General features: G+C 35.6%; 7 protein-coding genes across 12 annotated transcripts; 4 read left to right on the plus strand and 3 right to left on the minus strand.

The window, feature by feature from the left end:
• The first annotated feature begins 31433 nt into the window (after positions 1-31433).
• LOC128244607 (pentatricopeptide repeat-containing protein 1, mitochondrial-like) lies at positions 31434-48523 on the plus strand. The gene is made up of 12 exons (XM_052962620.1): positions 31434-31554; positions 33496-34192; positions 34539-34674; positions 36725-36823; positions 38945-39104; positions 40331-40471; positions 41263-41437; positions 44230-44372; positions 45433-46443; positions 46841-46957; positions 47433-47612; positions 48334-48523. The coding sequence occupies exons 2-12, from the start codon at positions 33520-33522 to the stop codon at positions 48472-48474; spliced, it is 2976 nt and encodes a 991-aa protein (XP_052818580.1). The 5' UTR covers positions 31434-31554; positions 33496-33519; the 3' UTR covers positions 48475-48523.
• A 2678-nt stretch (positions 48524-51201) lies between these two features.
• LOC128223667 (GATOR complex protein NPRL2-like) lies at positions 51202-68697 on the plus strand. Its single transcript, XM_052932950.1, has 11 exons — positions 51202-51300; positions 54913-55004; positions 55335-55503; positions 56677-56785; positions 57347-57483; positions 59053-59150; positions 61617-61653; positions 62173-62266; positions 63511-63628; positions 64473-64630; positions 65567-68697. Exons 1-11 carry the CDS (start codon positions 51217-51219, stop codon positions 65632-65634), a joined length of 1164 nt encoding a protein of 387 aa, XP_052788910.1. The 5' UTR covers positions 51202-51216; the 3' UTR covers positions 65635-68697.
• Positions 68698-87189: 18492 nt separating this feature from the next.
• LOC128222329 (Fanconi anemia core complex-associated protein 24-like) lies at positions 87190-95670 on the minus strand. The gene is made up of 6 exons (XM_052931312.1): positions 95555-95670; positions 93652-93788; positions 93174-93326; positions 92201-92345; positions 91551-91582; positions 87190-91062 (listed from the first exon to the last, which is right to left on the minus strand). The coding sequence occupies exons 1-6, from the start codon at positions 95625-95627 to the stop codon at positions 91000-91002; spliced, it is 603 nt and encodes a 200-aa protein (XP_052787272.1). The 5' UTR covers positions 95628-95670; the 3' UTR covers positions 87190-90999.
• Positions 95671-95730: 60 nt separating this feature from the next.
• LOC128218055 (N-acetyltransferase 9-like protein) lies at positions 95731-103519 on the plus strand. The gene is made up of 7 exons (XM_052925578.1): positions 95731-95821; positions 98156-98265; positions 98909-98968; positions 99650-99730; positions 100227-100286; positions 100734-100828; positions 101719-103519. The coding sequence occupies exons 1-7, from the start codon at positions 95745-95747 to the stop codon at positions 101836-101838; spliced, it is 603 nt and encodes a 200-aa protein (XP_052781538.1). The 5' UTR covers positions 95731-95744; the 3' UTR covers positions 101839-103519.
• Positions 103520-106928: 3409 nt separating this feature from the next.
• Positions 106929-137252, minus strand: LOC128210764 (protein HID1-like). Of its 5 annotated transcripts, none has more exons than XM_052915125.1 (24): positions 137144-137252; positions 135205-135418; positions 134802-134911; positions 133942-133986; positions 133446-133499; positions 132739-132907; positions 132384-132441; positions 131782-131911; positions 130982-131074; positions 130266-130322; positions 129237-129377; positions 128733-128823; positions 128143-128294; positions 127495-127573; positions 127094-127155; positions 121445-121547; positions 120666-120814; positions 120360-120441; positions 117378-117443; positions 115715-115893; positions 113315-113425; positions 111941-112032; positions 110866-111024; positions 106929-110387 (listed from the first exon to the last, which is right to left on the minus strand). In XM_052915125.1, the coding sequence occupies exons 1-24, from the start codon at positions 137207-137209 to the stop codon at positions 110324-110326; spliced, it is 2526 nt and encodes an 841-aa protein (XP_052771085.1). In that variant the 5' UTR covers positions 137210-137252; the 3' UTR covers positions 106929-110323. The 5 variants fall into 5 exon arrangements, with proteins under 5 accessions (XP_052771085.1, XP_052771097.1, XP_052771089.1 ...); XM_052915137.1 differs by lacking the exon at positions 117378-117443 and adding an exon at positions 119539-119580; XM_052915129.1 differs by lacking the exon at positions 117378-117443 and adding an exon at positions 119521-119580.
• A 54-nt stretch (positions 137253-137306) lies between these two features.
• LOC128207293 (nuclear pore complex protein Nup85-like) lies at positions 137307-224532 on the plus strand. Of its 2 annotated transcripts, XM_052910136.1 has the most exons (20): positions 137307-137361; positions 143114-143213; positions 144447-144545; positions 146044-146104; positions 146694-146764; positions 211292-211405; positions 213591-213712; positions 214669-214794; positions 215136-215261; positions 216099-216230; positions 216583-216686; positions 217415-217498; positions 218758-218874; positions 219256-219356; positions 219945-220030; positions 220539-220570; positions 220968-221168; positions 222072-222123; positions 223066-223161; positions 223581-224532. In XM_052910136.1, the coding sequence occupies exons 1-20, from the start codon at positions 137329-137331 to the stop codon at positions 223680-223682; spliced, it is 1959 nt and encodes a 652-aa protein (XP_052766096.1). In that variant the 5' UTR covers positions 137307-137328; the 3' UTR covers positions 223683-224532. The 2 variants fall into 2 exon arrangements, with proteins under 2 accessions (XP_052766096.1, XP_052766098.1); XM_052910138.1 differs by lacking the exons at positions 137307-137361; positions 143114-143213; positions 144447-144545; positions 146044-146104; positions 146694-146764 and adding an exon at positions 177866-177937.
• LOC128207305 (uncharacterized) lies at positions 160158-163733 on the minus strand. The gene is made up of 2 exons (XM_052910150.1): positions 162467-163733; positions 160158-161537 (listed from the first exon to the last, which is right to left on the minus strand). Exons 1-2 carry the CDS (start codon positions 163442-163444, stop codon positions 161421-161423), a joined length of 1095 nt encoding a protein of 364 aa, XP_052766110.1. The 5' UTR covers positions 163445-163733; the 3' UTR covers positions 160158-161420.
• Positions 224533-288358: the final 63826 nt, after the last annotated feature.

Genomic DNA, 288358 nt, shown 5'->3' on the forward strand with positions numbered 1-288358 from the left:
TTATTTCCAATCAAAAAGCATTTACATAATGAGGTTTTGTGGTGATTGAAGCTATTTTAAAAAAAAAGATATTTGCACTTTTGTAACCAGGAAATGAATTGCATGCATTCTTTTTTATTATTTTATTGATCTTCTTTCTTAATTGAAAAGATAGCATCAAGAACTCTCAAGATATGTTGATTAGGTAGTCTGTGTCATTTTGACACAAAACATTTCGACATGCTTTTCCGAACAAAATGTAAATGCTTTTTGATACAAAATCAAATAAAATCGTATTTTGTAAAATTTGGTCAGCTACGCCTACCCCAAACATTTCACCAAGAATGTATGTTTTAGTCCCAAAATATCGTTCCTCAAAACTAAATAAATCATGAACCTTTGAAACGTTTTAATGTTTGACCTTTCCCACCCACTTATCACTGTTGGCGTATATATTTTCCTACAATATGTAATTATTTCTTTTTTAAGGAGAATTTAAAAACGATTACCAGACTGTGATAGGATTTTTCTTATGTAAATATAGGGAGGTTTTTCGTTAATGGCTTAAATTAAGCTAAAACTTGTTATTCATGTATAAATAACTCACTTTCGAAGATCATTCTCACCAAAAATTGACGCATTTTAGACTAACATAAGCTTGGTTCGGGAAATAGTTTTTCCAAAATTACATTTTTTTCAATTCTTTATTACTGAAATGCGCAATTAGGTTACAAATTGCCATAAAATCAAAACAATTATAAAAACCATTAATGTTACTGTTAAAGAATGAAAAGCACATGAAAAACTTAATGTTAACCAGAAACTTAGTCCTAATAAAATAATCCAGGCTTCGAAAAATATCTATTATCAACTTGGCAGATTCATCGTTCAGAATGCCACACATCATCATTTAATCGTGATTGTTTATACATCCAATAAATTACTTCTGCGCAGAACGTCAAAGTTTTGAAACAAAAATTAAACAATATTCCAAGAATATAGACAGGTTGACGTCTGTTCATACCTCGATCATACATAATTGCATATGATTCCCTTCATTCGAGCCAGGTAACTGTTTTAGAAGCTTTTCTCGTTTATCTTATTTAATTCCGTTATATTTTTTGTTTAAGACAATGTACTTCAAGTTTATTTCTGTTCCAAGAATAGATCGTATTTGTGGAATTATATTAAACATTGTATACGTGATCAATTCAATCCCATTTCTTTTTTGTTGTACTGGTTAGCGACCTATTATTCGCCCGTACCACTTTTTCGCCCACCCAGTTTAAACCAGTCTAAACGAAATATTTTACACAAATTAGTATGGCGTTTTATTGCGGCATATTTTTTGACAGACATCAGCTGTTTTCTGCGTTCAAATGTAAATAATAGGTGGAATTCGACCTAAATAAACATTGTTTACACTTCTTGCCTTGTTAGTTGCACGCGGGGATGACGTCATCACGCGCGCGCTCACTTGCATGAGGCCCTGTAATGATTATTTATTTTTCCTTATACCTTGCACTATCAGACGACAATATTGATTTGTCATTATAAAGTATAAACCGGTGATAAATTATTCAAATAACATGAATTACTGTTTTAAGTTCTATTTTCGAAAAGGCAAATGGTAAAACCTCAACACCGTGAAGTAATCGCCAAATTTTTCGTCTAAGGGAAGCAACTCAAATTTTAATTAATCATTACATTGTTGTACCGACAAGCGTTGTCCCTCTTCGGACGTCTATGTATATGCATACATTATGTAAGGTCGTGTTTCAAGAAGGAATACCAGCAGCTTCTTAAATTTTCTGCTAAAAGAAGAATTACCGAGTAGGTGTTGTATCATTTTACATACATTAACAGTATGTAATAGTAAACATGTTATATATTTATAGATCAATTGTCGTTTTAAACGGTGGCTAGACTGGTCAAATAAAATAAAAATGTTTGAAGATATAGTTTAAAGAGAAATATATGAAAAACATCGTAAGAATAGCGAATTAATGGGGTGGGCGAATAATTGGTACAGTAGGGTGCTTATTTTAGCGAAATTATAGGGGTACTTTGCGAGTGGGAATATTCGGAATCCCTAGCTATTTTCAAAAACAAATTACACAGTTTTTGTGGGAAGAGCCAACCTATCTGAGTGCAAAGTTTTATCGTAATAGCTATCTTTTGTCAAAAGTAACGTAGGAAAAACCTCCATTTCCGGCCGAAAAGGGGTCGCTAACCATATCTTCATCTTGGGAGGTACAGATGGAAAATCGACCATCAAACTTTATGACAAGCGTTATGATTTTGAATTTAACATGTATTTACATCAGTTGTAAAGTGTAATAGGAAGACTTTACAAGTTATAAAACCAAAAATATTGGTTATCCTATTTAAACGACTTTTATCTAAAGCAACAGGAAACGACCCATTCTCACTGTTCATGTCATTGGAATGTCTCTGTGTGTTTCCATGTACTGAGGCTCATACGGCGTATCAAAATTATCCTTAATGTATCACCTACTCTGAAGAGCTTTAAAAACAAAACATATTCACTATAAATTATATTTAATTCCCTTAACATTCACAGGCTCGTGTAATGTTCACATATAACGAACATTCATTGCCAAAAAAAGGTATCCAAATCGCCGTGTTTCATTTCACAGATTCAGTTTTGATTTCATCTTACGATAATTGCAATGTTTGTTTTCAATTATCCAATCTTCTTGATTTTACCGCAGTTTCGGAACAGAATGAGCTATTGCTTTAAGTTTTTGTTTGTCCAATGAAAGTAATAATTAGAATTTCAGAATTTGAATTCGTTAAAGAGCATAGTTAGCACTGGATCGGTGATATTAGGTTTATTTCCTCGATCACGTGTTATTACATACCATGTTAGTGATAATGCACGAAAACTTTTCTTTCAGAGAATAACCTTATAGCATTTCAATAATGTTCATTATGTAAAATTTATAACAACTATTGTCTTGCCTGTGAGAGATACCTTGTATATTTACAAATGAAGTTTATGTCATAGGATGTATGCCCAACACATTGACCTCAATTGCATATTAAATACCACATCTGATAAAACGTGAAGGGTTTCTGAAGCTAGATGGTAGGACATGTAATAATATTTTCTCTTTTTTTGGGGGGGGGAAATTAAGAGATTCATAGAGGAAGCCAGTATATTATCGAAGAAATTACAATGTAGGCATCATTTAAGACATGGTAAATGACTTCCTTGCCTTGTCGCCTTTGGGTAAAACATTGATACGACCACCATATGAAATTCCAATGCTCGACTTCTACTTTTATAAGTTTACGAAGGGACACAACATTTTAAATGTAAAAAATCATATTGCTATACAGAGTTACGTTACTTCAAAAACATATTGCCATTATTGACAAGTTGCAAAATTGTTTGTGTTAATACACCACCAGCGAGGTTGTTTAAAAATGCGTTCACTTTATACGTCAGAGCCGGATGCTTTAAGAACAAAAACAGACATTGTTTTTATCTTCCATCATATCTACATTATTATAATTACATGGTTATTTTCTGTTTAAGGAGCATTTAAAAACGATTAACAAACTGGAATTAGGTTTTTTCTCATGTAATTATGTCGAGGTTCTTTGTTAATGGCTTAAATTAAGTTAAAACTAGTTATTCAAGTTTGAATAACTCATTTCCGAAGATAATTATCGCCAATAATTGGCGCATTTGAGATTAACATAGGCTTTGTTCGGGAAATAGTTTTACTATTATTACATTTTTATTTTAGTAATTTGCTGAAATGCGCAATTTGGTTACAACTTACCATAAAATTAAATTTTAAAAACCATTAATGTTACCGTTTAAGAATGAAAAACACATGAATGCTCTTTTAGAGCTGTTTTCGTCAATAAAGTTGTCTTTAATTTACTTAAAAAAGGGATATTAGAATTTAAATATAGTTGATTAGGCCTCCTGGTTTACTATGTGTTAGCCTGAACCTTAATTAAACAAAACCGGCTTCGAAACAATTCAATCAAATTGGCAGATTCATCGTTCAGAATACCACCCATAATCTTTAATCTTGATTGTTTATACGAGCAATAAATTACTTCTGCTCAAAACTTCAAAGCTTCGATACAGAAATTAAACAATATTCCAAGAATATAGACAGGTATAGACTGCTGTTCATACCTTTACAATACGTGAGTGCATATGATTCCCTTTATCCGAGGCAGGTAACTGTTTTCAGGAGCCTTTCTCATTTATCTTATTTACGTCCGTCATCTTTTTTTGTTTAAGACAATGTACTTTAAGTTTATTTCTGTTCCAGGAATAAATCGTATTTGTGTAATTCTTAAACATTGTAAACTTGATCACTTTCAATCCCTTTTCTTTTTTTGTTTTATATGCTTCGTTTGTATATCTTCATCTTGGGAGGTACAGATGGAAAATCGACCATCAAACTTTATGACAAGCGTTATGATTTCAACTTTAAAATTTTAATTATTCTTTTCCAAAGACCCGTCTCACGAAATATTTGGCATTAAATTAGTTCAATGTCTCATCATGTGAATGCAATGTACGGACAAAACTTTGAAAATGCTCAGAAGACACAACGATCGTTTAAGAATTATCTAACTATGACATTAAAATTTAAAACGTTATTACTCAGAGGAGCTGTTATCATTTAAGAAAATGCTCATTGGAATATAGTAGATTCTTAATTTGATTGATTACAAAACACAAGGATGACAGGAATATAAATGTGCATTTTCTTGTACGTTCAGATTTAATCAAAATTGAATGTATAATTAATTTGATCTTTTCCGAGGGCTCGGTCCTTATAAATTGCCTCATATATTTGGTTATACAAGAGCTACTGCTCATTTCACAAAGAAAATTTAAAGATTTTGAGCCATATTTCAAACAAACAGGTCATCAATTTTAGTTTATGTTTTGTCTCAAACTTGAATTTAGTTATGCTGTTCTGACATTATTCACTGTTTTTGACACAAAGCCTTCCTAATACTTTACTTAAGAGTGAGCCTTCTAAGTGTACGTAGGTTGAATAAATGAGGAGTAAGGAAAAATGTACTAAACAATAGAGTTTTAATGTCACATAAATTTGCTATAAAAAGAAGCTACATTTTGTCTGTCATCTCTGGAAAATATTGTAATACTGTACTATTAACATTAACAGTGGTAATTCCAAATATTTAAAATAAGACCAGTTTAGAGCAGAAAAGGAATATAATTATTAATTCTTTCACACTATTTTTTGGTCAAAACCAAACATTAGATGGTATTGCTGTATTGGGTGGGTACCGCGTTTTTAAATTGTACCTGGGTACCCGCTAAGACGGACACAGCAGGCGAGTTCCCAGGTTTTTGTGCATGCCCTCGATTAGACTTAATATTTAGCGCCGTTCAACCGGTTGAAATCATAAATATCTGTCATAGAAGTCAGGTAGAAACTTTATACAAATCATTTGCCATGTCTTATAGAAACATTATTTCTTTTTCAGATGTGCACATTCAGACATGGTCCGCATTCACCGTCTGTCACTAAAGTGACCTTCACAGAAGTGTTAACCAATAGATATACGTGATATGATTCATCTTTTACCACTGACTTGCTTGATCAAAGTCCTAACCTTTTATCTAAAACTATACATGGCAAGGTTACTCCCACTTCACCAGCACGCAACAACTTGAGTTAAAGACTGATTTTAATACTTGAAGAAAATCTGCTTGGTTCCCAGGTTCACGTGTTCAACTGCATGGGAAGGGACAAGAGATGTCATTACCCACAGTCGATAAAACCATGCCACATCTGTTATAATTTCAAATTCTTGCTTTACAAAGATGTTTTCAGATAAAGCTAGCCAGTTTTTCCTTGTCCCCAAAGTCAGCCATAATGTCAGCACCCTACTGATGTGTCCCGCCATGCGAGCCAGTATCAACACCACTCCACTGAGGAGCTTAAGGACGCCACTAACTCCTAAACCTTTGCTACTAAACCACACTGCAAACAGGGGTGATTAAGGTTTTAAATGAAATGAAAATTGTCCAGTGAATTTTACAAACAAAATCCAATATATCGATCAGAAGCATGATAACATTTGGAGGTTTAAACAATGTGCAGTGTTAGATTATTTAAGCAAATGTATTAAGATATATTATATTTCAAACTGAAAATAGAGTTCAGAGAATGATTGGTATTAAAATAATAAGAGTACGATTTGAATTAAATAAAGTTATGATAAAATTGCATAGTGTCATTTAAATGTATGTGACGTAAAACAACAACAACAACAACAACAACTGCTACTGCTACTGCTACTGCTACTACTACTACTACTACTACTTCTACTACTACTACTATTACTACTATTACTACTACTACTACTACTACTACTACTACTACTACTACTACTACTACTACTACTACTACTACTACTACTACTACTACTACTACTACTATTTCTATTACTACTTCTACTACTACTACTACTACTACTACTACTACTACTACTACTACTACTACTACTACTACTACTACTACTTCTACTACTACTACTACTACTACTACTACTACTACTACTACTACTACTACTACTACTACTACTACTACTACTACTACTACTACTACTACTACTATACTACTACTACTACTACTACTACTACTACTACTACTACTACTTCTACTACTACTACTACTACTACTACTACTACTACTACTACTACTACTACTACTACTACTACTACTACTACTACTATACTACTACTACTACTACTACTACTACTACTACTACTACTACTACTACTACTTCTACTACTACTACTACTACTACTACTACTACTACTACTACTACTACTACTACTACTACTACTATACTACTACTGCTACTACTACTACTACTACTACTTCTACATTCACACCACTAGTTTCTGGAACACATGTTCGCGGCATAGTCCTGTGTCTTTCGCAGCTCCGAGCACTTCATACGCTTTCGGTGCGTGAATGGAATGGACCGATTGTTTTAACGCCTTATACTGTTGGCTGTCGAGATAACTATGTATGTCATCATAGATTTAAACAGATAAATAAGCCTGCATTAGTTTTAAGCGCATTTATCTAGTACGGCTTTAAGTCGTCTTTATATCTCGTATGTAAATTTTATATGGACATAGAACAGAACAATATGCATGTTTTAATATAACGGGCCATAGCCTCTGCACTTTATGGGTAATAACGTCTCGATACCATTGAGAATTGACAACGGATTAAATTACATTAATATTTTCAGCCATTTTTTGACGTTAGAGCTGACATATAGACACTTGGGACAAAGATTATTATACAGAATATAGAATACTGATCTACTTTCTACTGTGTACTTTCTACAAAGAAGTTTTATCTGGCAAATATCTACGAAGTGTCCTTATGAATGATCTTTACGTAAACACGTTTCAAGGGTGCACTTTTTCAGTGCAGTAACAATGGGTTCAATGATTTGAAAAAGAGTTCTCGTAATCTATACAAAATGTTTCATTAACATTTCAACTATTAAGCCTCGTCGAAACTTCCAAATCAGTCACATTTTGAGTAAATATTAAGCGACATTAGAGAGATAATAGAAGTCATTAGAGAGATACTATCATATATTAGAGAGATACATTTAGATATAAGGGAGCCAATAGAAGACAATATAGATATACTATGATATATAAGTGGTACACAAGGAGTTACACGATCATGTACTTATTTATTAGTTGCAGTTGAGTTTAAAGATTTATTGCTTAATCTCCCTTCGAATTGTAGCCTAACTGATATTCGAATAAATTACTTTCTCGTTTTATATACATGCCATTGTAAACTTTAAACTTGTACAATCCGGACGGATTACCGACACTCTCCCGTACAGCTAGTGTTTGCAAACGTATATACTGCGTATTTTATATCAACCCATGACAACAATTGAGTGTTGAATTACTGCATTGGTCAATGTATATTACTAAACCATTTTAACTTGTGAGCAAATCCCGACGTGATAGGTTTGGATCACAGAAATATTATGATGGTTGTACTTATAACATTTGTTTTCCAAATATAAATATTTGGACATATTTTTATTATGTTATTGATACATCTTCCATACACTGTAACAACTTTTATAGTGCTGTATGAACCAGGAAACACAATTGGAAAATAATATGTCTTCGTATGAACATTCTCACTGCTCTTTTTTATTATCCCTTCTTTTTCAACTGTTCATATGCATCTCATTCGTTTTGTCACACGAAAAGAATTATCCTGTTATTTGACCATTGGCCGCATATCCAAGGGAAATATATGTTTGTTTATGTATTAAGTAGGAAATAACGATTTGTATTAATGATATTTTATGGCAAGAGATAATAGGAAGTTATATAACAAAGACAGCTTCGTGAACATAAAATATATGTGAGAATAATTTTATGACAAACATATATCTGTAATCGCAATAGGTTTAAATCAAATCTAGATTTCACGAACTAAACATCCTCGCTTTTATGTATATAAGCATTATTAGCCGTCTTCTTTTTTAAATATTATATTGTTATTCCACTTACATATTTTTTAAAGATGCACTCTTACTCCCAAGTAAAATTTACCACAATTAATACTGTTGTTTTAATATTCCATAAAGGATTAATAAATGTCGAAAACAATAATTCTTATGAAGGATACAGAGTTTAATTTGAAAGAAATGAGCATAAAATATGGTATTTCTACCTTATGAGACTATAGCAGACCACAGTAAATCTTTTAGCATTCACCAATCATTTAATATTTTTGCGCTTTTAAATACACGGTTACAATTTTGTTATCAGTAATTAAGATTTTCCATAAATGCATTATTTAGTAAGTAGTTAAAGATGTAAGGGTAAAAAATGATGTTTGTTATACATGTGTAAGTTTTGATTTTGAATAAGAGTGTCACTTTAACTTTGACCATATTAAGGCAATCGCATATGCATTTACACATCTACATTTTAACGACATTCACAAAGATGTATTGTTCGTTGGTGATGGTTCGAATAAGCCCATTATGATAGTTCTGCCAAGTCCTTAAACATCTCAAAAGGACATTTATCGCAAAATAACTTCATTTTGTAAAAAATCATCTATTAGTAAGCACTGTGTACAAAATGCCATTTGGGTTGGATGTCCTTGTTTTTAATTTCGGTTTGTTTTTAATTTATGTGCACATGTACTCTGTTTATATATATTATTACAACAAGGTCATATTTTAATCAACTGGTACTAGACACAACCAACTTATCAAGGACAACTACAGGGACAAGCCCAGTAGTCGAAGATTCAAAAATAAGCCCTGTTTGTGAGCACAATGCAAGGGTCCAAACGACAATGAGCTAAAGACTCAAATAATTAAACATCACATACACTTATATAAACAGCACAAATAGTCCACACACTCACCAAAATTACTTTAGCGACAAATGATGAGATAACCGCCTTGGAACGGTCAGAGAAACAATGGTTCACTCGAAACCGAACCCACTGGGGCTTAAACATGTAAGCATGGTCATAAATCACACGTGTCCCAACATGTATCTTCAATTACTAAATTTAAGCATAAGCATCATCAGAGCACACATCAACTTGAAAACAAGAATAGTAAAAAATAACATTTAAACTGATAAATTAATTTCAAGTACACAACGACCGCATATTAATATCACCTGTTAATGAATGAATCAAACTGGAGCAACAGCGCTAGATGTACGATAAAGTCATTCAAAGACAACTATCGAAATAATATAGCTCGCCTAAACAAGGTTTAAAAGTATGTCTTCATTTAGTCTAATAGAGATAAAACAATATAATATAGTAAAACAATAAAAATATATAAATGAGGTGTAATATTCTTCGAGATATAAAAACGAAAGGAATCGAAAAATTCCAAACAGTATCAGTCTTATATTTCAGGCATCACACTATGGCAAATCATTTAAATTTTAAACTTTTAAAATAATGAGAATAAGAATACGTTTGGCGATAACATAGATGAATTACTAATCGGAAATGATATTCCAGCTTTGAATACCCAATTTTATTCCACGTAGGAGAGCAATTATTATCCTGCCAATGCTTCACTGTAATCAATCAAAACGATGATCCAATTATACTCGGAGGAGAATATTTTTAATAGGCAATGCTCATTTTCGGCAATTACGGTTGTGACCTTTGATTGTTTGAGATATTTCGGAGCATTATCGTCACAAAATGCAAATGCTATAGAAGTTGACATCAGATATAAACCAGACTTCCAGAAAATATTGACAATCTTTTTTAATGGATTTGATCAAAGTCTGATTTCGTGTTTGCCTCGTTGATTGTAAAGGTTTCCAACAAAATGGCATGATAGTTCACCACATTTACATGTCCTCCTGGCGAGCTAAATTGCTTTTCCGCGACCACAAGGACACTCTTAATTCCGAATTCAATTACATGCCTTGCCCATTTGGGATCACGGTCAATTGCAAAAACTTTGTACAAGTTAATGTCAATAACATTGCTATGAACTGATTCATACGTAAATAAACATTATGTAGAAACTAAACGAAACCATTGATTTTGTAGTTATAGTCACCCGATAATTAATGTCATTGATACCTTTTTCAATGATGAACATAATATTTAAAAACATATAATGAGGTTTTTGCAGAATTGTCGTGAATAACAACGTAAAAGGAACATTGCGAATTATAGTTATATTAATACGAAATTTTGATATATACTAAGCATTTTAATAAACAAAGACTATAGCTGCTCGGGGCATTGACAGTGTTACAGTTATACAAGTATTGTCAACAATGTCCATCAAATACCTCTACGAAATAACTCTTATCATATAATTCACTGTAATTAAAGCTAATAGGTATATATTCAACTATTAGACATTCACAAAGCAAACACAAAACAAAATGCACAACGCTACAAGACAAGATAACAAAACATCTTTTAGTAGATGTCGGGGATTCGACTTGGCACAGTGAGTTAAAAGAAGTAACACATTTGGGGATTAAAGAGATCAAAGGGCATACAACCTCAAACATTTATCAAAAAGTACAAAAATAAACATCGGATGTAACATGTAAGTCTCATCGGATCAAAACATCGAAAATCAATGAAATCCTCAAGCAATTGCTTTCGGACGATTTTCTTTTATCACGCCAATGTGATACAATAATGTTTCGAATCAACCGACCCATTCTCACTGTTCAAGTCGTTGGCATGTCTCTGTGTGTTGCAAGGTAATGAGGCTCATGCGGCGTATCAAAAAATCTCCTAAATGCATCGCCTACTCTCAAAAGCCTTAAAAACAAAACATATTCCCTATACATTACTTCTAATTCCCTTAAAATTCACAGGCTCGTGTAATGTTCACATATAACGAACATTCATTGCCAGAAAAAAAGGTATCCAAATCGACGTGTTGCATTTCACAGATTCAGTTTTGATTTCATCTTACGATAATTGCAATGTTTGTTTTCAATTATCCAATCTTCTTGATATTACCGCATTTTCTGAACAGAATGAGCTATTGCTTTAAGTTTTTGTTTGTCCAATGAAAGTTATAATTAGAATTCCAGAATTTGAATTCGTTAAAGAGCATAGTTAGCACTGGATCGGTGATATTAGGTTTATTTCCTTGATCACGTGGTATTACATACCATGTTAGTGATTATGCACGAAAACTTTTCTTTCAGAGAATTACCTTATAGCATTTCCATAATGTACATAATGTAAAATTTATAACAACTATTGTCTTGCCTGTGACAGATACCTTGTATATTTACAAATGACGTTTATGTCATAGGAGGAATGCCCAACACATTGACCTTAATTGCATATTAAATACCACATCTGATAAAACGTGAAGGGTTTCTGAAGCTAGATGGTAGGACATGTAATAATAATTTCTTTATTTGGAATTTGAAGATTAAAAGAAGAAGCCAGTATACTATCGGAGAAATTACATCGTAAGCATCATTTAAGACATGGTTAATGACTTCCTTGCCCAGTCGCCTTTGGGTAAAACATCCAGATACAAAATAACAGTGGCGATGATACGACCACCATATGAAATTCCAATGCTCGACTTCTACTTTTCTAAGTTTACGAAGGGACACAAATTATAAATGTAAAAAGGATATTGCTAGCCAGAGTGACGTTACTTCAAAAACATATTGCCATTATTGACAAGTTGCAAAATTGTTTGTGTTAATACACCACCAGCGACGTTGTTTAAAAATTCGCTCACGTTATACGTCAGAGCCGGATGCTTTAAGAACAAAAACAGACATAGTTTTTACCTTCCATCATATCTACATTATTATAATTACATAATTGACATCTGTATTTTCCTACAATATTATGGTTATTTTCTTTTTAAGGAGCATTTAAAAACGATTAACAAACTGGAATTAGGTTTTTTCTCATGTAATTATGTCGAGGTTCTAATTTAATGGCTTACATTAAGTTAAAACTAGTTATTCAAGTTTGAATAACTCATTTTCGAAGATAATTATCGCCAATAATTGACGCATTTGAGATTAACATAGGCTTGGTTCGGGAAATAGTTTTACTATAATGACATTTTTATTTTAGTTTTTTGCTGAAATGCGCAATTTGGTTACAACTTACCATAAAATTAAATTTTCAAAACCATTCATGTTACCGTTAAAGAATGAAAAGCACATGAATGCTCTTTAAGAGCTGTTTTCGTCGATAATGTTTTCTTTAATATACTTAAAAAAAGATATTAGAATTTTAATATGATTGATTAGGCCCCCTGGTTTAGTATGTGTTAGCCTAAAACTTAATTAAACAAAACCGACTCCGAAAACTTTCAACTTGGCAGATTCATCGTTCAGAATACCTACCATAATCTTTAATCTTGATTGTTTATACGAGCAATAAATTACTTCTGCTCAAAACGTCAAAGCTTCGATACAGAAATTAAAAAATATTCCAAGAATATAGACAGGTATAGACTGCTGTTCATACCTTTACAATGCGTGATTACATATGATTCCCTTCATCCGAGACAGGTTACTGGTTTTTTAGAAGCCTTTCTCATTTATCTTAATTTCGTCCGTCATATTTTTTTTGTTTAAGACAATGCACTTCAAGTTTATTTCTGTACCAGGAATAAATCGTATTTGTGGAATTCTTAAACTGTGTATACTTGATCACTTTCAATCACTTTTCTTTTTTGTTTTATATGCTTCGTTTGTATATCTTCATCTTGGGAGGTACAGATGGAAAATCGACCATCAAACTTTATGATAAGTGTTATGATTTCAACTTTAAAATTTTAAATTATTCTTTTTCAAAGACCCGTCTCACGAAATATTTGACATTAAATTAGTTCAATGTCTCATCATGTAAATGCAAAGTACGGACAATACTGAAAATGCTCAGAAGACACAACGGACGTTTAAGAATTATCTAACTATGACGTTCAAATTAAAAACGTTATTACTCAATGGAGCTGTTATCATTTAAGAAAATGCTCATTGAAATATAGTAGATTCTTAATTTGATTGATTACAAAACACAAGGATGACAGGAATATAAATGTGCCTTTTCTTGTACGTTCAGATTTAATCAGAATTGAATGTATAATTAATTTGATCTTTTGCGATGGCTCGGTCCTGATAAATTGCCTCATACATTTGGTTATACAAGAGCTAATGCTCGTTTTACACAGAAATTTCAAAGATTTTGAGCCATATTTCAAACAAACAGGTCATCATTTTTCTTTTATGTTTTGTCTTAAACATGAATTCAGTATTGCTGTTCTGATATTGTTCACTGTTTTTGACGTAAAGCCTCCCTAATACTTTTCTTAAGAGTGCGCCTTCTAAGCGTACGTAGGTTGAATAAAGTGGAGTAAAGAAAAATGTACTTGCAAATAATGTTTTAATGTTACATGAATTTGCTATAAATAGAAGCTTCATTTCGTCTGTCATTTCTCGAAAAAAAATATTATAATTTTCTATTAACATTAACCATGGTAATGCTAATTTTATATTAAGACCAGTTTAGAGCAGAAAAAGATATAATCATATATTATTTAAGACTTTTTTCACTCAGCACTAAACATTAGATGGTATTGCTGTATGTGGTGGTACCGGGTTTTAAAATTGTACCTGGGTTCACGCTAAAACGGACACAGCAGGCGAGTTCCCATACTTGGCGCCGTTCAACTAGTTTAAATCATGAATCTCTGTCAGAGAAGTAAGGTAGAAACTGTATACCAATTATTTGCCATGTCTTATAGAAACATTATTTCTTTTTCAGATGTGCACATTCAGCTATGGTCCGCGTCCACCGTCTTTCACTAATGTGACATTCACAGAAGTGTTAACCAATAGATATACGTGATATGATTCATCTTTTACCACTGACTTCCTTGATCAAAGTCCTAACCTTTTATTTAAAACTATACATGACAATGAAACGCCCACTTCACCAGCACGCAACAACTTGCGAGTTAAAGACTGATTTTGATACTTGAAGAAAATCTGCTTGGTTCCCAGGTTCACGTGTTCAACTGCTGGGAAGAGATTTCTTTATCTTATGAACAGTCGATAAAACCATGCCACATCTGTTATAATTTCAAATACTTGCTTTAAAAAGGTGTTTTCAGATGAAGCTAACCAGTTTTTCCTTGTCCCCAACAAAGTCAGCAACAATGTCAGCACCCTACTGAAGTGCCTCGCCACGCAAGAGGGTATCAACGCCACTCCACTGAGGAGCTTAAGGACGCCACTTCTAGACCCTCTTGCTGCTAAACTACGCTGCAAACAGGGGTGATTAAGGTTTAAAATAATATGAAAACTGTCCAGTGCAAATGCAATATGTCGATCCGAAGCATGATATATATGATAACATTTGAAGGTTTCAACAATGTGCCGTGTTAGAATATTTATGATGCAAGGTAAACTTATTATCATATATTATACTTCAAACTGAAAACAGTATTCAGAAAATGAGTGGTATAAAATAATAAGAGTAAGATTCGAATTAAATAACGTTATGATATAATGCATAGTGTCATTTAAATGTATGTGACATATAACAACAACAACAACAACTACTACTACTACTTCTACTACTACTATTACCACCACCACCACCACCACCACCACCACCACCACCACCACCACTACTACTACTACTACTACTACTACTACTACTACTACTACTACTACTACTACTACTCCTACTACATTCACACCACTAGTTTCTGGAACACATGTTTCCGGTAAAGGCCTGTGTCGTTCTTTTACAGGTCCGAGCACTTGATACGCTCTTGGTGCGTGAATGGAATGGACCGATTGTTTTAACGCCTTGTATGTCGTTTAATAAATTTAAACAGATAAAGAAGCCTGCATTAATTTTAAGCGCAGTTATCTAGTATGGCTTTATGTCGTCTTTATATCTCATATGTAAATTTTATATGGACATAGAACAGAACAATATGCATGTTTTAATATAACGGGCCATAGCCTCTGCACTTTACGGGTAATAACGTCTAAATACCGTTGAGAACTGACAACGGATTAAATTACATTAATATTTTCAGCCATTGGCGTTAGAGCTGACATATAGACACTTGGGACAAAGATTATTATAAAGAATATAGAATACTGATCTACTTTCTACTGTGTACTTTCTACAAGGAAGTTTTATCTGGCAAATATCTAAAAAATGTCCTTAAGAATAATCTTGACGTAAACACGTTCCAAGGGTGTACTTTTCAGTGCATTAACAATCGGTTCAATGATTTGAAAAAGAGTTCTCGTAATCCATACAAAATGTTTCATTATCATTTTAACTATTAAGCCTCGTCGATACTTATGAACTCTTGGCTTTTTTAACCCTTTATCTAATATATAACCAAGCATTTGAATGATCAACCATTTTCTAGCTTAACGTTAAATACGAATCCATACAACAAAATGATCCAAATCAGCCACATTTTGAGTAAATATTAAGCGACATTAGAGAGATAATAGAAGTCATTAGAGAGATACTATCATATATTAGAGAGATTCATTTTGATATAAGGGAGCCAACAGAAGACAATACAAATATACTATGATATATAAGTGGTACACAAGGAGTTACACGATCATGTACTTATTTATTAATTGCAGTTGAGTTTAAAGATTTATTGCTTAATCTCCTTTTGAATTGTAGCCTCACTGATATTCGAATAAATTACTTTCTCGTTTTATATACATGCCATTGTAAACTTTAAACTTGTACAATCCTGACGGATTACCGACACTCTCCCGTACAGCTAGTGTTTGCAAATGTATATACTGTGTATTTTATATCAAACCATGACAACAATTGAGTGTCGTCATTACTGCATTGATCAATGTATATGACTAAACCATTTTAACTTGTGAGCAAATCCCGACGTGATAGGTTTGGATCACAGACATATTAGGATGGTTGTACTTATAACGTTCCAAATATAAATATTTGGACATATTTGTATTATGTTATTGATACATCTTCCATACACTGGTATGTCAGCTTTTATAGTGCTGTATGAACCATGAAACACAATTGGAAAATATTGTAATGTAATTGGCTATGCATATTTGCCAAACTCTTCTTACATTTTATAATATTCAACATGATTTATCCAGTTAGTATATTAAAATACTGCCTGCGTTTGTTGTCAACAGTAACTTTCATTGGCCTTTTCCCCCTACCTGCAATAATAGTTGTGTTGCATACACCGGTCAGCGGCTTTACAATAGCTCATGGTTATAGTTTAATGTACTTACGTTAAACTCTCTAAATTATGTCATTCCATTTAGTAATTTCACGTTGTAATTGAAACACGGAAGTAAAAAACAGTTTGTTTTGGGGCGGCCTCTTTTACTGGAATAATCTCTATTCGTAAAACATGCTTTATAGGTAAAATGCTATACCTCTGTAATACAAGGTTACGTTAAACCATTACTTTAAGTTGTTAACGTCACGGTGGATCACGCTTACGTGACCGGAGTACGTATCATAGGGATTTCGTCCGGATTCCGTACATAGCACTAGATTTGATGTGGCGGAGGACTACAATCTACGGATTTTCCGCACGGCTGCTGATTGGATGAGATTGGCCATTTTGGATTTTTCGGGTTTCTGATTGGTTTGGGGGCAAATGATTGCCATGTCCTCATCACCAAGTATCAAGGCGCGGGAAAGTATAAATACAAGACCGCGCAGCAGACGCGAGCTTTCACAACTTTTCGGCCATATTGGAAACTTTAAAAACTTAACTTTCAAATCTTTTCATACAAGTTTATTTATCAAGAAAGAGAGCCACCCTGCAGCAATGTAAATATTATATTATATCATTATAGATAATAGATAAAAGGAACGTTATCATTAAAAGAACATTTACTCTTTAATCAAAGTAATATTATTACAGTATCATATTTGTTTGCAAGGATTGATATTTATTTATGAGTAAATAAAAGTTATTACACATGTCACGATCGTTGGTCCTGTATCTAGTAAATTTAAATGTCAACTGGAGCATCTGCTGTCCGTTTCGCATGAAATAAGGTAAACAACAAATCGAACGTATAAATTGAGTCGTCTACGTAAGGGTTCACGTTACAATGGTGTCAGAAGTGGGATGTTAAAATGTTTTAACATCCGCGAACGATACCCTACATACACGCATAATTTACGACGTTGGAATTTGTGACGGAAAGACGTTGGTCATTTTGCGGCACACACAGATTTCGGATCACCGCCTTAAGACATAATTGACTGCACGGTTGCACAACCCAAGGACTAACGGATCCTTTCACTTGCGGTTTTACGGTGCGGATTTGCGGCCGCTCATTACGCCGTTTAGTGCGGATTCGGACGGTGCGGTGCGACATACGGATAGTACGGATTTACGGATCCTTTTACTTGCGGTTTTACGGTGTGGATTTACGGCCGCACTAGAACGTCGAATATTGCGGATCCGCAGGGCGTGACGAACCGCTAGTTAACTGAACGAATTTGCGAATTTTCGGTTCGACGTACGGCTGCACATTTAACCGTTTTCTACAGGTTTCAGTGGTGCGGAAACATTTCTTTTATTAAATTTATAACGGAATTTTCAAACAAATATTATTTCATAACAACAGATTAACTTAATAAAATAAATAAATAAGAAAGCTCACTTTACATCTTCAAAATGGCCGATGGTAATGACTCAGAGTCCGAACAGTCGGAGGTCATGCTTAACTTGAACAACAATGAGCAGAGGGAAGACCAAGGTGACCACGAGTATGTTAGTCGCCATAGGGTACAATGTCCCCGAATAAAGCCTGACCCATACACAGGTGAAGAAGACTGGGAGCAGTACATCGCTTATTTCGAGGACTGTGCGGAGTTAGCCAATGGACTGCAAAAATAACACTTCTTTATCTGGCGACATCTTTGAAGGGTCAAGCCAGGGTGCACTACAGTTCTTTACCAATGGAAGAAAAGCGGTCTTACAGGTTCCTTACAGCAAGACTGGAACAGCGCTTCGGTAGTAAGAGACAACAGAGTAGATGGATATCTAAACTCCAGAATAGAGTTAGAGGTAAAAGTGAGACCATAGCGACGTTTGGAGATGAAGTCCGATTATTATCACAGAAGTCTTATGCGAATTTGGACCAAGAGGCCCAAGAAATGCTAGCGCTTCAACATTTCTACAAGAGCGTATCCCCGGAGATGAGGTGCAGGCTCATGGATAAGGGTTGCAGTACCATCAGGGATGCTGTAGAGGTGGTTGAACGCTACGAAGATGTGATGGGTAGGACGGACGTTAACGTCAGAGCGTCTCAGGTTAGGGGTGTGTTGTCTGCTGCTGAAGGTACAGTTGATGAACAGTGTAGGGCTGTGAAGTGCAATGACGGTAAAGATGGTGATGAGATCAAGAAGATCTTGCAGAGGATTGAACAACGTATTGACAAACTGGAGGCGAGAGATCCAGCAAAGAAGACATTCATAAGAAAATGCTACAAATGCGGATCCACGGAGCACCTTATAAATAGATGTCCGGCAAAGGCGGACATTCCTGGAAATCCTATAAATAGGAAGCAGGAAAACTTCAAACCGTCACATCAATAGGTCGTGGTGCGACGGACGAAACAGAAAATCGACCTAATTCCAGGATTACTACACCTCCGGAGCATATGGGCAACGCAAGAGTTGGTAAAGTAAACACACAAACAGGATCTTTGGATAATGGTTTGTACACCATTGGGGAAATAGGGGACGTGAGGGTACAATTTCTTATTGACAGTGGAGCAACGTGTACGCTTATCTCCAAAGATACATTTAACAAGTGCAAGGAAACAACTGATGTCCAAATGGAGGAAAGGGGCATAAGTATACAAGCTGTTGAGGGAAGCAAAATACAAGTGTACGGTGTTGCCTATGTCAAGCTGAAATTAGGACCTTTTGAAACAGAGATATCGGTCATTGTTTGCGAGATGGCACACGCAGGTATACTTGGACAGGATTTTATAATGGAACATGTTAAGCTTCTTGACTTGATGTCACCCGCTCTGCTCACAAAGCATGATCTAACGATCAAGTGCTTCATAAAGGAAAATTGTAAAACTATTTGCAGAGTAATAGTTTCTGAAAAGGTAACTGTACTTTCCCACACATGCAAGCTGGTTCCAGTTCATTTCACAAACTCCTCCTTACTGCCGAAAACAGGATTTGTAGAAAAGGCTATTGACGACGATGGCCTTGAAGTACTTGAAGGCATTGTGCAGTCTGACAAGAAAAGTAGTTACGTTGGCATGGTAAACGACACTGATGAGGATGCCGTGCTACAGATTGGTGAAGAAATTGGGCAGTGTAAAAGTATCTTCGAAGAAACACTAGGGGAAACCATAACAGCAGAAGTGTGTGTTACTACGCACTCTGACAAACATGAAGGACATGATGAGGACGTCACGTTACCGGAACACATAAAGGCAATGTTTGACAAAAGTGCTGGCCTACTGAATGAACAGCAACGGAAAAAGTTTGCTAATTTGTTGATAAAATATCAGGACATATTTGCTAAATCGTCTGGTGACTTAGGATGTACGGACAGAGTGAAACATACAATAAACACTGGAAACGCAACACCTGTTCGTCAGCTAGTTAGGAGACAGCCTTATGGGAAGAGAGAGTTGGAGAAACAAGAAGTCTCAAAGATGCTCGAAAAAGGGATAATAGAGCCCTCCAACAGCCCATGGTCTTCACCCATTGTCTTAGTGACCAAGAAAGATGGAACGACCAGGTTTTGCGTCGATTATAGAAAGCTTAACGAGGTCACAGTTAAAGATGCATATCCAATTCCCCGCGTCGATGATTGCTTAGATGCCCTCTCAGGATCAAAGTGGTTCAACTGCATGGATCTCTGCTCTGGTTTCTGGCAAATTGAAATGGACGACAGAGACAAGTTAAAGACAGCTTTCTCCACAAGCCAGGGCCTCTACCATTTCCGAGTAATGCCTTTCGGACTTGTGAACGCACCATCGACGTTTGAAAGGCTTATTGAAGACGTGCTGCGAGGTCTGCAATGGGTGGAGTCATTGCTCTACATGGACGATATCATCACACCTGGTACGACTGTTGATGAGTGTCTAGAACGGTTAGAACATATTTTCCAGCGTTTACGGGTGGCTCGTCTAAAACTGAAGCCCTCAAAATGCCTGTTTTTCCAAACTTCAGCAACCTTCTTGGGACATGTAGTTTCGGAAAAAGGTGTGCAAACGGATCCAAACAAAGTTAAATCAGTTCATGAATGGCCCACTCCTAGAAATGCCAAACAAGTGCGGAGTTTTCTAGGCCTTGCATCTTATTACCGTCGATTTGTCAAGGGCTTCTCCGACATTGCTAGACCACTGCACAAACTTTGTGAGAAGAACAAACGATTCCAGTGGACCGAGGACTGTCAGTCGGCGTTTGACGCACTCAAGGAAGCACTCACTTCGAGTCCTGTACTTGCCTACCCAGAGTTAGGATCAAGATTCATACTCGACACAGATGCTTCAGATGTAGGTGTAGGAGCTGTTCTTTCGCAGGAAAGAGATGGACATGAACGCGTATTTGCATATATGAGCAAATCAATGAACACGCATGAACGATCATACTGCATAACAAGAAAGGAGTTGCTGGCTGTAGTAGTTGCTCTCAAGCATTTCCACTCATATCTGTACGGACAAGAAATCCTTTTGCGTACGGATAATTCAGCTGTTAGCTGGATGCGTACCCTCAAGGCTCCTACGGGACAAATAACTAGGTGGCTGCAAGAACTGAATACATACAACATTACAGTAGTACACCGTGGAGGAAAAAGTCACAGCAATGCGGATGCTCTTTCGCGACAGCCGTGTAAAGCTTGCAAACATCAACAACAAATGCAAGAAGAGTTCGAGGCAAACAACGAAGAAACAGTTGAAGCAGACCTAACAGAACAAGTGAGAGCGGTAACCCGAAGTGCAGCATCGGAGCAGGCCAAAGACCATCGTGACAATCAATATCTACTGACTGGATGGGACCCAATAGTGATTTCTACTGAGCAAAATAGCGATCAAAACATTGGTCGCATAAAGCTTGCAATGGAGGCAGGTGAACCTAGACCAACATGGACGGATATCTCTGCTTCAAATTCTGAAATGAAAACTCTGTGGCGACAGTGGGACCGACTGGACATCAAGGGTGGGCTATTGTACAGAAAGTTTGGAACTAATGAAGGTGACAGAGTGTACCAGCTTGTTACACCAAAGAATCGTCAGTCGGAAGTGATCAAATACCACCACGACCTACCAAGCTCTGGACATCTTGGAGTGGAGAAAACATTAAGTAAGTTGAGACAGGCATTCTATTGGCCTGGTATGGCGGATTCTGTGAAGAAATACTGTGCCCGTTGTGACAACTGTGCAGCCCGGAAATTGTCAAGAGAATCAAACAAGGCACCCCTAGGCGAATACATTGTCGGTGAACCGATGGAGAGGGTGATGATGGATATCTTGGGACCAATGCCGAGAACTAAAAATGGAAACCGGTATGTCCTTGTTATCGCTGACTGGTTTACCAAATGGACTGAATGCGTCGCTTTACCTGACATGGAAACAAAGACCGTTGCTAAAGCGTTTGTGGACCAGTTTATCAGTAGATATGGAGTCCCATTTCAGATTTATACTGACCAAGGAAAATGTTTTGAATCTAAGCTGATGGAAGATCTCTGTGATATCATGGGGATAGACAAGACACACTCGACGTCTATGAGGCCACAGGCGAACGGATTTGTAGAACGTTTCAATCGTACGCTTGTGTCAATGCTAAAAGCTTTTTGCGAAAACAACCAGAGTGATTGGGAAAACTACCTTCAACAAGCTGTCATGGCTTACAGATCTTCGCCTCAGAGCAGCACAAAGATCTCCCCCAACAAGATGGTCTTTGGACGAGAGATAATACTACCAATTCAAGCTTTTACCAGACGCCCAGCGACAAGCGATGGTGATCGTGAATATGAGGACTACGTCAACGACCTGCAGGATAAATTGCAGGTGTGCCATGACATTGCGAGGAAGAATACAAAGGTCGCCGCATGCTATCAGAAGAAACATTATGACATTAGCTCAAAGAAGAAGGCGTACCACTCTTGTCAATTAGTATGGCTGCATGACCCAACAAGGAAAGTCGGGGTTTGTTCCAAATTGACGAATAAATGGAAGGGTCCATACCTGGTGACAAAGACAGTAGATGACCTTGTTTGTATGGTCAAACGGACACCCGCAGGCAAATCAAAGACGTATCATGTGGATCGCCTGCATCCATATCAAGGAAACAAGATGCCAAGTTGGATCCAAAGGGAAATTAGGAAAATGAACAGCATGTAGTGCATTCAATATGTGTTAGGTGTTTTATTGTTAGAATAAAACAAATGTACATGTATATTTGGTATCAATAAATTAATGAATAAATAAATAGATAACAACTACATTAACATAAAACATGTAGAAGACAAACTTTAACATGTTTATAAATCGGAAGCGTGATAACAATGGTATACAATGTCGAAATAAGACATTTTTGCAACTATGTATGAAAAACATACACTAAATAAACCTCGTAAATATAAAGTATTGCACGGGTATAAATATTTGAATATAAATAAGTAAAACAATTAATATAAATCGGGAAAGGCAGCAGGTGCGTCCAAGGTTCAAGTACTTGTAGGAAAATCAATCTGAACATGTTCACGTAATATTAACGCACTCTCACATTTCAATGTTTTAGGGAATCCTGCTGGCTGTGCGAGGCAATGTTCCCCAACCGGACGTCCCTGAAGAACCACGTCGCAGGCAGTGCCCACCACGTTCTGACGGTTTACTGCCCCTGGTGTTTGGGTAAAAACAAAACGTTTTCAAGGATTGCAGACCTCAAACAACACGCGGAGAGAAGTCACCCCAACGACATACAGGCGGGATTTTTCTCTAGAGGATGTGGTTTCTATTTCGCAACCAAACATAAAGACTACGCCAAGTGTATCGGTTTCGTCGCACAATATGACAGTAAGGACGCTTTTGAGGCAAGAAAGTGCATGCGAAAATGGGCGGAGACTCAGAGTAATGCCAAGGATGTACTCGGGGAATTAAATGCTGGATGGAAGGCTGGGGAGAGGCAGATGAAACTAGTGGGCAGAAGGACAAGGATAGGGAGAGGGAGACCGGGATAGAAGATATAGGTGGGCAGAAGGACAAAGAAAGGGGTGATGAGAGAAAAGTCACATTCAGGAAAGTGCAGACACAAGAAGAGAAAGAAGGACCAAAGAATGACGAAGAGAAGGACGTAAACGCAGGAACGACAGCTGTGAAAGACAACACAGGAAATGCAAAGCGCAAACACCAGGATGGAGAGGACAGGCCACAGGAAGAAAAGAAGAAGAAGAAGACATGCGAGGATGAATTAGAATATGAGGATGATATCGAGCTGGGAGAAGAAGCATCGGAGGAACAGAGGCAGCGGGAAGAGAGGCGTGCGACAGAAGAGGAGGAGGATGGCATCAGCTTGGCAACAAGCTCATCGGCAGGCAGTTCTACAACAGCAAGTGTGGCAACACTGCCCTTGTATAAAGGCGTAACTGGAACCCTTCGAGCAAAAGCAACGCTCATTCTAATGAGAGGGGCCATGCCGATGTGCCCGCCGGCACAGAGGGACTGGAGCAGAGTTGGGGAGGTGATATTTGATACAAAGATGGGTGAACTTAAGTGGCCACCAAAAGGCTGGAGAGACATGTCGGCCGAACAAAAATTGATGTCACACGAATATGCTGCCATGTTTGTAGAACACGAGCGGACAGGAAGAATACAGGGCGAACTTGGCCGTCGCGCATTACTTGACAAGTATAACTTTCTCAGTTTGGAAGGGGCAGCACGTCCAGCAGTCGAGGACAATGCCCGAGAGAGAACCGGTGGGAAGCTCCGTTATTACAACTTTGAATTCATAAAAAATGTTGCAAAGGGAGCCGTTGACGAGGACCGAGTATCATCCTCCATCATCAGCAGTCTAACGAAAGCAGATAGATGGAATGACACTGATTTCCTGACCACTACCCTAGACGAAGCCGGTGTCAAGTTGCGTGTTTAATCCTGGACTTATGTCGATGTTTCCGAAAGAAAAAAGTTATGCTTTTGACATATCATTATGAATAGTTATAGTTAATTATTGTTGGAATTATCGACTCATTTCTTTGTTGAAATATGCATTGCTTGTAATTGTTTGCGATGATTTGGAAAACAACGTTATGTACTATGAAGTGTTTCTTGCTTTATAATTTTATAATCCAGGAGGATTATTTAAATAGGAAGGGGGAAGTGTAATGTAATTGGCTATGCATATTTGCCAAAATCTTCTTACATTTTATAATATTCAACATGATTTATCCAGTTAGTATATTAAAATACTGCCTGCGTTTGTTGTCAACAGTAACTTTCATTGGCCGCGAAAATACATTACTTTTCCCCCTACCTGCAATAATAGTTGTGTTGCATACACCGGTCAGTGGCTTTACAATAGCTCATGGTTATAGTTTAATGTACTTACGTTAAACTCTCTAAATTATGTCATTCCATTTAGTAATTTCACGTTGTAATTGAAACACGGAAGTAAAAAACAGTTTGTTTTGGGGCGGCCTCTTTTACTGGAATAATCTCTATTCGTAAAACATGCTTTATAGGTAAAATGCTATACCTCTGTAATACAAGGTTACGTTAAACCATTACTTTAAGTTGTTAACGTCACGGTGGATCACGCTTACGTGACCGGGGTACGTATCATAGGGATTTCGTCCGGATTCCGTACATGGCACTAGATTTGATGTGGCGGAGGACTACAATCTACGGATTTTCCGCACGGCTGCTGATTGGATGAGATTGGCCATTTTGGATTTTCCGGGTTTCTGATTGGTTTGGGGGCAAATGATTGCCATGTCCTCATCACCAAGTATCAAGGCGCGGGAAAGTATAAATACAAGACCGCGCAGCAGACGCGAGCTTTCACAACTTTTCGGCCATATTGGAAACTTTAAAAACTTAACTTTCAAATCTTTTCATACAAGTTTATTTATCAAGAAAGAGAGCCACCCTGCAGCAATGTAAATATTATATTATATCATTATAGATAATAGATAAAAGGAACGTTATCATTAAAAGAACATTTACTCTTTAATCAAAGTAATATTATTACAGTATCATATTTGTTTGCAAGGATTGATATTTATTTATGAGTAAATAAAAGTTATTACACATGTCACGATCGTTGGTCCTGTATCTAGTAAATTTAAATGTCAACTGGAGCATCTGCTGTCCGTTTCGCATGAAATAAGGTAAACAACAAATCGAACGTATAAATTGAGTCGTCTACGTAAGGGTTCACGTTACGTTATGTCTTCGTATGAACATTCTCACTGCTCTTTATTATTATCCCTTCTTTTTCAACAGTTCATATGCATCTCATGCGTTTTGTAACACGCCAAGAATTATCATGTTATTTGACCTTTGGCTGCATATCCAAAGGAAATATAAGGAATAAAAGTAATGGGAACTTAATTGAATCCTGCCGTATCTGGCTCAACCGCATTAGCATATCTAGAAATAATGTGATTCGTATAATGGTACCATTATTCTGGTTTTACAACCAAATTATGGCGGGGGAATGAATATTTAAGAGACTTGATTGCATTTTGTAGAGTTAGATACGTCTGTATTTGTATACGTCTGTATTTGTTTATGTGTATTATAGAAAATAAAGATTTGTATTAATGATATTTTATGGCATGAGATAATAGGAAGTTATATAACAAAGACAACTTAATGCGCTTCGTGGACATAAAATATGTGTGCGAATAATTTTATGACAAACATATATCTGTAATCGCAAGTACTTTAAATCAAAACTATATTTCATGAACTATATATCCTTGCTTATATGTATATAAGCATTATTAGCAGTCGTCTTTTTTAATTATTAAATTGTTATTTCACTTACATGTTTTTTTTAAGATGCACTCTAACTCCCAAATAAGATTTACCACAATACTGTTAATTTAATATTCCAAAAAGGATTAATAAATGTCAAAAACAATGGTTCTTATTAAGGATACAGAGTTTAATTTGAAAGAAATGAGCATAAAACACGGTATTTCTACCTTATGAGACTATGGCAGACCACAGTAAATTTTTTAGCAATCATTTAATATTTTGCGCTTTCTGCTATTAAATACACGGTTACAATTTTGTTAATATTTTCCATAAAAGCATTATTTAGTAAGTAGTCAAAGATGTAAGAGTGAAAAATGATGTTTGTTATACATGTGTAAGTATTGATTTTGAATAAGAGTGTCACTTTAACTTTGACCATATTAAGGCAATCGCATATGCATTTACACATCTACATTTTAACGACATTGACAAAGATGTATTGTTCGTTGGTGATGGTTCGAATTAGCCGATTACGATAATTCTGCCAAGTCCTTACTCATCTCAAAAGGACATTTATCGCAAAAAAACTTCATTTTGTAAAAACATCATCTAAGCACTGTGTACAAAACAAACACAAAATGCCATTTGGGTTGGATGTCCTTGTTTTTAATTTCGGTTTGTTTTAAATTTTTGTGCACATGTACTCTGTTTATATATATTATTACAACAAGGTCATATTTTAATCAGCTGGTACTAGACACAATCAACTTATCAAGGACAACTACAGGGACAAGCCCAGTAGTCGAAGATTCAAAAATAAGCCCTGTTTGTGAGCACAATGCAAGGGTCCAAACGACAATGAGCTAAAGACTCAAATAATTTAACACCACATACACTTATATATTAATACGAAATTTGGATATATATTTAGCATTTCGATAAACAAAGACTATAGCTGATCGGGACATTGACAGTATTACAGTCATACTGATATTGTCAACAATGTCCATCAAATACTTCTACGGAATAGCTCTTATCATATAACTCAGTGTAATTAAAGCTAATAGGTATATATTCAACTGTGAGACAATTACATTTTTTACATTACTACCATTGACATTTTTATGACTTTTGATATAAAGGGGTAATGGCATAATAGACCAATTCAACATCAAACAAAATGCACAACGATACAAGACTATAACAAAACATCTTTTAGAAGGTGTTGGGGTAAGCGCATTGGCACAGTTAGTTAAAAGTAATAACTCACTTGGGAATTAAACAGGTTTGAGGGCATATAACCTCAAACATTTTTCAATAAGTGGAAAAATAAACATATGTCTCATCGGATCAAAACATCGAATACCAATGAAAATGCCCAAACAACTACTATCGGACGATTTTCTTTTATCGTTGCCTTTAATCCGGACGCCAAAGTGATACAATAATGTTCCGAATCAACTGCCCTCGGAGGCCAACTTCTCTGATATAACGCGTTATCGTACATCTTACTTTACGGACAGAATAATTGCCAATGCCCTCATTGTGCCAAAACAGGCGCCTAATAACAATATATAAACGTTTTGTTCTATGTTTATGTACTTTCCATAAGCAAAGCAAATGAAAATTCGAATGTTGGAATTCGAGGAAAATACAAAATGAAACAGCATAAAAGAACCATGTTTATAATACGAAATATAGAATAGACAGGAAATATTCAAATTAAAGACGCAGTTATATAATATATGCCTTAATTTTCACAAGCCCGAATCATGCTCGGGGTTGTTAGGGGTTTTAATATATGTTTGAATAGTCTGACTAAAATGTTATTGTATTTTAATAAGTATTTAAGTCTTGTTCATGTGTTATAAACTGTTAATTTAGATGACTGAACAGTGTACATTTTCAAGACTGCTATTAAAGTTAAATCCGAAAAGCCATTGATAATGCTAAGAAAAGTACAGCCAACTAATACACAAGACTATGTTAATGTTCAAAACCTTGTTGTCGAAATAAAACAAGGTATTCAAGAGGGAGGCACTCTCTTTGCATTAATAGTTGTGAAAAAGCATTGAAGATTGAGGCACGCTTTTAACAGTCACATCTATGAGCAATGCATTCAAGACATTGTGTAGTTTTTTGCAGTCAAAGCTGTAAACAAAGGCATTAAAAACAGAGACACACGTGTTGCAGTCAACACTGTTGGAAATGTTTTCAAGACAGATGCCCACTTTCGCAAGCACATACATTTGTGAATAAAGCATTCAAGACAGATTCACGCCTGTTGTACTTATATCTGTGAACAAGTCATTGACAACAGGGGACGCTGCTAAGACCAGCACCCTTACAGCCATTCCGCTGTACTGCTGACATCTTACTGATGTAAACTATGAAGATCAAACAAATGACCCTTACGACTGTTTGAAAAGAGAGGTACTCCTCCTAACGACTTTTCAAGAAGGAATGACATTTTATCGCTTGGTTGGATCATGTCTGCCCTCACAAGGTTGGAACATGTCTTCACCCCACATGGTTGGATCATGTCTGAACCTTACATGGTTAAACAAGTCGGCGACTCATGTGGTTTGAACACGTCTGCGTATCCATGCAATGGTTGGAGCATATTTGCACCCACATGGTTGAAACATGTCTGTTAAATTAATTGCTAGATTTTCATCACCGCTCGCCCCCTCTTTTCCGCCGCCCCTTAAATTTGATTAACTCAAATAAAATAAAATGAACTAGGGCCTGTATGAGCGTATCGGCCCGATTGGAACGGCGTTTATTCATACCTACGGTGTCGATGTGTTACGATCGTATTCGTGGTTCGTCTAAAACACATGTATATAGTCCATTGTGCAATAAGAAAGAGCGTGAACACATATTCAACGGTGAAACCGTCATCTAAAAAAGGAAGGAATGAAATATCAATCCCACCCCGTTTTGGTTAAATGTTTATTGTGTGAAGTCCGATTAACTATGTTATAAAAGTAAACAACATCAGTATACAAGATACAAGATACACAAATCTTTATTTAAATTCGGGTATGTGTTAACACGAAACATTAGCTATTTTAAGACATGAATAACAGACATACAGAACATATCAAAATAATAACGATGAGCTTATGACCTGGAAATAAAAGCGTATATGTTAAAATGAACACATATAAGAGCAAGTATTTACAAAAGCCGTTCGTTATCATATTCATGCATATAAAATTCAAATAGTAAAATTGGATCAGAGCATCGAGTATATAATAAACGATGCATGTAGTAGAGTTTATGATTAAAGGGAAGTAATGCAATTGAACTCATTGTCTATTGTAGTGTTTGAGTAGTGTATATCATACTGTTTCGTCTGACATGGTCGAAAGATTTAGTGGTATTACATGGACCTGAGGTCGTATGAGAAATTCTGGAAATACCGTGATAATTCCTTCATTCAAAATGGTAGCATTTTAGTATCACTGTTTTTAATTTGCTGTTTTAATTACTTGTGATTGTATTGAGCCCAAAATCTACTTTGATAAACCATCTTATTTTGTTAGAAGATGATGCAACCGCAGGTCGTACAATAAATGTTTGATGCTAGGCTAAGCTAACCTGACCATGGTTCGAATTACCAAAGCTTACAAAACTGACTTGGGTAGATCACATGGACATTCTAAGAGATCAAAAATGGAGGATCGTCAATAATGTAAATATCAAATATTTTCTTATAAAAAGAACAACATGCATGGAGACAAATATAGGAGAACTTACGGGAAGCCCAAACATTGTCATATGAAGCAATGTATGCAATTACTCGTATAATAAAAAATGATAGATGTGACCCACAGAGGTTTGTAGTCAACAAAACATTCCTGATATGAAATATTGCAAAGAAAATTAAAATAAAGCTTAAAATCAATGCATTGCAGAAATGGAAAAAAAATATGCATAAGCTACTCACATACTATATTGTGGATATACATCACTTCTGGACAAAAACACGATTTTGACAATGGAGGGATGGTTATTTTAAAAGAGCTCTAAAAAATTTCAATTTTTGCAATAGAAATTCAAATCAAACGCTGCTTTACTTGGAAATGATCTACACAATTAAAAGAAGGTTTTCTCATCGGCAAGAAATCAGTTAAAGGCCTGGTTTAAGGAAAGTTTGGCATGAGAATCCCCTGCTAAGTGCACTGATGTCACAGTAGGGCCAAATTTCATGTGTATTTGTTTATTGGCTTAGGGCCATAAATGGGTCCATTTCTATAATAAACCCTCCAAAACTTCACAGCAGGATATTCATATCGGAGATTTGATAAGTCAATTAGGCATTTAGATAAGATCAATACACATAGGTTGTGTACAATACACGGTTTTTGGGGGAGGGGGTCACGTATAGAAGGATTAAACTAGGCATTTAAGCATATCTGTTCCTGGGTGACAAGAGGAGAGTAACACTACAACCATACGCAACTCTTTGCAAAATAAATCTCCCTTAGGGTAAACTTTTGATAGGGCTTTAACATTTCAAAGTCCATTATCCATCCATGGATGGGCGGTCTGGCTGGTTCGAGATCTCATGCATATCTAACTTCTGTGTAAGTTTGATTGAGATAAGTCAAACCCGAAGGCTTTATCCAGCGTTCACAAGTAATTTATCAAAGCTAGGAGAACATTTATACAAGTTCCCAAGGCCTCCAATGTAAGAAATGAAATTATGACAGGCTATTTCCACGCTGACAGAGCGATGATTGACCATAAAAAAACGTAAGCAAAAAAAGGGCAGTTTTCATCCGTTTGGAGTATTCTTGCTTCGGGACTGATGAAATGGCTACTGGACACCGGCATTTAGAACTAGACCCCGTTATTCGCTTCGCCGATATGTTTAAATTCAAAATGGCCCCTACCATGCAGGATTACGAAAGATTACGATTACTGAATGTCATGCATAAATATTCGTGTTTTTACCCCAATAAAAACTGTGACATAATATGAAATTGTTGCGAGTAAGTAAATAAAAGTATTTTAAAAATATCAAAGTACATATAAAAACGTCAACTTTGAAGAAATGTTAAAATAAAATCATTTATTTTTTTCTTAAATACTGTCTCGGATATAGATATATTCTATGGATTGGAAACTGCAAGATATTTGTGAAACCATAACGAATAATAATTGACCTACAATCCTTAAGGCCTGCTTGTCATGTTTCTCCTGTATCACCAGTTAGTTTATCAGCCATCTCCAGTAATTTCCGTCAGTGCACCAACATGTTGCACGTGTGATTAGCAATGAAGATGTATGTAACTATTTTATGTAATCACATACTTATTATGGATTAGTTTAATTCAATATGAATTAAGACAAATTTGAATAGTGGTGATAAAATAGTCTTGTCTAGCAATTCCGTTTTCAAACTTTCATTTTTAAAATCAACCTCACAGTTATTCCTTATTCAACCTCAATTTAATTGCTTGGTTATAATTCTATTTGTTATATATCAACTAAAATGAAAGTGCCCTGATTGAGAGTATATTTTAATTATAAAGATATTATTGTTTCTCTTTATCATATAGAATTATAATTTATATCTGGCCATTCTTTAACATGGGGCGAAGATTTCAATTTACTCAAAATATTCAATGACTATACTGATGTATCATTGGTTGTGATCTTTTTTTTAGATAAGCTTTAAATTTATCAAGAAAAACACCCACACCAGAGTTATGGAACCTGTACATCATATTAGTCTACATCATAAACCCCTTATGGCCATGTAATTATTATTTTATCAAATACCGCTTGAGGTACAGATTTTAACAAGAAACAACATTGTGAGCTGGAAAAATATTTTTCTGCTGGAGAAAGCATAAATATTTACCAACATTAACAAAACGGTTATTATAGTTCATTTAAGAATTGATGCAAAGAATCAATTTATCATCATCATTCAAGTGAAACTGATTGCTTATTTTAGAGTCTAGTTTACAAAAAAAAGCATATAATTAAAATATCGTATGGATACAGTGCATGTCAGAGTTCACAAGTATCACATATCAACGAAAATTCATCATTAATTACTGAGATTACACAATTGTTTGTTTTGAAACAATTAAGTATATGTACAAAGGTAAAACAACTGACATCTACTTTATAAAAATTTTGAAGATTATCTCAACTTCACGTGATGCCCATCAACAATTTCATAGATGCAACAAACTGTTAAGTGCTGTAGTGTATTTTTATTTTCCTGGCATTTTACTGTGCATCATTAAAGCCATTTCTTCCGCATTTCACTTTTCCTTTTTCGCGACATCCTTCATGAAAAGACAAGGTAAAAGCTGAAGGTTAGGAAACAAGTAGCAGAGTTCATTTAAAAGATGAGAGTAAATTGCATATTAATAATTTCGTCGGCTTCCAGTTAAAGTTTTAGGGCAAGTTGGGATTTTCATTTATAAGTCCAATACCCTTCATTCAATTGACTTATTACTTCACACAGTTGTTCAGGGCCATCACATAATGAGGTTAGATAACTCCATATTATCCTTTATATAATACAAATTATGGCCCCTGATTGACTATGGAACTTTAATAGGTTAAAGTTTGAGGGCAGGTTGGGATATTTATTAATAACTTCTATACCCTTCGTTCAATTGACTTAATACTTCACACAGTTGTTCAGGACATTCACACAATGAGGTTACATAACTCCAGATTATATTTAATACAAGTTGGCCCCTGATTGACTTTAATTAACCTAATAGGTTAAAGTTTTAGGGCAGGTTATAGTTTTAGGGCAAGTTGGGATTTTCATTTATAAACTTGTCCAATACCTTGTAAATTATGAAACCGCAAAAATCGATTGAAGTTGAATACGACTGTCCTGATCAACATGCAATACCAACAACCTTGTTTTAATGATGATTGTATTCTTCCATTTTTTCCAGATTAAGATGTAAACTTGTCCAAAGATGTCTGGTTTGCTGGCTAAATTAAGATTGACAAAGACAGCCGGTTGTACATGGTCAAAGTATGCTTGGATGAAAAGGCATCTACTACAATCTAAATGGTCAGTCCTGCGGTCACCGGCTGAAAGCCACCTTTTCCAGCCAGTATATCAACATGCAGCTACATTCTCTTCATATTTTGATGAGACTTGTTATCAAGATACAAAAATAAAAAGCTTTAAGAAGAAGAATAACACCTTCAATGAAAACAAATCATTCGATACAAGGAAAGAATCACATAGGAAGTTTAAAAAACATGGTTTTAATGATGAGACCTTCAGAAAAGAAAAATCATTCGATACAAGAAATGATCGCGTGAAAGAATACAGAAAACCCTTGAAGAAGGATACTCGCTATAACAATGAAACATTTAGGAAGTTTAAAAACACTGAATTTGAGGATGAAACCTTCCGAGAAGAAAAATCATTTGATACTAGAAATAATCGAATGAGAGAATACGGAAAACCTATAAGAAAAGAAACCAGCCTTAAAGAATTGCACGGGAAAAAATTCTACAAAGACCCTGAACTTAGCTTTGACGGTGAAGATGATGGCCATAATAATCGCAGTTTTCCTTCAACAGAAGATGGACATCTACAGCTTGACATTCAAGATGATGAACACAGCCTAAGGCTGGGTGGGTAGATATAATAATAGCATTTAAGGACTGTAAGCTGCTTTTGATGTTATCATACATGAAATTTATTTTATGTTATTTATATTATAAATATAATGATAAAAAAAATTAGAAGAACAATGCGCTGGCAGTAGGAATCTTGTCCTTGGTCCTTTTGGTCCGCAGTCGGAAACTATATCCATATCGTGAACACCAAAAGTAAATATTTCACTCATGGCAAACCAATCTCGAAATACCAATTTTCAAGTTGTGGTGCTCACTCAATGAAATATATTACATATCATAAAATGAAACAAACAGTTATCCTCTATTTTGTCAAATTCACTCATAAATCCACTTCTAACAGATGCAGAAGAATACAGTGGGAGCAAGAGTTCGGATGTTTACATCAGAAGGTCAAAACCAACAAAATCAGACAGGACTGTTAAGCCATCTAAAAGTAACAGATCTGAGTTCAAAAGAGAAGGCATTGAAAATAAAAGGTACATATTTTTTTTTATTTTGTAGATTATTATTCATTATTATATTGATTAAAGGGCCACATAATAGATTGATGCAAACAAATAAAAAAAAAATAATTTCATGCATTCTTTTACTTTAAAATATAAAACAAAAAACATGATTTTGTGTACAGATATAAAAAATCTATGTGATATTTGGGTGTTTTATTAGCTAGAGAATTTGTGGCTTGACAAAGCTATTGATGGAAAAAGCTCATTTATAATTAATAAAGGCCATTTTTTTATCAGTACACAAATCATTCATATGCTTTTTTGTTTTCATTATTAAAGAAAATTGAGCTAAACATAAAAATGCATTAAAATATTAATAAAAAGGAATAAACCTATATTGGGCCCCATTTAATCAAAAGAATGTTTTTTTCTCCCACCTCAGATAAGTAGATCCAATAATTTAACCATGCTAGATATTCTTATCTTGCCCACGGGCGAAGATAAAATGCCCGTATGGAACTCCTTTTTTAATGGTCACAACATTGTAATTACCTCCCTCGTTGAAGACTGTCGTCAGTAGCATCAAGGAAATCTTGTCTTATGGTAATATTTAGAACACTAATTAATTATTTCTCGCTTCAAATGTCACCATAAAACAGTTTTCAAGCACCATTCAAAAATAATGCTTCATTCTCCTTAGAACTATTTAAAAAGACCAATTTGACTATTAACATTAACTGGATCATTGCGCGCATATCCATGACAACCACATGCTATCGCATATCCATAAGCAATTATTTTCACTAAGCAAAAAAGAGTTCCAGCAAAAATACATTTTTACTTAATTTTGTTTAACTGAGGTGGGAGAAAAAGCATCTACCATAGCTGCTCATATAAGATAGGTTCATCCCGAACCTCCCGCAGGGTATTTTGCGGAAACTCGGTAAACCTCGTTTCAGCAAAACACCCTACGCCTGGGTCAGAATGAACCTATCTTACACTCTCGGCCATGGAAGATACTTATAATCTACCTAGGCCTAAAAAAAAAATACATTTGGTTCGGGTTACCCGACCCTACCTACGGAATAGGCGCCGACCCTAATGTTTTTATAGTCAGTTTGAAAAAAAAATGAAAAACTAAAAAAAAACTTTTTTTTTTTTCTTTCTTTTTTTGCTTTTCAATATGTAGTTTAAAACCTTAATTGCTTATATAGAATATAACTTTAACACCATTCTCCAATAATGAAAATGACATTCTTATATAAAGCCTAATAAAAAAATAAAATAAAAAAAAATAAAAAGCCTACCTACCCTACCTATTTTTGAAAAGGATGTAACCCTAACCAAACAATTATTTTTTTTAGGCCCTACCGTAGCTTAGTTTATACTAATTCCATTGAGTTTGATTGTGACAAAACCTGATAGCTTTTGGAATAACTCTCGAGTCTGTTTCCTTGGTAGAAAGTACACGCGGTGGGGATCGAACCCACGACCTCTTGTGTACCACTAGTGTAGACCACTCTCACCTACCTACCTAGTTTAACTGTGGATAGTATGTTAGGAGAGATAATTCACAGGGTGAGGGGTGGAGGGGGTAAAGCATTGTACTTTAATTTTAATACTAATAATATGAATTTTAAGATCTTTCTGAAGAATTTTAAGATCTTTCTGAAATCTGCCTGAATGGACTTTGAAACATTGTCAAAAGACTTATTAATTATTTAGATCAATATAATGCAGGCTATAATTTTAATCATACTCTGATTAAAAAAACACACACAAATTATCTACATTAAAATTTGTTAGCTTGTTTCTAAGACAAGTTGCAAAGATAATTATTTTGCTGGAAAATGATATTTTCATTAAAAACAATTTACAAGATAAGAATTCAATACTTTCCCAGTTGCTTTATCAATATTAATTCTATTTTTGAGAGGAAAAACGGATGCAAACCTGAAATTACAATTGAAAAGAATATAATGCCGGAACGTACCGACTTATACTGTAATACAAAATGTTATAAATTTTGTTGAATATTTCATGGTACAATTTTATTAATATGTTGTTGTTGTTTCTTCAGGAATGACTCCGCCAATAAATGGAGTGATACATTTGGTACGATGTCTCCAGATGAGGACTTGGGTAGTGTTACAGTGAATACAGCGGAGAAAAACCTGAGGTAACAGGGAGGTTGGGAAGCATTACTTTAATGTGTATATGTGGGCTACATTTGGTGAAGTACGTCATCTCGGTAATCCCTATAATGTACATGTAATTTAATGATTCGGCAATACTAACAGAACAGCATGCTGTAGATCATTGAGCAAACAATAATCCAAGGAGTGGATACATAAATTCTGTGGATTAGTTAAGAATGAGTTCAAACATTTAAAAAAAGAGATGGTGGTGAATTCTACTCAAATGATACATTAAGTTACAATGATTTATTGGGTGCAATTAACTGCCTTCTAAAGGCTGTTTCCCCTTGCAAAAAAATATCAATTTTGCCCCAAAAGTTGCATTTTCTCCCCAATTTGGTAAATGCATATTACATAAATAAATAGAAAAAGTATTTATTTTCTTGAAAAATAAGCAAAATCTTGACAAGAGCTCTTTTACAGCAAAATGTATGCATAAAAGAGTGAAAACATGTATATTTGCCAATATATTAGCTATTTTGGCCTGATTTTGTATTTTTCCAAAGTCAATTTTTTTATCCCCCGCCTTGAAAATTAATATAGTAATGGTAGGCACGATTCTGTGAGTGCGTCCGTCCGTCCGTCCCACATTCATTTCTTTGCATCTCCTCTTACATTTCTCATGCGATTTCTACCAAACTTGCACAGAATGATCATCATAAAGTGAAGCAGCGCATATTGTCTGGCTTTCCAGATTTTACCATTTTTGAAAGAGTTATTGCCCTTTGCTTATTTTACATTTAAAATTGGTTTCTTCGCAACTCCTCTTACGTTTTTATACGATTTCTACCAAACTTTCACAGATTGATGATCATAAAGTGAAGCAGGGCATATTGTCTGGCTTTACAGATGTGACCATTTTTGAAAGAGTTATTGCCCTTTGCTTATTTTACATTTAAAATTGGTTTCTTCGCAACTCCTTTACGTTTTTCATGCGATTTCTACCAAACTTTCACAGATTGATGATCATAAAGTAAAGCAGCGCATATTGTCTGGCTTTCCCAATTCGACCATTTTTGAAAGAGTTATTGTCCTTTGCTTATTTTACATTTAAAATTGGTTTCTTCGCAACTCCTCTTATGTTTTTCATGCGATTTCTACCAAACATTCACAGATTGATGATCATAAAGTGAAGCAGCGCATATTGTCGGTCTTTCCCGATTCAACCATTTTTGAAAGAGTTATTGCCCTTTGCTTATTTTACATTTAAAATTGGTTTCTTGGCAACTCCTCTTACACTTTTTATGCGATTTCTACCAAACATTCACAGATTGATGATCATAAAGTTAAGCAGCGCATATTGTGTGGCTTTTGCGATTTGACCATTTTTGAAAGAGTTATTGCCCTTTGCTTATTTTACATTTAAAATTGGTTTCTTGGCAACTCCTCTTACACTTTTTATGCGATTTCTACCAAACATTCACAGATTGATGATCATAAAGTGAAGCAGGGCATATTGTCTGGCTTTTGCGATTTGACCATTTTTGAAAGAGTTATTGTCCTTTGCTTATTTTACATTTAAAATTGGTTTCTTCGCAACTCCTCTTACGTTTTTCATGCAATTTCTACCAGACTTTCACAGATTGATGACGATATAGTGACGCAGTGCATATTGTCTGGCTTTTGCCATTCGACCATTTTTGAAAGAGTTATTGCCCTTTCTTTATTTTACATTTAAAATTGGTTTCTTCGCAACTCCTCTTATGTTTTTCATGCGATTTTTACCAAACTTCCACAGATTGATGACTGTATAGTGATGCAGCGCGTATTGTCCGGTTTTCGCAATCTTAATTTTACGCATTTCTTATGTTCCTGAGAAACTACCCTTACCATTGATTGGCTTTCGTTACAAAAAATGCCCCCATGAGGCGGGGGATATAGCTGTCTGTGACCGCTCTTGTTCCCTATTTGCAAGGCAGAGGTGGTGAAAATAGTGTTAAAAAAATTCACTGAGTTAGGTAACTATTATAATTAACTAATTGGTTTTATTTCATTACAATCTCTTATTTAAGATATAGAGAAGTGAGGATAAAGGGATCGCTCAGTGCATACTTTTGATTAACTATTATTATTTTTATTAAATTATTTATTCTTTTCCAAAGTTACAAAAGCCTTGAAAAGGAGGACAAAAATGATGAGTTGGGATTTCTCAACCATATAAGATTGAGTCGCTACGATGACCGCAAGGACCATCGCCATACCCATCGCCACCCGCCAGTGTGGTACGCCAGGCAAATCATGAAGTTTGAGAAACAGGGGAAGGTGAGTATTAATGCTAAGTGGTTGAAGAATGTGATTTCTGCTAAGAAAAATCATTCGAATAGAATTTTGATTTACTTTCAAGTCTGAAACGAAAAATATGCGCCGACATCGAATTACATGTAACTGCCTTCTCTGTCTGTGCTTGAACCAACACATTTCATGTCTCTGTCATTTCTGTCAGTTACTCATGTTGTCATTGCAATGTCAATCCTTGCTTCTGTCATTGTATTACATGTCATTGCTATGTCGGTAGGTGCTCCAATTGTCATAATTCATATCACTCCGTGTCAGTCGAAGTTTCCTGTCATCTAATGCAGTCATATATTAATTGAAATGTTCACAGTTGCTCACTTCATCTCTGTTCTTTGCATGATGCCCAGTTGTTTTTCGTTATGTTTTATATGTGTCTGTTACATATTCTGTCACATCCTACTATAAATGTTTGCTTTGTCACTGAATTTTAATCACTAAGGCCTAAGAAAAATATTTTTGGTTCAGGTTACCCTACTCTACCTACAAAATAGTCAACCCTAACGTTTTTATTTAGTCTGTTGGTTAAAAAAAGTGTTTTTTTGTCTGTTTTATAATATGAAATTTAAAAACCTATATACTAATAAATACTGATATACTGAAAACTTTAATGCCATAACCAAACGGTGACAATAATGTTCTTACATAATGCTTAATAAAAAAACACTAAAACAAATAGCCAACCTACGCTACCCTGATTTTGGACAAGATGTAACCCTTACCAAACAATTATATTTTTAGGCCGAGTGATTTTTTTGGTGCAATTTGCTGCCTTCTAAAGGCTGTTTCCCCAAGCGAAAAAGTGTTCATTTTCCCCCAAAATTCATGATGTTTTCCCAGTTAATTGAATACAGATTCTGTGAATGAATAAAAAAGTAATTAATTTATTAAAAAAAAACAAAAAAAAACACAAGACTAGCTCTTTTACAGCATAATGACCAATGTATGCATAAAAAAGTAAAAACATGTATATTTGCTATTATATTTATATTTTTGCATGATTTTGTATTTTTCCCTAAGTTGAAAAAAAAATCCCAATTTGGATGGAACAGGCTGAGAAAATAATTTCAAAAGAAAATCACTGAGGCCTAACCACATATCCATTTCAGTTAAAGGGGGCCAACCTAGCAATGCTTGTCACCTTGGTTCAGTGAATCACCCTTATGCAATAATAATAAAAACTGAATTTGCTACAGGTAAAGGAGGCGATCGAGGTGTTTGACAAGTGGATGATACAGAACGACCGGGTGATGCCAAATGGGTATGAGATGTCAATTCTTATTAGACTACTGGGCCGTTGTGGATACACCTTAAAGGCTTTTAAACTGTACAAGCAGGTGAGGCTTTGAATTAAATTTCATGTCATCAACCAAAGACAGAATAATATAATTGATTGGGTTAAAACCCTATTAAAGCTGCACTCTCACAGATTGACAGTTGTTTTAATTTTTGTTTCAGAATGAGCTGATTTTGGTATCAATGCCTACAATTCATATAACTTATAAGATAACTCACAATAGAACAGATCTCAATCATTTGGAAAACTGCCAATAAGCTTATGATTTCTTCAAGCGTTAGTAACACTTTCAGCCGTAAACTTTTTTTAATGTAAATAGGAAATACTGTGGTCTGATCTTTTGTCAGTAGTCTTTTATCACTGGTTTCCAGAAGTTTAGGCAAAAACTGGCTCATTCCAAGACAAACAATAAAAAAGTTGTCAAAAGGGTCAATCTGTGAGAGTGCAGCTTTAAACACTCGTTCTATCTGTTTTTGTATGACATTGAGTTAAATGTTCTTATATGACTATTTGGTCGATGTTGGTACTGAATTACACCTCCAAGGCTTAAAAACTGTATGTACATGTATATAGTAGTGTATTTTACTTCTTTTATTGTCATGATAGGGTCGAAACATGTACACATTTTCTTCAGCTTCATATGTATGTGTATTTATCGTTACTAAGTTTCATGAGTGTGTTGAAGGTTTTAAAGTATTTTTTTATTGTGGATACTGAAAATTGTGTATTAGGCTGTTTCTATCTTTTTGATGCACAAGATCAGATGATTGTCTGTCGCCAGACCTACATGCTACATAAAGTCGTGTGTTACACTGATTCTTGCATTTTTAGATGCACAAGATGGGTGTGTTTGTTCGACCACAGACCTACACCAGTCTCTTTAATGCTTGTATCAACTCCCCCTGGCCAGAACAGGATGGACTCAAACACGCGAGACAGCTACGTCAAGCCATGCTGTTCTCCAGATACAAACCCAATTACATTATATACCAGGCTATGATTCAAGGTCAGTGATTTTTTATGGTGCAGTTAACTGTCTTTTTCAATTTGAGCCCATCTCAAAAAGTTCTTAACCATTGAGTGGAGTAATCTTGGGGTAATATTTTTTGTTTAATTTGCTTCTTGTTAAATATTATTGTTAGAGAGTATGGTTGTTGAAAACAATATGTATAGAACGAAAATAATTAACTTGTTGCCAACTGGGACATTCCCACAGACTTAAAGGTGCACTCTTACTCCCAAAAAAGATTAACCATAATTAATAATATTGTTTAAATATTCCAAAACAATGGGTCATATGAAGGATACCTAGTTTAATTTGAAAGAAATGAGCATAAAACACGCTATTTCTACCTTATGAGACTATAGTAGAGCACAGTAAATCTTTTAGCATTAACAAATCATTTAATATTTTTGCGCTTTCTGCTATTAAATACACTGTTACAATCTTGTTATCAGTAATTAATATTTCCCATAAATGCATTATTTAGTAAGTAGCTAAAGGTTTATCAGTCAAAAATGATGTTTGTTATACATGTGTATGTATTGATTTTGAATAACAGTGTCACTTAAAGATTTTTTAAGGTTTCAACTAAGATCCTTTATTGAAAAAGTCCCAGATCCAAAGTAGGCTGGTTCTCAGATACCTTGAAAAACCATGGGGCCCAGATCCAAAGTAGGCTGGTTCTCTGATACCTTGAAAAACCATGGGGCCCAGATCCAAAGAAGGCTGGTTCTCTGATTCCTTGAAAAACCATGGGGCCCAGATCCAAAGTAGGCTGGTTCTCTGATACCTTGAAAAACCATGGGGCCCAGATCCAAAGTAGGCTGGTTCTCTGATACCTTGAAAAACCATGGGGCCCAGATCCAAAGTAGGCTGGTTCTCTGATACCTTGAAAAACCATGGGGCCCAGATCCAAAGTAGGCTGGTTCTCTGATACCTTGAAAAACCATGGGGCCCAGATCCAAAGTAGGCTGGTTCTCTGATACCTTGAAAAACCATGGGGCCCAGATCCAAAGTAGGCTGGTTCTCTGATACCTTGAAAAACCATGGGGCCCAGATCCAAAGTAGGCTGGTTCTCTGATACCTTGAAAAACCATGGGGCCCAGATCCAAAGTAGGCTGGTTCTCTGATACCTTCAAAAACCACTATGTTAAATTTTGATGCCTTTTGACCCCATGATTCATTGGTATGTTAATCAGCATGGGCTTTTGTGTGCCTGCCGTTTTACATGTCAGATTTTATTAGGCTTACAATAGCTCTTGAATTAGTAAAAATATTGCACCTTCACTCATGAGACTTCACAGGAATGTTGGTCAGCATCGGCTGTTGTGTACCTGCCTTTCTTTAACAATTCACATCTTATTTCCAAAACTCTAAATCTAACTATTCCTGTGTTCAAGCAGCATTGTGGGGTCTTTATAAATGTACTTGTAAAATGTTTGTTGGAAGTTTTATTTCTACTGGTGATGCAGTCAAGACAACATTCCTTTGTTTTGATTAGGCCTAGATATCGGACGGCAATTAAGCCTATTTGGCAGAGGAGGCGTGGTTAATCGGGTTTATGAGGTCTGCTCTGGTCAGCGGTTTTGATTGTAAACATTCACATGGCTTGTGGTGTTATATCATTCGGATAGAGTGGTACATAAGAATTTTTCCATTGGTTTCTCATTTGAGATTTGATAAATAAATATTCATTTACCATGACCAATACTTCTACGAATTGTGTTACAATAAGCCATTTGATAGTATATATATCACTCCAGATAATGGAAGTTTCCCACCATATGGCAGTTTCAACCTCATACTATGAAAGTAAACCTGTGGTAAACAGGAATCGGTAGTGAAATTCAGTTGGCTGTTAGAGGGGTCATGAACTTTCAAGATCTGTCAATCAACATTGCTAGGAAATTTGAATTTGTTTGACAGTTATAAAAAAAAAATATTTGAAAGTAGTATTTATAACTGTTTGAGAGACTTGAAATTCACAAAATATGTTTATGATACATTTAATGAACCATCTTGCAAATTTTAGCATTTTTTGTTCGTTAATTATTTTTATATTTGAAAAAATGTACTGGCAGTCTGTACTAACAGACAGCTCTTTGAGGTCAAGTGAAGTGGCCATTTTTCTGACTCTCTGCCTTTTATACTATTACCCCGGCCTTTAAGTTTTGGTGATCACCTTGACAGACATATTGGTTCCCTCTTAGTGTCATACTCCACAGAGCCTGGCCCCAATATCACTAATATTTAAAAATGCACTCTTACTCCCAAGTAAGATGTACCACAATTAATACAATTGTTTAAATGTACTGAAAATGATAAAAAAAACATCGAAAACAATGGTTCTTATTAAGGATTCTGTTCTTAATTTAAAAGAAAGGTGCAAAAACCACGGTATTTCTTCCTTATGACACGATAGTCTTTTAGGACTTACCCGTCATTTAATATTTGTGCGTTTTCAGTCATTAAATACACGGTTACATTATCGCGTGATCAGTTTATATCAATTTTTTCCATAAATGCATTATTTAATAATTTGTTAAATATCATTCAAAATTTATGTTTGTTATACAAGTGTACATGTATGTATTGATTTTAAATATTTTTTCACATTAAGTCAACTCATTTGACTAGGATTTCAGGCAGCAAACTGTTTCTTAGTTACCCACAGGTCCCAGTTTTCCTCCATATTGATAGACATATTTACCTGATCAGGCAAGTTTTCTTAACTTTTTATATTAAAGTGTATCCCTACTTCAGTGAACACCACTTAAATGACGTTTATTTTTCAGCGTTTGGTAGATGTGGTGACCTGAACACGGCCTTTAGCCTAGCTGATGAAGTGGCCCAGTTAAAAGTTGATGACAACTTATTGAACTGCCTCCTCATGGCGTGCATATCGGACAAAACGTCAGGATTTAGGCATGCCATTCTTGTAAGGGTTTTTCTTAAGTCATTTTTTCTGCTTGGAATTTTTTTTTCAATATTGTCAAAACCCTGGTGTTGTCAATCCCAGGGTGAGAAAGTATGTGATGTTAATTTCTTAAGAACTTTTTGGACAGAAAAGATATGAAAATATTTCTAACGGTAAAACTATAAAAGACTTTGCTTTTTTCTGCTTCTACACATGTGAAATATTTTAGATTTGCTTGTGTTTTAATGATGCAATCCTTGGCCAAAATTTCAACTTGACAGAATTTGTAGAATGATGCAACACTGAAATTTTCCATCTAGCACCCCCAGTCTAAATTAGTATTGTGCAACGACACGCCAAATCCTATTTTTTTACTCTTATGAAAATAATATTATGTCTTTTATTTTAAAAATCCTTCGCAAGCCTCGTTACTGGCTAAAGCGCCTGCCTTGGAGTTGGATTTTTCAATCCAAACAGGAAACACATGATGGATATTATTTTTCTTGCTCGATCCATCCTTAAAAGACATAATTGTCTCGACTTTGATGCACAATCATCTTTTACCAAATACTTGTGACAACATAGTTATTCTATTTTTGCTGAGCCCTCGATTAACTATAATCTAAAGTTATTGTGCTTGGATTTCCGCAGATCAAATGGCTCCAGCGACGAAAAAAAAAGAAAATGTATATATATATATATATGAAAGCAATATTTAATTGGTTATTTTTGGTTGTTATTATATTTGTTGTTAGTATTGACACTCCAGTGTGCTTCAAGTTTAAAGTTGGGAAAGCCCTAAAAAGGGTTTCTAAAAAGCCTCTTTTGCTTCTGCGGCTGAGTGCTTCACCTTGTTCGACGCCAATAGCACCTCCCAAACCCATAGCCATTAAGGTTTTAGCACTTCAGGTGCCAGTTCAATTGCCTGTTTGTTTTATTTTACATATTTCATGCAGCAGCGAACACAAACATAACATAAAGACAATTAGAAACACATGTACAATTTAGAGAAAACGAAAGATAAATATATCTTTAAAAGTTTGTCCCCTCTTTGTTTCATTTCTTTATTTTACTTTTTTAGGTTTGGAGAAAGATGTTGGATATGGGAGTGAGGCCAAGCCTGAACAGTTTCAACCTTTTGCTGCGTACTGTGAAAGAGTGCGGCATTGGTCAGGCAGCAACTTTTGTCGAGGCCATTACTGGGGAAACGGCAACCTTTTCACCATCCCTTACTGAGGAAACCAGGACATTTGCACCGACCCAATCAAATGGGTCACATGATTTTCAGGTGTCAGACAAAAGTGGTGGTGTGAAAATTACAAATATTAATAGAATAAGTGGAAGTTTGAAATCCATGAAAAAAGAGAGACAATTAATGGATACCAAGTTACAGAGTAATTCAAATACCAATGATAATCTGGAGTTAAGAAAAGATTGCCAGTTACAGAATAATGTTTATGCTACGTCAGAGTTTGTTGAAATTGACTCATTCTTAGATCGGTATGATCATTCACTGACTGACGATTTCGGAGTTAGTGATCACAGTGGAGAGATAGGTCTAGTTGAAGCTGACTTTGACGAGGAGAAGTGTAATGATGATGAACTAGAAGCAGCTATTGACTTAGATGCTGTACAGGGATCATCGGGAGTGTCGAAAGAAATGAGTGAAATGTCTACAGCTATCGAAGAAAATAAACCTTGGTGGGAATTTGATGTATTCTTTGATGGTGATAGTACTTCAGAGGTGGAACTAAAGGAAGTTTTACCTTCATTACCAGATATTCTGGATCCCAGGGACAATAGTCCCATGCCAAATCTGAACTATAAACGTGTTGACGGGCCTATTGAGAGATTCGCATTGCTTGGGGGGATTAATGGGTTTCTGAAGTCATTGTCAAGCCACGGTCTTAAACCCGATTTGATAACATTCAGTCAGATGGTTGCGGCAATTCCGTTGAAGGATGCGGGAGCAAAAGATATGATCATTGCCCTGTGTATGTCAGAGTCAAAAGCTGACACAGACTTCTATAACCATCTGATACGAGAAGTGGTTAGACAGAACCAGAAACCTATGGCATTGAGCATGGCCACGGTAAGATAACAAATAATAAAGTTTGTTTGGCTTTACTCGAAAGACTCACAAAAATTCCCATAACACTAAAATATTTTTTACCCTCATCGTTGGGTATTCAAAAAATTGTCCATTTTTCATAATAGGAAAAAACCCTACTCACCCCTTAAAATGTGAGAGAGGGACAGACAACATAAAGTTTGTTTAATTGTGGCGAAATTCAATGACATACTGAGTTTCGACTGTATATAAATTTATAGCAATAAAACTGGATGGAAAAAAATGCATTTAAAGGAGCACAATAAAGGTTGATGCATATAAGATATTTTAAAATATTTTATCAACCTATATTGTTCTGCTTTAATTTATATATTTTATGATAAATTTTATTACATATAATACTGCATCATTTCTTCAGGAGATTGTTAAAACGATGAAATCACAGGGTTTGGTTCCCAACATTAGAACGTATGGGGTACTGGCACATTGCTGTAAGGAAAGACAGGACGGAATGAGGCTACTGGATGAAATGGAGGTGAGTCCTTGTTCATTAATTGATTTGTGTTTGTTCAAAACAATACCAGCTGATCACCCCCCCCCCCCCCCCAAAGAATATATAGCTACCTTAAAATTCAAGATTATTTAATAAGGGCTATTTCATTTAAACATATAACTCCCACGGGGAAGGCACTTTTAAATTATACCACCCCCATACAGAAGCAAATTCACCCTTTTGGGTTCTCAATAAGCAAAAAAACACCCACCCATTTACTTAGAAAATGATTGCCTTTCCCCCCGTGAGTTTTACTTGAATAGCCTTAAAGGGGCTCGCTTGTGTATTTAGACTCAAAAGTTATAGTAGAACAAGAGGCTGTGCTCCATAAGCAGTGCAGACTGCGCTTTGTTTCATTATGTCACACACTGAATATTCAACCCCTAGGCTTTCAAAGTGCTTTTCTGTAATCAGGAGATAGCATTATAATATGAACCCATCAATATGTATGTTTCAGGCAGCGAACCTGATGCCTACAGCGCTAGTCTTCAGTAACCTATTCTTCACGGCAAATCGGCACTTTGCGTACAAACGAGACTTGTTGCTTAAGATGCAGGAAATGGGTGTGAAGCCCTCGGAACACTTCATACTAATAGCTGAGCAGTTTCTGATGAGAGTCAAGGCTGAGTCACACACTGTAGGACATTCTTTTTTGTTTGTCAGTGGTCCGGAGATTGAGTTTCAGAGATATAAATATATGTTTGAAAGTTTACAAATAAAACTAGCCCCTTTATTCAGCTGTTCAATCATAATGATTTTAAGGCTTTACTTATTTTTATTGTTTATTTTTGCTAAGAATACAAACTATATTTTCAGTCAATGAAATTGTACATAGGCAATCATTAAGTACTATGCTTAATCAATAAGAATTTCAACTTTCGGGATGATAAAAGATCCGCTGTCACTCAACCAATAAACACTTCATGTGACAGATTTTGTGTTGACAATCGTTCAGTCAATGAGGTTGTATTCTAAGTCAGATAAATGACCTGAAGTAAAATCTTAATGATTAAGAAAGGCTTGTTCGCTACTCTCACAACCTCCACAATCAACTACATGATAATCACATACTCTTACGCAATGCGGTTTTTATGGAAGGCCATTCGTGACATAATTCATAAAATGCCCCTCATAATTTCCCCTTGACGGTCAGATTAACATTAACATTGGGTTTATTATTTGCAAATCTCTTGGAACCCTTTGATAAAAAAAGGCATGGTTTGGTAGGGTAACCTGAAACAAACCTGTTAGCTGATATTAAGGTTATTGTCTTTGATAAGTGAAATGAAATAATAAAAAATGTATAAATAGCATAAAATGTTGTATTTTTCATAAAAAAAAGGTATTTTTTATTTCAGTTGAATTCAAGGGTGATGAAGGATTTCATGTTTTACATAAAAGTGTACGAAAGGTGGTGTAAGCACAATGCTGTGGAAGTCCCGGACCATCCGTGGAAAACATTCCGGGAAGAGAAGAAAGATACACAGGAACAAGCTTAGAGTTATTGCCCCTCACTGTCAAGAAATATAAATAAATTTTATAACAAGACTCGAGTGTTATTGTCCCTCGCTGAAAGGATAGATTTGCATGAAAAATGGGACGCAATCTCATGAAAGATATTCACAAACTCTTCCCATATATGAAGTTAAATCAAGATATGTCAACCCTAACTAAAGTTATTCATTTTCAACCAATTTTCTTTTTGAGTAACCTTGACTTTGACCCCAGGGGCCACAAATGCAATCCCATTAAAGAACTCCATGAAGTTCTTTAATACCAAGTTTAGTCAATATACATGTCAATCCTAACTAAAGCTATATATTTTCAACCAGTTTTCTTTATTTAGTATCCTTAACCTTTACCACAGTGTCTCCAAATGCAATTCAAAGGAAGTTTTCCATAAAGTTCCTAACTACCAAGTTTAGTCAAGATATGTCAATCCTATCTTCAACCATTTCTTTCTACTTTTCGGGATTTTGACCCTAAGGGCCCCAAATGTAATCCCATGAAAGGTCTACATAACCACTTCCTACATACAAAGTTTGGTCATGCAGTGTAATCTCTGACTTATGTTATTCAGATTCAACGTACATTATTCTAATGACCAGTTTTAACTCTGTGGAACCCTGATTAACAAAAAAACAGTATGGCTAGTTTCACAGACATGTACAGGTGCTGTACTCCAGCCGATAGGTATAGAGACACATGCACATATGATAGTGAGTTTCACAGTTAATAATTTAAAATATCTAACTGTATAGTAATAACCATAATGCGATCTTTCATTCAAACTAGCTGATCGATAACCGACGGCCAAAGCAACGTTCAAATACAGTTGGGCATATCAGTTGCCTGTTTCTGTTCATCATAACAGTTTCATTTCAATAATACATTGCTCTTGATATGCAAACAACCCTATAGATCTTTTGTCAATTTACGGATGATGACTGTGCCATCAGAACACAGAAGTATAGAAAGTAATATACACGGTAATAGCTTCAAGTCAAAAATGTATTTCGTAAATAAAGGCCTCCAGCCAAAAAAGCATTTTAAATAGTTTACGATATACAAGTAGCTGGTAATCACCTAATTCGATACTCTTTAGTTTTGTGTTAAGATGTTCATGGAAATAATTTATAAAACCCCTGTCACTAGAGCCGCATTCCTACGGCGTCCAAGAAAAATCAAGATCGCCGAGCACAGTGGGTTCGCCGTTGCAGCGCAGTTAGGTCTCCTACAACCACAGATTCGCCGTGGGTGCGCACAGAGGTCACAGTGCGAACGCAATGGTTATCGGTGGTGCTTGCCCAGCGATCGTACGGCGTTTTCTGATCCGTCCCTGCGTCTCTATCGCGCTTATACGGCGCTTACAATGAGTTATTTTCATAGCGCGCTCTTACAACAAGTGTCAGGGATGTGATTTGTCCACGGATTCGCGGACTGCTTGCCTATATGCAGATCCTAGATTATGCAGACCCTTATGATCTCATTCTTAGACGACGACGGGTGAGGTTTCCAATGCGTTGTAGACTGGGTTCGACCATGGCTGGACGAAGGCAGACGGTTGCAGCATGGTCTCAACTGTTCGAGAGCAACTGGAAGAATGGAGTTCTGGTGGAGATATCGTTTTGTAGGTATTGCAAAACAACACGCATTCATCGCAGTGTGAGCGCCGTGAAAGTGCAGTGCACATGCAGTTATAGCGCGATGACAGCGCAGACAATCGCCAACTAGAATTCCGTAGGAACGCGGTAGAACGTCATCGAGCTCCGTAGAAACGCCAAGGTTGCACTGAGAACGCCTTGACGTCGCTACCTTCATGAAAAATACCAATTTTGCGTGCGATCTCACTGCGCTCTGAGAAATTTAACAACGCCGTGGAATCGCAGTGGCAGCGCGGCTAGGTGTGACAGGGACTTTAGGAGTAAAGAAGAAGCATAGCAAGTCAAAGACTTCCTCCAAGCATGCGAGAGAAAGGATTTTCTCCCAGTCACATCCCAATATTGTGCTTGCAAGAGAACTGCGTTTACTGTTAGACAAATGGAGATATTTACTAGTTGGTGTATTATCTATAATATCAGGTCAGGCTACTGAAAACAACTAAAAACTAGAATGAATACATGTAAGAAAGAAATGAAAAAAAGAAAGACTTTAAACATTGCAGATGACCCATATTGATATAAAGTAAACGCTTATATCTAATACCGTCAGACGTGATGGGATTAAGTGGGTTATGACCTGAAAACACTATTCCGACCATTTTGATTTTAGTTAATGTTAAGGTCAACAATCATGCTCATCTTTTGAAAACGTGTATAAGTTATAAAAACAAATTACAACTAACTAATATGTTTTGCTTAAATGTTGCAAGATTGACCATTGTCTGGTGTTACATTCACAATAGGAACTTATAATGATCTAAAGTAAAGCACAAGTCGTAAGATCCAAAGAGCATAGTATAGATAATTGTGCACATTCCCTTGGTATAGATGTATATGTCCGTTGACACATGTACATTGCTTATCGGATTATTTTCTTACTTTTGATATTATAATTAATATTATTATTATTGTTGTTGTTGTTATTTATATTATCATTATTATGGTTATTGTAATCACTATTATAAACAATGTACACAGATCTGCAGAAAGTTCTTGATGAAACGGAATCCGATAACCGGGTTTTAGATATGTATTGCCGTTGGCAAATAAAAGCCGTTATGACGAATTCAATAATAGAAAATGGCTGGAAAAAGTTCAGAGAAGATTAAATGCATATTTTTTAGTGAATTTCACATAACAGCAGGTCCTAAAATTACTTTTCAGGTAATGCATACTTATGTGTAATTGTTATCTCATTTTTCATGAGTTTGCAATAGTGACCTGGGTATACTGTTTTCAAATAGCTTTAGTTTAACTTATGAATTCCTTAGTTCAGTATTAGCTGTTATCTTAGCGTTAGTGTCAAAATTATGTTTAATTAGAATTTTATACTTATAAATTTCTAAAAATTGACTTGACATTATGTGCAATAAATATGAAATATAGTTCAAAATTATAATATAAACCAGGTTCTATGCAAATGCTTGAAGGTAGCCAGTAACATGTTGCGTTAATTTAATTATCAAAGGCTCAGTCAAACAAAAGAGCCCTGCAGGGCATTGTAAAAAGGCAGCAGGGTGCCGGAAAAGTGCAGCAGTGTTACCTCCCCCTGCTATAAAGGCCTAGCTGGAGCACTGATTATCAGAGATGAAAGAAGATGACATGAAGGTGTAAATTAGAGTCATACAAGTGTGTCTGATAATAACAATTAGGTGGTTGGATTATTGGCTACCAGACAAATCGGCCCCTTACCAAATCGGCCCCTAGTTCAAACTGTTACCTTTTCGGCCCCTTACCAAATCGGCCCCATCACGTAGACGTTTCGGCCCTTGATTACCGAGACGTTTCGGCCCTTATTTTTATTTTATTTTTTTCATTTCTAAATATAAGAAAAAACCAATAATTCATTTTTTTTATTTTAATAGACAAAGCTATACTGTATACATGCATACAAAGGTATAGATAAAAATAGATTTAAAGAAAATATCTGTATATTTGAAAACATGTAAAGATTTCTTCACGAGATATTTTTATAAAACGAAATAGAGTTGAAGAAGAAATATTTAAACTTATTTTTTTTTTTAAATAATCTTTAAATATTAAACACAACTATGTTGCTAATAATATGTATAATGACATGTCCATTGTCTAACATCAGTCTTGACCAAACACCAGATGCCTTTTAAGATGGATATTGATGGATAATGATTTATGAACAGATATTTTATAAGAACTATTATACAGTACATCTTCTTATTAACTACAATTTAATAATAAATAAACAAACACGTGGAAAGAAAGTTATACATTTTATCAAATTCAGTAATTTATATTCAAATCAGGTAAGGATGAAAAAAACTATTATAAATCATACTGGCTTAAAAGGTGTTTTTAGACAGACGGTCTTATGGCGAATTGTCATTCCACAGAGGTATCAGGTATCGGTATTGTGACACTTTGTGTTTACAAGCTTATAAATACGTCTACAAGGATTGTTCCGACTTTCCCAACCGCTAATTCTCACACTTACAGAATAATACCAATCAACTGTAAATAACATTAACAAATTAAAGACAATTATTCATTCACACGTTTTTGAATGTCTTTTTCACGATTCTAGGACATTTGCCCCCCCGGATGTTTGCCCCCCCGGATGTTTGCCCCCCTTTTGGACCATCGCGGACATTTGCCCCCCCCCCCCGCCGTTTTCGAGGGGGCGGACATTTGCCCCCCCCCCCGCCGTTTTCGAGGGGGCGGACATTTGCCCCCCCCCCCCCCCCCCCCCCCCCCGGTTTTATAAGTTTATACCAAGATATTAAAAATATATTAATATATAAAAAAAATGAACATTTTTTTCTTTAACTATTTGTTCAATTTACGTGCAAACTGCCAACCGATTTACACCAGTTTGTATGTTTGTCACTAATTACATATAAATACAGATTACACCGTTCAGGTCACACATGTGACGATGTAGGCTTAGGTAAGACAACAATGTAAATCCTTTTATAATATTTTTATTTCAAATCAGAAGTCATATAGCACATTTATAGCACTCATATATACAAGTATATACAGCAAAAAATACGTTTCTGTTCTCTGAATGGTATGATAAGTAATTCACTAATCAAGATCAAAATAGCACATTCATTTTAGCACATTCATCATATCATATTACCAGGTGATGATGGTCTTGCTGCTTTTCTTCTTCGTGTACGTAAAACTATCAAAGCAAAGCTTTGGTGCGCCTCTACTACTCGTAATGAATTCCATGTTGCTTCGTGGAAGTGAATTGTGAGTTGTAATTTGTGATAGGAAATACGTCCATTATATGAGTCCCGTGTTCTTAGTTTGTATTTTGAGCAAAAGTACGTCACATTTTTCTCGTTAATTATCTCTTCTTTGATATCATGCAAACAGAGGTAAATAGCGCGATCGAGATTGCTTTAATTGTTTCTCATTAATTAACTCTTCTTTGATATCATGCAAACAGAGGTAAATAGCGCGATCGAGATTGCTTTAATTGTTTCTCATTAATTAACACTTCTTTGATATCATGCACACATAGGTAATTAGCGCGATCGGGATTGCTTTAATTGTAGTGTTGGATCGCACTTTAATACAAACACATGTTTGGTGTTGATAGTTTGTAAGATTATTAAAGTTATCGCAAATGTCCGCCCCATCGAAAATGGAGGGGGGGCAAATGTCCGCCCCCTCGAACATTGAGGGGGGGCAAATGTCCGCCCCCTCGAAAACGGCGGGGGGGGCAAATGTCCGCCATGGTCCAAAAGGGGGGCAAACATCCGGGGGGGGCAAATGTCCGGGGGGGCAAATGTCCGTTTACCCTTTTTCACACCCACAACACTTACAGTTTGCCTTGCAAAGAACGCATGGTTCAAAGACAATTTTTTTTTGAAGTCTTTAATGATCAATTAATAATTAACAGTTATAACAAATAAACTTTCTTAGATTTTCTAACATTTTATATTAAAAATCAGGGTTAATAGTTATTTAGATTTTAATTATATTTTTTAAATCAGTCATATCATTGTTTTTCATGCATATTTGTCTATTTGTAAATTTAAATATGTTATTTACAACTTAATTACAGATCTCATTTACATTTATAAGAAGACCTACAATGTTTTACTTTATACTCGAGATAAAAAATAAAATAAAATTAAGGGGCCGAAATGTCTCTGTTGAAAATCACTAAGGGGCCGAAACGTCTCGAGTCATTTTAATTAAGGGGACGAAATGGCAGGGCCGAAACGTCTTAGGGGCCGATTTGGTAGTAGGCCGATTTGGTAAGGGGCCGATTTGTCTTGATCCCGGATTATTGACATATGGCTTTAAGTGATTGTGTTGTATGGGTATAACTAGTGTTTTAACCAGGTTCTTAAAAAAGGACAGGGTGATTAATGAGAAAAAGGGTACATTGTGTAGGAAAAATTTAAAGAAATTTAACATCATAAGTTTCACAGAATTTGTTAGGAACTGTGCTGAAATGAAGTACACAAAGTATTAGTTGGATTCAACTGCCAAATATGTCAAGTTTGTATGAATTTACAATACTATTTTAAGTTTAAAAAATATTATTTGGATTCAACTGCCAAATATGTCAAGTTTGTATGAATTTACAATACCATTTTAAGTTTTAAAAAAATATTATTTTGAGCATTTAATTCTATGAAGGCAGGAGGTTGCATAGTTGGTCTTCATGAGGGCAAAAGGTTTCATACTAAAAAAGGACAGGGTGTAGCACCCTTTCATAACATCTTAGCTAAAACACTTAATGCAGCTTAAGGAGAAATTGTATTTTTCTATTTGCAGGTGCCGGAGGGTTATGTGTCTAAGGACTACTTCGATGCAGTTCAGTCATACATAATAACAAAACCAGAGTTGCAAAGAAGATTAATAACGGTGTAAGTTTATAATTTTAAGTTTTAACATAATTAACTTTCTAAATATTCCACCATACCAATGTGGGATTTTTTACAATATATATAAGTAACATAATATCAGTAACAAGCTGTGCACTAAATTCATGTTTATAAGGGTCACACCAGGGTTTTAATCTTTATCCCCCACATACTAATCCCTTATTTTCTGGGAATTCTTGGTTAATGTGTGCATAAACTATAAAGTAAATACATAAAACAATCTGGTAGAAATCCGTTTATGATAGCCATGAATAAATTATTTAGTTTTGTATATTGAAATAATATGCTATGGCCTTTCTTCTTTGTTTGCAGGAACTCCCTGGGGTTGAAGATTGTTGGTTGCCCGGTCTCGATACAGAATAATAAGTATGACAGGAATGCCCTGATATTCAACTGTTGTTTCGTGTTTGACAGCACTGCGCGCACTTCCAGATATGAACCAGTGGTGAAGAAGTTAGCATCCTATCTAACTCAGCTCGAGGTACATGTAATATAGATAGAGGATAGTTGTGTGCTTTAGTGTGTGATTACGATTTATTTCATTGGGTGTGGACCGACACCTATACTTCTTGCATGTCATTGCCGAGTGAATTATACACTTATGGTATTCATGAGGTGAAATTTATTGCAATTAACCCCTTTTTAGCTCGACTATTTGAAGAATGAGGAGAGCAATACTACTCGTACTGGCGTCTGCGTCACACCTAGGTTAAGGTTTTGCTTGCAAGCACCTTTAAGTCATAATCTCAGTAAATACATCATTTATTGCATTGAAACTTCTGATATGTATTCCCAACTATCTTTCATACTAAATTAATGAAGTAAGATAACAGTTTTTTAATATAATGCAAATTATGGGCCTTTATTATTTGACTTAGAAATTCTGGTTAAGGTTTTGCATGTAAGCACACATAGGTAAATATCTCAGCAACTGCTTGAGGTATTGCATTGAGACTTAGTACAATAGTACTCAACCATCCAATCTACTTAAATAACTAAGTAAGATAACTCTAGTTGGCATTAAATTCAAATAATGGACCCTTTTTTATTTGACATAGAAATTCTTGTTCAGGTTTTACATGTTACCACTTTAAGTCAATACCACAGCAAATGTATCATGTACGATATGTATTGCATTCAAACTTTACACACAGGCTCCGAACCATTTCACCTTCTTATTTAATCAAGTAAGATAACTCTATTTTCCATATTATATAATTTTTGCCCCTTTATTATGTGACTTAGAAATTTTTGTTAAGGTCTTGCATGTTAGCACACATAGGATAATATCTCGGCAAACACATAATGTATTGCATTGAGACTTTATACAATGGTATTCAACCACGCAACTTACTTGAATACGGGTAACCAAGTTAGATAACTGTTTTTTGCAAATAATGGCCCTTCATTATTAGACTCAGAAATTCTGTTTAAAATGTTGCATGTAATCTAATCTAACAGTGATCCATGCATGTTTTGCCAAAACTTTTCAATCCTTACACTGAAAAGCGGGGGAATAGTCGAGCGCGCTGTCTCTGTGACAGCTCTTGTTTATTATGTCCATAAAAAAGTAAATATGGAAAAAAAGTTTATGTGACACATGCTTCCAGAACAGTCCTTATATACAGCATCTTTTGAACATGCTTCTTTGCAGCTAGAGAGCAGTATCCTGTCAGAGGAAAGTAAGAAAAGTCAGATCCCTGCCCTGCTGTCCGACATACTGAACAGTCTCAACCAGACAGGCAGCTGCAGCCTGTGTTTGAGTAAGTATTGAAAAGGTAATTTCAAGGTAAATGGTCTTTTGCTGTAGATGACATTTTGTCTGAAAATGTGTTGTCATTAGAAGTTATCCAGATTTGAAGAAAAACTACGCGATATTTTCTCTTGTTGCATTTAAAGCTTTTTGTCTGTCTAATTCTCATGCAAATAGTGTCTCTGTCTAAGACCTGTCATGCAAAAAGTCACTCTTCTATGACATATCTTGCAATTAGTCTCTCATTTTAAGACAGGTCATGCAAATAGTCACTCTTTCTTAAACAGGTCATGCAAAAAGTCACTCTTTCTAAGACAAGGTCATGCAAATAGTCACTCTTTCTAAGACATGTCATGCTAATAGCCACTTCTATGACATGTCAGGCAAATAGTCACCTTTTCTACAACATGTCATTCAAATAGTCACTCTTTCTTTGATATGTTGTAGAAAGTGTGACTGTTTGCCATGCATAACGTCAGTCTGTATTAGACATAACATGCAAATAGCAATGGTGTTCCCATGTTACTACTGGTCCTTGTAGTGGTTACATTTTGGAAATATTTTTCCTCAGATTCCAGCTGTACAGTTCACCTTAAGGTGTCACCACAGATAGAAGACCCAAAGCCCGTGCAGGATCATGATGTGCCCATGTTTCTGTCAGATTTCTCCAGGTTCACACACACTCACTGGGACCTGACCACTCAACAGGTGCTTTATTTATTACAAGTTCATTATATAACTTTGATATACGGTGAAATCATTTATATTCGTAGGCTTGCAGGGTTCTCAATAAGTTTCGGTTGAACCGTCTCAAATAGTAAAGTAAGCGACCAGCTTCTACTTATTCTACTTCAAAATCATTTAGTTTTCAAGATTTGAACCGGCCCAAACGCCATTTGAACCGTCCATTTTGGCCGGCAGCCGGTTCTTATTGAAAACTCTGGGCTTGAAATTTTGTGTTTGTTTTTTTAGACCATTTTGTTAGTACTTAAATGCGTGGATTTCTTTTTTTTTAGTAAGAACAACATATAATTGAGACTGGGATCCTAAATTGTCAGCAAAATCACAACAGGCTGATCTCGTGCTATGTTTTATCTACATCACATGGTGTATGACACTTGCCGTAAAAGGACAATATGCCAGTTAGTGCAGATAGCCATGTCATTTATCGCTTGATTGATAGTTTAAGGGTCATAAATAATGATTCACCCACATAAAAGATATAAAAAAGTGGAGCCATTGAATGCCAATTAAGTGTTTTTGCAAACTGCCTAAACACAGTAAGGGTGTGTGATTCAGTATAGACAATCATAAAAGATAGAAACTACATGTACTGTAAATGTGCCCATATACAGTTCTCATGTTCATAGTGCTTAGTATTGTACCCCTTGATTATAATTATTTATGTAAAGTTTAAAATCACCTATATGTAACTGTAAGATAAAAAGTTAGAAGAATTTTGTCTCTTCCAGGCAGATAAAAGATCATCACATTTATTTGACAAACAAAAATTCACAGTCATGAGGGGATGTATACATTGGTGAATGTATATAGCTACAATGTAGAGTTAACTTAACACTGATTGTCAGGGCTTCTAAAAGTTTTAACTCCCAATCCGGGGATGTGTAAATGACAAACTCTGTTTCTGTATTACAATTTCTACATTTTTTACTGATTTAGCCATTTTGGACAGAAATTGGAAAAAAATGAACGATTTTCGGACCTACTATTTTAGCCATTTTCTGCCACTGAAATCAGTCTGGCAAAGCTGAAATAATTTTGGCAAAGTCAAAATCAGTCTTGACAGACAAATTGTCGGTTTTTAGAATCCCTGCTTATCGATCATATGCGGGCTATCGTCTCCTATGGTCGAGGTGATGGATATTTGTGACAAGCATTGTCAGTTTCTCACAGACCATGACTGATGGTCAAATTTTGCGGAATTAAAAAGTTTGCTGAATATGGAATAATAGTTCTTTTTTAGTGCGCAGGGTTTTCAAAGAGACACCCACCTGGCAGGGCTTATATGGCATTTATTGTATTTGTTTGGAAAATAGGTTTCAGATATTTGGCTATTACAACAAAGCTCAAGGATTTATAGTCTCAGTCATCGAAATTAGACTTTTGGATGAACAAGCCCTGCGATATTAAATTCAGAATTTGAGCAAGCCCAAAAGACATTTTACCAGTGCAGGGCTTGCGGGCTTGTGCTAATTTCGACCACTGTAGTCCATATAATTGTACCTTTGAAATTGAATTATTTCTTTGTTTTCCTAGGTATTACAGTACATTGATGGCTACAACCATGTGGCAAAGATAGCTGCAGAAGCTGACATAGAAATCAACCTGGTCAAGGCCTGTCTGCAAAACCTCTTGTAAGTTTGTCTGTTTGTTTTCAAAAAAAGATATGACGAATGTGCATACTTAGTTTGGATACTCTATACCAAGTTGTTAAAAAAGTCAAGATATTGTTATAGTCTTTTGACTATGTGTGCATTTGTACTATCTATTTCAAGTTGTTAAAAAAGGTCAAAATATTGCTACAGTCTTTTGACTGTGGTCGCAACTGTACTATCTATTTCAAGTTGTTTAAAAAGGTCAAAATATTGTTACAGTCTTTCGACTGTGGTCGCAACTGTACTTTACTGTAGATGAGTTGATCTATGAAATGAAAGGTATTTGATTTTTACCATTATCTATTAGTTTTTGTTTTTTTGAACAGATCAGATGAGAAATAGCTAAGGGCTATTCCAGTAAAACATATGTCCAACCCCAGGAAGGCACAAAATGGACAATCCCCCTTCAGAAGTTTATTTGATGAGAAAAGAACCCCCTTTAGAATATTTTCTGAGCAAATTCGGACCCCCTTGAGAAGTTTATTTTTTTATACGTCTATATGCAAAGATTATTTGCAATTACTCTTTTGTTACTCTTTGATCAGGTGAGCTATATAGGACCTTATAGCTCACCCTAGTTTCTAAGCCAATCATCATTATTTGGGGACTATACTATAGCCACCACTATTCTATGTTTACCATTGATTGGGGATCGCTCAAGTACAAGCTACTCCTGCAGCTGTAATATATCATTTTCACAATTCAATAGCAGTATTTACGGAACATTTTTTTCAAAGTTCACAAAAAAAGAGAGTGGATTCTCATCATTTAATACATGGGTGAAAGTGTTTGAAACTGAAAAGCCCGAAATAGCCATGGGAAACCGCATGGATGAAAAACAAAATCATGTATTAATGCAACAAAGTCTACAAGTACAAAAAAAATCGGCAGCACTTCCCCATAGGACAGAGCCAAATTTGATTTATATAATACTGTTGCATGACTTTTAAATAGGAGTTGGACAAGACAGAAATAGAAAAGGCTTGGTCTAGTATTTCTGACTCATAATTGGCTAGTGCCCGTGTTCAGAAATACCACCTTTTCCCAGTTAGATAGACAATAAAACTCTGTTACCTGTTATCCCAGTCTTCTGATTAGATCATGCAAATTCTGATGTTTGCTTTATTGTTTAAATCCTATGCATATATGCCTCTACAAATTCACTAGACATATACATTATTGACAGTCCGCAAGACACCATTCTCCGTTTCTGGTTAAAAAATTCTCTGTTATTCAGTCATTCTATAGTTATTTATAGCAACTTCCGAAACTTTGAAAAATCATTAAAAAATGACGGAAAAACTAAACAGATTGTGTTGACAGAACTTTTCCTATATAGATCTATATGTTGGAAAAAAGATGTGGACAGAAGATCGGAACTGACCGAGAATGTACGATTTACGATAACGGCAAGAACGGTGGATAACGGCAAGAAACTTTCACCCATGTAATTATATACAACCTAAAAATAACTTGTGGTCAAAATGTTAAGGGGACGAAACATTCGGATTTATAACATTTACGCAATACGTACAAATTATGATTTCTAATAAAATTCTAGACAACTGTTGTCAATTTGGTATACTTACCACGAAACGTATCCACACATGCGGCGCAACTATTGGTTTCTAGCCAATTTTGTAGGTTAGTCTTCGACCACGACTTTACAAATTCTGGCGCCTCCGCCATCTTGTTGTCAAGGGACGCAACTTCTTCTGATTTTCGGTACCGCGGAACCGACTCGTAATATCGCGAAAATTTGTATCCAAACCAATTCTGTACACGACGTTCGGTAAAATATGTTATATGGATAAAAAAAAACCGGTATTTCACCATCGGGCAGTGAATATTAATGAGCAGATACGGTCAGAAGCAAAAAAGAAAATGACGCCCCCCTATAGAAGCGAAATTGGACTTATCACCACCCCCTACAGTAGCAAATTAAGAAAAAGACCTACCCCCTACAGAATTTCTTTATTTTGCCGTCCTGGGGTGGGACATATGTTTAACTGGAATAGCCCTAAGCACAAAAACTTGGCCATTACTCTAAATCTGTTATAGATGTTAACATGAAACTTGGTACACTGTGAGATTATTTAGCAAGTTTCACTACTGTGGCTTTTGGTATGCTGTCACCAAGTTAGAAGTCAAGATTCAAATTGGCAGAATTTTTTGTTTAAGGTGTGAAAGGTTAACATTTCTGTTTTGTAAGTGTTATGGCATGAAGGAATAGATATTTTCATTGATACCATTTCACAATTCGCAGCAAAAATATTTTACTGTTTAAACAGTATTTACATTGTAACTTTTGTTTTCCCGAGGTGAACTTTTGAGGCAAAACTATCTGTGAAATGGAGTAACTGGCGGTATCTGAGAAAACATTTTTTGAGTGATGATTGACTTTATAAATTAAATTTGCTATTAATGATTATCATCTCTTTTCAGGCATATTGATGTGATAACAATGATCTCAGTTTTTCAGGTAAGGTTATACATGAAGTTATATATAAACAAATACGATGTTAAATTCTTGATTTACATTTAATTTAAGTTTGAAGGTAGGACTCCACTTGCTATCGATTATCGAATCGATTCAGAGCAAGCCTTTCGATTTACTAACAGACAATAATCGAAAGTTCATAATATCATTTGGGAAGACATTCTTTATACAAAGTATCATCATGATCATTTCAATGGTGAGTCAGTAAGTGGTCAGTCTTCATTTCACGTCCTCGCATGTTGAACATGAAAGGTTGGCTACAAGAGCCATGCCTGTAGAGCTTAGGCCTTCATGGGCCTCTTGTTTTGTTTTGTTGGCACATTTCGTGTGAATATTGAATGAAATGTATGGGTGAATATTTTTCCAGTTTATATTGGATTTTCAATTTTTCGATAGGTTCGAGAAGTCAATTCTAACCTGAAACTATATTGACTGTGATGTCTTAAATGTGGAACTGTTTTTGTAAAGCCTCCATAATCTGTATAATGTTCATGTTCTCAGTATTCCAACATGTACACGACGACCAGCCAGCTCCAACAACTAGCTGATGACCCTATATTACAAGAGGAGTGCCTGCAATATGTGGCCTCAAAAAGTAAGCTTAATCAAAAGAGAGGCTGGTTATACCCCCAACAAACGAACTTTGAAGGGGGTATATTGGAGTCACCCTGTGGTCAGTTGGTTTGACTGTCGTCCGTTGCAATTGACCTTGTCCGGAGTATAGCTTAAAAACTACTTGATGGAATTGGATTAAACTTCATACAATGGTAAAGCACAATGAGAGGAAGTGCAGTGTTCAAGAACCATAACTCTACTTTAGCTAATTACTGAGTTATTGCTCTTTATTTGTTTTTGTTTACTATCAAATATTTTGCCAGACATTAACTAGCAAACTTCTAGATGGAATTTATTAAAACGTAATACAATGGTAAAGCACAATGAGAGAAAGTGCAGTGCACAAGAACCATAACTCTGTTTCAGCTAATTACAGAGTTACTGCCCTTTGTTACTTTTTTCTTGTCCGGAGCATAACTTGAAAACTATTGGATGGAATTTAATAAAATTTGATACAGTGATAGATCATAATGAGAGGGAGTTCAGTGTACAGAAACTGCAATTCTATTTCAGCTTATTACAGAGTTACTGCCATTTGTTACTTTTCTTGTTTTAACAGTATTTATAATATGCTTTCAGGTGGTTAATAGACAATTATTAGTGAAATTAAAATAATATTTCATTGTCTCAAGCATTGTAAATATCAATATGATATTTTTCACTGTTTTGAAACTTGAACTCTCGGTTCCAAACCAAACTTCAGTGCACACAGGGCTTGGATACAAATTTAGTGACATCATTTTTCCAAACAGACGTTTTGTTCACATTCATTTTGATGGGATTTCTGAAAAACAACAACATTGACTGTAAATTGATAGACTTTTTAGGCAAAACATAAACAGAACAAATGTTTGTTGAAGTGTAAGATCGTAAAATATTTAATCTAGTGAACACTAAGTTAAACTAGCTTTTGGTGTTCACTTTGTGGGTAAAATTTACCAAACATTAACATTAACATATTCTAAGTGCCTGCATTTAATTGAACAAGCGAAAATAACTCTGTATTTTTTAATGTAACCACTGCATATCACACTGTTGCTTAGCTGAGTTTAAATGCAGAAGTTATTCAACATATGTTTTGTTGGTGCAAGGCTCAAAGGGCTGCATTAAACATGGATCAACATTGGCTTAAGTTTCGAAAATTTACCTATTTTGGACCCTATTAATAGACCTGGTGATCCATAATAAGGCAATGTATAAAAAAGAATCATACTTGTGTTACAGGTCACGTGAAACCAGCATTCCGCAATGTGTTCATGCTATATGCCAGTTTGACTCAGGGTTTAACAGTTCGAGACTTGTGTATGAGATTTAACCCACATAACCTCAAGGTCGATGAAAAGTAAGTTATATTTATATTTTATGATAAAACAGGTCATACATAAAACCAGGCCCCGATTTCTCGAAACTTCTTAAGCTTAACAGGCTTAAGTCACTTATTTCAATTAGCTAAAATACATACTTAAATTGAACTTTTATGAAAGGAAAATGGTTTATTGTGGTAATAATAAATGCAATTCCTATCTAAAGTATAACAGTTCTTAAAGAAGTTAATATTACGCAAATTCTTGAAAAACAAAAATAGCGAGCTTAGTTTAATCCTGTAATAAGAGACTTAAGAGGTTTCGAGAAATTGGGCCCAGCACTCTGTAATGTGTTTTTGCTATACCCCAGTTTGACTCAGGGACGCACAGTTGAAGGTTTTTGTATGAGGTTTAACCACACAGCCTCTAGGTAAAAAAAGGGAGGTTTTCTGGCCCTATTTTCAAATGTTCTTAAGTGTTTTGAATTGATCATTCTTGATTTGGTCAAGTTAGGTACTTATTGGATAATATATAAAAATTATATACGACGATCATGATGTGAAATATATTGCAATCTTACACTAAAATTAGCAATTATGATTTTTTTCTTGCTTAAAAATTTACAAAAAATCACTGATAATAAAAAATTCATATTTAATTGGAAAATGTCAAAAATTTAAGCCAAATGACAGTATGCTGGATACGCATTTGTTCGTTCTTTCACAGTTAACCAGGTCAAATAATGGGAAAAGCGAAATTATATTTCGATAAACTCGATGTTTCAAATGATGACTTGATCAGGATATTATCCACCATTATTTTTCAACAAACCATATAAAAGCACGAAATGATAAGAAATACCGACTGTTTTCACCCTGCCAGGCGGCTCATCCAGTTTGGTCTGAAGAAGAATCTGATTGGTCGTCTCCATGGTTACCCAGTGAAGTTGCCAAGTGAGACTCGAAGCATTCCAAAGGTGGTGGCCATTAGCAAGTGGCTTAACGGAAACCACAGCTTGGATGAGATCAGCTGTAAATCAGGTTCGTAGCTTCCTGTGTGTGCTTGTTAAGCATTTTAGTTGATAATACAAATTTATATCATAAATGACATCACCATCATGAAATAAGTCATTGTACGGATAATACACTTTTTACATTAGTATGAAACATATACCCACACCAGCAGTATGTGTTTATGCCTTAGTGCAACACATGACACATTTTTAGGGTATTAGGTGTTCAAGCCCAAGAAAAAATGTATTTGTTATTATGCATAAAATAAAGGCAGAAACATATTCTTGTAATGATAAAGTTCACTAAATTTTATTATTAAATAACTTTCTTTACCTTAGTTTATAAATGTTAATAGTTCTATTTTAGTATATTGTATATCCTTCCATTTTACTATATTTAGTAACAAATTTATCAGAGAAAATTAATACAGAAATTGCATTTAATTGCTGTTCAATATATTAAAAATGGATTGGGCAAAAGTTCACTCGACCTTCCCTGACCTCCATCAAATAGTTTGACAGTTGATTGATTACCATTCAATAAGTGTATGTATACCTATAATCCCTATTTCTAATACTCTTCATAAATTAAAAAGAACCCATACTTTTCATGGGTACTACCTATGCTACCTATGCAGCATTTTAGACTGCATTATTTTTCCTAGATTGAAAACTTTGAGATAACGATTAGAATTCTCTAGCTATCAATAGTCTTTGTAGCGTTTTCAGGGTAAAATCGGGCTGAAACTGATATCCATAAAAATTCTTTGAAAATGACAGCGATTTCAGTGTTAAAACTGGCTGAAACAAATATCCACAAAAATTCAATGAAAATGACAGCGATTTCAGTGTTAAAACTGGCTGAAACAAATATCCACAAAAATTCAATGAAAATGACAGCGATTTCAGTGTTAAAGCTGAAACCGATATCCTTTTAAAATGACAGAACTTCTGTATTTTTCAGGGTACACTTACAAAGAGTTGGATGAGATGATTGACAATGATCCCAGTATTGTTGTCTGCTGGAAGTGAGGTGTGTAGCTGGGCTTGTTTTAATGTGCTGTCGAGGACAACCAGTTAACCCAGTGTAAGCAAGCTGTGACATGGAAGTCATCAAAGTGAGCCTTTTGAACAATCACACTCAGATTTTTGTGGAAGGTAACTTACATAACAAACCATGCTGTCCAGATTTTGAGCATTTACAGCATTGAACAAGTGCAGGGCGTGTGAGCTAGTGCTAATTACAATTACTAGTGTTTTAGCATATTGCTCAACTTTTGTAAAATTACATGAAACTGTACAGCTTTTCAAAAGCAAATTGAGCTTAATTTTATGACCTGTGCTACTTTTGCTGACTGACTGTGATAATTATAATACACAACATGTACATTCATTTACTGTGTTAAAACTTTCAATTTATTACTTGAGGAGTGTGACAAAGTTTAAAAGAGCAGTTTCAATATGGTCATCCTATCAGAATAGCCATGAATTGCTGCTGTCATGACATTCTCACTTCATTTAGTTGTTGCTTTGAAATGTAATGCCCTACATAAATACTTCATGGATGTAGCATTGTGAAATTTGATTTAACTGTTTTGTGGCTGCCAATATTCTAATGCAGACAGACGGACATCCAATATGCCAAGATCACATTATGGAGTTTCGTTAGTCATTTTTGAGTTTTTTCTTTGTATTTGTTATTCACTATTAAAGTCATTATTGTTTATATATTTTATATCAGAACGAAAACTAAGAGGCAGAGCTTTAACCATGCAATAAATATCGTTTAGGCCAAGTGAATATAAAGATGTGGTTACTGTAACATCATGACAAAAACAAAGTCAGTTAGGTTGGGAAAACATTTTATTTTGGAATGTTATTTTTATGTTTTTGTGTATGGGTATCTTGTTTATATACATACATTTCTTTATTTGGACATTAATGTTTCAAAAAATGAAACACACTACAAGTTAACTTTATACCCATACCCATGTTCAGAGAATAGTGCCATAAGGTTAATATGTTTACTGATATTTAAAAAGAAATGTTTTTAAAAGAAACATTTGGTTTGCACTTAATAATAGGGGTAGTCTGGTAACTGTTACCACAAAATTACTTTTATTTAGCCTTATATACTCAATGATAAAACTATGAAACTGAGTGCTGCAAATAATCGAAAACTAATAAGGAAAGAAAATAGGCACGAAAAAGCAGACGACAGTTTCTTAACTAGCTTTTCATTCCTTTGCTAGTACAGAGATACCTTCTAGTATATTATGAAATCGGTATATGTTTCCTCACTCTCTGACAAGGGGATCTCCCCAAACATTGCTCACGATGGAAGTCACATACTCGGCAAACAATTGACGTTGGAAAGACGTTGTATATTGGTTGAAAATTAAAGTATTTTAGACGTCAGACTCCGACATTGGAACAATGTCGGAATAACAAAGTTGATCCAACGTCGTGGGAACGACCAAAGTTAATGTACATTCATAACATAACAAACAACTCTAGGTATATACAAATTTTATTTCACAACAAACCTATACGTACACAGAAACTGTTAAGTGACAACATTTGATATAATTGATAATATTTTTAATGGCACGTTTAATGAAAATATACATATGTAAGTTTATAAACCATAAAAAAGCATACATCTAAACTGAGTACTTTTAAGTTCAATTGTAAAAAGCGCATCATACAGGCAAACAAGTTTGATTTTCATCGGAATATAAGCATTACTGTCTCTCAGACATAATTAAACCATAACCTATGTTCATGTATATATAAATGTTTTAAAGTAAGTACATTATGATTCCTAATTAATCTAGCATAATCCGCCATTTTTTGGGACAGGCATTTCATTCTGTTTTTTTATATCATATTAAGCAAAGTAAAACAGCATGGATACTGGATAAATCCATGTTAAACATTAATAATTCATGATACATGCTTAATTCATGCTAGAATAAACATCTATGCTACTAAGATACAAAAAAAAGATTTAATCATAACTCATAACATTGAACTAGTTTTGCCTTAATATCGAAAAGGTATTTGCACAAAAGTCAACACAAAAACAATTCAAAAATAGCTTATCATTACATGTAAAAACAAGTGTGCAACATGTTCCAAGAGCTATCGAAGTGTACACGCTAAATAAAAAGCATTGCACTTTTGACAAGATCAGGCATTTGCAAAGTAAGCCACAGCTATTCTTGAAATATATATTTAACAAATATATTGTTAATACTTTGCACAGACTGTGGGTAAAGCATTTTTATGTAATTAGCATATAACCTAACACAAGTCTGCGCTGCTCAGGATATTTTAGATATTCTTCAATTGCTGCCATCTCATCAAGATTTTCCGCCCTCCTTGGCATAACATCACCCAAATCACCTTGCGCAGGAGTTCTGTGGCCTGTCCTACATAATGTTGATAACTTTTGAGGTGTTCTCCGACTACTGCCATCTCATCAAAATTTTCCGCCCTCCTTGGCATAACATCACCGATATCACCCTGCGCAGGAGTTCTGTGGCCTGTCCTACATATTGTCAATAATGGCTGTGACATGTCCGCCATAACAACCAGCACACTTTTATGAAACCCTTCATAAAAAAGAAGATTAAATACATCAAATAGTTATAGAAAAAGAAAACATGGACATGAAAGATTAAATTATGCAATATATAAATTACAATATTTTTGATGAGTAACATGTCAACTTGTATAAATATTAAATAGCCATAATACTATGAAATTATTAATATAATCAGCAGTATAGTTTTTGTGCTTCAGTTGGAGCGCAATATTAAAACCATGCTATTTAAATGCATATAATAAGTGATAATATAAGCAGAATTCAGGAATGTGCATAAATGTCTTGTCGAGCCAAAGGGCTAAATTTCAACCACGCATATTTAAGTTACAAATCTCCTTGAAATGTTCTTGGTACATGCACAAAACAAGTTGTTCTCACCATCAATTGTCCATAACACAAAAAATAAACACTTTAGAATCAATAACTAAAAAACTATTAAAATATTTATCTTGTTTTTCACATACATGTACTTGCTTGAGTCATTGGAAAAGCCTCTTTTCTTGTTGGAGTTTCATTCTCAGCTAAACGACTGAGCCCTCATTTGGCTGCTTGTTCTTGAAGAGGTTGGTGCGCTTGCAGGACTTCTTTCTGGGATTATCACCTACTCCTAGACCTGGGTAATCGCTGACTCTTAGACCAGGATGAAATCCAACTCGTGGACCAGGATGATCTCTGACTCCTGGACCGGGATGATCTCCAACTCCTGGACCAGGATGATCTCCAACTCCTGGCCTGGGATGACATCGACTCCTGGCCTGGGATAATCTCCGACTCCTGGACCAGGATGATCTCCAACTCCTGGAACAGGATGATCTCCGACTACTGGACCAGGATGATCTACAACTCTTGGACAAGGCTGATCTCTGACTCCTTGACCAGGATGATCTCTGTCTCCTGGACCAGGATGACCTCTGACTCCTCCACCAGGATGATCTCTGACTCCTCCACCAGGATGATCTCCAACTCCTGGACCGGGATGATCTCTGTCTTCTGGACTAGGATGACCTCTGACTCCTCCACCAGGATGATCTCCAACTCTTGGACCGGGATAATCTCTGACTCCTGGACCGGGATAATCTCTGACTCCTGGACCGGGATGATCTCTGACTCCTAGACCAGGATGATTTTCGACTTATGGACCAGGATGATCTCTGAATCCTGGTCCGGGATGATCTCTGACTCCTAGACTTGGATGACCTCTGAGGACTAGTTGATCTTGACCTTGATCGCCGTGATCTTGACCAATTCCTATTTGATGCTTCTTGAGTTCTAAAACATGTTTTTTTGGAATGGATGTTAGAAAATCTAGAAGATACTGAAGTTGTTTGTGATTTGGTGACATTAGGATGCGTTGTGGATTTCTGTGAAAGCAGCGGTGAAGATCTTGATGGAGGCATAATTTATTTGGTAACTTGTGGTCTGCAACTGGACTGTTGTGATATGGCAAGTGGAGGCATGGAGGAAGACTGAAAATTGGCTTTCGAACATACATATTTCTTCATAAGGGGAGATCTTGATCTGGGATGGCTTTACTTCTCAAATTTCTCTGAAGGAACTGGGAGATTACCCCTACCTGTACTAAAAAAATATGTATTGTATTGTAAAGTTTGAATATATTTCTGACACACACGTTTCTATAATGATCATTGTTGATAGAACTCTAGTGCTAGTTGGTCAAGCATTTAATGCTAGTTCTTTTAAGGTGTAGATTCCAAATTAACTATGTATATATTTATGTATTATACCAGGCTTGGCGATGACTCTCATATCCCAAACTAGTAAGTTATCAACAAACAGCCAGGATAGGTTTGTATATGGGCATTTATTTAATGCTGTAACAAAAATATACATCATTTGTATAAACAAGGTAAAAGTTGATGACTTATCTGGCGGCCAAACCCGCCACCAATATGAATTAGTACAGAAATCTGCAGAATTGTGCAGTAAATAATGGAAACATTAATTAATACAAACATACAAACATGTGAAATAACAACCTTATATACAAAAGTGGATAGAAATGCCAAAATGGGTGTGGAGTAATGGAAACAGTTCTTTAACACAAATCATGTGAAATGTTAACAGAATATACAAAGTGGATAGAAATACCAAATGGATAATACAAAAGTTTATATAGTTGATACAAGTTTGACTAGACACATATTATTGTGTAGTTGTTGTGGAGGAGGTGGTAATTGATTTTTTAGCGTTTCACGCAAAGCTTGTTCGCTGAAGACAAAGAATAATGGCGATAGCGATTTCATTGGTTTGTGAAAGTCATGGTGTAACTGTCCTACAAGCTGATTGGTTATCAAGCCAGGCCAAATAAGTCTTGCAGCGAGACCTCAAAGCACATTAACGCTTGTCGTTACCATGTTAACTTGCCAAACCAATAAAAGAAATGGCCTAGCAAGCTACATAATACTTTTATGGACCATAAATGTTATTTATGTATTATACCAGGCTTGGCTATGACTCTCATATCCCCAGCTAGTAAGTACCGTAATCAACAAATGACCAGGATAGGTTTGTATATGGGCATTTATTTAATGCCGTAAGATGACTTATCTGGCGGCCAAACCCGCCAAAAGATTAAAGCCGCCAGACAAATTGATATGAGAGACATTTGACTAGGTTGTAACATAGTTTATACAAGGTAAAGTATTATGCAAAGTCGATAAAAGAGACATTTGACTAGGTTTGTATATATTTATATTGTCTACGGAGGTTAGTCTACTTCATTAACACAGTAGATATACATGACTCTTGATCCCTATACTTGATCTAGACTGTAAATCTTAATATTTTATGCCATAAAATGCATATCTAAATACGCCCATGCACTCACCTATTTTTACTGGCACATTTTTGCAATCTAATGTCATCTGTAATATGATGTTGTTTGACTGGTGCTTCTCTAGTCCATCTGTCCAATACATTAACTTTGCAGTTAAAAGACTTGGAAATAGTAAGGGTTATCAGTCTGTTCAACACTATGTAAAGCAGATTTGTAACAATGACTTTTACAACAAACAAGTTCATGAACGATCAAAGCGCTTTAAGAAGCAGACAACCACTGTTTCTCGAACTACATATGAAGCAGTTCAACCTGATATTGTCAAATTTAAATGATTTTTTGTCTTTGCAGCAACAATATATAGGACAAACCATAATGATTATGATAAAAATTTAGTGAAACTGAACATATCAGAAGCAGCCTACACATTTTGCTTTTTCAAGGCTGATTCATTTGTACTGATCTAAAGCAGACATATAAATTGTACTGCATGGATAGCATGTACATGTATGTTTTAGAATGATGGTTCAACTGCTTTAGATCAACTGTTTATAGTTTGTCTTAGTTTTATAGTGGTCAGCACTTACCAGGTTCACTTATGTTGCGGTTCCTTTCACTCTCTGTTGAAGGGTAAACCTTAACGGGCTGGTATTTCGTCTTTTAATCTTTTAATACATTTCTTTGAATAATGTTTTTTTGCAAACTGTTTAAGAGTTAAAGCAAGTGTTATTGTCAAACAGTTATGTTATGTTATGGAGGAATACATATAAATATAAGGACGACACTTAATGTGCTCTAACTATTTATTGCGACATGTATTGTACGATATCTAAACTAGAACTGATAAGCATTTGGCTGTGCCTAGGTATTTAACTCACTAGGGCAGATAACCCTTAGATGATAAAGCTATCATGTAACAAGTTATATCAGGGGGGTTTTTCTACTTCAATTTGTGTACAATATTATGTACATGATGTATCAAAATAAAACTGACCACTAGCCGTCAGTGAATCTGCCTTCGAAATTACTGGAATACCTGGAGTTCTCTGTACTGTCATGCTCACCCTCTGCTTCGACTAGTCCTAGTGTATCAGTAGAATCATATGTATCGACGGAAAATTACGGAAAGTCACATCATAAATTGATAAAAGACCATTATACCTTCTCTCAAATAAAGCACACCTTTCTAAATTAATCTATCAAACGCCATAAAGGCTTCAGGTACAGGAACTGCAGCCCAGGAGATGATATTACTCGAACTGACACACCAAAATGATGAATCTCCATTTTTTCGAAAGGAGTCTTGAAGAAGAATATGTGTTCCATTTGTAAACATAGCCATTGTCTTTAACTGATACACTCTAAACATTGCAGTATGCAGGCTCATCTGCAACAATTGCAGTGAAGTATTTTATTTCATTGTCTGTTTTGTTCCCACATCTAAGATGCTGACTACTTGGCGCAGCCACTGTAACGTTCGTTGTACTTCTCCCATTTCGTTTAACAACATACTTTTTAAGATAATATTAATCCTGTATTGTAATTGAGATAAGCTCTTTGAGTTTTAATATTTTATTGCCACAAGTGTTGCAAGGTGAATGTTCATCAAATAATGGTGTTGAAGTAGCCTTTTTCGCAAACTGGGTGGAGAACGTAACTTTGGAGCACGTTGAAGCATCAATGAATGATTGAAAAAAAATAAGTTTGTAGATACCTGTAGCGCCTTAAGTCCGCTGTTCAATGTGTCATCACATTGGGTTGTGGGAGATCCCCAAACCAACTTTGCTTAACATAACCTTCTCAATGGCAGCTACGTCTTTTTCATCATCATCACTATCAAAAAGGTTGGTGACCAATCTGAAGAACATTGATGCCTCTTGATACAAGAACAATTTATAATACTTTCTCTTTTTGCATACATGCAAGTTATAAATAAATTATGTTGGATCCAAGGGCAAATTTCTTTTTCCAAATGATGACAGGGGTCCTCCTTTCCATACATTGTGGTGTACACAGTTGAACTCCTTCTGTTCATTTTCTGAATCAGTCTTTAAAGCTGCATACAGAAAGCAAAACAAGGATATTTCTGAAGTATTGCCTTTGTTAATAGAGAAAAACTGATGATTGTTTGCATTTTTATGGTCTGCAATGCCTCTATGTTATTTTGTGCAAAAGGATTGTTAGCATTAAAAATAGTAATGTATAATTTTTTGTTCTCGTTTTTTTAGTGTAAATGAGTCATGTACACTAAAAAATACGATCACACATTTGTAAATAACTAAGAATATTACACAAATAAATAAGGGAAATTGTTGTTCTTTTGTTTATACTTGTTCATGTCATATACTTAATGTACATTGGTTTTGTGTGCCCTATGTGTCCATGATCATGACTGTTTTAATTATCAGTAAATTGTGCAATTATTTTATTATTGTTTGCTGCAATTGAATATACAGTACTAATTTTGCATCAACAATGCTATTGTTTGCATAACTTGTATGCATTACCGGGTTACTATTGTTTGTATAAAAAGTAACTATGGTTTGCATATACCGTACTATTGGTTGGATAGAAAGAACTATTGTTTGCATATATACAATATTATTGTTTGCATACAAAACCTATTATTTGCAGTATTTTTGTTTGCATATACTGCACTTTGAAAACTATGTTAATGTGAAATAAAAAGTTGAAGACTTGCTTCTTTTTCCTTTAGTCATTTAAAGATTAAACAATAAATTGCAGGTAATAATTTGTTAGTAACTAGTAAATGAGAATTTGAAATGTTCTTTACTTATAATGGTATGCGCAAGGTGACCTCATGTTAATATTGATTTCATATATTTATTTTGTTTCCTCTACAATGAAGGCTATCCCCAATAATTCAGGAAACACAAGATAGAATATGGAAAGCCTGATCCACGAGCTTTAAAGCTGCACTCTCACTGATATACCATTTTTATAACTTTTTTTATTTTTTGTCTTGGAAAGAGCAATTTTTTGCGTAAATATCTGTAAACCAATAATTTAAGACTGTTGACAAAAGATCAGATTGCAGATTTGCTTATTTCCGTTAGAAATTTAATGTTTTATGGCTTAAACCGTTACTTACGTTTTAAGAAAAATGCATAAAACATTAATTTTCGATTGTAAATGTATAAATCTGCAATCTAATTTTTTGTCAGCCGTCTTATATAACTGGTTTACATGGATTTTTGCAAAAAGAATAAAAAAGTTGTCAAAACATTAAATCTGTGAGAGTGCAGCTTTAAAAGTTAAAACATCGAAAAACACACCCATAGAATGGCAAGACTGCTTCTGTCTGTAGAAAACCTCTCTATAAAACAATGTAGCGCATTTTTATATTGTTTGATATATAATAAATGAGAATGGAGTTGTCTTTACATCCTCCCAGTCCGAATAAACAATTCTACACAACGATTTACATAAGTGTCATAGTTTGTCCAGATGCTAGTTAGATAGCAAGAGAATGATGTTGTTTTCGTTGTTTTCACATCCACACAAGCAGTCTGAATAAACAATTCTACATACCAATTTTAAAAGTGTCATAATTTGTCCAGATGCTAGTATGCGAGAGAATGATGTTTTCACATCTACATAAGCAGAATAAACAATTATTAGTCCCCTACCGGTTTCAGGGGACTCGAGGTTTACCCTCCGTTCATCCGTCCACAAACATTTTGGTCCTGCAATAAATAAAAAGTATCTTAACTCGGTTAATGAAACTCAGTATGTGGATCAAGGTTAAAATGGAGATTCTGCATATTATTTTTTTCGTCAGACAAAATAATGCAGAGTTATGGCCCTTGACATATTAAAAATATAGCCAATTTGGTCTTGTGATAACTCAGTATCAAAGCTAGGTCAATAAAATTTGGTATGTGGATGGAGGCTATGCACTTTAGTTTATTTTATTCATCAGACAAAGTTATGCAGAGTTATGGCTCTTGACTTATAAAAAAATATAGCTGTTGACAGCAAAAATTCTCGGTCCTGGGATAATTAAAAAGTAAAAAGCTAGCTTAATGAAGCTAAGTATGAGGAAAGAGGGCACTATGGAGATTATGCATGTTAGTTTATTGTTTTTCGTCAGACAAGGTAATGCAGAGTCATTGCCCTTGACATTCAAAATATAGCCAATTTGGTCCTGTGATAACTCAAAAAGTATCAAAGCTAGGTTAATGAAACTTAGTATAGTAACTGTTTTAAAACCACCCAATGTATAAGTGCAATATATGATAACATCAGGTTTACTTGAATATTGCTGCTGAATTTAAAGGTTGACGACTGAAAGAGCAGCATAATGCGCATGTCATGAGACATAAAAGAAGTGAGAGACAATGTTGGATTCTGAATCGGACAACCCGGGTTCGATTCCCGGGCGGACCAGGTCACTTCTGTTGTGATTGGTTATGAAATCCTTTCTACGACCATTCGCACTGTACCACTGCCCCTTGCATGTACAGAAGTTGTCAGTTCCTTGCAGAGGTGAAGGCACCTAGTACTGGTTCTGCCCAGGATAGGTGTGCGGTGGTTGAACTGTCACTCTGGGACCCTTCAATGTGCTCACGCCGGGACCCGGCGTATAAACTACTAACACCACCAGTTGCAAAACAATTTAACTGGCTGCGTTAAGCGCTGCGCTTTATACCGACCCATTATCTGGCCTTAAGTTTGTGCATGAATTACTCGGAAAGTATTTGGGAGTTCCCATGACTGGAAACAACTTTGGAAGCTGAAAGCCGACCACAAATTGATAATTTCTGTTCAGTTGTTTGAATTTGTAAATAAGTTGCCCTCTCAAATTTTATTCGGTTGAACACTTAACAATTATTCTTTAAAACTTCCTACCAAAAAGGTATTCTGTTATACTTAATTGTTATGGTCGATGGTATTTTAATGGTATTTTCCAAGATCATTTACTTTATGTATTCAATTCGATACTCCTCCATCATTTGTTACTGGTTAAAATGTGGTAAAGAGAAACAACCAATCTCTGATTATATCCCCAAAATAAAATGGAGTTATCCACCTTGCATTGAAAATCCAAGAGTGTACTGTAGCGAATTTAGACAAAAAGCAATGTCACCTAGATCGACCAAGCATACTTCAATACCTCTCGCGTTCGTTCCCCTGAGAAAACATACCAAAACCTACCGTGCGGGTGTAGAAACGCCCCATGGACCCAGCAGGCACCATGTCGCCAAGTAACTCGGAAGTTAACAAACACGAGTACCTGGCACATGGCGCCTGTGGTCCACAGGCTACCCTGCCCACCCCTTAGCGGCCCGGGAGCCGTTAGCGGGGTTGCATGGACAGGACCCGCGAACCGGGAAGTTTCTCGAGACCCGAACATCCCAAGAGTTATCGAAGTATGCTTTGGTCAATCAGAGGTGTTATTGCCCCATTGTCAAAATCCACTTCCAGTCCACCATGGTTTCCTCAAGTCCAGACGCAGATCGAAGCCTGCCGCTCTCAGACAGATTTCACCAAAGTTTTCATTCAGTGGGGGTATTCCAAAGTAAAATAGCGAAATACAGCCTTTTATATACCTAAGATAACGTCATGTTCTATATATAAAGTTGTTCGTAATTTACAAGCCTGCGCAGACTTTCATTCTCAAAATAGAATAAACATATTTCATTTAGCGCTGCTGATTTTACATCGCGGTGGCTCTACCAATTTTACTAAGGCTTCGGATATCTTTTTCTCAAATACATTAAGAGTCGTTTATTATAACAATAAAGTACATGTAGCTTTATATTAAACGTTGAAGCCTATCTGCACTGGCGTGTAGTTTAAAAGTATGACTATATCGCTTGGTTGTGCAATACGTATGTCTATACTTTTCAAAATAAGTGGCGGACGATTTCATGTGTAGGACTTAAATTTGTCCAAATAAAATGGCCGCTAAAACGAGTATCTTAGTACTTAACAAAACGTTCAAATATAAAAAGTAGTACTAATTTGTTTCGTTCTATTATCGTATATGTATGCACTGAGAATTCGAATGGTATGAAAGAGGAGTATGCACAATATCAAGAAATATTAATATCAAACACACACGCGCGCGCACGCACACACGCATCCACGCACGCACACACACAACACGCATGCACACACACACATACACGCACGCACACACACACACACGCGCACGCACACACACACACACACACACGCACACACACACATACATAAACACACATATGATATGATATGGAATTTGTCTGGCCAATTTCGAAGGTTCCTTAATATAAAACAGTTAACAACGCATGGGAAATTTGTGTCCGTGTACGTCGAAATTGGTTGTGGGGGAGGTACTTTTGTCGGGGATGAATTCTGGCCTACCCTCCAATAAATTAAGCAGGTACCGCAACTGATTACATGTATTTTTTTTATTTGTTGCCCATTAAAAAGCAGTATGTATAATAAAGTTTTTTATTCTTAATACACTTATAAGCGATTACAACTTAGGCTTTAAGACGATTACGGCTTGGTTTGAATTACATTGTAGTGTTTTTTGTTTATAGTATTTATATTTGAAAGCCTATTAAATAACGAAATCAGACATATATTTTTGAATTATTTTTAGATATTTACATTGGCCTGTGCATTTACTAAACTGAAAACCACATTTAATTGTAGATTGTATAATCAAAATAATTTAAAAATAGAATACTAAAAAACGTGACGACTGAAAAGGCAACATGGTATTTCCATTCAGGCTAAACCGTAAAAAAACAACTTTCGTGTTAAGATATGTTCTAGCCATTCAAAATCAATACATAAAAGCTATGTTTCAGGGACCTTACCAGAGGCGTAATTCGTGATCTGGCATTAGAAGGAACGCACTTTGGAAGAGCAACCAAGAAAATAAGAATAAGAACAATACATGGTTTGCATTAGTTAATTGCAGCTCGATGACATTTCAAAGGAAATAAATAGTGCATTTAAGTGCATTGTTTTTTTGTTGTTTCTCGGATATTGACGTAAAATAAACCTAAACAGTTTTTGAAAGGGGCGCGCGCCGGGCAGGCGACTTAATCCGCTCGTGTTTAATTAAATAGCAAACGTCACACAGATGTACAACTTTAAGAAACTCGACATATCTCATTAGCTTCTCTCTGAAATAGTAAATGAACCGTAGAATAAAGACAATATTGCGATAGAAACGGTTTGTTTTGCTCCCAAACAATACCATACAAAAATCGATGCATTCATTTATTGCACAAGTATATGTTTTGTCAGCACAATTTCAATACATGTACACGCCAACGCAGAAAGGCGTTTTATATTAGGAGTAAATTAAAATAATGAGTTAATAAGTTATACCTAATGTTGCGCCATGTTTTATGTGAAATAACGTTTATAACAAATATATACTTGGAAATAATTGTATTAGGTCTTGCTTTCCCTTTTAAGATTACATTAATAACAGTCAGGTTGTATCAATAGCTGACGCATTGGTTTCGCGCAGGCTTGTAGATACAACAGTCACGGATAAACCTAGCGATGACGTGTCAGTCGAGTATATAAACGGCGAGGTTTGCCATTTTACTTCGGAATACCCCCACTCAAGGAAAGCTTGGTGAAATCTGTCTGAGAGCGGCAGGCTTCGATCTGCGTCTGGACTTGAGGAAACCATGGTGGACTGGAAGTGGATTTTGTCGATGGAAAAATATCACCTCTGACCAATGCATACTTCGATAACTCTCGGGATGTTCGTGTCTCGGGAAACTTCCCGGTTCGCGGGTCCTGTCCATGCAACCCCGCTTACGGCTCCCGGGCCGCTAAGGGGTGGGCAGGGTAGCCTGTGGACCACAGGCGCCATGTGTCAGGTACTCGTGTTTGTTTACTTCCGAGTAACCTGTCGGCATGGTGCCTGCTGGGTCCATGGGGCGTTTCTACACCCGCACGGTTGTTTTCTCAGGGACACGAACTAAAGAGAGCAGAGGTATCGAAGAATGCGGCTGATCAGTGTTTGTGACATTTTTCTACCGGAAAAATCCACTACAGTTCATCCATGGACTCGAGTTAAACGGATCGAAGCCTCGTTCTGTGTACATTTACATTAACAATTATTCATATATTTGTGGATTTAGGTTCATTTCACCTTTAATATCGCCATCGTTCGTATCACTGTTGCATTTTGGGACGTTTATATTTTTTAGTAGTATTGAAAATGTATGGATTTAAATTTGAATTAAAATATAATCAACAAGAAAATCACGGATTTCATTTTGTAAATGGAATAATCACAATAACATTGGGTTTATCGGGAAAATGAAAAATGGCTTCTCACGTATACCGTGGATATAAAAATACTTAACCATCCTTGCTTTTAGAAACTTAATATCCTTACAGTATGAACTTTAAAAAAATGAAAGTAAACTTGATCAAATAACTTGGTTTTGTAAAATCATTTTATCAATGTGTAAATAATATTCATTCTTAAATACTTCTATCATAAATTTGTATTGGTATCATAAACGAAAGCTGAAAGTAAACTTTATAGTTTCTTTACATTTTGATATCTCAATTATCGAAGTGTATGTAACAGTCATGCTCAAATACTTTATAGCTATGCATTGGTATTATAAACGAAACTGGCTGAAAGTAAACTACATAGTGTCTTTGAATTTGATCTCAGTATTAATATTAATGTCGTTTTATTACATTGAATTTGTTATTATGATTTCAATTACATATCATATTTGTTGTAATTGACTGTTTTATAATATTTATAATTGTTGTTATCCGATGCTTATTATATGCGTTCATATGAATAAAAGTTCAAAGGCAATGTTTAGACAACAAAATGAATATCTTGTCATAGGGCAAAATTTGGTTATAACATGTCGGCAGACATATTTTCATTTTCGGAACGATCAAAACAAAAAGGGGATCATTTTGTTCCATTAACAGTTGATTTTGAGAAAGACACATTTCTTTTCTAAAAAATGAACTTCACTTAGACTAATAATATGCTTTTAAAACAAGTCCACACAAGATGTTTTTAAAAGCCAAAGAAGTCGGGATTATGTCTCAAAGATTAGAACAAGAATTCCATACACCTATGTTCAACCATACATGTTCTTCAAGCAAATAGTTATTGAAGTAAAGAGCCAATAATCAATATCGATCTACAGAAGACCAAGCATGTATATTGACAGTGTCAACCTTTGTTGTTAGCATTGCCATAATAAACCACCAAGTCTTGCACTTTTACATTAGGCCATATACAATATTTGAGATCGTATAGGATCTCTGAAAATGTGCATTATGGTATTTAGCGGTATCATATCCTGATGTACATGAAAGGTCAAGTTCAAGTCAAATATCAGATGAAACTAAATGCATGTAGCTATATCATTTTGAGCCAAGATAAAAAGGTTACATAAAACAATTTGAAGAGTAAAAGGTTCATATACATGTTGTTGTAATTACACTGAGTGTTGGAATACATGAAAAAACAGGACACTTTTCCAGCTCTGATCTCGTATATAACATCTTGAGACCAAAATAGTGTAAGACCTTCATATAACGATAGCTCACCATGTACGTGTTGTTATATCCTCTGAGCTTGTACTATCATACAAATACAATCACCAGCGAATTAAGAGTGCCCCCCCCCCCCCCCACACACAAATATGTAAAAAAACATATCTGAGAAAAAAAGTAATAATGTGCGCTCCAAATGCACCACTCCGGAATAGAAATTATGAAAAAAAGAATAATGGGGGAGTACCCCTACCGCCCCCCCCCCCCACTGCTTACACTTGAAACCATTTAAAGGTCGGTTCTGAGGAAGTGGCGAATGTCAAAAAGATGTGCCCCTTAGTTACACCTCCTCTAACGTCATTTCCTAGATCCGGCCCCAATTTCTCGAAACTTGTTATCTTAACAGGCTTAAGTATACTTACTTAAATTGAATTATTATTGGAAAACTGGTTTATTGTGATTATCATAAGGATAATTCCTACCTTAACTGTAAAAGTTCTTAAAGAAGTAAATATTACGCAAATTATTGAGAAAAAAAATAGTGAGCTTAGCTAAGTGCTGTTATAAGGGGCTTAATTAAGAAGTTTCGGGAAATTGGACCCGTACAGTAGTGCATTTTGTAAATCAGTCATAGGTATTTTTTGATATCATGTAAATGTTTTATCAGTATATATATACACAAATGAAACCAATCTTATTTCGAATAAATTAACCGAATACCACACGCATTCTTTCAAAAAACAATGTAAACATCAGGGACAAGCAACGCAGCCACGGATGTACTAAGGCACTTTGTGAAAGTCATGTAATTACATGTATATACATATATTAGGCCTTTCAAAGTTTTTTTTCAAATACTTTTATCGAAATCACACATCTGATCACATAACAAAATTAACAATACTATACTGTCTTATATTGAATCGAAAACGTTCAGAGGTCTTGCTTTGAGAGGACATGCTTCAGTATGTCTGATAAAATACACAAAATAAAATACTGAAAACCTAACTTCTTGTTAAACAACAATGTCAAAATCAACCTGAATAAAAACTTCCCGAGCTCTTACTCTTCTCAAAACCAAGTATAACATAATATTAATCAGGAGTCTAGCCTTAATTAGCCCCACTTCATAGCTTCATTCGACCATAAAGAAATAATTTGAAAAGGTTTTGGTCACATTTTGCCTCTTCTTTGACTGTTTGAGGTGTGAGGATTGGCGGAACTCAACTGCTAACTTGGGCAGCCTAAGTCAGGTTTGCCTGTAAATAGAAATGGACAGGCAAAGAGCAATGGTATCAAAAGAAGATTTGTTTTAATGAAGACATATTTATGTATTTTATTTTATTTAAGAATAATTTGCATCAAATGGTAACCATGTCAAGACGGCGTGTCGCCTAAAGCCCCTAGTCTGAAGGTCAAAACTCAAGGACACACACAAACACGTCAGCGTGTCACTTTTCAAAATCAGGCTTTGTAGTTTGGCTTGTCCGGGCTGTAACTTGGCCATATATTTGGGGATAGTGCTCACCCTCATATTGGAAGTCTTGATTCCATACCTCGATTATTAGCTGTTACGATTCTATACATTTTTATAATACAAGTCAATAATTAATTTCGTTTAGAGTATTGTAACACAGTCATGCAAACGCCCTTGCTTGTAAGTGTGTGGAGAAACCAGACCCGATTCCGCCAAGTGCAATTATCTTCAAGTTTCGCAATGGTTTGTCATAATGATGACTCCCACGTCATCAGTTCTTTTGAGACGCTATTTATACATTAAACCCGTGTCAGGCACCATGCCGCCAAGTAACCCGGAAGTAAACAAGCATGGGTACCTGGCACATGGCGCCGGTAATCCACCGGCTACCCTGTCCACCCCTTAGCGACCCGGGATCCGTTGATAGGGTTCCATGGACAGGACCCGAGCCCCGAACATCCCGAGAGTTATCGAAGTTTGCTTTGGTTATTCAGTGGTGGCATTGCCTCACTGTCAAAATCCACTTCCAGTCCACCACTACTGCCTTTTATATACCTAGATGATAAAAAAAACATACGAAAATGTCAAGATAGGAAAATATGACAGCATTTGTTCCGAAACTTTGCTAAAACCCCTCGTATGCTCTATGTATAAATGTGTTTATTATTTATAAGACTACGCAGTCATTCATCCTCACAATGATATTTTATTTTTGCATTCAGCGATGCTGGTATTATACAGGGTAGCTCGACCAATTCAAATAATGCCCCCTTTTCCCTCAAAAACATTGACAATCATGTGCTATAGTAACACAGTAAAATATATTGAGGGTCGGACGCACTCTGAACTGGCGTTTAATGGAAGTGTGGCGATTTCGCCTGGTTGTGCAATACATATTTCTATACTTTTCAAAATAAGGTGCGGACTGTAATCAATTTATGTTCCTAAAAGTGTTTAGGTTTTAAAACATCGCTTTAACGAGTATCTTAGTATTTAACAAAACGTTCAAACATAAATTAAATACTAATGTGTTGCTTTATTTTCGCCATTTTCGAATGTTCCTTAACATAAAGCATTAAAACATTAAAGCATGGGAGGCCTGTGCACGTCTATGCAACAAAACGGATGGGGGTGGGGGCGATTTTTGTCCGGGATGGATTATGGCTCGAACTTCAATTTTTAAAGCAGTTACATGCAACTTTCATTTGTTATACATCAAATAGCCGTAGGATATTAAGGTTTAAAGCTGCACTTTCACAGATTTACCGATTTTACAACTTTTTTTTGTCTTGGAACGAGCAAACTTTTGCGTAAATATCTGCAAACCAACGATAAAAGATAGCTGACAAAAGATCAGAGTGCAGATTTTCATATTTACGTTCGAAAATTAATGTTTTATGGTTTAAACCGTTACTAACGGTTTAAGAAAACTGCAAAAGACATCAATTTTGGAGCGCAAATATGAAAATCTGCGATCTGATCTTTTAACATCAGTATTTTATCACTGGTTTGCAGATATTTACGCAAAAAAAATGTTCGTTCCAAGACAAAAAATAAAAAAAAGTTGTCAAAACGTTCAATATGTGAGAGTGCAGCTTTAATGCGTAATACGTTCATAAACCGATCACGACTCAGACTAGTACCTGCTCTCTATAGTTGTCTATGACTTGGTCTGCAATTCTTATTTAGTTAATGATATTAATATATGAAAGACAATTTCATGACGAAAAAGACATGCATTTCTTTTTTGGATATTTAGATTCGCCTCTGCATTTACTACACTGTAAGCATATTAAAATGTAGGTAGGTCATCGTTTAGTGTAATCAAATATATAAAATAAAACAACAGCAACAAACAAACACATAACAACAACGAAATAAAACGATAGGAACATGAGCATATGGTATACCATATGATATAAAAAAAACGGCATTAGTGTTGAGATATGTTCTAGCCAATCAGCAGCAACAAATAGAGCCATGACAGGGGCCTTACCAGGGGCATAGTCAGCCTTTGGCGTTATAGGGAGCGCAATTTGGGAGCGTAACTAAGAAAGTAAGCCACTTCCCAAAGAATACGAACAAAGCATGGTTTTAATTAGTTAAATAAATGGGACTTGCGGTCGTTCTCAAGGAAAGATGGTCATTTTAGCCTGAAATAGTGCAATCGAGTGCAGTATTTTCATATTGTTTCTTGAATATTGACATAAAAAGTAAACTTGAACAATTTTAGAAAGGGGCGCGCGCAGAGTGTCTAAAACTACCCCCCCCCCCCCCCCTGTAAGCCGCTTACATCAAAAGCGTCACATACACATACATGTACCACTTTAACAAACTCTTAACATCTCATTTGCTTCTCTCTGTAACAGCAAATGAAACATGCACTGTGGCAATGGAAACGGGTTGTTTTGCTCCAAACAACAATGTACAAATATCGATGAATTCATTTATTGCACAAGTATATTTTGTGTCAGCGCAATTTGAAATCATGTACACGCCTGTGCAGCAAGGCGTTCTGTATTCGGAATTATGCCGAATAAATTAAACAGCGTGTTATTCATACCTGATATTGCTCCCTGTTTTATGTCAAATAACGTTTATAACAAAATGTACGAGCAAATAATTGAGGTACATTACACTATATTCGGCATCTAAATTAACATTCAGAACAGCTATATCAGATTTTGCGCAGGCTTGTAGATATTTAGTCACGGATCAATCCATAGCGATGACGAGTCTGTGTGGTATATAAACAGCGAAGTTTGCCATTTTACTTCGGAATACCCCCACTAAAGGAAAGCTTTGGTGAAATCTGTCTGAGAGCGGCAGGCTTCGATCTGCGTCCGGACTTGAGGAAACCATGGTGGACTGGAAGTGGATTTTGTCGATGGAGTAATTACACTAACTCTGACCAATGCATACTTCGATACCTCTCGGGATGTTTGTGTCTCGGGAAACTTCCCGGTTCGCGGGTCCTGTCCATGCAACCCCGCTTACGGCTTCCGGGCTGCTAAGGGGTGGGCAGGGTAGCCTGTGGACCACAGGCGCCATGTGCCGGGTACTCGTGTTTGTTTACTTCCGAGTAACCTGGCGGCATGGTGCCTGTTGGGTCCATTGGGCGTTTCTACACCCGCAAGGTAGGTAGTTGTATGTTTTCTCAGGGACACGAACTATAGAGAGCAGAGGTATCGAAGAATGCGGCTGATCAGTGTTTGTGACATTATTCTACCGAAAAAAATCCACTTCAGTGCATCTATGGACTCAAGTTAAACGGATCGAAGCCTCGTTCTGTCTGGTTCTGTATACTTACTATTCAATAACTTTTGGATTTAGGTTTATTTCACTTATAATATTGCCATCGTCCTCTGTGATCTTTTACATTTTTTTTAGCAATATTAAAATATATGGATTTTTTTTATAAAAAACAACAAGAAAATAACAAACTATCATGGATGTACTTGTGATAAAAACATGGGGTAATCAGCAATTTGAAAAATAAACCATTGGTATGGCAATGTTTAGCCAACAATGCGTAGCCAAAGAGCAAAATTTAAGTTTACTTAAGTTAAAAATGTCGGAAGATATATTATCGTATTCGGAACGATCAAAACAAAAGGGGGCCATATGGTTCCAGTTTTATTTCTGATAGAGAAAAACTTATGCTTCGAAAAGAGAACTAAACTAATAAATCGCAGAGACTCTTAACACAAGATGTTTTTTAAAAACTAAATTGAAATATTAAGAAGTCAGAATTATTTTTCAAATATAATAACAGACATACAACCATACATGTAGTGACTACATGTACTATATTAACATTATTAATGTATACAGTAGAGCCAATAATCAATATCGATCCACAGTAGACCAAGCATTTGTATATTGACAGTGACAACCTTCTAGTTAGCATTGTCATAATAAACCACCAAAGCCTGCTCAGATAGATTTGGCCTGGGACCAATAATAATCCTACTTCAAGATAAGGCCACATAAAATATTCATTTTGATACCACATATTTGAAAGATCAAGTTATAATAATAATAATAATAATAATAATAATAATAATATAATATATTATAATATAATATAAATAATAATAATAATAATAATTATTATTATTATTATTAATAATAATAATTAATAATAATAATAATAATAATAATAATAATAATAATAATATGAAGATAGCACACTAAGGCACATCAGTATCTTGTTTACAATGTGGTCTTCAACTATGACAAAACAAGATCATATAAACACAGGACTTAACATTTATATCAAAATAATCATCAATCATTACACATGCACCAAAATTATGCAAACAGTAATTGGCAATAAGTTCTAATCAGGATGAGAGTGGTCAAGTGGTAAACATTTGTACATGTAGGTGTCCACCTCTTAACCAAGAGGTTTTATGTTTGAGCCTACCCTGGGGTAATTTCTCATTATCTCTTAAAAGGGACAGTGGTTATCCACAAAACAGACTCTAGCGTGATTTTATTAGCTAATTGGTTTCGTCAAAATCAAGCTTAAAGTAATTAGAATGAAGTAAGTTCTTCTAATAAATACAAAATGTACATATAATTTTATAGCTATCTCTTTCAAAGTAAATCCAAGGGGAAAAGGGTCACAAAAAACAATCATATTTAAATACATAATTATCATCGTATATAAAAGATGGTGGTTTAATTCAAGGGATATTTACATACTTAAGATATATTTAATACTCTCCGAGATTGTTTTTCCAATGTGGTAAGTATACAGGTCTGACATTAAAAAGACATGTTAAAGTCAAAATAACTATATAATATTATATAGAGAGAGCTTTTACTTTTTTAATGTTTAACTATATAGTTAAATATAAAAAAACAGTAAAATCTCTCTATATATCTTTTAAATTTGATCCAAATTGAAAGATGAATTACAAAGTCACATTCCTCAATGCACAATAGAAAGGCCATGTTTCTATTAAAATAATATTTATATACCACCATGCATGGACCTATAAACCATAGGTCCGTGATTCCCCTCAAAGGCGTACCTAGACACAATACAGTACGCCCGGGCTTACAGATAAAAAGATTGATTGCCCCACAACACCAAGGGATCAGGAAAAAAAGAATATTTAAAGGCTACGAAGAGTATATACATGCAACTTTTAAATGGTTTGTCGCAATTCCACTGGATGCAGCATTTAGATTGCTTAAAAATGGTCCTTCGGTGCAATGGTTCATGACTGTGTTCGTTAAAAGTGGGACACTTTTCCAGCTCTGATCCCGTATAACATATGAAGAATGTCCATATATCGAGAGCTTACTGATATGTATGTGCGTACAATTCAAAATTCTACCATACAGGCCTGTAGCTATATATTTGAAAGTGGCCAAAGGTGAACTCTTAGCTTGTTCTCCATGTATAATAAAACAACGTACCAGATATGAGATATATGGTCATTGTTAACATTTGAACTAGTTGTGGGATATATCTGATAATTTTGAGATCATGTGAATATTCAAGTTTTATCAGTTGGTAAACAATGGATTGTACATGTGTGTTCGAATAGCAAGCCAAAAAAAATCATCAGTACCTGTATTAAATCTTATTTTTTAAACAAATACCGAATACCAACTTATTACTTTAAATACCGGTAATACAATATATCCTACAGTGACATGATCTGTTGCCCAAAATCTATAAAGCACTGTTATAAGGCACAAGGTATTGAAACCATTTCTTTATTGTAAGGCAGCTAATGTTTACAGAGACAATAATACACTGTATTAAAGTCCATGTTTTTTAATTCAAGTTGTGAAAGTCATGTAATTACATGTGTATACATATTGGCCTTCTTAACATTTCTTTTCAAATATGATTATTGAAATCTTACATCTACTTTAATTACAAAGCCAGAACTTATATTGAAAGGACAACTTTAAAGACATTACAGAATTTAAACCTATAGTTACTTACATGCTACAACATGTATATAATGGTTTGCATAATTACATAAAAGCTACTTATAAAACAACAATGTCGAGATTAACATGAATTAAAACTTAAAGCAAGATCTTAATATTCTCCAACATAATCCTCTCCAGAGTGCTGATTCAACAAGCAAATTCGTTGAATTGATATCCCCCGCCTGATTGGGCTAAGTCAAGGAATGGAAATCAATTGTTGATGAAATATATTTATCACATGCTTACCCTTGTTTTCCGTGTAATATACCCATTACGAATATTTTTATCTTACACATGTGTAAGATAACCTATCAGACATTTCTATTGGCTAGACTAATCACACGCAACCTAGATATCCCTCCGCATTGTTTGTAAACAAAATGGTTTAAATGCCAACAAATACTTACCTCAATAATGAAGCTGAAAGACTTCCGGGAGACAAATGACTAACGAATCATAGCGCCAGAAAGCATCTTGTACAAAAACTTTCTGATAACAATGTTCCGCCAACCAGATAATGAAAATCATTAGTCACAGAAATATCCAGTCAGTCAACAAATAGTGAAATACAGCCACATTAGTGACAAACATCACAAGAACATTTCAAACATTTCCATCTTGACCAACACAAGCAATACGCAATCAATGCCATTTGCTTGCCAGTTTAATCAGCTGTCGGTTACTGAAAACACAGATACGAATTCCGCAGCACAGACATCTCCTTACACATCCCATGGCGGCTAGAACATCATGTTCTCTGGAAACATTCTTGGTGGAACTTTTTCAACATCAACATCCATGTAGTACAGAGAAAGGCTTCGCCGTAATCATCTGCATGTTGTGAAACTCCAATTACACTAAGAAAACGCTGCAAAATCATCGTAGAAAGCGACAGCAAATAACCTTTTTTCTAAGATTTGACCTAGTGACCTAATTTTTGACCCCATGTGACCCACTTTTTTAAGTGGTCCATATTTCTTCAAGGGGTACATCATGACTAATTTTGAACATAACTTGACCAATCATTACCATGAAATGGTTCTGGACAAGATTTTTCTAAGATTTGACCTATTGACATAATTTTTGATCATATGTGACCCAGTTTTATTTACGACCAAGAGTTCAACAAGGAAAACATTCTGATAAAGTTTCATGAATATTTGACCATGTATAATGCCTCTAGTATGTTCAAGATATTTTTCTAAGATTTGACCTAGTGACCTAGTTTTTGACCCCATGTGACCCACTTAAAATAGGTCGAAATATGATCAAGGGGAACATTCTGACCTGAAGTTTGAACATTTTCTGATCAATGCCTACCAAGATATGGTACCAGACGGTAGGATGGACGAACAACGCCAAAACAATATCCCACTCCCGAAATCTTCGATTCAGCGGGGGATAATAAAGACCTTATTCGAATTCAGTCATAAGGTAAAATTATTTTAGTGTGATTATAAGTGTCTTTATTCTGCTACATAATTGAGTGCAATGACCTTAAGCCAGTATTAAAAATGAAGACAAAGTTGAGGAAATAAAATAAATCATTGAATGTCATAAATATAATGAAGCTCATACAGATTAAAGATGGTTGAAGTTACAACTTAAGTCCTGTATTGATATGGTCCACTCAAGTTTTTCTGGGCCATGTTCACTTAAGGAAAATATTTCAAGGCCAAATAAGTTCATGTTCAACTTTCTTATTATGATGTTCAACTTTCTTATTATGAAAACATGTTTTAAGTGGATAAGGAAAACACTTGGGCAATATTCACTTTTGTATGGAGTCTGAGACATTTAATATTGAGACATTTATACATAAATTTTAACAATCAAGTGTTCATATCATTCCATTTGACAAAATGTGGACAATAACAGTAAAACTAGTCATATGTAACATATACAGCCAGGCGTGTAGCTAGGAACAATTTGTGATTACACAGATCAATGACGGACAGCATATTAACCCCTTCACTCCTACCCCTCTTCTGTTTTTATTTCATATTCGGGGGATTTGGTATAACAAAAACTTCCACCTGTCAAAATTTCATTACTCAACTGCATATTTGCTAACAGCTTTTGTTATCATTAACACTCTGCTGATACTAAATTTTCAAAACAAAGTCACGGTTTAGGTTTTCAAACACAGATTCAAGACGTTAATAAATACTGGCTCTGTCTCAAGTCTGAGTTTCAAGTGAAACTCAATACCAGTAATCAAAACTGCTTATTATAATTTTGAGAGCTACCCTTGTATAAATTGCTGTACTCTTACAAATAATCCACCCTTCAATCAATCGCACACCTTTCACAAAAAAAATAGTGATATGGCCAATTTAAGTTAATTGCTCGATTTTCATACAATTTTTTGGAATGGGGGCAGCGGGGTCACTTTTTTTCTCAGATGACTGTTTTACCGTTGAATATGTGTTCATGCTATTTTTTATTGCATAAGGGACCATACACATGTATTTCTAGATGAACTTAACACACCATCAGAACAGTTCTTCTTTTATACATGTGGATGTTTACATCGGCTGGTATGAATAAACGCCGTTACCGAAGAGTACCAGAACGATGAGCAAATACAGTCCCTACTTCAACAGTTTTATTTTGAGTCGATAAAATTTAAGAGGCAGCAGAAAAAAAGAGGGGGCGGGCGGGAATGTATATCTAGCAATTAATCAATAGGCGCCTTTCAAAGATTTAAAGTTTCACTTTTCTTAGTCTGAATCTAAAACTCAAACACAAGACATTTCTGCCCATAACTTCAGCGGTGTCCCTGAACACTCTTAAGCAGTTCATGGTTCATCATGAAGATATCTTATTGAGACAGGGCCTTCAAAGGGCGATCGACTGCCCCATACACCAATGGTCCCAGCAAAATATATTTTCTTTGCAGTCCACAGATTATTCATGAGGTAGAATCTCAGCATGTCTTTTTGTTTTCATGCTACACTGTTAGAAGTCACAATGATGAACAAAAGTTTGAGCCCATCTATGCATCTTGTTCCCAGTATCACACTGTCAGGAGTAAAGGAATGTCCAAACATTTTCTGCACTTGCTTTCCCGACCACTGATGTCAGCTCCTGTAAAAAAAAATGTGCTAGTGTATCATAGTAACAGAAATTAAAGACAAAATTATTGAGCAGGACAAACGGACGGACGGATGGTGCGATTTTAATATGCCCACCTTTGGGGGCATAAAAATATTTTCTGAGACCCTGTTATTCTATTAAGAAATAAATAATTGACATTCACCTGGAATGACATGAAATCACATGTTTCACCTGACTGGAGCACCCATTTTACTAGCAAAGGTCACCATGACCTTGACCTTTGACCTACTGACTCCAAAATAAGCAGAGGTCATTTTCTGACTATGACCACTGTGCATACATGTACAAAGTGTCAATACTAACAACAAGTCATTCAAATGTTATTAATCGGAAACAAATGTATGATGCGACCCCATCGCCCTGTCACTGATCCCTATCTGTCTGCCGTGCTTCCCAGGCAACACAAGGACATGTAGGCCTCTTAAAGAATATAAACATGGAAACGAATTGGTGCATACCTCAACTGTTGCTGCTTGTATTGCCTTTAGACCTGAAAACAAATATCATACTAATTTATTTAAGATTGATTACGAAAATAACTATCGTACATGTATTTATAAGCCGATCAGATAATTAATCATGCTTGAGTCTACTTACTGTATAGAAACACCTAAGTTATTGTGTCTACTATCAGAGGACACGAGAAAGTGTACCTGGCGTGGCTTGAACCCACAACCACTAAGATAAGAGGCAGACTAATACATGTTACTTATGAAGCTAGATGCACTTGTAGGCACTGGGTGTTATGAATTATTTGTTTGTCTGGTTAGTACACTCCCTTCCCACCAATTTAAGGTGCTCCGGATTAGATTCTCGGCCTGAGCTTATGTGTGTTCAGTTTGAGGTCGTCATTGAAGCTAGACTAGTGGGTTTCTTCTGTGTGCTACTGTGTCAATGAGAGTGATTAAAATAACATTGTAATAAAATGTTTCACAATTGTGGTAAAATAACTTTATATTTAAACTTAGCGGTAATATTTCAGATGTGAGCTTGCCCGCAAAAATATCATCATTTATGACACTAGGCCACCTCACCTTTTAACCAAATCATTGGCATCATGCTAAAATTGTCTCTTGTTTTGTAATATATATATATATATAATACATACTTTTGAACCGCTCCAGGAGTTTTCTTGCCTTGACGGCTCCTAGTTTTGGAATGCTCTGTAATGTTGAGAGTAACATCTCATCCAAATTTGGTGGCCGTCGTCGCTTCCTAAAAGGGTTACTCTCAAGCTTGCTCTCTGTTAAAACCTGTGTGTAGCAATATATAATAATATAGTGTGGTTATTACACCAGATTGTGAAATAAACTAAACATTCTGACATTATAACAATAGATTTTGACTATAGCAATATATTGTGTATCATTAAATAGCAATAAATTGTGGTTATTACACCATATCGTGAAATGGACTGAACATTCTGACATTATAACAATAGATTTTATTTATTGCATTAAATTGTGATTATAACAATATATTGTGCAATCGACTGAACAATCTTACATTATAGCAATAGATTGTGATTATATCAATAAAATTGTGAAATAGACTGAGAGTTCTGTGATTATAGCCTTTTCATTGATTTAAATAAAGCAGAACTTATCAGATCGATAGTACCACTTTTTCTATGTTAATTTTTCAACACTTAACACCTTTACTACAGATGGGGTTAGATAATATCAGATAGAACCATTAAATACACCTTATTCAGAATCACAATCAGTTACAGTATCTCATTCTGGGCCACTATGTTGAGGCATGTGTAGCAAAAAAACACACTATCTGATGATATGATTTTTACTTAATAATTTATTATAGTTCAAAGGGAAATAACAACAATGCCATAAATACACATTGTGACACATACATGCAAGAGTAGTGTACCTTATTTGATAATAATAACGACATACAATTTTTTTTAAAAGGTTCTTGATCTCAGATAGAGTTTCCATTTCCAATGCTTTCCACAATTTACTGGCACAAAAGTTAAAAACATATCAAAATATATATGCAAGAATCTTTTACTAGATTGTTTTATCAGCATTCCAATTGCTATATTACCAAAACAAGTTACATACCATCTGTGTAAGAATTCCCGCTGCCTCGATCTGGCCAGGGATCGGTGTTATAGTGAAGCCAAGCTCGAGAGCTACGTATTTCTGAAGTGGGAGGAAATACTGACCACTTGTTCCCGTCTTCTCTGCAAGGACCAGCACCTGCACCTGGTTAGCCTGGAAAACAAGGAGGAATAGACCAAAGTATAAAGACAAATTATCGTACATTAAGAATTTCAGTTGGATAATCTGAAATTGTCTGAAAGTAGGAGAGTAGCTTTCTCTATGCCATGTAAGCTGCAGCTTACATTTTTGTTATGAGAAATCGAAAAAAAATAAAAATGTCAAAATAAATGTATTGATGTGTTTTTGTTTTTTCTTACAAATGACGTGATGCAAACAAATTAATTGAAGGACACATTTAACATTTTACTTATTTTCATTAGAATACTAAATATATGAATATTTCATTAAATCTTGTTGTTGTGTTTGGAATCTATACCTTCCGTAATTTGGCCAGTTTTCTGCGGAGGCTCGCCTGGGACACCAGATCTGCCTCAGTTGCATACACAACCCCAATTTGCGTACTTGGATGAAAGTCAATAAAGCCAAGCTTGTCCTCATACACAAGCCTTACGCCTGCAATATAATAAACAAATAAACAAAATTTTACTGTGCATGATTAGGGATGTGTGATATTATTAATAAGTTGATACAGAGTAGATTAGTGATATGTATCGATACGCATCAGAGGAATATCGATATTATTCTTGTTCTATTTTTATCCCTCTTTAAATGCAGTTCAGTTACTATTGTCAAACACATTCTTTGATGTGTTTTGAAATGTGGAAAATATAATCATGTTCTCTTGCAGATCCAGGTGAGGCGCATCCAGCACATGCCCCACCCCCTCCCCTAGAATCGCCCAAGTTTATTTTTTTATTTCAATATAGGACAAAAAAGTAATACAGTCAAAACTTATTGGCTTGATATCTCATGGCTTGATATCCTCGTTGGCTCGAACCAGATTAAAAGGACCGATATTTTTTTACTCTTTGTTCATATAAAATTTGATCGGATGGCTCGATATCTTGAGGGTTGATATTTCTCCACGCTCGATGTCATTTTCGAGGTCCCAAGTAAGAATTTCACACATTGTTTTGTTTGCTTGGGTCGATATCATTTTCGCAGGTTCAGGTAAGAATCTCACACCTTGCTTTGTTTGCTTGGCTTCATTTAGCACAAGGCGCTAATTGATAAAAAATGCTTGATTTTATCATAATTATTATCAAATTTAAATGGTTAAATTTCGTCTCTGTTATCCATGTATAAATTTAAATGCATTTTGATATAAGCTTTGTTTGTGTTACTCACTGTTTAAAATTGCTTGTTTGTTGTTTTCGCATAAATGTATTTTTATAATAATACAGGTATAATATAGGTTATCCCGCTTGGCTCGATATTCTCTAGGCTCAAAGTATTTTGGCCGGTCCCTAGAATATTGAGCCATCAAGTTTCAACTGTATAATATTCCCAAAATGCACCATTTCGGACCAGAAATTGTTACATTTTCTTGGGGGAGTACCTCTAAAAACCCTGCCAAAACTTTCAACCAAATATTTTTTGGTTCTCGGGGAGGTGGGCGGGTCAAATGGTTATGCCCCTAATAAAGTTACTCCCCCTCTAACACCAAATCCTGGATCGGCCCCTGATGTCATACTTAAGCATGATGAAGCGTATGATGATTGTTGTATCATTATTTTAGGTTTTCAAATTTGAAAAAGCATGAAATGCCAATGATGCTCGTTTTAATCACTATTATGCACCAGTCATTTGTAACCACGGCCCCCCCAGGTCCGGGGAATAGCGGGGACTTTGACTTTTGGTCCAGCCATGCCCGGGCAAAGTCTCCGCCCTGCATGGACAATCTGCTGGTAAAACCCCCTCCAAATGCCCCCGCACCCAAGGGACCCTAGATAAGGCCAATTTCCCGCTAAATTTGGTGTGAAGACAAAACCACCGCAGTCACCCGGCACTGCAGGGCCACCTCAAAAGTAAAAACACGGCCCATTTCCCAGCTATCCCCGGTATACCCCCAGACCTGGGGGGGCCATGGTTACAATTGACTGGTGCATTATTGGTTGACATTTAATGTTGTACTGTAACAGAAGAAGACAAGCATTGAAGACAATGGCGTACACTTCTAAAGACCTCTCAACATCGTACATGAAGAAAACTATATTATCCAACCAGTAATTTAATATAAGTCACATCTGTATCTCAAGTTCAAAAAGGATATAAATTGTTGTTTTACTTGTAGAAGTTTGATTTAATGGTCACTTTACATTGTACAGAAATTTCCAAAAAAAAAAAAAATACTATTTCTGAATACACTGCACATGTACCCTGTATTGCATTTGATAACTCTGAGTTTCTCCACTTCGTAGAAACAACAAGATGTCCACAAGGAACTCTCATACACGCTTTCTCTGGCGTTTCAGTACACTGCAAATCTTGCCAGTTATCCGCCATACCTCTTTTTGAAGAGTTTTAGTAGGACATATTTTAAGGGTAAGTTTTAAACTCGACACCAAGATGAAAATAAATGAAAACGCAAAACTTGTCTCAGGAAAAGTTGTATTAGTTCCGTATGAAAAGAAACATGTTTTGAAGTAAGTCATATACCATTCTTTAATATGCATTAATCAAATTTACATGACAGTCGAAAGGAAGGGATATATTAGTATATATTTCTCTGTAGTGTTATTCGGACGTTGTTATTCGGACCATTGACATTTTATGCACCAGTCAATTGTAACCACGCCCCCCCCCCCCCACCCCAGGTCCGGGGGCATATCGGGGATAGCCGGGGAAGTGGGCCGTTTTACCTTTCAGGTGGCCCCGCAGTGCTGGGTGAATGCGGTGGTTTTGTCTTCGCTTTAAATATAGCGGGGAATGGGCATTACCTAATCCACCTAAATGGCCGTCAACGAGTCTTTTGACATTTTTTTACTATGGCAGACTCGAGACAGGGAAACACATAAAATGTCAAAATAATAACAAAAGAATCCCTGATCGCTCATTATTGTAGCTAGGGCCTTACCTAGGGTCCCTGGGGTGCAGGGGCATTTGTCGGGAATTTTACTATCTGTTTGTTTCCGTAGGGCGGGGATTTTAGCCGGGATTGGCTGAACCGAAAGTCAAAGTCCCGCTATTCCCCGGAGCTGGGGGGTCCGTGGTTACAATTGACTGGTGCATTACTGAACTTACCAATGACATTACTACCAACAATGTATGTGTATCCAACAAAATGTTTAACAAAATATTTCACTAGGTCATGATCTTTAACGGTGAATGATATATCGGTCAAAAGTAGTGTTTGGGAGATGTTTAAAAATTGGTTGCTCAGTTAGCTCATTCTGTAATAGCCACAATATGCACGTTTGTGGATCTTTTTTGGACATTCATTTTGTTCCCTTAAAGTAGAGTCGCCAAAACAAAAATCGTCAAAGACTCTTAAGCAGCTGTTTATATGGACTAATTCTGTTAAAGTGGCGGGTGAGTGTTCTGCAAGTCATTTGAACCACACACCGGGGCGCACATTTCTTCACAGGTCTTGTTTGCTGGTGTCAGAAATGAAAGGCAAAAGTGTCTGCATTCGCATAAAATATTAATCGGGAGAGGAATGTACATAGTGTGTATGGGTATGAACCATCCACCCTATTCGCTGAGTTAGTTAATGCAACATGCTAGTGTTCAAGCAGTAATGGGTCCGAGCCTCATATTGGGAACACTTCCTCCCAGGTTTATTTTAAAATCTACAAACATTACATATTGTGTGGCTTATGTTATCATCCTAATAGAAGAAGTGGTAGATGACAAAAAATATTGACATGACTTGTACAGTAGAAACTTATTAAACCCAAACTCCACAAAACTGGAATCCTCGGGATACCTGACTTTTTTCAGAGTCCCGGTTTTCCCCTTCTATTTTCAATGTAAAAAAATCCCTACAAAACCGGAACCCCAGAATTTCGGATACTGGACAAAAAATCGAGAAAATTTGTTAGTTGTCAACGTAATTTTTCCTCACAAAACCGGGCATATATTTGTTCCAATATGTCAAAATGATTTTGTGTATTAGGAATTCGCGAACTGCGTGTCACTTTGTTTTGACAGCCGGTGCGTCGTTAAATATTGCACCTCTGATGTTGTGTTAACTCAATAATCGATAATGATGATTGCGCTGTGGAATGACTGCCGCACGATAATCAAACTTGTGAAAAGAAAATTGAAACATTACTTTGTTTGTTACAGAAACAGACGACACTGGACAATTTCTATAAGTAATGTAGATCAATAACCTTGACTGAACATAATGTGTCACAGTAGAAACGTAAAGATACAATAATATAAACGATATAAATGATATCTGTGATGTAACAAGCACATGCACATTGATATATTAATGAATATATATTCTATGCATTATTTCAAGTTACTTGAACCATTGTTGATGTTAAATAAATGTTATCTTTATGTGTTTTCATTTTATTCCAGTTTTCAACTTCCCTTTAAAGGTTAACTCAGTTAATATTTTGAGTAAACTCACTCCATACATCAAATCCTCACTAAACCGGAATCCTCACTTAACCAGAAATTTTCCCTAGTCCGGTTTAGTGAGTTTCTACTGTACCAGGCTGTATGCAAGTTAATATGAACAGGTTTTTTATGTTTTTCTTTGTACGTGGCAATCGCTAGATATATGTGGAAAACAATACAGATTTTTTTTTAGTACAGATAATTGGACTAGCTTTCTGCCTGCGAAATTTGAGGTCTAAACAATTATCTCATCTATCAAAATCAGAGATGAAAACACCCCTATACACCAAGTTAAGAATATAAATGATCTCTTAAAACGTCCATGCATACTGAAGTTCTCACTTAAATGTATGACTTGAACGACCATAGTGTGTTTATGATTTCTTTTTTGTTCTATTTAATAGGTACCATGAGTGGATGAAGTCTGAGGAGTTACAACAACTGACAGCATCCGAGCCCCTTACACTGGAAGAGGAGTATAGCATGCAGGAGTCCTGGAGAAATGATGATAATAGTGAGTTGCGATTCTCGGTAAAAAGGGCTTTTCATTTTAAGTTACAGTCTGGGGCTTTGTCCTACAATTTTGGTGCTTTTAAAGCACAAACATCGGGCAATTCATATGCAGGGTAGCCTTGTTGAAAGCAGTTTTTAACATAGAGGATATTTCATTCCAATCATTAAATTATTTCTCATTGGGCTAACATTTAGTAGCTTCTCGTCATGTTTTAGGGTAGTGTTTAGCTTAGGCCAGGGCAACATGATAGGGTCAATCGTACGAAGAATGACCAGTTTACAGTAATGTATGCAATGAATGGTTGGACTAGACTGTTTTGTGTATGTGGTGTTTATATGTTTGTGTCCCTAGTTTATTGTTGTTTGGGCCCTTGCTTCGTTCATCTTATAGGGTTTATTTTAGAATTTTCAACTACTAGGCTTGTCCCCTGAAGTTTAATAAATTTAGCAGTGTAATAATTATGTCTTAATGACTGTTGAAAATAGCACATGTTTAAACTGTTGCTTTTCATTGTTGACTTGATGTTCCATAATCGCTGTCAATGAACTGCTTTTTTATTAAAACTTACAGATCTGATGTAGTTTGCACTTCCATAGCATTTCACTTCTAGAATGTATGTCTATGATATTGATTTCCTTTTCAGAATGCACCTTTATTGTCCTTGACAAGAAGCGATATGACCATACCGAGGCATCAGAGATAGGTAACACATACTGTCAATGTAACATTTTCTGAACTAAAAATAATTTCTAAGGGACTTTTAATACTCTGAAAAAAAAATCACATAAAGAATTGTGCAATCTGTAATATTCTGTTATATTCTGAAACAGTACACCATTTTTCTCTCAGTGACTTTTGTAAAGCGGTTTAATGTGTTTTTTTACTATTTAGGTTAGATAAAAAAAAATTGGGGCATGGATGTGGGGTGGGTACATTTTGATGGGAACCGGTACCTCGGTACAATTTTAGTTCTCGGTTCCAGACCAATACAGCAATACCATTTAATGTTTGGTGCTTTTCAGGTGTTTTAACATCAGCCTTGTCACCTGCTGCTCGTTTAAGTAAATGAAAGCGGTGTTTTTTCTCCATGTACCTTTTTATTGATGATGTTTCACCATTGTGACTGAGAACAGCCTTTTCATCTTTTAATTTAACAAATTATAAAAAAAACACACTTCCAAACTGCTTGTTTTTGTTTTATGTAACATGGTTTTATTGTGCTTAAATATTTCCTATTCCGTGTCATGTTTATTCACAAGTTTAAACAAAATATCATTTCCAACATAAAATCTGGGAATGTATCTCTTAATTGTTTTTAACTGAGAATCAGACAAACATTATGGTATCCTCACTCTTTGTGATATGTTTTTTCATTTATTTTCAGACAGTATGGTTGGTGATGTGAACCTATTTTTCAATGATGAGGAGGACAAGTCAACAGCAGAAATTGAAATCATGATTGCAGGTAAGTAATTGAAGAACAAGAGTGTTGCTGAGGGAACTCTAATGCTTGTCTGTTCTCAAAAAAGGTGCACAATCTGATAATTATAAAAGCAAGAGTTGTAGGCCTTGCTACACATGTGTGTGTTTCTGTGTTGCGTCTTGGAAAGATGTCTACCATGTGTCATTTGAATATCAATGATGAACAGATTTTAACTTTTTGCTTCTATAAATAAAGGTTAAAAAACCGCCAGCAACCCGCTATACATCATTGACAATTTACCAAATATTTCTTTAAAACATTGACAAGCTATAAATGCTTTAATGTATAATTTGCCAGATCAGAAATTGCTAATTGGTTTAACTCCCAACAAATGACTTTTGTTTACTATTTTGAAAGATGAAATTACTATTATTAATTCAAATATCTTTTTACGCCGTCTTATAATATTTAGAAATACAAAAGTGAAATATTGTCATAGTTTTGCATTTTTTGCATTTTTCTTTATTAATCTCTACAGATCCATCTGCAAGGGGCCAAGGAATTGGGAAAGAAGCATTGTTTTGTATGATGGTGTATGGTAAGATTTAGTTCTGAAATTAATTTTGGCTCGTCTAGTTTTTTGGAAGAAAAAGAAGCTGAAAATATGGTCCTATTTTTTTTGTGTGGTCATCTTCATAGTATTTAAAAATCACACCCACATGTAATGAAAAAACTTAAGTCTTGTAACAATTGATTTTAAATATGAATATCACCTTAAGAATGTTCATGATATTGGAGTAAGGCATTTTTAAAAAGCAGACCGTTCTATGAATAAAGACGTACAAGGATTTATTTACCTCATATGCGTTTTTGAATAAAACATAAAAATCAAAAGTAAACATCATTCTCTAATAACTAGTGTAAAAAAATATTGATAGGAAATTAAGGTAGAATTACTTGGGAAAGTGTTGTCTTTTAATGGAGATTTAAAGACGATTCATGCTTTATTTTTCTTCAGTACCCTGTATTCTCCTGTCCTTTGCAGGGTTTGAGGAACTGTCAGTGCGCTGTTATACAGCTAAGATAGGCTATGACAACCACACCAGTGCAACTATGTTCACGAAGATCGGGTTTAAAGAGGTAACTATTGTGCTAAGATTGGCTATGACAACCACACCAGTGCAACTATGTTCACGAAGATCGGGTTTAAAGAGGTAACTATTGTGCTAAGATTGGCTATGACAACCACACCAGTGCAACTATGTTCACGAAGATCGGGTTTAAAGAGGTAACTATTGTGATAAGATTGGCTATGACAACCACACCAGTTCAACTATGTTAACAAAGATCAGGTTTAAAGAGGTAACTATTGTGCTAAGATAGTCTTTGACAACCACACCAGTGCAGCTATGTTCACGAAGATCGGGTTTAAAGAGGTAACTATTGTGCTAAGATAGTCTATGACAACCACACCAGTGCAACTATGTTAATAAAGATCAGGTTTAAAGACGTAGGTATTACGGTAAAATAATCTATGATAATCACTTGTGTGCATCTATGTTCACCAAGATCTGTTTAAAAAAAAGTACCGAGTGTGCTAAAATAGTCTATGACAATCACGGCAGTTCAACTATGTTTACCAAGATCCCATTTAAAGAGGTAACTTCAGTGTAGGGTAAAGCCAGACTGGTACTATGTGGCATCGGCAGGGTGGCTTTCATCATTTAACACATTATTGTCAATTAACAGTCTTGACCAAACCGAGACATATGCTTTTTTCATAATTTGGCAGTAGCTTAATTGGTATGTTTTTCTTTTGGATCTCTTGAAATTGGGATTCTTTTTATGGTTGGAAGGGAATCTGGTGATGATGAAACAGGCATGCTTACAATTTTATTTTATGGAAATATTATTAATAAATCAATTAACTTTTGTGGCTTCCTGGAAAGTAATAGCATGTGTGCAAGTCCATCAGTTAAAAATGAAGAATTTTATTACACATATTTATGTTTGATTTAAACATCTTTCAGATACAGAAAAGTGATGTATTTCGAGAAACCACTTATGAGCTGAGAATTACAGACGATGTGATTGCTGGTATTCTTCAAGGCTCACAACTCTATAAAGAAGAAAGATATGAAAAAAGATGACATCATATTGAGAAGCCATAAGATATTAAAAGATAAAAATGAATGCCATAATGCATGCAGGGTCCAAAGAGTCAGGTGGCCACGTTCTTCAATTCTGATTAAGTTTCTCCTGGATTGTTTATTTCCAATTCAAAGTAATAGAACTGTCCTATTTTTGAGTCATATTTGCATTCCTTATAGTTATAGGCCAAGAAAATGGCTTGAAACTATTTAAACTGCATAGTTACATGGTTGGAAAGACACATTTACTTTTCTCAAATTATGCAACTTTCTGTCGTATACAAGTATGTTAAGATACAAAGCCCACATAGAACTTATATCAAGATAAAAATACTTGTTGTGAGTTTATCTGGCTGATTTCTGAAAACATTGATGACAGTCACGTTCAAAAACTGAAGAGTCTGGCATTTGGGATCATAACAGATGAAGCACAGATATTAGTAGGGAGGAACCAACATCTAATAATAATAACATTAATAATCTCCATCATGGATGTCATTGATTAAACTTGTTTCAACAGACGCTTGTTTTGTAAACAATGCACTTGTCAGCTATCTAAGAGCTGGACGTGTCTGAAACTCACAGGTTAAGTACTGATGGTGCTGCTGTCATGGTTGGTAAAAACAACGGTATTGCACAAAGTCTAAAAACAGAGAATCAATATAATTCTTGTCCAGCCTTGAAGCTGCAAAGTTGGTGAAAGAAGTAACCTTCTATGAAAACATTTTGCATGCTCTTCACTCGTTCTAAAGTAGATGTAGTAAAGCCTTTAGGACTTGAGCATACATGTACATGAATCTGGCAAGATGTTTTGGATGATCCAAAAGTTAAGCCATTTGCAGTTTAGGAGTAAGGTTGCTTAGCTTTTCAAACTTCATGGCAAATGTACACAAAGTTCCTGCTAGCATCCCTGCAAAGCGACACCCATTATGGCCAATGTCAGAATACTTTTTCCATGCCTTGTCGTCATACACATGCCTGTTTCTGACTCCATTCTACAGTTACATCATGGAAGAAATTGCTACGGTGGATTAGATAAGGTGTTTGCAGTTCAATAAAACTGTAGTATGTGGTTGAAGATGACAGTTACGTGAATTTCTAGATATTAAATGCAAAGAAATTTGACATTAAACAATAACGAAAATTGAGAGAAGATTGTTTTAGGGGCAAACTAATGAATTGCGGGTTTGGGAATTTAGGGCCAATGGGCCCAAGCTAATTGAGATTTCATCATCCCTGCTATGGCGTCGTTGCTTCAAATGATTTGCTAGTGTTGTTGTGTAACAGTGTTATTATGTTAAATGTATTACCTTTCTCTTTTATTTTTATATGGCCTTATAGAATTTATTCCAGTTTCAACTGAAGTTAATGTATTTAGTTCCTACGTGTAATTTCCCAGATTTATGAAAGAAATGATGTCATAATTATATTGATTTATTTTTTCTTCCTCAATCAAAATTAACATAAGACGGTCTTGATGGACATTAGAATAGACTCTTGCCACTAGTACCACTATGCATAAGTATGGTATCGTTAATATTACATGTAAAAGACACTGTAGTAGCATATGACATCTAGTTTGTTGTCTGACATCGTTACTGTATCTCTCATTATCATCGCAGTGCAAAACAAAAAACTCCAAATAAAATGCTGGAATGGAAATAGATTTTATTTTTTTCAATTCCATTACAGACTGATCGACTCACATCTGCAGCAAAACAATTAAATCCTACAAATAGAATTCCACAGGTCTGATATATAGCCTGTAAGGAGCATCCATCATTTTATCTTTTAAAGGTCTCCATGACATTGACCTTTGATGTACTGAGCCCAGGAGCATCCATCATTTTATCTTTTCAAGGTCTCCATGACATTGACCTTCGATGTACTGAGCCCAGGAGCATCCATCATTATGCCCCCCTTCGAAGAAGAGGGGTATATTGCTTTGCACAGGCATGTCGGTATGTCGGTCGGTCCGTCGGTAGACCAAAGCTTGTCCGAGTGATAAGTCAACAATTCCTGGACGTATGGTCATCAAACTTAACATGAAGGTTGGGCCTGACCAGTAGATGACCCCTATTGATTTTGGGGGTCATCGGGTCAAAGGTCAAGGTCACAGTGACCTTTAATGGTAAAATAATTTTAAAGCTTGTCCGAGTGATAACTCAACAATGCCTGCACCCATGGCCCTTAAACTTGACATGGAGGTTGGGCCTGACCAGTAGATGACCCCTATTGTTTTAAGGAGTCATCAGGCCAAAGGTCAAGGTCACAGTGACCTTGAATAGTAAAAGGTTGTCCGAGTGATAACGTGACAATGCCTGCACCCATGGCCCTCAAACTTGACTTGGAGGTTGGGCCTGACCAGTAGCTGACCTCTATTATTTTTTGGGCTCAATGGGTCAAAGGTCAAGGTCACAGTGACCTTGAATGGTAAAAGGTTGTTCGAGTGATAACTCAACAATGCATGCACCCATCAAACTTGACTTGGAAGTTGGGCCTGACCAGTAGATGACCCCTATTGTTTTCGGGGGTCATTGGGCCAAAGGTCATGGTCACAGTGACCTGGAATGGTAAAAGGTTGTCCGAGTGATAACTCGACAATGCCTGCACCCATGGCCCTCAAACTTGACTTGGAGGTTGGGCCTGGCCAGAAGATGGTCCCTATTGATTTTGGGGGTCATCGGGTCAAAGGTCAAGGTCACAGTGACCTTTAATGGTAAAATAATTTTAAAGCTTGTCCGAGTGATAACTCAACAATGCCTGCACCCATGGCCCTTAAACTTGACATGGAGGTTGGGCCTGACCAGTAGATGACCCCTATTGTTTTTAGGAGTCATCAGGCCAAAGGTCAAGGTCACAGTGACCTTGAATAGTAAAAGGTTGTCCGAGTGATAACGTGACAATGCCTGCACCCATGGCCCTCAAACTTGACTTGGAGGTTGGGCCTGACCAGTAGCTGACCCCTATTATTTTTTGGGCTCAATGGGTCAAAGGTCAAGGTCACAGTGACCTTGAATGGTAAAAGGTTGTTCGAGTGATAACTCAACAATGCATGCACCCATCAAACTTGACTTGGAAGTTGGGCCTGACCAGTAGATGACCCCTATTGTTTTCGGGGGTCATTGGGCCAAAGGTCAAAGTCACAGTGACCTGGAATGGTAAAAGGTTGTCCGAGTGATAACTCGACAATGCCTGCACCCATGGCCCTCAAACTTGACTTGGAGGTTGGGCCTGGCCAGAAGATTGTCCCTATTGATTTAAGGGGTCATTGGGCCAAAGGCCAAGGTCACAGTGACCTGGAATGGTAAAAGGCAATTCTTGGACCTATGGTCATCAAACTTGACATGAAGGTTGGGCCTGAACAGTAGATGACCCCTATTGACTTTGGGGGTCATCAGGCCAAGGTCAATGTCACAGTAACCTTTAACGCAAAAAAAGTTGACAAATCTTCCCCCACTGATATCTCAACAATGCCTGAACCTATGATCATTAAACTTGACATGACATGGATGTTAAGCCTGACCAGTAGATCACCCTTATTGATTTAGGATTCATAGAGCTAAAGGTTAAGGTCACAGTGATCTTGAATGGTAAAAGGTTGTCCGAGTGATAACTCAACAATGCCTGAACCCGTGGCCTTCAAACTTGACTTGGAGTTGCATCTGACTTGACTTAAGATTTAAGGGGTCATCCAGTCAAAGGTCAAGGTCACAGTGACCTTGAACAAAAAAAACTTGTCTTGTGATAACTTGACAATGCCTGCACCCATGGCCCTCAAACTTGACATTTAGGTTTCTGGTGACCAGCTGATGACTCTGGATTTTGAGTTCATAGAGTCAAAGGTCATGACGGTCATAACACACTTTATCCTCACACTTTAATGGTCATAATCTTAAAACAGCAACAAATCAGCTGTCATTTCGGTCCATGCATATTTCATTCAATTGTCCATATAATCCTGACAACATGGCGCTCAGGGAGGGCATAATGTTTGACAAACATCTCTTGTTTTATTTAGTAAAGGTCACCATGACTTTGACCTTTGGTCTACTGACCCATTAGTTTAAGGCTGATATGATTCCCTCTAAAGACTGACTTACTGTGGTGGAGGTGTCCTGAGAGGCCAAGAGCACATTCCTCAGTTGAGGCTCGAACTCTTGAGGTTTTGGGTGATAGGGGTCACCTTTACTACCTGTACTAGAAATCATTGGCCCTCTTTTGTGTACCAAAGCCAATGAAATTTAGGAAACTATTTGTTCAAGTCTGTATTGAATGGCACTCATATTTTTCATGTTAAATATTGTAAGAAAGAAGTATAAGAAATTACAATGTGTTTCAGTTTCTATGTTTGCCTGCTCATGTTTGAGAAAAGGTGCCAAATTCGGGTAATAAAATAAACATTAACCTCTCTTCACATCTGACCAATACTATAGGACTGACTTAGGCAGTTGTGTGACATAAAAATGTGTAATACTAACTCATCTGAAATATGCAACCATTTTTCAAAGCAATCTATGAGTATTATTGAGTAGATTGCAAAAGCTAAAAGGGCCCCTTAGGCTCCTAAACATGCCCTAAGTAAACAACTTGTTCAGAGAGTTGTGTATTGTTACTTTCCCTTTGCCCAGATCTGCCCATGCATAACTGGATCATGGCCTTTGAAATGGTGTAGCCCTTACTCTAAGTGATACAGAGAGTTGTGTATTGTTACGCTCCCTTTGCCCAGATCTGTGCATGCATGACTGAATCATGGTGTTTGAAATGCTGTTATCCTCTAGTGTAAGGGAGGCTACTTGTACAGAGAGTTGTGTTTTATTACTCTCCCTTTGCCCTTTGTAGCAAATGAACACATGGTTCTCTGACTGCTTCCCTTTGTGGGTTCAATGTATTGCCTATTGGTGGTTTGTATATGCTTTGGATAACAAAATACCTGAAGTCTTGCTAGTCAATCGTTGGCTCTCAAGGGTCACCAAGTTGTTCACCATTGGTTAAATGGTGTTTCACTCATCCAATCAGACATCTTCAGTTTTTCTGTATGGAAAAGACTATGGCAAAGTAAATTAGAAAAAGTACTGAATATTTTTTTTAATAATTTTATTGCCCATGAACAGTGTACACATTTCTGACCATAAATTACAATATATAATCACTAACAATGATTCTACTATAGAAAATACAAGATAAATGCTATGAAAACCAACAGTGATAACTTTTTAAACCAGAGATTTCTTTTTATTAAGAACATAAAAAATAAAAAGAATGCCGCGGAGAAAATGCCAATGCTGTTCTGATGCTGTTTTATCAGTAGAACAAGGTGCATTATTTTACAATTATTAAAATCAGAGTAATGGGCCTTGTTTTAAATGTGCCTATTGTCTGTAGCAACATGTGTACCAAGTTTCATTTGAATAGCTTGAGTAATGGCCAATGGTTAAGCTCTGTATGATAACACTGTTGCTTTAGATGACACCATGGCTATGATAATACTCAAAACGTTTTTCTTTGAGAAAAGGACAAGCTCAAATGTTGAACTCATGTTTGTTTTTTTCTAGTTACCATACATTTTAATGTAAGAAAGCTGCTAAATAATTTCATCAAGATTTCTTTTTTGCACTTTTACAGATCATTTTCCTATAAGGTGTAAGAATTGAAAAGTAAATTTAAAAGAATCGAAGACATAAACAACAAAAAATATTATCTTTACAACCAAAACACAACAACTAAACAAGAAATATTGCACTTGTGAAAACATTGTTAATTTATTAGATAGGAATATAATATCTTTTGTAAGCATTCAATTAACTGCAGTAAGTTAATTTTAGACAAAAAACTTTGAACTGAAAAACTACAGCATAATTTTAACAAAAAAAGGTTATAACTTGGAATTAGAATACAACCTACATTTTCAACCAATGAAATTGCAGATAGACAATCATTAAGCACTAGATTAAATTATAAAAAATTTCAACCTTTGCGGGTGTTTAAAGGTCCGCCTACAGCCACTCATCCGATACACATCCTGTATCAGCCAATAAGGTTGTATTTAGATGACCTGAAGTAATATCTAAATAATTAAGAAGGGCTCGTTTAGTACGCTCACTCTGCCCAATCTTAATCATTAAGAATTTACTTCATGTCATCTATATATTACTCAGTCCTAATTAGAAGCTGACTAATTTGTTATCCATCTTTGAAAGATAAAGTAACAAGTCATACAGTGTAATAATGCTTTGGTATTAAAACAGGATTTCATGTTTCTGGTGACAATGTTAGAAAATTCAGGAGAAACTGTGAGGAATGTTAAATCGAATAATGGAATGATTTATAAAGTAGTTGATAAAAAAAGTCTGAACACATTTTAAATTATGTAAAACAAGAAAATAGGGTAAATGAAAAAGCATAACAATTAACAAGCAACCATGCATTCTAAGATAATATTCATTATTTAAACACAAAAAACCTGATGTAATTGCATTAATAAATAAATTGTAATTTTTCAGTCATAAGCATGTATATTCTTTTGAAAAAACACACTCGAATCACTTTATGCTACATTAGATAAAGTCAAAAAACAAGCTCAACTTTGACTAAAAACCCACAATAAATCATGAATTCTCATGAGATATTCCACATTCAACACTTTTGCATCATTTATGTACAAGTTCAGTAATTTTCAATGTTCAGTTTGTGATAATTTGCTTAAGTTCCTTGAAATGTACATGTGCTTGTAATCAATGTGTTTACTACATGCATGAAGGATAATGGAATTCTACATGATTGAAAAATGTAAATATCACATAATACACAACTTTGAAAGAAGTAGCCCCTTCAAAATAAAGGTGATTTTCTTGTATGAACAACATAAATATTGATCTTATGACACAAATTTTGACCTCTTGGGCTACATGTATACCCCTAGGCCCCATTTCAATCAAGATTGTAAGCTTTAGTCAAGACCTTAAAGCTGCAATCTCGCAGATTAAATGTTTTGACAACTTTTTTTTTTTCTTGGAACAAGACCGTTTTTGCGAAATTTCATGGAAACCAGTCATATAAGACTGCTGACAAAAAATCAGGGTTTAATAATTTTTCTGATCAAAAATTGATGTTTTCTGCATTTTTCTGAAAGTGTTAGGAACGCTTTAAGTCATAAATTCTCAATTTTCAAACGTTAATATGAAAACTGCGATCTTAGCTTTTGTCAGCAGTGTTATTTCACCGGATTTCAGATATTTACCCAAAATTGGCACAATCATTACGAGACAAAATAAAAAGTTTCCAAATGGTCAATCTGTGATAGTGTAGCATTAAGGGTGCCCTCGAGCTCTCGTAAGCAATGAGTACTCTTAAGAAGCGTAAGGTTTTCGACTAAGATATCTTATTGAAACAGGGCCCTGATTGACATAATAAAGTAAAATAAATTCAAACATAAAAACAAAATAATCAGATTCATTTATACCCATCTAGATTACATATTCTGATCACATCATCCATCATTTAAACATAATACATGTAAGTTATTGGATTTCATCCATAGGATCTATATATATATACATATATATTTGTATCATTCAACAATAAATGTCAATATTCCCACGATAAAACTATGATTAAACAATTTAACATCATAAGTTACCTGCTCGAATGCATCCATAAGGCAAATGTCAATTAATTGCTAGATTTTCATCCATTTTTTTTCAGATTGGGCAGGGATAACAGTTTTTAATTTTTTTCTTAGATGACCATTTCACTATTGAATTTGTGATCATCTCTTTCTTATTGCATAAGGGATCATCTATATGTGTTTTTAGACGAACAATGAACACCATTGTAACAATGTGTTTTTTTTACATGTGAATGTTTACATCAACAACGTAAATCAATAAATAAACGCTGTTCCCCGACAGTACCGGACCGATACACAAATACATACCCAGTTTATCATTTTTATTGGAGTCAATAAAACTTAAAGGGCCCTTTAAAAAAGAGTGGGTGGACAGGGATGGAAAATCTCGCAATTAATTTATAATCACCTAAATTACATACTAGCAAAAAAAAGTAACTGCATATAACGAATCAGGTTTAAAAAATGATCAACAAATATTTGATAAACAACAATGATTGTTCACTTCATTCAATTAAAATATTAATGATTGTGTAATATAATGGAAAATGTTTTTAAACATGTGACAAGTTTCAGAATAACTGTTTAAAATCCTTTCAAAAGTTTTGTAAGAAATGGTATGTTTCAATATGTACAGTCAACTTAGTATATAATACTACTAGAAATTCATAATATTTCTTCATTAAGTCTTTCAGAGTTAATATTTTGTTCAGTGTCCAATGTTGTCATCTTGTTCTTCCTTTTATTACCAATTTTATTTCACAGTCTTGCTAGCTGTATAAACTCTGGAACAGCTTCAAATCTGAATAAAAGCTTCTCCCTTCCTTGCTCTGTTTTACAAACGGTCCATTCAGTGGTCTAAACCCTCTGTATCTCGAACAGCTTCACGTTTGTATCATACCATATTGGGGGATCCACATTTCTGTAAAGAAAAAACAATATGTAAATTTGACCATACACACAGTCAAACCAGGCTAAGGTTTGTTTTGTCAAACCACACTTACAGCCAATGATATAAACAGTTCCCGAGCTAGGATTAAATAGCAGGGTGGGGCAACCGCCTTTCCCATCGCCTGCTGTGCACTTTTGTTTGTCAGAGCCAATTTTTAGGACCCCCCCCCCCCCATTTTTTTTACCAGTATACATAATTCTGTCACTTAAGTAAGGATAACCTCTAATTAAGGTACTCATAACAACAAACTATTAGTATTGAAAGTAGTGACAACACATACACAATATGAATTGGACATTGACCCTTGCAAGCGCCCCATTAAGGCTCTTTCAATTCACATCAAAAGTGCCCTTTCTGACCTAGCACCCTGCTCTTTTCAAAACCTGGCTAGAGCACTGGGCCTTTATTATTAAACAGACTTAAAATCAACTACCAGTAATTCTCAAACCTGAGATAGATGACGCCCCACAGGTACGTTCGGAACCACATTGTTGTGCCGCTGTTGGCCTGGTATTTCCGGATCAATATCGGGTGTGGGACGGGCAGAAGCCCAACCAGGGTACCATGCTGAAGAAACTTCAGAATCTCGCTCTCGTCTGTAAGACCCCTGAAATGAATTAAAAGAAAACAAATTTATTAAGTAAATTTTAACCTAGCTGATTAATAATTTTCTTAGGTTGTGGATAAAACAGCCTTGTTATTTGTTTTGCTATACATTTTTCATAGCTGTTCACATAATATCCTAAAGGTTCTTGAGATTAATCAGTGAAATAAAAATGATATTTCACTGTTTACAACAGTAGTTTGCCATTTTTAAACTTGAGTACATGTATCTTAAACAACTAATTTAAAACCATAACATTGTTTGCTTGTAAAATGATATTTCATGTTTGAATGACAAAATATCTAAGGCCAACATAAATTAATTAAGATTTTCATCCAAATATTTTTTTTAAATAGGGGCAGTGGGTAACATTTTATTTTTCACTATTCTTTGATGACTGTTTCACCATTAAATATGTGTTCATGCTCTTTCTTATTGCATTAGGCACCATAAACATGTTTCTTGATAAACCTAGAACATCATAATTACAATTCTACATTTTCACATTTGAATGTTAAACACCCACAATGTAGTACTGTACCACAACTGTACCGATACGCAAATACAGATGCCAGTTCAACATTTTAATTAAGTCCATATAAATCTAAGGGGCTGCTGAAAAAAGAGGGGGCGGGTGTGAATAAAAATCTATGAATGTTTCACCATTGAATATGTGTTCATGCTCTTTCTTATTACATAAGGGACCATATACTTTTGTTGCTAGACAAACCATGAACACAATCATAACAATTATTCACATTTGAATGTTATAAATCAACACTAGGTATGAATAAATGTGTTCCCAGACTATTTCATTTTGAGTTAATAAAATTTAAGGCGCGGAGGAAAAAAGAGGAGGCGGATGGGGATGAACATCTAGCAATTAATTTACAGTCACCTTAGTGATAACCATACTTACTTGTCAATACAGATTTTCTCGACCTGCGGCACCAGAACCTGCAACATCCTCATGATCGTCTGTAGGGGAAGTTTATGCTTCCATGTGTGTACCTGATAAATTGGACAAAGAATTAACTAGAGATTGCTTTTTTGAAAAAGCGCATGTCTCCCCCATTGTGTGGTCGTAGGTGAGAAATAATCAATGATGGACATGAAATTGATCAACCTCCCTACCAAGTTTGGTGAACCTAGGTCAAACAATTCTCAAGATATTGAGCGGAAATGTTTTTTACATTGGGGGTCGCCGCGACCTTGACCTTTGACCTAGTGACCCCAAAAACAATAGGGATCTTCTACACCTCATGACCAACCTCCCTACCAAGTTTGGTGAACCTAGGTCAAACCGTTCTCAAGATTTTGAGCAGAAATGTTTTTTATATTGGGGGTCGCCGCGACCTTGACCTTTGACCTAGTGACCCCAAAAACAATAGGGATCCTCTACACCTCACGACCAACCTCCCTACCAAGTTTGGTGATCCTAGGTCAAACCATTCTCAAGATATTGAGCGGAAATGTTTTTTACATTGGGGGTCGCCGCGACCTTGACCTTTGACCTAGTGACCCCAAAAACAATAGGGATCTTCTACACCTCATGACCAACCTCCCTACCAAGTTTGGTGAACCTAGGTCAAACCGTTCTCAAGATTTTGAGCAGAAATGTTTTTTATATTGGGGGTCGCCGCGACCTTGACCTTTGACCTAGTGACCCCAAAAACAATAGGGATCCTCTACACCTCACGACCAACCTCCCTACCAAGTTTGGTGATCCTAGGTCATGCGGTTTTCCAGTTATCGATCGGAAACGAAGTGTGACGTACGGACAGACTGACGGACTGACGGACTGACGGACTACCGGACTACCGGACTGACGGACAGGGCAAAAACAATATGTCTCCCCCAGAGAGGGGGAGACATAATTCCTTAGTTTAAGCGAAGATAAGTGATATTCTGAAAACAATGAAGGATAAAACTTTACTAAAACATTCTCGCTGAAGATGAAATTCTGTTTACAAACACAGGAATTTAGTCTATATAAGCAATTTTGGGAAGTCTTATAATGACAACATTACAAATATGAATGCCAATTGTATTGACTCTCTTATTCATGCTTTTTATGTTAACTTGCCACCCAGTAGTTGGAACAGTACATAATCAAATATCGCAATAATAATTATCTTATTAAGTCATAGAGCTACTATCAAATCATTCAAGACTATATTAATCTTGGGTATTGTCACACAAACAACTGCAAACTATTTGTTCAAAAGCTCTCAGAGCTTACAAATGACCGATTGTTAGATTGCTGTCTCAAAACAAGATTGTTTTATCTTACCCACTCTGGGGAGGCTACCCAGCCCCCTCCAGCACTCGCATTGGAGCCAGCACGTTTAAGTGGGGCTTTTCCAGGATCAGTTGGGGTTGTGGGTGTGGCAGGGGGCGTCTCCTGAAATTATTATAAGGCATTTAAGGAAAGGAATGTAAACAAATATTTTGTGAGATGTTTGATGAAACAAAACTTAGTTTATACTTTTTTTCTTTTAGCTTCATTGTGACAAAAGCTGACAGCTTATGAAGGTAACGGACTCGAGAGTGATTCTATAAGCTACAAGGTTCTGTCACAATGGAGGTGAAACAAATTAGTATAAAATTATGGTCACAAACATGTGTTAAAAGTTTGGTGAGGATTGGACAAACAGTTTTCAAGAATTAGATCGGAAACAATCTTCGGGACGTATTTTTCAAGTCTTTTTTTGCAAATAAAGGGCCGTAACTCCTAAATGACAAAAGCGATTTCCATGGCTATCGAACTTGATCAAGATATTATGGTCACAATCATGTATGTAAAGTTTGGTGAGGATTGGACACATACTTTTCAAGAATTAGATTGGAAACATATATTTTTGAAGTATTTTTGGCAAAAAAGGGCCGTAACTCCTAAATGACTAAAGCGATTTCCATGACTATCGAACTTGATCAAGATATTATGGTCACAAACATGTGTTTAAAGTTTGGTGAGGATTGGACAAACGGTTTTCAAGAATTAGATCGGAAACAATCTTCGGGAATTTTTGGCAAAAAAGGGCCGTAACTCCTAAATGACTAAAGCGATTTCCATGACTATCGAACTTGATCAAGATATTATGGTCACAAACATGTGTTTAAAGTTTGGTGAGGATTGGACAAACGGTTTTCAAGAATTAGATCGGAAACAATCTTCGGGACGTACGTACGTACGGACAAGGGCAACCCTATATGCCGCCACTTTGTGGGGGCATAACTAGAAATGTGTCCATAGGACACGGATGCCCCCACTTCAATTTTTTGTCACAGAAAATAAGCCATAATGATTATTCAGGATAATCTGCACAAGGGCAAATCCTTTTCAAAAATAAGCCATAATGATTATTCAGGATAATCTGCACAAGGGCAAATCCTTTTCAAAAATTAGATCGGATAAGATATTTTTTAAGTATTGTTGGGAAATAAAGGGCCCTAACTCCTAAATGATTAAAGCGATTTCCATGGCTATCGAACTTGATCAAGGTATTATGGTCACAAACATGTGTTAAAAGTTTGGTGAGGATTGGACAAACAGTTTTCAAGAATTAGATCGGAAACAATCTTCGGGACGTATTTTTCCAGTCTTTTTTTGGCAAATAAAGGGCCGTAACTCCTAAATGACAAAAGCGATTTCCATGGCTATCGAACTTGATCAAGATATTATGGTCACAATCATGTATGTAAAGTTTGGTGAGGATTGGACACATACTTTTCAAGAATTAGATTGGAAACATATATTTTTGAAGTATTTTTGGCAAAAAAGGGCCGTAACTCCTAAATGACTAAAGCGATTTCCATGACTATCGAACTTGATCAAGATATTATGGTCACAAACATGTGTTTAAAGTTTGGTGAGGATTGGACAAACGGTTTTCAAGAATTAGATCGGAAACAATCTTCGGGACGTACGTACGTACAGACGTACGTACGGACAAGGGCAACCCTATATGCCGCCACTTTGTGGGGGCATAACTATGTAGCTAAAATCATGCTGGAGTATGTATCCTGTGTAGAAACCAGTACTATGCCCATTTTGAGACAACATGATTAGGTTGGGTACCTTATAATGGTGTCTTAAATTGGACAACAGTACTGGTTTCTACCCAGGATGCAGACTCCAGCATGGTTGGTGATCAAACCAATAGCCTCTTGGGTGCGATGTGGACACCTTAAACATCAGACCACACTCATCCTCCAGTATAATGGGAACTGCGCACAGAGGACCAATTAAAATCAAAGCTTAATAGTTACATAATACTTTGTAAGGCCTTCCAATAAGGAAACTAGGTTCAAATTTCTCCCACCCCAGATAAGTATATCAAAATATTTGGCCATGCTGGAAATCTTTACCTTGCTGCTTGCTCGAGAGCAAAGATAAAAAATAATAATTTTAATACATTTTACTATATTTTGTTTAATTTAGGTTTGAGAAAAAGCATGGCCGCTCGTTTATAGTTTATCCCAAGCCGAGCACAGGGTGTTCTGCGTAAACTCAGTAAACTTTGTTTACGCAAAACAACCTACTGTCGGGTTGGTATTGTCCTATCTTACACGAGCGGCCATGGAAGATACAGTCCATAGAAATACTTTTATGTAAGAATATGGACAATAACACCCAAACAACCATACCCCTTAATAACAGAAAATCCATTGAAATGGTACCAGTACTTACAGTGCTTGGGGACTTGAAAGCTTTGAGCTCGGGCTTGGTAGGAGAACCCTGAGGGGCCATGGGGTCCTCTATCTCATTCCGTGGCTGAATGGACATGGTGCCTGTGCTTGTCGCCAGCTCCTGCAAAGCTTCTTTGTGGACCTCGTCCGGCGCTGTGTGTTCTGTCATCTTTTCAAGACCTTTTGAAGGAACGGTAGAACAGCTTGATGTTATTTCTAGTAGATTAAGGATTAAATATATTTATCTCGAAATTCTGATCTCACTTTGATATTAAAAGTACAGGGGAAAAAATCAATGTCTAGATAGAATAAGTTCAGTAACAAGAATTTCTATTGTTATACATTGGTATGCTTTGGTGTTCTCACTTCTAAGTTAACGGGAACGTAAAAGGGAGGTAATCAATGAAGATACTTTAAGTTCAGTAACAATGACTTCTATTGTTCTACATAGGCACGCTTTGGTTTAACTAAATTATTCTTGTTTAAATAAAGACAAAATAGTGGATTATTGCTTTAAGGGACACACTCACAGATATTATGTTGGCAAATTGTTGCCAACATAGTTTAATGAGCAAACTACAAAATGGCAGATATTTATTTAAAGGGGGCAATATAGTTTTACACTTGATAGATGCACAAAAGAAACACATTTTAATGCATTATTTTGTTTAACTGATTTGACTTTAATGAAAGTCAAATGTTTAATTTAAACCAAAAAGCAGATGATTTGTGAGCAGATGAAAGAATATTAGTTGTATTTTGGTGCTGTTTTTAATTGGGAAAGTTGTGGCCACATAGCTAATAATTGAAAACCCCATATATGAAGGCTAATATTTTTCATACACAATGATTGCGAACAGCAAGTTCAATGTATAATAGATCCAGGAGTGTTTGTTGTGATAGCTGTTTTTGTACCTTTTCTCAATCTCCATAGTACAATATGAAGCATGTGTAATTGAAATATCATTAAATTTATCTGCTTCTTATTACAGGGTACGAGCCTCTGCCTAATTTGTATGTGTTACCTACAGTTCTGATTTAAGGAATAATACATAAATAAAAACCAAGAAAACACCCTTTTTGACCCAACTTGGTATAAGCTTGTATCAGATAATGCAGTGAGATGGGTGGTTTAAAGAATTATTTTTGGGGGCCTGTCCGCCTACAGCCATTGTCAGAACCCTCGCTATATTATTTGATTACTCCACAAAATATACCCTTGATGAAAAAGGTTAGTGAAACTTCCTAATACACGAATATTCATATTCAACCATAGTGCCTGAGGTGTGTCTCGGGCATCCAATCAAAACGTCTGGATTTCAATATTCATGAATATGAAGTTTCTGCAGTCAATTTGCCCAGGGTATTCAATTGAGTTATATGATATGAACAGGCTGGGTACCGATGATTCCCCGAAGCAGAAGCACTAAGGAACATTGAGAGAAATGAAAAATTGCTTTTCAACAGTTTTTAACCCAATGCATGAAGCAAATTGTAATATAGAACATGCCTCCAACTAAACTTGTTCAAAGTAATTTATCCACTTAAAAAGCAAAGAGAAAAAAATCATAACCAAAAACAGTAGAAAAAATGAATTCAGTTTAAAAATAATCTGATACATTATAATGCTTTGTAATTTGCAAATCCAAACTCCCTCAATGTACCTTTAACCATTTGCTTCACAGATTTTGGACAATACACTTCATGTACTGCTCTGAAATGCTGAAAACCTAGAAAATTCATTGATATATGTAAGTCAATGAAATTCAAGTTTTTAATGAACAAGCCCTAATTCAATCACTGCTTTACGAAAAGCTGTCACAAAAATGTGACAAATGCCCCATCCCCTTGATTTGGCCTTGTTGGAGTAACCTTGACCCTTGAAACAAGAGCACAAAAATATGCGATACACCCTTTTAAATGCTGTTGTACAATTTTGTAAATTTTGATTGGAATTTAAGTTAGTTACAGTTGTGACATTAGAGTATAGGATTTATTGAAAAAAGAAGGAATACACGGGTTTCAACATGAGGCTTGTCCATTTGTTTATATTTTGCTGGCCCCTCTGAAATCTGATTTGAGAAAGCATTTAAACGGTGCCAGGTTTGCAAGCTAATTTTGACTAGTGAACAATGTACATCACTCTAAAACAAGAATTGGGTTGTTCTTAAATAAATTAAAATTTGTCACCTTAGTGCAAGAACTCAATATCTGCTTCTATTTCTATATGAAGTTATTGAGTTATTGCACTAAGGTGACATCATAATCAATTGTAACAGAGTGATTAAAGATGCTACACATTCTTTATAAAATTATGTGTAAAAGGGTGCTGAAATCTGAAAATCTATAACAAAATGTGCTGGTTACATGAGAAGTTTGAATTTGTTATATCTAGCAAGCTAATAGCAATGTTAGTCATTAAGTCTTTGTTAGAGAAAGAAATTCAAACAAATATCAAAATAATTATCTTGTTACTTTGTAACTGAGAAAAATATTGTAGTTAATCACCACACTTCATAGCTGTGTCAATAAATTAGTATTTTTAATACCAGTCCAAACCTTTCTAGCATTTAAATTCTACTTTAAAACCAATCCACTGTTAACACCACAAATTCCACTTAAACAATTTAAATTTATTAAATGATTTATTGTTTCATGTTTTTTGCTTTAAATATTAAATATCATTGCATATTAGTCTTAGAATGCTTCATAAAACTCACAAGTTGTTAGTTTAAAAGAGATTATAATCATTATTTACACAATGAACATACCACATGACTTTATTTCATAATTATGCAAACAGAAAGTTGATCTATATTTTGAACTTTTTTTCAGCTGGACATGAATGTTTTTTACTAGGAATGGCAACCAGTTGTAAAATTGGTACTGGAGTACTCGGATAGTTTTCCAATCGAGTACTGGGGTACTTGATCATTGTACATTGTGCCATGTTGGCAATATGCCAGTACTGTTACTTGTATGTATGTTCTGCAATTAGTAAAATTTAAGTTATTTTGTAGTTGTTGTTTTTTCCCACGAGTACTCTAGTCGTGAATTAGTATTCAAGTACTTGGACAATCGATGGAGTACTCAGGTACTCGTTGTCATCCAAATGCTACATAACCAAGCACAGGCTGATGGACTAGACATGTGTACACAAAAGCTCATCTAGAACTATTCGGTAACTCAAGTGCGAAAGGGGGACAAAAAAAAAAAGTTTTTTAAGGGACAATAAAAAAAGTAACACATTCATCCTTTACTTCATAGAGAAGTGGCCAAATCAGCCAGTCCTAGTTAATCGCCTTGTTATAGAACATTTTAATAAAAAGGCATATCTATAAGGCTATGGAAAGAGGTGTAAAATGGCGTATCTAAAAAGGAAAGGGTTGAATACTGGATATAATCTATTAAGGATGTGCATACATACAGCTTTTATATGAATTCAGCCATCACGCATTTACTTATTATGCAAATCACAGCTTTCGAAAGAAGAAATTTGTGCAAACCGATATACAGCTCAAAAATGCCCAAAATACTCATCAAGTTTTTGTTTACATATGATGATTTAACCCTGTGGTACTTACAACGTAATTTAGAACTCATAATGTTAGTAAGAGATGGTTATAACATAAATATTATATAAGGTTCAGACATTATGCACAGAATTGCGTTAATCTGCGTATATGAGAATACAGCATGGGTATACGAACACATGCACTTCAGGCATTTTACGTTTTTTTGATTTTGTGGTGTGCACAGTTGGTGTGGGGGAAACTTCGTAAATATCTAGCTTGAAAAGCGGTCTACCATTATACACTGCAGTACCGTGATCAGCACGCGATAAATCATGCTCAAGGCCGATGCTCACTGTGTGGAATTAAACAGAGGAAAATATACTAGTTGGTTATCATACATAATTTCTAAAAAAATAGAGTTTATTAACTTAATATGAGTTATACAACAACTAATAGTTTTAAAAGACTGCTGACAAAAGAACAGGTTGCAGTTTTTAGTATTTTGATCGAAAATTGAAGTTTTGTGGCCAAAAGCGTAACTAGCTCCTTAATAAGAAAAGTGATAACATTAATCATCAATTTTCAAACGTATTCCTTTGTCAGCAGTCTTATATAACTGGTTGTCAGACATTTATGCAAAAATTGTCTCGTTCTAAGACAAAAAATTAAAACAGTTGTCAAAACTGTCAATCTGAGAGAGTGCAGCATTAACAATAATTCTGACATTTACATAAATCAAATAAAAACTCACAATATAATGAAACACACAATATAACATGAAATAAAACGCTGTCATCTCTTCCTTATAATACTACTACAAAATCAGCTATTAATTTTTCTGCTATCTGTTATAGATAAAAGATGCATAAAGATTTGAGCCCTCAAATTAGTTTATACTTTTTATTTTAGCTCAATTATGAAATAGGCTGAAAGCTCATATGACTTAAAATTGAGTCTGTTTCCTGGATAGAAACCATAACTGGTGTTAATTTTGAGCATTCAATAGAAAGAAATGTGGGTGGGGACAGAACCCACAACATCTTTGGTGAGAGGCAGGCATCTTTACCACTGGGCCACTCTTAACCTTCAGCCCTTATTGTACAAAATGTAACAATGTGCAAGCCTACTTACGGGGTGTGGCTGCCAGTGAGACTTTCAGGGTCCCCGGCTCTGCCTCTGCAGCCGGCAGGGCTCCATCCATTGTCTGGGGCTCCTGTATAAAATAATTAAAGCATTCATGACCATGTTAAGTTTTTAACAAAGTAGTTCATATACTTTCATCAAGTAGTGTACTGAAAATGCAATCCTCCAAAAGGCAAAGCCCTTAGTAGAATAGAAATAGAGAATGGTCAGTTGGAGTGAGTGGCTGTGTGAGTTTCTTGCCTCTCTTTGTCAGAGCCTTGTATAAAGCGGAGTGGTCAAGGGATTCACACTTACCGTGTGGTCAGTTGGAGTGAGTGGCTGTGTGAGTTTCTTGCCTCTCTTTGTCAGAGCCTTTGCTATAGAGGAGTGGTCAGTCGGGAGGTTGGCCAACTGATGGAACACCTGGCGCTTCCGTATAATCGTGTACACAAGATTACAGTTACCTGTGAAAAAAAGTTGCAATCAAAGATGTAGTAAAGACAAGATATATGATTGTATATGTGCTTTGATTGTGTACGTGCTTTGTCACAAGTTCCTTTCAAAAATATTCAATCAATGTCATCGAACCAAATTTTCCAGAAAGCTTTTTTGCTATTGGAATATTACAAGGAGGCTGAAAATCCATTATAGAAATCAATGGAGGAGAGGTGATATTGTCCATTAAAGATTAAATTCCACATCTTGGGATTGTTGTATCATAAATCCTAAAACATGATTTTTGTACCTAGATGAGTTTTAGGCTGGGCATTACCACTATATAAAATCTCTCCTAGATACAAAATTGCTTAATGATTCATGATGAACCAGCTCCTTGGTGGAGTTAATTCGAAGAACCAGACAGTATCCTTCTCACTTTACTAACCTTGCCCAGACAAAATGTTTTTATACACCAATGAACGACAGTACTGAAATATTCAATCATAAAACTAATATTCTTATCCATGCAGACCAGGGGTAGTATTCAATATAATTCTAATCCTAAGATATGCCTCATTGACTATATTCAGTCTATTGACCAGTTATTTTTACTGCCCCAAGATAACTAAGTAATGGTCTATATCTAGATGTCCTACCATCAAACTGGTACTGAATGATATTGTTGAAGACCTCAAGAAGAAAGAAAACAAGATGGTGGTTGGTCGGGCTTGCGTACAGGAACCAAGGGGTGCTGAATGCCTGAAACAACATGAAAATATTCTGATAGAAATGATATATTTGATGATTATTAAACAAATACTACATTTTACAGTTAAATAAGTCATTGGGCAAAAAAATAAAATGGTTTGGTAAGGGTAACATCCTTTTCAAAAACAGGTAAGGTAGGTAGGCTTTTTGTTTTATTTATAGTTTTTTTTTATTAGGCTTTATATAAGAACTTCATTGTCATCAATGGGGAATGTTGTTAAAGTACTCTTAGAAGTATAAAGCTTTAATTGTTGTAAACTACATATTCAGACACTTTTTCCACAGAAAAAATAAAAACAAGAGGGCCATGATGGCCCTAAATCGCTCACCTGAGTAAAAGAGTTTAACCTTTGTTATTAATATAGCTTTTTTCTCAAAGAATATTGAACAAGAGCTGTCAAAGTATGTGACAAATGCCCCCCAATGTGACATTGATCTATGAACAAGTACATAAAAAGTTGATCTTGCCTTTATGTGTCAAATACATATTGCAAGTTATATTAAATTGCCTCTGAGCATAGAAAAAAAAACAATCATACTAAATGACAGCCAACACTCTTTATGTCCTCATATTCAGCATTCCATTGTGAATAAACACTTAGTGTATCTTTCACCTTAGAGGTAGGGACATGGGTCTTGCACACGACACGTTGTCTTGGTATGTCGAAAACATATGGCAAGTCATTTTAAAATCTGTCCATATAAGAGAAAGTCACAGCGCGGACACGACAGCCTATATTTTCCTTCAGGTTGCCATGGCAACCAGAGTTCTGCATGGAATTAATTTTTTTGAACAATTTTGAAAAAGCACCAACCAAGGATCATTCCTATGAAGTTTCATCAAAATTGTCCAAGCGGTTTAGGAGAAGAAGATGATTGTAACCAATTGTTGACACTTTTTCTTTAGGTTGCCATGTCAACCAGAGTTCTACATGGAATTAATTTCTTTGAACAATTTTGAAAAAGCACCAACCAAGGATCATTCCTATAAAGTTTCATCAAAATTGTCAAAGCGGTTTAGGAGAAGAAGATGATTATAACCAATTGTTGACATTTTCCTTTAGGTTGCCATGGCAACCGGGCCAAACAAAATAATGTAAACAAATTTAAGAGAGGTCCATGCAAGGACACTTCAAACCAAATTTGCTGAAGATCTATCAAGGGGTTCATGCGAAGAAAATGTTAAGTTTTTTTTACTAATTTTAGCTCTGGTGGCCCTTAAAAGGGGCCAAACAAAATTATTTGAAAAGACCTGACAGAGGCCCATGCTAGGATGCTTCAGACTTAAAGATCCATCAAGCAGTTAATAAGATCAAGTTGTTTAAAGGTTTTTCTATTTTTTGCTCTGGTGACCCCTAAAAGGGGCCAAACAAAACCATTTGAACAAAGTTGAGAGAGGACCATGTAAGGATGCTACATATCAAGTATGGAGTCATTCTGACCTTTACTTTCAGAGGAAAAGATGTTTAAGTGACAAGACAATGTAAAAACAAATGACCCCTGAGCAAGGCCAATTTGACCCCGGGACAATAATTTGAATACCTTTGGTGTAGGTCCACTAGGTAACACTATATACCAAATATGAAAGCTCTAGGTCTTATATTTTGGAGAAAAGGATTTTTAAAGTTTTATTATATAAGACTATATAAAAATATTGAAAACCTAAGCCTATGAACACGGGACTTGGCCAATTTTGACCCCAGGGCTAAAGTTTGAACAATCTTAATAGTGGTCCGATAAACAATGCTTCATACCAAATATCTAAGGCCTTCGCCTTTTGGTTTCGGAGAAGAAGATTTTATAAGTTTTCATCATATACATATATAAGGAAACCTATGACCGCCCGGGTGGGGCCATTTTTTGACCCCAGGGCCAAAGATTGAACAATATTGGTACAAGTCAACTAGATGATATATCATGCCAAATATCTAAGCTCTTGTCACTACTTGATTTTACGTGTGTATCTATATATGTATATTTGTTATTAATTGTTGTATGTGGCCCATATTGAAAATTGGTATGTGTACTAAATATATTATCCAGTTTAAATTAAGACGCTACTTGTCTTTGTGAGTTCAGAGAAGATTTTTTAAGTTTTCACTATAACACATATAGAGAAAACCCATCAGCCCCGGGGTGTGGCCAATTTTGACCCCAGGGCCATAATTTGAACAATCTTTGTAAAGGTCCACTAGACGATGAATCATGCCAAATATCTAAGCTCTAAGCCACGGAAGTTCAGAGGAGATGATTTTTGAAGTTTTCACTATAAACATATAGAGAAAACCCATGACTCCCCAAGGGGGCGGGGCCAATTTTGACCCCAAGGCCATAATTTGAACAATCTTTGTAGAGGTCCACTAGACGATGAATCATGCCAAATATCTAAGCTCTAGTCCAAGTAAGTTCAGAGGAGAAGATTTTTGAAGTTTTAACTATAAACATATAGAAAATACCCCCCCCCCCCCCCCCCGGGGCGGGGCCAATTTTGACCCCAAGGCCATAATTTGAACAATCTTTGTAGAGGTCCACTAGACGATGAATCAAGCCAAATATCTAAGCTCTAAGCAACATAAGTTCAGAGGAGATTTTTGATTTTTTTTTATATAAACATATAGAGAAAACCCATGACCACCCAGGGGCGGGGCCAATTTTGACCCCAGGGCCATAATTTGAACAATCTTTGTAGAGGTCCACTAGACGATGAATCAAGCCAAATATCTAAGCTCTAGTCCAAGTAAGTTAAGAGGAGAAGATTTTTGAAGTTTTAATTATAAACATATCAAGTATACCCATGACCCCCCGGGGCGGGGCCATTTTTGACCCCAGGGCCATAATTTGAACAATCTTTGTAGAGGTCCACTTGACGATGAATCATGCCAAATATCTAAGCTCTAGTCCAAGTAAGTTCAAAGGAGAAGATTTTTAAGTTTTCACTATAAACATATAGAGAATACTCTAACCCCCCGGGGCGGGGCCAATTTTGACCCCAAGGCCATAATTTGAACAATCTTTGTAGAGGTCCACTAGACGATGAATCATACCAAATATCTAAGCTCTAGTCCAAGTAAGTTAAGAGGAGAAGATTTTTGAAGTTTTAACTATAAACATATCAAGTATACCCATGACCCCCCGGGGCGGGGCCAATTTTGACCCCAAGGCCATAATTTGAACAATCTTTGTAGAGGTCCACTAGACGCTGAATCATGCCAAATATCTAAGCTCTAGTCCAAGTAAGTTCAAAGGAGAAGATTTTTGAAGTTTTCACTACAAACATAACGAGAAAACCCATGACCCCCCGGGGCGGGGCCAATTTGGACCCCAAGGCCATAATTTGAACAATCTTTGTAAAGGTCCACTAGACAATGAATCATGCCAAATATCTAAGCTCTAGTCCAAGTAAGTTCAGAGGAGAAGATTTTTGAAGTTTTAACTATAAACATATGGAGCATACCCATGACCCCCCGGGCGGGGCCATTTTTGACCCCAGGGCCATAATTTGAACAAACTTTATAGAGTTCCACTAGACGATGAATCATGCCAAATATCTAAGCTCTAGTCCAAGTAAGTTAAGAGGAGAAGATTTTTGAAGTTTTAACTATAAACATATCAAGTATACCCATGACCCCCCGGGGCGGGGCCAATTTTGACCCCAAGGCCATAATTTGAACAATCTTTGTAGAGGTCCACTAGACGATGAATCATGCCAAATATCTAAGCTCTAAGCCACTTAAGTTCAGGAGATGATTTTTGAAGTTTTCACTATAAACATATAGAGAAAACCCATGACCCCCCGGGGCGGGGCCAATTTGGACCCCAAGGCCATAATTTGAACAATCTTTGTAAAGGTCCACTAGACGATGAATCATGCCAAATATCTAAGCTCTAGTCCAAGTAAGTTCAGAGGAGAAGATTTTTGAAGTTTTAACTATAAACATATAGAGCATACCCATGACCCCCCGGGCGGGGCCAATTTTGACCCCAGGGCCATAATTTGAACAAACTTTGTAGAGGTCCACTAGACGATGAATCATGGCAAATATCTCAGCTCTAGGCCAAGCAAGTTCAGAGGAGAAGATTTTTGAAGTTTTAACTATAAACATATGGAGCATACCCATGACCCCCCGGGCGGGGCCATTTTTGACCCCAGGGCCATAATTTGAACAAACTTTATAGAGTTCCACTAGACGATGAATCATGCCAAATATCTAAGCTCTAGTCCAAGTAAGTTAAGAGGAGAAGATTTTTGAAGTTTTAACTATAAACATATCAAGTATACCCATGACCCCCCGGGGCGGGGCCAATTTTGACCCCAAGGCCATAATTTGAACAATCTTTGTAGAGGTCCACTAGACGATGAATCATGCCAAATATCTAAGCTCTAAGCCACTTAAGTTCAGGAGATGATTTTTGAAGTTTTCACTATAAACATATAGAGAAAACCCATGACCCCCCGGGGCGGGGCCAATTTGGACCCCAAGGCCATAATTTGAACAATCTTTGTAAAGGTCCACTAGACGATGAATCATGCCAAATATCTAAGCTCTAGTCCAAGTAAGTTCAGAGGAGAAGATTTTTGAAGTTTTAACTATAAACATATAGAGCATACCCATGACCCCCCGGGCGGGGCCAATTTTGACCCCAGGGCCATAATTTGAACAAACTTTGTAGAGGTCCACTAGACGATGAATCATGGCAAATATCTCAGCTCTAGGCCAAGCAAGTTCAGAGGAGAAGATTTTTTAAGTTTTCACTATAAACATATAGAGAAAACCCATGACCCCCTGGGGCGGGGCCAATTTTGACCCAAGGGCCATAATTTAAACAATCTTGGTAGAGGACCATTTGGTGATCCTACCTACCATATATCAACGGCCTAAGCCTTGTGGTTTGGGAGAAGAAGATTTTTAAAGTTTTTCCTTTCCATTGCCATGGCAACCAGAGTTCTGCATGGAATTCAATTCTTTGAACAATTTTCAAAGGGGACCCCCCAAGGAACATTCCTGTGAAGTTTGGATGAAATTGGCTAAGCGGTTTATGAGGAGATGTCGTTTAAAGTAAAAGTTTACGGACGGACGGACGACGGACGGACGCCGGACAAATTGTGATCACAAAAGCTCACCTTGTCACTATGTGACAGGTGAGCTAATAATAGCCTATTTCGTAGGTAGGGTTGGAACCAAATGGTTTTTTTAGGCCTTAGCACAGAGTAACGGGAGAGTGCGGTCCTGTTCTCTGGGGTAAACAGGAGTATCTGCACAGACCCTTTCTTCTTCAGTGAGACTCAGACTCAGAAAGGTCTTCTTTTTGTCAAATATCTTTAATATAACTATTTGTGACAATGGCTGTGTTCACGATTGTAGAACAGGTTATAAATTTGTGACAGATACTTTCATTTTCACAATTATTGCGACAAAATTAATCATGCATTTTTGAGTCTCCAGTACAATCGCAGCAAATCACTTCATGGTCTCGGGCAGCATTGAAACTGTCTTGTTATCTCATTTTAATTATCCAAGAAATAAGGTAAAATGTACCTCGAGTAAATGCAGTAGTTTGGTACTGGCCACCATGGAGAGGGTTTTCAGGTAAGGGGACACTGTAAAATAATGAGTTAATGCAATAAACACAATAATGTTATAAAAAAAAATTGTATACTTTTTCAAACTAATATTTTTCACACTTTAATTTTATACTCATTTTTTGTGTGCTTTGAACTGCACTGAACTATAAATATACTCTTCTCTTCTAAGACAAGACATTAAACATGAATATCATCATGAATATCACTTGGAAAATACTAATTTTCAGTAAAAAATGCACAAATAAAAAGACTTGTTTAAACTAGGTGTTAAAAAATAATGATAAAGGTTGTCAGAAATAAGGATTTATCTTATTATAGTAATTCTCGGTCAAAGCACAACCAAAGCAATCGTACCGTTTACAACGATAGTGAGTAGACAGTCAAACAGTGGCTGGAGTCTTTGGTGACCAGTCGTGATGATCTTATGGAACACCTGCAGAAAACAGATATAGATAAATATGAAGTAAACTATATATTTAAGATACTGACAAATAAGTTCTTTATGCCCTTGGAGAGATACAGATAACTTTTTTCCTAAAGTGTATTGTATTGCCTTTAGGTATTTATGATAAGTCAAAGTGTATTGTACACCTTGGTTTCATTCAATAAAGAGTAAAATCAATCGTTACATTGTACTGGCAATTGTACTGGCAACTACTTTACATATTACACGACATTCTTGATTCTTAACTCAGAATGCAATCGATTAAAAACATCAAACAGTGCTTACTTCCCTTTGCATTATAGAACACTATGCTCATCAAGGGAGATAACTGAATAGGAGTAAAATAGATTCCATACTGTATTAGGTGCCATCTTTGATTTGGTCAAAACTGTTGTTTCCGAAACAATTGTACTAATACCATATTTTTTTTATTTTAAACTGTAAATAGTTACTTTTTTGCATATTTACATCCATTATGACCCTTATCTGTGTCTTAGCCTTTATATATTGTATCTTTAGTTTCAAAATATTGAATAAACATCAGAATGTGTAGTTACAATAATGAGGAAATCGGCATGGGTGCCTGTGAACACCGGAATATCCATGGGAACCCGGACTGTGTATGGCTTGTTCAGACGAACACCAAAGTTACGCTCCCCACTCAGTAACAGCAGTATGAACACACCAATGTGCATAAGCCCAACCCTCGCTGTAAAACATATATGTATCTATTATATTGAATACTCACTTCAAAAGTTTTTATGTAAAAGAATCAGTATTTTGGGGGTTTTAAATTAATATCATTAAATTCTTGTTTTTGATAAATTTGTATTTTCAAGAGTGTTTAGTACTTTCAAATTGTGATACTTAATTTTTACAACATCATAAATCAAATATAAAGTCACATGTTTTGTAGGAAAATCGCTCTGCGAGCTATTGTTGTAATTTATGTATATTCAACGTGAAATAAATTTCCTTGTACCTTGTATTTAAACACATTAATAAAAATTCATATATATTATTCATTTTAATTTAAAAGTTATAGTCATTAATAAATTCACAAGCATCAATATGCCCCTATGAGATATATTAAGCTACTAATGATATTAAAGTCTTATGTTACACATTAATGTGATTAAATACGTACACTGGTCTGCCCGGGCATCATTCAGGTAATACAGAATGGGAACTAGAATGTCGAGAACATCGCTGCTCTTCAAAACGTAAAACATGAACTTCTGAAATAAGAAAATAGAACATATTAATCATTATTCAACTAAGTTAGACAATTTTTTTATTATTGTAGTTTTAGACATTTTTCATTTTTAAATTTATAGAAATATTCATTATTCAACTTATAGACATTTTTCATTATTTGACCTGTACACATTTATCATTATTCAACTTAAAGACATTTTCTAGATTAAACTTATAGAAATTTTCTTGAAAACAGTGATGTATTTGAAAAGTATAGTTTTATGGCTAAAAGAGTAAGTAATGCTTTAAGAAAAATGAAATGTTTGACAGATACATTCTATTGTGTTATCTTATGACTGAATTGATGGCACTGATGCCAAAATTAGCTGATTCTGAGAAAAAAATAAATAAAAAAAATAAAAATGGTAAATCTGTGAGAGTGCAAAGTACAAACCTTATTTATGTCGCACATTTTCCAGAAGAGCACAAGTAATTCCTGGTGAAACTGAATCTTCTTTGTGGATCCGGGCAGGTAAGTCTGCATCAGAGGGTTGTTTAACAGGCGGGTAATGCCTTTCAGGATGAAGTAGAAGTCCTGCACGGGGAACGGTTTGAAGATGAGATAGAATGAGACAGTTTTGAGGGCACTGCACAAGATATACAATAAGAATACAGAATTAAGCCCTTGGTTCGTCTGATGAGGCTATGGTGTCAGTTAAAGATCCAGACAAACCCAGTTGGCTCGAAATCCCAGGGACCGGCAAAATTACCTTGAGCCTCGGAAAATTTGAGTAAAGTGGTAATGCAATAAAATAGTAAAATCAATTGGTCACTTACATCCAGTTTGAGCCAACGAGGAAATTGAGCCAAGTGAGTTCAAGCCACTGGTGTTCGAATTTATGTATGTATTGGTAAAATACATTTAGGATTTTCAGAGGATCCTAATTAGCATAACTGTTTCATTACTTTTGATCTTAAATATCATTAAGCTTTTAAAAAATATTTATATTATTCGGGTTCTAGCCAAATGGATGGTGCCCTAAGGAATGGCTAAATAGGCTCAACATTAAGGGCTATTCTAGTAAAACAGATAACCCATGGGGGGAAAGGCGATTATTTTCATAGAATATGGGCGGGTGTCTTTCATTTTCATATTTGGACCCCAAACGGGTAAATTTTCTTCTGTGGGGGAGTGGCTTAAGTGCCTCCCCCCCCCCCCCGGGTTATATGTTTAAATGGAATACCCCTAATGTATAACCCACATTCCTACTACTACCTACTTACATTCTTCAGATGACAAAACCATTCCAGAGAAAAGCTTATGTCTCATACAATTTACATTTGCAGGTTTAACAGCATGTCAATCATGGACAATGATGGACAAGGATGGTGCTGTTTTTCTTGAAATAGCAAGTTTTTCACACAAAAACAAATCTGATTTTTAAACCTTTAAGAAATACTTAAGTATGTTATTAATTGTTACCTCCTCTCTGTGGATTCTGGACAGGTAGTTCACAAATAAGTTGTCCGGACCACCAGCCTAGAAAACAGAGCAAGATAATATTGGAAATACCACCTTCATGTTAAAAGATCGTAATGTTTAATACAAATTGTTAGGTGAACTTGACTGGGATGGTTCTTGGTTATATTCCTTTAATCATAATCTATTTGAAATCATCTGCTCGAGTTTCTTCAATCACTATTATTAGGGATGGCAACAAGAAGTAAAATTGGTACTCAAGTACTCGGACAATCTTCTTTAATTTATTATCAATGTGTTTACATTTGCCAATTCTTTTGTATATATAGAAAAAGCTCTAGTTCATTGTCGCTTGGGCCCTTGCCTTTTGTCTCTTTACAGGGATTATTTTTGATTTTTTGGCCACTGGGCATGTCCCTGTAGTTTCATTGTATCTTTGACTTTCACATTGTAAAACATGCAAGAGGTTATGGCGTTATTGTTTATATTGATATGGCGCTCTGATTGGATCTGCGGAAAATCATTTAAACAATGGTATAAAATGTTAAAAATTATTGGCCCTTCTTTTATTCAATCAATGTTAAAGCTTACCTATATTAAGCGATAAAGGGTAAAACTGTAATGATGCCTATAATTTAGATGAACGGAAAAACTTGATCACAGAAATATTCTTAAAAGTCAAAATAAGGATGCTCTGACAATGTTACATAAATTCCTGCCTCAGTCTGAGGTTCCATGGCAGTCCCCCCGGCAGTGCCGTCAACAGACACATTCTGATTGGTCGATTCATTCTCCATGGTGACACAGAGCACCTGAAAGTAGCAATGGTGGAAATTAGAACAACATCACACTGGCAATATGCTTTTTGGGCTTGCACAGAATTCAGTAAAATTTAGTCAAAGCGTACAAAAGATGATGATTGGATCGGCCAAATAACTCTATGGTACTAATTTTAAAATAAAAACTCATTGCATATATATATTAACAAATTTTACATATTCTTTTTGGCTTCAATAAGTCTTCAAAAATTCAAAACAAGCTATCAAAATAGGATGGGTTTTTTCTGCTCTAAACCTTTCTAAGAAATAACATTAAGAAATTGAATTGAAACAAAAAATAACTTTGATGATACGTTTGGAACTTGTCAGCATTTCTTGATGCACTTCAATTTGCCTTGTATTATGTGTTAACTGTTTTATTGTGCACAAATTGGCAATGACAGTAAATTGCATTTACTCTAATGACTTTTTAAAGGACATCTCATTTAGCATATGTTGCATTTATATGACAAGCTTTATTCTTGGGGGGCAAATTTGCACCCCTGGAAGAATTTAACGAGGGCAAATATGTTCATATAAACGCAGGGGTAAATTTACCACTCAGGGGCAAATTTGCCCCCTGTTTGGAGGTGAGATATATTTGTCCCTGGGGATAAAAATGCAATACAAAGACATGTTCATCACTGTAATATATATAAACATGGATTTCTATAACCAACCTGGCCCATGATATCACTTACCTGTAAAGCCGATTCCACAAGTGCCTCTCTGGAGTCGGTGAACATGAGGTGATTGTATGGCAAGCCGTAACCGACAGGGTCGTATGCACATACAACATTCAGGAGAGATGTGAACAATGGCAAAGCGTGCCTGGAATAGGAACAGAAAAATACATGAATATTCAAGTAATTATAAGGCCCTAATTTTGGTTCGATTTCCTTGTAATTCATTGCACAGTCAGAAATTCTATATATGATTAAACCTGACTTTGTTGAAAACGTTTTTTATTCATAGAAAACCAAAGTAATTGTTTGACATTTGAAAATGAACTAATATTTGGAATTGTGCATATAGATAGACCATTATGAGCAATGATGGGCTCATTGCTTTACATCTACCGTAATACAAATAGCCAACATAAAAAGGAGTTGCTTCACTTGATTAGGGAGTTGACAGCAAACAATTGAAATGCACAATGCCAAAAAAGGTACGAAACAATCAGGCAACTACTGCTGAAATTTGATATTTTTCTAGCTTAGGGTCTGTGTATTTCATGTTGCAAAAATATTTTCAATGAAACCTCCGAATTTGTATTTCAATTCAGCTTGTACTATTGCTGTACCTGTTTTCTGTAGATGTGAAGAAATGAATCCACTGGTTTGGGCTACTGTGGGCATCAGCTGTAAACACAATTGTAACATTTATATAGTGACCCTTCAGTCACATTATTTGAATCTCACAAAACATTCCATGTAAAAAAGAGAATGCAACTTATTACACATGCTGTAGACAATTGTATAAAACTGGTTAATTCTTTGGTTTACTCCCTTTAGTCAAAGTTAACCAAAATGGCTTTTGATTGGCCTATATTTAAACAATAAATCCAATTAACCAATCAAATCATTTAAATGTTCAAACTGGCCAAATATAATTTGTGGACATCTTATCTAATTTTATATAATTGGCTGGTGACTTACCTATCGGGGGCAGGTACATGGTTTCTGAGAAGCATGTGAGGAGAAGTTTGATTATTTCACTGCGGTTGGTGTCATGGTTCACGTTGTGGGTGGGGGAATGAGCAAATCCCACCCCTGACTCCCAAATATACTCGCAGCTGTCGATCGAGGCCATGTCCTCTGGGTTGTCCTAATGGAATAAGATTGTTAATGTTATTAGTATGTTTTTTAAATTCAATTATATAACTGCTTGGATTAGTTTATAGTTTATGCTAATTTCCTTTAGCTCAATTATGATGAAGGCTGACAACTAATAGAATCACACTTGAATCTGTATCTTGGGATAGAAACATGTAGTTAAGTCCATTTTTTTTATAGATATAGGTGGGTGTCAGACCCACTTCCTCTATGGTGAGAGGTGGACACCTTAAACACTGGACCACTCTCACTCTGGGATCATCCCTGTAGTTGTCATTAGATTATTTCAAAATTCATTGTTATGTTTTAGTAGTTCTTGGTATATTTTTTAAATAACTCACTGGCAGATACATTTCAATTGAAATTGACAAAATTAAAAAGGTGGAAAAGACATATTGAACTTTATTTTTTCTAATAAAAGCAATTCTTCTTTTAGCATAACTTATACTGAAAACAAAGCTGATGACATTTTTAATGTCTGCTCAAGTGATCAAATTAAGTTTTGTTAAATCCATATTTGGATAACTCACCGGACCAGATTTTCTGCTCGATGCCACCGTGAACTCCGGGCAAAACAGCAAATCCTGAAACAGAACAGTTTAAGTGTTTTATTCTAGATAAACACACTTAAGAGATTTTAAATTTTACCATTTTAATTGCATGCAAGCCAATATTAAACACTTAATTTGATAAAAACATACGTATTTATAAGTCATAGTTGAAATTATGTAAAATCTATATGATCAGCCATTAAGATTCTACATGTAATATGTTGAAACTGAATAGACTACCAGTAAAACATGTTTTCACAAGGCAGCAAACCAAATTATGACATCAAGGATTTATAATTTTAGCATTGAGCTTTTTTTAAAGGCTTATATCTGTATACTATTTCATTGGCTGGAAAAATAAAGTTCAAATCTTCAACATCAGATGCCTCAAGTTTAACACTAAGTCTTGGCAGATATTACAAAATTACTACTGAAATACTAATAAATTAAAAAATCTACATGTACAAATACTTACACACAATGCATTCAGCAAGGTTTGTGCCAAGGGTGGACTGTCATTCTGAAAAAAGAGGTATCAATTTAAAATGGATTGACAAATACATTTTCTTGAGTGTTGAGTACGGCATGTGGCAACAAAGATTTCCCAGAACTGCAGTCTCACTAATAGGTGGCATTTTCACAAGAGATGTTGAATAACATTTTTTTATACATTGATATACCAAAAGATAAGAAAGTCTCCAAAACTGTCCCTTGCCCAATAACACCAAACAAATAAACACATACATAAAGTTTCTTCAAGAGTCGGATAGACAATCAATTTGGCATAAACTGTGTTGAATTTTTTTCAAGAAAATTAACGTCTTATTTCTTGAGATTGTTTTTTTTGGTAAAAAATTCAAAAGTAATTCATCAGATCCAACAGTAAGGACAACCGGCAAGGTAATATTGCATTCTATACTGTTATCTATTAAAATTAATATCCCAATCTCTGGGTAAAATTGTCTACTCTTGAGTCCCACCAGTGCTGCAAGTACAGCACTTAAACAGTTACCATGCCAAACCATGAAAGTGTAACATGTGACATAAAAGACGCAACAGATCCCTTCAGAGAAAAGCATACTCGACCCTAAAGGGGTCCACTGGTCTTTAGAAACAGTAAATTCTCTACTTGAGCCAGGCTTTGCTTATATTCATATTACCAACCAAATACATTAATGTACTATGAACATACTTCTATCCATAACGAAATGTGATAATATGAACGCACATCCGCCTACAGCGGACCATTACAAAAGTAACAATTATAAAAGCTACACAGCTATGAGTGATCTAAATTGAATTTTCATTCTGCATGGCATGGGGCCTGAATCTCACTTCTGCTTCTTCTCCTTGTCCAGGCAGTGTCGACCAGAAAAATCCCCGCCAGTCTGGATCCTCAAAGATATAGGGCAACACGCGTGTCAAAAGGCGAATGCAATTAAGCACTGAAAATAGAAAATCAAACAACATTTTCTAAAATGGCAGAAGTAAAAAAATGAATATTATATGCAAGCGAACACGAAATCTTAATCTTTCTAGAGAAAATACCTTTACATTAAGTCAAGCTAAGAAGAAAGAATTAATAAGAGATACTAAAAACAACATAATATAAAATTTTGCTTTAATATCTGCCTTATACCCTTTTTTATTAGTCCCAGCTCAGAACTATTTTCTATAAAGCTAGCATTCCTAAATCCAAGCATGAATCTTGGCGTTGTCTTATAGTTCGATTTTTCACCTATTTGTTGTTCACGCTGCGAAGGACAGCCACTCTCTGCTGCAGAGACCAGTTTCTCCACAGCCTTGTAACAGAGGGTGGCTAAATTGGATGGAGATTCCTCCCGTAACGCTCGTATCTCGGCAGCCGGTATAAGCGTGAATACATCTTGCACACAGGTGACGCATTCTGACCAGAACTGCTCCCAGAATGCCTCGTCACTAGCTTCAATAGGCTGTAAAGGAGAAGTATATTTTGGAATGGATGCAATTTATTAGACGTTCAAATGTTCACAACTCAAAACCAAGCTCATTTCATCATAAAAACCTTTTTCCTTATAAACGTGCGTCAGTCTTAGAAAATTGTGTTTTGGCGACTCTACAGGGGTCCACATTTAGTCATTCTAAAATGCCGTCCAGGTTGGGGTTTTTTATTATTAAAAAAAAGCCTGGACGGCATTTTAGAATGACTAGTCCACATGTTGAATTCTGAAATTTTCCCTTAACACCCTTTCTTTGAGGCTAAATAACAATTGAATGTAAATTTACTTATTTTTGTTCTTTTGTTGAATGATACCATGTTAAGTATTATATATACTATAGTGATAAACAAATATGATAATTTATAATGGTTGACTGCAACCTGTAAAATGGGTCACGGACACTACGGACCATGGACATTACGGACCATATTTAGGGACACAACGGACCAGATTTAGGGACATTACGGACCATCTTCAGAAACTTACGGACCATCATTTATAATGTTTTTAAACATTTGTTTTTTTTTTAATTTATTCACTCATTGGTCTTAAATTTGTTAATAAATACTTGAATATTAGTGCTCAGTATGACAATTATCTTTAATGTAACTGACAAATCCCATAAAATTCTAATGTTAAACATTAATAATTTGAATAATAATGAACGAAATATGTGTTTATCTTATAATTGTAAGTGTGAATATTGATGTTTTCATATGTGATCGATTGCTTTGTGAAATAAACTTTGGATCGTCATATTTGTTTGTTGTCCGTTTCATCTGTTTTAACTGAAAGGTTCAGTGAAAGTGTGATGTCTCAATGGGTTTTCACACTTTTATGATAGCCAATTAAAGGTTGTCAGTATAATGTTTGTTTCTTTTGTAATATACCGCCGACAATAACGGGACAATTATAACTAATAAACACTAATTAAGGCAACAGAAATTGCCAGTTTTAAACATCAATTTGCAAGAATTGCAACACATACACATCCTTTATTCAATATAAAGCAAGAGTTGAGGTTTACATCTTCACAATTTCCTCTGCCACAAAACTGAATAGATCTATAAGTATGCCTTGCGCTCGTTGTATCCACTGTTCTAGAGGTGGTTATGCAAACTACCGCGCCATCCGAATGTTTTGGAAAATATTTCTGCTCGATTTATTTTGGGAAATAAACTGTTTTGGAAAATATTTCTTCTGTTCCTTTTAACTGATTTAACTGCCGATCTTTCAATTTTCGTTCATTATTTTCACATAATTGTTATAAATGCATAGGTCTTTATCACCTTTTGGAATTTCACAAGATTTTATATTGAACCATTGATCTATTCGAACTTCACGGGATTTTTCACAGTTTTATGGAAGATATAATGTCATACTGAGCACTCATATTCAAGTATTTATTAACAAATTAAAAACTAAAAAGTGAATAATATGTTTAAATCATGGTCCGTAAGATTCCGAAGATGGTCCGTAATGTCCCTAAATCTGGTCCGTAATGTCCCTAAATCTGGTCCGTAGTGTCCCTAAATCTGGTCCGTAATGTCTGGTCCGTAATGTCCATGGTCCGTAGTGTCCGTAATTCTGTAAATTATTCTGTGCAATGACAGAAATTATTGTTTTACCAGTTGTTGATCGGTATATGTGCAAATATATTAAGATGCAGATGAAACAAATGTCATAAATTCTTCCCACCTGTGTTTTTGTCGTCAGCTGAATAACAGCTTTCCTAAAATTCAGTTTTGTGTCAGAATTTCCCATTTTTTGACAGATGGTTTGTTGGCATAATGCGCAGTGACGTAAGTCGGAAAATTTGATTGGCTGAAAATCGATTTTTGCAAAGGGAGGTAGACCCGTTTCAAAAAAGCTCTTCAATCAAAATGGCCGAGCGCGAAAGAGATCCGTATTATTTGGTAACCGTTTTTGTACTTAAAAGCCTTAAAAACTGCTAAATTTTTTAACCTGAATATCCTTAGCAAGTATCCTTGACAAGAGTCACCGACCGGCATTTTCAAACTATATATCATATTTGTTTTACTTTCTTTGAAATATCCGAAATAATTGTATCCGGAAAAAGGATCAAGTTGTTCACACATTTTAGTATTTGATATGAAAGGCAACTGCAATGATATGTAAGATTGCGGAAGAGATAAATTCAAGAAGGATTACATGAGGTTATCTGAAAATAACAGTTGTCATGAAGATTGAGGCGAAAGAAAAACACTAATTTATTGTTGTTGTTCGTCTAGTTTATTGGCCATGCCAAATGGCTTGGTTGTCGCCTATGGTCTCCTTGTACTTTTGACGAATCAATTCACCTTTGTGATCGCATGGTACTAATTCTCTATATACTTATACACTTGATACTTGTTAATTTAGTGACAGGCACTTTAATTTAATATTTTTTAGAATTTGGTGTTGGTGGTCGTACATTGCAGAAAAAGAGTTGCCTTCATGAAAGAAATTGTGTCAGAAAGATAAATCCTAGCTATATATTCCTTGGTAGCCAACGTGGACATACGCTTATCATTGAATTCATCTGGTGCTACCCCGTACAACTTAGAAAACATGCAGGTGGCATATAGAAATACTATGTTTTCTGCACCTATCATTTAAATTAAACATGGTCTCCTTCATGAAAACCCAGGGCTTGACATTAACCACTGCCCGATTGCCCGGGGCAAGTAATTTTTGCAGGTGGGCAGTAGTTTTTAGAATCTGCCTGTCCGATCGGGCAGTAACAAAAACTCGTCATATTGGCGACTTTTCTGGAAAAAAAATAGTAGTCCGTACTCTCCTTCTTGGAGAGTATTTATTAAACAGAAACTAATGCACTCATTGGTTATTGACTCGAAAAATCCGGTCAAACAGAGCTCCTCTGACATTTTCATGGCGATGACTGCCAAATATTTTCCGATAGAGCTCGAGTAATTCCGTCTAGATCCGTTGTCCAATCACGTGAGCTGCACCAAATCCATATTGCTAGCATTCCAGTTGCCCTCACAATGTACACAAATGGCGTTTCGACAGTCGGCACTGTCAAGTTTTTTTAATGTTTCAAACGAAAAAAAGGCTATTCGAGAAAAAGACCAGCTATGAAAAGAAACGAAAACGACGCTGGGTCGATTCTTGGGGAAACAATTTTCCTGGACTCAATGACAGCGAGAATGGTACTTTTGGCTATTTTTCGGACTGCGCCAATTTTCAGATGCTCAGTTTTTGGAACTTCACGATTTCACTTTACATTGCAATAAATTGTAATTTACTTCAAAATAAATGTAAGATTACAAGGCTAAGATAATAAGAGATTGACTGTTCGTTCTTATAATTCAATTTTATTTCATCCTAGTGCTTTAATATGTGCTTATTGCTTATTTTAATTTTTATTTTGCTTTGTGCTAAAAATGATGAAAGTTCACATAAAAGTTATGTGTTATGTTACTGAATGTTAGGCCGTTTATTTCTGTTGTTTTTCATGAAAATATTATACCATTGTAAAACTATGTTGAAGTCAATTCTTCTTGTTTCATTAAGCCTCTGTCAGGATCTCATTTCCATTTCTTATATGAATTGTGCCGTTGTATGTTACATTGACTGTTTACCTTTTAATTAAAAAGATATTTATACACATTTGTTTGTTCATCTTTATGTCAAATACATCAAGCCCTGATATGTAGGTTGAATCTGAAAATGGGTTTTGATGTGAATTAAAACAACAAAATGAGCCCCAAAAAATTGGGCAAGTAAAGAATCCATTCGGGCAAGTGAAAATGGCTAGGTGGTTGCCCAAAGGGCAACGAAGTATTAGAATAAGCGTCAAGCCCTGGAACCATTGTTTTAAATATTCATTTATTCTTTTCGGTTAATTAAAACAAATGTATTACATTTGGTTTATCTTATTTGGGAATAAAACTGCATCTTAATGATTTTTTAATATGTAGTTAAAATTTTTGATGCTTTATACACAATATTGCTTTAACAGTTAACACCATTCTCCAATGATGAAAGTTATGTTCTTATATAAAGCCTAATAAAAAACTAAAATAAAACAAATGCACTACCTGTTTTTGAAAAGGATGTATCCCTAACCAAATCATTTCAAAAATTTTTGCCTAATGTATATAAACACATGTCAAGAGTAATGAATGTCCAAAGTAACAAGTGATTATCGATCAATATCTTACTGGTAACTGTGTCTATTTGCAGCAGTCAAACTTCACTCCACTCATTATGTTATTAACGGATAGCTTCGGCATTTTTCTCTTTTTGGGAAAAATTGAAAACAGCTCTCTTAATTAACTTTCTATAATGCTGCATTGACTTGCAGGGAAACGTTGAACAAATTATAGAAATGAATGCAGTGGCGTAAGCACAGGGTATAGTAAAAGTATCAATGTAATAAAAAATTGCGATGTTGGAAGTGTATATATTGAATGATATCATTATTGTCGCTTATGATCGTGATTTGCTTTTTACTACAATCATCGTTATCTTTCCCGTGCTTCATTTTTTGTGTTCTGAAGCTCTTTTTAAATAGGGTTATAGCCAGGTTTTTAAAAAAGGCAGGGTGCTAAGGGAGAAAAGGGACAGGCTGCTGCAGAAAAGGGACAGGGTGCTAAGGGAGAAAAGGGACAGGCTGCTGCAGAAAAGGGACAGGGTGCTAAGGGAGAAAAGGGACAGGCTGCTGCAGAAAAGGGACAGGGTGCTAAGGGAGAAAAGGGACAGGCTGCTGCAGAAAAGGGACAGGGTGCTAAGGGAGAAAAAGGCAGGCTGCTGCAGAAAAGGGACAGGGTGCGAAGGGAGAAAAGGGACAGGCTGCTGCAGAAAAGGGACAGGGTGCGAAGGGAGAAAAGGGACAGGCTGCTGCAGAAAAGGGACAGGGTGCTAAGGGAGAAAAGGGACAGGCTGCTGCAGAAAAGGGACAGGGTGCAAAGGGAGAAAAGGGCACATTGTATAGGACTGGAGTACATCAACATTTTTAATTTGACAGAATGTGTTAGGAATTACGCTTAATTGAAATGTATTGGGTTTCAAATGTCACTTACATAGGTGTGTGTTTTAATATCTTATAAGTTTTAATTACATCAAATGAAATATTTGATTATCTTAAGCATTTAATTCTATGAAGGCAGAAGGGTTTTCATGTGGGTCCCCTTGAGGGCATAACTTTGCATAAGGTAGCTATCTGAAATGAACAGGGTGAAGCACCCTTCCTTCTTCAGCTATAACTCACTATATGTCAACAGGTGAAATTACATCATGATTATCGTGACAGTAATTTGTCAATCTTTTTTTAATTGTGCTTTGCTCATAGGTTTATGTTGGGTCATAAGACTGGTTCTCTTAAAAACACTCAATGTCGGTGTTCAGGTCACACTGGTAATTATTAAACAGCATAATTATGCCCCGGAAGGTGGGCATATTAAAATCTGACTGTCCGTCCGTCCGTCTGACTCAATAACACAGATTATTATGGACAGATTTTAAAATAACTTGCCACATGTGCTCGGCATACCAAGACGCATGTTGCATGCAAGAACTGTGTCCCTACCTCTAAGGTCATTGAAGGTCACACTTGGGTGATTATTCCCAATGGAATGCTGCAAATAAGGACATTATGCAGAGTATAGGTTGTCGTGTCCGGACTGTAACTTTCCCTTGTATGGACAGATTTTAAAATAACTTGCCACATGTGTTTGGCATACCAAGACGACGTGTTGTGTGCAAGATCTGTGTCCCTATTTCTTAGGTCAAGGTCAAACTTAGTGTTTATTCACAATGGAATGCTGCATATAAGGACATAGAGTATAGGTTGTCGTGTCCAGGCTGTAACTTTCCCTTGTATGGACAGATTTTAAAATAACTTGCCACATGTGTTCGGCATATCAAGAAGACATGTCGTGTGCAAAACTTGTGTCCCTACCTCTTAGGTCAAGGTCACACTTAGTGTTTATTCACAATGGAATGCTGCATATAAGGACATAGAGTATAGGTTTTAGTGTTTATTCACAATGGAATGCTGCATATAAGGACATAGAGTATAGGTTGTCGTGTCCGGGCTGTAACTTTCCCTTGTATGGACAGAATTTAAGATAACTTTCCACATGTGTTTGACATACCAAGACAACGTGTCGCATGCAAGACCCATGTCCCTACCTCTAAGGTCAAGGTCACACTTAGGTGTTTATTCACAATGGAGTGCTGCATATAAGGATACAGAGTATTGGTTGTTATGTCCGGGCTGTAACTTTTTCTTGTATGGACAGATTTTAAAATAACTTGCCACATGTGTTCGGCATACCAAGACGACGTGTCGCATGCAAGAACCGTGTCCCTACCTCTAAGGTCAAGGTCATACTTAGGTGATTATTCCCAATGGAATGCTGCATATAAGGACATAGAGTATAGGTTGTCGTGTCCAGGCTGTAACTTTCCCTTGTATGGACAGATTTTAAAATAACTTGCCACATGTGTTCGGCATATCAAGAAGACGTGTCGTGTGCAAAACTTGTGTCCCTACCTCTTAGGTCAATGTCACACTTAGTGTTTATTCACAATGGAATGCTGCATATAAGGACATAGAGTAAAGGTTGTCGTGTCCGGGCTGTAACTTTCCCTTGTATGGACAGAATTTAAGATAACTTTCCACATGTGTTTGACATACCAAAACAACGTGTCGCATGCAAGACCCATGTCCCTACCTCTAAGGTCAAGGTCACACTTAGGTGTTTATTCACAATGGAGTGCTGCATATAAGGATACAGAGTATTGGTTGTTATGTCCGGGCTGTAACTTTTTCTTGTATGGACAGATTTTAAAATAACTTGCCACATGTGTTCGACATACCAAGACGACGTGTCACGTGCAAGACCCATGTCCCTACCTCGAAGGTGAAAGATACACTTTGTGTTTATTCACAATGGAATGCTGAATATAAGGACATAAGAATGTAGGTTGTCAAGTATGGGTGGAATTTTTTTATGTTCAGAGGCAATTTAAGATAACTTGCCATATGTATATGTTTGATCTTTAACTTTTCATGTACTGACCTTGTTCATAGGTCAATGTCACATTCGGGGGCATTCGTCACATACTGTGACAGCTCTTGTTATCTTCTAGAACACCTATACTTGAAAGATAAATATGCTATCAAACTTAGTATGCAATGCATTAACTTCCATAAATGCCATTATGTTTGTCTGGTTAGGGCAGTGGCTAGCGCACTCTCTTCTCATCTACAATGTACGACCCAGGCTCAATTCTCAGCCTGGGTGTATGTGAGTTTGGGTCATGGTCACGAAACGGGACAAGTGAGTTTCCTCCGGGTGATCGGGTTCCCCCACAACACAAGACCACACTCTCACGTGTCATCGTGCCAACGAGAGTGATTATTTGAATGTTGTAATAAATTTCACGATCATTGTTAAAAAATTAACAAAATGCCATTAATGAATTGCATGTTTTTCCAGGCAGTTGCAGTACACTGCATTTCATTCTGGTAGCCATTTTGATGATCGACATCCTCATAGCTATAATTAGCCACCAATCAGTAATGATATTCTCATGACTTTAAATAGCCACCAATCAGTAAAGACATCTTCATGGCTATAAATAGTGACCAATCAGTATAATGTTTCTATGCAAATTTCAACAATTCTTTTACAGGAGTTGCCGCACACAAGTGGAACGGCCGGGCTACAAGCTACTTGGGGTTTGGGCAATCAGCTGTTTGTATTCCCTGGCAAAAGAGGACCACTCTACTCTGGTAAAAACAAAGTTGATAATTTCCCTTGTAGACTTTCAATGAATAATTCTTGTCAATGTATCCTGCTACATGTATATGCTATATGTTTGTAGAATATTTAAAAGTAAATGTTCTAAATTTTAACACAACTGCAGCATTTGAAGCAGTGATCAAAATAATGGCGTGACTAAACAAGCCCGGGCTTGTGAATAAATCAGGGTTCTCTGATACGTTTATTTACTTTAGTTTTTCAGGCCAGTTAAAGACAATTTTCATTTTGATGGCTGTAGAAGCATATGAAAGTTTTTTAGCTCGACTATTCGAAGAATAAGGAGAGCTATCCTAGTCACCCGAGCGTCGGCGTAACTACTTATATTAAAGTTTGCGTACCACCTCAAATATTTTCAAAGTCCATTGACATATGGCTTTGAAACTTTTCACACTTATTCACCATCATGCCCCTATCCTGTACACAGTTGGAGGTAACTCTATCAAGCATTTTGACAAAATAATGCCCCTTTTTCTACTTAGAATTTACATTTAAGTTTGTGTACCACCTCAAATATTTTCAAAGTCCATTGACATTTGCTTTGAAACTTCACACGCTTGTTCACCAACTTGCCCCCAACCTGTACATGGGAGGAGGTAACTCTATCAAGCCTTTTGACAGAAATATGCCCCTTTTTCGATTTAGAATTTATGTTAAAGTTTGCGTACCATTTATGTTAAAGTTTGCGTACCACCACTGAGAATAGTCGAGTGCGCTGTCTACTGACAGCTCTTCTTTAATTATTGCTGTTGAAAGTTGTGTTACCTGACTCTACCTACGGTTATAAATTATCCTTTGGTTCAAGAAATATAAAAAATATGTATATTTTTTTTTTATGTGTGTGTGTGTGTCTCAATATGTAGTTCAAATTTTTTAATCCTGATTAAAACAATTTTTCTCTTTTCAACTGATTCCGTCTTGTTTTGGCCACAAAACTTTAAATCAGAATTGTTGCATTTTATCTAATCTGTACGTGAAATGATGTTTCGTACATAGTGTGATGGGGATATTTTTCATATTTGTACTGGTTTCCTCATTTTTTACAAATTTGCATTGGCATCTCTGTACTAAAATACTTGTATACTGACAAATGACAACAACGTCCTTATATAAAGAAATATAAAAAATATATATGAAAAAGCAAAATGTTTTTGGACAAGATGTTACCCTAACGCCCCATTTTTATTTTTGTTTGCCTTTCGTAGGTCATGCTGAGGGTGGTGGTGTATCCGTGATCAATGAGGTGCGATGGGAGACAGACATGCATGGCACTGTTACTAGGAAACTGGTCAATGAGACACACAGTAAGTTCTGGCTTGTTCTGAGATAAGTGAAGATTATAAGTATCTTCCATGGCCGAGAGTGTAAGATAGGTTCATTCCGACCCGAGCGTAGGGTGTTTTGCGGAAACGAGGTTTACCGAGTTTCCACAAAACACCCTGCGTGAGGGTCAGGATGAACCTATCTTACATGAGCGGCTATGGTAGATGCTTTTTCTCCAACCTCATTTTAACAAAATTAAATGAAAATGTATTTTTTGCTGGAACTCTTTTGTGCTTAGTGAAAATAATTGCGTATGGATATGCGATAGCAAGTGGTTGTCATGGATATGCGCGCAATGATCCAGTTAATGTTTATTGTCAAATCGGTCTTTTTAAATAGTTCTAAGGAGAATGAAGCATTATTTCTTGAATGGTGCTTGAAAACTGTTTTATGGTGACATTTGAAGCGAGAAATAATTAATTAGCATTCTAAATATTACCATAAGACAAGATTTCCTTGATGCTACTGACGACAGTCTTCAACAAGGGAGGTAATTACAATGTTGTGACCATTAAAAAAGGAGTTCCATACGGGCATTTTATCTTCGCCCGTGGGCAGGATAAGAATATTTAGCATGGTTAAATTATTTGATCTACTTATCTGAGGTGGGAGAAAAAAAGATAAACTTCATTATAGTTCATGACCTTAGGATAGTGATGTTATAGCCCAAAATTGCAAACATTCTGGTTTTACCCAGATAGTTTACAGGACAAACAATATTGTACTGATTTAAAAGACACATGTTACTTTAGAAATAATAAAAATTTTGATCTACTATATAAATTTCAATAGTGTTACTGTTAAGTAAACTTTTTACATTTTGTGTGTACCGGCAATCCGGCATAGGAAATCCCAGTTATATCAACTGCGGGTAACTAACATACTGATATCGCGGAGGGTTATTGTATCTGATTAACATTTGGCTTAAATAAAACAAATAGCTAGTTACTGAAGCAATTAGATCCATTACATTCAGAGTATGAAGTTTAAAAAATATGTATAATATATATAGCCTCTGTGTGTGAAGATATCATAACTAAATAAAATGTTCCATGTTTTTTTGCAACCCGTGAGTTTTCCCTTGATTTATGAATACAATCACAGTAAAATTTTTTTAGCAATTTACTGCCTTCTAAAGGCCTTTTCCCATTGCGAAAACTGTCCATTTTTCCCCAATTTTTTCACCCAATTTGATAAACGCAGATTACATTATTGAATAAAAAAGCAATGAGTTTCTTGAATTATAAACAAAATCTAGACAATATTTACTCTTACACAGCATAATGTATGCATAAACAAGTTAAAACATGTATATTTTCCATTATTTAAGCTATTTTGGCCTGATTTTGTATTTTTCCCAAAGTCAACTTTTTTTTCCAATTTGCAAGCACAGGCGGTAAAATTAATTCCAAAAAAAAATGAGGAATCATGTATGCTTTCTGATGATGTATGCTTACTATTCTTGGATATTTTTTACAGATATATTCGTCACACTTCAAAACCAGGCAGTTGAGTCTACTGGGCCAGGACTTAAACCGCTGTAAGTAGTTTTCTGTAATTAATCTAGTATATCTTGAACAGTGATGAGAACATGTTTAATCAAATTAAGGAATTCAGTAGTATGATTGATTTCAACTGGACACAGGATGGTCCCTAAAACAGCAAACACAGTATTGCCTCAAAACAAGCCTAGAATTAGAATACAAACTAGTATGAGGCTGGTAATACAAAATTTTACATGATTAAAATAATATTTTGTCAATGTCTTTGCTGAGTCTACCAGTATAAAAATGGTGCATAATGGTTTCCCAGTTTAGTGTATTTTAAGCATGTGAGAAATACATGTGTCAAAAGCGATGAGATACATAAATATTTAAAGTAAGATTCAACGCATTGTACACAATGGTATCAATTTTATGTAAGTGTATGACTATTTTCTTCTTTTCTTGCAGTGGTATCATCTGGTGTCTGGTCCCTTTAAACCTTCAGTGTTTGAAATAGGGCCCAAAGTAAAAAAAAGCTTGTTTAATAAATAGTTATTTGTGCAAGTAGAAAATGTTAATAATCTTAATAAAAATGTATAGCCTGGCTTTTATGTCTGATTTTGTATTATTTGGTTGTGTGTTTAGGTTGGTGAAGGCAAGTAAGCAGTATCGGAGTGTTTTGAAGGCCTGCAGTCTTGACGTCTACAGCATGGCTGGTAAATAGTTGTTTTATTTTTAAAGTAGGTTAATTTCACAAGGATGTTCCTCAAGAGAGCCTGTAAAAATGTGTATGTATGCCACTGAAGGATGGCATGTAGTTATCATACTGCAGCCTTCCAGCTAAGATTTGAAAAGGGCAGGTAGCTATGATGAGCCTTAATGCGTGCTTAATGGCCAATATTTAATTCTTATCGTGTATGTGTTGTAATTAGTTTCAATACTAATAGTTTGTTATGACTACCTAAGCTGTGTTCTTAAATTTTGTGTCAATGTTTTATATTTTTATTATTTTCATACTTATTTCTAAAAATTGACTCTGTCAAACAAAAGGGCACAGCAGGGTGAAGTAAAAGGCAGCAGGGTGCCGGAATAGGGTAGCGGGGTGCCCCACCAAGCTATTTCAGCCTACATATACCTGGCGCACTGATACTGTCTGTTCATCCGTCCGTCTCCACGGTATTAATATCTTGTGAAAACTTGATAGGCAGATTGGTAATGACCAGCAGATAAGCTTTGTTTTTGAGGACAGTGGGTCATAGGTTAAGGTAGTGGCAGCTCTTCTAATCAAAGCACTGATAGCGCTGCATGAACAGGGTTTTATACGGGTTTTCACCATTATGATACACGAATCATGTGTGTATTAATAGGGTGCTAATATGTTGCACAGTGAATCTAAGAGTCCCTGTGTAAAACAACCACAGGAGCCGCCCCAGGTTTATTGAAGCATGATGGTAAATGAAAAATTAATATTTTATTGACAATAAGATTAATGTCGCTGTGTAAGAAGGCAAACAAGGATGGAGAATGTAACCAATCCAAGTAGAACTCCATCATATGGTGTTACATATGAGTATATATATACTAATCAAACTTTACTCATTTGAAAGTGCTTGCCTATGTTTGCCTTGTTATTCACAAAACAACTTCGAAAATACAACAGATTAAAGAGAAATAGTTTCTTAATTAAAATGATGAAAATTTAAATAATTGATTTCAAACAATTGTAGATGAAACACCTCAAAAAGTTATTAAATCCTCGATATTTTCTCATATTTTCACCAAACCAGCAAAAATAGAACTTGATTCATTATGCCCCCACAAAGTGGCGGCATATAGGGTTGCCCTTGTCCGTACGTACGTCTGTCTGTACGTACGTACGTCCCGAAGATTGTTTCCGATCTAATTCTTGAAAACCGTTTGTCCAATCCTCACCAAACTTTAAACACATGTTTGTGACCATAATATCTTGATCAAGTTCCTTAGCCATGGAAATCGCTTTTGTCATTTAGGAGTTACGGCCCTTTATTTGCAAAAAAACACTTGAAAAATACGTCCCGAAGATTGTTTCCGATCTAATTCTTGAAAACTGTTTGTCCAATCCTCACCAAACTTTAAACACATGTTTGTGACCATAATATCTTGATCAAGTTCGATAGTCATGGAAATCGCTTTAGTCATTTAGGAGTTACGGCCCTTTTTTGCCAAAAATACTTCAAAAATCATTATGGCTTATTTTCTGTGACAAAAAACCGAAGTGGGGGCATCCATGTCCTATGGACACATTTCTAGTTTCAATAAAATTCCATTTTTAAAAATAAATGCACAAACATCCGTCTATACGCACACTATAAAAAGTGCATATATATATATATATATATATATATATATATATATATATATATATATATATATATATAAAAAAGTAAGTTTGTTATTCCCACGTGGCCTATCACATGATGTTTTGAGCAGGGAAACTGTGCGATCATTGAGATCAACGAGACCATTGTTGCTTTCTAGGTCATTCCAGGTTTTAAGATGAGAATACATTTGTAATTCGTAAGCGAGGGTGGGTCTTTATGTCGAGGTTACCATATGTAGCAGTTTAATTGTTCAAACAACAAACACAGTGTGCTTCAATATCTCTTTATTCAACATTATTGAATGTAGATATAATATCGGAGCGTCCTGAAAATATAAATATAAACAATAAACAAAGAAAATGAATAATAATATGTTTATAAGTTAACATCGTAAACAGTCTTAATATCTTATATAATTTAAACGTGTGCAGTGGCAGATTAAATTAAATGGCTAAAGCATATAAAACACACATATAATACAAGCGATTACAACAACAACAACACAGTACATCATAAAACAAAACATTGACATGGAACTTACTGATTTATGGAATCAAACACTCCTACTTCCTTGTACTCCCATGGTGACTTCTGTTATCCATGCATGTTATCATCTGTAACCAAACCCACATGTATTAGTATATGGAAAGAGGCTAAAAGAATATCACGGAACTGCCATTCTCGTTTTAAATACAAAATCTGCTGATGTCGTAAAAATACATGACAAAACTATATAAATGCAGCTAAATGAAATAATGATCATTCCAATCCATTGCTAACCCAAGACAAACACAAAAGACTACAAATGCAAATCAATACTAACCATCAGAACATCAGATGCCAAATAAAACAATCAAGTTTTCTAAAACAAAGTAAAACAAACATCTCTGTAGACTTCAACTGTGCACGACAATCAATCAAGCTTGAAATTTCTTGCTACGTAAGGGAGAGAAATCTGATTAACTTACTGCATTATCTCATTACAGGATTATCTCTCTTCGAGTGTAAATTCATTCGGCTTCATCATTGTGTCACGTGATTGAATGATGCACTTTGAGTGGATAGTAATTCTTTGTTTACGTTACGATGTTCATTCATTTTTTGGCACAGGGATACTACTGTAATGTTATCTTTATCTAAGTTCAACAGATTAAATTAATTATTTAAATAGATATTGCGTTATGATTGCTTCTTGCTTTGTCAAATCTGCCTCGGTTATTGGAAACATAGCTTGCAATTTATATGGCACTTTTTCAAACTATATTTTAAGTGGTAAATCGGCTGGCGACATTTGTTACTATTAATAAGAATTTTCTGTTGTGAGTGTCGAGTTTGTGGCTACACTGAACAGGGTTGAAACAACCCTGTTCAAAAACTAACAATTTGCCGGTCTGGACCAGGTCATACACAATTCTGGTTTGTCATAAAAGAATTCCCCAACACCCAATAAAAGTGACAAGACAACCATCAAATTAACTTGACCAGTTGCCTTGTTTCGCTACAATGAACTCTTGATTTCTTCTTATTGGCAGATGCTTGTTATTGGTCCAAACTAATGGGAGATAACAGGAGACTCATTTTGCTGACTATATAATGCAAATATTTTAGACATTGTTTGTCTTTTTATTTGTTACATATCCGAAATAAAACTTACTTTTTTTCTTACGATCAGTCTTTGCGTATTTACATGCTAAATGGCAGGTTTAGTTACACCTTTTCTAAATCCAAACAAGGAACTGAGAGGGTTTAACCTATTTACACTTGTATTGAAATATGTGTCAGCTGCAAACCATTAAACCTACAAAAAATTACCGCGCACAATTTCCAAGATGGCGGAAGCCGGCGCTTAATCCTTATGATGTGAATTGAAATATGTTTCATTGTTTTGTGATATCACATGCATATTATATGTCATGATGAAAATAAAACTTGAAACTTGCTTGTTATCATCATCTAAGCGCTTGTAAGGAAAATGGCTGCCTTTATTGCAATATTAAAGTGGATATAGTTTAAAGACTGAAACTGTTCTTCATAAAATCTTGGCGTTTGTCATTTTGTGATATTTCGGAACAGATTGTATTTTCTTTATACCGAAGCATAAAATCACTTAAATATTGCGGTGTGTAGACCTGTTTTCACAGGGACACACTAAAAATTGGAATTTGCTGTACAGTTTCCGACTACAGAAAAGGACGAGAATGTGACACTGGATTTGGCTTGTTTGTCTAAAGACAATAAAGTTATACCAACATATTGCATACCATTTTAATGGGCATTGACTCCTCTTTTCATGTCACCCATTTTAAAATGGATTGGTTGTATGTTGATTAAGAAACGAAAAAAATGGACTCTACCGTGAAATCTGGTAAGTTAGGGTTACAAACCTTGTGTCTTTTCTTGTATATCAAAGACATTAAATTTCTTCATATGTGTTGTTTATCTCAATATATGTACTCAAAATGATATTAATCAACATTTTAGACACAAACAATATGCCAGATGCCTTATGGTTTGCCAGTGCAAGTTTCAGTGACTATTAAAAGCACTACAAAAGTATAGATGCTCATATTAAAATCATGCATATATAATATTAATAATTTATGTGTATTTTTATGCCCCCACAAAGTGGCGGCATATAGGGTTGCCCTTGTCCGTACGTACGTCTGTCTGTCTGTCTGTACGTACGTACGTCCCGAAGATTGTTTCCGATCTAATTCTTGAAAACCGTTTGTCCAATCCTCACCAAACTTTAAACACATGTTTGTGACCATAATATCTTGATCAAGTTCGATAGTCATGGAAATCGTTTTAGTCATTTAGGAGTTACGGCCCTTTTTTGCCAAAAATACTTCAAAAATATATGTTTCCAATCTAATTCTTGAAAACTGTTTGTCCAATCCTCACCAAACTTTAAACACATGTTTGTGACCATAATATCTTGATCAAGTTCGATAGTCATGGAAATCGCTTTAGTCATTTAGGAGTTACGGCCCTTTTTTGCCAAAAATACCAAAAGTATGTGTCCAATGTGGATCCAACAAGTTTTTTCCTGCCTGAATGGCGCCATATAACCTATACAGTCTTGCGATGCCGTAAAACCCAACTCAACTCAACTTATCCTATATGTGCAGATTATCCTGAATAATCATTATGGCTTATTTTCTGTGACAAAAAATCGAAGTGGGGGCATCCGTGTCCTATGGACACATTTCTAGTTTATTTAACAGTGCAGTGTTAAATACTGTGGAGTTACAGTTGAAGAATATATTTACATTGCTGTGAATCAGTTGACTTGTGGCGTTTCGGGAGTAAAATGAATATCCAAATGTTAAAAAAAAGTCCCTAAACGTGCATTATGCACCAGATTATGCACCAGTCAGTTGTAACCACGACCCCAAACCAGGTCCGGGGGTATATAGGGGATAACGAGAGAAATTGGCCGTGTTTTTACCTTCCAGGCGGCCCTGCTGTGCTGAGTGAATGTGGTGGTTTTGTTTTTGCGCCAAAATTAGTGGGGAATGGGCCTTACCTAGGTATCTTGGATGCAGGAGGATTTGGCCAGCAGTTTGTCTGCGCAGGGAGGGAATTTTACAAAGGATTGGCTGGACTGAAAATCAAAGTCCCGCTATTCCCCGGACCTGGGGGGGCATGGTTACAATTGACTGGTTACTTTTGTAAATGACATCTTGTTTTGACTCTATTATACATATCTATTATACAACAGGCAGTAGGAGTACATATGAAGTGTGCACAACTTCAAAACATTCATTCTATAAAGGTTTCCCCAAAAAAGAAAAAAAATACAGAAAATCCATCTTATTAGCTCCACTGGCCGAAGGCCATGGAGCTTATGTCGTCACAGATTGTCCGTCGTGAGTGCGTGCGTGCGTGCGTGCGTGTGGCGTGCGTAAACTTTTACTTTAAACGACATCTCCTCTGAAACTGATAAGCGGATTTTGACAAAACTTCACAGGAATGTTCCTTTGGTGGTCCTTTACCAAAATTGCTCAAATGGTTCCGGTCCATTGCACAATATGGCCGCCAGAGCTAAAAATAGCAAAATCTTTAAACGACATCTCCTCTGAAACGGTTCGGCAGATTTTGATGAAACTTGACAGTAATGTTCCTTGGGTGGTCCTTTATTAAAATTGCTCAAATGGTTCTGGTCCATTGCACAATATGGCCGCCACAGCTAAAAATAGCAAAATCTTTAAACGACATCTCCTCTGAAACGGATAGGCAGATTTTGATGAACCTTGACAGAATTGTTCCTTGGGTGGTCCTTAACCAAAATTGCTCAAATGGTTCCGGTCCGCTGCACAACATGGCTGCCAGGGCAAAAAAATAGAAAAACCTTTAAAGAACATCTTCTCAGAAACCGATGATCAGATTTTGAATGGCCGCCACAGCTAAAAATAGCAAAATCTTTAAACGACATCTCCTCTGAAACGGATAGGCAGATTTTGATGAAACTTGACAGAATTGTTCCTTGGGTGGTCCTTAACCAAAATTGCTCAAATGGTTCCGGTCCGCTGCACAACATGGCTGCCAGGGCAAAAAAATAGAAAAACCTTTAAAGAACATCTTCTCAGAAACCGATGATCAGATTTTGATGAAACTTAACAGAAATGTTCCTTGGATGGTCATTAACCAAAATTTGTTAAATGGTTCCAGTCCACTGCACACCATGGCTGCCAAAGCTAAAAAATAAAAAAAACTTTATATGACTTGTCGTCGAAACCGATGACCTTTTTTCGATAAAACTTGACAGAAATGTTTGTTTGGTGCTCCTTTACTCAAATTGCCCAAATCATTTCGGTCCACTGCACAACATGGCAGCCAGAGCTATTAAAGTAAAAAATTTTTTTAAATAACTTCTCCTCAAAAATTGATGATTGTATTTCTATGAAACTTGACGAAAATGTTCGTTAGGTGGTCTTTGCTTGAACCTTTTGGCCAGTGGAGCACAGGCACTGATGTGCCTCTTGTTTTTATTTATTTTTCTCGAAGCTCATTTTCAGACATCTTTTTCTTAATTTTATTCCCTTCTCCTGGTGCTTATTTTTGAAAAAATTCCCGTAAAACGAAAAATAAAAAACTCTGGGCTGACTATGGTCATTTCAAAATTTCTATGCTGATTGTTAGAACAGTTTTGCTTTTCATTTAATAAGGAAATTAATTCATTGAGAGAAACAATAAGGTAGTTATATCAATAATGATAATAATGCATTACACTTGTATAAAACAGGTGAATTCTAAATTGAGAAAGGAAGAAAAACAGCGAAATCCATTGAATTTTGACAATGGATCTATACAAACATTGTTTTTTGTTGATTTTCGGATAGGAAATTAATACATGTTTTGTTTCCCTTTATTTGAGTTTTAAAATAGAGACTGTTACTGTACTGTAACAAAATTCCGATGTTATTTAGAAATAAATTAGTCTAGACATTTTTCTACCTGAATTATACATTGCATACAATAAATAATAATGAACTTATTAAATGTTATACTTGCTTTTATTGCTATGTTTTACCATGTTCCATACATTTTTTATCTGATTGTCATTGATAACTTTTGTATTATTATCGTCTGCTTCTGGGTATTTGTCGGAGGTCCCTAATTTAGAGGTCATGTGACACTGTAGGTGTAGCCTTATTGCTATCGGCGTGGTGTCAATTGTTATAGGCCCTAGCGTCAATGTATAAAATGTTACGACATTTTGGCGCGAAAATTAACGCACACAATTCTGTCATCGTCTGCACTTACACTGCATTATACCTGTATTGGCAGTATGATTAATTTATCAGCTGCTCTTCTAAAAGCCAGTTGAAAAGATTTCATAAGCCAGACATAATGTTCCTTCTGTTTGCTTTATTTAAACACCGCCATTTGGCAATTCCCCTCAACCATAATAACCATGACGTATTTTAAGAAAATCTAAAAATAGTAACAACCATCAAGTGTTTGTCTACATCGTATCTTTCATTGTTTTTGACTGAAAATGCAAGGGATTTAGAAATTCTGCCACTTGAACCCAAATCTACTTTGCTGAAATTGGCAGAGGTGCACATGTCTGATGATTAAAACACACCATAGAGTGCAAAAATGGTTTTTACCTTTCTTAATAAAGACATTCTACTGACTGGTTTAAACATTGATCGAAAGGCTATACAAAATGCGTGCGAAATCCAGTTAACAGTCCACGTTGTCTGGAACTGCTCAGCCATCTTCGGCAAGCTTTACAATGAGTGTTTACCGATAATAATCGGCTTCTTGACATCACGTTTTACGCAAGTTTAAGCGTAATAAAGATTTTATGCTCAATGAACTAATGTGATATTTAGTTTTTTCTAGTAGTCCGACAGACTATTGACTTAAAATTTCTTGTAGTCCGACTACCGGACTACCAGTAGTGTCGAACCCTGCAACTGCGTTCATACCACGATTATGACATAAATCCTGCAATCCAATCCTTAAGTGGCTACAACACATACAAAACAAGAATTGAACATTAGGCTTTGCAAGTGCCCTATTAAGGCTCATTCAATACACATCAAAAGGGCCCTTTCTGACCTAGAACCCTACCCTTTTCAGATCATTGAGTACTGTAATGGGTGAGTCCCTTCACTATTATGTGCCAACAAATGAACATACATATATTCAAAGGCAACATGTATAAACATGCCTCACAATTGTGACTAAAATCTGGCTTAAATTTCTTTATTAATGAATCATTCCCTTGTACTTTTAAAAACACCAACAATCATCACATTGAAAATGAAACTAACAAAAATTAATAATGGATATTAAATACACAAAAATAACAAGTAACAAGAACCACTAATGGACTCAAGGGGAAGGGGGTGGGGGAGGGGGGGTAACCAGATGGAGGCGTTGTCTTTGTTATACACTCATGTACTAGCCTGGCTACATGCCAGATGGAGGCATTGTCTTTGTTATACACTCATATTTACACCTCAACTTCCATTCCTTAAATGAACTGCCTTTTGGCAATTGCGTTCATCAATCGATGAACGCAACATCTTCGGATATGTTCGGATCGCAATTCATTGCATAACAATATACATGAAAGCTATCGATCTTGTTATTGGTTGTATTGTGTCCGCAGGTCCCGTAAAATATAGATCAACATTTTTAAAAAGAGTTAGTTTATTATATTTTAAATATATTAGTACCAGAAGTGTTTCAATTTTACGTTTTAAAGTGATTTCAAGTGGTTGATATTTTCCCGCGTTATTGTGACGTCATTTGAAAAAAATGTTTCCGGTTATAGTCGGATCGTTCTATTTACAGAATGGGTAAGAACGGATTACTGAAAGGTTTTCTTAAATGAAATGAAGTATTTTTTTAACAATTCTTGAATGAAATAATGAACTATTGGTGTAAATATAAGGAATGAATTGCGGGGTTGATGTCATTATCGGACTCCACACACATTGACCAACCCAATTGCGTTCATACCCCGATAATGACATCAACCCCGCAATTCATTCCTTAAATGTACTATCCTGGCTACATGCCAGATGGAGGCAATGACTTTGTTATACACACATGTCATATCCTGGCTACATGCCAGATGGAGGCGTTGTCTTTGTTATACACTCATGTACTAGCCTGGCTACATGCCATCTGGCAGCATTGTCTTTGTTTCAAATGTTCAATGAGTCTCTATAGCACAACCAAGCCTGGTCCAAGCTGTTCTGCAGTTCAAAGCAGTGGCCCAGCATGTTGAGGGCTGTGTCTATATGGCATTGGGGTGTCCCCTTTGTGTACTCTAGTAGGTTATCTAGTGCTGTTTGTGCTTCCACTGGCTGATGCAGTTTCCTGTACGTGAGCATTCATAACGATGAAACCTTTTTCGTCTTCATGACCTAGGTATTGTTGCAGCCTCTCGCCAATATTGTCCATTTCTATATCGTTCAAACACTGCAGTTTTGTGTTGATCAGGTTTGAAATAATGCCGCACAATTCAGAAAGTTCCCACTTGTGCAACTTTCCCACAAAAAGGTTGACTCCAGAGATTGTAAAATGCGGACAGTATTTTTGTTTTAACCATCTTTTAAGTGTAGTCAGAAGTCGACATATACATTGCACAATATTGTCTTCCCTCCACATTGTTGGGGGGTAGGTTTCTACTGTATACATCAGTGCAGTTTTAATATGAAAAGTGCTGAAGTGATCTCCATACCGTGGTTTCAAAACTTCTTTTCTTATCACTTTGGTAAGTGTATATGCTTTCAGTTGTACAGTGGTTAAATCAAACATTAAATATCTTTCCATTAATGCAGTTGAAAACCTCCACTGCAATTTTGAATAAGGGTAGTTTGGCAACTTTGAAGAAATCATACAAACACAGGCTGTAGGTTTACATGTAACTTTACTATCTGGGCTCTCACTGTAGCCCTGTGGCACAAGGAAGACTCCAGCCTCTTTAGCCCTAACCATTATATCTGGTCTGGGCCAGTGTCCAGGACGTGGTCTTTGGAACATGAACTTGCATTCTTCTGGCAGTTCATCACATTTATATGCACAGACATAATCAAGTTGATCTACAGGAGATATTGATGGTCCGTGGCGAATAACTTCACCATAACGTTCTTGTACTTCAACAAATGTATTAGCCATTAACACTCTCCCATCACTAATCAGCACATCATTGGGACCTTCTGTTTGTTCTGCTGGATGTTGACAGGCACCTCTCAGTACCTGTAAGTAGCAAATCTGAGGAGGAGTGTGCTCATCCCTTAAAACCAAAAGTATTCGCTTTCCGGACTGCCATTTGTTCTCTTTAAGGATGACAGGAACATTTTTGTCAATCATTAAAGTGTCAATGTCAGATTCCATCCCAGGAGTTGTTGTGAACTCAATTTGACTACCAAAGATATATGATGTAACATTCTCATTCTTCCTCAACGAAATGTACTTATCCATTGTCTCAAGCTCAATGAATTGTTTCCTTCTCTGGTCAATCATCAATTCATTGACCCCGATATCCTCCATTACCCTGGACAGCCGCAGGGAAAACAGTCGCTCACTCTCCTTGTCACTATCCATGTCTTCTTGTTTTTAATTTATTTCATTTTTGCATTGTAAACAATTAAGGACAAGACAATAAAATTGATTAATTGTTTGTGATTATTCCTTAATTATTTTGTTATATTTCTTCAAATCTATAATGTCTAGTTCCAGATATTTATATTAAAACCAATGCAATTATTTTTTTTATTGTGTGTGGACAGTCCCAACTATTAAAAATGAAGACGATACTTGTCTAATCCTATAAAACACACTTTGACGAAGCAGTCAAACAAACTTCGATCATATACTGCATCATTTCAATAGAAAATATTGATTGATTAAGTCCTTAAAGCATTACCACTGAGGCTTGTATTCACTTTATCTTGGAGCATACATTACGTATAGCAAAAATTTATGAAATATTAAATTTCAAATATGAGGTATGCTATTCAAATCTGTTGAAAGTTTTGAAGCATGATGATATAATGTTTCATGTTGCACAATGAAATTCAGTTTAATACCAAGTGTCTTTTTTGGGGGTATTTAATGTCTCCAGTCAATATTATAAATATGTGAACTTGTTTTTTGTATCTGGTCATTGAGAACTCAGTTTAAATGTTATGTTTTACTTTATTCTTTATTGTTTTCAAGTTGATGCATTTACTGATGAGGCTTATATTTTTAGTAATAATTGATAATGTTTGGACAAGTTAAAAGTTTTGGCCATGCAAACTTGTTTAAGCTCCTAGTAGACTTGGGCGTCAGGTCTTGTTTCACTGACTGTTCTAAGGTGGTAATTCCTACACTTTCAAAATAAAGATATTTAAATATCCCATCGAAACTTGGTACACACGATGCCAAAAACAAACCTCTCATGTACAGCAAGGCTAATTACTCTGGCTGTAAAAATTGTTATGCCCCTTTTTACTGAACAAAAATTAGATGAGCGTTCGGGTTTGTTCCACAAGGCTTTTGTTCATTATATGCTATGACTATATATACGAACTGTTGTTTTAAAAAATATTTAAGGCAGGAATAAGTCTATAGGTAACATGGTGTGTTTTTACCTAATACAGTTGCTAGAAAAGTAGTGTAGGTACGTAAGATATATTGGCGCTGTTGAACAAGTAACATCAGATTTAAGTTCTTTCCAGCCTTCCAGTGTGGAATGGTCAGAAAATATTCAGTCTAAATCTGTACAAAATCCTTTTTAATTAGTGACAGGTTAACCATAATGAGGCATAGTGTCGCAAGCACACATAGGTTAATATCTCTGCAACTACTCGTGGTATTACATTGAGACTTGATACAATGGTACTCAACCATCCAACCTAATTAATTAACCAAGTTAGATAATCTACTTTGCATTTAATGCAAATAATTGCACTTTATTATTCGACTTAGAAATTCTGGTTAAGGTTTTGTGTGCAAGCACACATTATTTTAATATCAAAGCAACTACTAGATGTATTGCATTGAGACTCGATACAATGGTACTCAACCATCCAACCTACTTAATTAACCATGTAAGATAACTCTAGTTTCATTTAATGCAAATAATGGGCCTTTATTATTCGACATAGAAATTTTGGTTAAGGTTTTGCGTGAAAGCACACATAGGTTAATTTCTAAGCAAATACTCGATGTATTGAATTGAGACGTTATAAAATGGTATTCAACCACTCAACGTAATTGAATAACCAAGATATATAAATGTATTTTGCAAATAATTGCCCTTTATTATTAGTTTTTGCATGTAACCACATTTATGTTACTATCTCAGCACATCATGAATTGCATTGAAATCTAATCTAACAGTGATCCATGCATGTTTGGCCAAAACTTTTCAATCCTTACACTGAAAAGAGGCAGAATAGTCGAGCGCGCTGTCTCTGTGACAGCTCTTGTTATATTACCTTTAAACTTGTGTAAAAAGTGATGTTACAAAAGCCGAAATCACAAAGCAGTTTCGGGAGTTAAGGGAGTTTCATGTGCATTTCATATAGCCTTTCAGTCAATATTTAAACCAGTCTGTAGATTGTCTTTATTTAGAAAGGAAAGAACCATTTTCCACTGTATGTCGTGTTTTAGTCGTCAGACATTAGTCATTCTAAAGTGCCATCCAGGCTTTTTTTAATGAATGTAAGCCTGGACAAAAAAGCCTTGACGGCAATTTAGAATGACTAGGTCAGACATGTGAACCTCTGCCATTGGCAGCGAGGTAGATTTCGGTTTGAGGTTTTGAACTGTTCAAAAGTGGTAGAATTTCTATATTCCTTACATTTTCAGTCGGACACAATGATAGATACAATGTAAACAAATACTTGATGGTTGTTACTATTTTTTGATAAAGCAAACAGAAGGAACACTATGCATTGCTTGTGAAATATTTTAACTAGCTTTTAGAACAGCAGCTGGTAAATTAGTCATACTGCCAAAAAAGGTCTAACTCAGAGTAAGTGCAGACGTCAGCAGAATTGTGTGGGTTAATTTTCGCGCCAAAATGTAACATTTTATACATTGAAGCTATGGCCAATAACAATTTTTGTCTTACTCCCATATTGAAATAATTAACAACAATTTAGAAATTATTCCATTATATTTTTTAAGCAATATTATTATCTTGTTTATAATAACAAATATTACTGAATAGTAGGATGCCAATGATCAAATATTGCCTATCAGTAGGATGTCTGTCATTTAAGCCGTAACTTAGCACTGATCTTGGGCGAGGTGATTTATTGCACCATTTTCCTTGAAGTGACAGATTATGGGGTATTTTAGCAAGGTTTTTAGATTTTAATTCTGTGGTATTTTAGCATGGTTTTTAGATTATTATTTTTTAAGGATTCAAAATAAAATTTAATGACCAAAAAATGTTTTGAAGAACGTGGACCAATAATCTTACTTCCAGGATTGAGATAGATAAAAAACATGAACAATCAAAGGACAATGTTTTAAGGAAAAGGCTTAAAGTCTCGCAAAACACTGAAGGAATCCGTTGTAGGCTTGCATTTTTGGACTATCAAAATTTTTGCTGGACTGCCTGGATTTCAGATCTAGTAGTCTGAGGGACTACCTTGTGAAAAATGTTAGTGTCTAACCCTGTATATCCAAGCAAAAACATGTACAAACTAAGAAGTTAAAACACACACAAATAAAGATTTGAACTTTGACCCTTGCAAATGACCATTTTGAAGGCGCATTCAATGCACATCAAAAGGGAACTTTCTGAACAAGAACCCTCATGGTGTACTGTAATGGGAGAGTCCTTTCAACAGTATATGCCAACATACATATATATTTAAAGGCATCATGTTGACATGCCTCATTATTTTGACCAAAATATCTGGCTTTCATTTCTTTATTACTGAATTATTCCCTTGTACTTATAGAAACACAAACAAACATCACATCAAAACTGAAACTATTGGTAACAAAAAATGATAATAGTCATGTAAATAACAATTAACAATAACCATTGGCTGATCCAGGGGTTGGCGAACCCAGTGCCCCCTTTAAATCGAAAAGTTTTACTTTTTTCCGACCTTTTTATTCCAATATAGGTAAAAAAGGTTATTAAATGTGCCCAAAAGGCACAATTTAGACTAGAAATTGTTTATATTTCCTTTGATGAGTATCCCCTTACCAACACTTTCAACTGAATAAATTTCAGTTTTGTCAGTGCAAGTCAAAAGGTTAAACCCTTAAGGTATTCCCCTCTTGGACCACCTCTGAGAACATCATTTAATGTAGATTTATGTACCATCCTGGCTACATGCTTTGAATGCAGTGTTGTCTATGTTATACACCTATGTACATTTCTGGTTACCAGCAAGATGGCAGCATTGTCTTTGATATACACTCATGTACTATCCTGGCTAAATGCCAGATGGCAGCATTGTCTTTGTTATAAATGTTTAATGAGTTTCTGTAGCACAACCAAGCCTGGTCCAGTCTGTTCTGCAGTTCAAAGCAGTGGCCCAGCATGTTGAGGGCTGTGTCTATGTGGCCATCGCGTGTCCCCTTTGTGTACTCTAGTAGGTGATCTAGTGCTTTCAGTGCTTCTACTGGCTGAAGTAGTTTCCTGTAAGTGAGGTGTTGTAGATAGTAAAGGAATGGGATACAGTCAATGACTACATTGTTCTTCCACTCGGCCAAAGGTCCTCTGTCTTTAGATTCTATACACCTGCACAATTCATATGCAACATGTTTCGGAATGCAGTTTATTTCTTCTTTTGAAAACCTAATGCACAACATTATATGAGTTGTAAGTATCTTTTTAAGTGAGTCCATGATTTCCTCTTCGCAATGCTTATATACCTCTAAAACATTACTGCCTTGGTGTACACAAAACTGACACACTTTTGGCCCCAGCAGTCCTTCATAGTCAGTAAGTACATCTGCAGCTTCATCATACTGCCCTCTGCAGTACAGCATAGATGCAAACTTCAGCCTACTGGACATTAGGTCAGAGTCAAATGAGAGCTTGTAATAGTCCAATATTTGTTGTGTGATCGGTTCCCCTGGGTAGATGCCCATTGAGGCCATTTTGGAGGCAAGGATACTGTAAACGAATGGGACTATGACAGAAACTGCTTCTTTTTCTATGTCACTTCGGGAATTACACTTACCTTCAAATATATGTAAATTGTTCCGTATGTTTTTATGTGAATCTGTTAAGAATAAAGCAACATGTCCCCCGATGGAAGCTATTGTGCAACCCAATATTTCGTCAAAGATTTTAGGATATACCGGTAATGGAATAGTCCTAATGTTGAAACCTTGTTCAACTTCATGACATGTGTATTGTTGCAGCCTAGTATTAATTTGGTCCATTTTTACATAGTTCAAACACTGAAGTTTTGTGTTGACCTTATCGGAAATATCGTTGAACAATTTAGGAAGTTCCCACTTGTGCAACTTTCCCACAAAAAGGTTGACTCCAGAGATTGTAAAATGTGGACAATATTTTCGTTTTAACCATCTTGTAAGTGTAGTTAGAATGAGACTTACACATTGCACAATGTTGTCTTCCCTCCATATTGTAGGGGGGTAGTTTTCTACTGTATACATCATTGCAGTCTTAATATGAAAAGTGCTGAAGCGATCTCCATACAGTGGTTTGAAAACAGATTTTCTTATCACTTTGGCAAGTGTATATGCTTTCACTTGTTCAACTGTTAAATCAAACATTAAATATCTTTCCATTAATGAAGTTGAAAACCTCCACTGCCATTTTGAATAAGGGTAGTTTGGTGATGTTGACGGGATCATACAAACAAATGCTGAAGGTTTACGTGTTACTTTTCTAGCGGGGCTCTCACTGTAGCCCTGTGGTACAAGGAATACTACAGACTGCCTTGCCTTGTCCATTATGTCTTTTCTGGGCCAGTGTCCTGGACGTGGTCTGTGAAACATGAACTTGCATTCCTCTGGCAGTTCAGCACATTGGCATGCAAAAACACTGTCCACTTTGGTTGTGTTAGATATTGATGGTCCGCTGCGAATAATTTCAGGATCTTTACTATAATATTTTTGTATTAACACATGTGTATTGGCCTTTAAAACTCTCCCATCACTAATCAGCACATCATCAGGACTTTCTGTTTGTACTGCTGGTTCACGAACGTCGCCTCTCATTTTCTGTAAGTAGCAGTGCTGAGGAGGAGTGTGCTCATCCCTTAAAACCAAAAGATTTCGCTTTCCTTTCTGCCATTTGTCCCTTTTAAGAATGACATGAACACTTTTGTTACTAATCAAAGTGTCAGTGTCAGATTTCATCCCAAGAGTTGTAGTGGCTTCACTTTGACTACCAAAGATATATGTAGTACCATCTAAATTATTTATCAAAAAAGTGACACTATTAATTGTCTCAAGCCTAAGGTGTGTATTCCTTCTCCAGCCAATCATAAATTCATTGACCCCGATATCGTCCATCACCTGAGACAGCTTCCGGGAAAACAGTTCCTCACTCTCTCTGTCGCTATCCATGTTTTCTTGTTTTTATTAATTTATTTGTGCATTGTTGACAATTAAGGACAGCACACTAAATTCAATAATTTGTCATTGCTTATTCTTTTTTTGTTTTGTTATATTTGTTCAAATCCATAGTGTCTAGTTCCAGATGTTGTATACAACCAATCCAATTATTTTTCGAATTGTGTATGGAAAGTCCCAACTATTAAAAATGAAGACGATACTTGTCTCATCCTATCAAACACACTGACCATATAGTCTCACAAACTGCTATCATAAACTCGATCTTTTCAATAGGATACCTGGATTGATAATGTCCTTATAGAGCATTTACATGGAGCATTATCTCACTAGCTAGGTATAGCAAATAATTCATGAAATATTATACATCAAATATAAATTGTGCTATTCAATTGGTTGAAAGATGTGTAGCATATAATATTATGTTTCGCTTGTTCTGCATTGAATTTCAATTTAATGGCCAATTTAAGTGTGTTTTGGTTTTGGTAATGTCTACATTATAGATATGTGAACTTCATTTTTGTGTCTGGTATTTAAGAACTTGTAATAAATGTATTAGTTTAAATGGTTTATTTTACTTTTTTCTGCATCGTTTTCAGTTGATGTGTTTTTCTGATGAGGCTTATATTTTCAGTTAAGGTTATTGTCTGGACCAAATATATCCCTCTGGTTTAGTTGGCATAAGACCAACAACTACTCTGACATATTGCACTGACCATGCATGGGTCTCATGTGGTGTTTAAAAACATCAATGAGAGGTTATTAGTGTTTTTAGCTCGACTATTCGAAGAATAGGTGGGCTATACTACTCGCCCCGGCGTCTGCGACCGGTTTAAGTTTTAGGGCAAGTTGGGATTTTCACTTATAAGTCCAATACCCTTCATTCAATTGACTTAATACTTCACACAGTTGTTCAGGGCCATCACATGATGAGGTTAGATAACTCCATATTATTCTTTACACAGATTTTGGCCCATGATTGAGTATGGAACTTAGGTTAAAGTTTTAGGGCAGGTTGGGATATTTATAAATAACTTCTATACCCTTCATTCAATTGACTTAATACTTCACACAGTTGTTCAGGACCATCACACAATGAATACTTCACACAGTTGTTCAGGACTGTTACCCAATGAGGTTACATAACTCCATATCCTTAATACAAGTTATGGCCCATGATTGACTTAGCTTTAAGTTTTAGGGCAGGTTAAAGTTTTAGGGCAAGTTAGGATTTTCACTTAAAACTCCAATACCGTTCATTCAATTGACTTAATACTTCACACAATTGTTCAGAGCCATCACATAATGAGGTTAGATAACTCCATATTATCTTTTATACAAATTATGGCTCCTGATTGACTATGGAACTTAGGTTAAAGTTTTAGGGCAGTTTGGGATATTTATTAATTACTTCTAAACCCTTCATTCAATTGACTTAATACTTCACACAATTGTTCAGGACTGTTACCCAATGAGGTTACATAACTCCATATCCTTAATACAAGTTATGGCCCCAGATTGACTTAGGTTAAAGTTTTAGGCAAGTAAAAGTTAAGGGCAAGTTGGGATTTTAATAAAAAAACTTCTATACCTTTCATTCAATGCACTTAATAAAATTCAAATTTATTCACGACCATCTTACAACAAGAAACATAACTCCATTTTACCCTAAATACAAATTATGGCCCTTGAATTTTATTTTATTTATTATGCCCCCGAAGGTGGGCATATTAAAATCGCACCGTCCGTCCGTCCGTCCTTCCGGGTCTGTAACTTTCCCTTGTATGGACAGATTTTAAAATAACTTGCCACATGTGTTCCACATACCAAGACGACGTGTGGCGTGCAAGACTCGTGTCCCTACCTCAAAGGTCAAGGTCACACTTTGTGTTTATTCACAATGGAGTGCTGCATATAAGGACATAGAATATAGGTTGTCGTGTCCGGGCTGTAACTTTCTCTTGTATGGTCAGATTTTAAAATAACTTGCCACATGTGTTCCACATACCAAGACGACGTGTCGCCTGCAAGACCCGTGTCCCTACCTCAAAGGTCAAGGTCACACTTAGTGTTTATTCACAATAGAGTGCTGCATATAAGCATAGAGTATAGGTTGTCGTGTCCGGGCTGTAACTTTCCGTTGTATGGACAGATTTTAAAATAACTTGCCAAATGTGTTCCACATACCAAGACGACGTGTCGCGTGCAAGACCCGTGTCCCTACCTCAAAGGTCAAGGTCACACTTAGTGTTTATTCACAATGGAGTGCTGCATATAAGGACATAGAGTATAGGTTGTCGTGTCCGGGCTGTTACTTTCTCTTGTATGGACAGATTTTAAAATAACTTGCCACATGTGTTCCACATACCAAGATGACGTGTCGCGTGCAAGACCCGTGTCCCTACCTCAAAGGTCAAGGTCACACTTAGTGTTTATTCACAATGGAGTGCTGCATATAAGGACATAGAGTATAGTTTGTCATGTCCGGGCTGTAACTTTCTCTTGTATGGTCAGATTTTAAAATAACTTGCCACATGTGTTCCACATACCAAGACGACGTGTCGCCTGCAAGACCCGTGTCCCTACCTCAAAGGTCAAGGTCACACTTAGTGTTTATTCACAATAGAGTGCTGCATATAAGCGTAGAGTATAGGTTGTCGTGTCCGGGCTGTAACTTTCCGTTGTATGGACAGATTTTAAAATAACTTGCCAAATGTGTTCCACATACCAAGACGACGTGTCGCGTGCAAGACCCGTGTCCCTACCTCAAAGGTCAAGGTCACACTTAGTGTTTATTCACAATGGAGTGCTGCATATAAGGACATAGAGTATAGGTTGTCGTGTCCGGGCTGTTACTTTCTCTTGTATGGACAGATTTTAAAATAACTTGCCACATGTGTTCCACATACCAAGATGACGTGTCGCGTGCAAGACCCGTGTCCCTACCTCAAAGGTCAAGGTCACACTTAGTGTTTATTCACAATGGAGTGCTGCATACAAAGACATAGAGTATAGGTTGTCGTGTCCGGGCTGTAACTTTCTCTTGTAAGGACAGATTTTAAAATAACTTGCTACATGTGTTCCACATACGAAGACGACGTGTCCTGTGCAAGACCCATGTCCCTACCTCTAAGGTGAAAGATACACTAAGTGTTTATTCACAAGGGAATTCTGAATATAAGGACATAACAGTGTAGGTTGTCAAGTATGGGTGGTATTTTTTTATGTTCAGAGGAAATTTAAAATAACTTGCCATATGTATTTGACACATAAAGGCAAGATCAACTTTCATGTACTGACCTTGTTCGTAGGTCAATGTCACATTCGGGGGCATTTGTCACATACTGTGACAGCTCTTGTTTTATTATGTTTTTACAGTATTTAAGTATGTCTTTAAGATTTACAAAGAATGCTGATTAGTAAGATGTCAGTCTTTTGTGCCCTAGCAATGATCTAAGCTGAAAGCCTTCAGACTCCACACACTTGAACCAGTCCAACTGCGTTCATACCACAATAAGGACATAAATACTACAGTTCCATCCTTAAGTGGTAACAACACATACAAAACAAGAATTGAACATTGGCTCTTGCAAGTGCCCCATTCAAAGGCTATCCTGTCTACATAGCAGATGTAGGCATTATCTTTGTTATACACTCATGTACTATCCTGGCTACATGCCAGACGGAGGCATTGTCTCCGTTATACACTCATGTACTATCCTAGCTACATGCCAGACTGAGGCATTGTCTTTGTTATACACTCATGTACTATCCTGGCTACATGCCAGATGGAGGCATTGTCTTTGTTATACACTCATATACTATCCTGGCTACATGCCAGATGGAGGCATTGTCTTTGTTATACACTCATATACTATCCTGGCTACATGCCAGATGGAGGCATTGTCTTTGTTATACACTCATATACTATCCTAGCTACATGCCAGATGGAGGCATTGTCTTTATTAAAAATTATATACTATCCTGGCTAAATGCCAGATGGAGGCATTGTCTTTGTTATACACTCATATACTATCCTGGCTACATGCCAGATGGAGGCATTGTTTTTGTTGACACTCATATACTATCCTGGCTACATGCCAGATGGAGGCATTGTCTTTGTTATACACTCATATACTATCCTAGCTACATGCCAGATGGAGGCATTGTCTTTGTTAAAAATTATATACTATCCTGGCTAAATGCCAGATGGAGGCATTGTCTTTGTTATACACTCATATACTATCCTGGCTACATGCCAGATGGAGGCATTGTCCTTGTTATACACTCATATACTATCCTGGCTACATGCCAGATGGAGGCATTGTTTTTGTTGACACTAATATACTATCCTGGCTACATGCCAGATGGAGGCATTGTCTTTGTTATACATTCATATACTATCCTAGCTACATGCCAGATGGAGGCATTGTTTTTGTTGACACTCATATACTATCCTGGCTACATGCCAGATGGAGGCATGGTCTTTGGTATACACTCATGTACTACCCTTGCTACATGCCAGATGGAGGCATTGTCTTTGTTATACACTCATATACTATCCTGGCTACATGCCAGATGGAGGCATTGTTTTTGTTGACACTAATATACTATCCTGGCTACATGCCAGATGGAGGCATTGTCTTTGTTATACACTCATGTACTATCCTGGCTGCATGCCAGATGGAGGCATTGTCTTTGTTATACACTCATATACTATCCTAGCTACATGCCAGATGGAGGCATTGTCTTTATTAAAAATTATATACTATCCTGGCTAAATGCCAGATGGAGGCATTGTCTTTGTTATACACTCATATACTATCCTGGCTACATGCCAGATGGAGGCATTGTCCTTGTTATTCACTCATGTACTATCCTGGCTACATGCCAGATGGAGGCATTGTCTTTGTTATACACTCATATACTATCCTAGCTACATGCCAGATGGAGGCATTGTCTTTATTAAAAATTATATACTATCCTGGCTAAATGCCAGATGGAGGCATTGTCCTTGTTATACACTCATATACTATCCTGGCTACATGCCAGATGGAGGCATTGTTTTTGTTGACACTCATATACTATCCTGGCTACATGCCAGATGGAGGCATTGTCTTTGTTATACACTCATATACTATCCTAGCTACATGCCAGATGGAGACATTGTCTTTGTTAAAAATTATATACTATCCTGGCTAAATGCCAGATGGAGGCATTGTCTTTGTTATACACTCATGTGCTATCCTGGCTACATGCCAGATGGAGGCATTGTCTTTGTTATACACTCATATACTATCCTGGCTACATGCCAGATGGAGGCATTGTTTTTGTTGACACTCATATACTATCCTGGCTACATGCCAGATGGAGGCATTGTCTTTGTTAAAAATTATATACTATCCTGGCTAAATGCCAGATGGAGGCATTGTCTTTGTTATACACTCATATACTATCCTGGCTACATGCCAGATGGAGGCATTATTTTTGTTGACACTCATATACTATCCTGGCTACATGCCAGATGGAGGCATTGTCTTTGTTAAAAATTATATACTATCCTGGCTAAATGCCAGATGGAGGCATTGTCCTTGTTATACACTCATATACTATCCTGGCTACATGCCAGATGGAGGCATTGTTTTTGTTGACACTCATATACTATCCTGGCTACATGCCAGATGGAGGCATTGTCCTTGTTATACACTCATGTACTATCCTGGCTGCATGCCAGATGAAGGCATTGTCTTTGTTATACACTCATATACTATCCTAGCTACATGCCAGATGGAGGCATTGTCCTTGTTAAACACTCATGTTCAATCCTGGCTACATGCCAAATGGAGGCATTGTGTTTGTTATACACTTATGTATTATCCTGGCTACATGCCAGATGGAGGCATTGTCCTTGTTAAACACTCATGTTCAATCCTGGCTACATGCCAAATGGAGGCATTGTGTTTGTTATACACTCATGTACTACCCTTGCTACATGCCAGATGGAGGCATTGTCTTTGTTATACACTCATGTACTACCCTTGCTACATGCCAGATGGAGGCATTGTCTGTGTTATACACTTATGTACTATCATGGCTACTTGCCAGATGGAGGCATTGTGTTTGTTATACACTCATGTACTGTCCTAGCTACATGCCAGATGGAGGCATTGTCCTTGTTATACACTTATGTACTATCATGGCTACATGCCAGATGGAGGCATTGTCTGTGTTATACACTCATGTGCTATCATGGCTACATGCCAGATGGAGGCATTGTCTTTGTTATACACTCATGTGCTATCCTGGCTACATGCCAGATGGAGGCATTGTCTTTGTTATACACTCATGTACTATCCTGGCTACATGCAAGATGGAGGCATTGTCCTTGTTATACACTCATGTACTATCCTGGCTACATGCCAGATGGAGGCATTGTCCTTGTTATACACTCATGTACTGTCCTGGCTACATGCCAGATGGAGGCATTGTCTTTGTTATACACTCATGTACTGTCCTGGCTACATGCCAGATGGAGGCATTGTCTTTGTTATACACTCATGTACTATCCTGGCTACATGCCAGATGGAGGCATTGTCCTTGTTATACACTCATGTACTATCCTGGCTACATGCAAGATGGAGGCATTGTCTTTGTTATACACTCATGTACTATCCTGGCTACATGCCAGATGGAGGCATTGTCCTTGTTATACACTCATGTACTATCCTGGCTACATGCAAGATGGAGGCATTGTCTTTGTTATACACTCATGTGCTATCCTGGCTACATGCCAGATGGAGGCATTGTCTTTGTTATACACTCATGTACTATCCTGGCTACATGCCAGATGGAGGCATTGTCCGTGTTATACACTCATGTACTATCCTAGCTACATGCCAGATGGAGGCATTGTCTTTGTTATACACTTATGTACTATCCTGGCTACATGCCAGATGGCATTGTCTGTGTTATACACTCATGTACTATCCTGGCTACATGCCAGATGGAGGCATGGTCTTTGTTATACACTTATGTATTATCCTGGCTACATGCCAGATGGAGGCATGGTCCTTGTTAAACACTCATGTTCAATCCTGGCTACATGCCAGATGGAGGCATTGTGTTTGTTATACACTCATGTACTACCCTTGCTACATGCCAGATGGAGGCATGGTCCTTGTTATACACTCATGTACTATCCTGGCTACATGCCAGATGGAGGCATTGTGTTTGTTATACACTCATGTACTACCCTTGCTACATGCCAGATGGAGGCATGGTCCTTGTTATACACTTATGTACTATCCTGGCTACATGCCAGATGGAGGCATGGTCCTTGTTATACACTCATGTACTATCCTGGCTGCATGCCAGATGAGGCATTGTCTTTGTTATACACTCATGTGCTATCCTGGCTACATGCCAGATGGAGGCATGGTCTTTGGTATACACTCATGTACTATCCTGGCTACATGCCAGATGGAGGCATTGTCCTTGTTATACACTCATGTGCTATCCTGGCTACATGCCAAATGGAGGCATTGTCCTTGTTATACACTCATGTGCTATCCTGGCTACATGCCAGATGGAGGCATTGTCCTTGTTATACACTCATGTGCTATCCTGGCTACATGCCAGATGGAGGCATTGTCCTTGTTATACACTCATGTGCTATCCTGGCTACATGCCAGATGGAGGCATGGTCTTTGTTATACACTCGTGTGCTATCCTGGCTAAATGCCAGATGAAGGCATTGTCCTTGTTATACACTCATGTGCTATCCTGGCTACATGCCAAATGGAGGCATTGTCCTTGTTATACACTCATGTGCTATCCTGGCTACATGCCAGATGGAGGCATGGTCTTTGTTATACACCTATGTGCTATCCTGGCTACATGCCAGATGGAGGCATTGTCCTTGTTATACACCCATGTGCTATTCTGGCTACATGCAAGATGGAGGCATTGTCCTTGTTATACACTCATGTGCTATCCTGGTTACATGCCAGATAAAGTTATTGTCCTTGTTATACACCCATGTGCTATCCTGGCTACATGCAAGATGGAGGCATTGTCCTTGTTATACACTCATGTGCTATCCTGGCTACATGCCAGATAAAGTTATTGTCCTTGTTATACACCCATGTACTATCCTGGCTACATGCAAGATGGAGGCATTGTCCTTGTTATACACTCATGTACTATCCTGGCTACATGCCAGATAAAGTTATTGTCCTTGTTATACACTCATGTGCTATCCTGGCTACATGCCAGATGGAGGCATTGTCTTTGTTATACACTCATGTACTATCCTGGCTATATCCAGATGGAGGCATTGTCCTTGTTATACACTCATGTACTATTTTGGCTACATGCCAGATGGAGGCATTGTCCTTGTTATACACTCATGTGCTATCCTGGCTACATGCAAGATGGAGGCATTGTCCTTGTTATACACTCATGTACTATTCTGGCTAAATGACAGATGAAGGCATTGTCCTTGTTATACACTCATGTACTATCCTGGCTACATGCCAGATGGAGGCATTGTCTTTGTTATACACTCATGTACTGTCCTGGCTACATTCCAGATGGAGGCGTTGTCCTTGTTATACACTCATGTACTATTCTGGCTAAATGCCAGATGAAGGCATTGTCCTTGTTATACACTCATGTACTATCCTGGCTACATGCCAGATGGAGGCATTGTCCATGTTATACACTCATGTACTATCCTGGCTACATGCAAGATGGAGGCATTGTCCTTGTTATACACTCATGTACTATTCTGGCTAAATGCCAGATGAAGGCATTGTCCTTGTTATACACTCATGTACTATCCTGGCTACATGCAAGATGGAGGCATTGTCCTTGTTATACACTCATGTACTATTCTGGCTAAATGCCAGATGAAGGCATTGTCCTTGTTATACACTCATGTACTATCCTGGCTACATGCCAGATGGAGGCATTGTGTTTGTTATACACTTATGTACTATCATGGCTACATGCCAGATGGAGGCATTGTGTTTGTTATACACTCATGTACTATCCTGGCTACATTCCAGATGGAGGCATTGTCCTTGTTATACACTCATGTACTATCCTGGCTACATTCCAGATGGAGGCATTGTCTTTGTTATACACTCATGTACTATCCTGGCTATATGCCAGATGGAGGCATTGTTTGGTAATATACTCATGTACTATCCTGGCTAAATGACAGATGGAGGCATTGTCTTTGTTATACACTCATGTACTATCATGGCTACATGCCAGATGGAGGCATTGTGTTTGTTATACACTCATGTACTATCCTGGCTACATTCCAGATGGAGGCATTGTCTTTGTTATACACTCATGTACTATCCTGGCTACATTCCAGATGGAGGCATTGTCTTTGTTATACACTCATGTACTATCCTGGCTATATGCCAGATGGAGGCATTGTTTGGTAATATACTCATGTACTATCCTGGCTAAATGACAGATGGCAGCGTTGTCTTTGTTATAATCTCATGTACTATCCTGGCTACCATGAGTTTCTGTAGCACGACCAAGCCTGGTCAAGTCTGATCTGCAGTTCAAAGCAGTGACCCAGCATGTTGAGGGCTGTGTCTATATGGCCATGGAGTGTCCCCTTTGCATACTCTAGTAGGTTATCTAGTGCTGTTAGTCCTTTCACTGCTGATATAATTCCCTGTACGTTGTTGTAGGTAGAAAAGGAATGGGATACAGTCAATGACTACATAACTCTTCCATTCGTCATTTGGGAGCCTGCCTTTAGCTTCAATACACCTATACAGGTCATATGCAAGATGTTTGGGAATGCAGTCTACTTCTTCTTTTGTATATGTAATGCACATCATTATGTATTTTAATAGCAGCTTCTTAATACTTGAGTAGAAGATCAGCTTGCTCCAAAGCTCATGGCTTGGTATAAAACGCTGCACCCTATCATCATTCAGGGCTCGACGTTAACTTTTAAATCCACTGGTCCATTCGGACTAGTAGATATATTTTCTACTGGTCCTGACCTAATATCCACTGGTCCTGACCAAATTGATACTTTTTATGCCCCCACAAAGTGGCGGCATATAGGGTTGCCCTTGTCCGTACGTACGTACGTACGTACGTACGTACGTCCCGAAGATTGTTTCCGATCTAATTCTTGAAAACCGTTTGTCCAATCCTCACCAAACTTTAAACACATGTTTGTGACCATAATATCTTGATCAAGTTCGATAGTCATGGAAATCGCTTTAGTCATTTAGGAGTTACGGCCCTTTTTTGCCAAAAATTCCCGAAGATTGTTTCCGATCTAATTCTTGAAAACCGTTTGTCCAATCCTCACCAAACTTTAAACACATGTTTGTGACCATAATATCTTGATCAAGTTCGATAGTCATGGAAATCGCTTTAGTCATTTAGGAGTTACGGCCCTTTTTTGCCAAAAATACTTCAAAAATATATGTTTCCAATCTAATTCTTGAAAAGTATGTGTCCAATCCTCACCAAACTTTACATACATGATTGTGACCATAATATCTTGATCAAGTTCGATAGCCATGGAAATCGCTTTTGTCATTTAGGAGTTACGGCCCTTTATTTGCAAAAAAAGACTTGAAAAATACGTCCCGAAGATTGTTTCCAATCTAATTCTTGAAAACTGTTTGTCCAATCCTCACCAAACTTTTAACACATGTTTGTGACCATAATATCTTGATCAAGTTCGATAGCCATGGAAATCGCTTTAATCATTTAGGAGTTAGGGCCCTCAGATTATCCTGAATAATCATTATGGCTTATTTTCTGTGACAAAAAATCGAAGTGGGGGCATCCGTGTCCTATGGACACATTTCTAGTTGATGATATGATTTCAATTCTTTGCCTGTGAAGGTTTATTATATACACACATGATGAAAATAATAGTGAGCTTTTAATTTTAATATAAAACTTTAACTGGTTAACATTACAACAATGAAACAATAGTATGAGGATTGACTAGAATATATGTTGGATTATCAGGCAGCAATAAAAGATATATAGTACATATCTGACTTGAATGTACATTAAAATTTGTCAATCACATTAGCAAATGGCTTTAATTTACTATGCATACGATAAATACTTAAAAACCAAATTCAATGCTATAAATATGGACGAAATGATTTGCTAAAATAAGTTATTGGAATTTTACATCGTAATAAAGATTGACCTAATTCCAATGATTTCACAGCTATCGTAAACTGTTCTGTGCTGTTTACTTCCGGTCGCAGATGTAACGCATGCGCAAGGGAATGTAAATAAAAACAACGAACGCTGCTTGCACTGCATTTATTTGTTGGATTATACATATTGTCAGATTTAGTCAGGGATCGTGCTTAAGGTCAGATTCAAATGACAGCTCAAACAAGTTAAATATACGGTGAGTGATCAGTTCCCCGAGGGACATGCACCTTGAGGTCAATTTGGAGGCAAGAATACTTTGGATGAAAGGGGTTATGAGAAAAACTGCTTCCTGTTCAATTTTACTTAAGGAATTTGACTTTCTTCTTAAAATGTTCATTAAAATTTTAACTGAATTATATAAAAAATGCCTTTGAACACATCCAATGAGATAACCAATTTCTCTATGCAATGCATGCGCAAAGATTTCTAAATAAAATGAAGTATTCATGTTAATAATGACTAAAGTTTGTTTGATTTCATGAACTGTACATTGTTGCAGCCTCATATCAATATTGTCCATGTTAATATCATTCAAACACTGCAGTTTAGTGTTGATCAGATTAGAAATAACGTCACACAATTCAGGAAGTTCCCACTTGTGCAACTTTCCCACAAAAAGGTTGACTCCAGAGATTGTAAAATGTGGACAGTATTTTTGTTTTAACCATCTTGTAAGTGTAGTAAGAATGAGACTTATGCATTGAACAATGTTGTCTTCCCTCCATATTGTAGGGGGATAGTTTTCTACTGTAATATACATCATTGCAGTTTTGAAATGAGAAGTGCTGAAGCGATCTCCATACTGTGGTTTGAAAACAGATTTTCTTATCACTTTGGCAATAATATATGCTTTCACTTGTACAGTGTTTAAATCAAACATTAAATATCTTTCCATTAATGAAGTTGAAAACCTCCACTGCCATTTTGAATAATGGTAGTTTGGCAATGTTGACGGAATCATACAAACAATTGCTGTAGGTTTACAAGTTACTTCACTAGTTGGGCTCTCACTGTAGCCCTGAGGTACAAGGAAGACTACAGCCTGCCTTTCCCTGTCCATTATGTCTGTCCTGGGCCAGTGCCCAGGGCTTGGTTTGTGGTACATGAACTGGCATTCCTCTGGCAGTTCAGCACATTGGTATGAATAAACAATGTCTACATCTTTTGTGAACGATAGTGATGGTCCGCATTGAATTACTTCAACATATTCACCATATTGTTCATGTATTTGAACCCTTGTATTAGCCACTAACACTCTCCAATCACCTATCAACACATCATCAGGACCTTCTGCTTGATCTGCTGGTTCTGGACAGTCAGCTCTTAATCTCTGTAAGTAGCAGTGCTGAGGAGGAGTGAGCTCATCCCTTAAAACTAAAAAAATTGTCTTTCCTTTCTGCCATATGTTCAATCTATAGATGACATGAGCAATTTCTTCACAATGCAAATTGTCTATATCTGAGTCCATTCCATAAGTTGTTGTGGCCTCAGTCTGACTACGAAAGAAATATGATGTAATGTTTCTATTTATCATCAAAAAACAAACATTTTTGATTGTCTCAAACCAGAGGTATTTTTTCCTCCTCCTCAATCATCCATCTGTTGACCCCAATATCGTTCATCACCAGAGACACCTGCAGAGAAAACAGTTGCTCACTCTCCTTTTCACTATCCATGTCTTGTTGAATTTTATTTTTGCATTGTTGACATTTAAGGACAACACAATGAAATCGATAAATTGTTTGTGGGTTTATCTTTTTTATTCAGTCCAGTGTTTTTGCCCTCCAAACTTATCATTTTGATATAGGTTACCCAGGGTCAGTGTTTATTAACACCTCTGTGATAATGATCTAAAGCAAGCCACAGAGTTAAAAATACTGACTGCCCAGCTGGTATTAAATTTCTAACACATGTTTCTGAGACCCGAGCTGTACATTGTATTTTCACTTGTTTTTGTTGTTCAGAACATTTCAGATTTAGTATTTTATTGCATTCTTTAAAATAAGACACTTAAAATTTACATACAACATTGAACACTTCAGGGTACATGGAATGATCAATTCAAGGCCTGAGTATGAAAAATACCCCATTTTTTTCAATATTCATTTCTTCTGTTTAAGTTTATTTAATTATTTGTACTTTCTTTGAGACTCATATGCTATCATTATGGATTGCTAAAATTTCAAGTACATTAAATTATCATGAAAAACTAGGGATGGAAGCAAATATCCGAGTATCCGGATATCCGGATTATCACGCAAGTATTCAGATACCAAAATGGGTATTCGAATATTCGATAAGAATTAAAAATTCAATGAAATAGCTTAGCAGAGACATAGCAATTGTTATAAAACTTTTCAGATGAAATATTTCAGATGATAAACAGTGTCTGTCATGAAGCGGGTATGTGTCACAATTTGTCTGCTAATTGGGTGTTTGCTTGATATTGTGTCCTTGTGCAGCACCCTGTGAAGTTCTATGACCTTGTTTGCAATGACAAGTGTTGTTTTATGATCTCAGATGTGCTTAATTGACACTAATTGGCACTAGTTGATATTAAACGGATTAATCATTAATTCGTAGGAATTGATCGCCCAATCACAAGTTAAGGGTCGTGCAATCAAAGCTATTAATGACCAATCATATTTTTGATGAATATGCATGAAGAAATTATTGCTATCTGAACAATAAATACAAAAACAAATTTGTTTATCTTTTCACTTTTCAATCAAATTTCCATCATCTTGCATCTTGTAATCGTGTTTTTAATTATTAATCGTTATTCCTGTATCACGACTACGGAAATATGCCTCCAACATTGACTTCAAGTGTTTGGAAGTATTTCACAAAACTTGAGGATGGTAAAAGTGTTGTGTGTCAACTGTGTAAGGTTAAACTGGTATATTGTGGTGGAACTTCAAATCTTAGAAATCACATGAAAAAACACCTCGTATGCAGTCCACCGACTACAATCGACTATCAAATAATCAAAGCGTCATTTAACATAAAACCTGCTGATAAATAACAAACTCGAAAGCATGTGGCAGTAACTAAGCAACCACCTCGGCCGAAGTGACTATCAAATTCGTGAGGTGTTTATGTGGTATTCATCATGAGTTTTATGACGTAAAATGAGTTGTTTAGCTTTGATTATAACATTATAAATTATTAAGACTGAGAAAGAATGAATGAAAAAGTGAAATTGCCATATGAAGAATTATAAATTAAGTGGACAATTATGTCAAATAACAGAAGGTGGGTGACATATAATAGGAAATTTACTTATTATGAAAACAATTTGATACGAGTATCCTGATTTGGTATCCGGTTTCCATACCTATGAAAAACTATCACACTCTTATTTCAGCTGATAACTTTGAAGTTAACATGCACATTCCTCATTCTTATTCATGCTTTTAAGAAGGAAAAAAAATCGTAAATACGTGCAGTTTAAATGTTTTCTGACAGGATAACATTTTTTATTTCTCTTGAATTACTGCAACATAATATCGCTTAGTGAATAAGAGTTGTAAAAAATATTGATATTGATATCTTACGTGATTGAAATTAGCTTAATCATCATGTCTAATGTTCTTTTCAACACAAGCTAATGGCATTTTATGAAAAAAGTCAATGTTATCAATTACCATATAAACACGTTTAAAACATACCAGAGGTGCAAATTTGCATACGTGGCATAAAAACGCAACATATCGTAAAGAATAGATGATATAACTGTTTCATGATGTACTTCATACGGACATTAAATACTACGCATTTCAAAATGCAGGTTGTGAAAATGCAAATATGACCTCTGCATCCTTATTGTGGTTACAGACAAGCCGACTCATGATCAAACAAGCCCCAGACGGGCTCAAACAAGCCCACAGACGGGCTCTAAAAAGTCAAGCCAGGGCTAATTCATCCTCATTATGGCTACCATCAACCTATCACAGTCACCACAGACAGATTGTTCTCAAGTCCACTGTGTGTCCAATAAACATTTTGTGCCAAACAAACAATAGAGGGGCTCTATAAGGCTCTATATATGAAGTGCCCAATTGACAATAGTTTTGTAATACTAGTACGTGAGACTAAACGTTGTGAAAAGGTAAAGCATTGCTGCTTGGCCCAAATCCCACATGATAACCGTGATTTTGAAAACAGTATACCGGCGAGCGAAAACTCGAGCCAAGCGAGTTCGAGCCAGCGGGGTTCAGCTGTATTGATACGCACAATTTCGTAACAATTAAATTGTACAAGTCAACTTTAAATCAGCGAAACAGCTGGTTTCATGGTTCTTTCTTCAACGCTCTTCATATGAGAATATTCACCTTGTGTAATTTTTTAAATGGTTGGCTGTTGTTATGAAAAAGATATGCAATATTATTGCAGATTTCATAGGTACGATCTGGATCAGTCAACTATAATCTTCTGATTACGTTTTTTGACAAAAGAAAGCAAATGGGTAAATAAATATGTACATGGAAATAATATGCATTATTGTTTATGCAAATACAATGCATGGAAATCAAAGTGATCTACGAAAGTACTGCTTAAAGACCTGGGTTAATCCTTCTGTAAGTGACCCCCCCCCCCCCCCCCCCCCCCCAAAAAAAAAAAAATGAAAAAAAAAATGTGTATTGTACACAATGTCTGTGTATTAATCTTATCTAAATGATGCCTTATTGTCTTATCAGATATCTGATCTGAATATCCTGCTGTGCAGTTTTGGAGGTTTTATTATAGAAATGGACCCTAAATGGCCCTGAGCCAATACACAAATAAACAGGAAATTGGCCCCTACTGTGACATCAGTGTAATGAGCATGAGATGCACAGCAGGGGATTGTCATGCCAAACATTCCTTAAACTAGGTCTTTAAAAGTAACACTGGTAACTGCGCTACATTAACTATCAGAGTGAATGCTTTTCTTTCAATCTTTGAACGGTAAGATGCTTTACCTTCTTTTTTTTATAAAAAGGTACATTTACTTTGAATATATCCCCAATGTCAAGTTCACAATAAACCATTGGTCGCAATTTAAAAACAAAACACATACAAAGTGTGTTGGTTGGTTATGTATACACTATAACCTCTTAATCAAGGAATTGAAACGAGACTTACGACTACGTCAACACTCTCAGCTTGCTGGTTAACTTGACACACATTTTTCTTTGGACTAACGAGTCAAGATGGCAGTAAAACCAAAAAAAAAACATTTAGTGTAAAGAAATTAAGTCAATTCAGTGTCCTGTAAATCTAAATTCTGCTGCAATGAAGTTTATCTAGTGTCACAGTAAGACACTTCTACATCCAACTCAGTTCAAAATAATCACAAATGCAGCTACGTTTAAGTCCATCATGTGTCAAGAAAACACCTAACAGCATAACAATCGGTATTCTTAACCACAGAGGTTTTCTACATGAACCCCTCCAGGTTCTAACGATTCCTTTTGTGGATACGGTCAAGCATATTCATAGATAAACAAACTTCAGAGGGTCTAAACGTAAGACCTTGAAGTTAGGGGCACGGATCTTGAGCGCGACACATCCTTGTGCTATGGCGTTCACTTCTGCCAAAAAATCAGGACATGAGTGAGAAAGATATAGAATCGACAAAAACAGAATGGAGGGACCGACTGTGGTACGGACAGATGTAATAATTCCTAAATAATTCCCATCTGTGCTGCCTGATTGTGAGGCGGGAATATAATAAATACACTGTTTTCTGTAACCATGATAACGTCAACGATTCAGGTGCATTGGTTTGTAAAAAAGTGCAAACAAAACATGCAGCAAAGTTATACATATTCCACCCGTTATCAAACTCAAGAACCGAAAATAAAACATTGTGCGTTCATGTTTTAACTTTTAATTCTTCAATTTGTGTAGACGAATGAGGTGGTAAAATGCTCTAGAAGGGTTTGTGTATATACTTTTTGTATGCAAGCATGTACCTTGTATGCCTTTTAAAGAACGTTTTTAGGATTGAGCTTAATAGACCACAAAAAGAGTCCATGTGGAGTTGAAAATCATACTCAAAAGTACCTTATTACAATGAAAATCAGTCTCTGAAACATATCTGAAATAATGTTTGATTTACCAAATAAGTTCATGTACGAGTATGTAATATTTTGCGTATATTAAAGAGTAAAACACATGTATACACACGGATATGAATGGGAAAACTCCCATAAACTGAAACACTACTTGAAGGTCCAACTAGTAAAAATGAAGACGATACTTGTCTAATCCTATTAAACACACGTTGACTATGTTGTCAAGCACACTGTGATCATAGATTGAATACGTCTTTAAAGCATTACCTTTGAGGTTTGAATTCACTTGGAGCATACATTACTATAGCAAATAAATTATGAAATATTATATTTCAAATATGGAATATGCTTTTCAAATCAGTTGAAAGATTTGAAACATGATGATATTATGATTGGCTTGTTCCACAATTAATTTTAATTTAATGCCAATTGTCTTTGGTTTTGTTGGTAAGGCTACACCAAGTTCATTCCTCGGATTTTTCTCAAAAACATTGGAGTGAACTAGGATTAGACAAGTATCGTCTTCATTTTTGAGTTGCCTTTAGGCAAACTCTCTGGAGTCATGTTTGATACCATATTTCAGAGTTACACTATTTTTCGCGGACCCCTTGATTCAGGTAGAATGCCGCGCTGAAAGAAGTTCCATATCTATCATGTTTTCCACATGCATAGTTCAATTATTATGTGTGATGTGTCTTAATAAATCATTTATTGTGCGAGTCTGAAACTCGATTATTTGCATTTTGGTCAAATGAAGGTATTAAAAATGATTTATCCTGTCTCGTAGTAATTTATGCTTTTACATATTGTCAGAGGGGTGAGCGCAAGACTGTGTTAAGTGTAAAGCAATAAAGAATGCACTTAGCACAGTCTTGCGCTCACCCCTCTGTCAAATTGTGCAGTACCGGGTAATAAAAGTAGTCCATTGAATTTCCCGCCAGCTTGTCAAAACCCGCCCAATTCTGTGGTACTTCGGCTAAAAGTAGTCCATGAATGTGAAGTGTCGGGCGTGCTATTTTGTTATTTCATTAAAATAAACGTATGGAAATTAAAAAAAATTAACGTCGAGAAACGTTTGTTATCATAAGTGATTTATATACAATTCATTTTGAATGTTCGACTAAAATATCGCGGAGGAATCGTCGCCAGCTTCAATCCGGGCTAACTCTTCTACAAACCACAAACTATATCTGGTAAGTAGCCAACTATAACAAATTGTTTTTCCTTCAATTTCTTATTGTATGTGTTGAGTATTTTACAATCATAGCAGTGCATTGTTATTTTTGTCTTGTGACATATCTGCACAATTTACAAAGCGTCCGAAGTCAGTCATTTTTCAAAAACTCTGGGCATCGTTCAACAACACCGAAGCCTGCCATTTTGTAATATCTCGGCCCTCGTTCAACAACAACGAATCGACAATCAGCAGTTCCGTTTGCATGCACTTGAATATATTGTCATTCACTTGAGTTTTCTTTTTATCGTAGGTTATTTATGTTTGATGTTCTCTGTGCATTTTTAAACAAACCATTTTTGCACAAATTACGTGAATTCGACTTCGGAAAAACGATCCGTCTTCGTTCATTTTAGCATGCATGGAATAATTTCGTAACAGAGCCTTATGTTTATCTCGGGTTATATATGTATGTTGTATTCCGTGCATTTCTACTTAACGTTACTCGAGTGCGCATGCTAAATTTAGGTTATCAATGATAATATCATTTTACTGCGCTATTCGCCCCCACCACCATTATCAAACACGTACATTTGGGATTTTTTTATTGATGTTCACACTCACAGACATGTATTGAATTGACATATTAAAGACTGGTTAAAAATCAATTAACATTTTGTTTACATCAAGAGTTTGATAATCAATAGTTTGAGGTGTTTGAAATATTGGATACATTGTTAAAATATTGTAAAGCAAGTATTTGAGAAGCACTTGTGACTTTTTTCATCAAGTGTTTACATCACACGTGTTTGAATATTGGAAACGAGATTTTAATTGTTAAGTGTGTGTTTGATCAATAGTTTGATTTTAACTTTTTCATTTTTATTGGTCGAGCTTCTTTGATTCTAAGTCCTTTGCACTGTATTGAGCACAAAGTGTATTCTAAGTGTTTTCTCAAAGTGTATATATATAAAAGTGAACACTTAAAAATTGATTGCGTAATTGTTATACAAAGTATACCATCACCCATACATAGAGCTTTTTGGATAGAGTGTAACAGGATTCGCCCTATGTGTCTGTCTAGCCGTACACATGTTCGTGTCTGATCCATATCTCCCGTCATGAATAAATGATTTTTTAAATTTTACAGAAATGTTAACCACATCCAAGATTATGTGTTGCAGGTCAAAGTTCAATGTCACAAAGCTTAATTGTCATATATTCTACTAATACAGCTAGTGATTTCATATTTGGCATGTAGGTGTACCTGATGGAGCCACCAATTTTCAGTGGTAACATTTGAAGGTCAAGGTCATCCTTCAATGTCAAAGGTCAACTTTTGAACTATTGCAGATACAGAATTGATACTTGACATGCATGTGTATCTCATTAAGTTGCAGATATTCATTTGTAACATAACACAGTCAAGGTCATCCTTCAAGGTCAAATGTCAAATTTATTTGTGACAAGACCCTTTGGGCGCATTGGTGTTTCAACTACACACTTTTATTTACCATCGCAAGGGTTACAATTTGACAGGGTAATAACTAACGTTTTTTTTTGTGTGCAAATTTAATGCCCCTTTACAGGCAGACAAATGTTGGCATACATAAAAGATGATGATTGAAAATAAGCAATCAAAAACTTCTTTATGCCACATCAAAGATGTCGATGTTATTTCTCCTTGCAGGACAGCGTTGCCACTACAGTAATGGTGAATGACAAAGAGGTGAATGTGCGGACCATTACGGTGGAGGACCGTACTGGGGAGGTGAAAGTCAGCCTGTGGCGCAACATTGCAGCAGAGCCTGTGGTGTTGGGGGATGTTGTTGCCATCACCAATATTGTTGTCAACAGCAAGAGATATAACAATGAGGAATCCCTGTCGTCCACACAATTTACAAAGATAGAGGTAAATGCTATATCTTGGAACATACAAACATACATGTACTCGAGCAAAAGTTCCTTTCCAAATCCTCTGATCTACCTAAACTAATTGCAATGCACAGACTTGAATTTTAGCATGAAGGTGCATCTCAATGACCCACACATTTTGAGGGTCCACTTGTCAAGGTCACATTCAAGATGTAAAATTGCCATTAACTTTTCATCCATTTGACAAACTTCATATTTAACATGATATTGCATCTCAGGAAGCCGCTCATTTTTTTAGCGGCCATGTTAAGGTAAAGATGTCCCATCAACATCAAGCGTTTCATTTATGAAATGTTTATACTACCCCTGGCAATTACGCATGCAAACTATTTCGATAGTGTATTTGTCCCATACTCTAACTTAAAAACTACTTGAAAGAATTAAAGGAATTGAAGGAATTTTATTGAAACTTGCAACTTAGATAGATAGCAATGTGAAGTTGTGCACTTTGCAAGGGTAATAACGCTTGGTCAATTTGTTGCAGAGTTATCTCCCCTTGTTCCATAGTTTAATAGTGTAAACTTTGTCCAGAGCATACTATGACAACTACTAGATTATATTTGATAAAGTTTTAAACAATGGTAGAGCTCAATTAGAGGAAGTACAGTTTACAAATACCATAACCCATGTTTGCTTAATGACAGAGTTATTTCCCTTTGTTACTTTTTCTTGTCCAGGGCATAACTTGAAAACTACCGGATGGAATTTCATATACTGCATACAATGGTAGAGCTCAATGAAAGGAAGTGCAGTGTACAAGAACCATAACCCCTTTATGCTTAATAACGGAGTTATTCCCTACTTTATTTATATAGGTTACTGACATGCCAAACACCGAGATGATGGCCACCATTCTAGGACTTGACCTGGGTGATGTGGAATCCCAGTTACTCACAGAACAGGATGGAATCTTCAATGTATCAAACGAAGTGCTAGTTGCAGCCTTTCAGTGTCAGTTGGAAGACATTACAGCCAAACTACCAAAAACACTGAATTTCATAGCCAAAGGACAGTCTGTGGTCACCTTTAATGAGTGAAAAATCATGTTCAAAGTTTATAGTTTAGAGATGTTTACTTTTCATACACTGGAGCATGACAGTCTGTGGTCACCTTTAATGAGTGAAAAATCATGTTCATAGTTTATAGTTTAGAGATGTTTACTTTTCATACACTGGAGCATTCATAGTGTTGCCTGTTATATCATTCCATCACCAAGAATTACCAAACTTGCTAGCTCTTGACCTGGGTGGTGTGGAATCAAGCTTAGTCACAGAACAGGATGGAATCTTCACTAAATCGAACGAGGATCTAGTTATCACCTAGGATTACCAAACTTAGTGTGAGGATGCATATATTGAATGCAGCGTTCCACTTTCATCAGTTTCATGTCCTTCTGACGTTGACCTTTACATTTGATCTTCATTATTTAGAGTAATATTCTTGATGAAAATTCACTTTAAAACACACAAAAATCTATCTTTGTCTGTTAGAGGACATTACCTATCTGTCATTGATGTGACAGATTGATGCATTATTTGATGTGAAAGTGGCGTATTTTACCTATTATAAAAGTCATTTGAATTCAATTTGAGAATTTTATTTCTCATAGTTCCTGCCCATAACTGTCAATCATTATGTGAACCACCAGCCGCGTTTCACAATTTTACTTTAAAGGTACCAGTATGAAACAAGAGCAGCAATGTGCCAATCAACCTCTTGTGTACTTTTTAATTGGCCAATTGTAAAGCACGCAACGGTTCGTAAACTAATTTACAATCTGGGGTGGGAATCATGAGGCATTAAAATCCTCACACTTTATTCATTTTGGTGTAATTAGGGACCCCCACACATCAATGTGGGAGCCCTATAGTAATCACCCTGTTTGTCTGTCCGTCCATTCGTTTTTTGTTTTTCTTCCATAACTTCAGTATTTCTTAACACATTATCCCCTATGCTATATTTAGATTCCGACGTCATTTTTATATTTTTAGCTAACCAAAAATAATCTTGAAGGCTTGAAGTATCGGTTTATCTCAATGGTTTTAAAGGCATTATGGGATATAGAGCATTTGCTCCTAAGGAGCAAATGCTCTATTTCTCACAATTTCTTCAAACATCAGCCACAATAATTGCGCAATAATGTGTCTCTAGGAGATAATGAGTTAATGGAATTTGATAAAACTTCATACAATAGTAAAGCTCAATGGGAAGAAATGCAGTGTACAAGAACCATAGCTCTAATTTACCTAATTATGGAGTTATTGACCTTTGTTACTTTGTCTTGTCCGGAACATAACTTGAAAACTACTGTATGGAATTTCATAAAACATCATACAATGGTAATGTTCAATGATAGGAAGTGCAGTAATTTGCTTAATTACAGAGTTATTGCCCTTTGTTACTTTTTCTTGTCCAGAGCAAAACTTGGAAACTACTGGATGGAATTTCATAATATTTCATACAATGTTAAAACTCAATGAGATGAAGTGCAGTGTACAAGAACCATAACTCTTAATTTGCTAATTATGGAGCTATTGTCCTTTGGTACTTTTACTTGTCTGGAGCATAACTTGAAAACTACTGGATGGAATTTCATATTTACTTCATACAATGGTAGAGCTCACTTGGTCAGAGTTCTAGTTCAATTACATATTGTAGGAAAAAAATCTACCTCTTTTACTAAAAATGATTTCATCTATAACGTTTTTGGTCATTACTTTTACCAGACGATATAGGTTTTTTTTCGTGTTTGAAAGATTGAATATTCATCAGCAGAATTACTTTTAAATCTTTGTCAGTGCATATCTCCTATACTATATGGCCTACGATCACCAAACTTGGCTTGTGGTTGCATTTTTGGATTGTGAAGTGTCATGTATCACTATCATTCTGACCTTGACCTTCACATTCTACCTTGATTTTCACACACCAATTGAGTGGAGGCGTCCATGTACCATATATGCATGTCTACTAGTAGTTAAGTTTTAAATATACTTTAGTTAAATACAAGGAGTACAGGAATACTCGCATTTTATTATACCAGGCTTTAAAAATTGAATTTGCTTTTGCCAAATTCCAGCTACAGCTGTCTGCATTCTTTTTACATGCTCTTGGTGACACCTTCCCTAATTGACCACTACCTATCTAAGACAGGTAGTTGTATTAAAGAGTTGTTTTGCTGAATACACTCAACAAAACTCCTAATCGGTCACCTAGGTAATCTTCTAATATTCCCTTCCCTGTACAATAAGCTTAATTACAAATTAGATTTATGAAAAGAACATTATCTCGTACACATGCTGTGAAAACTTGGTTCACGTACTACGCTTCATCAAAAAGATACAGTGTCTCAAATGACAACACTATCAATAATAAAAGTCACAAAATCTAACATAGCGTATAAAGGAAGAAAAATAAAAATACCACCCTTTGTCACATTAAAATGATATTACATGACATGTGAGACTGATACACAGTCACCAATGGCTTAATAAGTTAAAAAAAATGTTCAACTTTAACATTACCTTCTATGTGAAACAGAGACTGTGTCAAAAGATTTTAAAAATACAAAATCAATGAAAAATGTGATTCCCTATGGAATTTGCATTGTAATTTCTTTTCCTTGTGACTTTTGGATTAGGAGTAATTACATATGAACTGTGTTTTCTCTGCCGTTTAAGCTTCGATTTAGCTGAAATTTTCTAAGAATATTGCCACGAGATGGGGAAAATAGAATACTGAACTGTATATTGTTGACACTTTATGCATTTTTCAGGAAAGTTACTTTACTAAGTGACCGATTAGGAGTTTTGCCAAGTTTACATCAGCTGAGACAATTACTTATTTTTCAGACAGGACAGAAATATAGTTTTAAAAAAAATCCAGTTTAAGAAGTGATCGGTTAGAACTTTGACTGAGTGTATGTCATTTCGCATATCTTACAAACTATTGATATGTCATTTGCTTATTATGTTGCCTATGATTTCTTTCCATGTTATGACTAAACTTTTACTACTATACTGTACATATCGTTGTCTGTTTATCTTTGTTTCATTCAACTTAGATATTTTTTCAAGCCAATTTTTTTTTTGCTAACCTTAAATTAATATAACAGGAATACAACTGCTTTCATAGTACATCATTTACCCATTACCCGATATGCTATATTTGGATGATGACATTATTTTCTACACTTGGTTATAAATTTTTGAAATGCTTTGCAAAAGAAAAAATGAATTTCTAACAGTTTTGAAAACCTTTTTAAAAAAGTGAGCATTTGCTCCTTAAGAAGAACATGCTCCATTTTTAACATTTCTCGGATGCATCAAAATGTGTCTTATCAGATAATGGGTTAATAGTGTCGCGGGTTAGTGTTAGTACACATAATTAATGGCAACATATCAAAGCCAAGATCAGCCTTCAAAGTCAAAGGTCAAATTTAAGGTTAATCAAGATGTTAATAGGCCATATTGCATACAGGCAGCAAATTGTTTTACAAACAGTGTTTTATGTGAAACACGAGACATACTATTTTACAAAACTGATAATGTACAACATAAACCTTGTACTTGTATTACTTTTACACCATCTTGTATGTACAATCTCATTCTAACCAGTATTTCAAGCAGATTCTATGCCAATCTAGTCATTGTTTTTTTAGCTCCACTGGCCGAAGGCCATGGAGCTTATGTCGTCACAGATTGTCCGTCGTGAGTGCGTGCGTGCGTGCGTAAACCTTTACTTTAAACGACATCTCCTCTGAAACTGATAAGCGGATTTTGACAAAACTTCACAGGAATGTTCCTTTGGTGGTCCTTTACCAAAATTGCTCAAATGGTTCCGGTCCATTGCACAATATGGCCGCCAGAGCTAAAAATAGCAAAATCTTTAAACGACATCTCCTCTGAAACGGTTAGGCAGATTTTGATGAAACTTGACAGTAATGTTCCTTGGGTGGTCCTTTATTAAAATTGCTCAAATGGTTCTGGTCCATTGCACAATATGGCCGCCACAGCTAAAATTAGCAAAATCTTTAAACGACATCTCCTCTGAAACGGATAGGCAGATTTTGATGAAACTTGACAGAATTGTTCCTTGGGTGGTCCTTAACCAAAATTGCTCAAATGGTTCCGGTCCGCTGCACAACATGGCTGCCAGGGCAAAAAAAATAGAAAAACCTTTAAAGAACATCTTCTCAGAAACCGATGATCAGATTTTGATGAAACTTAACAGAAATGTTCCTTGGATGGTCCTTTATCAAATTTGCTTCAATGGTTTCGGTCCACTGCACAAGATGGCCCCCAGAGGTAAAAATAGAAAAACCTTTAAACGACTTCTCCTCAGAAACCGATGATCGTAATGCAATGAAACTTGACAGAAATGTTACTTGGGTAGTCCTTAACCAAAATAGCCCAAACAGTTCTGGTCTGCTGCACAACATGGGCACCAGAGCTAAGAATAGAAAAAAAACGTTAAACTACATCTTCTCAGAAACCGATTATCAGATTTTGATAAAACTTTACATAAATGTTCATCGGGATGCCCTTTAACCAAAATTGCCCAAATGGTTCCGGTCCGCTGCACAACATGGCTGCGAGAGTTAAAAATAGAAAAACCTTTAAGGACTTCTCGTCCGCAGTCTTCACGAAAAACATTTTAACCTACTAGCCAGTTGGACTAGCATAATGGCATATTTTACTAGTCCGAATGACAATCTAGTAGTCTGACTATTTTGCCACATTATAAAACTGTATGCTTGAGGTAAATACCTATTTCAATTGAGCAGCTTGCAGTTTGAGTAAACATTTCCTTATTATGATGCTCATGCAGTGATATGGAGTGACATCCTTCTGTTGGGAATAGTGCTCCTTGTTTTTCAGAACCTATGGGTACTATGTAAAAACAAAAGGCATCTTGCTTGAATAGACTGTAATAATATCAACATGGTTAGAAAAGAAATGCCATGCTTTAATAGCTTTGATTACATTTTACTACTGAATTACCTCCCTTTAATAGAAAAAAAATAATGTCTTAATTTTTCACGTATAGCATCTTTAAATAATTTTTAAACAATAATAATTTATGAGTAAACATATAAGCATAAAGTTCTCACAAAAAGATCAATTAAAAAACCTTACATTTATACATAGGAAAGTATATATAGACTGAACATTAATTTTCGTTTAAGTGACATTCTGAAAGTTTATGAAACAGCTATTTTTAGTAACTTAAATGGCCGAAAAGTGTAAGTGAAACACCAAGTCGATTCTATCTCGTCAGTTCTTGTTCAGGTTAGATATTTGCTTCATAATCTATTCAGATTAAATGTTAACCGATGATCAGATTTTGATGAAACTTGACAGAAATGTTCCTTGGGTGGTCATTAACCAAAATTTGTTAAATGGTTCCAGTCCACTGCACACCATGGCTGCCAGAGCTAAAAAATAAAAAATAAAAATTATACGACTTGTCGTCGAAACCGATGACCTTTTTTCGATAAAACTTGACAGAAATGTTTGTTTGGTGCTCCTTTACTCAAATTGCCCAAATCATTTCGGTCCACTGCACAACATGGCAGCCAGAGCTATTAAAGTAAAAAAAAAATTCAAATAACTTCTCCTCAAAAATTGATGATTGTATTTCTATGAAACTTGACGAAAATGTTCGTTAGGTGGTCTTTGCTTGAACCTTTTGGCCAGTGGAGCACAGGCACTGATGTGCCTCTTGTTTCTTCATCTCATATCTTCAAAGGCTTAGAAAAAATAACCCCTTCACTCCCAGGCCAAGTGTGCACATGAAAACTATTATATTTACTTCCAACTTAAAACACTTCCCCAACCTTTGGTAATAAAATCTATGGATTGAATTTCAAACAGTTTGGATCTAGATGAAACTTTAGTAACTAAGTGTCTTGTACAGGCTCAAGCCATATTCATAAAGCTCCTAAGGAAAATCTTAAACTTAAGTGAACATTTCCATTGCAGATTTCTCACTTTTTTACCCATAATACTTCAATGAAACTTTGCATTCATATGCAAAACTATGTTTTTCATAAGCATGAAAAGTTTCTTTGACGTTTGACTTAAAAATAAATTGGAAATCCAATCCGCATCTGAAATGTTCATTTAAGTTTAAGATTTTCCTTAGAGCTTTATGAATACGGCCCCTGAGCTACTGTGTGCCATTTAGGCCAGTAAACAGGTTAAATATTCACTATTTTGTTACCTCTGATTTTTTACCAAATCATACTTAATGTGCAATGTATCTATTTTCTTGATAAAAATAAAAGAAAAGTCCACATTTTTTTTTTTGTCACTATAACCACTTCATCAACGTCAAGGTCACACTGATTTCAACTGTTTTATGCAAGACTTGTAACTGCAAGTGATTTTACATCCGACAATTGTATACAGCTGTTTGTCTCCCTCCAAGTGTGATCTTGACCTTATAGGTAGGGACCTGGATCTTGTATATGTCACATCATCTTCATGTGCTGAACAACTGTGTATAGTTCTTTCAAACCATGACAATATTACATGTCTCATGTCTGCTAAAAATCTAGAACCTTTCGTCAAATATTTACAAAACTTTTGTTTACTCATATAAGCTTCATTTAGCAATGCATCTGCAAGAAACTTCTCTTGGCAACTCTCAGGACCTTCAGTCCTTTGATTACTAGTTGGACTGTCCATCCACAATTCAGAAAAAAATGTATTGGTTTTAACACAACATCTGGAACTAGACATTATAAATTTGAAGAAATATAACAATACAGTCCAGGGAAATTGCCTCCCGAACTCATTTTGAGAAAAGGGCTTATCAGTCTATGAAATTGAACCAGTCAATAAATCACCACTTAGCATGTCATCCTGCTGGGCTATTTACTGTGTGTATTCCCAGATGTTTCTTGTACTGACCAATTTCGGTATGTTGAGTTTGTCATGAATGAATTGTATGTATAATCAAAGCACTGATAGTGCTGAACGGTTTGAACGATGATTCCCTTTATGTGATGATAAGATAAGATAAAAAAAAAACATATGCATGATAGCATGGCACTCGCTCGCTCACTCTCACGCCTGCCTGTCCATCCATCCAACTTGCTGACACACCCGCCCATCCACTCACTCACCACTCGAAACCCACTCACAACCCACCCCACTCACCATACTTATTCCGTGTATTCCATGAGCTGTAGAATAAAACGGGCATCATAGCAAAAGGTGGAATTCAGATTCAACTAAACTTTTATACTAGTGTGTTATTCTATTATGCCTATCAACTACAATTTAAAGAGAATGTGAACACAATTGTAGTATAGAAAATACTATTTCAATTCAGATCCCAGCTTAAAAAAGAGTATAACAAATTAGAATTAGAATTGTAGAATAAAAAATTGCCCTTAAACCCATTTGAATGCACTCTTGAATTGAGCCTCTTATAGACATTGGGAAAATGTCCGAATACATACCATTTATTCATCCGTGTTTAGTACACACAGTAACTTTTTTTTCAAAAGGGCCATAGCTTTTAAAAAGGTGACACATTATATGGATAAATCAAATTTTTAATATAATTTAAACATATTTGAGTGTGACAATCATTCATAATAAAAAATAACCCTGCTTTTAGGAAAAAGTTGAAAACGACTTATATATTATAATCTACCTGAATCACTTTCAGCTTGCACACCCCTAATGAAAACCTCCTCTTGAATCTCTTAAATTTTAATGCTTTAGCCTATGTTGTTAAGCACAGGACTACAAATCTTTTGAGGGTTTCAAGTTACACGGCTGCGAAACAGTGGCTCCAGCTCTTTTAGGAGCTGTGTATAAAAAAGAGCCAATGACACTAAACTGAGCTAGAGCAAAAGAACAGATATCATCGTAAAACGCTCCAGCTCAACCAAGAAAACAAGTATAAACATGCTTATTCGGGTAAACAGGCGGTCATTTTTATTCCCGACAAAATAAAAGCACTCGATAATACTGGTTTTATCTTAAATGTAAGCTTCTTGAGTGAAATTTAGCTGAAAATTGGTGAAAATGTTCTACTTTAGTTTGTAAACATGCATGTGTTTGATGGGAGATTCGGTTTTATAACTCCATAAACAATATGTTTACAAAATAAATGAAATACATGTGAAGATTAAACATATTTATATGGCACTGCATTCCCCGATTTCTCAAATAAGCCCTCATAATTGTGATATTAGATAAAATAACTGCATATTATTCTTTACACAGATTATGGCCCCTGATTGGCTATGGAACTTAGGTTAAAGTTTTAGGGCAAGTTGGAATATTTATTAATAACTTCTATATCCTTTGTTCAACTGACTTAATACTTCATACAGTTGTTCAGGATCATCACACAATGAGGTTACATAACTCCATATTATCCTAAATACAAGTTATGGCCCCTGATTGACTTCGGTTAAAGTTTTAGGGCAGGTTAAAGTTTTAGGGCAAGTTGGAATATTTATAAATAACTTCTATATCCTTTGTTCAATTGTCTTAATACTTCACACAGTTGTTCAGGACCATCACACAATGAGGTTACATAACTCCATATTATCCTAAATAAAAGTTAAGGCCCCTGATTGACTTAGGTTAAAGTTTTAGGGCAGATTAAAGTTTTTAATAAGGGCAAGTTGGGATTTTCACTTAAAACTCCAATACCATTCATTCAATTGACTTAATACTTCACACAGATGTTCAGAGCCATCACATAATGAGGTTAGATAACTCCATATTATCTTTTATACAAATTATGGCCCCTGATTGACTATGGAACTTCGGTTAAAGTTTTAGGGCAGGTTGGGCTAAAGTTTAATATCTTCTATATCCTTCATTCAATTGACTTAAATACTTCACACAATTGTTCAGGACCATCACCCAATGAGGTTACATAACTGCATATCCTTAATACAAGTTATGGCCTCTGATTGACTTAGGTTAAAGTTTTAGGCAAGTAAAAGTTAAGGGCAAGTTGGGATTTTAATAAAAAACTTCTATACCGTTCATTAAATGCACAGTCATAATAAAATTAAAAATTATTTACGACCATCTTTCAACAAGAAACATAACTCCATTTTAAGCCTAAATACAAATTATGGCCCTTGATTTTTTTGATTTTTTATTTCCTTTGAAAGGCATTATTCTTAACCACATTTTCATAATGGGAAATCAAGTTATTTGAATGACTTGCATAATTGTTTGGGCGGGCTGGTGGGAGGGCAGCATCAAAGTCACCTTATGTATCGAATAATTTTAGTTAGATTTGACATAAAGTGACCAAACTTGGTATTATTACATGGTTATTGTATTCTAAGTCAAAGCGGCATAGTCGAGCGCGCTGTCTTACGACGGCTCTTGTTTTACTTAGAACTTATGTTCAAGTTTGCGTACTACCCCAGATATTTTCAAAGTCCATTGACGCCTTGCAAACTTTGCCCACTTGTTCACATCATGATCCGAACCTGTGAGACTTTATACAATGGTATTCAACCACCCAGCCTAATTGAACACCCAAGTTAGATAACTGTATTTGCAAAGAATGGCCCTTTATTATTAGACTTAAAAATTCTGGTTAAAATTTTGCATGTTACCAAGTTTATGTTAATATCTCAGCACATCATGTATTGCATTGAAATCTAATCTAACAGTGATCCATGTATGCATGCCAAAACTTTTCAATCCTTACACTGAAAAGCGGCGGAATAGTCGAGCGCGCTGTCTCTGTGACAGCTCTTGTTGTTGAGCCTGTGTGCAATGAGCGAGACAAAGTTTTCACAGTTACCAATCTGTATATGTCCGTACAGAAGTCTGTCCATCCAGAACCTCAAAGATCAAGGTCATGCTTACAGGTTAAATGTCAAAAAAAAGGACTGGTTTTTACCATGCATTTAAGGGTTTTTAAATATTTGCCATGGATGTTCACCATAACGAGGCGTTTCAGTTTCGCCGGTTCCACGTTTCCACATATTGTTCACATATTGTTCATTTCCAAATTATTCTGTGTTGCAATTACATTGAAGAGCATTTTGTCTGTGTCAAAGGCTCTTTCAATGGGCTCGACATAACACCATTTAGCCTCTAGTTCTATTAAGTGAAATCTTGAATCTTGGCAAAAATATCTTGTGTGTCAAGTGATCACAAACGTACATGTTCAATAATGCCTCTAATAACGTACAGTCTCATTTGAAAGTATAACTGACACGAATTGACATCCACTCCTCTTGCAGACATGTGAACCTCTGGCAATGTCAGAGAGGTAGATTTGGGTCTCCAAGTTGGTAGATTGGGTTCAAATGCAGTAGAGTTTATAATTCCTTGAATGTTCAGTAAAAAACAATGATGGTAACAATGAAAACAAAAACTTGATAGTTGGGCATAGAGATGGGTATATAAAAATTGCACCGTCTGTCCATGTGTCCGGCTCAACTTCTTGTGTCCTGGCTGTAAATTATCTTGTATGGACTGATTTTGAAATAACATGCCACATGTTTTCGGCATTTAATGACGATTTGTCACGTATAAAAGCTGTGAAACTTCCTTAAGGTCAAGGTCACACTTTGTGTTTGAATACTTTGGAATGCTGCATATAAGGACATAGAGTAATATTAGATGGACGTGTCTGGGCTGTAATTTTTTCATGTATGAACAGATTTAAAAATAACTTGCCACATGTGTTTGACATACCAAGATGACATGTCAGGTGCAAGACCTGTGTTCCTACCTCTAAGGTCAAGGTCACACTTAGTGTTTGAATACTATGGAATGCTGCATATAAGGACATAGAGTATAGGTTGTCCTGTCCGGGCAGTAACATTCTACATTTACATTTTGTCATTTACTACAAACCCTTACCTGTCAACTTGTTATGACATCAAAAGACACAATTTATTTGATTGCAGTGTACAACTCGCCCACATCAGGAAATACACATTTGCACCAGGAAACTGTCTTGTCAAATCATATTAACCAGATATTCAAAGAAAGTCAACCGTCAATCGTTATAACTGGTGACTTCAACCAAAATTCAATTGCCTGTCCAATTCCTTGAATATGCCAAGCGCTCACAGAAAAAGGATTTCGCCAGTATTCTCACAAACCGACCAATGTATTAGGTTCTTGTATTGACCATATGTATCTCTCTGGTTTAGTTGGCATAAGACCAACAACAACACTGACATATTACACTGACCATGCATGGGTCTCATGTGGTGTTTCAAAACATCAATGAGCGGTAATTAGTGTTTTTATATATTCCACTTGTTTATAAACATTGCTTGCCTTATCCACACATTTCTTTGCTATTTTCTTCCCTTTTTTATGTAATGACTAAAAAATGCTAAAAACCATGCTAAAATACCTCAGATTAGAAATCTAAAAACCATGCTAAAATACCCCATAATCTGTCACTTTCAGGAAAATGTTGCAATAAATCACTTGACACTAAATCACTTGACACTAAATCACCTTGACTGAGATGGTTGCTAAGTAATGGTACAAACGAGAGACATCCTACTGATAAGCAATATTTGATTATTGGCATCCTACTAATCAGTTTTCTTTTTTAATCTAAACGACATATCATATAATGCTTAAAAAACATGATAAAATAAATTCCGAAAGTGTTATTATTTTTTATATGGGATCAAAATAACAATTAACATGATGCTGCCTGTCAGTCAAACTAGCTGATCAATTCCCGACTGACCAATCAGCGTCCAGATTAGGCAGGGCTTATCAGTTTCCGTTGCTATCCGCCATGACTTCCGACAATCCTCACATATCAAAAGTAGTGTAATTACGCTGTTATATATATTTAACACAAATTATGTCTCATAATTGAGAGATAGTAAAGACAGTTAAAGAAATCTGAAATACTGACAATTTCCCTTGATGCTGCTAAAATTATAATTGTTCACAAGGGACTGTTTAGTAGACTAATTCAATTCTCAAAATGTCTTAACGTAAACGTACATAATATACGTATATTTCCGTTTTAATAGCCTTAAAATAAGAAATATCATTATGAGAATTAGTGTAAAATATTGATGATATCTCGATTTATTTTGATTTTGAAATTTGTCTCCTTATTGTGCGAAAAGTTTTAAATCCAAAGCATATACATTCGCTTTTAAGTTTTTGGTGGGACTTGCGAAAAAAACAATTGGCCATTTTGTGCCTTGTACGATACTGTACGGGCGTTATGCTCGGCGCGTCGCAAAAAAAAATGAGTTGTGCAAATTGCTACAGCAAAAAAAAAATTAAGTTGTGCGAATCGCCACACACTAACACATGGCGACCAATTCCGCCGTCATAAACAAACAGCGTGTGGTCGCCTTAACACTCCAAAACGTCAGGAGTTTAAGCTCATAACACCCAAGATGAGTTTCAAAGATGTAGAGATAATGTTTTTGTGCGAGCCGGGGTCTATATCCGAGATTGACATGTCAACATTCGACAAGAGGCATGGACCCGTTTGTATGAAGAACAGCTGTACGACATTCCTGTCGATTGAATGTCGTCTAATTTTAATATACCCCACCCACCACTGCAGGACAAGACATGACCCTTTTCACTTGTCATGTTTTTATCCAGTGATGCAATCATCAAAGAAATAGTTTAAATGAAATAGCAGCCGGACAAACATACTACTAATATAGAACGGAAATATAAAATTCTGATAGGTCTGACACAGGCTGGTGCCTGACAAAATGTGACTTTATTTTAAACTAGGACTGAAACCTGGGTCTGTTGCCATTTGTACAGTTTATAAAATATTCCTAACTTTACTTCTTGGATAATGGCAGAGAAATGTTTTTGAGATGCTGAAGCAGGTCAATATTGTCATATAATTATCAATATGTTTTGCTCTCGGAAGGTGTGTAACGAATGACAACGAAACTCGGCTAGCTCAGTTGGGAAAGAGTCAGTCTATCAATTTAAGGGTTTGTTTATCCAGGAAAATCATTGTTACTGAATCTTTACCCCCAGCAATGTCCTAAGGTAACTGAAATACTGTTGAAATGGGACAAAAACAAAGCAAAAAAACCTGTACCAAACTCAAAACCTTAAAAAAAAAAATCCCTACATTTTTGACACAAACAATGTGCCAGATGCCTTATGGTTTGCCAGTGCGAGTTTCAGTGACTATTAAAAGCACTACAAAAGTATAGATGCTCATATTAAAATCCTGCATATATAATATTAATAATTTATGTGTATTTTTTATTTAACAGTGCAGTGTTAAATACTGTGGAGTTACAGTTGAAGAATATATTTTCATTGCTGTGAATCAGTTGACTTGTGGCGTTTCGGGAGTAAAATGAATATCCAAATGTTAAAAAAAAAAGTCCCTAATCATGCATTATGCACCAGATTATGCACCAGTCAGTTGTAACCACGACCCCAAACCAGGTTCCGTGGGGAATATAGGGGATAACGAGAGAAATGGGCAGTGTTTTTACCTTCCAGGTGGCCCTGCCTTGCCGAGTGAATGTGGTGGTTTTGTTTTTGCGCCGAAAATAGTGGGGAATGGGCCTTACCTAGGTATCTGGGATGCAGGGGGATTTTGCCAGCAGTTTGTCTGCGCAGGGAGGGAATTTTACAAAGGATTGGCAGGACTGAAAATCAAAGTCCCCGCTATTCCCCGGACCTGGGGTTCATGGTTACAATTGACTGGTTCATTATTGTGGCTACTTGTGTAAATGACATCTTGTTTTGACTCTATTATACATATCTATTATACAACAGGCAGTACGGAGTACATATCAAGTGTGCACAACTTCAAAACATTCATCCTTTAAAGGTTTCCCCAAAAAAGAAAAAAATACAGAAAATCCATCTTATTTTTAAAAAATTTCTCGACACTCATTTTGAGACATCTTTTTCTTAATTTTATTCCCTCCTCCTGGCGCTTATATTTGAAAAATTTCCCGTAAAACGAAAAATAAAAAAAAGTTATATCAATAATGATAATAATGCATTACAATTGTATAAAACAGGTGCTTCTAAATCGAGAAAGGAAGAAAAACAGCGAAATCCACTGAGTTTTGACAATGGATCTATACAAACATCGTTTTTTGTTGATTTTCGGATAGGAAATTAATACATGTTTTGTTTCCCTTTATTTGAGTTTTAAAATAGAGACTGTTACTGTACTGTAACAAAATTCCGATGTTATTTAGAAATAAATTAGTCTAGACATTTTTCTACCTGAATTATACATTGCATACAATAAATAATAATGAACTTATTTAATGTTATACTTGCTTTTATTGCTATGTTTTACCATGTTCCATGCATTTTTTATCTGATTGTCATTGATAACTTTTGTATTATTATCGTCTGCTTCTGGGTATTTGTCGGAGGTCCCTAATTTAGAGGTCATGTGACACTGTAGGTGTAGCCTTATTGCTATCAGCGTGGTGTCAATTGTTATAAGCCCTAGCTTCAATGTATAAAATGTTACGACATTTTGGCACGAAAATTAACGCACACAATTCTGTCATCATCTGCACTTACACTGCATTATACCTGTTTTGGCAGTATAACTAATTTATCAGCTGCTCTTCTAAAAGCCAGTTTAAAAGATTTCATAAGCCAGACATAATGTTCCTTCTGTTTGCTTTATATAAACACCGACATTTGGCAATACCCTAAACCATAATAACCATGACTTATTTTCAGAAAATCTAAAAATAGTAACAACCATCAAGTGTTTGTCTACATCGTATCTTTCATTGTTTTTGACTGAAAATGCAAGGGATTTAGAAATTCTGCCACTTGAACCCAAATTCACCTTGCTGAAATTGGCAGAGATGCACATGTCTGACAATTAAAACACACCATAGAGTGCGAAAATGGTTTTTACCTTTCTAAATAAAGACATTCTACTGACTGGTTTAAACATTGATCGAAAGGCTTTACAAAATGCGCGCGAAATCCAGTTAACAGTCAACGTTGTCCGGAACTGCTCAGCCATCTTCGGCAAGCTTTACAATGAGTGTTTACCGGTAATAATCAACGTTTTATAAATTTAAATAAATATATAATTGGAAATAAACAACTTACCGTTTATTACCGGTTATCCCGTTTATCAAACATTTTACTGATCTTTGAAGCTGAATGTTCGAACATTTGCTTTCATACCAAACAAATTACAGACAAAAACAACTGTTCGAACATAAATAAAATTTTATATCATCGTTCAAATGTATTTTGAACTGTTAACCGTTGTAGTACGTAAAATGAGCTTCCTGGAGAATTCACACAACAATTTACAGATAGATCCGATATTTTTTACCCCACCCACACCTCAAAATGTGTCAACAAACTAGCGTGGCATTTACTCTTTATCTGGAAAACAAACCTTTTAAAGCGAAACAGACTGGTCTCTGACAGTAAGATGACTGAATATTAACTGACTATCAAAACACGTGTACATGCAGTCTTAAACTAAGAAGAATGGTTAAAATCCAATGAGTATCCACATTTGTTTTGCTAACACATTTGACCTTCCAAATTTTCATTCTTTAAATAGCGGCGTAGTAATTTGGCTACATATTCATGCCCATCTTAAAATAAAAAGTGTTTTCATTATTTTTTGGAACATATGTGCACTAATAATACTTCATTGTTTACTGTTCATAAAGCTTTGCAATAAAAAACGAGCGAATATTAAGCTATAAGAATGAATAGCAGAGAGCTATTTCTCAGCAAACTGAAAGTAGAAAAGTTGACAGCTATAATTATGCATGAGGGGTGCCCCACGGGTAGCGGCGTAAAGCCCACCCTTGTCAAAAAAAGGGGGTAATTCAGAAATAAATAAAAAAAGAAACAAAACTCCGAAAATAAGCATAAAAGAAACAGAAAATTTGTTTATTTCCGTGTAATATCGTATTTAATTTCACTCGTGATCTTAAAAAAACTACATTTTCACTCGTGGCTTCGCCACTCGTGAAAATATGTTTTTTTATGTCACTCGCTATAAACAAATATCCTCTATATTTTGACCAAAATATCTGGCTTTCATTTCTTTATTACTTAATTATTGTACTTATAACACCAACAATCATCACATCAAAACTGAAAATAATAATAAATAATAATAGTCAGTATATTCATGTAAATAACAAATAACAATAACCATTAGCTGACCCAGGGGTTGGCAACCCAGCGCCCCCCTTTAAATCGACAATGATTACTTTTTTTTCAACCTTTTTATTCCAAAAAGGAAAAAAATGTTAATAAATGTGCCCAAAATGCACAATTTCGGACTAGAAATTGTTTAAATTAATTTTGGTGAGTATCCCCTTACCCCCCTGCCAACACCAACCTAATAAATTTCAGTTCTGTTGGTGCAAGTCAAAAGGTTAAACCCCTAAGTTATACCCCCTCTGAATGTCAAATTCTTCAACCAACCCTGGGAACATCATTAAATGTAGATTTATGTACCATCCTGGTATGTTATACACTTATGTACCATCCTGGCTACATGCTGGTTGGCAGTGTTGTCTATGCACTTATGTACTATTCTGGTTACCAGCCAGATGGAGGGTTTTTCTTTTGTAATACACTCATGTTCTATCCTGGCTACATGCCAGAAGGAGGCTTTTTCTTTTGTAATACACTCATGTACTGTCCTGGCTACATGCCAGATGGAGGCATTGTCTTTGTTATACACTCATGTACTATCCTGGCTGCATGCCAGATGGAGGCATTGTCTTTGTTATACACTCATGTACTGTCCTGGCTACATGCCAGATGGAGGCATTGTCTTTGTTATACACTCATGTACTATCCTGGCTACATGCCAGATGGAGGCATTGTCCTTGTTATACACCCATGTACTATCCTGGCTACATGCCAGAAGGAGGCTTTTTCTTTTGTAATACACTCATGTACTGTCCTGGCTACATGCCAGATGGAGGCGTTGTCTTTGTTATACACTCATATACTATCCTGGCTACATTCCAGATGGAGGCATTGTCTTTGTTATACACTCATGTACTGTCCTAGCTACATGCCAGATGGAGGCATTGTCTTTGTTATACACTCATGTACTGTCCTGGCTACATTCCAGATGGAGGCATTGTCTTTGTTATACACCCATGTACTATCCTGGCTACATGCCAGATGGAGGCATTGTCTTTGTTATACACTCATGTACTGTCCTGGCTACATTCCAGATGGAGGCATTGTCTTTGTTATACACCCATGTACTATCCTAGCTACATGCCAGATGGAGGCGTTGTCTCTGTTATACACTCATGTACTATCCTGGCTACATTCCAGATGGAGGCATTGTCCTTGTTATACACTCATGTACTATCCTGGCTACATGCCAGATGGAGGCATTGTCTTCGTTATACACTCATGTACTATCCTGGCTACATTCCAGATGGAGGCATTGTCTTTGTAATACACTCATGTACTGTCCTGGCTACATGCCAGATGGAGGCATTGTCTTTGTTATACACTCATGTACTGTCCTGGCTACATTCCAGATGGAGGCATTGTCTTTGTTATACACTCATGTTACTGTCCTGGCTACATGCCAGAAGGAGGCTTTTTCTTTTGTAATACACTCATGTACTGTCCTGGCTACATGCCAGAAGGAGGCTTTTTCTTTTGTAATACACTCATGTACTGTCCTGGCTACATGCCAGAAGGAGGCTTTTTCTTTTGTTATACACTCATGTACTGTCCTGGCTACATGCCAGAAGGAGGCTTTTTCTTTTGTTATACACTCATGTACTATCCTGGTTACATGCCAGAAGGAGGCTTTTTCTTTTGTTATACACTCATGTACTGTCCTGGCTACATGCCAGAAGGAGGCTTTTTCTTTTGTAATACACTCATGTACTGTCCTGGCTACATGCCAGAAGGAGGCTTTTTCTTTTGTTATACACTCATGTACTATCCTGGCTACATGCCAGATGGAGGCATTGTCTTTGTTATACACTCATGTACTGTCCTGGCTACATGCCAGAAGGAGGCATTTTCTTTTGTAATACACTCATGTACTGTCCTGGCTACATGCCAGAAGGAGGCTTTTTCTTTTGTATTACACTCATGTACTGTCCTGGCTACATGCCAGAAGGAGGCTTTTTCTTTTGTTATACACTCATGTACTATCCTGGCTACATGCCAGATGGAGGCATTGTCTGTGTTATACACTTATGTACTATCCTGGCTACATGCCAGATGGAGGCATTGTCTTTGTTATACACTCATGTACTATCCTGGCTACATGCCAGATGGAGGCATTGTCTGTGTTATACACTCATGTACTGTCCTGGCTACATGCCAGATGGAGGCATTGTCTTTGTTATACACTCATGTACTATCCTGGCTACATGCCAGATGGAGGCTTTTTCTTTGTAATACACTCATGTACTATCCTGGCTACATGCCAGATGGAGGCATTGTCCTTGTTATACACTCATGTACTGTCCTGGCTACATGCCAGAAGGAGGCTTTTTCTTTTGTAATACACTCATGTACTGTCCTGGCTACATGCCAGAAGGAGGCTTTTTCTTTTGTAATACACTCATGTACTGTCCTGGCTACATGCCAGTAGGCGGCTTTTTCTTTTGTTATACACTCATGTACTATCCTGGCTACATGCCAGATGGAGGCTTTTTCTTTGTAATACACTCATGTACTATCCTGGCTACATGCCAGATGGAGGCTTTTTCTTTGTAATACACTCATGTACTATCCTGGCTACATGCCAGATGGAGACTTTTTCTTTGTAATACACTCATGTACTATCCTGGCTACATGCCAGAAGGAGGCTTTTTCTTTTGTTATACACTCATGTACTATCCTGGCTACATGCCAGATAGAGGCTATTTCTTTGTAATACACTCATGTTCTATTCTGACTATATGCCAGATGGAGGCATTGTCTTTGTTATACACTTACATACTATTCTGGCTACATGCCAGATGGCAGCATTGTCTTTGTTATATACTGATGTACTATCCTGGCTAAATGCCATCTGGCAACATTGTCTTTGTTATAAATGCTTAATGAGTTTCTGTAGCACAACCAAGCCTGGTCCAGTCTGTTCTGCAGTTCAAAGCAGTGACCCAGCATGTTGAGGGCTGTGTCTATATTCTTCCACTCATCCAAAGATCCTATGGCTTTAGATCCTATACACCTGCACAATTCATATGCAACATGTTTCGGAATGCAGTTTATTTCTTCTTTTGCAAACATAATGCACACCATTATATTAGTTGTAAGTAGCTTTTTTAGTGAGTATATGATCCGCTTTTCGCCAAGCGCATGTCCTGCTTGAAAATCATTTATGTCAGGGTGTATACAACACTGACACACTTCTGGCCCCAGCAGTCCTTCACAGTCAGTCAGTACATCTGCAGCTTCTTCATACTGCCCTCTGCAGTTCAGCATAGATGCAAACTTCAGCCTACTCGACATTAAGTCAGAGTCAAATGACCAGTATTTGTTGTGTGATCGATTCCGCTAGATAGATGCCCATTGAGGCCATTTTGGAGGCAAGGATACTGAAAACGAATGGGGCTATGATAGAAACTGATTCCTTTTCTATGTCACTTAGGAAATTATACTTACCTCCAAATTTATGTAAATTGTTCAGTAAGTTTTCAAGTGAATCTTTTAAGAAAAATTCAACAGTTGCCATGATGCAAATCATTGCATTAAACAATATTTTGTCAAAGATGTCAAAATATAATGGAGTATTTAGAATGATGAAACCTTTTTCAACTTCATGACCTGTGTATTGTTGCAGCCTCACCCCAATATTGTCCATTTTTACATCATTCAATCACTGCAGTTTTGTGTTGATCAGGTTTGAAATATTGCCGCACAGTTTAGGAAGTTCCCACTTGTGCAACTTTCCCACAAATAGGTTGACTCCAGAGATTGTAAAATGTGGACAGTATTTTTGTTTTAACCATCTTGTAAGTGTAGTAAGAATGAGACTTACACATTGCACAATGTTGTCTTCCCTCCAAATTGAAGGGGGATAGTTTTCTATTGTATACATCATTTGCAGTTTTAATATGAAAAGTGCTGAAGCGATCTCCATACAGTGGTTTAAAAACACATTTTCTTATCACTTTGGCAAGTGTATATGCTTTCACTTGTACAGTGTTTAAATCAAACATTAAATATCTTTCCATTAATGAAGTTGATAACCTCCACTGCAATTTTGAATATGGGTAGTTTGGCAGCTTTGAAGAAATCATACAAACAAATGCTATAGGTTTAGATGAAGCTTTACTACCAGGGCTCTCACTGTAGCCCTGTGGCACAAGGAAGATTCCAGCCTCCATAGCCCTGACCATTATTTCTGGTCCGGGCCAGTGTCCAGGACGTGGTCTGTGGAACATGAACTGGCATTCTTCTGGCAGTTCAGCACATTTAAATGCAAAGACAGAATCACATTTGTCTGTATGAGATATTGATGGTCCACGGTAAATAATTTCAAGATCTTTACCATACAATTCTTGTATTTTAACACATGTGTTAGCAACTAACACTTTCCCATCACTAATCAGCACATCATTGGGAGTTTTTATTTGTTCTGCTGGTAGTGGGCAGTCACCTCTTATTCTCTGTAGGTAGCAGTGCTGAGGAGGAGTGTGCTCATCCGTTAAAACCAAAATATTTGGCTTTCCGGACTGCCATTTGTTCCTTTTAAGAATGACATGAAATCTTTGTCTACTATACAAAATGTCAATATCAGATTCCATCCCAGGAGTTGTTGTGGCCTCACTTTGACTACCAAAGACATACATAGTACTATCTAAATTATTTATCAAAACACAGACATTAGTAATTGACTCCATCCTAAGGTATGTTTTCCTTCTCCAATCAATCGTCAATTCATTGACCCCGATATCCTCCATCACTCTGGACAACCGCAAGGAAAACAGCCTCTCACTCTGCTTGTCACTATCCATGTCTTCTTGTTTTTATGCCCCCGAAGGTGGGCATATTAAAATCGCACCGTCCGTCCGTCCGTCTCTATAACTTTCCCTTGTATGGACAGATTTTAAAATAACTTGCCACATGTGTTCCACATACCAAGACGATGTGTGGCGTGCAAGACTCGTGTCCCTACCTCAAAGGTCAAGGTCACACTTAGTGTTTATTCACAATGGAGTGCTGCATATAAGGACATAGAGTATAGGTTGTCGTGTCCGGGCTGTAACTTTCTCTTGTATGGACAGATTTTAAAATAACTTGCCACATGTGTTCCACATACCAAGACGACGTGTCGCGTGCAAGACCCATGTCCCTACCTCAAAGGTCAAGGTCACACTTAGTGTTTATTTACAATGGAGTGCTGCATATAAGGACATAGAGTATAGGTTGTCGTGTCCGGGCTGTAACTTCCCCTTGTATGGACAGATTTTAAAATAACTTGCCACATGTGTTCCACATACCAAGACGACGTGTCGCGTGCAAGACCCGTGTCCCTACCTCAAAGGTCAAGGTCACACTTAGTGTTTATTCACACTGGAGTGCTGCATATAAGGACATAGAGTATAGGTTGTCGTGTCCGGGCTGTAACTTTCCCTTGTATGGACAGATTTTAAAATAACTTGCCAAATGTGTTCCACATACCAAGACGACGTGTCGCGTTCAAGATCCGTGTCCCTACCTCAAAGGTCAAGGTCACACTTAGTGTTTATTTACAATGGAGTGCTGCATATAAGGACATAGAGTATAGGTTGTCGTGTCCGGGCTGTAACTTTCTCTTGTATGGACAGATTTTAAAATAACTTGCCACATGTGTTTCACATACCAAGACGACGTGTCGCGTGCAAGACCCGTGTCCCTACCTCAAAGGTCAAGGTCACCCTTAGTGTTGATTTACAATGGAGTGCTGCATATAAGGACATAGAGTATAGGTTGTCGTGTCCGGGCTGTAACTTTCCCTTGTATGGACAGATTTTAAAATAACTTGCCACATGTGTTCCACATACCAAGACGACGTGTCGCAGGCAAGACCCGTGTCCCTACCTCAAAGGTCAAGGTCACACTTAGTGTTTATTCACAATGGAGTGCTGCATATAAGGACATAGAGTATAGGTTGTCGTGTCCGGGCTGTAACTTTCTCTTGTATGGACAGATTTTAAAATAGCTTGCCACATGTGTTCCACATACCAAGACGACGTGTCGTGTGCAAGACCCGTGTCCCTGCCTCAAAGGTCAAGGTCACACATAGTGTTTATTCACAATGGAGTGCTGCATATAAGGACATAGAGTATAGGTTGTCGTGTCCGGGCTGTAACTTTCCCTTGTATGGACAGATTTTAAAATAACTTGCCACATGTGTTCCACATACCAAGACGACGTGTCGCGTGCAAGACCCGTGTCCCTACCTCAAAGGTCAAGGTCACACTTAGTGTTTATTCACACTGGAGTGCTGCATATAAGGACATAGAGTTTAGGTTGTCGTGTCAGGGCTGTTACTTTCCCTTGTATGGACAGATTTTAAAATCACTTGCTACATGTGTTCCACATACCAAGACGACGTGTCGTGTGCAAGACCCATGTCCCTACCTTTAAGGTGAAAGATACACTAAGTGTTTATTCACAAGGGAATTCTAAATATAAGGACATAACAGTGTAGGTTGTCAAGTATGGGTGGTATTTTTTTATGTTCAGAGGCAATTTAAAATAACTTGCCATATGTATTTGACACGTAAAGGCAAGATCAACTTTTCATGTACTGACCTTGTTCGTAGGTCAATGTCACATTCGGGGGCATTCGTCACATACTGTGACAGCTCTTGTTTAATTATGTGTGCATTGTTGACAATGAATGACACCACAATATATTCAATAATTTATTTGTGCTTATTCTTTTTTCTTCTTCTTTTTTAATATTTCTTCAAATCCATAATGTCTATTTCCAGATGTTGTATTAAACCAATACAATTATTTTTCGAATTGTGTATGGTCAGTCCAACTATTAAAAATGAAGACGAGACTTGTCTAAGCCTATCAAACAAACTGCAATCAAATACTGGATCTTTTCAATAGAACATATTGATTGAATATGTCCTTAAAACATTTTCAATGACGTTTGAAATATTATACTTCAAATATGATATATTGACTATTCAAGCAGATTTGTTGCTTTGAGAACTCTAAATTAATTGATTAGTTTAAATGATATGTTTTACTTTATTCTTCATAGTTTTCAAGTTGTTGCATTTTCTGATGAGGGTTTTATTTTATAACTTGTAATTATTAATAAATGATTGGACAAGTGTTAGGTTTTGGGCATACAATCTATTTTAAGCCCCTAGTAGACTCAGGCTCCAGTTCTAGTTTCACTTAAACAGTTCCAAGGTTGTAATCCCAACGTTTATCTGTAAAGCAATTTTGATGAGTGTGAGTTTGTATTTGTGTATGTGGAGTTAGTTTGTTTTGGTGTTTGTATTTGTGTATGTGGAGTTAGTTTGTTTTGGTGTTTGTATTTGTGTATGTGGAGTTAGTTTGTTTTGGTGTTTGTATTTGTGTATGTGGAGTTAGTTTGTTTGGGTGTTTGTATTTGTGTATGTGGAGTTTGTTTGTTTTGGTGTTTGTATTTGTGTATGTGGAGTTAGTTTGTTTTGGTGTTTGTATTTGTGTATGTGGAGTTTGTTTGTTTTGGTGTTTGTATTTGTGTATGTGGAGTTTGTTTGTTTTGGTGTTTGTATTTGTGTATGTGGAGTTAGTTTGTTTTGGTGTTTGTATTTGTGTATGTGGAGTTAGTGTGTTTTGGTGTTTGTATTTGTGTATGTGAAGTTTGTTTGTTTTGGTGTTTGTATTTGTGTATGTGGAGTTTGTTTGTTTTGGTGTTTGTATTTGTGTATGTGAAGTTACTATGTTTGTGTCTCAAGTTCATTTCGTTTGCGGCCATTGCCTTGTGCCCCTTTATAATGTTATATTTTGAATTTTCGACTACTGGACATGTCCCTGTTGTTTTCATTGTATTATAAAGGATACTTGTCTTTTATTTCATAATCATCAGGTAATTTTGGCAAGGTTTTGTGGTCTTGAATAGGTTATTTGTCATTTGTATCATAACAGACATAGTAGGGTTTTGGATCAATTTTAAATATCTCAGGAAACCAACCTGTTCTCTGTTTACAAAAAGTATTCTTTACCTGTGCCAAAAATTGAATGTTAACCAGTACAGGCATTCGTAAAACAGTAATTTTACTTAAAATAGTGAGACGTGTATGTTATGCAGGGCTGTGAAAATAAAATGTTTGGTAAAATGTATGTTAGAGTTTATCATTATTCCCCACCATTGGGTTTTCAAAGTGTTTTTGCCTGGAACCACAGGGTCAATACCTTATATACATTTGACAAATTATTTTCAAATTACACTCCTGTTCGGGGAAATATTTCTTACCCAGGTTAGCGGTTAAGGGACCTTTTCATTAGTTATTGTTATTTTAATTAGTACCGGTATATTTAGCTGTTCTATTGTTGCTGTTTTTATAAAAATTGAGGTATTGGAAAAACTTAAAACCTTGGCCATTATAAACTCGATTACTATAATAGACAGGGCTTCTAAAAACCAGCAATTTGCCAGTCTGGACCGATTTTGACCAAGCCAGACCGATTTCAGTTTCAAAAAGTGTAAAAAAAATCAGTCCAAAATTTTCTAAATTTTTTTGTAATTTCGGTCCAAAACGACTAAATCAGTAAAAGATGTAGCAATTGTAATACACAAACATTCATGGGTCATTCACACATTCAAAACTACAGTACATCCAACAGGTCATAAAAGTGTCTTGGTTACCATGAGACCGATGTGACCAGCTGCTTTTTCAGCTACGCTGATCACTCTATAGCCTATAGATCTGTTAATTAGCACACGCTTGCAATCGGTCCAATCACGTGTTTTGGTATAAGCAGAAGACACAATTAAACAAACTATGTGCTAATTATCTGCTTGCAGCTTTCCTGGTTAAGTGTTAAAATCGGTCCATATTTTCACATGGCAATATGCTATGTCGTCGTCGATCATTACATGATATCCGTTTGTTAATTACAAAACGGTTAAATTTAAATTGTTATAAAGAACCATTGCTGGTTAAAAACGGCTTTAAAGATAATCGCATGTCATTGTTAAGCCGTGAAAGCATGAAAATACCGAATTAATTAACATTACTGTATAATATATAGGATATCAACAGCGATATTCTTGATTAACTACATAGTCTGACAGCTGTGTCCGCCGCTTATGTCATATTTATTTGCAGTAATGAAAAAATCGTTGTCGATATCACACTTTAAGCTTGTTGCCCCGATTATAAATCTAGATATATACTATTATTCAAGAATGAATAAATAAATAAATAAAAATAAATAAATTCAGTTGAATGTTGACCTACTAAAGAAGCATTAAGCAAATAAGTCATAATACTGTTTCACTTTTTGTCATCTGATCGCCTCCCGACAGCCACAGTTAATTACGATCGCAGTCTTTCTTGTTAAAAACGCCGCAGAACTCGATGCGAATCTCATTTGAATTAAACTTGTATCAATGACTATACGAATCGGCTATGCTAGCTCTAGAGCCCTCTTATGAATTGCCTCATCGCAAAAAATATCGACAGAAAAGACGTCGCGAAAATGTATGACTTTTTTATAAAATCGGACTGAACAGGTCTTTCTTTTTTTGGTGTGGGGGGGGGGGGGGGATTTATTATTTTATTTTTATTTATTTTATTTTTTTTTTGGGGGGGGGGTCGTCGCCGGGTCCGGACCGATTGAGGTTCCAAAGTTTTAGAAGCCCTGATAATAGATATTCAAATATTCCAATGAGGCTTGGTACACTCAATGTCAAAGTGTCATAATTGGCCATGCCTTCGAAAATTATGTAAAGGCAGGAATAGGTCGTAAGGGTAACATTGTGAGAGGAAATGAATAATGATAGCCATTTTTTTGCCATCTGAATTAGCCAAATTTATTTGTAAACACACCTGTCATCTGAATAAAAAAAGTGGTACACTCAATGTCAAAGTGTCATAATTGGCCATGCCTTCGAAAATTATGTAAAGGCAGGAATAGGTCGTAAGGGTAACATTGTGAGAGGAAATGAATAATGATAGCCATTTTTTTGCCATCTGAATTAGCCAAATTTATTTGTAAACACACCTGTCATCTGAATAAAAAAAAGTGGTACACTCAATGTCAAAGTGTCATAATTGGCCATGCCTTCGAAAATTATGTAAAGGCAGGAATAGGTCGTAAGGGTAACATTGTGAGAGGAAATGAATAATGATAGCCATTTTTTTGCCATCTGAATTAGCCAAATTTATTTGTAAACACACCTGTCATCTGAATAAAAAAAAGTGGCTTTATATATGGAAATGTTGATGCCTGTAGCATTTTAATACAACTCTTTACATTTCAGAGAGCTGTGAGGATGGTGACTCGAAGGCCGTGTTGGAAGAACAGATGAAGATCTTCAACATGACTGAGCTCATATGGAGTCTGTGCGAAATACTGTGGATCGACCTTGCCCCTGGTGAGTTGGGTCCAGATATTGTTTGGAAGTTAGATAGTCATTCCCAGTCTGTGAGATACTGTGGGTTGGCCTCGCCCCTGGTGAGTTAGGGTCCAGATATAGTGAAGAAGTAAGATACTTATTCCGAGCCTTTGTGAGATACTGTGGATCGACCTCGCCCCTGGTGAGTTAGGGTCCAGATATAGTGTAGAAGTAAGATACTTATTCTGAGCCTTTGTGAGATACTGTGGATTGACCTCGCCCCTGGTGAGTTAGGGTCCAGATATAGTGTAGAAGTTAGATACTCAGTCTCAGTCTGTGAGATACTGTGGTTCGACCTCGCACCTGGTGAGATACGGTGAATTATTTAGTGTCGGAATATAGTTTAGAAGTTAGTTACTCATTGGGTGTCTTTGAGATACTGTGGTTCAATCTTGCTCCTGGTGAGTAAGGAATAAAATATGTGTGACTGGATAAAGTTTAGAAGTTTGTCACACGTTCGGAACCTAAGTGAGATACTGTGGATCGATCTAGCACCCGGTGAGTTAGGATAGAATAGTGAGTTACTCATTGCGAGCCTTAGAGAGATTTTTGGGATCAAGCTCACACCTGATGATGGATTGGTAGTTTAAATTTAATTTCACAACGATTGTGAAGAAAGTTATATAAACTTATACTAAGTAACTCTCATTGGCACAATGTTGTGCGAGAGGGTGGTCTTGTGTTGTGGGGAGATCTGGGGAAAACCCAATTGTCCGGATTCATGACCACAAACTTATATGTGCCCGTGCCCGGAATGGAACCCTGGTGGCCTTGAAGAGAAGTAAGTGCACTTAAAACTGTGCTAACTGGACAAACTGTCAAGGATGGATTGTTGGTAGTGCAAATGTAGTTAAAGATGTTACTTTTTCCAATCCTTATGAGATTTTGAAAATTAACTTTGTTACTGGAGTTTAAAGAAAGCTTAGGTATCAGAATTCTTTTGTAAATCTTTATGAGAATATCCGGATGGAGATTGCCTCTGGTTAGCTTGGATGGTTCGTTGGTACATTGTAGTCTAGATATAGCCAAGATGTTAGTTTCCCCATTCTGGTTCGTTGTGTTATTCTGTGGATTTGTATCGCCTTGTGAAAGTTAAGATGGATGGTAGGTAGTCCAGATAGAAATTGAAATACAGTTGAACCTCGCTATGTCGACGTCGGATAAGTCGACTTTCCGGTTATGTCGACTTTTTTTCCGGTCCCGAATTTATTCCTTCTTATTCTATATAAAATAAATTTGTTTGTGTCAATTTTTTTATCTCGACTTTTTCGCTATGTCGACCTCGTTTTTCAGTCCCAGTGGTCGAATTCCACTTATTTCCTATGTTCTTTATGTTGAACAGTAGATCGAGACGTAGGTGTGAAAATATTCATGACGGTTTGCGGCATGTCGCAAAATACGTGCGTGTCAATATAACAAGCTATCATAATTGGGGGATACAAAAATGTAATGGGTAATTGCGAATAATTAAAGTTGTTTGTTTATATATTTAATTAAAGAGACATTTATTGCTCAAGCTCTTTGGTATTGTATAAAACATGACAATTTTATTGATAAGATATCAATCCCGAATGGGAACAGAAAGAATAACTTCAAAATGTCAAATGTTAGTTCCACTGCTCTGGTCGACCAATTCAGAGAAGGACCCGGTATAAAATCTTACGATGTACAAATGTATTCAATTATGGTTTTATATGTTTTGTGTGATCCATAAACGTAAAAGAACTAAATTTGACCCAAATAATTCTTCTTTTGTTTCACTTTATTTTTCAATAATAAGTTTGCTGTTTTCACGACGAAAATATTTAACAAGACCGTTCAATTGTGGATGTAAACATCGGACAATCCAACTCAAACGTGTTGGGATTGGTGATATTTTTTGTAATTCGGATGAGTCGACTTTTCGTTATCTCGACTTCTTTCATTAGGTCCCGAAAAAGTCGACATAACGAGGTTCGACTGTATCTCTGAATGCATAAAAATGTAATTCATTTCAAGCAGTTATGAGGTTTTGTAAACAACCTAGCTACTTGTAGTTTCTGTCAACTGTTGGTATAGTCCCTAAGTACCAGAATGTTTGATAATATTGTTGTGAACTTGGAAATTCAGAGCTGTGTTAGTAAAATTTTCAGACTTTTATAAAGTTAATTGTTTATCATTTTAGGGGGAGTTGTAATCTCTCAGCTGTTGGAATGGCTTCGCTGGCATTTTACTGAGGGCGAACAGCTATTTGCTGAAATCACAAGAGATGAATTTCCTGAGCAGCACCGAGAATACTGGGATTGTGTAAGTTTGTGTTGTGTTTGATTAAGATGTTGCTTGTGTTTTGCCTTGAAAAATCCACTTGCCCGCTCGCATTTGCGAGTGAATATCGAGGTCTGGCAAAATGAAATTCAATCACACTTGACCACCTGGGCGAGTAAGATTCTTCATATTCAATATTTGATCCTATTTAATTTCCAAAAACAAGATCATTGTGATAAATATTATAGTCAAATACCGGATATAAACCTCTTACCTCATTTATCTAATGAATTTGGTCAAACGTGGAGACTGTAGATAATTGTTTAGGAATCGAAAAAAAACAAATTATGACTAGTTGTTTATTGTTTAGCTATTTATTAACTATTAAGTTAATTATTCAAATATTTTTAATAATTTATAATCGATCATAACTATTAAGTTAATTATTCAAATATTTTTAATAATTTATAATCGATCATAACTATTAAGTTAATTATTCAAATATTTTTAATAATTTATAATCGATCATAACTATTAAGTTAATTATTCAAATATTTTTAATAATTTATAATCGATCATAAGCTGGTAATATACGTCCTGGTTCCCGACATCATCATAAATGAATTACGCAGAAGGAAGCGGCCGGGATGAGGTTAAAAAAACAAAACACTATTACATTAATCGAGCTGCTTTAAGTTCAATGTCTGTGCAGGGCAGATGACTCAAATCAAATTGTTCGAGGCCTGATTTACTATAAAACCTTTCATTCAAGGTCTGTTACAGTAACTAAGTTTTAGAAATACCAAAGGAAGCAATGGCATTGAATTGGCAAAAACCTTATCTACAGAATCCACTCTCTAACTTGGCTTAATGTACAACCACTTATCACCGAACTTGGTGTCCTAAAATTAAAAATTGTGACAGTTGGTGCTCTTGCTTTTAGTGAAAGCTATGACCTTTTGGTTTCAAAATCAACAACAGCATCACTTCATTTTCAGATCTACCGCCTTGTTCTTCAAGGCCAGCTGGATAAAGTTCGCATTCTTCTCTCCCACAATGCAGCCGCTCGCACGGATGCCTTCCTGAGCATGGACGAGGTCCTTAGGAAAATGCCCATTTTCAATGTATGTATTCATGTAAAAGTGGTTACATAAAAGGGTCAATGATTTTAGGTCTTGTTTAAAAGTGCCAGGGGCCGTACAGCTCTAGTAGTAATGTTTATTTTGGGCTTGTTTTATCAAATTGAGACGTTATATCATGTCATAACCTTTATGTTCAACACCCTTCAAATGAATATTTTCCCAAAATTATCAAAGCTGTCACTTAAAAAAAAAGCTTTGTACAGATTTAGACTTAGAATATTTTCTGACCATTTCACTTTGTTTGAAGGTTTGAAATAACTTTTGTGAACGATGTGACTTTTTCAACAATTTACATTTTACTTACATACATTTTACCTTTCCAGCAACTGTATAGGGGAAACTCCGTCTCTGAGTTTGACATGAAATGGCGTCACTGGCGGGATGATTGTGAACGACGTCTCGAGTCTGGGGAATTCTCCACCAGTACAAATCTTGATATAATGGCAAGGGTAGGTATTTCTTAAGTAGTTATAACTACATGTGAGCTTTTAATATTACATTGGCTGTAAACTATCTGGTGCATGTAAATGTCAAGATTTAATTGAATATTCGAATAATCTTTACCAAAAATCATTATTTCCCTTTTATTTCTACTGTTTTGAAAACTCATGAGTGTATCAGAACTACTGTTAAAACAACCTCTTTAATAAGGATATGGTTACAGCATTTAAGATAAGGCTTAAGTACTTGTTCTTTGTCATACAATTCTAAAGGGATGGCCTAACTATCTTACTTGTAAAGGAGCTATATCAATTTATTCACATATATGACGTGGCTTTGCCCATGTAAATGAGCTAACTCATTTTATTCACATACATGATGTGGATTTTCACATGAAGAGGAGCTATCTCACTTTATGCACATATATGATGTGTATTAGCCCATATTAAAGAACTATCTCACTTTATTCACAGATACTATGCAGAGAAGAGCGTGTATTTGCACATATGAAGGACCTATCTTACTTCATTTACAGATACTATGTGGGGAAGAGAGTGTATTTGCCAATATTAAGGACCTATCTTACTTTATTCACAGATACTATGCGGGGAAGAAAGTGTATTTGCCCATATTAAGGACCTATCTCACTTTATTCACAGATACTATGCGGGGAAGAGAATGTATTTGCCAATATTAAGGACCTATCTCACTTTATTCACAGATACTATGTGGGGAAGAGAATGTATTTGCCAATATTAAGGACCTATCTCACTTTATTCACAGATAGTATGCGGGGAAGAAAGTGTATTTGCCAATATTAAGGACCTGTCTCACTTTATTCACAGATACTATGCGGGGAAGAAAGTGTATTTGCCCATATTAAAGACCTCTGCGAGACATGGTACCACATGCTTGTCTCCAAGATGTTGTACCAGCGACCTACAGTCAAATCTGTGGACCTTCACTACTATGCCCAGGTATAGTTTAACTGTATTCTGACATTTTATCCAATGTTAGATAATTTAAGTTTATATTCTCAGTAATTTTTGTTGTTTCTATACAGGCAAAGTCTTTTAAGCAAATGCAGGCAATATATTGGCAACCATTTAACTTGATTTTTCATGAAAGAGGAACTCAGCATACTAGTAAATTAAGTAGTTTGAGATTGTCTGTCTTAAATGCAAAATTTAGGATTAACAAATCAAAACTTCAAATTCTTCATGATTATCAAGAATGGTTATTTTTGGAAAAAGTCAATACATATGACTCAAGGAATACTTATTATGGTTATAGATGAAAATATTATACTGTTTAATCATGATTCTTCAGGCAAGTATGGATGAGTTTCGGGGCGATGGTCGTATGAGTGAGATGGACAGTATTCTTCTGTCCACGCTCGAGTTCGACGTGCATCAGGTCATTAAGGATTGCAGGTAGGTTTGAAGCTTTGATATTGTTTACCGTACTTACCAATTAAAACATGTGTTTGTTGAGCTTTGGTATCCCCGAGGAGTAACTTGCAATAATTCTCATAAAGTTAAACCTACTGCCAAGTTAACACAAAACAATGGATTTAATTATATGCTTTCTGGTGAAATATAGAGACAAATCATTGAAATGAAATTGATCTTTTCACTGTTTAGAAATTTGAGCCCACTCTCTGTTTCAAATCAAATGTCAGCACGCATTTGGCTGGGACACAATTTCAATTACATTATTTTATTTCCGAAATGATGTTACGTGCGCAAACAAATTGGTGCATTTTTTCTAAAAAATCGTAATTAAATGACTTAAATCCAATTTTAGGCATATAATAAATGGAAAAAATTGTTTGCTTCAGTGTAAGATAGCAATATATTTTTTGTGTGAACACGAACAGTGAATATTTCAGTCCTAGCTACGCCATTCGTAAAATATAAATTTAAGGGGCTCACTTGGGGAAATATATAAGGATCTTACACTGAAACAAACAATTATTCTCTATTATTTATATACATATATAAGTATAATCTAACGTTTTAAATCATACTTGTGTCAGTATTTTGGCTTCTTAATCCAAAATTTTATTCAAAAGACTAAATTGACGTAGTACGACTATATTGTTGTATATATTTCAGTGCTCTGTTGTATTTATTTCTGTGCTGTGTTATATCAATTTCAGTGCTGTATTGAGCGGCTGGTGGTTTGTGTCACATCTGACTGACATACTTCATCATTGTGGCCAACTGGAGTCACACAGGCTGGAGTGAGTGTTATTTGTCTAGTGTAAGGGTAATTTGAATAATGTTAGTGTTAATTGTCTGGTGTAAGGGTAATTTGAATGGAGTAAATGTAATTTCTCTGGTGTAAGGGTAATTTGAATGGAGTAAATGTAATTTCTCTGGTGTAAGGGTAATTTGAATGGAGTAAGTGTAATTTCTCTGGTGTAAGGATAATTTGAATGTATTAAGGGTAATTTTTCTGGTGTAAAGGTAATTTTAATGTAATAAGGGTAATTTGGATGGAAAAAGTGGAACCTCAATGAGTTTTGTATTAAGGAAATGTAATTTGTATTGAGTATTTTAAGTAAGTGTTATTTGTATGGAATATTTTTAAGCAAGTGTTATTTAAATTGAATTTCTTTAGGAATTGTAATTTGTATGGAGCGTTTTTAAGTAAGTGTAATTTGTATGGAGTGTTTTTAAGTAAGTGTAATTTGTATGGAGCGTTTTTAAGTAAGTGTAATTTGTATGGAGTGTTTTTAAGTAAGTGTAATTTGTATGGAGCGTTTTTAAGTACCGGTAAGTGTAATTTGTATGGAGCGTTTTTAAGTAAGTGTAATTTGTATGGAGCGTTTTTAAGTAAGTGTAATTTGTATGGAGCGTTTTTAAGTAAGTGTAATTTGTATGGAGTGTTTTTAAGTAAGTGTAATTTGTATTGAGCGTTTTTAAGTAAGTGTAATTTGTATGGAGCGTTTAAGTAAGTGTAATTTGTATGGAGCGTTTTTAAGTACCGGTAAGTGTAATTTGTATGGAGTGTTTTTAAGTAAGTGTAATTTGTATGGAGCGTTTTTAAGTAAGTGTAATTTGTATGGAGCGTTTTTAAGTAAGTGTAATTTGTATGGAGTGTTTTTAAGTAAGTGTAATTTGTATGGAGCATTTTTAAGTAAGTGTAATTTGTATGGAGCGTTTTTAAGTAAGTGTAATTTGTATGGAGCGTTTTTAAGTACCGGTAAGTGTAATTTGTATGGAGTGTTTTTAAGTAAGTGTAATTTGTATGGAGCGTTTTTAAGTAAGTGTAATTTGTATGGAGTGTTTTTAAGTAAGTGTAATTTGTATGGAGCATTTTTAAGTAAGTGTAATTTGTATGGAGTGTTTTTAAGTACTGGTAAGTGTAATTTGTATGGAGTTTTTCGAGTGAGTGTAATTTGAATGGAATCTTTGTTGTTTATTATATTACAATTTGTTATATGCAGACTCTTTTTGAAAACACATCTCAAACTAGTTGTTTTGTTCATGTATGTAGGTTTGGTCACAATCTACGGGAGTACCTGCTGTTGGATTACGCGACCAGTCTCATGTCCCACTGTAGTTTGTGGCAAGTGGGCGTTGACTACCTAGACCAATGCCATGACACTGGGAGGTATGTCCATGTTTGTCAAACTAATGAAGGGGTAGCATTGGTTTTTGCTTCTTAAAATTATGCCATAATCCTTCGTACAAATTTTCAGAATTAAATTCGGTATGTGCAAGGCCCATACAATTGGTTTGAACACTTTATGAGTACAATTCATAGTAAAGAATTTATTTTGGAGGTATAACAGACATTGGCTTTCATAAGCTTTGTTTGTTGTAAAACTTTAATTTAGTTTTGAGACAATATATTTCAGTACGAATGTCATCAAAACATTTTATCTTATTCTAAACCATTCATTTTACTTTCTTGTTCAAGCTATTACATTTTCCTTTTCTCATCTACCCTGGGTGTATTTATTGTACATTTAACATTTTCCTCTTTATGTAGACACTACCTTGAGCAGTTTATTGACAACATGCCGATCGAGACTGAAAGGAAGGCCCACAAACTCTTGAATATCTGTGAAAAGAGGAACATGCCCGAACAAAGTAGGTTGACGTTTTGTGAAGTCAGCTATAAAAGGCACTTCTTTGTGTAGTTCAAAAATAAAAGTTGCATTGCTAATCAGCGTAATTAAGAAATACATTCCTCTTATTTATTGGCCACAATCATATTTGGTGACTTTTCAAACATTTACATTGCTCATAATTTTTGCTTTATGTGTGTTTTTACAATGTTTACCAAATTTGGTTGAAGGTTAATTATAAAAATGAGATTAAGCATGATTTACATGCATGTGAGTTGCATGAAGGGATAAAATAATCAGATTCTTGTTAAAATTGGATGTGTACAAAGCTATAATAAGTATGTGTACAATCTGAAGCCTTTACCAAATATAAACATGCATTCTTTTTGTGAAAAGGGCTGGTTTTCTTTGAGTTGTGAAAATACAGATACATAAAATTATACCAAATTGTGAAAATAACTGTAAATTTGGTCAAATTATGCTGCATTTAGTTAGGAAAAATATAACTCTTGTGTGTGATCTGCATAACTTTTTCCTTAAAACTATGTTTAAGTAAAAATGCAACTGACTGTAATATAATGAGATTTCGTTACCCCTTGCAACTTTTCAGTTAAAAGCATCTGTAAGGTGATGGGAATGAGGTGTTTGAAAAACCAGAGACTCGGTGCTGCTCTGTCATGGTTCCTTCGCTCAAAGGTAATTTAATTAAGTTGTATTAACTTCTATTTAATCCTCTCGTTGGCATGATGTTGTTCGTTGGCATGATGTTGTGCGAGAGTGTGGTCTAGTGTTGGGGAAACAGTAGAACCTGGAGAAAAGCACTTGTCCTGCTTGGTGACCACCACCAAACTCACATGCGCCCAGGTCGGTTATTGAACCTGGGTCTCCTTAGTGAAAAAAGTGAGTGCGCTAACCGGTCAAGAGAGTTAAGCATACATTCGATTTGTATAGGTGTCTGTCGCTCATTGTAAATCTCTTGGCTTCAGTCCCCATTAGACACACTCTTCTGCAAGGCCTCTCAAATTGAACCTTGTTATTATAAGTTTCTATCTGGTACATTGACTTGAGCATGGCTCTATAAGCCTATAAATTGTCATCATTTGTCTCAATCTGTCAAAATTCTTATTTTATACAGTCATATAGATACATGTATCTATGTAGATGTTATAAACTGCTCTGTAAAGATGTGTTTTGTGTCTTACAGGATGTGGCTTTTGCAACATTGATAGCAGAAAAGTAAGTTTAACAATAAAAATGAAATTCTAGTGAAAGGTAGTTTCAATACATTTTTTGCAAGCATTTAGTTCATTTATTGCATTTGTCAGGCATCTTATGAGGTTAAATATGAAACTAAGTTTAGTTGATATGAAATAATTAGTTATGGTATTGTCATAAAACAACTATGCAAAAGAATCTTGCTGTTATATGGATCTTAGTGTGAATGTTTCCATTCGTATAACTCCAGTTTGATTATAATATAGTTATTTCCCTTGACTAAAACATGAATAAAGAGTTCACTTAGAATACTCTTGTTTCTTCTTTGATTTTATCAAATTCAGAAACCATAATAAGAATTCATTGACATGTGTTTGTTTGTGATGATATGTTTATTAAACAAACGTTAATTTTCCAGATTTTTATCAGAATACAATGAGCATGGAGAGTTCTCCAACTTGGATTTGCTCGACAACCTGGGTTCTAGTATGCTGATAAGCCATCGCCTTACATTCCTTGCAAAATATCGGGAATACCACCGACTGTACGAGGAACGGGAATTGTACGCAGCTGGTTCCCTGCTTCTTTCATTATTGACTTCACGATTGGCGCCAAGGGAGTGAGTGGTTATAGAAATATTTCATTACAATATGATCTTAAAGCTGCACTCTCACCGATGGACCTTTTTGAAAACTTTGACATTTTTGTCTCAGAATCAGCTGATTTTGTATCCGACAGTAATATAACATAAATTATAAACTTTCATTTTTCTTAAAGGGTTAGTAACGCTTTTAGCCATACTATATCAATTTCTGAGCGTAATTTTTTAAAACTGCCATCTGATCTTTATTCAGTAGTTTTCACACATTTGCACACAATTTGGCTCATTCCAAGACAAGAAAATAAAAAGTTGTCAAAACAGTCAATCTGTTAGAGTTCAGCCTTAATTGATAATTTTGATATAGAGTTAAATGTTGTAAATGAAAACAAGCCTGGCTGTTTTACTCATATTGGATGATATGAATGAGAATTAGCATGATGCCGACCACCTCACTGAATCAAATATTCATAACTGTTAAACAAATGGAGAAATTACCTAATCAGGTGAATACCCCGGCCAAACAAATTCACATTAAATCTGATTTAATATACATGTACTAATAAACTACTGTTTGCAAACAAACTTGACACAATATGCTGGTCAGTCAATTTAACAAAGCACGATCGCAAAACCATTTCGCATTGAAGAAACAGTTAGTGAGTACCTCCTAAACATTGTTTTGTAAAGACAGTTCTTCACTGAGTTTCGTTTGTCACCACCTCCTTCTAGCAAACTTAATTCAAAGCTTCAATATATTTGTCTGTTTGAAGGTAAACCAATGTGAACTGTGCATGTAAATATGTTTTGTGGGTAACCAGTCCACCTCTTCAGTAGTCAGATCCAACTGATTCGTAACAGTGTTGCATTTTTCATGTTTGTAAGTTAATGCCACATACAAATGTACATATATTCTTTTTTCAGATTTTGGATCACATTACTGAAGGATGCCATCACGTTGTTGGAGGCCAAAGAGGTTTATATTGGTTTCTTAATGTTCTATTATTCAACAGTGTTGTCATAGCCATGGTGTCGTAACCATTTCTTATGACTTTGTTGGTGTTGACATTCTGAGGCAAAAGTTTGTGGATCAAGTTTCTATATATTTAGACTGGGTTAACAAGGGTCTTAGAAATGATTTGTTTTCACGGTCTGGGAAAATATCGGGGCAGTTTTAAACTGGTCTGGGAATTTTTGGAAATGGGAAAAAATGACGGAAATTTGGATCCCCAGATCGAGGGATGTGGAAACAATTTGTGAAACCACAGAATAAAGGAAATAAGGTTTAGGCATATCGTCCCTTTTCTGGTTTATCCAAATACTTTAACAAAACTTTATTATAACCATATATTAAATTGTAAGAAGGTAAAAGCTGGCTATTTTGGGAGGATGGACAACATGATTAATTATGCTCGTAGATGACTAATTAAACTTCTATGTACATCGATAGTTTAGTCAGGGAAAATTGGGATTCGGTCGTCATGGAAAAAGTCAGGAAATTTTATGTACTATGATTTGTGGGAACCCTGTTAGCAGTATCACTCTAATGCTTGGTATTTTATTTCTTGAGCTTGTTTATCAAGCTCAGAATCTGTTCCATATCGGTAAATATTAACTATGGTATAACACAAACACTCTCTATTCCAATCATTCTTGATATTTGAAATATCTGTAGAGTTTTTAGAGTAAATTAAAAAATATGAGTAAAACAGTATGTCATGCAAAATATTTTTTAATTGTCTTAATGGTTATGAAATTAGTTCAGAATAAATGAATATGTTTTTGTATAATTTTGATTTATGGCATTGACCTTAATTCCTTAAATATAGACAGTCATATTAGATCATGGTTATCTTTAATAAAGTAAAAACAAACCTGCATATAAACCAATGACATGTATGTTTGGTTTTATCCACAGTGTATCTATGGGAGGAAGGAGACGTTTGAGTTGATGCATTGTTTGGAAGAGCTAACAAAGGACAGACAATTCCTCGCTCCTGACAATGAGAAAGAGGTTAAACAAGTACTTAATCCCAAGATGAATTGTTCAACATAAGCCAACAAAGAGGTTTCTAGGCTAGGGACCAACTAATGGCACTTTCTTGTGGTCTCTAAAGTGGACACCAGTTCTTATTATCACTAAAGAAACTAGTTTGAATGTGATTTCTTTTAGATTGCAGCTGTCTATTATGCAAAATATCCTGGTGACCTCATAGATGCAAGTAGTCAATTTTAAGTATATACTTAAGTTTATGCTGAAAAAATGTTATGTAAAGATGTCTCCTTAAACAAATTCTGGCATATTTTATGAACAAAAGCTGATAGCTCAGCTGTAACATTGGTAAGAAATGGAGAAAAAATGGAGTACCGATACCTAATGCAATACTTTTGGTGTGTAAATGAAACTTATTTATTCATTTATCTCTTTTTCAGGACATCTCTGACTTGAGGGAAACAATCGACTTGCTAAATTTAGCCTTGACAAGAAACTTGGCTCGATCAATTGTCATTGAAGGAGTGATTAAACCCACCTAGCGACATCGTGGGCTATAAAACTGCAGGTTAAAAGATGAGTCCAGAAAACGTGATTGTTGGTTGATACAGGATATTGAACGACTTGGATCATTGATGATTATCTCGATTTCCGCAGCAAGAGACAAGTTTATGATTGTTTTAGAAAAGGTTATAATAGTGAATCAAAATGGTTCAACGTCATATTATACAGAGAGTCATAAACATGCACCATTTCATACAAAACACATAAGAATTCAGAAATATTTCTTTTGTCATTTGTCTTGTACATTAACCTAATTGTGTCTAACACTTTCATAGAAATTATTCCTTTCCCAAACTGCTGGATTGCATCCCACTGATCTCACGTATTTAATAACCCTGATTCCAGAGATCCGAATCATTAAATAGGTGCACGTCATTCTTAAAAGAAAGTGCATCCTCAGTATGCAAATATTACTGAAAAATGTGTCTAAGGGAAAAAAAGCAGTATAGGGCTCCAAATACGCAAAAAAATGAATGAATGACATTGCAGCATCTGGCTTTTTAAGACAAATTTTAGAATGTTTCATCATGAAGATAAATCAATGGGTACTATTGGGAAAGTGAATTGAGACGCTATAAAGACGTGAGTGCAACAATATTTATTTTTGGTTCCTGACTTACCCTTTATTGCACGTAACCCTATTTGTTTCATAGTCAGTCATCATTTTGTGAGGCTGTTATTTCTTTACTAGTTTTGGGATAAATTTTCGGCAGGTTCTTGCATTGTAAAGACGAGTAAATGAACCAATAAAGATGTTTAATTGTGTTAATACTATTTTTCAAATGACTAATAAATATGACAAAATCAGAATAAAAGTATTAAAAAGACTGTTGAAAATTGTAATTACGTTAAACACCAAATTGTATTTTGATTATTATTTTATTTTGATTATCCTCTATGAACCCTTTTTGATAGTTTTGAAAATCCTCAACGCCCTATCTTAACTAGCAGATTGGGAAAGATGAATGCAGACCTTATATGGCCTTGACTTCATTATATAGCTTGCATATAAACTTAACCATCCTAATCATTGCTAGATACAATTTTTATTGCTGGATTACTTCTCACTTGCTTAGCTAACTTAACCAAATTTATTTGATCATGCAGAACATAATGTAGAGGAGATTAATTCAGTTAAATCAAAATAAGACCTATATATTGTTACATCCCTTGTATAACTAAAAATCCTATTCATTGCTACAATTTCAATCCAGCTCATTAAAATGTTCACATTTATTATTATACTTCTTGTTAATGTTATATGTATAATTGATGTGGTTCGGTTATTTTGGGTTTTACTGAACCTTAATGGCTATTATGGGCCCCTCCATTATGTTTGTTTATTGTGAAATAAGCTGTTTTGCCTGACTGCATTTACAGTTGGTGTTGTTATTGTTGAGGATGCTGCTGTTGTAGCTACTGCTTCTGTGAGGAATTGTGGTAATTTGCAACAAATACTGGTCAATCATGGCTAAGAGTCTTGTTATTAGGTGATTGCAACATGTTTTCTTCTGCACCCAGTGGATATACCCTTACATCCTTTCAAAAAAGGTGATGTGGTCAAGGTCCTGGGCTTGACACCTTTAATAAAACTAGGGTAATGTGTCTGTTCATTGGAGTGTCACCCATCTCAATTAAGAGCCAGCCCGCTGCACTTATAGGACACCACTGGGAACATGTTTTACTTTAAATTCCTGTCCTACATGCCAGACACTGCCAGGAAGGCTATCGGTTACCATTTATTGAAAAAGCTGCTGGGTAAGTGACCGGACATAACAGAACGCACTCCGTGGGTTCAAACCTTGGACCTCCTGCCTTATCAACTAGGCCTCAGAGTTTTTTTTAAAGCTGCACTCTCACACATTGAACGTTTTGACAACTTCTTTATTAACCAGGTTTTAACAAAGTGAAACCTGGTTATTAGAATGAAGAACGTCGTTGTTCGGACAGGCAGCCGGGCGGTGTAAAACTCAACAATGAAACGGAATAATTACAGTAAGGGTTGACATATCTTGACCAAACTTGGTATATAGGAAGAGTTTATGGATACCCGGTACCTTTCATGGGATTGCGTTTGGGTCCCTAGGGTCAAGGTCAAAGTCACTGTTACTAAAAATAGAAAAGAACGATTGAAACTGAATAACTTTAGTTAGGGTTGACATATCTTGACCAAACTTTGTCTATAGGAAGAGTTTATTGATACCTTTCATGGGATTGCATTTGGGGTCCCTAGGGTCAAGGTCACTGTTACTAAAAAAGAAGAAAATGGTTGAAACTGAATAACTTTAGTTAGGGTTGACATATCATGACCCAACTTGGTATAAAGGAAGAGTTTATGGAGACCTTTCATGGGATTGCGTTTTGGTCCATAGGGTCAAGGTCACTGCTATTGAAATAGAAAAGAAACAGTTGAAAGTGAATAAATTTAGTCAGGGTCCACATATCTTGACCAAACGTGGTATAAAGGCAGAGTTTATGGAGACCTGTCATGGGATTGTGTTTGGGGTCCTTAGGATTAAGGTCACTGTTACTAATATAGATGAATGGTTGAAACTAAATAACTTTAGTAAGGGATTACATATCTTGACTAAACTTGGTCTATAGGAAGAGTTTATGGATACCTTTCATGGGATTGCGTTTGTGGACCCTCGAGTCAAGGCCAAGGTCACTACTAAAAATAGACAAACGGTTGAAACTGAATAGATTTAGTTAGGGTTGACATATCATGACCCAACTTGGTATAAAGGAAGAGTTTATGGATACCTTTCATGTGATTGCGTTTAGGGTCCCTATGGTAAAGATGACTGTTACTTAAAATGGAAAAAACAGACACAGGCTGACGTTCTTCTGTCAATAATTGAAAACCTGGTTTCGCAGCATTGCGTTGTTTCTTGTTTTTTGTCTTGGAACAAGCCAAATTTTGCGAAAATCCATGGAAACCAGTTAAATGCATTTTTAGCTCGACTATTTGAAGAATTGTAAGAGCTATACTACTCACCGAAGCAAACTTTTTCATTTTCTACACACCACGCCTGGCCAATTAAGATGCAACTTTACTGGTATGTTCCTTGGATGTTGCCCTTTCTAATTTGTTTAAAAAATGAATCTCATGCAGGACTTCGGTTGCCATGGCATTTTAATAAATATATTCTTGACAAAAACCATAAGGCATATACATAATTTAGATGTTTGGTGTTCTACATTGTCTAGTAGTCTTCTACCAAGTTTGTTAAAATTATGCCCCTTGGATAAAAACTTGCAGGGGCCCGGTTGTCCCATACTTATATAGGGAAACGTTATAAACTCTTCTTGTTTGAAACCGAGGCACAGACCCTTGATATTTTGTAGCATCATACAGTACTCCTCTGTCAAGTTTTTTTTTAAATCGTGCTCCTGGGGGTCATACGTTTCCTAAAGACGTATATAAGAAAAAATGAAAATATTCTTGTCTGAAACCACTAGGCCTACATCAAACCCTTGTTATTTTTTATGTAGCATTACATAGTGGTCTTCCAATAGTATGTTAAAATTATGCCCCTGGTGACAAAACTGGCCACGAACTGGGGATTCACAAGTTTTCTTTAAAAATGTATAGGGAAATCTTTGAAAATCTTCTTAAATTAACTTGACCCAGACCTTTGATATTTGTTATGTAGCATTTTAAGATAGCCCTCTAACAAGTTTGTTCAAACTATGCCCCTTGGGTAAAGTTGGCCCCACCAATTTTTGACTCTTAATTTTGAAGCCACAGCAATGGAATTTGGAATGTGTGTACAGTTTTGAAAACAAATATCAATTTGTGTGCTTGGATGACCTTGAGGGTGACCTTTTGACCTTTCTTATTATTGAAGCTACAGCAATGCAATTTGGACCGTGTTAATAGTTTTGCGAACAAATATTAATGTTGTCCCCGGATGACCTGTACTGTAACATTCTGATCTACTTTTTTATTTTTGAAGCTACAGCAATACAATTCCGACCATGTGTATAGTTTTGAAAACAAATATTAATGTTGTGCTTGGATGACTTTGAATGCGACCATTCGAACTTCTTTCTTAAGTTTGATGCTAAAGACATGCACTTTAGACTATGTGTGCAGTTTTGTAAACAAGTATTAATGTTTGTCTCAGATATACTGTGACCTTTTGGCCTGCTTACGTATTTTTGAAGCTACAGCAATTACAATTGGACTATGTGTAAATTTTTGAAAACAAATATCTCAATGGTGTGCTTGGATGACCTTAACCACTACAAATTTTGACAATACTCGACCATAGTTCAATCCTTTGTTGCATTGCCATAAACAAATAAACGCATTCATTTTCATAAAATACAAAGGTTTAAATCTACTTTAATTCAGGTAAGCGATTATGGGCCATCTTAGCCCTCTTGTAATTTGTTGTTTTCTTTGTTTTGTGTATTTTTATTCCAAGTATAGTGGAAAATCCGCTTAATCACATCTAGTCACGAAAACAAATCCGAACCGCGAATCTCCCTAAAAAACTTGGCCTGCACATATTTTCTGTTTGAGAATGCTCCGGTAAGACGACACTCTGGGACTTTTACCGTGCGGCTTCTATCATACATGTAGGCATTACTATCAGCAAATCAAAAAGGCTACCTCTCTACTTACATGTATTAACTATTATCTACAGCTGGTGATAGGTGTTTGGGTGACGGCCTATCTTTAACCCGTACTGTAGTCAATTCTTTAAGATCCTTCGAGATCAATGTATATGCCTAAATTATTATTTAGAATAGAACACGTCGACAGTTTTGCAATGGTCACTATTGTTATGAGCAGTTTAGATCAAACCGAAAGTATTATGATTTTCATCTACCACTGAAGGAAATAGGTTCCAGGTTGTATTCGTTAGCAAATAATATGCTTCATTCCCGCGTTCAACTCAAAATGATGCTAGATTTGAAGCCGCGCAAAAATAGTGGCCGAACTCTCAATCGTGAGCAGATGTTAGGACTTCACCATAATATAGTAGCTGTTTTTTTTTCAAACCTCTGTACCAAACACTCAAATCCCTACTACAAGTTACCATGGTAGTTAATACCAGTTAGTACTCGATGATCGGATCGCCCATGCAAGCTAGGTCTTTCAATCACCAATCCACACGAAAAGCAACTTAACATTCGAGGGACCTATGTCGACTATTAACCTGACAAAGTTCTGTCACAGTTGTGTGAGTATTTTTTAAAAGCAATTGTACGATTGTTCAGATTTATTTAAATGTAACAAGGTAATTCACGACATCGTTGATAACCTTTAAACGTGAAATTGATGATGTGATCGTATATTTAAATAAAACTAGGACAGCTAAAACAGTTATTTCAAATCTTGTTAGAAATAATGCAGATCAGAAATGAATCAATTAAACTTTATTTTAAATACTAGCTTAAGTTCAATTTACTCAAATATGTGGCAAAATAAAGTACATATTATACTAAGTCTAAGGTAATTTTAGTTGACGACTAAAATCGACAGACCGTCTGAAAATTAAATGTACGCAGATTTTTATATTTAAGTTCAAAAATTGAAGTTTTATGCATTTTTCTTATTGTGTTAGTAACGGTTTAAGCCATTAAACATTAATTTTCGAACGGAAATATGGAAATCTGTGATCTGATCTTTTGTCAGCAATCTTTTATTATTGGTTTGCATATATTCACACAAAAATTCGAAGACAAAAAATGAAAAAAAGTTGTCAATACGTTCAATCTGTGAGAGTGCAGCTTTAGAATTAAATTGCCAAATACAATCCATCAAAAAGTACACAAATCGGAAAAGCGTTTTCAATTTCTCAATCCTGCAGAATGTATACTTGTGTGAGCATTGCAACTAATCATATTTGAAATTACTGTAGCATCTACTATAAAAAAATCACTTTGCTCCTGATTTACCTTTTGTTTGAAATAAAAACTTGTTAAACCAATCGATGGAGTTACACTAAAATACTCAAGTTCGTTTTAAAGTATATATTGGATCGTTATAGTTTATTTGGAAGACTTCCATTTTCATTTTAGGACAATAAAGCGTGTTTTTTTTATAAATAAGCCCAACATTAGGCGTACATATATTGTAATTCACCATTAGGACATATTAAATGTTCAATTCCTTGCGATTGAGTGATAAACTTAACTGTTGTCTAGAGTCTTAGTGAAGAATGATCTAGCCTTCATATTTGATATCTATTGGAGACATGAGTTATTTGCACAGAAATTCTGATAAGTATTATTTAAACATTTGAAAGCATACTTGAAAAGAGAATAAAGTACTTTTAGTTCGTATTTGCTCTGAGGGGGTAGCGATTTATCTACTTAATTGGACTTGATTCTCCTAATATATTCACTTAATATTTTGCGCTGAGAGGGTAGCGAATAATAAACACAATCGCTTTTGATTCTTATTATAGTGTTCATTATAGAAAGAATGTGCTTTGTAGACCAAACCGTTTTCCTATTTATCATTTGAATGCCTGTTTTTGAAAAACATGTCACGTTGCCTGTTCAAGTTTAAATTTAGCTCACTGTTTTCAGGTCATTTTACAATAATTACAAACCAATGTTTAAACGAAATATCGTTAATTTAAAATTAATCTTAATCTTTAATTTAAATGATTTTCGGTTCTGCATTATATAGCTTATTTTGAAATCCAGTTAAAATAGCTACTTTCCCCCAGAACCGCCTTTCATAGCCTCATAAGCGGGACTATGATGGCAATGTCGTTGTTTCCGCGCGACGTTGTCCCTACTTGTAGCATTAGCGTAAATTGCCTCATTTTCAGACTAGACATGTTTCGTTTATGCACGTTAACTCTTAACAGTGTCATGTTTATAAGCCAATTAGGGACAATTTATTCCAGAAACAAAACATAGATATAGTCAATGAGAAATATGGTGATCTTCAGACATATCCAAAGGATCAAGGAAGCTTTTATTATATGTTGCCTTTGGTTGAAAGATATTTATTAGTGAAATTAAAATGATATTTCACTGCTCCAAACAGTGACAGTATAACTTCGACATTTTCATTGTCTTGTAATTTAAGCCTACTCTCACGTACACATGTCGGCGTGACTTGGACTTGGACACCATTATAATGACGTTCTCTCCGACATGACGTTACATTCGCATACCATTTGGCGCGCTTTTCTCACAAACTAGGCTGAGCTGTAAGTTTAGATCCAAAAAGTATAGACTACACTAAGCTGTCATTTCATTTCCAAAAAGGAGTTTGAGAATCATGACTCCGTTTTTCACCTTATTAATCATTCATGAGTACGAGGTTTGTGCTGTCAATTTGTCCAGGGTATTCCATGGAGTAATACGTTATGAATAGACTGGGAACCGTGGATGATTGTCTTTTTCATCTTCCTAGTTTCCTCTATCATTGTCAGCTAGACGGTAATGTCCTTGTTCATAAACACAAATACTAATGCTGACTAGCTATTGTTTTTTTGGAAATCCATGCATCTTAAGTGCTCCTTAGAATCAGAAAAGATTGATCGTTAAATTATTGCTTAGTCAAACCCTCCAAGTTTGCAAATAACTTTATTATTAAACTGTAGATAAAACATTTTCGAACTAACGTGGCTGACGACATAATAGGGTAGTCCTTATCATGTTTTTTTAATAAAGTTACTTTTTAAATTATTGTTAGATGTTGCGTGTTGGCCCAGTGCTTATCTTGAATACACTTGTGAACCATACTTTCTTTGAGTAATTAAATGTTCTAATTCATGTCGTGACTTTGTGATTATATTTGGTTTTCTCAACGATTCTGTCGGCGTACGGGCGCACTAAGCAAATGTGAATCTGCCCAGCGATCACAATGGCATGAGCCTAAACACTACATAATGAGAAATTCAAAAACGAACTAGACGATCAATTCATTTTTCACTTAATGCCAAAAACAATCCAACAAAAAGGAAATTAATCGGAAAAAGCGTTCCCAATTTCTCAATTCTGCAGAAATTATAATATTGTTAGCATTACACCTTATCATATTTGAATTTACTGTAGCATATACATGAACTATATATTTTGCCTTCGTTATTTATCACTTTGCTCATGATTATGTTTAATTGTCTGAAATAAAAACTTGTCAAACCAATCGACGGAGGAACATCAAAATACACAAGTTCGGTTCTAAGTATATATTTGATTCTTAGAGTTTATTTGGATGACTTCAATTTTCAATATAGTTCAGAAAAGCGTGTTATTAAATGTTTGAATCCTTGCGATTGAATGATATACTTTTTTGTTGTCAAGAGTGTAAGTGAAGAATAAAAAAGTCTGCTTATTTAATACATAAATTCTTATATTTTTATTTAAATGGTTGAAGGCATAATTGAAAGAAATTAAGTACGTTTAGCTCATATTTGCTTTGAGGGGGTAGTGATTTATATACTTTATTGAACTTGATTCTATGAATATTGTCCGTTTATATGGAATGCATTCACATGTGCTTTGTAAACCAAACTATTTACCGACTTAACATTTTAATGATTCCTTCTAAAAACAGTATTGACTGATATACCTCATTGTTGCGTAATTGACATGATTTGGCGTCGTTCTTCTTAATATCTATTGAAAACGTTATTTATTCACACAGAATGATGGAAATGAAAATAAATTGAGTACTTTGATGTTAATAATTTACCTCTGAGGGGGTTGCGTATTATAAACACAATCGTTTTTGATCTTCATAATAGTGCTCATTATAGAAAGAACGCGATTTGTGACCATTTTTTTTTCTATTTATCATTTCAATGCCTGTTTTAGGAATTATATCACGTTAGCTGTGCATGTTTTAATTAAAGCTCCCAGTTTTCAGGTCATGCAAAATCTTAGCAATTTAGATGCTCTTTGAATCGGTATTATTATCCCCCGCCGAACCGAAGGTTTCGGAAGGGGGATATTGTTTTGGTATTGTCCGTCCGTCCTTCCGTTCGTCCGTCCGTTCGTCCGTCCGTCCGTCCGGTACCATATCCTGGTAAGTATTGATCTGAAAATGTTCAAACTTGGTCCGATTGTTCGACTATTTGTAATAGTGAGTCACATGGGATCAAAAACTAGGTCATTAGCTGAAATCTTAGGAAAATCTTTTGACCATACTAGAGGCATTATACATGGTCAAATATTCATAAAACTTAATCAGAATGTTTTCATTAATGAACTCTTGGTCGTAAATAAAACTGGGCCACATATGATCAAAAATTAGGTCACTTGGTCAAATCTTAGAAATATCATGTCCGGAACCATATCACGGGAATGACTGGTCAAGTTATGTTCAAAATAAGTCATAATGTATCCTTTGATGAAATATGGACCATTTAAAAAATAGGTTCACATGGGGTCAAAATCTAGGTCAGTAGGTCAAACCTAAGAAATTTTTTTGGAACATACTAGAGACATTATACATGGTCAAATATTAATAAAATCTAATCAGAATGTTTTTCTTGTTAAAATCTTGGACTTACTTAAAACTGGGTCACACATGATGGAAAATAAGGGATTAGGTCAAATCTTAGATTATTTTTTTTTGTCCGGAATGGAAATAATTGATTGGATTGTGTTCAAACTTGGTCATTATGTTCCCCTTGATTAAATATGGAACGCTTGTAAAAGTGGGTCACATGGGGTCAACAACTAGGTCAAATCTTAGGAATATCTTTGAAACACAATTAAGGCAATATGTATGGTCTAATGTTCATATGATAAAAAATAGAAAACTGGATCACATGTGACAAAAAATTAAGTCACTAGGTCAAATCTTACAAAAATCTTGTCCGAAACCATTTCATGGTAGTGATTGGTCGGATTATGTTTGTACATGTATGACAGAACACATGATAATAAATATATGTATTTTACGATAATTTACTTCCATCAACTTCCATTATAATCGATTATGATAGGTAATTATCATTAATCTCCAACATGAAGCTACTATGAGCTTATAACTCACAGTGAAGATGATCAACAGGCCATAAAATGTCATTTTCCACTATTTACTGTTATCAATTCAGACATATCTGAACTTTTACTTTGAAATCATTCACATTCATAAAAACTATTACAAATGTTGCTCTATATACAAAAATTCTCTGCACCATATTACATGAAAATATAAGAATATTTTACCTTCTTTTCATTTCCAATCTATGGATTTTCAGGCGAGAGATATCAATTCAACACATTTTTTTTTTACATTTAGCCCACTGTTTTCAGGTCATGAAAAATCTACAATATAGATCGATGCTCTTTGTATCGGTATTTAATTGATATCTTAAACTATTTACAAATCATTGTTTCCAACGAAAATTTCTTTAATTTTAATAAATCATGGTCTTTATCTTAAATGATTTCCGGTTTCACATTCTATAGCTTTGTTTATGAAATCCAGCTGAAATAGCTACGTTTTTTCACAACCGCCTATTATAGCCTCTTATGATAAAAGCTCTCATTTCATATCCAAAAAGAAGTCTGAGACTCACGACCTAAATAAAGCGTCTGTATTTTATCTCATTAATCGCTTATGAGTACGAGGTTGGTGCTTGCTATGTGTCTTGACGAGCTTCTTTATTTCCCTAGTTTCCTTCATTTTCAGCTTGACGTCCATAAACGCAAAGCATAATGGCTATCGGGCCTCTGGTAAATCTCGGCATAGACAAAAATGTTTTTTTTCTTTTATACCCTTCTATATTTGCAAATAACTTATACTTTAAAATTGTAAATAAGACTTACAATAAGCTGAATTGAAGGAATATGTATGATGACATAATGTAAGGGTAGAATTATGCATGTTTATTATATAAAGTTACTTTTCAAGCTATTTAACATGTTGCGTGTAGGTCCATTCGTGATATTGATAACATTTACTAGCTATGTCCGTTATGTCATAACACTATGTCTTTATTTATGACTTTACTATGTAGTTTTTAAACGATTAAGTCGGCAGGTCGGGTGCACTGTGGCGCTAACGTCTTTATTGTGGATTTGTCTGGCGATCCCTTTGGAGGAGACATGAACCAGAACCCTAAATTATGATAAATTTAAAAACTACCGGCACGACCAATTCATTTATCTCTTCATTGGTGTCTATTGCATATTGTTTGGCATTGGTCTTTTATTTCTATTGAAGACATTCAACATTCTCACATAAATAATGATTGTTAAACATTTGAAGGCATAGTCCATGAAAGATAGAAATCTTTACGCGCTTTGTAAACCGAACTTTTTACCTATTTATTATTTGAATGCGTTGTTCTCAGAGACATTTCGCGATGACTCTGCAAGGTTAAATTTTAGCTCACTGTTTTCAGGTCATGCACATTTTACACAATTTAGTTTCCCCTTTGAAATGCAATGCAATTTGAAATATCTTACTCTTGAACTTTGCAACTTTAATATACTGTTCCATTGTGTATAATTCAGAATATCAAAACTCTATGTATTTATTACATCATTATAAAATAAACATAAATTGAATCGCGCTTAGGTCATACCAAATCGTTTCTATGTAAAGCGTCCGCGCAAGGATAGGTTTCCGGCTTCTGGATCCCAAAACGGCACATTTAATATGTGAAAGCAATATAATGTAAACAACATGTTACATACTTTGTACTAGTTTATTTTTGTTATTTGATATTAATTATTGGTTATATTATTTTGATACACCGGTTTTCGGGTTATTTTGATCGGTATTCCGGATGCCGAGGTTAGGTAAGCCAGAGTCTACTTATAGAACCATAGAATTTGGATGCCATAAGCTGACACGCAAACATAAATTACATTAAAGATCTAACTCTCATTGACAAATGAATCATCATTAAAAAACATGCAAAACACTTTCTCGGGAGACAGCCTAGTTCTAGCCCAACCGTACCGCATTTAAACATATACTGATTGGATCCTGAGAAGAGCAATTTCCAATTTACTCCACCCTTCGAAACAAAACATCCACTCTTATTATAAAAGTTAACTAAAATAATACTTTTTTGCAATAGCGAATGCTACTCAACATGATATGCTTTTTGAACAATGTATAATTGACAGCGTTTACATAATTATCTTAAAAAAGTAGGAAGTCTAAGAGGCATATGACTTTATTACTTCTTTTTTGTCCAGGATAAGTCTGAATTACTTCCCCTATCAATATGCTACTATTGGAATTAGTACGCAGGGAAACACTTTTGGGTGTGATATGCACACACTTCCCGCAATCCAGAGTTTCGCTCGCTCGTCATTTATATAATGTATAGTTAATTATTATATTAATTCTTCGTAATAGGTATTATATTGATTTATATAAAATATATGTTCGTTAATTATAACCAACAGTGTAAACAATTACCAGAGGAGCCAAGATATAAAAACATATTCAAAAATCAATCAGTACTAGGAAGTCTTATGCAACATTTATATTAAATTCCAGATATTTAGTGTTATTCCGGATTCAAGTTCATTTTAAGCGTTATTCCGGATGCAAGTTTAAATTTAGGCATTATTCAGGTTCAAGTTTAGGCGTTATTCCGGATTCAAGTTCAAATTATGTATGCAATGGGGAAGGGGATGACAAACTCTGATATAGTCAATGGATATCAGTAATCAATCAACCGTTATAGATGCATCTAACCTCTAACGCATCACTTAAGGCTTAATTGATTTCCAAAAGACACACGAGGGTTTACACATTTATTTGCTTGTTTTCTTAAGTACAATATCACTCAACAAGCGGAAACAGCAACAATCAAATATAAAATATTATTAATAATCGGAGATCGTTTGACGTAAAGCCACCCCATTTTATATTTGTATTCTTTTTATTTGAGCAAGTTAAACATTGCGTTATTTCGACATCACGGTTGCATAAAAATATGTCAGATTTTTCATAGATTTAAGAAAATAAATGAGAATGTATTCCTATTAAAAGGAGGATGCGTGAGAGCCTGTTTAAACCATTGCGATGTTTATGTCAAAGATGTCATAGAGTTTTTGAAATAAGGAAACAGTTTTCTCTGTAGCCTGAGCATGTATATAGATGGTATTTTATTATGTGAATGTCTTCTGAAAACGTAATAACTATTTACATGTCATGGTCTAATCGAAATTTCTCTTTTTAAGAATCCGATGAATGTATTCATCACATTGAATATACCATATTGTGTTCTTAAATAATAAATGTCGTTCGTTTCATGTATTGACTCGCCGATTACCATGGATATATGGACACATACGAAATTTATCAATGAGCAAGGCTCATTTTGAACCTTTTTCGTTGTAGATATTGAATGTTTGAACTGAAATATATTTATGTTCTGTTGTGTTAAATAAAAGCGTCATACTCTTTTGTGAAATAGTTCTATGTCAACTTTCTAAAAATATCATTGGCGTAGCTCCACGTCGGCACTTTAGGCCCAGCCCTGTGCATGATTTTCCAAAATGATCGACGGTTAAACGGCATCTACATATGGTACATATGGTAAAATATGTCTACCTAAGAAAAAGATATTGTGTGATTGGAATCAAATCGGAATGAAATTGAGAAATAGCTAAACTTAACACGTCAGTGAAAATGTAGAAAATCTTAATAGTCTGGTGACTTTTAGAGGCGGGCTTGTATATTGTGTATTCAACGGAACAAAATAAAAAATCTACCCAGGGTTTTAACATCTGAATTTTTTTATTCATTTTGTTTGTTTATAGGTTGGTGAAAGCTAGTAAGCAGTACCGGAGTGTTTATAAGGCATGTAGTCTTGAGTCTACAGCCAAATGGTAAATAGTTGTTTTACTTTGTTAATTTCACAAACATGTTCCTCGAGAAAGCCTGTAAAATGTGTATGCCTCCAAAGGGCGTCATGTAGTTATCATACTATTTGTCCGTCCGACCCACGTTTTCCTCAAAATCTTGAAACTACAGGCGACACGAGTTGGTATCCACACCTCTTCCAGTGACATATCGTCTTGATGCTCACAAATTGCACTTTAAAAAAGTAAGTTATTAAAATTTCCAAAATGTTATTGGAAGGTCGTCCTAAAACTATATTAGGAACTAAGGTCTATCTGTCCTGTAAAGCACACACTCTAAGGGTTATTTGTCCAACAAGTGTTTTTAGCTCGACTGTTCGAAGAATAAGGAGGGTTTTACTACTCGCCCCAGCTTCGGCATCGGCGTCCGGTTAAGGTTTTAGGGCAAGTTGGGATTCTCACTTATAAGTCCAATACCCTTCATTCAATTAACTTAATACTTCACACAGATGTTAAGGACAATCACATACTGAGGTTAGATAACTACTATAATTATCTTTTATACAAGTTATGGCCCCTGCTTGACATTAGAACTTAGGTTAAAATTTTAGGGCAGGTTGGAATATTTATTAATAACTTCTTTTCCCTTTATTCAATTGACTTAATACTTCACACAGTTGTACAGGACCAACACACAATGAGGTTACATAACTCCATATTATCCTTATTACAAGCTGTGACCCTTGATTGACTTAGGAACTTACTTCAAAGATTTAGGTCAAGTTTGGAATTTAATGAAAAAAAATTAACCTTTCATTCAATTGATTAAATACTTCGCACAATTAATGAAGACCATCTTACATTAAGGTAAGATCACTCCATTTCAAATAATGGCCCTTGATTTACTTTTTTTTTTAAATTTTTACATTCTTAACCAGATTTTCACTAAGGGAAAACAAGTTATAAGAATGACTTGTGCCATTGTTTGGGCAGGCTAGTGGGAGGGAAGCGTCAAAATTACCTTATGTATCGAATACATATAGCTAGGTTTGACATCTAATGACCAAACATCGTATATAGGAAGAGGTTATAGAGACATTTCATGAGATTGCGTTTGAGGTCCAAAAGATCAAGGACAAGGTCAAAGTTTTTATTAATAGAAAATCGTTGGTATTAAATAACTTAAGTAAGGGTTGACATATTGGGAGCAATCTCGGTACTGTATATAGAAAGGGCTTATAGAGATCTTCGATAAGATTGTGTTTTGGACACGCGAGAATAATGGTCACTGTTTACTTTTTATTTTTAATGCATTTGACAGGCATATACATTAAAATTGTATTCACTTCTAAGTCAAAGCGGCATAGTTGAGCGCATTGTTTTGTTAATTGTAATAGTCATGTCACAGCGATTGTTTCAAGCTCTTAAAATTATTAAGATGGCTTTCAATAAGCAATGCTGGCTATAGCAACAACACTACATATTTAATTGTTGATAACATATGCTGTACTGTTGACGACTTCTGCCACAAGTGTAATGGATGTGTTTTGTGACTGCTGGTTTAAACGACCCAGCCATGATCTATGCTGCTGTCGAAATATCTTAGTCCAAATTGCGTATTCTCCTGCGTCTGAAGACTGAGTTGTCCGTGCGCGGAACAATTGTCCGATCGTCACCAATCTTATTTGACAACATTTAAAGAGGCAGGATATATCAGTCTATTTTGATAACAACAATGTCACCCCAGTCACAATGAAATGTCAGTGGTATGTTGTCATTGACCCATATTGATTTTGATGTCAGTAGGTCAAGTTCACGGTCAACACTCTTATGAAAACATTGTGCGTAGGAATTTCGACAAAGTGTGTTAAAATAAATAGTTATGTATTTATAACTCTTTTTTGCTTTGAGTTTTGTAAGTTTGGTAAAGATTTACGGACAAAAATGAAATCAGGCAAATAGAGTTTTTAAGTTTACATGAAATAACTTTCTGTTTTGAATTTCTGAAGCATATGTGCCAGAATGTGTATAGTATTCTATTTTAATCTTAATTCATCAGCTTTGATAGAAAATTGCAAGTTGTCACTTAATGAATTTTAACACTTAAAACAAATTGTCATGCTTAGTTTTAAAACAAATGCAATTAAATATAAAAACATAACTCCAGCTATGATTAAATAGCAGTGCGGGGCATACTTACGCCCTTTTCCAGTGTCATACTCCTTTTATATGTGTACTCCTCGCTCTGTTATTTTGTTTGACAGAGCCGCCTTTGTTGATTGCTTAAATTACTCAAATGTCCAATTGTTAAAAACTACAACAGTTATAATGTTGTTATCCTTAAACATGATATGTCATTTATGAGAAACTTTAGGCCTAAAATAAATATGTCTATTTCCTGTAAAATGCTGTAAAATAAAGCAGTTGGGCTGGTTAGAGTAAGCGTTGAGTCTCAGACTCAAATCGCTTAAATCAGCCCATCTGCGTTCATACCCAGATAATGACATCAACCCCTCAATTCATTCCTTAAGTAGTTACAACACATACAAAACAAGAGTTGAACATTGGCCCTTGCAAGTGTCCCGTTAGGGCGCATTCAATGCACATCAAAAGGGCCCTTTCTGATCTAGAACCCTGCCCTTTTCAAATCATTGAGTACTGTAATGGCCGAGTCCATTCACCAGTTATATGCCAACAATTGACCATACATATATTGAAAGGCAACATGTATAACATACCTCATAATAATGACCGAAAATTCTGGCTTTAAATTGTTTATTACTGAATCATTCCCTTATACTTATAATCATCACATCAAAAATGCAAGCATACAACAATTGTTAATAATTATTAACCACAGAGGGCAGTGCTGTCAATGTTTTGTACTTATGTATTATCCTGGCTACATACCGATGGAGACGTTATCTATGTGCTTTTTGGCTACATGCCAGATAGAGGCATTGTCTTTGTTATATACTCATGTACTATCCTCGCTACATACCAAATGGCAGCATTGTCTCTGTTATATACCCATGTTCTATCATGGCTACATGCCAGATGGAGGCATTGTCTTTGTTATACACTCATGTACTATTTTAGTTGCAACATGCCTGATGGAGGCGTTGTATTTTTTATATACTCATGTACTATCCTGGCTAAATGCCATTTGGCAGCATTGTCTTTGTTATTAATTTCCAATGACAGTTTGTACATTTTCCAAGCCATGTCCTGTTTTTTACGCAGTTCAAAGCAGTGACCCAACAGATTCAGGGCCGTGTCTTTGTGGCCATAGGATGTCCATAACGTGTACATTATTAGGTGAAGATCTGCTGTAAATGCTTTCTCTGGCTGATGTAGTTCACTGTACGTGAGGTGTTGCAGGTAGCAAAGGAATGGGATACAGTCAATGACTACTTTGGTCTTCCACTCGTCACCAGGTTCTCTGTTTTCAGATTCTGTACACCTGTACAATTCATATGCAAGATGTTTTGGAATGCAGTGTATTTCTTCTTCTGAAAACATAATACACACCATGAGGTGTCTTGTAAGCAGCTGTTTACTCGAGTTTATGTTTTGATTTTCTATAGGGCGATATAGTTCACGGCCTGTGTCTAAAAGAGTCTTGTCAACATGTACACACCACTGATAGACATTTGGCCCAAGCAATCCTTCACAGTGAGTAAGAACATCTGCAGCTTCTTCATACTGCCCTCTGCAGTACAACATAGAGGCATACTTCAGCCTGCTTGACATTAGGTCAGAGCCAAATGACAGATCGTACAAGTTTAGTATTTCCTGTGTGATCGGTTCCCCGAGGTAGATGCACCTTGAGGCCTGTCTGGAGGCAAGGATACTGTGAATGAATGGGGTTACGAGAGAAACTATTTCCTTTTCCATGTCACTTTGGGAATTTGACTTACTTTTTAAGTTGTCCGATACCATTTCAAGTGGATAATGTGAGAAAGTGTGTTCTACACGTTTCAAGAAGAAAGTAATTTCTTTAAACCATAAATCAATACAGCGTCTTTGAAGCAATGGTGAGTGCCAAAAAACTACGTTAAAGATGTAACCTTTTGGGAATTCATGTCCTGTATAGTGTTGCAGTCTCACGCCAATATAGTCCATGTTGATATCAAACAAACACTGCAGTTTCTTGTTTATCAGATCAGAAATCTTGCCGCACAATTTAGGAAGTTCCCACTTATACAACTTTCCCACGAAGAGGTTGACGCCAGAGATTGTAAAATGCGGACAGTATTTCTGTTTTAACCATCTTGTAAGTGTAGTCAGAATGAGACTTACACATTGCACAATGTTGTCTTCCCTCCATATTGTATCGGGGTAGTTTTCTACTGTATACATCATTGCAGTTTTCATATGAAACGAGCTGAAGCGATCTCCATACAGTGGTTTCAAAACTTCTTTTCTTATCACTTTGGCAAGGGTATATACTTTCACCTGTACAGCGGTTAAATCAAACATTAAAAATCTTTCCATTAATGAAGTTGAAAACCTCCACTGCCACTTTGAATAAGGGTAGTTTGGCGATCTTGACGGAATCATACAAACAAGTGCTGTACGTTTACATGTTTCTTCACTAGCTGGGCTCTCACTGTAGCCCTGTGGTACAAGGAAGACAACAGCATTCCTAGCCATCTCCATTATTTCTTTTCTGGGCCAGTGTCCAGGGCGTGGTCTGTGGAACATGAACTGGCACTCCTCTGGCAGTTCTGCACATTGGAATGCAGAGACAAAGTCCGCTTTGTCTTTTGAAGATATTGATGGTCCACGGCGAATAATTTTACCGAGTCGAGCATGATATTCTTGTATTTTAACCTGTGTATTGGCCACTAACACTCTCCCATCAATCAACACATCATCAGGACCTTCTGTTTGTTTTGCTGGTTTTGGACAGTCATGTCTCAGTCTCTGTAAGTAGCAAACCTGAGGAGGAGTGAGCTCATCCCTTAAAACCAAAAGATTTGGCTTTCCATACTGCCATTTGTTTCGTTTGAGGATAACATGAACACTTTTGTCACTTTTCAAAATGTCAATGTCAGATGCCATATCAGGAGTTGTTGTTCCCTCACTTTGACTACCAACGAAATATGTTGTAATATTCGCATTGATCATCAACGAATTTACATTTTCTATTGTCTCAAACTGTAGGTGTGATTTCCTTTGAAAGTCAATCGTCCTTTTTTTACACCGATATCCTCCATCAACCTGGACAGCCCCAGGGAAAACAGGCGCTCACTTTCCTTGTCACTATCCATGTCTTCTTGTATTTAATTTATATTACTTTGCATTGTTGGCAATTAAGGACCTTTTGTTTATCTTTTTTTCTTCATTATATTTCTTCTTTCAGATATTTCTGTTTAGTTCCAGATATTTATTAAAGCCAATGCAAGTAATTTTTGAATTGCGTATGGACAGTCAAACAATTAAAAATGAAGACGATACTTGTCTAATCCTATAAAACACACTTTTAGCGACATGTAGTCAAACAAACTGCAATCACATACTCGGTTTTTATTTATATATGGATTGAAAGTATTCTTTAAAGTGACACTCTTATTCAAAATCAAAACAAACACTTGTTAAATTTTCACTGATAACTACTTACTAAATATTATACATATATATATGGAAAAATTTAATTACTGATCACAAGATTGTACCCGTGTATTTAATAGCTGAAAACGCATTGTTTTTTAATGATTGGTGAATGCTAAATGATTTACTATGATCTAATAAGTTGCATAAGAAATTTTGTGTTTTATGCACATTTCTTGAAAGAGGCTGTTTCACGTATTGGCACCAAAAAAAGTTTTTCTCTGTAACGAATCTCAGGACAATTATCTAATAGAATGTGTTACGCTTTTTTATCATTATTGTAGAAAAAGTACCAAAATGTTAAAAAAAAATGTGTCGGAGACCTGGTTTGAACCCGCGTCGCCAAAATTGCAATCCAGCGTCTTACTCACTGAGCTACATAGGCTTATTCTAATCGTGTGACATAATTAAGCTTAAGACCTACCTCGGTAATATCACGTGATAACACCGACTAGCCAATCACGTATAAGGAATGAATTGTTCCTGGTAGACATACCCAGCAATCTTTTTTTATGGAAAGTACTGCTAAACTTAAATAAATTGTGTAAACTATGTGATACTTCAGTTAGTAAGTTTCAATGCATTGTACACATCGCTGCTAAGTTTATGTCAGTTTTCGACAATTTTCTTATTTTTTTCCTATTTTATCATACGTTAGACAGCCCCTTTAAAATTAAACTCGGTATCTTTAATAAAAACTATTGTTTTCGACATCTATTCATCCTTATTCGAATATTAAAACAAAAGTATTAATTGTGATCAATCTTATTTGGAAGTAAGAGTGCAACTTTAAGCGAAAATACCACTTAACGATTGTATTTACTTGAAGCAATCATTACAGATAGCAAATAATTTATGAAATATTATACATGTACTTAAAATATAACGTATGCTATTCAATCTGTTTGAAGATTTGATGCATCATGATATTATTTTGTTTGGCATACATGCTCAATTTCAATTAATTTCAATTAAATTCCAAGGCTTATGTTTTGGTAGTTAATGTCTACATTACATATTGCGAAATTGAATTTTGTATCTAGTCTTTGAGCACTTGAAATTGATTTATTAGTTTAAATTCTATATTTGGCTCACCAAAGCACAAAGTGCTCAAGGTGAGCTAGTGTGATCGGACTTTGTCCGGCGTCCGTCTTTCAGTCCGTCCGTCCGTCAACAATTGCTTAAAAACGACTTGGCCAAATTCAATGAAGCTTTACAAAAAGCTTCCTTGGGTAACCCTCTACATAAATACAACAAGCGGTCACGATTGATCAATAACAAAAACAACAAAATTGCCGACTTCATGTTTTGCTTTAAAAAAACATCTTCTCCGAAACTACCTGTCCAAATTCAAGGAAATTTTGCAGGAAGCTTCCTTGGGTGACCTTCTTAAAAAAACGATTGATCAACAACAACAACAACAGCAGCTACAACAACAAATTGGCTGACTTCCTATTTTGCTCTAGAAAACAACTCCTCTGAAACTACCTCTTTAAATTCAATGAAACTTTACAGGAAGCTTTCTTGGGTGACCATCTACAAAAAATACAACAAGGTGTTACGATTGATCAACAACAACAACAACAACAACAACAACAACAAAATGGCCGACTTCCTGTTTTGCTTTAATAAGCATCTCCTCTGAATCTACCTGTCCAAATTCAATGAAACTTTACAGGAAGCTTCATTTGGTGACCCGATTGATCAACAACATCAACAGAAACAACAACAAAATGGCTGACTTCCTGCTTCGCTTTTAATAAACATCTCCTTGGAAACTACCTCTCCAAATTCAATGGAACTTTACAGGAAGCTTCCTAAGGTGACCCACTACAAAAGTACAACAAAGGGTTACGATTGATCAACAACAACAACAACAACAACAACAAAATGGCAGACTACCTGTTTTGCTTTAAAAAAACATCTTCTCTAAAACTACCAGTCCAAAATCAATTAAACTTTACAGGAAGCTTCCTTGGGTGTCTGTCTGCAAATATACAACAAGGGATTACGATTGATCAACATCAACAACAACAACAACAAAATGGCAGACGTTTTGCTGTAAAAAAAACATTTCCTCTGAAATTACTACTTCAAATTCAATTAACCTTTACAGGAAGCTTCCTTGGGTGACCCTCTGCAAAAAACTAACAAGGGGTCACGATTGATCAACAACAACAACAAGAAAATGGCCAACTTCCTGTTTTGCTTTAATGAAACCCATCTCCTCTTAAACGAACTGTCCAAATTCAATGAAACTTTACAGGAAGCTTGCTTGGGTTATGTTCTACGAAAATACAACAAGGGATCGCGATTAATCACCACCAACAAAAATCTGGCCTGTTATGCCTTAAAATTACAACTCCAAATTCAATTAACCTTTACAAGAAGTTTCCTTCGGTGACACTCTGCAAAAAAACAACAACAAGGGGTCACGATTGATTAACAACAACAACAACAAAATGGCCAACTTCCTGTTTTGCTTTAAAACGCCTCATCTCCTCTTAAACGAACAGTCCAAATTTAAAGAAACTTGCTTCGGTTATCTTCTACGAAAATTCAAACAAGGGGTCGCGATTAATCACCACCAGCAACAATCTGGCCTGTTTTGCCTTAAAAACATCACCTTTGAAACTACCAGGCCAAATTCACTGAAACTGTACAGGAAGCTTCATCGCATGACCTTCTACAAAAACTACAACAATGCATTCAGATTGAAAATATTTCCAAATTAGGCTTCTGTTCGACGAGAAATCGTTCTTATCCAGGCTTGATTAAGGGTCTAGGGCCTTTTCCATTAGTTATTTTTATAATAATTAATCATTTTAGCTGTTCTATTGTTGTTTTAGCTCTACTGGCCAATTGCTTGTAAACAAGATACATTCTTCAATTTTGATTGTATCTCGATGAAACTCGTACAGTAGCTAGATATCCATCGGAGCTCGGTTCCTTTAGAAACCCAGCCAGATCCGCACACTAATGAATATATTATGGCCCTTCAAAGTATAAAAAAAATCTGTTTTAGCCAAGTCTAGGATTAAAGAGAGACAACTTGTTTTGGGGTTGTGCAGTTGGTTATATGTTTTACTAACCCTTGATAAAAAGAGCTTAAAATTACAGTTTAAAGGGTTGGTTAATGTTTAACTATATTGGCCAAAGGTCATTTTTAGCTCTATTATATATGGGCCAAAGACCTGTCTGTCGTTCGTGCATTCATCTGAAAACAATTGAAGGTGAATGTTTGTCCAAATTATTCCCCAAGGGTTATTTCTGGCAATGCCAAGGGGTTCACAGGTTTGAAATTCTTATACTGGGAACCATTGGATAATCTTTTTGCCTGAAACTGCAAGGCCCAGACACTTGATGTTTTGAATAAGGCACAAGTTTCCCAGAGACTTATAAAAGAAAAAAAATCAAAATCTTCTCTTTTCAAACCACAAGGCTCATGCCTTTGATATAAGTTGTGGAGCACATATGATTGCCCTCTACAAAGGCAGTTAAATTCAACCCTGGGGTCAAAGCTTGCTCGACCCATTTTGACTTACTTTCTTATTCTAAAAGCTACATCGATGACATTTGGACAATCTGTACAATTTTGAAAACAAATATTTATGTTGTACTCGGATGACTTTGATGTGACCTTTTGACCTACTTTCTTTTTGACACTACAGCAATAAAAATTGTACCATGTGAACAGTTTTGAAAACAAATATTCATTTTGTCCTTTGATGACCTTGTTTATGACCTTTTTTATTTTGGAAGCTGCAGCAATAAAATTTTGACCATGTGCACCGTTTTGCAAACAAGTATCAATGTTGTAATTGTTATCCTCACTGACCATGACTCTCCTCACCTTTTGACCTTCTTTCTTATTTTTGAAACTAAAGCGATACAATGCATCTCCTTCAACAAAATCAATAGTTAAAGATGCACTATTACTCCCATTTGGAAATGATTTATACCACATGTTGTTGTTGTTTAACTTACCAAACATGATGAAAAATATCTTATATAGGACACCGTGTTGAATTTGAAAGAAAAGAGCAAAAAACTGGATATGTCTACCTCATGTGACGATAGTTGATCACTGTAAATATTTTAGACGTTGCGTACGTTGTTGGCGTACATCGGGAATTTGTTTATTTTTTGCAACTCAATGCTTCATGAAATTTGTTATAGAAATACGATTGTTGATATTCTTATATGACAAGAAAGGCAAAACTGTCGCCCAAATAGTAAATGGGATTGCATGTAGGTTTATTAATTAGTTTAAATTTAATTCGACATATAACAATAGAAAACATCACAAAAACGTCAAGTAAGATGTAACATAATTTACCAATGCGCATTGTTTAGCGGCTTGGTAAATTAATAAAATTATTTTTTTCGGCCAAAAACGAAGACTCGGTGACGTCAACTATATATGACGTAGTTTTAATCATATGCAGTTCAAGATTTCCGGTAAAAAACGGCAAGCGAAAGACATATCAAGTTGAAAAAGTAAGATTTTATGTTTTCCCGCGACCAGATTTGTTAAAACTTCTGTATTTTGTTTATCTATTGTATGTTTTCTATAATATTTATGTCGACAAAAAGTACATCAATTCTACCTTTTAATTAGTAAGTGTTTGTCCTATTTTGACTCTGATTTTAGCGTTTATCATATGTATACTTTAATCTAGCCGCGAAGTCACACGTGTCAAAAAATGCCCAAAAATAAATTAACGAAGTTGTAACTTGCCGAAATATTTAAAGAAATATGCATTTGTTTATAAAGCTGCAGTCTAAAAGAACATAAAATTGACTACAAATTGGTGTGCATTTGTCTTAAGTTGAATATAAACTGAATTTAACACTTGAAAATTGCAAAATCTAGCCACGATGTCACAGCCTTTGATATTAATGTGATGTCGACGTTACGTTTGAAAACTCAATAATGTTTACGTATACGATTATATACGAACATTGCAATATAATTCACTCATAACTTATTTGTTTAGAATTAAATTAAAATGAATAATGTATAAATACTTTCATCTCCACTATTAAGATGAAGTTCGAAACTGGAGCAGAAAAAATAGCATACTATCGAAAAACGCCTCAAGTAATCTATGCAACGTTAAAACGGTTAAAAATGACGATAACGTCGGTTACGCTAATGTACGCCAACATCGTACGCAACGTCTTTAGCATTCACTAGTCATTTAATAATTTCGCGTATTCAGCTATTGAATACACGGTTACAATTAATATTGTTATCAGTAATTTATATTTTGCATAAATGCATTATTTAGTAAAACGTTTTAAAACTCAAAATTTATTTTTGTTATAAATGTGTTTGTATCGATTACAAATACAGGGTGAGGAATCACGTGACTTCAACGGGGTTCTCACATGTGTCACAACGGTTCAAAACCGATGAAAACAAGCAAGAAAGTGACAGTTATTTCTTACTTGTATTTTAACGATGGAATCCTTGGCCAAAATTTCGAATCGACAGGATTTTGTAGAACGATGCAACGCTATGTGCGCCGTTAGTCTTTGTTTTGTACATATTTGTCAGTTATTTGTAATAGTTAAGATGTTGTTTCTATTTGTATTACTTTAATCATCAGTATACTTATAACTGAATTTAATATTGAAAAAAAGAAGAAAGAAATGTGTTTGTTATTCATGACATTAATTTTTTTACATGTGTTTATAGTTAATATTTTTTGCCTTAATTTATTATTTGTTTTTATTGATAAAAGGCCACACCAAATTGATATTTCGTTCCGCGGATTTACCGCTCTTATTTTTTTAAAATGTAAAAAAAAATGTTTTTCAGGTAAAATTTATTAAAAGGCTAAAAATAACCTAGTATAATTTTTCTACGCTAGTTTTCGTGTTTTTTTAAAGGGAAGTTACCGATGCGTAGTGTTTTTATACTGTATATCGATCGGTTTAGGATGGGTTTCAATAAATTCAATCAAAATGGCGGCTTCCGGTATAAACAATGTGGATCGAAGTTTGGAAATAAAATCTTATTTTTGACATTAAATATGTTTTGAGCATGCTTGAAGTCATTGTTGATCGTCTCATGCACTAAAGAATAATTATTTAAAGCAATCATTATGCAATAAAGCATGTGTATCTGAGACTGGTAGCGATTATATTGCGTAATGAATGGAAATCGGAATGATCAACTTAGTATTATTTTTATTCAATTCATAATACAAGGGACCAAAATTTTACCTCGTTACGACGATGCTGATAATGACAGGTCAACTTAACTGGAACATGAGTCATTGTTTGGTCCAAATTGATGTATCAAGCTCATTTTTGATCAAATTCTGACAAAACAACAGTTTTGAACAAATATCTTTTCACAAATAGTGATATAAACATTAAACACTGGTCTGGATATACCTCAACATAAGTAAGCCTAAGTTTATCACCTTATTTTTTGTTTTTATTTGCAGCATAATCCGGGATTGTAATGCACTTGTCAATTGTAACCACTGCCCCGCCCACCCCTGGCCCTTGTTCCAGGGCTATACCTGGGACAGCTGAGGCAATAGGCTGTGTTTTTGCCTTTCAGGTGGCCCCGCAGTGCCTAGTGAATGTGGTTTTGTCTTCATATTGAAAATAGTCGGGAATGGGCCTCACATCGGTATTCGGGGTTGCTGGGCCATTTGGCAGCGATTTTACCAGCAGTGTGTCCCTGCAGGTCGGGTAATTTACCCATGTTTTGGTAGGGAGTGCGCATGCGCGGACAGGAAGTCGCATTTTTTGACGAAGAAGACAAAATGATTTAATTTTCTGTGTTAAAGAGTGTTAAAGAGTTTCTTCCATTTCCTAAACTGCTCAGTATCATTTATTAATGTTCCATCTATATTTCTGCTTAGTTTAAAATATGAATTTGCCTCAGTATACTCGGTAGTGCTGGTTTTCCATCCCTCGGTCCCACCACGCACGCCATGATGAAATCCAAGATGGCCGCCCCCATCCGCCGGCATGAGAAAACGAGTTTCATCCTATTTACACTTTCCCTGATGCTGTTTGCCTTAGTACTGAATATAACATCTACTAGTTATACTTGTCAGAAAAACGATTTTTGTCTGAATAACCAGAAAAATAAACTTGTGAATGGATCACTAATTTTCCCAGTCAAATTACAAATAGTGAATAAAAAACATTTATTACTACTACTCCTAGTAATTGCAGGTGACATTGAGGCCAATCCTGGTCCCAGAAATGCTTCGATTTTCCCATGTGGCCACTGTGAACTACCAGTGACCTTGACACAAATTGGTGTATGCTGCGATGGGTGTGGAGTTTGGCACCACAAGTCATGTGAGGCTTTTGACACAACGGAAATTGAACACCTAGAGGGTTCAAGCGTCGTTTGGTTTTGTTGCATATGTGAAAGCATGAACATAGATAGTTTCACCTTTAACAGTTATGAGCTGCATACCGGTAATATGTTTTATCCACTGTCGGGCCTGACTATAGACTCTTTAAACTATACTAATCCATTCAGTCCAGTCCATACAAGTAGCCCGATAAATAAAAACAACCCACGAGCACTATCATCGCGTACAAGCCAAGTGCCGAGTTCTATAACTACTTTTGACACCAGAATCAGCATCACTATACCTAGGAAGTCTAACCTTAGACTACTAACAGTGAATTGTTGTAGTATAAAAGAAAATAAACAGGAATTTATGGCTGCCCTGGACTATGTAAAGCCCGATATCATCTGCGGGACTGAATCTTGGTTAAAAGGTATCAAACCTGGTTAGGAACCATCTAAAGGGGCCATCAAGTCAAGTGAAATCTTCCTTGATAACTTTACTTTTCATAGGAACGATAGATTGACTCGTGGAGGTGGAGTGTTTACAGGTGTGAGAAAAGACTTGATAGCTGTTGAACAAACTAACCTTGTAACTGATTGCGAAATTGAGTGGACTAAAATTAAAATGAAGAACGAGAAAGACCTATTCCTATGTTCGTTTCACATGCCAAAAAGAAACTTGAACGACCTTAACAATTTTGATATGTCACTGAAAAAACTCTATGATAACAAGAAAAGTAAAAACATTGTACTAGCAGGTGATTTCAACTGCCCGGATATTGATTTGGAAAATATGTCAGTTAAACTTAACGCTAGTGATCGCCATGTCCAACAGAAACTCATCGACATGTCTATCGAACACAATCTCACGCAGGTACATACTCAGCCTATAAGAGAAGATAATATATTAGACTTAGCATTCACAAACAATCCATCCCTAACGAAGTCTTCGATAAGTATTCCTGGAATTAGTGACCAGGCGATGGTAGTCACAGACTCGGATATCAAACCGTTCTATAACATTGAAAAACCTCGATAGGTATATTTGTACTCCAAAGCTAAATGGGACAACATCTCCCTGGAGTGTAGTAAACTATCTGACGACTGGTTAATATGAGCGAACCAAATGTTGAGATGATGTGGGAAAGGCTTAAAACCGGTATTCAGTCTATAATGGACACAAACATTCCATCAAAGATGTTCTGTAAACGAAACACTGTACCCTAGTTCAATAGAACTCTAAAGAAAATGACGAGAAGGACAGCTAGGCTCTATAATCATGCAAAGAAGACCAAGCAGTGGACTGAATTTAAGTGTTATCAGAAAATGTGTAAAAAGGAATTTAAAAAGGCGGAAATCAATTACATAAATAAGACAATTCATGAAAACCTGGAAAACAACAATAGCAAACCATTTTGGAGATATATAAAATCTAAACGCCAGGACAACATTGGCACAGCACCGCTGACACAAAAAGGAGTACTAGTGAACGAAGGTACAGGCAAGGCACATATCTTACTAGAACAATTCAGCTCAGTATTCACCAGAGACACACATAGATCACTACCTGTGCTTGAAAAACAATACAAGTATGACCTACCATCATTATGCATTACTACTCCTGGAGTCGAGAAACTGCTCTCCAGGACCCATATTTAATTGGTTAGAATTCTTCCTGACTAAGAGCAAGAGACACATGCAAGTTGTTGTAGAGGGTGAATGCTCCCAGAAAGCCACAGTGGACTCCGGTGTACCCCAAGGAACTGTACTCGGCCCGCTTCTTTTTCTATGCCATAATATAACGACCTGCCCCTATCAGTAAATTTACAAGTACGCCTCTTTGCAGATAACTGCCTGCTATATCGGAAAATTAGAAATCAGAAAGACTATGATACACTTCAGAATGATCTCCAAGAACTTGAAAGATGGGCTGATAAATGGGGAATGAAATTTAATGCTAAAAAGTGCTACATTATGAGTGTCAAAAACAAAACCCCATATTTTTACAGTCTATGTGGACATATATTACAACAAGTTAATGAAAATCCGTACCTTGGTTTAACCATCTCCGAGAACTTGACATGGTCGACCCATATTACTAAGATAACCAAAAAAGCAAACTCAACTATGGCACTCCTAAGAGGAAACTTGAGACACTGCCCAGAGGAATGTAGAAAATCAGCATATCTGGCACTAGTTAGGTCTATACTTGATTACGGTGTGATCATTTGGGACCCATACCTAAAACAGGACATTTTAAAACTAGAAAAGGTTCAGCGTCAGGCAGCCCGTTTTATAACTGGGGACTACAAGTCCAGAGAAGAAGGATGTGTATCAAACATGTTTGAATCTTTGAAACTTCATACTCTAAAAGATCGACGAACAGGTAGCAGGCTGATCTTCTTCTATAAGGTGGCCGAGGGTTTGGTGCCAGCACTATCACCTACAGAGTTCCTACAGCCAGCTAGGCAAAGGAGGCAAATTAAAGCAACTAAATTTCAAGACTGTATTACAACAAACATTATTGACAAACAAGTGATCAATCATGATCGAGGATTCATAATTCAACAGTGCAAAACTAATTTGAGCAGTTAAAACATTCATTCTTTGTCAAAACGTGTCAGGATTGGAACCATCTGGATAATAGTATAGTCCACGCACAGACAGTGGAGATCTTTAGGGCCGCCGTCCATTTTGATTTAACGCCTCCTCCCGGTGCGCTACGCCGTAACAGGCCCTGCACCGTACCTAAGCAGAAGCAAAAGCAGAGACCGGAAGTCAAAGTCCCTGCTTTTCTGGGCCCGAATTCACGTACATTGTTTATTGACTCAAACTCAGTCTCAGTCTCAGGCTATGCTGAGACTATTTTGATTTTCGTATTCACTAACGATTTTAGACTCAGACTCAGCTGAGTAAACTTTATGCCGATGATGTCAAGGTCTTGCATGTTAGCACACATACAGTGGTCGAAATTAGCACAAGCCCGCAAGCCATGCACTGATAAGATGTCTTTCGGGCTTGCTCAAATTCTGAATTTTATATAGCAGGGCTTGTTACAAATTTGATGCCAAGCATTAGTATAAGCATTCGGGCTTGCTCATCCAAAAGACTAATTTCGATGACTGCACATCCCAGCAACTACGTGATGTATTGCATTGAGACTTAATACAATTGTATACAACGACCCAACATAATTGTTAAAATTTTCCATGTAACCAAATGAAATCTAATCTTACAGTTATCCATTACTAAAACTTTTCAATCCTTACACTGAAAAGCGGCAGAATAGTCAAGCACGCTGTCCCTGTAACAGCTCTTGTTTTTACTATTATACTTGAGGATGCACACTGATTGTATATTTCCTAAACTGTTGGTAACGGTTTTAGCCATTATTTTTCGAACAGAAATATGAAAATCTACAAGATTATATTTTGTCAGCAATCTTTTATTACTTGTTTGCAGATATTTTACGCAAAATTTTGCTCTTTCTGGGATAAGAAATAAATAACTTTTAAAAACAGTATATGAGTGAGAGTGCAGCTTTAATATAGTCAACTTAACAAATTAACTTTTTCATATCTTTCATGTCCAATGAAGGCATGCAGGCAAAAGACCGGGAAAGGTAATTTCATGTAAGTAAGGATTAAATGAGATTTTTTTGTGTCGTACTTACCGTAAGGACAGATCTTTTCATGCATACACTTCCTGTGCTTGTACCATCTGCTGTGTTAGCTCTTAAATTAACTCACATTCACAAAGGTCTTATCTGACGTTATTTTTGGAAATAACATGTAAGATGTTTCATGCATAGACTGTATTGATATGACAGTGTTCTTATTTTACCGATATATTCCCTTGTGAAGAATCTAGTGTTCATGAATACTGTTAAGTTCAACTTCTTGAACTATTAGGAAATTCTTAACACCCCTGTATGTGTTGATGCTTTCAAGGGACTGTACACCGGATTGGCACCAAACAAAGTATTTTCGTGTAAAGAACCTCTTGACAATTGTTTAATAGAATGTGTTACGCTTTGATATCATAATAGTAAAAAAGCAGATATAAAATATTCTCTATATGAAGCAGCATATAGTGATTTTGTTTTGAAATATTGTATGATTGAAGTAAAGGATAAATGTGATAGCTATACTAACATGTATTAAGCCGAGTATGAAATACAAAAATGTTTTTGTTGTTTTTCAGCCAAAAGAAAAATTGTCACCACGGAGCAGACCACTATAAATGAATTAACTGCAGAAAACCTTTCGCTTGACAATGTCAGGATTAGAGAGGAGACCAAAACAAATCAAGCTCCAGATGGACCTATTATTAGAACAAAAAAAATGCACTTATTTCAGTGAAGGAAATGGCTGATGCAGTAAAAAGGACGTCCATTGAGTTTCAGTCAGGAAATCCTTTTGTAGATTCCTTTACTTTTAATAAATAATTATGCTCAACCAATTCATTGGATATTTGAAAGTAACAAACACACTGTTAGATTGCCTTTGAAACATTTTAGGCTTGTCCCTGTATTTTTCATTGCAGATTTGAAGGTGATGTACTTGTTTAACCTAACTGTTCTTCAAAATTACTTTTTGAGATCCTACATCAATCTTCTTAAATTTGAAGCTGAATTGCAGGTATGATTGGCTTAGGTGCCTTTATTTTTGATCAAGTCAAACTGTACTTGTTGTAGTAAGTAATGCCCTGAAATTCATGTGCTATTAAAGTTAGAAAACATATGTTATTCTGCTACTGCATAAAGTTTCATGTTGTAAATACAGGAAAAAAGGTTTACCATAGTTTTATTAAACACAAACCTACTATACATTGTTGATTAAACTTTAGGTTTGATGATGACATTTCATATATATGTTACAAATTATTAAGAACATAAGGTAAATAGTTTGCTATATAGATATCAAATTTACAAACTGTATGGTGCCATAAAGTCATCAGACAATTAAGTTAATGGTGTTGCTTGTTACTTTTCAAATATCCCATTATTACACAGTTCACATTTATTTAGAATTCACAAGGTTCATCTGGAGTTTGAGAAAGACTCCTCTTAATGATTGACACTGTTAATTTATACTAATGATTATTTTCATAATGATCATTTTATTGATGCAAATGTGTTCCCGGTGTTTTGTCTGCATAACTTCATATATATATATATATACAACACTGACTTTATGTAGTTTTTTTTAATTGATATATATCAAATTCAACTCATATTATTAATATGTTATGATCATTACGTCTCAGTTATGTGAAAAACAGCTGTCTCTGTTTAATGGGAACTGATTTTGATAGTGCCATTTTATGCAAAGTCTAAAATGTTACTTTTTTTACAAACACATTTCATCTGAATTTATGGTGATTTTATCCACTATTTGGACAGTCAATAAGTGATTTTGTTCTTTTTGTCAACAATGGCATGGTGAATTAATAAGCAGTTAGGTACTGACTTACGTTCTTGTCGAAATTTACTTGACATTGAACAATAGATAGTATCATTTCTAAAGCCTGAAAGTTTTCAGGGGAGTATGGCTGTACAATTTTCATGAGCGTCACTTATCTTTGTTGTTTAAATTATCATTACATATGATTTAGTCAAAATAAAACACTAATATTAGGTTTCAGAGAATACAGATCGTTGTCAAATATTATGGAAGTGTACATTCAATATGATATCGGTCCTAACTAAAACTGTATGTGCTGTTTGCATATGTATTGTACTTTCATTGCTTAATTGTAGCTAGTTGTCACACTAAGCCGTATGGTTGATTTGAATTACATACTTTGTTAAAACTGTGGTGTATATATATGAGTGTTATTCCTCATCAATTTTAGATGATTATTCGAAGAATAAGGAGAGGTATTTTAGTCACCTGAGTGTCGGCGTAACCACTTATGTTAAAGTTTTTTGTAAGAGTTTGTGTACCACCTCAAATATCTGTACACAGGAGGAGGTAACTTTATCAAGCATTTTGACAAAATTATGCCCCTTTTTCTACTAAGAATTTACATTAAAGATTTCGTACTACCTCAAATATTTTCAAAGTCCATTGACATCTGGCTTTGAGACTTTGCATGCTTGTTCACCATCATGCCCGCAACATGTACACAGGAGGAGGTAACTGTATCAAGCATTTTGGCAGATTTAAGCCCCTGTTTAGACTTAGAATTTATGTCAAAATTTGCGTACTACCTCAGATATTTTCAATCCTTGTACTGAAAAGCGGCCGAATAGTCGAGCGCGCTGTCTCTATGATAGCTCTTGTTTATAACATAATGGTGTATTGAAAAGAAGTGTTTTAAGTAAACAGCATTGTTAACGTCATCATTGTTTACATTTTAAGATTTTATGCTCTGGTCACAATTTCTCCAAACTTCTTTAAATTTAAATTGGGTTGAAGATAAATAGTTGAATGTTATTAACATACAGCATATACCTATCTAAAGTATAACAGTTCTTAAAGAAGTAAATATAATGCAAATTATTGAAAAACAAAAATAGTGATCTAAACTTAATCCTGTTATAATAGACTAGAGAAGTTGGGGCCTGTTCATTTATGAAAACACTTGTGATATGAAGCATTCCACATTGTTACTTGTTCATAGTGGTAAGGTAATTAAAACATAAAACCTATCAAATGATGTCTTTGTTGTATTTATATGCTTACTTCAAATGAAAACTAGAAACAAAACAGGAAATCAGTTTGTTAGGTTCAACTTATTACTTTACATAGATGTGCCACTAACTAGTGCTTGATCATCCTGTATGAAAACCATGTGTTCCTAACCCGAACCCCAAGGTCCTTTTGTGCTAAGGTTGCCTTGCTAATAGCTTAAACGGTGTACAACAGATTCACCGTCCATCTTGATGCTATGCTACAAGCAGGTTAGCATGCATCAGAGGATGATTAAAAGCTAATGGATACATAGACGCCAGGATCTCAGCACCTGAAATGAAAAAAGAGGTTATGATTGCCATCTATGATGTTCTGCAAGAAAAGCACAACACATTTGACAATACATGTGTATGTATTGATATAATGAATGTTATATTACAAGTGATTTTACCTATCGCTCAAAGTACTCTGGTCACGTACTCAATGGCAGCCCTCCCATCCATGTTGTCCCCAACATCAACTCCATGATAATGGTTGTTATCAATGGGGTCGATTGGATGCACAGCAACGATATCCCTGCGATCGATCCCCAGATTGTGCAATGTGATGCAGTTTCTAATATGCATACATGCCCTTTCTGGAGAACAATTCAACTTCATCCGAAGTACCTGACAACAAAAAAATGCATTGTTTTGGGAAAAAACACACATTGCAAGAACAAATTACTTTATATTACTATATTTTATATAACTAATACATTGTCATACATCTGTATAATGTTTCTTAAGCAGAGGGAAATTTTAAAAAGTGTTAATGTTATTTTACCTGAAATCGTTGCTTCAAAATTCCAAAGGTTTGCTCAACAGTGACCCTTGTGCGACACAGTGCCCCATTGTAACGTGCCTGTGCCTCTCCCACAGGATTCATGTAGGTGGTTAACATATACCTTTTACAGGCATTACCACTATCAGCAAGTAAAATCTCTTGCATATCACCTGTGGGTAAAATGTGTCATTATATTACAACTACACAACAGATCAATTAAAAAATAGCCAGATTGTCCCGGTATTTTTAACTGCTTTATCTAGGAAGCCTATATTTATATCCGTATGAATGCATGCTATTACTAGATAGGAAGCATATGTTTTCATTTAACAGTACTAATGTATCCATTGATTAAGTCATATACATGTTCATACCATCTTCAAACCTCCTTCGGAGTGCACATTGGCGCCAGATACGTGCATCGTGTGTCCTCCCTGGCCACATCACTTCTGCTGATGTGATCCTATATGAGGCATCACATACAGCCTGAAATATACACAGTTTAATATTTGTGATTTCAATAATGCTGAATTACATATAATTCAAATCAGTTCAATAAATGTTATGTTAAGTATAACTTTATAATTGAGTAGAAACTCAAGGATTAAGATGGTTATGGTAAATGAATTCAACATCTTGGAAAATGGATAACATTCAATTCAATTAAATTAAATTTACCTGAACATTTATTGTAGGAACTCCTTTTCTCCCAATGTAATCCTCCGGATTGGCCGATGGCTTCTTTATCGAAACATGGGTGCAATCAATTACCCCGACAACGTTGGGAAAGCCTGAAACATGATCATGTATAATTTTATACTTAGTAAGATTTTTTGTTATTGGTCCCAGTCTTAGGTGATCAGAAAACAGGAACAGTATATCATCGGTTACTCTTAATGGTTTCTGTAAAAACATAGTAATGTATTGAAATTCATACTCAGACTTTTAAATGGAATATTTAATTACATTAAATGAGGAATTGGATCATTCATCAAGATTTTATGTATTAATTACTTCTTTCAATACTGGTAAAATACATGTAGAACTACTTGTACATGTAATTCTAACTTATTTTACTAAAATATTTATATCAACAGTAATATTTGCATTGAAATGAAGGAATATGTCAAACAGGCACAACTGTCATTTATCTCAGTTATTGTCATGCTTAAAAATCACGTGTCAAGCCCTTTGTAATATTATTTACTTCATACATGTATTCATAAATCCAGATAAACATAAACATACATGTCTGCTGTTGGATTACGCGACCAGTCTCATGTCCCACTGTAGTCTGTGGCAAGTGGGTGTCGACTACCTAGACAAATGCCAAGACACTGGGAGGTATGTCCATGTTTTTCAAACTTATGACGGGGTAGCATTGGTATTTGCTGATGAAGATATCGCCATATCTCTCCAGATTTCCAGAACTAAAGTCAGTATGTGTATGTGATGCAAGTCCTATTCAATTGGTTTGAATACTTCATGAGTAAAAAGCATTGTAAACAAAACATTTTTTTGGGTATAACAGATATTTGCTTTGATTAGCATTCTTTGTAGTAAAACTTTAAATTTATTTATATTTAAAATATTAAATTTCAGCACAAATGACACCAAAACATCTATTTTTTCAAAACCATTCAAACTTTACTATCTTGATCTAGCTTTTACATTTCTCTCTGAATTCACACACTACATTGAGCATATTTGTTCTAACTAGAGCAAATTTGTTCTAGATATAACATTATCCACTTCATTTAGTCACGTTCTTGAACTAATTACTTCTTGCTATTACATTTCCCTCTTCATTATTCCCTCCTTCGAAGAAGAGGGGTATATTGCTTTGCACATGTCGGTCGGTAGGTCGGTCCGTCGGTAGACCAAAGCTTTTCCGAGTGATAACTCAACAATTCCTGGAGATATGGTCATCAAACTTGACATGAAGGTTGGTCCTGACCAGTAGATGACCCCTTTTGATTTTAGGGGTCAAAGGTCTAGGTCACAGTGACCTTTAATGATAAAATAATTTTAAAGCTTGTCCGAGTGATAACTCAACAATGCCTACACCTATCGTCATCACTTGATATGGAAGTTTGGCCTGACCAGTAGATGACCCCAATTGTTTTTGGAGGTCATCGGGCAAAGGTCAAAGTAACAGTGACATTGATTGGTTAAACGGTGTCTGAGTGAAAACTCAACAATGTCTGTACCCATGGCCATCAAACTTGACTTAGAGGTTGGGTCTGACCAGTAAATGACCCCCATTGATTTTAGGGCTCATCGGGTCAAAGGTCAAGGTCACAATGACCTTGAATGGTAAAAGGTTGTCCGAGTGATAACTCTACAATGCCTGCATCCATGGCCCTCAAACCTGCCTTGGACTAGTAGATGACCCCTATTGATTTTAGGGGTCATCGGGTCAAAGGTCAACATCAGTGACTTTTAAGGCAAACTTAACAATTCATTGACCTATGATCATCAAACTTGACATGAAGGCTGGCCCTGACTAGTTGATGACCCCCTTTTCATTTTGGGGTTATCGAGCCAGAGTTCAAGGTCACGGTGACCTTGAATGCAAAAAAACTTTTCCCAGTGATATCTCAACAATGCCTGGACCTATGATCATCAAACTTGACATTGGGGCTGGGCCTGACCAGTAGATGACCCCTTTTGATTTTAGGAGTCATAAGATCAAAGGTCAAGGTCACAGTGACGAAAAAAGCATGTCTGTTTGATAACTTGACAATGCCTGCAGTCATGGCCCTCAAACTTGATATTCAGGTTTTTGGTGACCAGCTGATGACTCCTATGGATTTTAAGGTTATAGAGTCAAAGGTCATGGTCATAACACACACTATCCTCACACCTTGAACGGTCATAATCTTAAAACTGCCTCAACGGCATCCAATGTCAGTGACAAACCAGCTGTCATTTCGGTCCATGCATATTTCATTCAATTGTCCATATAACCCTGACAACATGGCGCTCAGGGGGGGCATAATGTTTGACAAACATCTCTTGTTTTTACAAAGTCTAGAACTTGTTTCTCCTAGCTATTCCATTTTCCCCTTCATTTAGGCACTTAATTGATATATATTTTATCTATTACATTTTCCTCTTCGTTAAGACACTTTTTTCAACATATTTAATTTAGCTATTACATTTCGCCCTTCGTTTAGACACTTCATTCAGCATATTTATTCTAGCTATTACATTTTCCTTCGTTTAGACACTTCATTCAGCATATTTATTCTAGCTATCACATTTTTCGCTTCGTTTAGACACTTTATTCAGCATATTTATTGTAGCTATTACACTTTCCCCTTCGTTTAGACACTACATTGAGCACATTTATTCTAGCTGTTACATTTTCCTCTTCATGATGACATTACACTTGGCGTATTTGTTGTACTTATAACAGCTCCCTCTTTATTTAGACACTAACTTGAGCAGTTTATTGACAAGATGCCGTTTGACGGAGAGGAGAGGAAAGCCCACAAACTCTTGAATATCTGTGAAAAGAGGAGCATGCCAATTTTATCAAGCACAGAATCTGTTCAAGATTTGTTGATTTTGAAAATAGTATTCCACTCATTCATGATATTTGAAATATCTGTAGAGTTTTGCCATGAATTTGAAAATATGAGTAATGCAATAAGTCATGCAAAATATTTTTTAATTGTCTGAATGGTTATGAAATTAGTTCAGAATGAATCAATATGTTTTTGTATAATTTTGATTTATGGCATTGACCTTACTTCCATAAATATAGACTGAGTCATATTAGATCATGGTTATCTTTATTAAAGATTACACAAATCTGTGTATAAACTAATGACATGTATGTTTGTGTTTATCTACAGTGTATCTACGGGAGGAAGGAGACGTTTGAGTTGATGCATTGTTTGGAAGAGCTAACAAAGGACAGACCATTCCTCACTCCTGACAATTAGAAAGAGGTTAATTAAGTACTTAATTCCAAAAGGAATTGTGCAACATAAGCCAACAAAGAGGTTTTTAGGCTAGAGACCAACTAATGGCACTTTCTTGTGGTCTCTAAAGTGTACACCAGCTCTAATTATCACCAAAGAAACTAGTTTGAATGTGATTTTTTTTAGATTGCAGCTGTCTATTATGCAAAATATCCTGGTGATCTCCTAGATGCAAATAGTCAATTTTAAGTATATACTTAAGTTTTTGCTGAAAAAAGAGTTATGTAAAGATGTCTCCTTAAACAAATTCTGGCAGATTTTATGAACAAAAGCTGATAGCTCAGCTGTTACATTGGTAAGAAATGGAGAAAAATTGGAGTACCGATACTTAATGCAATACTTTTCGTGTGTAAATGAAACTTATTTATTCATTTATCTCTTTTCAGGACATCTCTGACTTGAGGAAAACCATCGACTTGCTAAATTTAGCCTTGACAAGAAACTTGGCTCGATAAATTGTTATAGAAGGAATGATTAAATCCACCTAGCGACATCGTGGGCTATAAAACTGCAGGTTAAAAGATTAGTCCAGAAAATGTGATTGCTGGTTGATAAAAGATATTGAACAGCGTGGATTATTGAGGATTATCTTTATGATTATTTTTGAAAGTGTTGTACGTGTGAATGAAAATGGTTCAACGTTATGATATACAGAAAATCATAAACATGCACCGTTTCATACATAACACACATAAGAATTTATAAATATTTCTTTTTTAATTCGTCTTGTACATTAACATAATTGTTAATTCTTTGATAGAAATTATTCCTTTCTCAAACTGCTGGATTGCATCCCACTGATCTCACATATAATAACCCTGATTCCAGAGATCCGAATCATTAATTGGTGCACGTCATTCTTAAAAGAAAGTGCATCCTCAGTATGCAAATATTACTGAAAAATCTAAGGGATAAAAAGCAGTATAGGGCTCCAAATACGCAAAAAAATGAATGAATGACATTGCAGCACCTGGCTTTTTAAGACAAATTTTAGAAGGTTTCAACATGACGATAAATCAATGGGTACTTTTGGGAAAGTAAATTGAGACGCTATAAAGACGTGAGTGCAACAATATTAATTTTTTGGTTCCCGACTTACCCTTTATTGCACTCAACCCTATTTGTTTTATAGTCAGTCATCATTTTGTGAGGCTGTTATTTCTTTACTAGTTTTGGGATAAATTTTCGGCAGGTTCTTGCATTGTAAAGACAAGTAAATGTACCAATAAAGAAGTTTAATTGTGTTAATACTATTTTTCAAATGACTAATAAATATGACAAAATGAGAATTAAAGTATCAAAAAGACTGTTGAAAATTGTAATTATGTTAAACACCAAATTGTATTTTGATTATTATATCATTTTGATTAACCTCTATGAACCCTTTTTGATAGTTTTGAAAATCCCCAACGCCCTATTATACCCTCTCAACATCACTAGCAGATTGGGAAAGACAAATGCAGACCCTATATGTCCTTGACTTCATTATATAGCTTGCATATAAACTTACCATCCAAATCATTGCTAGATACAATTTTTATTGCTGGATTAATTCTCACTTGCTTAGCTAACTTAACCAAATTTATTTGATCATGCAGAACATAATGTAGAGGAGATTAATTCAGTTAAATCAAAATAAGACCTATATATTGTTACATCCCTTGTATAACTAAAAATCCTATTCATTGCTACAATTTCAATCCAGCTCATTAAAATGTTCACATTTATTATTATACTTCTTGTTAATGTTATATGTATAATTGATGTGGTTCGCTTATTTTGGGTTTCACTGAACCTTTATGGCTATTATGGACCCCTCCATTATGTTTGTTTATTGTGAAATAAGCTGGTTTGCCTGACTGCATTTACAGTTGGTGTTGTTATTGTTGAGGGTGCTGCAGTTGTAGCTACTGCTTCTGTGAGGTATTTGCAACAAATACTGGTCAATCATGGCTTAGAATCTTGTTATTAGGTGACTGCAGCATGTTTTCTTCTGCATCCAGTGGATATACCCTTACATCCTTTCAAAAAAGATAATGTGGTCAAAGTCCTGGGCTTGACACCTTTAATAAAACTATGGTAATGTGTCTGTTCATTGGAGTGTCACCTATCTCAATTAAGAGCCAGCCCGCTGCAGTTATAGGACACCACTGGGAACATGTTTTACTTTAAATTCCTGTCCTATATGCCAGACACTGCCAGGAAGGCTATCGGTTACCATTTATTGAAAAAGCTGCTGGGTAAGTGACCGGACATAACAGAACGAACTCCGTGGGTTCAAACCTTGGACCTCCTGCCTTATCAACTAGGCCTCGAAGATTTTTTAAAGCTGCACTCTCACACATTGAACGTTTTGACAACTTCTTTATTAACCAGGTTTTAACAAAGTGAAACCTGGTTATTAGAATGAACAACGTCGTTGTTCGGACAGGCAGCCGGGCGGCGTCAAACTCACCTATGAAACAGAATAATTTCAGTAAGGGGTGACATATCTTGACCAAACTTGGTCTATAGGAAAAATTTATTGGTACCTTTCATGGGATTGCGTTTGGGGTCACTAGGGTCAAGGTCACTGTTACTAAAAATAGAAAAACGGTTTAAACTGAATAACTTTAGTTAGAGTTGACATATCTTGACCAAACTTGGTATAAAGAAAGAGTTTATGGATATCTTTCATGGGGATGCGTTTGGCGTCCCTAGGGTCAAAGTCAAGGTCATTGTTACTGAAAATAGAAGAACGGTTGAAATTAAATAACTTTAGTTAGGGTTGTCATATCCTGACCAAACTTGGTATATAGGAAGAGTTTATGGATGCCCGGTAACTTTCATAGGATTGCGTTTGGGGTCCCTAGGGTCAAGGTCAAAGTCACTGTTACTAAAAATAGAAAAGAACGATTGAAACTGAATTACTTTAGTTAGGGTTGACATATCTTGACCAAACTTTGTCTATAGGAAGACTTTATTGATACCTTTCATGGGATTGCATTTGGGGTCCCTAGGGTCAAGGTCACTGTTACTAAAAAAGATGAAAATGGTTGAAACTGAATTACTTTAGTTAGGGTTGACATATCTTGACCAAACTTTGTCTATAGGAAGACTTTATTGATACCTTTCATGGGATTGCATTTGGGGTCCCTAGGGTCAAGGTCACTGTTACCAAAAAAGATGAAAATGGTTGAAACTGAATAACTTTAGTTAGGGTTGACATATCATGACCCAACTTGGTATAAAGGAAGAGTTTATGGAGACCTTTCATGAAATTGTATTTTGGTCCATAGGGTCAAGATCACTGCTATTGAAATAGAAAAAACAGACACAGGCTGACGTTCTTCCGTCAATAATTGAAAACCTGGTTTCGCAGCATTGCGTTGTTTCTTGTTTTTTGTCTTGGAACAAGCCAATTTTTGCGAAAATCCATGGAAACCAGTTAAATGCATTTTAGCTCGACTATTTGAAGAATATTAAGAGCTATACTACTCACCCAAGCAACCTTTTTCATTTTCTACACACCACGCCTTGCCAATTAAGATGCAACTTTACTGGTATGTTCCTTGGATGTTGCCCTTTCTAATTTGTTTAAAAAATGAATCCCATGCAGGACTTCGGTTGCCATGGCATTTTTAATAAAAATATTCTTGACAAAAACCATAAGGCATATACATAATTTAGATGTTTGGTGTTCTACATTGTCTAGTAGTCTTCTACCAAGTTTGTTAAAATTATGCCCCTTAGATAAAAACTGGCAGGGGCCCGGTTGTCCCATACTTATAAAGGGAAACGTTATAAACTCTTCTTATTTGAAACCAAGGCACAGACCCTTGATATTTTGTAGCATTATACAGTACTCCTCTGTCAAGTTTTTGTTAAATCGTGCTCCTGGGGGTCATACGTTTCCTAAAGACGTATATAAGAACAAATGAAAATATTCTTGTCAGAAACCACTAGGCCTATATCAAACCCTTGTTATGTTTTTATGTAGCATTACATAGTGGTCTTCCAATAGTATGTTAAAATTATGCCCCTGGTGACAAAACTGGCCACGCACTGGGGATTTTCTTTAAAAATGTATAGGGAAATCTTTGAAAATCTTCTTAAATTAACTTGACCCAGACCTTTGATATTTGTTATGTAGCATTTTAAGATAGCCCTTTAACAAGTTTGTTCAAACTATGCCCCTTGGGTCAAAGTTGGCCCCACCAATTTTTGACTCTTAATTTTGAAGCCACAGCAATGGAATTTGGAATGTGTGTACAGTTTTGAAAACAAATATCAATTTGTGTGCTTGGATGACCTTGAGGGTGACCTTTTGACCTACTTTCTTATTATTGAAGCTACAGCAATGCAATTTGGACCGTGTTAATAGTTTTGCGAACAAATATTAATGTTATCCCCGGATGACCTGTACTGTAACATTCTGATCTACTTTTTTATTTTTGAAGCTACAGCAATACAATTCCGACCATGTGTATAGTTTTGAAAACAAATATTAATGTTGAGCTTGGATGACTTTGAATGTGACCATTCGAACTTTTTCTTATGTTTGATGCTAAAGACATGCAATTTAGACTATGTGTGCAGTTTTGTAAACAAGTATTAATGTATGTCTCAGATGAGCTATACTGTGACCTTTTGGCCTGCGTACGTATTTTTGAAGATACAGCAATAACATTTGGACTATGTGTAAATTTTTGAAAACAAATATCTCAAGGTACCATGGTAGTTAGTACCAGTTTGTACTCGATGATCGGATCGCCCAAGGTCTTTCAATCACCAATCTACACGAAAAGCAACTTATCATCCGAAGGACCTATGTCGACTATTAACCTGACAAAGTTCTTATTTTTTAAAAGCAATTGTACGATTGTTCAGATTTTTTTAAATGTAACAATGTAATTAACGACATCGTTGATAACTTTTAAACGGGAAATTGATGGTGTGATCGTATATTTAAATAAAACCAGGACAGCTAAAACAGTTATTTCAAATCTTGTTAGAAATAATGCAGATCAGAAATGAATCAATTAAACTTTATTTAAAATACTAGCTTAAGTTCAATTTACTCAAATATGTGGCAAAATAAAGTACATATTATACTAAGTCTAAGGTAATTTTAGTTGACGACTAAAATCGACAGACCGTCTGAAAATTAAATGTCGTCCGAGGTCTTGGCCGGATCCTAAACATGGTTGCCTCTTAAGCCTCTAATGATGGACAAGCTAAATTCTTTCTGCTTCAATATTATCCCCGCTTTTATTTTCAATAGTAATTATTTAAGCAACAACTGAGGTAACATACTTTAGAAGTATACTTACCGCGGCGTCCGTCCATGTTTACGGTTGCTGGTGCTGAGCTTGTAACACTAACCAAAATGAGACAGCCAGACTTTCGGAACACGACAGTATCCTCACAAAAATTTCAAAATATCTAGTAAATCTGGACAAAGCAGTAATATTTGTGCATAGAAAATTGTATATGCAACGTTCAGTTGAAGAAAAACAGTTATTCAAATCCCGTCATAACACAATAATTACAGTAATTACATAATGGACGATATATACATTCTGGTAAAGAGATCATTTGGAATTACGAAACATTTGGCGTATTTTCGCCCCGCCACTTCGGGAATTTTCGCAACATTGCCCCGCCACACGGCGCATGCTGCTCCGCCACATGGTGAATTTTCGTCGCGCCACTTGGCGTATTTCACCTCGCTACCTGGCACATGTTCGCTCCGCGACTCGGCGTTTTCTCCTCAGCACTTAACACATTTTCCCTGCGCCACGTGGCGCATTTTCGGCGTGCCACATGGCGTATTTTCGAAAGCCACTTGGCACCTCTTGGCGTATTTTCGCCCCGCTACTTGGAGATTTTTCGAAAGGTTGCTTATTTGCCCTTGCATCGTAGAAAGCAAAAACCTGTAATGGATGAAATCCGCACTATAGTCATGGTTTAATTGAAATAATCATATATGAGAGACACTGTCATCGGATTAAACAGTATTTCATTTATATAACTTATTAATACGAATTTAATGAACAAGATGACCACTTCTTATTTGGCTGCATCGACCACCTATTGGCCTTGATCATTTCCGTGACAATATTAATGTTTATTTGTGTCAAACCCGCTATTGAGTCTGTAAAATGTGATTGAATTAGTATGAATAGTGACAAAGTTACGGATATGACACAAAAACACTTGTCTAAATTCTTCCCTTTCAAAAATGTACATCAATGTATCGACAGTACAATAAAGTGTTGCTGGATAAGTGCGAAATTGACCCTTGACGCTTTACCTTCTTTGTGCTGAACTCTCCGTTTTCATACCTGTATGTATTGTATTCGTCCTACGGATATATATTCAAATATAAAGTTCAACTTCAGTTGGTATTTGGTATGGCAGTCGTTGACAGTCGCACGTCTGTACTTCGTCAACAGTAAAGTTATTAAAATATTGTACTTTATACTTAGTGACACTTGAATTCCTACTATTTACGTAGCAGACTCAACTCAAGCGTCCGGATATCACCTAATTAATCATACATGAGTACGAGGTTTGTGCTGTTAATGTGTCCAGGGTATTTATATAGAGTTATTGGTCATATATAGACTGGGGACCGTGGATGATTGTCTGTGTGCTGATGAGCTTCTTCATCGCCCTAGTTTCCCTCATCATTGTCAGCCGGACAGTGATGGCCATGTTAATAAACACAAACAATAATGCTGACTAGCTATTGGGTTTCTTTGTAACCCCTGCCGGTGAAGTGCTCGAAATCAGAGATAATTGACGAGTATGTACTATTTTATGAATGTTTAGAATCAGAAAAGATTGATCATTTAATTGTTGCTGGATCAGACCCTTCCATATTTGCAAATAATAGTTTTATAAAACTGTAGATAAAACATGAATTGAGGTAACATGTTTGATGACATAATGTAAAAGTAGTCTTAATCATGCTTTTTTAATTACGTTCCTTTTTTAATATATTTTTTATGTTATGTGTTGGTCCGGTTCTTATCTTGATCACATTTGTGAGCCATATGGTATGTTCTTTTTATATATTGTAGACTTATACTGTAATACACGGATGCGAAACAGTGGCTCCAGCTCTTTTAGGAGCTGTGTTTAAAAAAGAGCCAATGACACTTCCGAGCTAGAGCAAAAGAACGGATATCATCGTAAAACGTTTGTATGACTCGTTATTTTATCTAATATCACAATAATAAGGGCTTATTTGAGAAATCGGGGAATGCAGTGCCATATAAATATGTTTAATCTTCACATATATTTCGGTTATTTTGTAAACATATTGTTTATGGAGTTATAAAATCGATTCTCCCATCAAACACATCAATGTTTACAAACGAAAGTAGAACATTTCCACCAATTTTCAGCTGAATTTCACTCAAGAAGCTTACATTTAAGATAAAGCCAGTATTATCGAGTGCTTTTATTTTGTCAGGAATAAAAATGACCGCCTGATTACCGGAATAAGCATGTTTATACTCCTTTTCTGGGTTGAGCTGGAGCCAAAGCCAGGGAGCTGGAGCCAAAGCGTGGAGGCTGAACCAATACGCTGTATAATTATGCCCGTTTTGATGCGAAATATCGGCAAATTCCGAACGCTAAATTCTTTATTAATAACGATTATCGCATAAAATGTGTGTTTTCGGTGCACTATCGTGGTGTGTTAAAACACAATTACCCGGGCGTTATCGGTAAAAACGTGCAATATTCAGTAAATTCACGTGCCGTTAATTCCCGGCTTTTTTGTTTAACATAAGCGCTATCAGGGCCCGCATCATTATAATGGAGACTGAGCGACCTGATTTCTGACCGAAAGTGGGTCAACAATGCAAATATTGCACTATTTAAAACATATTTCAGCATATATAGTTGTATACCAACATTAAAGAAATGAAATAAACCACATATAACTTACATATTTCCTTCTGAAATATCTTTTCCTGGCAAGCTGATGTGTGTTTACTAGATAGTACTTTCTGCAGTTGTTTTGACTATTTGTTTGCTTTAAAAGCACTAAATTAAATCTAAAACGTTTAACTCCTCCCAACTTCAGTCATTTCTGTTGATTTTATTCAGAACAAACGACTTACATGGACATGATTCCATTACTTCGTATGCCATGAACAAAGAGTTTTCAAATATATTTTTCTCTGTTAGATGCTGAAGATGCTGAACATTTTGCCCAGAACATTTTAACATTTTTTCCCGGTTTAAATTAGTTGCCAAAACATATCAATGTTAAAGTAGGAATATATCGGTAATTATTTGATTACCCGATAGATATTGTGTGTAAATAATCCAGGTAATCCAGTAAATTACTAAAAAAGAAAACACTTTCCAATCGACTGAACACTGAAAAAATGGCGTTGAAACAAAAATGAAACTGTCGAGTTTTTTTTGCAGCCCTATTCGAGCTTAATGTAAAACTTTTTCAGTGACATCACTCGTGACGTCACACAAGTACATGTTATTGAGATTATTTTGAACTGTTTCTGTAGTTTCGTGACATTAAACAGCTTTTCAACAAAAAAGTTACTCATGGTGTGTAATTTTATGCAATAATGGTTAATACACCTTTTTGCGGTTGTTACCATCTGCAAAGGCCCTTCAAATGGTTTACAACCCTCACGCTACTCGTCGGGCTGTAAACCATTTTGCGGGCCTTTGCAGATGGTAACGACCTCAAAAAGGTGTAATTACACTATATTAATTAATAAAAAAATGTTAATATGTTATCGTAATAAAGCAAACCTGTGTTGTGTTAATAATGACAAAAAATAAAAAAAAATTGTAAAAACGATATATCTTTGAGAGTGCAGCTTTAATATTGTGTGCTTACTTATGCTGTATAGACACCTTGCAGGTCCAGGAAACAATTAATTATTGTAAGAATTCACACTAGTTTTCTCTTAATCTAAGCCTCAGCTCGCGTTTAATGTCGGTAAATAGGGTACCTCATTTTTTATATATATAGCAAATATAAATCAATTGTACAGACACATATGAAAATTAACACTTACACGTATTCAATCCGATTGGAGTACTAGCGGTCAGTTGATGTAATTTAGCACATAGTTTACCAGTTTTTCGTCTATCTAATCTTTGTTAAATGACACACTTTTCTTTCATCCACTACTATTCATTTATTTTGGAATCTGATTGGAGTTAGAAGACTGGTCAAGAAACAGTACCCATATAATTATACAGATGTTGTGAAATGATTGTTAAGCTCCATCGACCTTTCTGAGATTGCAACGCCCATTATCAGATGAATTGCATTAAATAATCATAAATAATTATATATTTAAAAAAATACAACACTATCTTAATACTAGTTATAAATACAAAACTGCAACTATTCCAAATATGACCAGTTGAATGCATTATTATACAGCGTATTGGTTCAGCCTCCACGCTTTGGCTCCAGCTCCCTGGCTTTGGCTCCAGTTCAACCCAGAAAAGGAGTATAAACATGCTTATTCCGGTAATCAGGCGGTCATTTTTATTTCGACAAAATAAAAGCACTCGATAATACTGGCTTTATCTTAAATGTAAGCTTCTTGAGTGAAATTCAGCTGAAAATTGGTGAAAATGTTCTACTTTCGTTTGTAAACATTGATGTGTTTGATGGGAAAATCGGTTTTTTATCTCCATAAACAATATGTTTACAAAATAACCGAAATACGTGTGAAGATTAAACATATTTATATGGCACTGCATTCTCTGATTTCACAAATAAGCCCTCATAATTTTGATATTAGATAAAATAACGAATCATACCTACGTTTTACGATGATATCCGTTCTTTTGCTCTAGCTCGGAAGTGTCATTGGCTCTTTTTTAAACACAGCTCCTAAAAGAGCTGGAGACACTGTTTCGCACCCGTGTAATCAAGGCGACCGCAAGCCGGTTGAATTAATAATGTATGTAGAAAAAATACAATAACACACTGCGTTGATTGATAATGGGCATTTATTCAAAATGCCATAAAATAAAATGAAATTCAACAAGAATAGGTTGACAATTGTAACGTTAGTTTCCCATAATTCAATATCTGGGTGGGAAAACCGTCCCGTTATGATACACACAGAAATACAAAGTTTTTGATAACGTAACATTATGACAGTACATGTTTAAACAGGGAAATGATTTATTTTGATGAAACACAATTAAATAAAGAATCAAATGATACAAAGTAAAATGTGTGGCACCCTAGACAGTCAAATTCCTTGAAAATGAGGTGGAGGAGATGGAGGTGATGGTTAGTGGAAACAATTAAACTAAATTGTCAAATGCTTCTATTATGCCGAAGTAAACAAAGGAGTCTATTTCTATGTGTAATGCCCTATTTTTAGTCTTGACTTTGCGTTTATTTTATGATCTGTCTGAATGGCATGAACCTAAACACTACATATAATGAGAAATTCAGAAAATACCTAGACGACCAATTCATTTTTCACTTAATACTTGAATAATACGTGAATATTGAAGCATACTCTACAGTGTACTATATGAAAACAAAACTAGGTATGTTTATCAAGGACTGTTAGGTACCGCATTGGAACGGTCAGTCAAATGTAAATTTAAACCATTTAATAGTTGTTTAAACCAGTTAACGTGCACAAACCTCACTCTTATCCCAACAATCCTGATAGGAAAAAAATGTAAAAAGGTAAATCTTATCAAAGTATGCATTAACTCTATTAAACTAATGAATACACCCCAAGTACTACTTCAATGATTAGATATCCCAATTTTATCTGCAGACGGGGTACCTAATGCAAAAACTTATCAAAGATACAATGCAATCATTGTTTGAGACTATGAGCATCACGTATAGTCTTCCTTAGAATATAAAAGGTTGAAAACTGTGTGATCATAGTTTCATAATGAAAATAAACTTTTTTTCCAAATGATTACCTGTATATTGCAAAATATAAAGAAATAAAAAAAAAACATATGGTTGTAAACTAGGAACATCTCCATCTAAAGAAAGTAAATAATTATTTTAAAGCTGCACTCTCACAGATTTAACGTTTTGACAATTTTTTTTATTTTTTGTCTTGGAACGAGCCATTTTTTGTGAAAATCCATGAAAACCAGTTATACAAGACTGTTGACAAAAAATTAGATCGCAGAGTTTTATATTTAAGTTCAAAAATTGAAGTTTTATGCATTTTTCTTAAAGTGTAAGTAACGGTTTAAGCCATTAAACATTAATTTTCGAACGGAAATATGGAAATCTGCGATCTGATCTTTTGTCAGCAATCTTTTATTATTGGTTTGCATATATTCACGCAAAAATTAGCTCTTTCGAAGACAAAAAAGGAAAAAAAATGTGTCAATACGTTCAATCTGTGAGAGTGCAGCTTTAGAATTAAATTGCATAAAACAATCCATCAATCAGGACACAAATCGGAAAAGCGTTTTCAATTTCTCAATCCTGCAGAATGTATACTTGTGTTAGCATTGCAACTAATCATATTTGAAATTATTGTAGCATCTACTATAAAAAAAAACACTTTGCTCCTGATTTACCTTTAATTGTTTGAAATAAAAACTTTTTTAAACCTATCGATGGAGGTACACTAAAATACTCAAGTTCGTTTTAAAGTATATATTTGATCGTTATAGTTTATTTGGAAGACTTCCATTTTCATTTTAGTACAGTAAAGCGTGTCTTTTTTCTATAAATAAGCCCAACATTAGGCGTACATTTATTGTAATTCACCATTGAGACATATTAAATGTTCAATTCCTTGCGATTGAGTAGTAAACTTAACTGTTGTCTAGAGTCTTAGTGAAGAATGATCTAGCCTCCATATTTGATATCTATTGGAGACATAAATTATTTGAGATTCTGATAAGTATTATTTAAACATTTGAAAGCATACTTGAAAAGAGAATAAAGTACTTTTAGTTCGTATTTGCTCTGAGGGGGTAGCGATTTATCTACTTAATTGGACTTGATTCTCCTAATATAGTCACTTAATATTTTGCGCTGAGAGGGTAGCGAATAATAAACACAATCGCTTTTGATTCTTATTATAGTGTTCATTATAGAAAGAATGTGCTTTGTAGACCAAACCGTTTTCCTATTTATCATTTGAATGCCTGTTTTTGAAAAACATGTCACGTTGCCTGTTCAAGTTTAAATTTAGCTCACTGTTTTCAGGTCATTTTACAATGATTACAAACCAATGTTTAAACGAAATATCGTTAATTTAAAATTAATCTTTATCTTTAATTTAAATGATTTTCGGTTCTGCATTATATAGCTTATTCTGAAATCCAGTTAAAATAGCTACGTTCCCCCAGAACCGCCTTTCATAGCCTCATAAGCGGGACTAGGATGGCAATGTCGTTGTTTCCGCGCGACGTTGTCCCTACTTGTAGCATTAGCGTAAATTGCCTCATTTTCAGACTAGACATTTTTCGTTTATGCACGTTAACTCTTAACAGTGTCATGTTTATAAGCCAATTAGGGACAATTTATTCCAGAAACAAAACATAGATATAGTCATGAGAAATATGGTGATCTTCAGACATATCCAAAGGATCAAGGAAGCTTTTATTATATGTTTCCTTTGGTTGAAAGATATTTATTAGTGAAATTAAAATGATATTTCACTGCTCCAAACAGTGACAGTATAACTTCGACATTTTCATTGTCTTGTAATTTAAGCCTACTCTCAAGTACACATGTCGGCGTGACTTGGACTTGGACACCATTATAATGACGTTCTTTCCGACATGACGTTACATTCGCATACCATTTGGCGCGCTTTTCTCACAAACTAGGCTGAGCTGTAAGTTTAGATCCAAAAAGTATAGACTACACTAAGCTGTCACTTCCAAAAAGGAGTTTGAGAATCATGACTCCGTTTTTCACCTTATTAATCATTCATGAGTACGAGGTTTGTGCTGTCAATTTGTCCAGGGTATTCCATGGATTAATACGTTATGAATAGACTGGGAACCGTGGATGATTGTCTTTTTCATCTTCCTAGTTTCCTCTATAATGTCCTTGTTCATAAACACAAATACTAATGCTGACTAGCTATTGTTTTTTTGGAAATCCATGCATCTTAAGTGCTCCTTAGAATCAGAAAAGATTGATCGTTAAATTATTGCTTAGTCAAACCCTCCAAGTTTGCAAATAACTTTATTATTAAACTGTAGATAAAGCATTATCGAACTAACGTGGCTGACGACATAATAGGGTAGTCCTTATCATGTTTATTCAATAAAGTTACTTTTTAAATTATTGTTAGATGTTGCGTGTTGGCCCAGTGCTTATCTTGAATACACTTGTGAACCATACTTTCTTTAAGTATTTAAATGTTCTAATTCATGTCGTGACTTTGTGATTATATTTGGTTTTCTCAACGATTCTGTCGGTGTACGGGCGCACTAAGCAAATGTGAATCTGCCCAGCGATCACAATGGCATGAGCCTAAACACTACATAATGAGAAATTCAAAAACGACCTAAACGATCAATTCATTTTTCAATTAATGCCAAAAACAATACAACAAAAAGGAAATTAATCGGAAAAAGCGTTCCCAATTTCTCAATTCTTCAGAAATTATAATATTGTTAGCATTACACCTTATCATATTTGAATTTACTGTAGTATATACATGAACTATATATTTTGCCTTCGTTATTTATCACTTTGCTCATGATTTATGTTTAATTGTCTGAAATAAAAACTTGTCAAACCAATCGACGGAGGAACATCAAAATACACAAGTTCGGTTCTAAGTATATATTTGAATCTTACAGTTTATTTGGATGACTTCAATTTTCAATATAGTTCAGAAAAGCGTGTTATTAAATGTTTGAATCCTTGCGATTGAATGATATACTTTATTGTTGTCAAGAGTGTAAGTGAAGAATAAAAAGTCTGCTTATTTAATACATAAATTCTTATATTTTTATTTAAATGGTTGAAGGCATAATTGAAAGAAATTAAGTACGTTTAGCTCATATTTGCTTTGAGGGGGTAGTGATTTATATACTTTATTGAACTTGATTCTATGAATATTGTCCGTTTATATGGAATGCATTCACATGTGCTTTGTAAACCAAACCATTTACCGACATTTTAATGATTCCTTCTAAAAACAGTATTGACTGATATACCTCATTGATGCGTAATTGACATGATTTGGCGTCGTTCTTCTTAATATCTATTGAAAACGTTATTTATTCACACATAATGATAGAAATGAAAATAAATTGAGTACTTTGATGTTAATAATTTACCTCTGAGGGGGTAGCGTATTATAAACACAATCGTTTTTGATCTTCATAATAGTGCTCATTATAGAAAGAACGCGATTTGTGACCATTTTTTTTTCCTATTTATCATTTCAATGCCTGTTTTAGGAATTATATCACGTTAGCTGTGCATGTTTAAATTAAAGCTCCCAGTTTTCAGGCCATGCAAAATCTTAGCAATTTAGATGCTCTTTGAATTGGTATTATTATCCCCCGCCGAACCGAAGGTTTCGGAAGGGGGATATTGTTTTGGTATTGTCCGTCCGTCCTTCCGTTCGTTCGTCCGTCCGTCCGGTACCATATCCTGTTAAGTATTGATCTGAAAATGTTCAAACTTGATCCGATTGTTCGACTATTTATAATAGTGAGTCACATGGGATCAAAAACTAGGTCATTAGCTGAAATCTTAGGAAAATCTTTTGACCATACTAGAGGCATTATACATGGTCAAATATTCATAAAACTTAATCAGAATATTTTCATTGATGAACTCTTGGTCGTAAATAAAACTGGGCCACATATGATCAAAAATTCGGTCACTAGGTCAAATCTTAGAAAAATCTTGTCCGGAACCATATCATGAAAATGATTGGTCAAGTTATGTTTAAAATGTTCATGATGTACCCTTTGATGAAATATGGACCATTTAAAAATAGGTTCACATGGAGTCAAAAACTAGGTCAGTAGGTCAAATCTAAGAAAAATCTTTGGAACATACAAAAGGCATTACACATAGTCAAATATTCATAAAATCTAATCAGAATGTTTTCCTTGTTGAAATTTTGGACTTATTTAAAACTGGGTCACATATGATCGAAAATTAGGTCACTAGGTCAAATCTTATATTTTTTGTCCGGAATGGAAATAATTGATTGGATTGTGTTCTAACTTGGTCATTATGTTCCACTTGATTAAATATGGAACGCTGTAAAAGTGGGTCACATGGGGTCAAAAACTAGGTCAAATCTCAGGAAAATCTTTGAAACACATTTAAGGCAATATGTATGGTCTTATGTTCATGACATCTGATCAGAATGTTTTCCTTGATGAACTCTTTGACCTGTTTAAAACTGGGTTACATATGATAAAAAATAGAAAACTGGATCACATGTGATAAAAAATTAGGTCACTAGGTCAAATCTTACAAAAATCTTGTCCAAAACCATTTCATGGTAGTTATTGGTCGGATTATGTTCATACATGTATGACTGAACACATGGTAATAAATATATGTATTTTATGATGATTTACTTCCATCAACTTCCATTATAATCGATTATGATAGGTAATAATCAATAATCACCAACATCACCAGCTACTATGAGCTTGAAAATAACACACAGTGAAGATGATCAACATGCCATAAAATGTCATTTCCCACTAGTAACTGTTATCAATTTAGACATATCTGAACTTTTACTTTGAAATCATTCACATTCATAGAAACTATTACAAATGTTGCTCTATATACAACACTTTTCTTTCAAATACTAAACTAGTAATTCCAAACAAACTCAAACTTATATCCAACGTTCATAACGGTCTATTTCTCTGCAGCCATATCACATGTAAATATAGGAATATTCCACCTTCTTTTCATTTCCCATTCATGCAATTTGCCTAATCAGGCGGGAAATATCAATTCAACCAATTTGCTTGTTGTTTTTTTACTTTTAACCCACGGTTTTCAGGTCATGAAAACTCTACAATTTAGATCGATGCTCTTTGAATCGGTATTAAATTGACATCTTACATTATTTACAAATCAGTGTTTCCAACGAAAATTTCTTTAGTTTGGATAAATCATAGTTTTTAAATTAAATGATTTTCGGTTTCACATTCTATAGCTTTGTTTATGAAATCCAGCTTAAATAGCTACGTTTTTCATAATCGCCTATTGTAGCCTCTTATGATAAAAGCTGTCATTTCATATCCAAAAAGGAGTATGAGACTCACGACCTAAATCAAGCGTCTGTATTTTATCTCATTACTCGTTCATGAGTACGAGATTGGTGTTGTCAATGTGTCCAGGGTAATACGTTATGAATTGACTAAGTACCTTGGATGATTCTATGAGTCTTGACGAGCTTCTTTATCTCCCTAGTTTCCTTCATCATTTTCAGCTTGACGTTCATAAACGCAAAGCATAATGGCTATTGGTCCTCTGGTAAATCTCGGCATAGACAAAAATGTCCTATTTCTTTTATACCCTTCAATATTTGCAAATAACCTATAATTTAAAACTGTTAATAAGACTTACAATAAGATACTTAATTGTGGATTTGTCTGGCGATCCCTTTGGAGGAGGCATGAACCAGAACCCTAAAAAATGATAAATTTAAAAACTACCGGGACGACCAATTAATTTATCACACTCTTCATTGGTGCTTATTGCATATTGTCTGGCTTTGGTCTTTTATTTCTTTTGAAGACATTCAATATTCTCACATAAATAATGATTGTTAAATATTTGAAGGCATAATCCATGAAAGATAGAAATCTATACGCGCTTTGTAAACCGAACGTTTTACCTATTTATTATTTGAATGCGTTGTTCTCAGAGACATATCACGATGCCTCTGCAAGTTTAAATTTTAGCTCACTGTTTTCAGATCATGCAAATTTTTCACAATTTAGTTGTCCGTTTGAAATGCAATGCAATTTGAAATATCTTACTCTTGAACATTGCAACTATAACATGCTGTGTCATTGTGTATAATTCAGAATATCAAAACTCAAGTAGTTAAAACAACATTATATAATAAACATAAATTGAATCGCGCTTAGATCATACCAAATCGTTTCTATGTAAAGCGTGCGTGCACGGATATGTTTCCGGCTTCTGGATCCAAAAACGGCACATTTAATATGTGAGCACAAAATAATGTAAACAACATGTTACATACTTTGTACTTTTATTTTTGGTATTTGATATTAATTATCTGTTATATTATTTTCATACACCGGTTTTCGGGTTATTTTGAGCGGTATTCCGGATGCCGAGGTTAGGTAAGCCGGAGCCTACTAATAGAACAATAAAATTTGGATGCCATAAGCTGACACGCAAACATAAATTACATTAAAAATCTAACTCTCATTGAAAAATGAATCATCATTAGAAAACATGCAAAAAACTTTCTCGGGAGACAGCCTAGTTCTAGCCCAACCGTACCGCATTTAAACAACATTATACTGATTGGATCCTGAGAAGAGCAATTTCCAAGTTACTCCACCCTTCGAAACAAAACATCCACTCTTATTATTAAAGTTAACTAAAATAATATTTTGCAATAGCGAATGCTACTCAACATGATATGCTTTTTGAACAGTGTATAATTGACAGCGTTTACATATCTTAAAAAAGTAGGAAGTCTAAGAGGCATATGGCTTTATAACTTCTTTTTTGTCCAGGATAAGTCTGAATTACTTCTCCTATCAATATGCTACTATTGGAATTAGTACGCAGGGAAACACTCTTGGGTGTGATATGCACACACTTCCCGCATTTCCGAGTTTCGCTCGCTCGTCATTTATATAATGTATAGTTAATTATTATATTAATTCTTCGTTAAAGGTATTATATTGATTTATATAAAATTTATGTTCGTTAATTATAACCAACAGTGTAAACAATTACCAGAGGAGCCAAGATATAAAAACATATTCGAAAATATATCAGTACTGGGTAGTCTTATGCAACATTTATATTAAATTCCAGACTCCAATATTTAGCGTTTTTCCGGATTTAAGTTCATTTTAAGCGTTATTCCGGATTCAAGTTTAAATTTAGGCATTATTCAGGTTCAAATTTAGGCGTTATTCAAGTTCAAATTTAAGCGTTATTCCGGATTCAAGTTCAAATTATGTATGCAATGGGGAAAGGGATGACAAACTCTGATATAATCAATGGATATCAGTAATCAATAAACCGTTATAGATGCACCTAACCTCTAACGCATCACTTAATTGATTTCCAAAAGACACACGAGGGTTAACACATTTATTTGCTAGTTTTCTTAAGTACAATATCACTCAACAAGCGGAAACAGCAACACTCAAATATAAAATATTATTAATAATCGGAGATCGTTTGACGTACAGCCACCCCATTATATATTTTTTATTCTTTTTATTTGAAGCAGCAAGTTAAACATATCGTTATTTCGACATCATGGCTGCATAAAAAAGATGTCAGATTTTTCATAGCTTCAAGAAAATAAATGATGAAGTATTCCAATTAAAAGGAGGATGCGTGAGAGCTTTGGGACAGGTTACAGTGCTATACGCTGCATTATCAGAGGCGATTTCTAGCACACTAATCATTCTAAATAATTTATCATATTTTGCAAATTCAACTGTTTCAGAAATCTATACACGCTCAGTATAATATTTAGCCTCACTTCACTTCCTTTTTGAATGTTATTTGTATTCAGAATTTAGACAAAGATACCTGCCGAGGTATTATTGTAGAAATCTAAGCATGTTTAAACCATTGAGATGTTTATGTCAAAGATGTCATAGAGTTTTTGAAATAAGGAAACAGTTTTCTCTGTAGCCAGAGCATGTTTATAGACGGTATTCTATTATGTGAATGTCTTTTGAAAGCGTAATAACTATTGACATGTCATGGTCTAATCGAAATTTCTCTTGTTAAGAATCCGATGAATGTATTCATCACAATATACCATATTGTGTTCTTAAATAATAAATGTCGTTCGTTTCATGTATTGACTCGCCGATCGCCATGGATATATGGACACATATGAATTTTATCAATGAGCAAGGCTCATTTTGAACCTTTTTCGTTGTAGATAATTATGTTGGATGTTTGAACTGAAGTATATTTATGTCCCGTTGTATTATATCAAAGCGTCATACTCTTTTGTGAAATAGTTCTATGTCAACTTTCTAAAAATATCATTGGCGTAGGTCGACGTAGGCACTTTAGGCCCAGCCCTGTGCATGATTTTCAAAAATGATCGACGGTTAAACGGCCTCTACATATGGTACATAATGATAAAGTTATTGTGTGTGTGATTGGAATCAAATCGGAATGAAATTAAGAAATAGCTAAACTTAACACTTCAGTGAAAATGTAGAAAATCTTAATAGTCTGATGACTTTTAGAGGCGGGCTTGTATATTGTGTATTCAACGGAACAAAATAAAAAAAATCTACACAGGGTTTTAACATCTGATTTTTTTTATTCCTTTTGTTTGTTTATAGGTTGGTGAAAGCTAGTAAGCAGTACCGGAGTGTTTTGAAGGCCTGTAGTTTTGAGTCTACAGCCAAATGGTAAATAGTTGTTTTACTTTGTTAATTTCACAAACATGTTCCTCGAGAGAGCCTGTAAAATGTGTATGCCTCCAAAGGGCGTCATGTAGTTATCATACCATTTGTCCGTCCGACCCACGTTTTCCTCAAAGTCTTGAAACTACAGGCGACACGAGTTGGTATCCACTCCTCTTCCAGTGACATATCGTCTTGATGCTCACAAATTGCACTTTAAAAAAGTAAGTTATTAAAATTTCCAAAATGTTATTGGAAGGTCGTCCTAAAGCTATTCTAGGAACTAAGGTCTATCTGTCCTGTAAAGCACACACTCTAAGGGTTATTTGTCCAACAAGTGTTTTTATCTCGACTTTTCGAAGAATAAGGAGGGCTTTACTACTCGCCCCAGCTTCGGCGTCGGCGTCCGGTTAAGGTTTTAGGGCAAGTTGGGATTCTCACTTATAAGTCCAATACCCTTCATTCAATTAACATAATACTTCACACAGATGTTAAGGACAATCACATACTGAGGTTAGATAACTACATATTATCTTTTATACAAGTTATGGCCCCTGCTTGACAATAAAACTTAGGTTAAAATTTTAGGGCAGGTTGGAATATTTATTAATAACTTCTTTTCCATTTATTCAATTGACTTAATACTTCACACAGTTGTTCAGGACCAACACACAATGAGGTTACATAACTCCATATTATCCTTATTACAAGCTGTGACCCTTGATTGACTTAGGAACTTACTTCAAAGATTTAGGTTAAGGTTGGAATTTAATGAAAAAAAATCTAAACCCTTCATTCAATTGACTAAATACTTCGCACAATTAAAGAATACCATCTTACATTAAGGTAAGATCACTCCATTTAAACCCTTAATACAAATAATGGCCCTTGATTTACTTTTTTTAATTTTTTTTTTATATTCTTAACCAGATTTTCACTAAGGGAAAACAAGTTATAAGAATGACTTGTGTCATTGTTTGGGCAGGCTGGTGGGAGGGAATCGTCAAAGTTACCTTATGTATCGAATACATATAGCTAGGTTTGACATCTAGTGACCAAACATCGTATATAGGAAGCGGTTAAAGAGACATTTCATGAGATTGCGTTTGAGGTCCAAAAGATCAAGGACAAGGTCAAAGTTTTTATTAATAGAAAATCGTTGGTATTAAATAACTTAAGTAAGGGTTGACATTATTATTTTTTATTGCTTTTGACAGACATATACATTAAAATTGTATTCACTTCTAAGTCAAAGCGGCATAGTTGAGCGCGCTGTCTTACGACAGCTCTTGTTTAGGTATTTGTAATAGTCATGTCACAGCGATTGTTTCAAGCTCTTAAAATTATTAAGATGGCTTTCAAGAAGCAATGCTGGCTATAGCAATAACAATACATATTTAATTGTTGACAACATATGTTGTACTGTTGACGACTTCTGCCACAAGTGTAATGGATGTGTTTTGTGACTGCTGGCTTAAACGACCCAGCTATGATCTATGCTGCTGTCGAAATATCTTAGTCCAAATTGCGTATTCTCCTGCGTCTGAAGACTGAGTTGTCCGTGGGCGAACTCTTAAACAATTGTCCGATCGTCACCAATCTTATTTGACAACATTTAAAAAGGCAGGATATCTCAGTTTATTTTGATAACAACAATGTCACCCCAGTCACAATGAAATGTCAGTGGTATGTTGTCATTGACCCATATTGATTTTGATGTCAGTAGGTCAAGTTCACGGTCTTATAAAAACATTGTGCGTAGGAATTTCGACAAAGTGTGTTAAAATAAATAGTTATGTATCTATAACTATTTTTTGCTTTGAGTTTTGTAACTTTGGTAAACATTTACGGACAACAAATGAAATCAGGCAAATAGAGTTTTTAAGTTTACATGAAATAACTTTCTGTTTTGAATTTCTGAAACATATGTGCCAGAATGTGTATAGTATTCTATTTTAATCTTAATTCATCAGCTTTGATAGAAAATTGCAAGTTGTCACTTAATAAATTTTAACACTTCAAACAAGTTGTCATGCTTGGTTTTAAATCAAATGCAATTAAATATAAAAACATAACTCCAGCTATGCTTAAATAGCAGTGCGGGGCATACTTACGCCCTTTTCCAGTGACATACTTCCTTTATGTGTACTCCTCGCTCTGTTATTTTGTTTGACAGAGCCGCCTTTGTTGATTGCTTAAGTTACTCAAAAGTCCAATTGTGAAAAACTACAACAGTTATAATGTTGTTTTCCTTAAACATGATATGTCATTTATGAGAAACTTTAGGCCTAAAAAAATATGTCTATTTCCTGTAAAATGCTGTAAAATAAAGCAGTTGGGCTGGTTAGAGTAAGCGTTGAGTCTCAGACTCAAATCACTTAAATCAGCCCATCTGCGTTCATACCCTGATAATGACATCAATCCTGCAATTCATTCCTTAAGTAGTTACAACACATACAAAACAAGAGTTGAACATTGGCCCTTGCAAGTGCCCCGTTAGGGCGCATTCAATGCACATCAAAAGGGCCCTTTCTGATCTAGAACCCTGCCCTTTTCAAATCATTGAGTACTGTAATGGGCGAGTCCATTCACCAGTTATATGCAAACAATTGACCATACATATATTAAAAGGCAACATGTATAACATACCTCATAATAATGACCGAAAATTCTGGCTTTAAATTGTTTATTACTGAATCATTCCCGTACTTATAATCTTCACATCAAAAATGCAAGCATACCAAAGTTATTGATAATTATTAACCACAGAGGGCAGTGCTGTCAATGTTTTGTACTTATGTAATATACTGGTTACATATCGATGGAGACGTTATCTATGTGCTTTTTTGGCTACATGCCAGATAGAGGCATTGTCTTTGTTATATATTCATGTACTATCCTGGCTACATACCAAATGGCAGCATTGTCTCTGTTATATACTCATGTTCTATCATGGCTACATGTCAGCTTGATGCATTGTCTTTGTTATACACTTATGTACTATTTTAGTTGCAACGTGCCTGATGGAGGCGTTGTATTTTTTACATACTCATGTACTATCCTGGCTAAATGCCATTTGGCAGCATTGTCTTTGTTGGTAATTTCCAATGACAGTTTGTACATTTCCCAAGCCAGGTCCTGTATTTTACGCAGTTCAAAGCAGTGACCCAACATATTCAGGGCCGTGTCTTTGTGGCCATAGGATGATGTCCCTAACAAGTACACTATTAGGTGACGACCTGCTGTAAATGCTTCCTCTGGCTGATTTAGTTCACTGTACGTAAGGTGTTGCAGGTAGTAAAGGAATGGGATACAGTCAATGACTACATTGGTCTTCCACTCGTCCAAAGGTTCTCTGTCTTCAGATTCTATACACCTGTACAATTCATATGCAAGATGTTTTGGAATGCAGTGTATTTCTTCTTTTGAAAACATAATACACACCATGAGGTGTCTTGTAAGCAGCTGTTTACTCGAGTTTACGTTTTGATTTTCTATAGGGCGATATAGTTTACTGCCTGTGTGTAAAAGAGTCTTGTCAACATGTACACACCACTGATAGACATTTGGCCCCAGCAATCTTTCACAGTGAGTAAGAACATCTGCAGCTTCTTCATACTTCCCGCTGCAGTACAACATAGAGGCATACTTCAGCCTGCTTGACATTAGGTCAGAGCCAAATGACAGATCGTACAAGTTTAGTATTTCCTTTGTGATCGGTTCCTCGAGGTAGATGCACCTTGAGGCCTGTCTGGAGGCAAAGATACTGTGAATGAATGGGGTTACGAGAGAAACTATTTCCTTTTCCATGTCACTTTGGGAATTTGACTTACTTTTTAAGTTGTCCGATACCATTTCAAGTGGATAATGTGAGAGAGTGTATTCTACAACTATCAAAAAGAAAGTAATTTCTTTAAACCATAAATCAATACAGCGTCTTTGAAGTAATGGTGAGTGCCAAAAAACTACGTTAAAGATGTAACCTTCTGGGAATATATGTCCTGTATAGTGTTGCAGCCTCACGCCAATATAGTCCATGTTGATATGGAACAAACACTGCAGTTTCGTGTTTATCAGATCAAAAATCATGGCGCACAATTTAGGAAGTTCCCACATATGCAACTTTCCCACGAAGAGGTTGACTCCAGAGATTGTAAAATGTGGACAGTATTTCTGTTTTAACCATCTTGTAAGTGTAGTCAGAATGAGACTTACACATTGCACTATGTTGTCTTCCCTCCAAATTGTATGAGGGTAGTTTTCTACTGTATACATCATTGCAGTTTTCATATGAAACGAGCTGAAGCGATCTCCATACAGTGGTTTCAAAACTTCTGTTCTTATCACTTTGGCAATGGTATATACTTTCACCTGTACAGCGGTTAAATCAAACATTAAAAATCTTTCCATTAATGTTGTTGAAAACCTCCACTGCCACTTTGAATAAGGGTAGTTTGGCGATCTTGATGGAATCATACAAACAAGTGCTGTACGTTTACATGTTTCTTCACCAGCTGGGCTCTCACTGTAGCCCTGTGGTACAAGGAAGACAACAGCATTCCTAGCCCTCTCCATTATTTCTTTTCTGGGCCAGTGTCCAGGGCGTGGTCTGTGGAACATGAACTGGCACTCCTCTGGCAGTTCTGCACATTGGAATGCAGAGACAAAGTCCGCTTTGTCTGTTGAAGATATTGATGGTCCACGGCGAATAACTTTACCGAGTCGAGCATGATATTCTTGTAGTTTAGCCTGCGTATTGGCCACTAACACTCTCCCATCATCAATCAACACATCATCAGGACCTTCTGTTTGTTCTGCTGGTTCTGAACAGTCATGTCTCAGTCTCTGTAAGTAGCAAACCTGAGGAGGAGTGAGCTCATCCCTTAAAACCAAAAGATTTGGCTTTCCATACTGCCATTTATTTTGTTTGAGGATGACATGAACATTTTCGTCACTCATCAAATGGTCAATGTCAGATGCCATATCAGGAGTTGTTGTTCCCTCAATTTGACTACCAACGAAATATGTTGTTTTATTCGCATTGGTCATCAACAAATTTACATTTTGTATTGTCTCAAACTGTAGGTGTGATTTCCTTTGAAAGTCAATCATCCTTTGTTTTACACCGATATCCTCCATCAACCTGGACAGCCCCAGGGAAAACAGGCGCTCACTTTCCTTGTCACTATCCATGTCTTCTTGTATTTAATTTATATTACTTTGCATTGTTGGCAATAAAGGACCTTTTGTTTATCTTTTTTTTCTTCATTATATTTCTTCTTTCAGATATTTCTGTATAGTTCCAGATATTTATTAAAGCCAATGCAAGTATTTTTGAATTGCGTATGGACAGTCAAACTATTAAAAATGAAGACGATACTTGTCTAATCCTATAAAACACACTTTGAGCATGTAGTAAAACAAACTGCAATCATATATTCGATTTTTATTTATATATGGATTGAAAGTATTCTTTAAAGTGACACTCTTATTCAAAATCAAAACAAACACTTGTAAAATTTTGACTGATAACTACTTACTAAATATTATACATATATATATGGAAAATTTTAATTACTGATCACAAGATTGTAACCGTGTATTTAATAGCTGAAAACGCAATGTTTTTTTAATGATTGGTGAATGCTAAATGATTTACAATGATCTAATAAGTTTCATAAGAAATACTGTGTTTTATGCACATTTCTTGAAAGAGGCTGTTTCACGTATTGGCACCAAATTTTTTTTTCTCTGTAACGAATCTCGGGGACAATTATCTAATAGAATGTTTTACGCTTTGATATCATAATTGTAAAAAAATAAAAAAAAATGTAAAAAAACGAATTGTGTCGGAGACCTGGTTTGAATCCGCGTCGCCAAAATTACAGTCCAGCGTCTTACTCACTGACCTACAAGGACTTATTCTAATCATGTGACATAATTAAGCTATAAACCTACCTCGGTTATATCACGTGATAACACCGACTTACCAATCACGCATGAGGTTTGAATTCTACCCAGCAATCTTTTTTCATGGAAAAATACGAAATTCCTGCTAAACTTAAATAAATGGTAAACTATATTGTACTTCGGTTAGTAAGTTTCAATGCATTGTACACATCGCTGCTAAGTTTATGTCAGTTTTCGACAATTTTCTTACTTTTTGCTATTTTATCATACGTGAGACAGCGCCTTTAAAATTAAACTCGGTATCCTTAATTAAAACTATTGTTTTTGACATCTATTCATCCTTATTCGAATATTAAAACAAAAGTATTAATTGTGATAAATCTTCTTTGGGAGTAAGAGTGCATCTTTAAGCGAAAATACCACTTAACGATTGTATTTACTTGGAGCAAACATTAAAGATAGCAAATAATTTATGAAATATTATACATGTACTTAAAATATAACGTATGCTATTCAATCTGTTTGAAGATTTGATGCATCATGATATTATTATGTTTGGCATACATGCTCAATTTCAATTAATTTCAAATAAATTTCAAGGCTTATGTTTTGGTAGTTAATGTCTACATTACATATAGCGAAATAGATTTTTGTATCTAGTCTTTGAGCACTTGAAATTGATTTATTAGTTTAAATTCTATATTTCGCTCACCAGAGCACAAAGTGCTTAATATGAGCTATTGTGATCGGTCTTTGTCCGGCGTCCATCTTTCAGTCCGTCCGTCCGTCCGTCCGTCAACAATTGCTTATAAACGACTTGGCCAAATTCAATGAAGCTTTACAAAAAGCTTCCTTGGTTGACCCTCTACATAAATACAACAAGCAGTCACGATTGATCAATAACAACAACAACAAAATTGCCGACTTCATGTTTTGCTTTAAAAAAACCCATCTTCTCTGAAACTACCTGT

The sequence above is a fragment of the Mya arenaria genome, chromosome 2 (assembly GCF_026914265.1).
Source record: "Mya arenaria isolate MELC-2E11 chromosome 2, ASM2691426v1".
Classification (NCBI taxonomy): Eukaryota; Metazoa; Mollusca; class Bivalvia; order Myida; family Myidae; genus Mya; species Mya arenaria.

Coding starts and splice junctions, on each gene's coding strand:
- LOC128244607 (XM_052962620.1), top strand. CDS start 33,520: ATGTCTGGTTTGCTGGCTAAATTAAGATTGACAAAGACAGCCGGTTGT. Junction 39,105..40,330: donor AGTTTGAGAAACAGGGGAAG/GTGAGTATTAAT, acceptor AATTTGCTACAG/GTAAAGGAGGCGATCGAGGT. Junction 44,373..45,432: donor GATTTAGGCATGCCATTCTT/GTAAGGGTTTTT, acceptor TTACTTTTTTAG/GTTTGGAGAAAGATGTTGGA.
- LOC128223667 (XM_052932950.1), top strand. CDS start 51,217: ATGGCTGGAAAAAGTTCAGAGAAGATTAAATGCATATTTTTTAGTGAA. Junction 51,301..54,912: donor GTCCTAAAATTACTTTTCAG/GTAATGCATACT, acceptor TTCTATTTGCAG/GTGCCGGAGGGTTATGTGTC. Junction 64,631..65,566: donor TGAGATCAGCTGTAAATCAG/GTTCGTAGCTTC, acceptor TGTATTTTTCAG/GGTACACTTACAAAGAGTTG.
- LOC128222329 (XM_052931312.1), bottom strand. CDS start 95,627: ATGAGAGTTCCTTGTGGACATCTTGTTGTTTCTACGAAGTGGAGAAAC. Junction 93,789..95,554: donor GTTATCAAATGCAATACAGG/GTACATGTGCAG, acceptor ATTATATTGCAG/GCGTAAGGCTTGTGTATGAG. Junction 92,346..93,173: donor CGGGAATTCTTACACAGATG/GTATGTAACTTG, acceptor TGCTACACACAG/GTTTTAACAGAGAGCAAGCT.
- LOC128218055 (XM_052925578.1), top strand. CDS start 95,745: ATGAAAATAAATGAAAACGCAAAACTTGTCTCAGGAAAAGTTGTATTA. Junction 100,287..100,733: donor GTTTTGTATGATGGTGTATG/GTAAGATTTAGT, acceptor TGTCCTTTGCAG/GGTTTGAGGAACTGTCAGTG. Junction 100,829..101,718: donor CGAAGATCGGGTTTAAAGAG/GTAACTATTGTG, acceptor AACATCTTTCAG/ATACAGAAAAGTGATGTATT.
- LOC128210764 (XM_052915118.1), bottom strand. CDS start 137,209: ATGGGAAATTCTGACACAAAACTGAATTTTAGGAAAGCTGTTATTCAG. Junction 111,025..111,940: donor GAGAAAATCTGTATTGACAA/GTAAGTATGGTT, acceptor AATTCATTTCAG/GGGTCTTACAGACGAGAGCG. Junction 110,388..110,865: donor TGGGGCGTCATCTATCTCAG/GTTTGAGAATTA, acceptor TTTTCTTTACAG/AAATGTGGATCCCCCAATAT.
- LOC128207293 (XM_052910136.1), top strand. CDS start 137,329: ATGGCCGAGCGCGAAAGAGATCCGTATTATTTG. Junction 217,499..218,757: donor CTGGAGTCACACAGGCTGGA/GTGAGTGTTATT, acceptor TCATGTATGTAG/GTTTGGTCACAATCTACGGG. Junction 222,124..223,065: donor CGTTGTTGGAGGCCAAAGAG/GTTTATATTGGT, acceptor TTTTATCCACAG/TGTATCTATGGGAGGAAGGA.
- LOC128207305 (XM_052910150.1), bottom strand. CDS start 163,444: ATGGATAGCGACAGAGAGAGTGAGGAACTGTTTTCCCGGAAGCTGTCT. Junction 161,538..162,466: donor AAGACAACATTGTGCAATGT/GTAAGTCTCATT, acceptor CCTCACTTACAG/GAAACTACTTCAGCCAGTAG.